Raw genomic sequence first — 288358 nt, 5'->3', positions numbered from 1 at the left:
CTAGTATCTAGTAGGCATGTATGCAAATATAACCCCCAGATGCACCGTGCATCATATGCAAAAGTGCATGTATGCTCCATGGTCACCCCCGCCACCTCTCCGAACAGCACGACCCCTGTATGGCCGAGAGGCTTGGGTCTGTGACGACTGTACTACCCTCCAGCCCACTATATAGGGGTCGAGGCGGACAGTCCGCTAGTAGCTATCTAGCTAAATAGCATCAGGGTCCCTGACTGCTCACAACGTCGGATCTCACTAAACCTCGTGACCGGGTGGCACGACAGGACGAGCGACAACTACTCCAGCTACCACTACCCATGAGTGGCCGAGTGTGCGGCGCTAAACCAAACCAACTGACGACTCTCTCACCACAAGGGAGACAATGGTCATCAGATGCAATGAATGATGAACATGATATATATAAATATAAAATCATCATCCATGCAATAACTCCAAACCTCATAAATACCTCCAACATGAGTATAATCATCATGATACCTCCACGTATCCCACCAAACATATGTACACACTACACATGTATAATCAACCAAAAATCTCCAATAATCCCACCAGACACATGTACACAAAAGATAAGTACAATCAACATGTATCCTCCAATAACAATACAACAGACATGTGTATATACTCTAAACATACAATCAACACAACTCCTCCAAAAGTGCATGACAAATACGTATGTACACACCACGTGTAAATGCACGGTCAACTAGATGACTCCTATAACACATACCCATCTATGTACAGTCCACATCATATACCCAATCAGCATGGGAATACCAACAACCCGACAATCCCTACAAGTCATACTCTACACGTGTAATCACAACAGAGTAGATATCAAGAGTGGAGACTGTATATGAATTAAAATAGATCATCACAAGGGTCAAGCATAAGTATCATGCAGGAAAAACAGCAACCGATCATGATATAAGATAAAGCAGCCTAAACCATCACATAATAGCCATGCACCAAGATCAAGAAAAAACTACGTAGAGACCAAGGAAGAAATACCCGCTTTAAATCTGTCGACCATGTCAGATAAACCAATCTCACGTCGAGACGCTCGTCCCGAATCCAAGTCCTGTATCAATCAATATATATATATATATATTATTTAGCTAAATTCATATGAATTTAAATTGCTAAATAAAAGCCCTAACCCAATTAGGATTACTCCAATCAAACCAGATCTCTGATAAATCCTCCAAATAATCCTCAATCCAACTCCTTCTAAATCTAAACATAATCCAAAATCTATTAATCAATCAATTGTATCATCTCTACTAAACATCCAACATCAATCTTACATAATCCATCTACTTCAATTAATCCAACCCAAAATTAATCACCACTGGCCATCACACTAATCAAATCCAATCATCCATAATCATCTCATTATCTCTTATCAATATGAATTAAATCAATACATCTACTCACCACACATAAATCTAAACAATAATAACAAAACCCTACAAGCCATAGAAATACCTAATTTAGCGATATACTAATGAGAAAACAAAAGTACATCATCAAAATACACTCACCTAGAGATAAGGCAGCTAATCCAATAGTTAGCAGCCTTTCTTTCACTGTCCGGAAGCTACAAAGAACACTACCACCAAATTCCTTCCAAGATCAAATCCAGAATCCAACTATAGAGAAATTGGTTTACTGAAACCCTAATAAACAGAACCATACTCACCTCCATCAAGCCTCTACTTCTTCACCGCAACCTTAGCAGCCGCAAGAATTGGAGAAGGACAGTGATCGGCACCGGGGAAGATCCACAATACCGATCCAACTCCTCCTCCTAGTCAAGATCAGCTAGCAAGCATCACAAAGGGAAACTGATCTTTGAAATCACACAATTCCGGATGAAGCTTACCTTGAATCGATCACTTCCAAGTGATGTCGCCCACTTCGATCAAGCAATCGAGGAGCAACAGACCACTCACCATCAACAGATCGAGAAGGAGAAATGAATGGAATAAACCTGTTGGAACCAATGCCAGTCCATTCCGCGCGTGCCCTAGCCCCCCTGCCAAGTCGCTGTCGTGCGCACAAGCCTAACCAAAGAGAGGATCGCTTCGGCGGAGATGGTCAGAACCATCAAGATCCGGCGATGCCTTCCCTCCGACGACGGGTGATGACAAGATCACGGTGGAAGAAGCCTCTCCATCGCTGTCGTCGTCGTCGTCGTCGTCGGGTCGTCTTCCCACGAGAGAGCACAATCGGGAGAGAGGAAGCCGAGAGACGAGAAGGAAGATCCGACCACTTGTTTTCCCTTCAAAGCTCCGGTGGTTGCTTGCGCCGGTGACACCGAGAGGCGAAGGGGAGAAATCGCCGGAGAGGGAAAGCTCGGGCAGAGGAGTTATCGGGGAAGGAAGGTAATTGGATTAGGGATCGACGTTTGGGAAAAGAAAAAGAAAAGAAATATAAATAAATCCAACATTTCCTCACTTAAATGGGGTATCTCAAACAGGCTTTATCCGAACCCATAAATTCGTCCCCGCAAAACCCATCGTACGAGCTCCGAAAAATTCCCAGAAAATTTCTAAAAATTCCGGAAAAATTCTATAAGGCTATTTCCCAAATAACCCTATAAATTTTAATTTTTCCGATATCTTACATTCTCCCCCACTAAAAAAAATTTGGTCCCCAAATTTACTGGTCAACTCAGGGGCCCTCCTCCAAGGTAACTACCAATCAACATACTCATATGCCACTCATCCAAGTATCATAAACAAATCTCCAACCCTAGTATCATAAACATATCTCTAAACATGATAATCCTCCTCCAAGTGACTAGCGACAACTCTGTGAGCTATGAACTCACCCTACTCCCGCTACTCTCACTCTACAATCTAGCCAACTGTGGATAAATCAAACACCTCAAAAATCCAAAATCCACTATCAATAAATCCTCCAACACATGTATAGAGCGCTCAAACTATCCATCAGTCTGAGACGAAAATCTATACTAAAGTGAAACTCCTAATCCAAAATCTGCTGTAACCATAATCAAAACCATGAGGTGGAATCGCTGATCTCCATCCAATATCATACTCTGAGATATACTATGAGGTCTAGTAATCTTTTTAGAATATAATCTCGCTACTCAATTCAAAAGAATCCGTCCTACAAATCGATGGCTAGGGAGCAAAATCGTCGTCCAATAATGACTACCCAAACCATCATATCCTCTCTATATCCTGGGTAATCTCACAACAAAATCTATCATAACATACTCCCACTCCACTCCAGTATCCAAATCAACGGAGACAATCCTACTAATCTATGATGTTCAGCCTCCACTTACTAACATATTAGACATCAAGCTACAAATCCGCGATGTCTTTCTTCATATCATCCCATCAATAATAAGAATACTCCAAATCTCTATACATCAGATGTCACCCGAATGTATCGCAAATCCAGATCAAGGTGTTTCCTGCAGTAACTCCTCCCGGATAAGAAGTGACTCAGAAACACACATAATCTCCCACGAAGAAAGAGAATCTAATTCTCATTATCTGAGAATTCTACTTACCAGCACAAGACTACTCTGCTCATGCTACATCGGAACTGCACTAAATCCTAGGTACAATACATTTGTGTAGAGTACAAATCCGTCTACACTAGAAAGCATAACTAGGATAGTGCGGTTAACAACTTTTCGTTTCAACTCCTGAAACTGATCTCGTACGCATCTATCCAGGAAAATTCCATACTCTTCCTAGACACTCCGGTCAACTGCGTAAATGCTGGAGAAAACCCTCAATCAGATCTCCAGTAATATCTAGCTAGACCAAGGAAGCTGCGAGTCTCCAATATAGACTACAACTACTCCCAACTGGTAACAACCTCTAACTCCCATGGATCCACCGATATCCTCAACTAAACACAACATGTCCCAGAAATCTCGCAGAAGACAATCACAATACGTACTACTAACTGCACATATAGATGTTCCCGTCGAAACATCTCTAGAACTATGCGAAGCTAGTGTACGTGATCCACCTTGGATCGGGAATAGATCACAACCTCGCCAATAAAGACAATGAAAACTGATCCAAACCCCAAAAAAATACCAAGTACACTGAGTCCATGTAAACATCTAGGCACGGTATGCCTAAATGGTACACCAAGGACTCATAATGTACGTACCGCAAGCTTACTCCACCATAAGATCATCAACAACAAGTCTATAATCTAATCACCAACTACAAATCACTAAATCCATAAATATCACACAAGTGCTACTCCTCATGTCACTATCAACCTCAAACACCAAATAGTAGACCATCAAACCAAATATCCACCAATAGATCATCCACAAATAACCTGTCACCACACCTGATCTCCTAATATCTATCAATCCCAAATCATCCTCAACATCAAGCAATCATACCAGATAATCCCCTAAACAAAGATAGAGTAAAAGGAACTCATTCAACCTTCCACACTCACTATCAACAAACTAAATGTATCCACTAAATCTCATCATCTCATCCTTTCTAATAATCAAGTATCTACAGTAAAGGAATGTCAATCCCAAGTCAAAGGGTCACGCAACCTGCTGACTAAGAGCCTACCCATCAAGAAGATATCTCCACCACCCTCATAATCATCCTATATATGTCCCTCGACAAGTATCGATAAAAGGTCGAACCCTCCAATATGAGATATAGACTACAAGATCTGGTAAAATAATCACGTGGTCAAAGTCTTAAGCCACCTGATAGAGACAATGTTAGATGAGTCGTCTATCCATTGTCTTGTACCACATCACAATATGATTGCTCCACCCTGAGGTTCAGCAACCTCCAGTATCGAGCAATGAACACAAAGATAGAGGAATGCTACAACTAAATAGCTGATCAAAATGTCCGTCAATCAACGCTCTACTCCTCGAAGATCATCGTCTGAAATTATACCTAGTCATTGTCGGACCTCCTAGGTATTACTCAACTAACACCACTGCCTCCGCACCATTGCGGGGTATATATCCCTACGTACATCATGGATATCTAATTATATCCAATAGTTCCCATGAATCAGGATCTCCCATGGAACAACGTTAGGCGAGTCTACTAGTCATCGCCTTAAAATCCATCATGCTAACGAAAGAAGTAGAGAACTACTCTCTCTCCAAACACCTCAAGGAAATCACTAAGTGATATCCTAATCTCCAAAAAGCATTCTCTACTTCTTCCTTCACGTGGTACCGGGTCACGTAAAGGTTAAGCAGCTAATTTCAACTCTCTCATGTCGGTACAAATCATATATCCAAATGTACTCTCCAACTCATACACCCCGGTAATAGATGTATCTCATAAGTGTTAAGCAGGCAGCTTTACACTTTTCCACATCAATGGAGGTATCATATCCAAATATACCTTCTAAGTCATCCTATCATGTACAGACAATCCATGGTCAAAGTCCCCATGGAATAGGATATGATAATCCTCTACAAGCTAACCAAGCCGACAATGGTATACGGCAAGTCAGTCCATCCCATAACTGTACAAGTCATGTACTCAACTATGCCTCCTAAAATACCTAATCCAGCACGAGTATCCCAAAGATATGAGTCTCTAAAAATAGAGTAAGTCAATCCCCTACTGGTCGGACCAATAAAAATAAATTGGTCAACTACTATATGATCCAACAAGAGTATATCAATCCTCCACTAATCAAACTAAGGTAAATGATACACAACTACCCAAGTCAACAAGGCTAATAAGTCAACCATGTAAATCAATCCTCAACAGGAGTAAACTGGTACTCTACTAACCGAGCCAATATGAGGATACAGATACCATCCACTATCTAACTAATAGTAGCCCAGACAAGTATGGGACTCTAAATCTCAACCAACTAATAGTAGCAATAACTAACACAACTGGTAGTATGATATGAAGAATCCCTTGAGACTGTAATCCTTGATCTCCATTAGGTCAACCGTGATCAGTGATTGACCCAACACATGCAATGGATGCTACAAACAAATAGGCATGTACTAACCAAAGAGTACTAACACATGTCATAACTAACGATCATGGGCAACAATACATACACCAACAAAAATGTATGCTAACAATATGCAAACATACCTCCTATAGCTCGGGAGATGTCCTGCTGCTGCCTGGTCCCAAAACCCGAAAAGTCACATCAAGAAAATCGAATTACAAAATCCAAAAACACGAATAACAGGCATCGTACCTGCTCTGATACCACTAAATTGGTATCAGATAAATCTCGAAAATCCAAAACACATAGCAAGTATCGTATACCTGCTCTGATACCACTAAATTGTCACGCCCCCAAAGGAGTCCCTGCCAGACAAAAATCCGACAGCATCTCCCCTGTACCGGTGACAATATGAAGCATCACTACAACCAAAATATACATCAGCCACATGCGGCTGGAATATTTATATACACAACCACGCAGTTATAATAACAGCCCACACGGCTGGAATGAAACAATCACAACCACGCAGTTATATATAAAACAACCCACACGGCTGTACTAAAAACCAACACAGCGGAAAAATGAAAACGGAAAGCCCAATACAACACAATCAACACACTGTTAGCCGGCTAGGCTTTATACAACAACAACAACAACAAATACAACAACACACCAAATACAACACATATCGAATACAAATAAAGATATACCAAAACCCGAAACGATTGTCGGATGTGACGTAGGACCCGGCAGATAGGATACTCCGAGCGACACTCCAACCATCTACCTGAAAACATAAAGATATACATGCGGTGGTGAGTATAGGTAACTCAGTGGATAATAGAAAAGATAGTGCATGGTCCATAAACAACATGGAGATCACAAGTATACAGTCTCGGTAGGGAAATAAGAACCTGATCATACTATCATAATCAATGCACCTAACATATCCGACATAATAACCTGACATATCAACTGTACAAACCACATAATGACAGATACATACCCAATCTGGAATCAACACCTGGTACAATGGTCAGTAAACTCACTATATCTGCAACAGACCTACTCGTGACACCTGTGCAATATAAATACGACTGCAAATACATGTAAAATAAATGACATGTATGCAGCATGACAACCATATGCAACAATCATATCGCAAACAAATGCAACATACCACAAACACATGCAACTAGTATCTAGTAGGCATGTATGCAAATATAACCCCCAGATGCACCGTGCATCATATGCAAAAGTGCATGCATGCTCCATGGTCACCCCCGCCACCTCTCCGAACACCACGACCCCTGTATGGCCGAGAGGCTTGGGTCTGTGACGACTGTACTACCCTCCAGCCCACTATATAGTGGTCGAGGCGGACAGTCCGCTAATAGCTATCTAGCTAAATAGCACCAGGGTCCCTGACTGCTCACAATGCCGGATCTCACTAAACCTCGTGACCGGGTGGCACAATAGGACGAGCGGCAACTGCTCCAGCTACCACTACCCATGAGTGGCCGAGTGTGCGGCGCTAAACCAAACCAACTAACGACTCTCTCACCACAAGGGAGACAATGGTCATCAGATGCAATGAATGATGAACATGATATATATATATAAAATCATCATCCATGCAATGACTCCAAACCTCATAAATACCTCCAACATGAGTATAATCGTCATGCTACCTCCACGTATCCCACCAAACATAGGTACACACTACACATGTATAATCAACCAAAAATCTCCAATAATCCCACCAGACACATGTACACAAAAGATAAGTACAATCAACATGTATCCTCCAATAACAATACAACAGACATGTGTATATACTCTAAACATACAATCAACACAACTCCTCCAAAAGTGCATGACAAATACGTATGTACACACCACGTGTAAATGCACGGTCAACTAGATGACTCCTATAACACATACCCATCTATGTACAGTCCACATCATATACCCAATCAGCATGGGAATACCAACAACCCGACAATCCCTACAAGTCATACTCTACACGTGTAATCACAACAGAGTAGATATCAAGAGTGGAGACTGTATATGAATTAAAATAGATCATCACAAGGGTCAAGCATAAGTATCATGCAGGAAAAACAGCAACCGATCATGATATAAGATAAAGCAGCCTAAACCATCACATAATAGCCATGCACCAAGATCAAGAAAAAACTACGTAGAGACCAAGGAAGAAATACCCGCCTTAAATCTATCGACCATGTCAGATAAACCAATCTCACGTCGAGACGCTCGTCCCGAATCCAAGTCCTGTATCAATCAATATATATATATATATTATTTAGCTAAATTCATATGAATTTAAATAGCTAAATAAAAGCCCTAACCCAATTAGGATTACTCCATTCAAACCAGATCTCTGATAAATCCTCCAAATAATCCTCAATCCAACTCCATCTAAATCTAAACATAATCCAAAATCTATTAATCAATCAATTGTATCATCTCTACTAAACATCCAACATCAATCTTACATAATCCATCTACTTCAATTAATCCAACCCAAAATTAATCACCACTGGCCATCACACTAATCAAATCCAATCATCCATAATCATCTCATTATCTCTTATCAATATGAATTAAATCAATACATCTACTCACCACACATAAATCTAAACAAGAATAACAAAACCCTACAAGCCATAGAAATACCTAATTTAGCGATATACTAATGAGAAAACAAAAGTACATCATCAAAATACACTCACCTAGAGATAAGGCAGCTAATCCAATAGTTAGCAGCCTTTCTTTCACTGTCCGGAAGCTACAAAGAACACTACCACCAAATTCCTTCCAAGATCAAATCCAGAATCCAACTATAGAGAAATTGGTTTACTGAAACCCTAATAAACAGAACCATACTCACCTCCATCAAGCCTCTACTTCTTCACCGCAACCTTTGCTGCCGCAAGAATTGGAGAAGGACAGTGATCGGCACCGGGGAAGATCCACAATACCGATCCAACTCCTCCTCCAAGTCAAGATCAGCTAGCAAGCATCACAAAGGGAAACTGATCTTTGAAATCACACAATTCCGGATGAAGCTTACCTTGAATCGATCACTTCCAAGTGATGTCGCCCACTTCGATCAAGCAATCGAGGAGCAACAGACCACTCACCATCAACAGATCGAGAAGGAGAAATGAATGGAATAAACCTGTTGGAACCAACGCCAGTCCATTCCGCGCGTGCCCTAGCCCCCCTGCCAAGTCGCTGTCGTGCGCACAAGCCTAACCAAAGAGAGGATCGCTTCGACGGAGATGGTCAGAACCATCAAGATCCGGCGATGCCTTCCCTCCGACGACGGGTGATGACAAGATCACGGTGGAAGAAGCCTCTCCGTCGCCGTCGTCGTCGTCGTCGGGTCGTCTGCCCACGAGAGAGCACAATCGGGAGAGAGGAAGCCGAGAGGCGAGAAGGAAGATCCGACCACTTGTTTTCCCTTCAAAGCTCCGGTGGTTGCTTGCGCCGGTGACACCGAGAGGCGAAGGGGAGAAATCGCCGGAGAGGGAAAGCTTGGGCAGAGGAGTTATCGGGGAAGGAAGGTAATTGGATTAGGGATCGGCGTTTGGGAAAAGAAAAAGAAAAGAAATATAAATAAATCCAACATTTCCTCACTTAAATGGGGTATCTCAAACAGGCTTTATCCGAACCCATAAATTCGTCCCCGCAAAACCCATCGTACGAGCTCCGAAAAATTCCCAGAAAATTTCTAAAAATTCCGGAAAAATTCTATAAGGCTATTTCCCAAATAACCCTATCTATTTTAATTTTTCCGATATCTTACATTCTCCCCCACTAAAAAAAATTTGGTCCCCAAATTTACTGGTCAACTCAGGGGCCCTCCTCCAAGGTAACTACCAATCAACATACTCATATGCCACTCATCCAAGTATCATAAACAAATCTCCAACCCTAGTATCATAAACATATCTCTAAACATGATAATCCTCCTCCAAGTGACTAGCGACAACTCTGTGAGCTATGAACTCACCCTACTCCCGCTACTCTCACTCTACAATCTAGCCAACTGTGGATAAATCAAACACCTCAAAAATCCAAAATCCACTATCAATAAATCCTCCAACACATGTATAGAGCGCTCAAACTATCCATCAGTCTGAGACGAAAATCTATACTAAAGTGAAACTCCTAATCCAAAATCTGCTGTAACCATAATCAAAACCATGAGGTGGAATCGCTGATCTCCATCCAATATCATACTCTGAGATATACTATGAGGTCTAGTAATCTTTTTAGAATATAATCTCGCTACTCAATTCAAAAGAATCCGTCCTACAAATCGATGGCTAGGGAGCAAAATCGTCGTCCAATAATGACTACCCAAACCATCATATCCTCTCTATATCCTGGGTAATCTCACAACAAAATCTATCATAACATACTCCCACTCCACTCCAGTATCCAAATCAACGGAGACAATCCTACTAATCTATGATGTTCAGCCTCCACTTACTAACATATTAGACATCAAGCTACAAATCCGCGATGTCTTTCTTCATATCATCCCATCAATAATAAGAATACTCCAAATCTCTATACATCAGATGTCACCCGAATGTATCGCAAATCCAGATCAAGGTGTTTCCTGCAGTAACTCCTCCCGGATAAGAAGTGACTCAGAAACACACATAATCTCCCACGAAGAAAGAGAATCTAATTCTCATTATCTGCGAATTCTACTTACCAGCACAAGACTACTCTGCTCATGCTACATCGGAACTGCACTAAATCCTAGGTACAATACATTTGTGTAGAGTACAAATCCGTCTACACTAGAAAGCATAACTAGGATAGTGCGGTTAACAACTTTTCGTTTCAACTCCTGAAACTGATCTCGTACGCATCTATCCAGGAAAATTTCATACTCTTCCTAGACACTCCGGTCAACTGCGTAAATGCTGGAGAAAACCCTCAATCAGATCTCCAGTAATATCTAGCTAGACCAAGGAAGCTGCGAGTCTCCAATATAGACTACAACTACTCCCAACTGGTAACAACCTCTAACTCCCATGGATCCACCGATATCCTCAACTAAACACAACATGTCCCAGAAATCTCGCAGAAGACAATCACAATACGTACTACTAACTGCACATATAGATGTTCCCGTCGAAACATCTCTAGAACTATGCGAAGCTAGTGTACGTGATCCACCTTGGATCGGGAATAGATCACAACCTCGCCAATAAAGACAATGAAAACTGATCCAAACCCCAAAAAAATACCAAGTACACTGAGTCCATGTAAACATCTAGGCACGGTATGCCTAAATGGTACACCAAGGACTCATAATGTACGTACCGCAAGCTTACTCCACCATAAGATCATCAACAACAAGTCTATAATCTAATCACCAACTACAAATCACTAAATCCATAAATATCACACAAGTGCTACTCCTCATGTCACTATCAACCTCAAACACCAAATAGTAGACCATCAAACCAAATATCCACCAATAGATCATCCACAAATAACCTGTCACCACACCTGATCTCCTAATATCTATCAATCCCAAATCATCCTCAACATCAAGCAATCATACCAGATAATCCCCTAAACAAAGATAGAGTAAAAGGAACTCATTCAACCTTCCACACTCACTATCAACAAACTAAATGTATCCACTAAATCTCATCATCTCATCCTTTCTAATAATCAAGTATCTACAGTAAAGGAATGTCAATCCCAAGTCAAAGGGTCACGCAACCTGCTGACTAAGAGCCTACCCATCAAGAAGATATCTCCACCACCCTCATAATCATCCTATATATGTCCCTCGACAAGTATCGATAAAAGGTCGAACCCTCCAATATGAGATATAGACTACAAGATCTGGTAAAATAATCACGTGGTCAAAGTCTTAAGCCACCTGATAGAGACAATGTTAGATGAGTCGTCTATCCATTGTCTTGTACCACATCACAATATGATTGCTCCACCCTGAGGTTCAGCAACCTCCAGTATCGAGCAATGAACACAAAGATAGAGGAATGCTACAACTAAATAGCTGATCAAAATGTCCGTCAATCAACGCTCTACTCCTCGAAGATCATCGTCTGAAATTATACCTAGTCATTGTCGGACCTCCTAGGTATTACTCAACTAACACCACTGCCTCCGCACCATTGCGGGGTATATATCCCTACGTACATCATGGATATCTAATTATATCCAATAGTTCCCATGAATCAGGATCTCCCATGGAACAACGTTAGGCGAGTCTACTAGTCATCGCCTTAAAATCCATCATGCTAACGAAAGAAGTAGAGAACTACTCTCTCTCCAAACACCTCAAGGAAATCACTAAGTGATATCCTAATCTCTAAAAAGCATTCTCTACTTCTTCCTTCACGTGGTACCGGGTCACGTAAAGGTTAAGCAGCTAATTTCAACTCTCTCATGTCGGTACAAATCATATATCCAAATGTACTCTCCAACTCATACACCCCGGTAATAGATGTATCTCATAAGTGTTAAGCAGGCAGCTTTACACTTTTCCACATCAATGGAGGTATCATATCCAAATGTACCTTCTAAGTCATCCTATCATGTACAGACAATCCATGGTCAAAGTCCCCATGGAATAGGATATGATAATCCTCTACAAGCTAACCAAGCCGACAATGGTATACGGCAAGTCAGTCCATCCCATAACTGTACAAGTCATGTACTCAACTATGCCTCCTAAAATACCTAATCCAGCACGAGTATCCCAAAGATATGAGTCTCTAAAAATAGAGTAAGTCAATCCCCTACTGGTCGGACCAATAAAAATAAATTGGTCAACTACTATATGATCCAACAAGAGTATATCAATCCTCCACTAATCAAACTAAGGTAAATGATACACAACTACCCAAGTCAACAAGGCTAATAAGTCAACCATGTAAATCAATCCTCAACAGGAGTAAACTGGTACTCTACTAACCGAGCCAATATGAGGATACAGATACCATCCACTATCTAACTAATAGTAGCCCAGACAAGTATGGGACTCTAAATCTCAACCAACTAATAGTAGCAATAACTAACACAACTGGTAGTATGATATGAAGAATCCCTTGAGACTGTAATCCTTGATCTCCATTAGGTCAACCGTGATCAGTGATTGACCCAACACATGCAATGGATGCTACAAACAAATAGGCATGTACTAACCAAAGAGTACTAACACATGTCATAACTAACTATCACGGGCAACAATACATACACCAACAAAAATGTATGCTAACAATATGCAAACATACCTCCTATAGCTCGGGAGATGTCCTGCTGCTGCCTGGTCCCAAAACCCGAAAAGTCACATCAAGAAAATCGAATTACAAAATCCAAAAACACGAATAACAGGCATCGTACCTGCTCGGATACCACTAAATTGGTATCAGATAAATCTCGAAAATCCAAAACACATAGCAAGTATCGTATACCTGCTCTGATACCACTAAATTGTCACGCCCCCAAAGGAGTCCCTGCCAGACAAAAATCCGACAGCATCTCCCCTGTACCGGTGACAATATGAAGCATCACTACAACCAAAATATACATCAGCCACATGCGGCTGGAATATTTATATACACAACCACGCAGTTATAATAACAGCCCACACGGCTGGAATGAAACAATCACAACCACGCAGTTATATATAAAACAACCCACACGGCTGTACTAAAAACTAACACAGCGGAAAAATGAAAACGGAAAGCCCAATACAACACAATCAACACACTGCTAGCCGGCTAGGCTTTATACAACAACAACAACAACAAATACAACAACACACCAAATACAACACATATCGAATACAAATAAAGATATACCAAAACCCGAAACGATTGTCGGATGTGACGTAGGACCCGGCAGATAGGATACTCCGAGCGACACTCCAACCATCTACCTGAAAACATAAAGATATACATGCGGTGGTGAGTATAGGTAACTCAGTGGATAATAGAAAAGATAGTGCATGGTCCATAAACAACATGGAGATCACAAGTATACAGTCTCGGTAGGGAAATAAGAACCTGATCATACTATCATAATCAATGCACCTAACATATCCGACATAATAACCTGACATATCAACTGTACAAACCATAACTAACATAATGACAGATACATACCCAATCTGGAATCAACACCTGGTACAATGGTCAGTAAACTCACTATATCTGCAACAGACCTACTCGTGACACCTGTGCAATATAAATACGACTGCAAATACATGTAAAATAAATGACATGTATGCAGCATGACAACCATATGCAACAATCATATCGCAAACAAATGCAACATACCACAAACACATGCAACTAGTATCTAGTAGGCATGTATGCAAATATAACCCCCAGATGCACCGTGCATCATATGCAAAAGTGCATGCATGCTCCATGGTCACCCCCGCCACCTCTCCGAACACCACGACCCCTGTATGGCCGAGAGGCTTGGGTCTGTGACGACTGTACTACCCTCCAACCCACTATATAGTGGTCGAGGCGGACAGTCCGCTAATAGCTATCTAGCTAAATAGCACCAGGGTCCCTGACTGCTCACAACGCCGGATCTCACTAAACCTCGTGACCGGGTGGCACAACAGGACGAGCGGCAACTGCTCCAGCTACCACTACCCATGAGTGGCCGAGTGTGCGGCGCTAAACCAAACCAACTGACGACTCTCTCACCACAAGGGAGACAATGGTCATCAGATGCAATGAATGATGAACATGATATATATATATATAAAATCATCATCCATGCAATGACTCTAAACCTCATAAATACCTCCAACATGAGTATAATCGTCATGCTACCTCCACGTATCCCACCAAACATAGGTACACACTACACATGTATAATCAACCAAAAATCTCCAATAATCCCACCAGACACATGTACACAAAAGATAAGTACAATCAACATGTATCCTCCAATAACAATACAACAGACATGTGTATATACTCTAAACATACAATCAACACAACTCCTCCAAAAGTGCATGACAAATACGTATGTACACACCACGTGTAAATGCACGGTCAACTAGATGACTCCTATAACACATACCCATCTATGTACAGTCCACATCATATACCCAATCAGCATGGGAATACCAACAACCCGACAATCCCTACAAGTCATACTCTACACGTGTAATCACAACAGAGTAGATATCAAGAGTGGAGACTGTATATGAATTAAAATAGATCATCACAAGGGTCAAGCATAAGTATCATGCAGGAAAAACAGCAACCGATCATGATATAAGATAAAGCAGCCTAAACCATCACATAATAGCCATGCACCAAGATCAAGAAAAAACTACGTAGAGACCAAGGAAGAAATACCCGCCTTAAATCTATCGACCATGTCAGATAAACCAATCTCACGTCGAGACGCTCGTCCCGAATCCAAGTCCTGTATCAATCAATATATATATATATATTATTTAGCTAAATTCATATGAATTTAAATAGCTAAATAAAAGCCCTAACCCAATTAGGATTACTCCATTCAAACCAGATCTCTGATAAATCCTCCAAATAATCCTCAATCCAACTCCATCTAAATCTAAACATAATCCAAAATCTATTAATCAATCAATTGTATCATCTCTACTAAACATCCAACATCAATCTTACATAATCCATCTACTTCAATTAATCCAACCCAAAATTAATCACCACTGGCCATCACACTAATCAAATCCAATCATCCATAATCATCTCATTATCTCTTATCAATATGAATTAAATCAATACATCTACTCACCACACATAAATCTAAACAAGAATAACAAAACCCTACAAGCCATAGAAATACCTAATTTAGCGATATACTAATGAGAAAACAAAAGTACATCATCAAAATACACTCACCTAGAGATAAGGCAGCTAATCCAATAGTTAGCAGCCTTTCTTTCACTGTCCGGAAGCTACAAAGAACACTACCACCAAATTCCTTCCAAGATCAAATCCAGAGTCCAACTATAGAGAAATTGGTTTACTGAAACCCTAATAAACAGAACCATACTCACCTCCATCAAGCCTCTACTTCTTCACCGCAACCTTAGCAGCCGCAAGAATTGGAGAAGGACAGTGATCGGCACCGGGGAAGATCCACAATACCGATCCAACTCCTCCTCCTAGTCAAGATCAGCTAGCAAGCATCACAAAGGGAAACTGATCTTTGAAATCACACAATTCCGGATGAAGCTTACCTTGAATCGATCACTTACAAGTGATGTCGCCCACTTCGATCAAGCAATCGAGGAGCAACAGACCACTCACCATCAACAGATCGAGAAGGAGAAATGAATGGAATAAACCTGTTGGAACCAACGCCAGTCCATTCCGCGCGTGCCCTAGCCCCCCTGCCAAGTCGCTGTCGTGCGCACAAGCCTAACCAAAGAGAGGATCGCTTCGACGGAGATGGTCAGAACCATCAAGATCCGGCGATGCCTTCCCTCCGACGACGGGTGATGACAAGATCACGGTGGAAGAAGCCTCTCCGTCGCCGTCGTCGTCGGGTCGTCTGCCCACGAGAGAGCACAATCGGGAGAGAGGAAGCCGAGAGGCGAGAAGGAAGATCCGACCACTTGTTTTCCCTTCAAAGCTCCGGTGGTTGCTTGCGCCGGTGACACCGAGAGGCGAAGGGGAGAAATCGCCGGAGAGGGAAAGCTCGGGCAGAGGAGTTATCGGGGAAGGAAGGTAATTGGATTAGGGATCGGCGTTTGGGAAAAGAAAAAGAAAAGAAATATAAATAAATCCAACATTTCCTCACTTAAATGGGGTATCTCAAACAGGCTTTATCCGAACCCATAAATTCGTCCCCGCAAAACCCATCGTACGAGCTCCGAAAAATTCCCAGAAAATTTCTAAAAATTCCGGAAAAATTCTATAAGGCTATTTCCCAAATAACCCTATCTATTTTAATTTTTCCGATATCTTACATTCTCCCCCACTAAAAAAAATTTGGTCCCCAAATTTACTGGTCAACTCAGGGGCCCTCCTCCAAGGTAACTACCAATCAACATACTCATATGCCACTCATCCAAGTATCATAAACAAATCTCCAACCCTAGTATCATAAACATATCTCTAAACATGATAATCCTCCTCCAAGTGACTAGCGACAACTCTGTGAGCTATGAACTCACCCTACTCCCGCTACTCTCACTCTACAATCTAGCCAACTGTGGATAAATCAAACACCTCAAAAATCCAAAATCCACTATCAATAAATCCTCCAACACATGTATAGAGCGCTCAAACTATCCATCAGTCTGAGACGAAAATCTATACTAAAGTGAAACTCCTAATCCAAAATCTGCTGTAACCATAATCAAAACCATGAGGTGGAATCGCTGATCTCCATCCAATATCATACTCTGAGATATACTATGAGGTCTAGTAATCTTTTTAGAATATAATCTCGCTACTCAATTCAAAAGAATCCGTCCTACAAATCGATGGCTAGGGAGCAAAATCGTCGTCCAATAATGACTACCCAAACCATCATATCCTCTCTATATCCTGGGTAATCTCACAACAAAATCTATCATAACATACTCCCACTCCACTCCAGTATCCAAATCAACGGAGACAATCCTACTAATCTATGATGTTCAGCCTCCACTTACTAACATATTAGACATCAAGCTACAAATCCGCGATGTCTTTCTTCATATCATCCCATCAATAATAAGAATACTCCAAATCTCTATACATCAGATGTCACCCGAATGTATCGCAAATCCAGATCAAGGTGTTTCCTGCAGTAACTCCTCCCGGATAAGAAGTGACTCAGAAACACACATAATCTCCCACGAAGAAAGAGAATCTAATTCTCATTATCTGCGAATTCTACTTACCAGCACAAGACTACTCTGCTCATGCTACATCGGAACTGCACTAAATCCTAGGTACAATACATTTGTGTAGAGTACAAATCCGTCTACACTAGAAAGCATAACTAGGATAGTGCGGTTAACAACTTTTCGTTTCAACTCCTGAAACTGATCTCGTACGCATCTATCCAGGAAAATTCCATACTCTTCCTAGACACTCCGGTCAACTGCGTAAATGCTGGAGAAAACCCTCAATCAGATCTCCAGTAATATCTAGCTAGACCAAGGAAGCTGCGAGTCTCCAATATAGACTACAACTACTCCCAACTGGTAACAACCTCTAACTCCCATGGATCCACCGATATCCTCAACTAAACACAACATGTCCCAGAAATCTCACAGAAGACAATCACAATACGTACTACTAACTGCACATATAGATGTTCCCGTCGAAACATCTCTAGAACTATGCGAAGCTAGTGTACGTGATCCACCTTGGATCGGGAATAGATCACAACCTCGCCAATAAAGACAATGAAAACTGATCCAAACCCCCAAAAAATACCAAGTACACTGAGTCCATGTAAACATCTAGGCACAGTATGCCTAAATGGTACACCAAGGACTCATAATGTACGTACCGCAAGCTTACTCCACCATAAGATCATCAACAACAAGTCTATAATCTAATCACCAACTACAAATCACTAAATCCATAAATATCACACAAGTGCTACTCCTCATGTCACTATCAACCTCAAACACCAAATAGTAGACCATCAAACCAAATATCCACCAATAGATCATCCACAAATAACCTGTCACCACACCTGATCTCCTAATATCTATCAATCCCAAATCATCCTCAACATCAAGCAATCATACCAGATAATCCCCTAAACAAAGATAGAGTAAAAGGAACTCATTCAACCTTCCACACTCACTATCAACAAACTAAATGTATCCACTAAATCTCATCATCTCATCCTTTCTAATAATCAAGTATCTACAGTAAAGGAATGTCAATCCCAAGTCAAAGGGTCACGCAACCTGCTGACTAAGAGCCTACCCATCAAGAAGATATCTCCACCACCCTCATAATCATCCTATATATGTCCCTCGACAAGTATCGATAAAAGGTCGAACCCTCCAATATGAGATATAGACTACAAGATCTGGTAAAATAATCACGTGGTCAAAGTCTTAAGCCACCTGATAGAGACAATGTTAGATGAGTCGTCTATCCATTGTCTTGTACCACATCACAATATGATTGCTCCACCCTGAGGTTCAGCAACCTCCAGTATCGAGCAATGAACACAAAGATAGAGGAATGCTACAACTAAATAGCTGATCAAAATGTCCGTCAATCAACGCTCTACTCCTCGAAGATCATCGTCTGAAATTATACCTAGTCATTGTCGGACCTCCTAGGTATTACTCAACTAACACCACTGCCTCCGCACCATTGCGGGGTATATATCCCTACGTACATCATGGATATCTAATTATATCCAATAGTTCCCATGAATCAGGATCTCCCATGGAACAACGTTAGGCGAGTCTACTAGTCATCGCCTTAAAATCCATCATGCTAACGAAAGAAGTAGAGAACTACTCTCTCTCCAAACACCTCAAGGAAATCACTAAGTGATATCCTAATCTCCAAAAAGCATTCTCTACTTCTTCCTTCACGTGGTACCGGGTCACGTAAAGGTTAAGCAGCTAATTTCAACTCTCTCATGTCGGTACAAATCATATATCCAAATGTACTCTCCAACTCATACACCCCGGTAATAGATGTATCTCATAAGTGTTAAGCAGGCAGCTTTACACTTTTCCACATCAATGGAGGTATCATATCCAAATATACCTTCTAAGTCATCCTATCATGTACAGACAATCCATGGTCAAAGTCCCCATGGAATAGGATATGATAATCCTCTACAAGCTAACCAAGCCGACAATGGTATACGGCAAGTCAGTCCATCCCATAACTGTACAAGTCATGTACTCAACTATGCCTCCTAAAATACCTAATCCAGCACGAGTATCCCAAAGATATGAGTCTCTAAAAATAGAGTAAGTCAATCCCCTACTGGTCGGACCAATAAAAATAAATTGGTCAACTACTATATGATCCAACAAGAGTATATCAATCCTCCACTAATCAAACTAAGGTAAATGATACACAACTACCCAAGTCAACAAGGCTAATAAGTCAACCATGTAAATCAATCCTCAACAGGAGTAAACTGGTACTCTACTAACCGAGCCAATATGAGGATACAGATACCATCCACTATCTAACTAATAGTAGCCCAGACAAGTATGGGACTCTAAATCTCAACCAACTAATAGTAGCAATAACTAACACAACTGGTAGTATGATATGAAGAATCCCTTGAGACTGTAATCCTTGATCTCCATTAGGTCAACCGTGATCAGTGATTGACCCAACACATGCAATGGATGCTACAAACAAATAGGCATGTACTAACCAAAGAGTACTAACACATGTCATAACTAACTATCACGGGCAACAATACATACACCAACAAAAATGTATGCTAACAATATGCAAACATACCTCCTATAGCTCGGGAGATGTCCTGCTGCTGCCTGGTCCCAAAACCCGAAAAGTCACATCAAGAAAATCGAATTACAAAATCCAAAAACACGAATAACAGGCATCGTACCTGCTCTGATACCACTAAATTGGTATCAGATAAATCTCGAAAATCCAAAACACATAGCAAGTATCGTATGCCTGCTCTGATACCACTAAATTGTCACGCCCCCAAAGGAGTCCCTGCCAGACAAAAATCCGACAGCATCTCCCCTGTACCGATGACAATAAGAAGCATCACTACAACCAAAATATACATCAGCCACATGCGGCTGGAATATTTATATACACAACCACGCAGTTATAATAACAGCCCACACGGCTGGAATGAAACAATCACAACCACGCAGTTATATATAAAACAACCCACACGGCTGTACTAAAAACCAACACAGCGGAAAAATGAAAACGGAAAGCCCAATACAACACAATCAACACACTGCTAGCCGGCTAGGCTTTATACAACAACAACAACAACAAATACAACAACACACCAAATACAACACATATCGAATACAAATAAAGATATACCAAAACCCGAAACGATTGTCGGATGTGACGTAGGACCCGGCAGATAGGATACTCCGAGCGACACTCCAACCATCTACCTGAAAACATAAAGATATACATGCGGTGGTGAGTATAGGTAACTCAGCGGGTAATAGAAAAGATAGTGCATGGTCCATAAACAACATGGAGATCACACGTATACAGTCTCAGTAGGGAAATAAGAACCTGATCATACTATCATAATCAATGCACCTAACATATCCGACATAATAACCTGACATATCAACTGTACAAACCACAACTAACATAATGACAGATACATACCCAATTTGGAATCAACACCTGGTACAATGGTCAGTAAACTCACTATATCTGCAACAGACCTACTCGTGACACCTGTGCAATATAAATACGACTGCAAATACATGTAAAATAAATGACATGTATGCAGCATGACAACCATATGTAACAATCATATCGCAAACAAATGCAACATACCACAAACACATGCAACTAGTATCTAGTAGGCATGTATGCAAATATAACCCCCAGATGCACCGTGCATCATATGCAAAAGTGCATGCATGCTCCATGGTCACCCCCGCCACCTCTCCGAACACCACGACCCCTGTATGGCCGAGAGGCTTGGGTCTGTGACGACTGTACTACCCTCCAGCCCACTATATAGTGGTCGAGGCGGACAGTCCGCTAATAGCTATCTAGCTAAATAGCACCAGGGTCCCTGACTGCTCACAATGCCGGATCTCACTAAACCTCATGACCGGGTGGCACAACAGGACGAGCGGCAACTGCTCCAGCTACCACTACCCATGAGTGGCCGAGTGTGCGGCGCTAAACCAAACCAACTGACGACTCTCTCACCACAAGGGAGACAATGGTCATCAGATGCAATGAATGATGAACATGATATATATATATAAAATCATCATCCATGCAATGACTCTAAACCTCATAAATACCTCCAACATGAGTATAATCGTCATGCTACCTCCACGTATCCCACCAAACATAGGTACACACTACACATGTATAATCAACCAAAAATCTCCAATAATCCCACCAGACACATGTACACAAAAGATAAGTACAATCAACATGTATCCTCCAATAACAATACAATAGACATGTGTATATACTCTAAACATACAATCAACACAACTCCTCCAAAAGTGCATGACAAATACGTATGTACACACCACGTGTAAATGCACGGTCAACTAGATGACTCCTATAACACATACCCATCTATGTACAGTCCACATCATATACCCAATCAGCATGGGAATACCAACAACCCGACAATCCCTACAAGTCATACTCTACACGTGTAATCACAACAGAGTAGATATCAAGAGTGGAGACTGTATATGAATTAAAATAGATCATCACAAGGGTTAAGCATAAGTATCATGCAGGAAAAACAGCAACCGATCATGATATAAGATAAAGCAGCCTAAACCATCACATAATAGCCATGCACCAAGATCAAGAAAAAACTACGTAGAGACCAAGGAAGAATTACCCGCCTTAAATCTATCGACCATGTCAGATAAACCAATCTCACGTCGAGACGCTCGTCCCGAATCCAAGTCCTGTATCAATCAATATATATATATTTTATTTAGCTAAATTCATATGAATTTAAATAGCTAAATAAAAGCCCTAACCCAATTAGGATTACTCCAATCAAACCAGATCTCTGATAAATCCTCCAAATAATCCTCAATCCAACTCCTTCTAAATCTAAACATAATCCAAAATCTATTAATCAATCAATTGTATCATCTCTACTAAACATCCAACATCAATCTTACATAATCCATCTACTTCAATTAATCCAACCCAAAATTAATCACCACTGGCCATCACACTAATCAAATCCAATCATCCATAATCATCTCATTATCTCTTATCAATATGAATTAAATCAATACATCTACTCACCACACATAAATCTAAACAAGAATAACAAAACCCTACAAGCCATAGAAATACCTAATTTAGCGATATACTAATGAGAAAACAAAAGTACATCATCAAAATACACTCACCTAGAGATAAGGCAGCTAATCCAATAGTTAGCAGCCTTTCTTTCACTGTCCGGAAGCTACAAAGAACACTACCACCAAATTCCTTCCAAGATCAAATCCAGAATCCAACTATAGAGAAATTGGTTTACTGAAACCCTAATAAACAGAACCATACTCACCTCCATCAAGCCTCTACTTCTTCACCGCAACCTTAGCAGCCGCAAGAATTGGAGAAGGACAGTGATCGGCACCGGGGAAGATCCACAATACCGATCCAACTCCTCCTCCAAGTCAAGATCAGCTAGCAAGCATCACAAAGGGAAACTGATCTTTGAAATCACACAATTCCGGATGAAGCTTACCTTGAATCGATCACTTCCAAGTGATGTCGCCCACTTCGATCAAGCAATCGAGGAGCAACAGACCACTCACCATCAACAGATCGAGAAGGAGAAATGAATGGAATAAACCTGTTGGAACCAACGCCAGTCCATTCCACGCGTGCCCTAGCCCCCCTGCCAAGTCGCTGTCGTGCGCACAAGCCTAACCGAAGAGAGGATTGCTTCGGAGGAGATGGTCAGAACCATCAAGATCCGGCGATGCCTTCCCTCCGACGACGGGTGATGACAAGATCACGGTGGAAGAAGCCTCTCCGTCGCCGTCGTCGTCGGGTCGTCTGCCCACGAGAGAGCACAATCGGGAGAGAGGAAGCCGAGAGGCGAGAAGGAAGATCCGACCACTTGTTTTCCCTTCAAAGCTCCGGTGGTTGCTTGCGCCGGTGACACCGAGAGGCGAAGGGGAGAAATCGCCGGAGAGGGAAAGCTCGGGCAGAGGAGTTATCGGGGAAGGAAGGTAATTGGATTAGGGATCGGCGTTTGGGAAAAGAAAAAGAAAAGAAATATAAATAAATCCAACATTTCCTCACTTAAATGGGGTATCTCAAACAGGCTTTATCCGAACCCATAAATTCGTCCCCGCAAAACCCATCGTACGAGCTCCGAAAAATTCCCAGAAAATTTCTAAAAATTCCGGAAAAATTCTATAAGGCTATTTCCCAAATAACCCTATCTATTTTAATTTTTCCGATATCTTACAAAAACGATCTTAAAAGTTTAAAAATTCGAAATTAAAATATAAATTCAAAATTTAAAATTCAAATTCAAATTAAAAATTCGAAATTAAAATATAAATTCAAAATTTAAAATTCAAAATCAAATTAAAAATTCAAAATTTAATTCAAAATTTAAAATTCAAAATGAAATAAAAAATTCGAAATTAAATTCAAAATTCAAAATTCGAAATCAATTTAAAAATTCGAAATTAAAATATAAATTCAAATTTTAAAATTCAAAATCAAATTAAAAATTCGAAATTAAAATATAAATTCAAAATTTAAAATTCAAAATCAAATTAAAAATTTGAAATTAAAATATAAATTCAAACTTCGAAATTCAAAATCAAATTAAAAACTTGAAATTAAAATATGAATTCAAAATTCAAAAATAGATGGAGAATCCAAACTAGCTGGCACCTCAAACTGAACTACCCGACAGGGTAACTGAACCTAATTTACCCGAAATGGGTAAAACAAGAGTAGATTACCCGGCAGGGCAATTAAGTTTAGTTTAAAATGGGGTAAGTTTAACTTGAACCACAGTACTGGTGAAGTTTTTGGATGATAGTACGTTAGGGAAGCTTGGGCATCGCATGTCTAGGAAGATATGACTTCGACCTGGTGCATTTGGCCAAGTGGAACTGACCGAAGCTACCCTTAAATGGATCCTAACTAGTTAGACCAAGGATTAGTATTAAGTTCAATGGGTAGGACTATTTGGAAAACCTCGAAGGCATGGTTACTTTAATGAGCTCCTTGTGACTCACCATAGCCCAGAAGTTTATCCAAAGAATGCTTACTTGTTGAACCCAAAGCTAAACCTGAACCTAACACAAAGTTAAACTAGACCCTTAAATTAAACAATAATTCATCTCACAACAATTATAGGATTCCCTGATTGACAATTTAAATCGGGTGAGATGACTAAATAATAAAACTATGACTTAAACTTAAATCAAGTTAATCAAAATTATTTTTTTTTTAAAAAAAAAAACTTAAATTTCAAAATTGTTTTAAAAAACTTTAATTTCAAAATTGTTTAAAAAAAACTTTAAAATTTCAAAATTGTTTTAAAAAAACTTTAATTTCAAAATTGTTTTAAAAAAAACTTTAATTTCAAAATTGTTTTAAAAAACTTAAATTTCAAAATTATTTTAAAAACTTAAATTTCAAAATTATTTTAAAAACTTCAATTTCAAAATTGTTTTAAAAAACTTTAATTTCAAAATTGTTTAAAAAAAAAAAAATTTGGACACGTAGCACAAGAAGGCGCCTCCATCAAAGAGGAGGCGCCTCAAGCAGCGGCGGGAAATTTCCCGCCGCCCACTTAAGGCGCCTTAAGGAGCCCTGAAGGCGCCTCCAAAGGCGCCTTAAAGAAACCTTCAAGGTGCCTTAAACCTTTCTTTTTGTCACGAACAGAAGCATATTTCCGTTTCTGTTCGTGTTCTGCCGCAAGCCGATTTCTTCGGATTCCTCTCAACCAAGGCGCCTTCTACCTATCTCCTTCCCTTTCATTCCTATCCATGCCTCCTAGGTATAATCTAAACCCTCTTTCAATCGTTTATTTCCTACATTCTTTGCTAGTTTTGTAATTTTTCTTGTATAATGTCAACAATAGGAAGCGTCGTATTGTGGATACCACACCAGCTAGGGCCCCTTCCACGGACCCGAGATTCCCCTCGGAACAGCATATGATAGATTTCTCTAGGTTTACCTTTGAGTCAATTAAACCTAGATATATTGGTCGAGAATTTTTGTCCCAATACTATCAACCCACTATCGAGATGATAAACCACTATCATCTAGATAAACTGGTTGACTGTACCACTACAGTCAACCAAGATCTGTGTGCCCAGTTCTATCACAACCTTGAAAAGGTTGATGATAGAACCTATTCCACCAGAGTTGGTGGTACTGATCTTCAGCTTACACCCTCCCTACTTCGCACCAGCCTAGAGCTTAGGGAGTCTGAGTGTACATTTTTATGTTACCCGAGTAGGACCCTACCCTTTGGTGATCCCTATTCGCACATTACATTAGAAGACATCTACATGCATTTCTTTGGGGAGGAGAGACCTTTGGGCCTGACCGAGTTCATATCCACTCTTCTTCGAGTTCAGGATTATGCTATATACAGAGTCCTGACAGCTTGTATACTACCCTTATCATCTCGAGACGTCTCGAAGATGCGACCGTCCCACTCGTTATTTTTGTACGCCCTCAGCCAGCGCCTTGACATAGACATAGCCCTCCATATATTTCATAACATTATCCTTGCATCTAGCACAGTTACATCTGGAGTGGTTCATATGCCTTATTGTCATATCCTGACCCAGATATTCTCCATCTCTAGGATTGACATCACTAGAGGGGTACTCATCCCACTTACCATTTATGATGAGGTCGGTCAGCGTTGCCTTAGATTAGCAGGGGCAGAGGTCACTACCGAGGGGATTCTTGCCTGGAAAGGCCGACCACCACCAGTTGCTGCCCCTGGTGCTCCAGAAGCCGAGGACACACCAGATGCAGATGAGGAGTGGCCCGATTTCTTGGCAGAGGACTTTTTCACAGATCCTTCCACCTCTGCTGGACCCTCCACTTCAGCCGGGCCTTCATCATCAGCACCACTCTCTGTCGAGGACAGACTCACTCGCCTCGAGGTCCAGACCACTCAGACGCGACGGGCTGTGCTAGATAGCCATCGCTTTCTTCGATCTATGCGATCCGAGATGGTTGCTGGCTTCGCATCTCTCCGAGGCGAGCTTCGGCGTCAGGGACAGCCTCAGCCACCACCCGAGCAGCCTCTAGCCGATCCTCCAGCTGACGATCCACCGGCTTGATTCTGTTTCTTAGATATTCGGGCTATGTCATTCACTTCTTGGATCCACCTATCTTACTCATCTTTTTGACTTGTATTCTGGATCTTTTGGACATGTTATTGAGTATTTATGTGTCTTGTTTGAGAGTAGGTGTCTTATCTTGTCTTTATTATTGTCTTTCAATTCTAGGAAAAACAGTTTTCAAAATTCCAATTTTTTTTAGATTGTTCAAAAAATTGAATTAGCCTAGGCTTTCCCCCTAGAAATCATGTTCCCCTAGAATTAAGCCAGAGCATCTCACAAACACCAAGGTATACCTTGATTGTGATTGAAAAATATAGAACGGCGTGAGATGCATAGGGTATATCTTGATTCTAGTTAAGAATGTTTTGATCTTTAGGGCTCTGATACCTAGTAAATTAATCTATTGAACATGACTCATGCTTGGACTTAAGGACCAATTGAATTTGAATGAATAACCTTGTCCTAAAATTTAAATATTATTTAAACTTAAGCTAAGTTTACTGTTAACCTAACCTAAGTTTTCAAATTCAATACTTGTAAAGAGCTAAGCTAAGTTCCAATCTTAATTTTCAAACCCTGTTGAACTTAGCTAACTTTTAACTTTGTAAATTCCTGTACAATTTTTCAAAACTTGAAGATTAAAAAACAATTTTTTCTCCTAAGTAAGAATGATATTATTACTAACTTTTAAAATCTATCAAAGAGATACACTTCCTAACAATTTTATAATACTAACTAAGTTTCTAAAGAGCTAACATCATCTTTAACTTAGCTAAAAACAAGAAATGACTGTTAAGTGGTCTCAAAATCTAGTTATTCAAATGTCTATTATTGCTTATTTTTGATATATGGCAAAGGGGGAGAGTAGCAAAAATGTAAATGTAAAATTCAAATTTAAATTAATATAAAAGGGGGAGCATCAGTTAAGGGGGAGCAACAGTTAAGGGGGAGCATATAGTTTACTTTAGGAAAATTGCTTTGGTTAATGTGTTCATCTATTCTTAGCAAATTTGCTTGTGTTAAAAATGTTTATCTATTCGTTTGTTTACTTAACTTTGAATTTGAGTTGCCATAATCAAAAAGGGGGAGATTGTTGGTGCGGGAAGCATCCGACGATCGAACTCGTGTTTTGATAATGGCAAAGGACTCAAAGTTAAGGTGTTTTGTCTTCTAACAAGTCTACTTGAGGATTTCAGGAAAGTCCTAGCTGCGGTTAGGCAAAGGGAAAACCCTAGGGGGTGGTAACCCTAGGTCATAGGGGGTGGTAACCCTATGCGGAAAGTCTTGGCAGGTCGATGACTTCAGGCAAAAGTCCTAGGGGGTGGTAACCCTAGGTGGAAAGTCCTGGTGTCGCGAACCAGGTGAAAGACTAGACTAGCCGGGAAGCGGATGTCCAGCAGAAAGTCTGGAAGTGTCGAGTGCTGAGCAAAAGTCCAGTCGATCTGGAGGATCGACTGGTTGTTAGGTAAAATCTCCTGAGTGGAGTAGGTGAGGACACGTTCCCCGTAGAGGGAACAGTAGGCGTCGGGTCGACCTAGGGTTTCCGGTTGGAAATCCGAAGTCAGACCCGGACAGTCCGGAGACTGTCATAAACATTCTTTATTATTCATACTGTTATTTTGTACAAACTTGGTGTTGCAGGATGTTGTTTGGGACTAACATGTCTTGCAGGTACAAAATAACAAAGATTTGCCTCGGATGAACAGTATCCGAGGCACCTCCATGGAGCTTGGAGGCGCCTCGGATGCAAAAGCTGACCTGGCTGTGAAGCTTCAATGGAGGCGCCTTCATGAGGGTATAAGGCGCCTTGGAAAGCGCCTTGAGCAGGGGATAAAGCGCCTTAAAGGGATGAAGTTCGACCAGATCAAGTTTGATCCACGCAGAAGACTCGGCAGCATGGAGGCGCCTTGAACACCCTTTATAAGGGGGTTTCGACCAGCACTTCAATCAATCAAGTTGCAGGCTTTCCTTCTTCAACGTGCTGCTAACAAAGTCATTCCGAAGTGCTGCTGTGATATTCCGACGACCCGGAGCTCCAATTTCCTTCTTTCTTAAGTTGTCGGTACAAAGTTAGTTCAATACTTTCATTGTAATTTGTAATTATTATCGAGCTTATAGTTGTTGCCCACCGGAAGAGATCAAGGATCGCGGGCCTTCGAGTAGGAGTCGCCTTAGGCTCCGAACGAAGTAAATCCTCCGTGTTCTTCTGTGTGTGTGTGTTTCTTTTATTTCCACTGCATTAATTTCCGAACGAGGTTTTAATTACTCTGATAGTTTTACGATTCTGATAATCGAACGATTTAGCCACGAGCACTATTCACCCCCCCTCTAGCACGGTCTCGATCCAACACATCCTAGAACAAGGAGATCTAATCCATAGAATAAAAAAAGAAATCCAAAGATAAGAAGATCATAAGCATCTTGATCCCAAAACCCAAGAAGAGAAAGGGAAGAAAAGCTTATCTATGATGAAGAAAGGTCTTCAGATCCAATCCTCGATCTCGTAGTCAATTCATTGAAGATATGCCCTTAGATCTCCGGAAAAACCCTCCAAGAAGGTGAGGAATCACCCAAATCTTGTTCTCTCCCAAAAGGGAGAACTCCCCCTTCAAATGATGAAAGAAGCCCTTATATAGAGTAGAGATTTTTGGCACCACACCTCCCCGAGACCCGGCCGTGTGTGAGACACGGCCTAGGTCATTCTCTTCACTGCTCATCTCACACGACCGTGACATGTTCTGCCACTTCCATCCTTGTACGACCGTGTAGATCTACACGGCCTGTGCTACCTTCAGTTCTGGAACTCATGCACGGCCGTGTCTAGGACACGACCAGGGTTTGTTTGGCTTCTGGAAGGCTTGCATGGTCATGTAAATCTACACGGTCGTGGCTCTCTTGGCTTCAAAATTGGCACGAGCGTGTGATGCACACACGGCCGTGACCTTCTCCTTTTCTGCAGAAGCTACATGGGTGATCATCACCACACGGCCTGGACATTGCCCTGCTCTGCCAATGCTTCATGGGTGAGCATCACCACACGGCCTAGGTCACTCTCCCAGACATGGTCGTGTGCCACTCCAAGGTGGTGTCTTCCTCCTTATCTTGCAGATTTGGCCTCAATCATAAATTCTTCTCCAAATACGACTCCTGCATACAGAAAATGCACAAAAGCAAATCTCTGAACAAAAAGAGTAAATATGCTAACAGCAAAGCTGGAAGTACAAAAATACATAGATAAAGCATGCGCAAAATATGTGAATGTGCGTCAAAACATGCTAAACAAGTGTATACAATCTATGCACATCAAGTGTACTAGTGTAATTTTATAGTCTTGATAAACTAATACCAAATTATACTACAACCATTCCGATGGTTTGTCCCATTCCATCTTGGTTGTGAGCAGCTATTTATAATTTATAAGGAACTGATAATATGATCTTCTGTGTGACACTACACACCATGTTATCTTTGATATAAATTAAATGAACAACTACACTTAGCATATAAATGTAGACATTTGACCAATGTGATTCTTACTTCAAAATAAATGTTTATACAAAAAACTAGACTTTTAGTATACACTCTAACACCAGTATCATGTGAGAACTGGGGCTCAAGTCTGATGAAGAAGGTTGAGGCCAATGCCAAAGCGACATGTACTCTTCAATGTGATTTTACAAAATAGGAGCTAAACCGAGTAGGCCCATTCTCAAGTGCCAAAGACTTGTGGAAGAAGTTGATTGAGCCGCATGAAGGGATCTCTGATACTAAGGTAAGTAAAAGAGATTTAATTCTAAATAAGTTGTATAATTTAAAAATACAGAATGATGAATCTGTGAGTCAACTACACGGACTCATCCATGACCTTCTCAATGGTCTCCACGCAATCGAACAGAAGGTGGAAAATCGTGACGTCATCAGGTATGCATTAAATGCATTTCCTAGGAACACCTTGTGGGCATCAATGGTAGATGCTTACAAGGTCTCTAAGGATCTTTCCTCAATTAGATTAGATGAATTATTCTCATATTTTGAATTACATGAACAGATTAATACACCTATGGCTGAGAAAAGTTTTTCTTTGATTTCAAGTACGAGCAGAAATCGAGAGCAAGTCGGAAACAAGTCGACGAATTAGAAATCAAGAGCGAGTCGGAAACAAAATCCGAGAGTAGCCATGGATCCGTATCCATTTTCAAAGGGCTAACCCACTGTTAGAACCTCTCAATCAAATAAATTCCATAATCTAGTTAATTATCTCATGTGTAAATTAGCCAAATCCAACCTCTAAGTCAAGTCACTCCAAAAGGAGGTAACAATCTTTAAGGATGAGACTAAACTAAGTCCTTTGACTGAGCCAGTTCAAAATGGAAGTTCAACTCAAGTCCAACAACTTGAGGAAAAAAATTTCAATTTGAAAACTCAAGTTAAAGAACTTAAGGACATGTTGGAACGGTTCACCTTGGGTTCCAAGAATCTTGACCTGATTCTTGGAAAACAAAGAGCTGTCTACAATCGATCCGGACTTGGATTTAAGGCTAAACAAAAATATAAATCTTACTTATCACTTATAAATAGAACAAATAGAAAATTAGTCCAATCATGGGTCCCCATGTTAAACTTGATTAATCAAGTTGGACTTGGTCAATATTGGGTCCCCAAGGATTAAATCTGTAACACCCAACCCTCCTCACTACTAGTCTGTGAGGGCGGAGCGCTACTGGACTACTAACTTATCTTAACTAATGTTGCTCACATGAAAATATCTATACTTAAAACTCTCTCAACACTCAAAACATGCAATTAACTGGCAGCGGAAGACTAAATGGCTCATCTATACATACTACTCAGACTTATGTTCACAACTAAATCTACATATCAATCTAATCATGCTGAAATAAATGTATTAATCTGAACATGCATGCAACCATTATACAATTCAGATAATAGGTCTAATATGCATAACAATTTAAATGGAAGAATTCTAAATACATGACAATCTTATTAAATTCTTATGCTAAATCCCAAGGCTTCTATAGTCCAGGGATCACACATTCATCCCACCTCCTTGTCGCCTTTCTTTGCTATAGCTTTTCCTTTCCTTTATCTGCAGTAAGAGGAAATGCAACTATAAGCAAAATTGCTTAGTAAGCGCTATCTAACTCACAAAAAACTCGAATATGCATGTGACTGGAAGAAATCTAGAAACTGAATGCTCAAAAGAAGATACTACTCATGCTCATCTAACAGCAAAAGAAACATAACATACTGAAATACTAAACATGTAAGCAAATCTAAACATGTCAGCATAAAAGAAAACTAAACTTGCTGAATTTTAAACTTATGTGAAGCTTATTTTACTTGTTTAAAAACTTATACTTTAATACTTCAAAATAATAATCAATCTCTTCTTGGGCCCAGGCTTAGTACCAAAGCGTGCTCCCTAATAGAAACTGAGGTAGCGAGCCACCAGTCCTATGAGGGTAAAGACCTCGGTCTTACCAGGGCCAAGACCTTGGAATTGGTCACCTGAATTTGTTTAACGACAACCTCGGAAGTCGGGTACTAGCCTTTCAAAGTAAAATATCTTAATTACTTCTTCTTTAAATGCCTTGGCATTTTAACAAGCACCTTGTGTGCCAAAATCCCTAAAGTCTTGACTTTGGGATCTACTTAAGGCCTTGGCCTTTTTCTTTCTTTCCTTTATCTTTCTTATACTTTTCTTAAACTCAAAATACTGATAGGGAACTCAAAATCTGGAACTGAAATGCTTAATGAAAAATCTGCACTGCAATGCATATTAAAAATCTGCAATGCATATTAAAAATCTACACCAATGCTTAACAGAAATCTGCACTAATGCTTAATAGAAATCTGCACTAAAGCTTAATAGAAATCTGCACTAATGCTTAACAAAAACTGCAATGCTAATCATAATAGAGTTCAAGCTTGGTACAGTAATAAAAGAAATCAAACCGCATGCTAGAATAAAGAGACTTAAATCTGTAATGCTGAACACTAAAAAAAAATCTGCAAATCTAAGGTAATACTGTGGTCTTCTATTATGTTCATGTTCAATAATTTGACACAAAAACCAAATCCGTTTAAGGTCACAAAGAAACTTTCAAATCTGAGATGCTAGTTATAAGGACTACCGAATGAAGTGCTAATCACAAGGGCTGTAGAAAAAACTACATGTCTGATCTAATGGCAGCATGCTTCAATCAAATTAAGCTTCACCGAAATTTCCAAGACCACTGAACTATACAGCAAGCTCTATCCCAAACTAAACTTCACATAACTGAATTATTCATTCCTATAAGTCCTTTAAATAAAAGTCTAATAGGCACAAACAACCTTACTGCATTACTCATTTAAAAGCCCATTCTTACACATGGCAGCAAGATGAAACACCAATACTACGATGTTACATGCATATAGATCAATACTGTTAACAGCAGTAATCCACGAAAACAGCACACATGCTCAAAATTCAACTCACCTCATGCTCATTGTTAGCAACAACTTTAAAACTGAAAGGCCCAAACATAAACCAAATCCGAAGAATGACCAAATCAAACTCGAAACTACCCTTACTGCAGGTGAGTAGCAACTTACCGATCTCCCTTCAACTCACAACCGGAAAAAGAAAACTTCTAGGTTTTGGGAGAAACCGCAAGCCTCGGCATCTTCTTCGTATCTACCTGTCCTCCCCAACGAGTTGCTCACGAATCTGCAGGAGTTCCTCGGAAACAAGCCTTGGCCGGTCGCCGGAGAAGAAAAACAACTAGCTTCTTCTTCGCTGTCGCTCGAGAGGAGAAGGCGCACGGGAGGAGGAGAGGATGGTTTAGGTCACGGGAAAACAGAACATCAACTTATCCCTCTTTATAACTTAGTATTTCTGTTATGGCTTAAGACCAATTCATTATTAACTTGTTCACGAAACACTTGGTGAACGCTTGGCTACCGTGGTTCGCTTAAATCTTGGACTGGGTCAGAGGTCGCAGGTTCGAATCTTGGCCGAACCTCTTTTATACCTAATTATTTTCTGTAACTAACTACTACTTAAATTAATTTCGCTCCTTCTTTGATCAGCACGACCCTGCTAGATTCCTGGTCAGCCGAGACAACTTAAGGCTTTGCTTAATCGGAGGTCTCCGGTTCGAACCTCGGCTCAACCTCTTTATTTTTTACAACTTGTTTCTTTTGGTAAAAATATCAAACGAACTTCAAAAATTACATAAAAATACTCTAAAAATTTCTAAAAATATCTAGAATATTTCTAAAGCATTTCTAAATATTTTAAAGCACTATTAGGACTCGTAATGAGGAAATTTGGGTCATTACAAAATCCATTACCTTGATAGATCTTATCGAGGCTATGATCTAGGGGAGCCAATAGAAAAATCATTTTTATCAATAAATAGATTTGTTTGATATTTGCCTTACTACTTTCATTATGGATGCTTAGACTAGGATAGATAAGGACCTAGGCATGATTTACACTTGACTAGTTAGACCTAGGGGTTCAGAAAGGAAATTAAATATTTAATTTCTTTGAAAGACTTTGTCCAGAAGTGGTGGATGATCCCATATCCAAGAAGGCCTAGTGCCTTGCCACGGCTTGGAAGCCAATTATTGAAATGAATATTTAATTGACTGGTACTAAAACATGAGTTTAGCTCAAATGTAAATCAATCCTTAGATGATAATCTAAATCAAAAATAAAATTAACCATCTCACAAAAACCTATAAGGTTCTTTGATTGTTAATTTAGATAAAGGTGAGTTGGACTTAGGTAAAATTTAGAATTAATAACAATTAATAAATATTAATTAATTAATCTAAATTAATAGATCTTAATTAATTAATCTAAATTAATAGATCTTAATTAATAAATATTAATAAATCTTAATTAATTAATCTAAATTAATAAATCTTAATTAATCAATTAATAAATCTTAATTAATAAATCATATTCATTTATTAAAACTAATCAATCTAACCAATTCATAACTTAACTTAATTTAATAAATCTAATTAACTTAATAAATTCAGTTAAACACAAAACCATCTCACAGTTACCCATAGGAATAACATGTTTGACAATCTAGACTTGGTGAGATGGAATATTAAGGAGCTGATTTCAATCAAACTATCTTTTGATTGAACCAAATCAAATACTTTATGTGTAGGAACATAAAGATTTGGATCAATGGATGTTAGATAGTGGATGCTCCAGACACAAGATTGGAGATAGATTTGTAACGCCCGCCCTCCACTCCTGCCTAGTGAGGACAGGGTTACTTACTTTCTACTTTACATAGCATACATACAAATAGTTTTCTTATTGATTTTTCTTTTCAAAACAGCGGAAGTATTTAAATCATAACATAACTAATCATACCAATATGCTCAGCATGGTTATAAGCTTAAAGAATCATAATCATCCATTCCTAACATAAGTGTAAATAAAAATAGTCATTCAAGTCAGCAACATAAAATAAGCATAAGCAGGTCATTTATTTCTTTTAGCCAAGCCACCACCACACACATCTTTTTGCCCCTCCTGCTATAATGACCCAATTTTCCCTATTTCGAGTTCCAAATGTCCATAAAAATATTTGGAAATACTTTTAAAATATTCTAGAGATTTTTAGAAATTTTTAGAGTATTTTTATGCAATTTTTGGAGGTCGTTTAGTATGCTTACAAAAAGAAATTTTGACAAAAACCGTTGAAGGTAAGGCTCGAACCCGTGACCTCCGGCCGAACCAAACCCAACCGGACACAGCAAACCAACCGAGCTGCGAGCACTTTGTTAACTAAGTATGGAGAGAAAAAGATTTAAAGTATAGTTATATAGGAAAACCCTAGATTTAAAAGAAGCTTAAGTTTTCTTTTCCCCGAACCGAAACCTCTTCTTCTCCTCTGCTTCTGCGTGTGCGACGGCGGGCTCGGGCGGAAGGCAATGGGAGCTAGGTTTTCCTTTCCCTGGCGGCCGGCGAAGGCTTCTTCCGGCGAACCCTTGCAGATCCGAGTTCCTCCCGTCGAAGAGAGCCCGCGGACATAGAAGAAGTGCCAAGTTTCAAGCTCCACCCGGAACCCTAGCCGCCTCTCCTCTTCGGTTGTAAGTCCAAGAACGCTAGGTAAGTACTACTCACCTGTGGTAGGAGTTGCTCCGAGCTTTCGGTTTTCATTTCCTTACTTTCAGATTTTTCTGCGCCGAGTAGAACTATATGCTAGGGCTTCTCTCCAGGTTCTGTTTATCTAGCCGAATTGCAAGGTTAGGTTTGCTATGCCGAATTTAAAGTGCTAGGGATATAGTTTCTCTTGTTTGGATCATGTGTGCAGAATTTAGGGACTTAGGGAAACATCCGAGACTTGTTTGCCTCTTTTTGTATCTGCCGTGGCATGTTTCAAAGAACTTGGTTTGATTTAAAGTTCGAACCCAAGGATTATACAGAATAGGCACAACATAATTCAAGTAGTTGTTTTTTTTTACCAGCGTGGATGTTCCCTTGATAGTTCTGAGCATGAAAAGGGGCCTTAGTTCATGGGTATAGTTTAGATTCCCTATGGAATTTTGTTTAGTTTCACAGCATGTTTATGTACTTGACTTTCACTGTGTTCGGTAAGGAAATTGGAGGTGCCTTATTTCCATGAGCCTCTTAAAGCATGCCATCTTAAGTCCTTTGCTTTATGTACTTGACTTTCACTGTGTTTCATCTTTGACATTACAGTTTTGAGTTCTTGCTGTTTCCCATGAGCATGAGTAGCTTTTAGCTTGCTTCGTGATTCCATACACATGCAATTTTGAGAGTTTCTGATACTTGTTGATTATGGTAGTATAAACATGGATGAATACGTGCTGTAGGTTTTAAAGGTGTTTCCTTGAAGCATGGAAACTTAATAGCATGAGTAGGCAGTTTAGATATTTCTGTTGTAGTTTCATAATGTAATTTTGTAATCTTCCTATTACTACTGTAAGCATGAATAGCATACATACCGTGAACAGCAATTTAGTTTTTCTTGCTAACTTCATGTTAGCATATCAGTTTAGTTTTGGTGCTATTTCATGAAATGAACATCCCTCTAACTCTAACACATAGTTTCTATTTTATAGCATGATTAGTAAGTTCAAAGTAGCTTTCTTTTGCTTTATTTTACAGCATGTTTAGAAAGTTTGAATTAGCTTTCTTTTGCTCTATTTTACAGCATGTTTAGAAAGTTTGAATTAGCTCTCTTTTGCTCTATTTTATAGCATGATTAGTAAGTTTAAAGTCGCTTTCCTTTGCTTTGTTTAATAACATGCTTAGAGAGTTCAGATCTGCTTCCCTTGTGTATTTTCATATAGCATGCTTGGTTAGTTGTAATCCTACACTTGTTAGATATATCTACAAGATTCTAATAAACTCTAATAAAGGATTATAAGAAGCATGAGTAAAGAAAAAGACTAAAGTCTAGTTAAAAAGAGATAACAAGTAAATTAAAGTAAGAGGCTAGTACCCGACTTCCGAGGTTGTCGTTAAACAAATCCAGGTGACCAATTCCAAGGTATTGGCCCTGGTAAGACCGAGGTCTTTATCCTCATAGGGCTGGAGGCTCGCTACCCCAGTCACTATTAGAGAGCGCACAAAACAAAGATGGTACTATGCCTGGGCCCAAAGAAGAAAAGAAAAGAAAAGAAAAGAAGAACAAGAAGAAGAAAGTGAAAGAGAAATTAAAAGATTAATTTCTAGTATAAGAAAAGTAAGAAGAACAAGAAGAAGAAAGTGAAAGAGAAATTAAAAGATTAATTTCTGGTATAAAGATATAAGAAAATGAAACAAATTTATGCTTAGAATCAATAAATGTTTAGTTCTTTAATTCTAAGCTTACAGTAGTTGTTTCATTACTTTCCTGTCAGTTAGTAAGCATGTTTAGTATTCAGTTTTATTTCTGTATACCATGAGTACATGTAGCTTTGCTTTTAGCATTTCAGTTTTAGTATTGTTGCATTCTTTTTATGCACTTCGAGTTTTTGTGAGATAGATTAGTACTTACTAAGCGTTTTCGCTTATAGATCTTTTGTTTTCTTTCCTCCTACCGCAGATAAAGGAAAAGCTAAGATATGAAAAGGAGGCGACAGGATGGCGGTGGTGATGAAGATGTGTGATGTTTGGACTGTGGAGAGATCCAGAGAGTGCTAGCAAACTTGCAGGACCTAATGATTAGAGTTTATGCTTTATTTCTTTTCTTTAAATACTGTTATGAAGTTTATGTGATTGTGATTGAGTTTGATTCATATTGTAGCTTATTTATGTCTTATTCTGGGAGTTGTGTTTAGTTCTTGTTGCTAGTCTAGTCTTTTGGTTATAGTATGAATTTATTACTGCGTGGTTGTGAATAAAATGTGTTCCAGCCGCATGTGGCTGCGTATATATCTTGTGTATTATAGATTTGGTCACCGGTACAGGGGAGACTCTGCCGAAATTTTTCGGTAGGGTTTCCATGTGATATTTAATCATACCGGTTAAGTAGAGTTAGTAGTTAAGTAACGGTCATCCTTAGAGAGTAGTAGTAGTAAGAAGGGTGGGTTGTTACACCTGCTGCTCCTTTAGTTTATCCATCCTTTACCTTTATCTGTGGTACAAGGAAAGTAAGCTATGAGCACTCAAGGCTCAGTAAGATCCTTTCCTACTCACAAAAACCGTACATATCATATAAAAGTAATCATATCAATATCATAGCATGAATGAAACTCATATCATGGCATAAATGGAAATCATAGCATGGCATAAATAACAATCATATCATGGCATAAGGTGAGCATCATATCTTGGCATAAACTTATCATATCAAGCATAAAGTAAACATCATATCATGTCCTAAACTTATCATGGCATAAATGGCATTCATATCATAATGTAAAGTAAGCATCATAACATATCATGTCATATCGTAAAAGAATAAGCATCATGACATATCATATCATCATATGAAGAACATCCTATCATAGCATGTGAGTAAGCAACATATCATATCATTCCATATCATAAACATATATGCAAGATGTCCTTTAAATCATGGATGATGTCATGTGCAAGATGCTTTTCAAAACATGCTTCATGTCATGTGCCAATGTCTTAAAAACAATATCATATAGTACTTAAAAATAATCTCAACATGAGGGGGCCCGGCTTAGTACCACATACATACATAAATGCGCGCATCCTAAGTAGACCCAAGGTAGCTAGTCTTGAACCTACTAGGAAAACTAGGCTCGTAGCTCTACCTAGGGGCACGTAAGGAGCCCACCCTTTACTAGGCCCATTTCTTAGTCCATCGACCTAGGGGTGCATAAGGAGCCCACCCTTTTGGTACAAGCCATACAAAGTAAAATATTATGTCATATACATATCATATCATAGCATATCATGTTCATGTCATTCATAGCATATCATATTCATGTCATTCATAACATATCATATTCATGTCATTCATACATATCATGTACATGTCATTCATAGTATATCATATTCATGTCATTCATACATATCATATACATGTCATTCATAACATATCATATTCATGTCATTCATACATATCATGTACATGTCATTCATAGCATATCATATTCATGTCATTCATACATATCATGTACATGTCATTCATAACTTTTCATAACATGGAGAGTGCTCTTAGTCCCATTTGATAGGGAAGCAACTCTTAGGCCTTTCACTTAGCTTGTCATAAAGAGTGCTCTTAGTCCCAACAATAGGGAAGCATCTCTTAGGCCTTTTCTTTTCATTTCCTAAAGCATACATACTTGAACATTTTACATATCATAGAAAACATTTTTATGCATGATTCACAAGCATACATAATAACCATTTAACATAACATGGAACACATAAGAATGCATGGAACATAAGTTAGCATTTCTTAATTCGTATCATGGCAAGGTGAAGCACCTAGAGAGTCATAATTGGGTCTCAATATCAACCTACTAAAGGTGGCTGAAACATGTAAAGGTCCACCTAGGTTGCAAGCAATCATAATAGCATTATAACCCTAAATAAATTTCATAACATTTATTCCAAGCAACAACATGAGCATATTGAATTTAGGTTTCAAGCTTCCTAGGTCTAAACTTCATAATGGGGCCGAAACATGCAAGGCCAAGATCTAGGTTACAATAGCATATAAACATGTGAACCCTAAACAATTTTCATGACATTTATTCCAAGCAACAACATGAGCATATTGAATTTAGGTTTCAAGCTTCCTAGGTTTACAAACCATAGGTGGCCGAATGTCCTAAATGTGAAGCTAGGTTCTCAACCAAATACAAGCATAAGAATATCATGTTAATTCCATATTATATCATGGGAAAAAAACATGAGCATGTTAGAGTTGAGTTTAAGCTTGCCTAAGCCCTAAAATCTATCTTGGCCGAAAGTTCTCAAGGTGGAAACCTAGTTCTAAACAACATGAAATCTTAAGTACATCAAGTTATCTTCATACCATATCATGAGGAAGATCATAAGCAAGTTAGATTTGTGTTTGAGCCTCATTAGGGTTGTTAATCCTTTCATGGCCGAAACCCTAAGGTAAGGTTCACCTAGTTCCAAACAACATATAAGCACGCAACTTCAAGGAAACATTCATAAGATATCATGAGAATGATCATAAGCATGTTAGTTTGAGTTTTAATCTTCTCTAGGGTTCTTATTCCTTCCATGGCCGAAACTCTTAAGGTAAGGTTCTCCTAGTTCCAAACCTCTTACAACCATGAAACCTCAAAGAAACATTCATAACATATCATGAGAAAGATCATAAGCATGTTAGTTTTGAGGTTGAGCTTTCCTAGGGTTTTTAATCTCTTCATGGCCGAACCCTAAGGTGAGGATTCACTTAGTTCTAAGCAACAAACAATCATGAAATATCAAGGAATTATTCATACCATATCATGAGAGAAACCCTAAGCATGTTGGTTTTGGTTTTAAGCTTTCATAAGTCTTACAACTCATCATGGCCGAAAGTTTCAAGGGAAACCCTAGGTTTTTAAGCCATCTATACTTGAAGAAAACCACATAACAACTTGTACCACAGGTGAGGGGATACTTACATCCTCTTGCTTGGTCTTTTCTTAAGATAAAGATACCCTTGAGAAGAAGAAGAAGAAGCTCCTCCTTCTAGTATTTCCTTCGCTTCTCTTGCTTGTAAGAAGTAGGTCTTGAGGCTTTCTTCTTGAGGTTTAGTTTTCCTTAGGAAGAAAACTAAGATTGGGTTTCAGAAATTTGGGAGAGGGGAGGCTCTAGGTTCGGCAATGGTGAGGAAAGGAAGAAGAAAATAAAATCCCTTTCCCTTTTTCTCTCTTATGCTAAGTGGGAGGAAGAAACAAAGATAAGTTTTTGCCTTCCCTTTCTCATTAACTCCTTCCTAATTATCCTTAATGAGGCAAGGTGTCCCCATTCATCCCCTTAATTCCTGTCATCTCATTCCCTCATGCATCTCCACGAAAATGGAAGAGAAGGAGGAAGGAAAAGACAACTTGTCTTTTGCTAGTTTTCTTCTTAATCATGAGGAGGAAGAAAGCTACTTGATGTTTTCTTGCTTCCTTCTCTTAATCATATTTTTACCTTTATCTACAATTTCCATTCCTTATTCAACAATAATTTATGATGGCCTAGTGGTCAATCCATAATCCTTAGCTTAAAGAGGTTCTAGGTTCAATCCTTGACCAATTCCTTTTCTTTTATATATATTTTTGGCTCTATCTTTTCTTTTTATTCTAAGAGAAAATCTTCACCTACTTAGCTTAAGAAATTTGTGGGTGTTACAGTACCCCATACCTCATAAAAAGTTCATCCTCGAACTTTAGAATAGCTCCGAGTACTTTTGTTTCATATCGTCCTCACATTCCCAGGTTGCCTCTTCGAATCATTGGTTTTGCCATAGAACTTTTACTAAAGGTACTTCCTTGTTCCTTAATCTCTTGACTCCTCTATCCAGTATTTGGATGGGTTTACTTTCATAACTTAGGTCCTCTCGAACTTGTACTATCTGTGGCTCAATCACCTGATTTGTACTGGAGATACACTTCTTGAGCATTGAGACGTGGAATACGTTGTGAATAGCCGCCATCTCCTGAGGCAGTTCTAACTCGTACGCCACTTGGCCCACTCTTTTTAGTATCCGATATGGTCCCACATATCGCGGACTTAGCTTGCCCTTCTTTCCGAATCTCATTATTCCTTTCATCGGAGCTACCTTGAGAAATACCGAGTCTCCGATACTGAATTCTAACGGCCTACGTCGTTTGTTGGCATAGCTCTTTTGTCGGCTCTGAGCAGTTTCTATTCTCTGACGAATATTCTGTATAACTCGGGTGGTGTCATCGATGAAATCCGTTCGGAGCCCCATTTCTTTCTTTTCACCACCTTCGTATCAGCATATAGGTGACCTACATTTCCTTCCATACAGAGCTTCGTAAGGTGCTATTCCACCAAACATAAATATCGGCATCAACTTCCTTTGAAATCTAAAGCGCAAGCTTGTAACATGTCTTCTAGCACTTGGTTCACCCTTTCTATTTGTCGAACAAGTCGTCAATCCATGGAAGAGGGTACCGGTTCTTGATTGTTACCTTATTCAGCTCTCGGTAGTCTATACACATTGGCATAGATCCATCCTTCTTCTTTACGAACAGTACAGGAGCTCTCCATGGGGAGTGACTAGGGCGGATAAGTCCCTTGTCAAGTAACTCTGATAGCTGTTCCTGAAGTTCCTTCAACTCAGCCGTCGCCATTCGGTAGGGTGCTTTAGAAATCGGTTTAGTGCCAGGAATCAATTCAATCTCGAATTCTATTTCTCGATCAGGGGCTAATTCTGGGAATTCATCGGGAAATATCCCTGGATATTTGCATACTACCGGGACATCTTCTAGTTTCTGGTCATTGGTTCGACTTGCGTCGACCATTTGTGCTAGAAAGCCAGTACATCCTTTATCTAGCATCTTCTGCGCCTTTATGGCTGATAAGAATCCCTCAATTCCTTTACTTGGTTCTCCAATAAATTTGAACTTCAGTTCCGCTTCCGGTTGGAAGACTACTTTTCTTTTACAAAACTCGATCGATGCACCGTACTTGCTCAGGAAATCCATGCCTAGTATAATATCAAAATCCTGCATGTCGAATATTATCAGATCGCAGTAGAGTTCTCTGTCTGCGATTCGGATAGGCACGGCTCGCAGCATCTGATCGGATGCCATCACTTCTCCTGAAGGCAAGGTTGTTAAGAATTTGCCATTTACGACTTGTGGTGGCACTTCTAACTTTTTTGTGAAGGGTGTGGAGATAAACGAGTGGGTTGCTCCAGTATCAAATAACACAGTAGCATACTGACTGAAAATAGATAGTTGACCTGTGACAACTATAGAAGCACTCGCCACGTCCTCCTTGGTGAGAGAGAAAACCCTGGCATTCGTCGTCACTGGTGGGGCTTCTAATCTCTCTTGGCTAATCGGAGTCCCTTCCAGAGCTGCTTGCATCTGATGTAACTGTGCGGGGGTACTCCTATTCTAGTCATACTGCTGAGATGGTACCTGGAACCGGGTAGGGCAGTCTCTGACCATATGTCCTTCCTGTCCGTAATTGTAGCACTTTCTCGTACCCTGGTGGCATGCTCCGAAATGCTGCTTTCCACAAGTGGCACACAGAGGGTACCTCGGCTGCTTATTTGCTGGACCACCTTTAATGTTGTTCCATTGTTTTCTCTTTCCAATGGAGTTTCCTTTCCAGTTCGTCTTGGTACTCTGCGATTTCTGTCCTTCCATCTGTGCCGGATTCTTTCCCTCGTTCATCGCCTTCTAATAATGTTCGGTGATCAAGGCACTACTGACTAGCTCTTCCGTGGTTTGCGGTCTATTAACTCCGCCGGCCATATTCAAAGCTATCTCAGGTCGAAGCATCTTCAACATTAGTCTGACCCGTTCTCTTTCCATACTGACCAACTCTAGACATAGGTGTGCGAGGCGGTTGAAGCGCTTTACTGCTTCGTTGATAGATAAGTCACCTTGCCGGAACTCGGTGAACTCGTCGTAATGTCGATTTGTCACTCGCAAATGGAAATACTCCTCCAAGAATTATGCTTCAAAATCTGCCAAATTCATTAGGTTGACTTGTCTTTTGGTCTTAACTCTTTCCCACCACATTCATGCATCTCCGGAAAAATAGAATGATACACACTTGATCTTTTCTGATATCGGCCAATCCAGCAGCTCTACGATACTTTCCACTGTCTTTAACTAGGCCTGGGCATCCCATGGTTCGTAAGTCCCCGAAAAATTTTCCGGCTTCAGCCTTAGCCACTGTATCAAGTAGTTTTCTTGTCGAACCACTGGGGCAGGGGCTATCGGTAGTACCGGTGCAGCTGCAGGTATGACAGGTGGTGTATTCGGGTTTGTTGGTGGGGTGACCGGATTTCCTTGTTGATTTATCAAAGCAGTGATCACTTGTTGTTGTTCCATAATCTGACGTTGGAGGTCTGTAACCACTTGGGTCAGATCTGGTGGAGTCACTGTCTCCTCGGTCCTGTTACCGCATCTTCTAGTAGTCATGTTTATCTTCATAAATGACAACAAGGCTAGCATAAGTCACCATAGTTTCTAACCAGGCTAACCTAAGGTGATTATTATTCTTAACAAGTCCTAGCCTATGTTATAGTCAATTCTATCCTACCATCATGTATCCCTAGACTAAAACGGTGAATCATAAAAAAATAAACATGCAATATTAGATTAAAACAATACTTATCATGCATAAAAGGAATAAGCATAGAAATTCTTACTTGGAGCGGCATGGTAGAGGCTTGATGTGTGTGTAGTGAGATGGCTAACTTGGCTCTGATACCAACCTGTAACGCCAGCCCTCCACTCCTGCCTAGTGAGGATGGGGTTACTTACTTTCTACTTTACATAGCATACATACAAATAGTTTTCTTATTGATTTTTCTTTTCAAAACAGCGGAAGTATTTAAATCATAACATAACTAATCATACCAATATGCTCAGCATGGTTATAAGCTTAAGGAATCATAATCATCCATTCCTAACATAAGCGTAAATAAAAATAGTCATTCAAGTCAGCAACATAAAATAAGCATAAGCAGGTCATTTATTTATTTTAGCCAAGCCACCACCACACACATCTTTTTGCCCCTCCTGCTGCTCCTTTAGTTTATCCATCCTTTACCTTTATCTGTGGTACAAGGAAAGTAAGCTATGAGCACACAAGGCTCAGTAAGATCCTTTCCTACTCACAAAAACTGTACATATCATATAAAAGTAATCATATCAATATCATAGCATGAATGAAACTCATATCATGGCATAAATGGAAATCATAGCATGGCATAAATAACAATCATATCATGGCATAAGGTGAGCATCATATCTTGGCATAAACTTATCATATCAAGCATAAAGTAAACATCATATCATGACCAAAACTTATCATGGCATAAATGACATTCATATCATAATGTAAAGTAAGCATCATAACATATCATGTCATATCGTAAAAGAATAAGCATCATGACATATCATATCATCATATGAAGAACATCCTATCATAGCATGTGAGTAAGCAACATATCATATCATTCCATATCATAAACATATATGCAAGATGTCCATTAAATCATGGATGATGTCATGTGCAAGATGCTTTTCAAAACATGCTTCATGTCATGTGCCAATGTCTTAAAAACAATATCATATAGTACTTAAAAATAATCTCAACATGAGGGGGCCCGGCTTAGTACCACATACATGCATAAATGCGTGCATCCTAAGTAGACCCAAGGTAGCTAGTCTTGAACCTACTAGGAAAATTAGGCCCGTAGCTCGACCTAGGGGCACGTAAGGAGCCCACCCATTACTAGCACTACAAGAATATATGCTTTTAACGACATTTAAAAGTGTCATCATATACTACTTATACTGACACTTTTAATATAGTGACATTAAGTCAAAATATCCTCTATAGTGATGTCGTCCAAAGTCTCATGACATTTCCTAATGTCACTATAGCATTAAAATAATCACACCATTAATGTCATAAATAACTATTATAGTGACAAAAAAAATGTCACTATAAAATTTGTAATGACATTTATGCATGCCTTGTTATTATAGTAATGATGACAAATTTATATGTCCTTTAAAATCATTTAACAGGACAACTATAAGTGTTTTGTATTTTATTTATAGTGACAATAAAAAATGTCCTTAATGATAGTTTATAAGGTTAATTTAAAATGCTTCATTATATAATTTGTAATGACACTTACAAATGTCCTCTATATTAGTCTATAAAGACATTAAAAATTATCATTAATAGTTATTTATGATGATTTTTTGAAAAGTCTCAAGCAAGGTTGATATTCTATTATGATATAAAAATGACATATATTATGAAATATGTCATCCATTTTCATGACATAATATTCACGCATATAACATATTAACATAAATACACATAAAAGTTTTAAAATAGAAATTAAAATGCTAATCAATAATTGTCATTAGTTTTCCAATCCACAAGGCTTTGTCATATCAAAAAATATTTATATATCAATTACAAATGTACCCAATGTATTTAGTTTAAGAACTAGAAAAAAAATCAAGTCTCGTAAAGCAAAACATAATCAAACTTGTGATGTATCTTCATTCTTCAACCATCACTTCTTAAACAAAATCCAATATTCTTGTCACCTACAATAAAAATTCATATATTTGTGTAAATAATTAAAATAAAGTAAAAAAAACATAAACTAAAGAGACAAAAATTTAATTTGAACTAGTGAATATTTATCAAACGATAAGCCGGGAAAGCTCCACAACATCAAATATAATTAGTTTTAAAAGACACTAACATTAACATTTACCTTACTATTGTGCCACAAAACTCCAAATGCACCTAGTAGAAGTCTTCTTCATTAACCGTCAACTGCAATTATAATTAAAAAATGTCATAACATGATGGACATATATAATAAATAGTAGTTCATTAAAAAGTTGCACATTATACCAAGTGACAAGGCCAAGCTATCATTCCTCCAAGTGCATCCTCAAACCTTTGTAAAAGATCATATGGCCTAATCAAACTCTCTTCCTGTTCTAGGACAACTAGAACTTGTATTTCACACCAATTTGGTCCCAACACTTGTCTTCCTACTTCAGTATTTGGATCCATGCTACGAACAACTCCTTTTGCCACAATTTTCGTCGAATCAAATAGACTTTTTATTGAGACAGAACATCCAATCTAACAATGAAAAAAGAGAAGATTATGATGAAAATAAATATGATATACCATCATTTTTACTTTTAAAAGCAAACTCTAACTCATTATGGCACGTCAAATAACACATAATATAAAAATAAACAACAAAAAAGCATTTATGCATCTAACTTATATTCTTAACCCCAAGACCATGCCGAATCAACAAAGTACTAACTCAATATAATAATAAAGTAATAAAACTAGATAAAGACTTTACCCTTAGAGATAAACTAACTGGATCAGGAAGTAATGGACTACTAGTTGATGTTGTGTGTTGTATACTGTTGTAATTTGAACCAAGGTTTTGGTTTGATTGATTGGCAATCTTTGATTCTAACATTGCAATGTGTTGGCCTTGCTTTCTAACTTGTTCATCCATTTTTTCTAACTTTCTCTTTTGCTCCATCACTATTCTGTTGCATGTACTATGGCTTGGAACTTCTCCCCATAAATCAGATGGGTTAACACCATCACCAAACATACGTACTCGGCTTGGTCTATCTGGTCCAATGATTTGAGCAAATATATCATTTTGACCAACTTGATCATCCTCATCTTCAGGAAGTTGATTTTCTAGTTCTTTCATTGCAGCCTTTTCCAAAAAATCAAAAGCCATAATTTATACATAGTCATGATGAAAACAAATATCTTTGAAAGTAATAAAAATGAAGTTTATAATGTAACTTACCAATTTTTCTGCCACAATGTTGCTTGAGGGGCTTCCATTAGCATGAGTGAAGCAAGCATGGAATAATTCGACTCGTGATGGAGGTCGCCCCTTTTCTTTTCCCTAAAATTACAATTGTTAAAAATTTGTATATTCTAATGCATGTCAATTATAAGATTAATAAGATAAATTACCAATTTTTGTTGCACTTGAGCAAAAGATCTTCTTCCAGTTGTCTGATTCATTATCTTTTGCTTCCAAGCAATCTTATTTTTTTCACTTCGTTCCTAATATATTAATTCAAAAATTGATACAAAATACAAAAGGAAAAGTGAAAATTTTCTAAATAAATAAAATGTTATATACCTTTGATTTTTCTGAATTCCACTGAAGAACTAATTTGACATATTGCTCTACAAAAGCTCTATTATCTCTTTCTTCTAGAAGAACTTGCATTGGCAACTCAGGATCATAATACTTCTTTTTTAGTTCTGCCTTCCAATTTCTCCATTTTTTTGCTATTGAACGCAGTGTCCAACTTTCTGTTCCAGGAGGAAGGTCATACTTTTCCTACATAGGCATTTAGACAATTTACCAAATAATAAAAAATTATTTAATAATAAAATTAAACAATAATATTTTGATTACCTTTATAACATCTAACAATTTTTTCTTATTTTCTGGGGGCATTTTATGCCAATCTTCCACGTCAATTGGACAAAATTTACCATTTCTTGCCAAAGAACCTAAAAAATCAGCAAATTTATTTCTTCTTTATCCTATAGGGCGTCCCATACCATCACATTGGATCTTAATACGTGGTAGCGTACTAGGTCGACCCCAAATTTCTTTCATAAATGTAGGGCCTCTAGTATTCTTCTTAGCATTAGGAGATTCACTTTCACTATCTACATATAGAAAAAAAAAAGATAAATAAATGGTTGAATAAATACAATGAAATAATTTATTACATTCTTCGCACAAGTTACCTTGATCAAATTCTTCATCCATAAAATCATTTTCAACAATATAATTTGAAGCTTGTAACTCAATGTCTTTCTGATTTGAAGCTTCATCTATTTGATTATTTGATGCACCTTGAATGCTTTGACAATCTGCACAAGTATTTGTTTGAACAAATTATAAATGACTTGAGTTTTAAATTATAATCAAGCAAATTCTGAAGCTAATCCTCATATTGAAAATTGCAAGTTATGTTAAAATAAGTAAGCCTCAAAATAGCTAATGAATAGTACATTATGATTCTTCGCATTGTCACAAATCTGCAACCAAGCAGTTGCACAATCATTCACAAATCCACTTTAATTGAATTCACTAAACATAAAGCTAGATTATATACTTGAAGGAGATAAAAACTGAAGCAAATGCTGGATTTTCCATGTAATCATGATTAAACATATTAAATGTGTGGGAATTTACAAGAATCTACTCCTACATGAAGCAAATGAATAAAAACTACAAGAAAAGTTTACCTACTGTAAGGCCTGCTCCTACATGTAACTATGAGAAGTGGAGATATGGGATTGCCATCTCTCCTCAAGGAAGGCTTGCTGCTGTGGTTTTGGGAGGGCAGTTGTAACTCCTCTCCTCACACAACCCATCTTATCAAACCTTACTTTCCAGCAACCGAACTGAACCCCAACCTCTCAAACCCCAACTAAACTCCACCGAACAAAAGTCCAAAATAGGGCTAAACTCCACAGAACAAAAGTCCAAAATAGGCCTTTAATTTGTTGTGCTTCTTGCAGATCCTTTCTATTGTGCTACTTTTCCCCAACCATGATTTGTTTTGCCATTATAGATTCAATTTGCAATCTATTTTTGTAGTATCTTTATCAGCATATATGGCAAAGCGAAGATTCATATAGAAGAATTGATTTAGTTTGTTATTTACAATTTAGTTCATCTTCTATGGATTATATAGAAATAGTGTTTTCCTGATGGATAATTAAGTGATGTTTGTTTGTATTTGTATCTTGTATTTTGTTTGATGCTATTCAGCTTTTTCATGCAGGAGTTTCCTGTCTTGAAAAGGAAGAAGTGCGGGATCGATTGAGACAGGTTTGATTCTAATGTAATATGGTTCAAATGGGTAAATAAACATTACAAAGAAAATACAATTGTATGTACTTCTCTATCGTTTGGAGTTGGCCATGCGATTCACAACCCTGCAAAAATCATTTGGGTTGTGCACATATTTAGGTTATGAGTTGTGACAAAAAAAAAAAACAAATACCAAGTTCTCAATTTCCCTTGCATGATAGACTTGAATAAAGTATATAGCATACAAAAGCAAAAGTCAAATAAGAGTTATACAAAAAGAAATAATAGATTGTTGATGTATAAAATAAGATGCTACCTCTTTTTTTTGAGTTTCGAGTTGTGTAATTGCCAATCAAAACCTGTGGTTGAGTATTTGCCTCATCTTGACAAAGACAAGTTATATAAGATAAAGAAAACATGAAAAGCCATTATACCAAACTATATCGAAACGTAATATTTTGAAATAAAAAATTCTTAAGTTTCATATATTTTTATATCTAATACCTTGTACATCATTGTGTTGCTGCTTTGAAGCTTCATCTATTTGGTTATTTGATGCACCTCGAATGTTTTGACAATCTGCACAAGTATTGTTTGAACAAAATATAAACAACTTGAGTTTTAAATCATAAACAAGAGCATTCTGACCTTTTCCGCTAGTTACCAAGTTCTCAATTTCCCTTGCATGATAGACTTGAATAAAGTATATAGCATACAAAAGCAAAAGTCAAATAAGAGTTATACAAAAGAAAATAATAGATTGTTGATGAATAAAATAAGATGCTACCTCTTTTTTTTGAGTTTCGAGTTGTGTAATTGCCAATCAAAACCTGTGGTTGAGTATTTGCCTCATCTTGAAGTTGAAAATGAGGTTTTCCATGATTTTTACTTTTAAGAGTCATTCCTATCAAAGACAAGTTATATAAGATAAATAAAGCATGAAAAACCATTATACCAAACTATATCAAAACGTAATATTTTGAAATAAAAAATTCTTAAGTTTCATATATTTTAATATCTAATACCTTGTACATCATTGTGTTGTTGTTTTGAAGCTTCATCTATTTGGTTATTTGATGCACCTTGAATGTTTGGACAATTTGCACAAGTATTGTTTGAACAAAATATAAACAACTTGAGTTTTAAATCATAAACAAGAGCGTTCTGACCTTTTTCACTAGTTACCAAATTCTCAATTTCCCTTGCATGATAGACTTGAATAAAGGATATAGCATACAAACGCAAAAGTCAAATAAGAGTTATACAAAAGAAAATAATAGATTGTTGATGAATAAAATAAGATGCTACCTCTTTTTTTTGAGTTTCGAGTTGTGTAATTACCAATCAAAACCTGTGGTTGAGTATTTGCCTCATCTTGAGGTTGAAAATGAGGTTTTCCATCATTTTTACTTTTAAGAGTCATTCTTATCAAAGACAAGTTATATAAGATAAAGAAAACATGAAAAGCCATTATACCAAACTATATCGAAACGTAATATTTTGAAATAAAAATTTATTAAGTTTCATATATTTTTATATCTAATACCTTGTACATCATTGTGTTCTTGCTTTGAAGCTTCATCTATTTGGTTATTTGATGCACCTTGAATGTTTCGACAATCTGCACAAGTATTGTTTGAACAAAATATAAACAACTTGAGTTTTAAATCATAAATAAGAGCGTTCTGACCTTTTCCGCTAGTTACCAAGTTCTCAATTTCCCTTGCATGATAGACTTGAATAAAGTATATAGCATACAAAAGCAAAAGTCAAATAAGAGTTATACAAAAAATAATAATAGATTGTTGATTTATAAAATAAGATGCTACCTCTTTTTTTTTAGTTTCGAGTTGTGTAATTGCCAATCAAAACCTGTGGTTAAGTATTTGCCTCATCTTGAAGTTGAAAATGAGGTTTTCCATCATTATTACTTTTAAGAGTCATTCCTATCAAAGACAAGTTATATAAGATAAATAAAGCAGCACAAGGCAAAAGAAAACAATAGACATAGATAGCATCAATAGTTAACTTTTGATTTTCGAATCAATAGACATAGATAGCATCAAATCCAACCATACAAAAGAAAACAATAAATTGTGTATATATAAAATACGATGTTACCTCTTTCTTTTGAGTTTTGAGTTGTGTGATTGCCAATCAAAATCCGTGGTTGAGTATTTGCCCTATCTTGAAGTTGGAAATGAGGTTTTCTGACATTTTTACTTTTAAGAGTCAATCCTATCAAAGGCAAGTTATATAGGATAAATAAAGCATGAAATAATCATAATTATAAGTAAGAAAGTTCTAACCTATGTTTGATTTTCGAGCTGCGTGATTGGCAATCATAATTCTAGATTGTGTATTTGCCTTGTCTTGATGTTGAAAATGAGGTTTTCCAACAGTTTTACCATCACAAGTCATTCCTATCAAGAGAAAATGTTACAATTTATAGATAAAAAGAAAGTTAATTATATATCCTTTGATATGATAAATAAAAGGTCCATAGTGAACACTGAAAATAACATATGTATAGCAAATCCACTCTCCTACTATCACTTTATATTATATTAATTAAACATAAAAATTACACATGCTAAACAAAATCTCATCATAAACAGAATTTCATCATGTATCAACATCAATTTCAACTCCTGTAGCATCATCCTGAACCCAAACGATTTCTTCATGATCATTGTGGTCTTCAGGATTACCAATACAACTTTGAAGGTATGTATCAACATCTGCCATAGGTTGCATTTTATAATGTCCTCGTGCATCAGTGGTGATAATTACATGCCAATTACAATCAACTGGATCTTCCACATAAAAAACTTGCATGGCTTGGGATGCTAAAATATAAGGCTCATTATGGCGCTTCACATTTGTAAAATTGGCCAACATAAAACCATCCTCGTCTAGTTTTAGTCGTTTGCCTTTGGAGACCCAATCACATTCAAATAAAATAACTTTTCGACCTCCCTCGTAATCTAACTCAATCACATTTTGCAAAATTCCATAATAATCAAGTTCACTTGATATTGGATTTTGATCTCTAATACTCGAATAACTTGAAGTAGTAGCCCGAACAATTACACCACAATTCTGAGTTTTTCTCTTGCATTCCACTTCTTTTGTATGAAACCTAAATCCGTTGGAAATGAATTTTTCATATCGTATCCCTATGAAATTCGGGCCTTTGGCAAGTGATTTCAGATCATTTGATATTGGTTCATCTTGTGAAAGATTTGTATCTTCAATCTAGTACACAAGAAAAAATTGATAACATATGTATAAAAATCATAATATATAACTTTAATGACAATTACAACGTAAACTTACATGTTTTGCAAACCAAGATGCAAAAGACTCACTATGCATACGTTCAATTTGGTGAGGTGGAAGACCAGAATGACTAAGATTCAAAATCTGACGGTGTTCACTGCAAATTAAGAATGATGATTTGATAAACATTGATGATTATATATTTAACACGATGAAATATATAATAACATACTCTATATAAGATTGTACGTGATGTCAGTTGAATAACACATATTGATGTGCCTTCTTTAATGTCTCATCATCAAACTTAGTTGCAATGGCCTTTCCAAGTGCATAACCAGATGTTGTAAACACGTCCAATGCATATGTTGAGTCGATAGTTGTATCATCATTTCTCGGTGATTGATTGAATCTTGTCTCTACATAATCAGCTAAATATAAGGAACAGAATGTCAAACATTCCTCAGCCAAATACCCCTCAGTAATGGACCCTTCTGGCCGACTTCTGTTTCGGACATATGACTTCAATGTTCCCAAGTACCTTATATCAAAAATATAATTTTTTTATTATGTAGTGAAAATAATAATTTAAATAAAATAATATCATTAAGACAATTGTCTATTACCTTTCAATTGGATACATCCAACGATAGTAAACTGGTCCAGCAAGTTGTACTTCAATAGCCAAATGTACAGTCAAATGAATCATTATGTCAAAAAATGAGGGAGGAAAAATTTTCTCCAGTTGACAGAGAATCACCGTAATATCTTTCCTCAGACGAACGACATCAGTAGGAGAAATTACTTTACAACATAGCTCTCTGAAATACCTACACAATCTAATCAAAGGATTCCGAACTGATTTAGACAAAGTTTTACGTAGTGCTACCGGCAACAACTGTTGCATCAAAATATGGTTATCATGACTTTTTAGACCAATTAATTTTGCTGGTTTCATTTGAACACATCGTGAAATATTAGATGCATAGCCATCTGGAACTTTAACTTTTTTCAAAACCTTGCAAAATGTACTATTCTCTTTTTTCCCCATTGAATAGCATGCTGGAGGCAAGTAAACTCTGCCCGGTCCCTTCTCAATAGGATGAAGTGCTGATATTATCCCAATTTCTTGCAAATCAAGATTTGATTTAATATTATCTTTCATTTTCCCTTCCATATTTAGCAATGTCCCACAAATTGATTCACACACATTCTTTTCAATATGCATAAGATCAAGATTGTGACGTATCACATTATTTTTCCAATATGGTAAATTGAAGAAAATACTCATCTTTTTCCAATTGAATGGTAGTTCTGGATTATCATCAACTGTTTTTCCAAATTTAAATTTAAAAATTTTCAACTCATTTATTACTATGTCTCCTGTAAGTATTGGTGGTGGTCTTCCATACTCTTCTGTTCCATCGAAATGTTGAGCATCTTTGCGAAACTCATGATCACTGTTCAAAAATTTGCGGTGACCCATATAGCAATATTTTTTACCATTTTTTAACCACCGTGAATGCGTAAATTTGTGGCACACTGGGCATGCAAATTTACCTTTGGTGCTCCATCCAGATAGGGTTGCATATCCAGGAAAATCACTTATCGTCCATAGTAATGCGACATGCAATTGAAAATTCTGCTTGGTTGATGCATCATATGTCTGTACTCCTACTTCCCACAAATCCTTCAAATTTGCAACAAGAGGCTGCAAGTAAATGTCGATGTTATTTCCAGGAGCAGATGGACCAGGTATTAGCAATGATAACATAAAGTATGGTTGTTTCATACACATCCATGGTGGAAGATTATAAGGCACTAAAATGACTGGCCACATACTATGCACCGTACTCATATTTTTAAATGGATTAAACCCATCTGAAGCTAATCCTAGCCTTATGTTTCGGGGATCCTTCGCAAATTCTGGGTGGTTATGGTCAAACGTTTGCCAAGCTGGGGAATCAGCTGGGTGTCGCATGTAACTGTCTTTTGTGCGAGATTCAGAATGCCATCTCATATGGACTGCCGTTTTGCAGGACATGAACAAACGTTGTAACCTAGGCTTTATTGGAAAATACCATAAAACCTTACATGCAACTTTCCTCTTGTCACCAATAGGATCATCTTCGGATGTTTCCCATCTGGGCTCATTGCATGTTTTGCATCGAACTTTATCTTTATCCAATCTCCAGTATAAAGTGCAATCATTAGGGCAAGCATCGATCTTTTCATAACCAAGTCCTAATTTCTTCATCAATTTCTCTGCTTCATAGTATGACTTTGGTAAATCTTTCATGGCATTAGGAAATGCTTCTCTCAACAAATCCAAAAGCATATTGAAGATCTTATTGGTCATTTTTCCAAGACATTTTAAGTGAAGCAAGCGAATGATGAATGCAAGTTTTGAGAATTTCTTACATCCAGGATATAACTCTTTCTGTGCATCATCAATTAATTTATAGAATGTCTCGGCCTCTCCAATTGGAATATCTGTATCCTTTTCAAATCCTGCTGTATTAATTGTACTACCATCGTGTTGTTGGACCCCAAAAGCCTCGTGAACTAGTCCCTCCATGTCATCTACATCATCATGAGACGGAACTGAACTAGATATTGAAGATGCACTACATGATATCTCTCCATGAGCCACCCAGTGAGTATAACCTTTGATAAATCCGTCAACCAACAAATACTCATAAGCATCCTCTCTTGAAACACATATGCCAATCTTACATCTTGCACAAGGACATGCAATCGTTCCATTAATGTTGGCATTAGAAAATGCAAAATCTAGAAAATTCTCAAGTCCTTTTCTGTATTCCTCAGTTTGTCTTGGTAAAAACATCCAACCTTTATCCATGACAATTCCAGTAAAAAGTTGTACTAAAACTAGTTCAACAAAAAAAATAGATTCAGTCAAAAACTCGAAAAACTCAATAACCAACATAGAAACTAAAAAATCTATCTATGAACAACTTAAAAACACTGAATATGTCATATATATGCTGCAAACATATGATTAAATAGATTCAGTCATTGTGATAAACATGATAAGTCAATAAGATAACATGATTTCAATATCTCAACATATGTACATTTAGTTATAGTTCTAGAAAATATAGAAAAACCCACTATCCCTTCCTACAAGCTAAATTTAATTTTTTTAATTCATGATAGTACCAAATATTTTTATACTTATTATTAATTAAGCAGATGTGAATAAAAGATAGAAACAAAATGTACCAAAAAGACAAGGTTTTCTATATAGTTAGAATGATGGGTCTAGGGGAATTATAGTTTATGTGTTCATCTTAATATGGTTGGTGCAGGTACTGGTACATTCAGGAAAGTTGTGCTACACATAGATGAGATAGGATAAGCACTAAAAAATCATGCAGTACATTTTTTACTCGTACGTGCCAGCATACACATATCACAATTAAAAATTACAAATAACATCAAATAATAAATAACAATTACATACAGTGATTACCATATGCTTCAAAAAGTAGACACAACATAAGAAAAAACTTTAGAAGCTCACTTGGGAAACTGCTATTGTATTGCTGCTAGTGACCTTTTGTGCCAATAAACATTTAAGTAAAATCCACTCCTTCAATTGATTATCAGCTTCACTCTCCTGGAAAAGCAATTTCAGATGTTGAAATGATTCATCCCATGAATTTTGTAGCCTGATATTTTACTAACTAATGTATTCTTATAAATATCACTAATCCTTCTGCTCAACAATACAACAGAAATAACAAAGAAATCAAGTTAACGAAAGAAGAGAAGAGAGGTAGATAGGTTGAAATCAACCTAAAAACTTCCTTCAAACTGAATGTATCAAAGCAAGATGTGGTTTTACAGAAATTAATAGAAATCACCTTAAATCAACAACAAAACAACTATTTACCACCAAAAATCACAATAAGAAACAAGAAAATCTTCAAAAGAAACAAGAATAACTTCATAAAAAATAAAAACAGAAACAAGAAAATCTTGAAATCACCTCTCTTCATAAAATCTTGAAACAACTCTTTACTTTTAAACAACCTCTTTAAAAGTAATTGATAGAAATCACTTGAAATCAACAACAAAATAGCCTCTTTACCACCAAAAAACATAGTAAGAAACAAGAAAATCTTTAAAAGAAACAGCAAATTCTTCAAAAGAAACAGAGCTTGCAACCTAGGGCTTCGGATCATGAAAAGAGGAAAAAATCGGACCTTGGCGTCACAAACGACGGGGAAGATGGCAGGGCAGACGACGCACAGTCACTTGCAACCTAGGGCTTCTGATCACGAGACGCTAGAAGAGGAAAGAAGAAGGCCTCGGTGTGGCAAACGACGGAGCGGATGGCGGGGAAGACGGCAAGGTAGATGGCGCACAAGGATGTCGAGGGTTGGGGGAGGATCTGGTAGAGACGGCGAGGGTTGGGGGTGGATCGCGTAGAGACGCCTAGCGCTGGGGGAGGATCGCGTAGAGAAGAGCGACGGGAATTGGAGAAAAGTGACAGGAATTAGGGATATAATTAATACGATTTGGGCGGGTGTAAATTTTATCGGAGGGAGTGAGGAAAAAAATTGGCGCGCGGGAAGAAAACTAACATGACATTCATTAAAAGTGTCACAATAATATACCTAATTAGATTTTAATTTTATTAATTTTTTTATTTTTAGTCAATGTCATGATATATATAAATCAACTACACTTTTAAATAAATGTCACGAAGAAAGTGTCAGGAAAGCCAATAATTCTTGTAGTGTAGGCCCGTTTCTTACTCCATCGACCTAGGGGCGCATAAGGAGCCCACCCTTTTGGTACAAGCCATACAAAGTAAAATATTATGTCATATACATATCATATCATAGCATATCATGTTTATGTTATTCATAGCATATCATGTTTATGTTATTCATAGCATATCATATTCATGTCATTCATAGCATATCATATTCATGTCATTCATACATATCATGTACATGTCATTCATAGCATATCATATTCATGTCATTCATACATATCATATACATGTCATTCATAACATATCATATTCATGTCATTCATACATATCATGTACATGTCATTCATAGCATATCATATTCATGTCATTCATACATATCATGTACATGTCATTCATAACTTTTCATAACATGGAGAGTGCTCTTAGTCCCACTTGATAGCGAAGCAACTCTTAGACCTTTCACTTAACTTGTCATAAAGAGTGCTCTTAGTCCCAACAATAGGGAAGCATCTCTTAGGCCTTTTCTTTCCATTTCATAAAGCATACATACTTGAACATTTTACATATCATAGAAAACATTTTTATGCATGATTCACAAGCATACATAATAACCATTTAACATAACATGGAACACATAAGAATGCATGGAACATAAGTTATCATTTCTTAATTCGTATCATGGCAAGGTGAAGCACCTAGAGAGTCATAATTGGGTCTCAATATCAACCTACTAAAGGTGGCTGAAACATGTAAAGGTCCACCTAGGTTGCAAGCAATCATAATAGCATATAAACCTTAAATAAATTTCATAACATTTATTCCAAGCAACAACATGAGCATATTGAATTTAGGTTTCAAGCTTCCTAGGTCTAAACTTCATAATGGGGCCGAAACATGCAAGGCCTAGATCTAGGTTACAATAGCATATAAACATGTGAACCCTAAACAATTTTCATGACATTTATTCCAAGCAACAACATGAGCATATTGAATTTAAGTTTCAAGCTTCCTAGGTTTACAAACCATAGGTGGCCGAATGTCCTAAATGTGAAGCTAGGTTCTCAACCAAATACAAGCATAAGAATATCATGTTAATTCCATATTATATCATGGGAAAAAAACATGAGCATGTTAGAGTTGAGTTTAAGCTTGCCTAAACCCTAAAATCTATCTTGGCCGAAAGTTCTCAAGGTGGAAACCTAGTTCTAAACAACATGAAATCTTAAGTACATCAAGTTATCTTCATACCATATCATGAGGAAGATCATAAGCAAGTTAGATTTGTGTTTGAGCCTCATTAGGGTTGTTAATCCTTTCATGGCCGAAACCCTAAGGTAAGGTTCACCTAGTTCCAAACAACATACAAGCATGCAACTTCAAGGAAACATTCATAACATATCATGAGAAAGATCATAAGCATGTTAGTTTGAGTTTTAATCTTCTCTAGGGTTCTTATTCCTTCCATGGCCGAAACTCTTAAGGTAAGGTTCTCCTAGTTCCAAACATCATACAACCATGAAACCTCAAAGAAACATTCATAACATATCATGAGAAAGATCATAAGCATGTTAGTTTTGAGGTTGAGCTTTCCTAGGGTTTTTAATTTCTTCATGGCCGAACCCTAAGGTGAGGATTCACTTAGTTCTAAGCAACAAACAATCATGAAATATCTAGGAATTATTCATACCATATCATGAGAGAAACCCTAAGCATGTTGGTTTTGGTTTTAAGCTTTCATAAGTCTTACAACTCATCATGGCCGAAAGTTTCAAGGGAAACCCTAGGTTTTTAAGCCATCTATACTTCAAGAAAACCACATAATAACTTGTACCACAGGTGAGGGAATACTTACATCCTCTTGCTTGGTCTTTTCTTAAGATAAAGATACCCTTGAGAAGAAGAAGAAGAAGCTCCTCCTTCTAGTATTTCCTTTGCTTCTCTTGCTTGTAAGAAGTAGGTCTTGAGGCTTTCTTCTTGAGGTTTAGTTTTCCTTAGGAAGAAAACTAAGATTGGTTTTCGGAAATTTGGGAGAGGGGAGTCTCTAGGTTCGGCAATGGTGAGGAAAGGAAGAAGAAAATAAAATCCCTTTCTCTTTTTCTCTCTTATGCTAAGTGGGAGGAAGAAACAAAGATAAGTTTTTGCCTTCCCTTTCTCATTAACTCCTTCCTAATTATCCTTAATGGGGCAAGGTGTCCCCATTCATCCCCTTAATTCCTCTCTGTTGGATCGTGAAACGTCGATAGAGGGGGGGGGGGTGAATATCGATTCGAAAAATAACGAGTATAAACGCAGCGGAATAAAAAAAATTGAACACAATGAATTTTACTTCGTTCGGAGCCTGTGACGACTCCTACTCGAAAGCCCGTACTCCGTGAGTACTTTCGTTGGGCAATTACTAGCAGTTCGAAAATGATTACAATTTAAGGTACAGTAATGCTAGCAAAATAAATAAAAAAATGACAAGAATTAAAGAACAGGAAAGGAGTATATCGTCGGATCTCTTGTTAGCGTCGCTGGAGCGCAGAGCAGCAGAGCAAGCAGCAGAAGACTTTCTTTTCGTTGTTGTTTTGAAGCTCCCCTCTGACCCTCCTTTTATATGAGGCTCGGGGCACCCTGGATCTCTTCCGGGCACCCTGGTAGGACGTGGCAGGTCCAACCAGCAAGCTCCATGTGGCGACGCGCGAGTTTGGATAAAACTTACCTCCAGGCGCCCAGATTCCTTCCGGGCACCTAGACCTCCGGGCGCCTGGATCCCTTCCGGGCGCCCGGACCTCCTATTTCCAGGAACTCCTTCTCCTGCAAAATAGAGTTAGTCGGAGGCAAGTATATATCCTGTAAAACAGATTGTTAGCACAATTAAAGTTCAACAAAGTAATAGCAAAGAGTATGACTTAGATTCCGTCTTTCCGAGACCAGAATCTAGTCACGATCTCGACTTAGATATCCGAAATGGATCTAAGCCGGATCGACGCCAAATGTTCCCTTCCCGGGAACGCGTCCTCGCAGTCACTCCCCTCCAGCGACTTACCTCACTTACCTGCCAAACGTCCGGTCAGCCCTTCGACCCGTCTGGACTTCTTGCCAGCTATCCGGTCGGCCCGTCAACCTAGCTGGACTTCTCGCCAAGCGTCCGGTCAACCCGTCGACCTGCTTGGACTTCTCGCCAGCAATCCGGTCAGCCCGTCGACCTAGCTGGGCTTTGTGCCAGACATCTGGTCAGCCCGTCGACCTGTCTGGACTTTTCCTGCACACTCGATCAGAGTGTTTAGATAACAATAAACTAACTTAACCTGATTTGTCATTCATCAAAACCTGGGTTAAATAGTTAGTGCTAACCGCACCAACAATCTCCCCTTTTTTGATGGAATGACAACCTGGTTAAGTTAGTGAAAACGTATGCAAGAAACAACATGCATTTATGTGGTTTTAAAGTTAGTTTGTATTTTCAAATTGGTTTAGTTAACTTAACCACCTAACCCTCCCCCTTTGGCATTCATCAAAAAATAAGCATGGATTAAGTAAGCATACACATAGATTTCAGACAAAATAAGAAATAATGTCAAGTTAATCTGGGGGAGTTTAAAACATAGATTATTTTGCTTTTATTTTTTTAAAAAAACTAAGTCTTGAAACATAACTGATTTATAACTTTGTAATTTTGAAAGATAGCTAATTTTTCAAGTATAGTTTTTAAGGTCAAAGTTAAGTTTTCAAACATAATTTTTCAAAATCAAAATTAAAAAAAACTAAGTTTGAGAGATAGCTAATTTTTCAGGTATAGTTTTTTAAGGTCAAAGTTAAAAATTCAAGTTTTCAAACATAAGTTGTCAAAATCCAATAACAAAGCAATTAAAACTAATTTTTGTAAAATTTTAACTTTTAAATTAAAATGTCAGAATTAAGTAAAATCAAATTTTAAGAACTAGAGTTTTAAATTCAATTTTCAAAAACTAAGTCTAATCAATTTTCAATAAAAGGTAAAACAACTTAGTTTTTCAAAACTAGGTTTAAGAAATTTTTAAGAAAACATTTTTCAAACACAAATTTAAAATTTTGAAAGTATTTGCTAAAGATATTCAAAGTAGAATAATTTTTAAAACAAAGGAGTTTTTTAAAAAAAATCTTTTTCCAGAATCAAATTTTCAAAGTTCACGAGTACTAGTTTTAAAAACATGGTTTAACATACTTAAAAAGTTTGGTTTTCAAAATTAAGTTTGAAAAACCGAAGTAGTTTTATTTCTCCCCCTGAACCTGACATTAAATCAAATGTCTAACCAGTTTGTTACTGACTGACTTATCAGAAGATAGCAGCTTTCACTTGGTTAATCAAGTTAAGTTTAACTAAAACTTGATTAATGTATATTTTGTATTTAACACCCAGACTTATATCGATGCACTGAAATAAGCATCTTAAGTCTTAGGCAAGTGTCCTATGCATCTCACCCCTTTCTATGTTTGTCAAACACAAGCAAGGTAAGCCTAGGGTTTTGGTGAGATGCTCAAAACTAGTCCTATGGGTACATGTTTTCTAAGGATTTTAAACTAGTCTAAGGCTAAAAATTCATTTAAAAATCTAAAAATAGGAAAGTTTTGAAAACAAAATATGTTTTAACCTATAATTTGAGAATAGCCATTTTTGAAAATATTTTTGAAATTTGAAACTCCTAGTCTATTAAGCACATTCCTAGTTTTCTACGCAAATTGCTAAATTCACTTTCAGGGAGTGGTTTAGTGAATATGTCAGCTAAGTTTGACTTGGACTCAACGTATTTGAGTTCAATGTCACCCTTAGTAACATGATCCCTGATAAAGTGGTGCCTGATTTCAATGTGTTTGGTTCTTGAATGATGCACTGGATTTTTTGTTAAATTTATTGAGCTAATATTGTCAATTAAAACTTTGACATTTGTGATTTTTAAGTTGAAATCTTTTAAAGTGTGCATCATCCATAATAGTTAGGCTACACATTCTCCTATGACTATGTATTCTGACTCAGTTGTAGATAGTGCAATACAATGTTGCTTTCTGCTAAACCAGCTGACAAGTGAGGGGCCTAGTACTTGACATCCACCACTTGTGCTTTTACGGTCTAATTTGCATCCAGCATAATCTGAATCAGAATATCCTATTAATTCAAAGTCATTGGTCCTAAGATACCAAATTCCTACGTTTGTTGTACCCTTAAGATATCTAAAAATCCTTTTGACTTGAGTTAAATGGGACTCTTTAGCACAGGTTTAGTATCTAGCACACATACTAACTGCAAATAAGATATCAGGTCGGCTTGCAGTTAAGTAAAGTAGACTACCTATTGCACTTCTATAATACTTTAGATCCACTGGTTTTCCATTTGGGTCATTGTCTATGATTGTGTTTACTGCCATGGGTGTTTTTATTTCTTTTGTATTTTCCATTCCAAATTTTTTAAGTAGTTCTTTAGTGTATTTATGTTGACAAATATAATTTCCTTCATTTGTTTGTTTAATTTGTAATCCTAGAAAATATGTCAACTTTCCTACTAAACTCATTTCAAATTCTTGTTCCATTAGGTTGATAAATTCTTCTAAAAAGTCTGAGTTAGTTGACCCAAATATTATATCATCTACATATATTTGTGCTATAAATATGTCATTATTTAGTAATTTAACAAACAAGGTTGGGTCAATTTGACCTTGGTTGAATCCTTTGGATGTTAAGTAAGATGTTAGCCTTTTATACCATGCCCTGGGTGCTTGTTTAAGTCCATATAATGCTTTCTTTAATTTAAAGACATAATCAGGATGTTCTAGATTTTCAAATCCAGGAGGCTGACCTACATAAACTTCTTCTTTTATCAGTCCATTGAGAAAGGCTGACTTAACATCCAATTGATATAGTTTGAATCCCTTATGGGTTGCATAACTTAGTAACATTCTAATGGATTCTAATATGACTACTGGGGCATAGGTTTCATCGTAATCAAGTCCTTCAACTTGACTGAACCCCTTGGCAACTAGCCTAGCCTTATTTCTAGTAATTTCGCCAAATTCACTTAATTTGTTTCTAAATACCCATTTTGTTTCTATTATTTTCTTATCTTTAGGTGGTGGTACTAGATCCCAAACATCATTACGCTCAAATTGAGCTAGTTCCTCTTGCATAGCAATGATCCAATCTGGATCAAGTAGGGATTCGACTACTGTTTTGGGCTCAATTTTTGAAATTAGGGAAATTTGACTTAGGTTCCTAAAGGATGATCTGGTCTGAACCCTTAGGTCTGGGTCACCAATTATTTGATCAGTTGGATGGTTAGGATTGATTCTTATAGTTCTTGGAGGTTGATTTGCTTGAGTGTGTTCATCTTCTTCATGATCTAGGGATTGATTGGTTTCTTCAGGATTATTATTTTCAATAGGTTGAAGTTGATTTTGTCCTTAGGTTTCTTCAAATTTTACGTTTGTGGTTACCTCGATTTTTAATGTTATTTTATTATATATTCTGTAACCCCTACTGTTTAGAGAATATCCTACAAAAATTCCATTTTCTATTTTGGAGGTAAATTTTCCTAAGTGTTCTCTAGTATTTAAGATGTAGGCTGGACACCCAAATACTTTAAAGTATTTTATGTTGGGTTGTTTGTTGTAAAATATTTCAAAGAAAGTTTTATTATGTCTTTTGTTTAATGTTGTTCTGTTTTACACATAGCAGGTTGTACTAACAGCTTCTGCCCAAAAATATTTAGGTAAGTTAGATTCATTTAACATAGTTCTAGAGGCTTCTAATAAAGTTCTATTTTTTCTTTCTACAATTCCATTTTGTTGGGGGGTTTTAGGACACGAAAATTCGTGATGGTATCCATTCTCAAGACAGAACTTGTTGAAATTATGATTTTTAAATTCTCCCCCGTTGTCACTCCTGAGTCTTTTAATTTTAATATCTTTCTCGTTTTCAATTTGTTTGCAAAAGTTTGCAAAGATTTCAAAAGTTTTGTCTTTATGTTTTAAGAATTTAACCCAAGTAAATCTAGAATAGTCATCTATTATTACTAAACAGTATAAGTTTCCATTTATGGATTTGACTCCATGGGAGTCAAAAAGGTCTAAATGTAGAAGTTCTAATATCGAGTTGGTTTGTGGCTAATTGGTTGGTTTGTGAGTGGATTTTGTTTGTTTACCTTGTTGACAAGCATTACATATGGTTGAATCTAGGTTAGGCAATTTTGGTAAGCCTCTCACTAGTCCATTTAATTTACTTATGTTTCTAAAGTTGGTGTGAGACATTCTCCTATATCATAACCAAGTTTCTTCTTTTTGTGTTAAATAACACTTAATTGAAGAGGTGGTTAAGTTGATAGCATAGATGTTGTCTTTTCTAAAACCTTTTAGACTTATAGTAGGGTTATCTAGATGTTTGATTAAACACTCTGTGGATAGAAATTTAACTTTATACCTAGTATCACACAATTGACTTATACTCAGGAGATTGTATTTAAAATTCTCGACAAGTAGAACATTTGTAATTATGAAATCTATTTTAATTCAATATTACCTATTCCGATTACCTTGAGTTTGCCGTTGTTTCCAAAGGCAACTGTTCCTAAGCTTTTGAAAGTGAGTTGAGTGAACTTGGTATGATCTCCAGTCATGTGTTTGGAGCAACCACTATCCAAAATCCACTTGGTTTCTTACAATGAGTAGGAATTAAAGTTAATTTACAATAATTTTTAAAATAGTTTTTAAAGTTATTTTAATAATTTTTAAAGTTAATTTAATAATTTTTTAAAATAGTTTTTTTTAAAAGTTAATTTCATAATTTTTAACATAGTTTTTGAGGTTAATTTGGTTTTAAAATTAAAATTAAATTAATCATAATTCATTTTAGTTATTTAATTCAAAATTTGGTTAGTTTAAAATTTAACTTAACTAATTCAGTTCGAAATTTCATTTGATTAATTTAATTTGAAATTTAATTTATTTAATTCGAAATTTAATTTAATTAATTTGAAATTTAATTTATCTAATTCGATATTTTATTTAATTAATTCGAAATTTAATTTAATTAATTTAATTTATTTAATTCGAAATTTAATTTAATTAATTCGAAATTTAATTTAATTAATTTAATTTGAAATTTAATTTATTTAATTAGAAATTTAATTTAATTAATTCGAAATTTAATTTAATTAATTTAATTTGAAATTTAATTTATTTAATTCGAAATTTAATTTAATTAATTCGAAATTTAATTTAATTAATTTAATTTGAATTTTAATTTATTTAATTCGAAATTTAATTTAATTAATTCGAAATTTAATTTAATTTGAAATTTAATTTAATTAATTCTAAATTTAATTTAATTAATTTAATTTGAAATTTAATTTATTTAATTCGAAATTTAATTTGATTAATTTAATTTGGAATTTAATTTATCTAATTCGAAATTTAATTTAATTAATTTAATTTGAAATTTAATTTATTTAATTCGAAATTTAATTTAATTAATTTGAAATTTAATTTAATTAATTCGAAATTTAATTTAATTAATTTAATTTGAAATTTAATTTATTTAATTCGAAATTTAATTTAATTTGATTTTGATCCTTAGTCATCTCACCCGATCTAAATTGTCAATCAGGGAATCCTATAATTTTGTGAGATGGATTGGATTTTTAATTATGGAGTTTTGGTTTAACTTGTATTAGATTTAGTTTTAGCTTTGGTCTATGCAAACAGACATTCTTCGGATAAACTTCTAAGCTTGGTGAGTCACATGGACGTCATTAGAAGTAACCAACCTTTCGAGGTTTTCCGAATAGTCTTATCCACGGAGCTTAGTACTAAACCTTGGTCTAACTGGTTGGGATTCATTTAAGGGTAGCTTCGGTCAGTTCCACTTGGCCAAATGCACCAGATCGAAACCATATCTTTCTAGACATGCGATGCCCAAGCTTCCCTAACGTACTATCATCCAAAAACTTCACCAGTACCATGATTCAAGTTAAACTTGGTCTCTTTTTAACTAATCCTGATTACCCTGCCGGGTTAGTTTGTTTAGGTTGCCCTGTCGGGTAAGTTAGTTTTGGAGGTGTCAGCTATTCTGGAGCCTCCTCTTGAATTATTGGTGTTTAATTTAAATTTTCGTTTTAGGTTTGTGTCGATTCCTTTTATAGTTATAATTAACTTGGTGATAATTTATATTTTGTTGAGTTTTAATATTTTTAAATTTTGATTTCTTTGATTTTTGTTTTGGTTTTTGATTTAGTTTATTCGAGTTTATATAATGTATTTTTTCTTTAGGTATGTAATATTGATTCATTCCTACTTGCGTGGTCAAATACGCTTTCGGAACCCAAGCTTGATTGGTTGATTTGTATTGGGTTATTAATGACTTAAGGGTTTTATTTGAGTTCGACTTGTATCCAAGTCCGGTTTTATTATAACATGCTTTTTGATTGTTCAGGATTAAGTCAAGATTTTTTTCTTGTAGTGAATTTTTCTAGTATTTCTTTTAAGTTATTAATTTCTGATTTTAGTGATGAATTCTCTTCAAGTATTAGATCTTGAGTTGGATTTAAATTTTTTATTTGTTCCTTGAGGTCTTGATTTTCCTCAAGGAGTGATTTGTTTTCATTTTCTATTTTAATTAACTTACTATTTAAGCAGGAAATAATTTTAAAAAACTTTTTGTTTAAATTAAAATGTACCTCATCCGGGCCTTCGGAAACGAGTACGGACTCGTGGCTTGATTCGGGTTCAGACCCGTCTTCATCTTTCGACTCGTCTTCCGTTTCAGCTTCGCGGGCCATCAGCGCGAGGTGGCTCTGGTGTTTCTGCTCTTCTGCCTCCAATTCGTCCGAGGAGTCGTCCCACGTTGCTTTGAGGGCCTTCTTTTTGGTTGGCTTCGGTTTGTCGAACTTCAGTCTTGGGCATTCGTTCTTGTAGTGCCCCTTTTTGTTGCATCTGAAGCACGTCACGTTCTTTTGTTCCGAGGGAGAACTGATCTTTTGAAGGTCCTTCTTGCTGAAGCTTCTTTTTCTCCTGGTGAACATTTTTCTTACCAGGTTCACCAGGTGTTCTTTGTCTTCAGAATCTTGATCAGAATCTTCTTCAGATTCAGGCTTGCTCTTCTTTTTTTTGGATGAGCCTACAAATAAAGCAATACCTTTCTCGGCTCCAGCATTAGTTTGTTCATGTAATTCTAACTCACAGAAAAGCTCGTCTAATTTTAACTTAGATAGATTTTTCAAAATTTTGTAGGCATCTACGATTGATGCCCACAAGCTATTACGAGGAAAGACATTTAGTGCGTACCTTATTAAATCTCTGTTTTCCATCTGGTTGCCTATCGCGTGGAGTCCGTTGAGGACGTCCTTGATTCTTGCATGCAGTTGACTTGCCGTCTCCCCTTCCTGCATTTTTATATTAAATATTTTATTTAAAAGTAGGTGTCTTTTTGTTACCTTCGCGTCGCTCGTTCCTTCGTGCAACTCGATTAGTTTGTCCCATAATTCTTTGGCATTCTGATGCGGTCCGACGCGATTCAGCTCTTCTCGTGTTAGGCAGCAATGTAGCATGTTGATTGCCTTGTTTTCTGTTGATGCCTTTTTCCTCATGTCCGGAGTCCACTGTTCCGGGTCTAGTGGATTTCCGAAGTTGTCGACTGGAGTTCGGTATGCCTTTATAACGCTGAACCATTGATCGTAGTCTGTCTTTAGGTAGACCTCCATTCTTTTCTTCAAATACGAGAAATCATCCCCGTTGAATAGGGTAGGACGTACTATGCTAAAGCCTTCTAGTTGAGACATTCTGCACACAATTAAACAACAAAAAATAATATCCCAAGACTTGGTCTTGGATTAGTAGTGCGGGAGAAAAAATAATAGCTGTATCTAAATTGGTGTTGCACCAATTTAGATTTAACTGTAACGAGAAGAAAAGTTTCTAAATTAATAATAACATCAACTTAGAATTAAGCGTAAAGCAAAAGAAGAAAAAAAATATTTTCACCCCCTGTCTGATTGGTGGATGCATCAAATCAGAGCGGTACCCGCTCTGATACCACTTGTTGGATCGTGAAATGTCGATAGAGGGGGGGGTGAATATCGATTCGAAAAATAACGAGTATAAATGTAGCGGAATAAAAAAAATTGAACACAATGAATTTTACTTCGTTCGGAGCCTGTGACGACTCCTACTCGAAGGCCCGTACTCCGTGAGTACATTCGTTGGGCAATTACTAGCAGTTCGAAAATGATTACAATTTAAGGTACAGTAATGCTAGCAAAATAAAGAAAATACCGACAAGAATTAAAGAACAGGAAAGGAGTATATCGTCGGATCTCTTGTTAGCGTCGCTGGAGCGCAGAGCAGCAGAGCGAGCAGCAGAAGACTTTCTTTTTGTTGTTGTTTTGAAGGTCCCCTCTAACCCTCCTTTTATATGAGGCTCGGGGCGCCCTGGATCTCTTCCGGGCGCCCTGGTGGGACGTGGCAGGTCCAACCAGCAAGCTCCACGTGGCGACGCGCGAGTTTGGATAAAACTTACCTCCGGGTGCCCGGATTCCTTCCGGGCGCCTGGACCTCCGGGCGCCCGGACCTCCTATTTCCAGGAACTCCTTCTCCTGCAAAATAGAGTTAGTCTGAGGAAAATATATATCCTGTAAAATAGATTGTTAGCACAATTAAAGTTCAACAAAGTAATAGCAAAGAGTATGACTTAGATTCCGTCTTTCCGAGACCGGAATCTAGTCACGATCTCGACTTAGATATCCGAAATGGATCTAAGCCGGATTGACGCCTAATGTTCCCTTCCTGGGAATGCGTCCTGGTAGTCACTCCCCTCCAGTGACTTACCTCACTTACCTACCAGACGTCCGGTCAGCCCTTCGACCGGTCTGGACTTCTTGCCAGCTATCCGGTCGGCTCATCGACCTAGCTGGACTTCTCGCCAAGCGTCCGGTCAACTCGTCGACCTGCTTGGACTTCTCGCCAGCTATCCGGTCAGCCCGTCGACCTAGCTGGGCTTCGTGCCAGACATCTGGTCAGCCCGTCGACTTGTCTGGACTTTTCCTTCACACTCGATCAAAGTGTTTAGATAACAATAAACTAACTTAACCTGATTTGTCATTCATCAAAACCTGGGTTAAATCGTTAGTGCTAACCGCACCAACACTCTCATCTCATTCCCTCATGCATCTCCACAAAAATGGAAGAGAAGGAGGAAGGAAAAGACAACTTGTCTTTTGCTAGTTTTCTTCTTAATCATGAGAAGGAGGAAGAAAGCTACTTGATGTTTTCTTGCTTCCTTCTCTTAATCATATTTTTACCTTTATCTACATTTTTCATTCCCTATTCAACAATAATTTATGATGGCCTAGTGGTCAATCCATAATCCTTAGCTTAAAGAGGTTCAAGGTTCAATCCTTGACCAATTCCTTTTCTTTTATATATATTGTTGGCTCTATCTTTTCTTTTTATTCTAAGAGAAAATCTTCACCTACTTAGCTTCAGAAATTCGTGGGTGTTACAAGATTGAAATTCACTAAGCTGCAATTCAAGAACTTAGGGTCAGTTGCATTAAGCAACGATGGAAAACTTAAGGTAATCGGAACAGGTAATATCGAACTCAGTTCCGATTTTATTATTCAAAAAGTACTATTGGTGGATAAATTGAATTTTAACTTACTTAGCATTAGTAAGTTATGTGAATCTGGGTACTTAGTCACATTTTCAAAATCTAAGTGTTTAATTAAAAGCGTTAAAAATCTTGAAATTACACTTAAGGGAATTAGGAAACAAAACATCTACACAATTGACCTATCAACCTCCTCACTAAAGTGTCTCCTGAAGATTGGGTCACACTCATACCAAACTCAAGTTAGAGATTTACCCAAATTAAAAATTATAGAAAATACAATCTGTTATACTTGCCAACAAGGTAAACAAACCATATCAACCCATAAGTTAACCAACTTAAATAGAACTAACTCAATACTTGAGCTCCTACACTTAGACCTATTTGATTCACATGGAGGCAAGTCACTATGCAAAAACCAATATTGCTTAGTTATAATTGATGATTATTCAAGATTTACTTAGGTAAAATTTCTAAAAACTAAAGAGGAAACTTACGAAATCTTTAAAACCTTTTGCAAGTTGATAGAAAATGAAAAAGATACTAAAATTAAAAGAATTAGAAGTTATCATGGAGGGGAATTTGAAAACCATAAATTTACTGAATTTTATGAAATCAATGGATATAAACATGAGTACTCATTCCCTAGAACCCCTTAACAAAATGGTCTAGTAGAATGAAAAAATAGAACTCTACAAGAAGATGCTAGAACCATGTTAAATGAATATAACCTAACAATCAATTCTGGGCTAAGGTAATAAATACGGCTTGTTACAGTCAAAATAGAATTTTAATCAATAAATTTCAGAATAAAACTTCATATGAAATATATTATAATAAAATCCCTAACTTAAATTATTTAAAAGTGATTGGATGTAAAGTCCACATTCTAAACACTAAGGACTACTTAGAAAAATTTATATCAAAATCAACCCCAGGAATCGTTTTAGGGTACTCCACAATCAGTAGGGCTTATAGAGTCTATAACAAAAATACCCTAAAAGTTGAAGAAACAACCAATGTGATTTTTGATGAAGAAAATAACCTACCTAATTCAATAAATGAAAATATCAATCAAAATACAAAAAATATTAATACAAGAAATATAGAAGATGATGAAGATATTCAAATTAAACCTAAAGAATCATAAGAATCAGTTTGTGATCCTGACATAAGATCTTGAAGAATATGTTCCAACGACCCATCTGACCAAATTTTGGGTGACCCAACCCTAGGAGTATGAACTAGATCATTCTACAGAAACCTAAGTCAAATATCCCTTATTTCTAAAATTGAACCCAAAACTATAGAAGAAGCCCTACCTAACCCAAACTGGATCTTAGCAATGCAAGAGGAGTTAGCCCAATTTGAAAGAAATCAAGTCTAGGAACTTGTACCTAAACCCATAAGTAAAACCATAGTTGACGCTAAATAGGTATTTAGAAATAAATTGGATGATGAGGGTGAAATGGTAAGAAATAAAGCTAGACTAGTAGCAAAAGGCTTCAGCCAAGTAGAAGGGTTAGACTATGATGAAACCTATGCACCCGTAGGCAGACTTGAATCCATAAGGATGCTAATAACCTATGCAGCACATAAAGGATTCAAGTTATACCAAATGGATATAAAATCTACATTCCTAAATGGGTTCATTAAGGAAGAGGTATATGTAAGTCAACCCCAGGATTTGAGGATTTGGACTATCCAAATCATGTCTTTAGGTTAGAGAATGCCCTATATGGACTAAAACAAGCACCTAGGGCTTGGTATGAACACCTATCAACTTATCTAATATCTAAAGGGTTTAAACAAGGTCAAATAGTTCAAATTTTATTTGTAAAAACCTTAGAAAAGGACATCTTTAGAGCCTAAATTTACATAGATGATATAATTTTTGGTTCAACCAATACTAAATTTCTAAAAGAATTTACCAAATTAATGGAAAGTGAATTTGAAATGAGTTTAGTTGGGGAATTTAACTTTTTTTAGGCGTACAAATTAAACAAACCAAAGAAGGAATATACGTTTTTCAAACAAAATATGCTAAGGAACAAATTAGAAAGTTTGGCATGGAAAATTCTACAAATATAAATGCCCCAATGGCAACTAATGTTAAAATTGACTCTGTCTTAGAAGGAAAACTAGTAGATTTAAAATATTACCGAAGTGCTATAGGAAGTTTACTATGCCTAACTGCAAGTTGACCTGATATTCTATTTGCAGTAGGTATGTGTGCTAGGTACCAATCTTGTGTGAAAGAATCACACCTAACAAATGTTAAAAGAATACTTAGATATATTAATGGAACCTTAAATGTAGGACTTTGGTAACCTATGACTAGCACCTTTGACCTAATTGACTATTCTAACTTAGACTATGTCAGGTGCAAACTAGATAGAAAAAACACAATTGGAAGCTGTCAATTTCTAGGTCAGTGCCTAGTTAGTTGGTCAAGCAGAAATCAACACTGTGTTGCTTTTGTTGGTTGCTACACCTGGATTCAGTTCTGCTTCCCCTGTACAAAAATTTGTACAAACACAGAACTTTCCTAACAACCTATGTGTTCCTCATGAGTCAAACTTGAATTGGAAACGAAACTTAACATTCTCACTTCAAGTTCAACTTATGTGTTCTTTAGGAGTTAAAACTTGGATTGCAAACGATACTTAACATTATTAGTCCAAGTGCATCCTATGTTGCAGAAGTTGATTAAATATCTATTTCAAGGATTCACTTCCAAGTTAAACATGGCGAGGCACTAGACCTTCTTGGGTATGAGATCATCCACCACTTCCTAGACAAAGCCTTTCAAAGAAATTGGATATTTAAACTTCTTATAGTAACTCTAGGTTTAACTACAAAGACCTCAATAGAAGCACAAGATCAAAACACTAAATCGAAACACAAAAAATGAAACATGAAATCGCTAGCCTCTTGTGTTGGTATTTCAGGATCTATACAAAGAACACAAACTAATTAATTTGAAGCGAAAATAATTAATTAGTTATAACTTTCTTTGTAAACAAAGACCTCTTGATCTTCTGTTGTATTCCTCTCCTCCTCTTGGACGTCGTGTGGGCGACGATCTACTAAGATAACTCCACCCGAACCACTTCTTCACCTCCAAGAAAACTGAGCCACCAAGGGATGCCAAAATAGGAAATTTTCTTCTCTTCTTCTTCTCTTCCAAGTAACTGGCCACCTTCTTCTTCCTTTCCTCTATACCTCTGGCCACAATGGGATCTAAGATGAGCTCCAAGCAAGGTTGCCGACCCTAGGTTATGGAAGCAAACCCGCCGGGCCTAGCTTGGATGGAATCCTTTTGTGCCGCTGGTTGTAGAAGGAAGATGAGTATTGTAGCTGGTCCTTAAGGTAGGAGATGAGGGAAGGGCCAACCACCAAGGGATTAGGAAGAGAGGGAACTTAGGATGTTTTTTTTTTCATGAGGCACCCTCTCCTTCTCTTTTATAATCCTTGGTCATGGCAAAAAAGGAAAGTTTTAAACATAATTAAAACTTCCTTATTTGTGGCCTCCCATTAAAAAGGAAAATTTAACAACAATTAAAATCTCTCTTTTCTAAATTTTCTATTGTACATGGCAATAAAGGAAAGTTTTAAAATTAATCTCTCTCTTTTAAAACTTCTCTTTTTAAATCATGGTTACAAAAAAAGAAAGTTTTATCAAAATTTAAAATCTTTATTTTAAACATTATAGATAACTACAAATAAGGAAAGATTTTAACAAAATTAAAATCTTTCTTTAATCTTTTGTAGATAGCTATAAAAGGAAAGATTTTAAAATTTTAAAACTCTCTTTTAAAACCATGAGGATGGCTATAAAAGGATATTTTAAAATTAAAATTTCTCTTTTAAATCTCTTCATGAATGGCTACAAAAGGATAGATTTTAACAGAAAAATAAACTCTCCCTTTAGTTCTAATGGTGTGCGCGACCCCATGCTTGGACACCAAGCATGGCTTGACCGGCCACCTCTTGGGCTCCAAGCTAATGCTTGGTCGGCCCCCTTTGCTCCAAGCAAGGATGTGGCCGGCCCATTACTTGGGTAAGAAGTGGACTTGGTGGATACAAGGTTTTATAGAGGCTACAACAGGCACTGAGAGGAGAAATTGGTTTTGGTCTCCCGATGAGCTTGAGCTTCCTATGTTCGCCCCGATCACCCAACTCAAGTTCATCAATAATAACTCATACCACTAAAGGGTTATTATTTAACTACCGCACCAATCCCAAATTACATTATGGGATCCTTCTTATTATGTGTGCGTTAATCTCTCTGTGTTTAAGATATCGAATGTCCACTAATTAAATGAGTTACTGACAACTCACTTAATTAATATCTAGCTTCAAGTGTGTTGGGTTTTTCGGGCCGCGAAAATCGCTTTTTCGCGTCGCGGAAACCGCGAAATCCCGCCACCGGATCCGTGCGAAGAATAAAACTTTCAAAAAACTACGAGTACGAGTTACCCAACCTATAGATCTACACTAGAACTATATGTTAAAGAGTTTTACCCTTGTAGCGTGCCCTTTCGTGAGTCTCGTTTATCCAAGGAGATGCCAGATCTCAAGTTGTCAAGGTAGACAACTCTCTATGCGTATCCACACGAACAAATCGATGGAGGGAGAACCTTAGAGTGTGCTAGAACTCCAAGAAGGTCTCGGCAAGATGAGGAAAGGGAGAGCAAGAAGAGAGAGCAAGGAAGAAGATTGAATAAAAAATGCCTTGAATGAAAATGAATCCCATTCATTCCCCTTAGTGGCTGGCCACAACAATGTGTAACTCCTCTCATTAATGTGGCCGGCCACATTAAAGCAAAGGGAATTTGTAACCTCCATTAGGTGGCACACACATGTGTTAACTATGATGATGTGGCACATCATCATTGGCCACTTAATGCCAAGTCACAAATGATGTGGCATAAAGTCAAGTCAAACTTGACTCTTCCTCTTCCTCTCAAGTCAAGTCAAACTTGACATAATCTCTCTCATGGTTGATCTAATCCAACCATTTAATTCAAGCCAATTTAATATAATGAATCTAATTCATTTAATTAAATTAATTCAATGAGTCATAATCTAAATTAGACTCATTGAACACATGAATCAACTTGAGTCCAACTTAATTAGCCCAATTAGGATTACTCTTAATCCAATTTGATTCATCACATGAATCTAATCCTCTTGGTTCATTATATGAACCTAATCTCCATCTATTTGTCCTTAGTGTGTGACCCTATAGGTTCTTGTAACGTTGGCAATGCCCCTAAACCCATTTAGGAGCATAAGTAATGAGCGGTATCTAGCAACACATCATTACTACCAAAGTTACAAGAATGTTGAGATCCAACATCACCTTGTGACTACTAATTGTGACTCCTCACAATATATGACAAGTGTCCTTCTATCCTAGACATCTAGATTGATCAATGTGAGGCATAGACCGTTTCATCCTCTGACCAATCTAAATCTTGATCTCCAAGTAGACTCACTAAATCAAATGAGCTCAATATCTCATATTGACTCATTTGGACATGGTCATGCACTTCGTGGTCTCACTCTATCAAGAATATCGATGTCGCTCCCATCATATAGGAGGGATAGATCCCATCTATATCACTTACATCCCTCTGTATAATTCGTTACATACCCAGTAATCGCCTTTATAGTCCACCCAGTTACGGGTGACGTTTGACGAAACCAAAGTACATAACTCCTTATGTAGGGATCCATGGTGACTTCAGGTCCAAGGACTAATAGTCATACTAATAGCCACATGAGAAAGTATATGGCACTCATATAACGATCCATGATACTTTCTCATGGCGGGTCATTCAGTATACATTCTCCAATGCATACTCATGTGTCAACTTGATATCTCTATATCCATGACTTGTGAGATCAAGTCATCGAGTTGACCTACATGCTAGTCTTATTGCATTAACATTGTTCCTGAATGTTAATACTCGACTAGGAATGATTAAGAGTAGTGTTCCCTATATCATCTAACTATCGGTTCAACTAACCGGTTGATATAGGTGAGAACCTTCTACTCAAGGACATTATTATACTTAGTTTATTTGGCACCAATACAAGTAATTAATAATAACAAAAAAAAATGCCTTTATTTATATAAGAATATGATACAACAAGTCCAAAATGCAATCATCAAATGATTGACTCTAGGGCTCTACCTAACAATCTCCCACTAGCACTAGTGCCAATCAGTGTAAGCTCTAAGCCCTAATGACCTAGTGTGACCATCATGCTTCCTCTGTGCCAAAGCCTTGGTCAAGGGATCTGCGATGTTAGCCTCTGTAGGTACTCTGCAAATCTTCACATCTCCTCTCTCGATAATCTCTTGAATGAGATGGAACCGCCGTAGTATGTGTTTGGTCTGCTGGTGTGAGCGAGGTTCCTTCGCCTGTGCTATAGCTCCATTGTTGTCACAATAGAGCTCAATAGGGTCAACGATACTGGGAACCACCCCAAGTTCAGTGATGAACTTGCGGATCCAAACTGCCTGCTTTGCTGCCTCTGATGCATCAATGTACTCGGCCTCTGTCGTAGAATCAGCTACTGTGTCCTGCTTCGAACTCTTGGAGCTCACAGCACCACCATTTATGCAAAATAAGAACCCTGACTGCGATCGATAATCATCCTGATTGGTCTGGAAGCTGGCATCACTGTAACCCTTTACAGCTAGCTCATCATTGCCTCCATATATCAAGAAATATTCTTTAGTCCTTCTTAAGTACTTAAGAATATTCTTGACCGCTATCCTATGACTTTCACTTGGATCTGACTGGTATCTGCTCGTCATGCTCAAAGCATACGAGACATCAGGTCGAGTACATAGCATGGCGTACATGATAGATCCTATGGCAAGGCATAAGGGATCTGATTCATGCGGTCTCTCTCCTATCTAGAAGAGGGACCTTGAGTCTTCGAAAGACTCACGCCATGTGACATCGGCAGAAATCCCTTCTTGGAGTTCTGCATGACAAACCGAAGGAGTACCTTGTCAATATATGTACTCTGACTTAGGCCAAGCAATCTCTTAGATCTATCTCTATAGATTTGTATCCCTAGAATGCGGGATGCCTCACCTAAGTCCTTCATTGAGAAGCAACTCCCTAGCCAGGTCTTGACAGACTGAAGCAAAGGGATATCCTTCCCAATGAGTAGTATGCCATCCACATACAATATGAGGAAGACAACTATATCCCCTACAACCTTCTTGTAGACACAAGGCTCATCTTCGTTCTTGATGAAACCAAACTGTTTGATTACATCATCGAACCGAAGATTCCAGCTCTGAGAAGCTTGCTTTAGTCCATAAATGGACCTATGCAGCTTGCATACTCTGCTAATATGCTGTGGATCTACAAAACCCTTAGGTTGTGTTATGTACACATCCTCGAGCAGGTTTCCATTCAGAAACGTGATTTTTACATCCATCTGCCATATCTCATAGTCATGGTATGCTGCAATAGCAAGCATGATCCGAATGGACTTAAACATCGCTACTGGAGAAAAGGTTTCATCATAGTCAATACCATGAATCTGCTTGAAACCTTTAGCTACTAAGCGACCCTTATAGATAAGTCCATCCATGTCAGTCTTTATTTTAAAGACCCACTTACACCCAATGGGTTTTACCCCTTCAGGTGGATCAACCAAAGACCATACTTGGTTGGTGTACATGGATTCCATCTCGGATCTCATGGCCTCTAGCCATTTCTCGGAATCTGGTCTCATCACAGCTTCCTGATAGGTGCTAGGCTCATCCTCTATGAGCACAATGTCATCATGGTCAGACAAGAGAAATGAGTATCTCTCAGGCTGACGACGTATCCTATCAGACCTGCGAAGAGGTATGTCTACTTGAACTGGTTGTTGTTCCTCAACTCCTTGTGGAACAACATCATCCACAACACTTTGTGGTTCCAGTTCAACTTCCATCGAGGCTTCAGTGCTATTATTCACATCTCGAACTTCTTCAAGATCGAATGTGCTCCCACTAGTCTTTCTAGAAACAAAGTCCCTTTCTAGAAAGACCCCAGTCTTTGCCACAACTACCTTGTGCTGACTGGGAATGTAGAAGTAATATCCCTTGGTTTCCTTGGGATATCCAATAAAGTAGCACTTGTCAGATTTGGGTCCTAATTTGTCTGAGACTTGATGTCTAACGTAAGCCTCACAACTCCAAATCTTCATAAAAGACACCTGGGCATCTCTCCCAGTCCATATCCTATATGGTGTCTTTATCACGGCCTTGGATGGAACTCGGTTGAGTATAAAAGCTGTCGTATCTAGAGCATAGCCCCAAAGGAATGGTGGAAGATCTGTGTGACTCATCATAGATCGTACCATATCTAATAGGGTACGATTCCTCCTTTCGGATACACCATTTGTAACGCCCCGGCTCGGGCGGGCCCCACCCGAACCGAACCGGGAACGCTACCTGAATTGCCCATCGGGTTGATGACTAGCTCCACAGACCACCGGAGGTCCTTTCAGCGTGCTTTGTCCTCACTCGCACGCACCCTGGAAAATTTCCCAGGAGGTCACCCATCCTCAGATTTCTCCAAGCCAAGCACGCTTAACTTTGGAGTTCTTTGAGTTTGGGCTTCCGAAAAGGAAGGTGCACCTTGGTGATATGGATAGTACCATCTAACCCTTTAAGCCATACTTAATGAGAATCTCAGAACCGGGGTATTACAATCACCCCCACTTAAAGACACAACGTCCTCGTTGTGTAACCACAAATCACACCACAAACAAATCCCAGAATCTCCCTCGCTAGGTGGTGCCCTGGGTGCTCCAACCACAGGCGCACTCACGGTCGCAAGGTCGCTCTGATACCATCTGTAACGCCCCGGCTCGGGCGGGCCCCACCCGAACCGAACCGGGAACGCTACCTGAATTGCCCATCGGGTTGATGACTAGCTCCACAGACCACCGGAGGTCCTTTCAGCGTGCTTTGTCCTCACTCGCACGCACCCTGGAAAACTTCCCAGGAGGTCACCCATCCTCAGATTTCTCCAAGCCAAGCACGCTTAACTTTGGAGTTCTTTGAGTTTGGGCTTCCGAAAAGGAAGGTGCACCTTGGTGATATGGATAGTACCATCTAACCCTTTAAGCCATACTTAATGAGAATCTCAGAACCGGGGTATTACAATCACCCCCACTTAAAGACACAACGTCCTCGTTGTGTAACCACAAATCACACCACAAACAAATCCCAGAATCTCCCTCGCTAGGTGGTGCCCTGGGTGCTCCAACCACAGGCGCACTCACGGTCGCAAGGTCGCTCTGATACCATCTAGCGGCGGGCCCCACCCAGACCGAACCGGAACGCTACCTGAATTGCCCATCGGGTTGATGACTAGCTCCACAGACCACCGGAGGTCCTTTCAGCGTGCTTTGTCCTCACTCGCACGCACCCTGGAAAACTTCCCAGGAGGTCACCCATCCTCAGATTTCTCCAAGCCAAGCACGCTTAACTTTGGAGTTCTTTGAGTTTGGGCTTCCGAAAAGGAAGGTGCACCTTGGTGATATGGATAGTACCATCTAACCCTTTAAGCCATACTTAATGAGAATCTCAGAACCGGGGTATTACACCATTCCACTGTGGTGTTCTAAGAGGAGTGAGTTGGGATAGAATCCCACACTTAGCTAGATAGTCACAAAACTCATGGCTAAGGTATTCTCCACCTCGATCTGATCGAAGTATCTTAATACTCTTGCCAAGCTGGTTCTGTACTTCATTGTTGAATTCTTTGAACTTTTCAAAGGATTCAGACTTATGTGTCATCAAGTACACATAACCATATCTACTGAAGTCATCAGTAAATGTGATGAAGTACCTATAACCGCCTCTAGCAACGACATTGAAAGGGCCACATACATCACTATGTATAAGTCCTAAGAAATCAGTCGCTCTTTCACTGTTCTCACTAAAGGGAGTCTTAGTCATCTTGCCTAGTAGGCATGACTCACATGTCTCATAAGATTCAAAATCAAATGAGTCTAGCAAACCATCCTTATGGAGATGGAATAAGCGCTTGTCATTTATATGACCTAAGCGACAGTGCCAGAGATATGTTTGATTCAAGTCATTTGACTTGAACCTCTTGGTATTTATGTTATAGATAGGGCTTTCAAGGTCTATAATATATAGTCTGTTTATCAGAGGTGCACTACAATAGAACATATCTTTTAAATAAACTAAACAACATTTGTCCTTTATTATAAAAGAGAAACCTTTCTTGTCCAAACAAAAACTGAAATTATGTTCTTAGTTAATGCAGGCATATAACACCAATCATCCAACTCTAATACAAGCCCAGAGGGTAGAGATAGAAAATAAGTCCCTACAGCAACAACAGCAACCCGTGCTCCATTGCCTACGCGTAGGTCCACCTCGCCCTTCGCCAATGCCCTGCTATTTCTCAGCACCTGCACATTAGTACAAATTTGAGATGCACATCCGGTATCTAATACCCATGATGAAGAAATAGATAGATTGACTTCTATAACATATATACCTGAAGTGGAAGTCTCACTTCGCTTTTTCTTAAGATCTTCCAAGTACACCTTGCAGTTCCTCTTCTAGTGCTCGGTCTGACCGCAGTGGAAGCAGGTAGCATCCTTGGCGACCCCTCCTTTAGGCTTCAGTGCCTTGCCTTTGCCCTTGGCTTGGGACTTTCCTTTGCCTTTGGGCTTGCCCTTGCCCTTGTGTTTCTGAACCATCATAATAGAGTGGGGCTTAGCCTTCTTAAGGTTCAGCTCAGCAGTTCTTAACATGCTAAGCAGCTCGGGCAGTGGCTTGTCAATTTCGTTCATATTATAGTTTAGAACGAATTGACTATAGCTATCCGACAAGGATTGCAAGATCAGGTCAGTGGCCAGTTCTTGGCCAAGCGGGAATCCCAACCTCTGTAGGTTTTCTATGTACCCAATCATTTTGAGTACATATGGGCCTACGGGAGCCCCATCTTACATCTTGCACTGAAATAATGCCCTTGAGATCTCAAATCTCTCATGTCGCGCTTGTCCTTAATATAGTTGACGAAGATGTTTAACCATATCGTAAGCGCCCATCAACTCGTGTTGCTTTTGAAGCTCAGAGTTTATGGTCGCGAGCATTAGACAGGACACATCTAATGCATCATCTTGATGCTTCTTATAAGCATCTTTGTCAGCTCGCGGGGCATTGGTAGGAGGAGCATCCGGAATGGGCTGCTCCAGAACGTACAGTTTACGTTCCTAGGTGAGAACTATTCTCAAGTTCCTGTACTAGTCCAGGAAATTTGCTCCGTTGAGCTTGTCCATCTCAAGGACAGAACGCAGGGAGAAAGAGTTCGTATTCGACGTCATGGTTATCTACAACAGAAAAATACAGAAAATAAATATCATATTCTTTTAAATCATTTAATTAGGCCTTTAACTAAATGATGCTTCCACTGAATTCTATAATTCATGTGGGACAAGATCCACATCATACTACACCTTGAGTTAGCTTTGGCTAAATCGCCCAAGACTTAGTATGATCAGTAGGTAACGATTTACCAATTACATCTCTATGCATCTCTTGTTTACAGGATCATTATCCGCAGTTATATTAAAACTTGAGTTAGCTTTGGCTAATACGCCCAAGGATTAATATAAATGTGATTTATGTCCTATCTTTCCAACCGTTGGAAGAATGCCTATAGTTGTACTCGATCCAACCGAGTTAACTAGGAATACTCAATCTAATTGAGTTTGCACTCGCCCATGCGTTGATAAGCGGGACCAAGATTGTCCCTCTGTACCCTACCAAGATAATATGTGTTGATCTGCTTTGGCAGATTCAACAACACATGTGATCGAGGTAGTGATAGGTATGATGGCACGGTAGGCATTAGAGTTGATGCGATTGAGATCTAATCTAATCGAGATGGTGTATCTTGTACACGATTTAGATCTAATCTAATCGTTAGGCACTAATTAATTACTAATCATGCATCACATACACACAAGCAATTAATTAAATTAATTTTTGATTAGTCATGGCCCTACTACGATCTTCGCAAGCCAATGAGAAGATCGGATGGTCAACCTAGGGTCAACAGCTTCTCAAGCTCCTCCCTTTGACTACCTTGTGTTGCTCGCGCCCTCCTCGTAACTCCGTCTCGAGTGTACCTTTCACGGCTCCAATTTTGTACATTACAATTTTGAAACTCGAGTTACATTCAAGTCTAAACTAATTTACAGAAAGAATAAATGGAGAAAAGGCATGACGCGCAGGTCGCGTATCAAATATACAGCACACACAACACAAATGACGGCGCGCAGGCCGTAATATGAATTACAATACAAATCCAATCAGATTGGGTCTTTTTGGGTCATGACTATCACAAATTATACATAATTCTAAATTATGTAATTTCCATATTTTTTTGTAATTTTAATACCAATTTTTACAATTTTTAGAAGTAAAAATTTCCGGAGGTCCCCTTTAGCGGTTTTCGGGCTCAATCGCGGAATGAATCCCCTTGCGAGGCCAGGGGTAGCGCCCCTACCCACGATCTAACCATCATGAGTGTCCCTAAGCGATCCTACAGTACCTTAGCCCGCAGTCCCAAAAAGTTTTGGGGTGAAACCTTGTCGTTTCGGAAAAATTTTCTCGGTAGTCGAAGCCTACAAGTGTCGAAACACTTGTACTTCGCTTCTACGAGAAAAATACCCATAAAAACTCTAAAAATCATAAAATTATAGAATGTTACAGAATCTATATTTTTCATAAAAATACAAACTAAACTCGTACAAGTCTTCGCACGTGGCTCTGATACCACTGTTGGGTTTTCCGGGCCGCGAAAATCGCTTTTTTGCATCACGGAAACCCCAAAACCCTGCCACCGGATCCGTGCGAAGAATAAAACTTTCGAAAAACTACGAGTACGAGTTTAACAACCTATAGATCTACACTAGAACTATATGTTAAAGAGTTTTACCCTCGTAGCGTGCCCTTTCGCGAGTCCCATTTGTCCAAGGAGATGCCAGATCTCAAGTTGTCAAGGTAGACAACTCTCTATGCGTATCCACATGAACAAATCGATGGAGGGAGAACCTTAGAGTGTGCTAGCACTCCAAGAAGGTCTCGGCAAGATGAGGAAAGGGAGAGCAAGAAGAGAGAGCAAGGAAGAAGATTGAATAAAAAATGCCTTGAATGAAAATGAATCCCATTCATTCCCCTTAGTGGCCGACCACAACAAAGTGTAACTCCTCTCATTAATGTGGCCGGCCACATTAAAGCAAAGGGAATTTGTAACCTCTATTAGGTGGCACACATGTGTTAACTATGATGATGTGTCACATCATCATTGGCCACTTAATACCAAGTCACAAATGATGTGGCATAAAGTCAAGTCAAACTTGACTCTCCCTCTTCCTTTCAAGTCAAGTCAAACTTGACTTAATCTCTCTCATGGTTGATCTAATCCAACCATTTAATTCAAGCCAATTTAATATAATGAATCTAATTCATTTAATTAAATTGATTCAATGAGTCATAATCTAAATTAGACTCATTGAACACATGAATCAACTTGAGTTCAACTCAATTAGCCCAATTAGGATTACTCTTAATCCAATTTGATTCATCACATGAATCTAATCCTCTTGGTTCATCATATGAACCTAATCTCCATCTAATTGTCCTTAGTGTGTGATTCTATAGGTTCTTGTAACATTGGCAATGCCCCTAAACCCATTTAGGAGCATAAGTAATGAGCGGTATCTAGCAACACATCATTATTACCCAAGTTACATGAATGTTGAGATTCAACATCACCTTGTGACTACTAATTGTGACTCCTCACAATATATGACAAGTGTCCTTCTATCCTAGACATCTAGATTGATCAATGTGAGGCATAGATCGTGTCATCCTCTGACAAATCTAAATCTTGATCTCCAAGTAGACTCACTAAATCAAATGAGCTCAATATCTCATATTGACTCATTTGGGCATGGCCATGCACTTCGTGGTTTCACTCTGTCAAGAATATCGATGTCGCTCCCATCATATAGGAGGGATAGATCCAATCTACATCACTCACATCCCTCTGCATAATTCGTTACATACCCAGTAATCGCCTTTATAGTCCACCCAGTTACGGGTGACGTTTGACGAAACCAAAGTACATAACTTCTTATATAGGGATCCATGGTGACTTCAGGTCCAAGGACTAGTAGTCATACTAATAACCACATGAGAAAGTATATGACACTCATATAACGATCCATGATACTTTCTCATGGTGGGTCATTCAGTATACATTCTCCAATGCATACTCATGTGTCAACTTGATATCTCTATATCCATGACTTGTGAGATCAAGTCATCGTGTTGACCTGCATGCTATTCTTATTGCATTAACATTATCCCTGAATGTTAATACTCGACTAGGAATGATTAAGAGTAGTGTTCCCTATATCATCTCACTATCGGTTCAACTAACCGATTAATATAGGTGAGAACGTTCTACTCAAGGACGTTATTATACTTAGTTTATTTGACACCAATACAAGTAAGTATAATAACCAAAAACAAATGCCTTTATTTATATATGAATATGATACAACAAGTCCATAATACAATCATCAAATGATTGGCTCTAGGGCTCTAGCTAACAAAGAGTAGTACCACTCAACTTCATTGTCATGTGGGACTAGGTCCACCTAGGGTTTACATGACAATCCTTATGATCTCCTCAAGGGGACATCATCAACCTAGATTACTATGACACAGTTTCTTTCTATAATCAACAACACACCATATAAATAATATTATTTCCCAACTTATCAGGCCTATTGATCCAATTGAATAAATCTCACCCATTGATAAATTAAAGAAATAAATACTAAGTATATGTGTTTATTATTTTATCGGGATTAAGAGCACACACTTCCATAATAATAGAGGTCCTGTTCTTTTATGCAGTCAGTATAAAAGGAACAACCTCAAATCGTCCTGCTTAGTACACTCATAGTGTACTAGTGTAGTTTTATAGTCAAGATAAACTAATACCAAATTACACTACAATCATTCCAATGGTTTGTCCCAATCCATCTTGGTTGTGAGCTACTATTTATAATTTATAAGAAACCAATAACATGATCTTCTGTATGACATCGCACACCATGTTATCTATAATATAAATTAAATGGACAACTATATTTTACTAAATGTAGATATTTGACCAATGTGATTCTTACTTCAAAATAAATGTTCATACAAAAAGCTAGGCTTTTAGTAAATATCCAAATAGCTTTATCCACTACTAAAGCAGAGTACATAGCCATGGGGGAATGTGCATGTCAACTATTATGGATAATGCATACCTTAAAGGACTGTCTATTAGAGTATAAAAATATAAAAATATAAAAATTTAACTTAACCAAAAATCCTATCCAACACTCAAGGACTAAACAAATAAAAGTAAAATATTACTTTGTAAGGGATCATATAGCTAAGGGTGACATTGTACTTAACTATATTGAGTCCAAGTCAAACCCGACTGACATTTTCACAAAACCCTTACCTGAACTTAAATTCAATGCACTTAGAAGAAAATAGAAATGTGCTTAGTAGAATAGAGCTTACTTTTGAAAATATTCCTCTTTATTATTTAAAAAAATAGCCTGGCTTTAAAATTCTAGGAAAAATATTTTCAAAATTTTAATTTTATAAGTTTTTCAAAATTTGGACTTAGCCTAGATATTTACCCCTAGAAAGCATGTTCCCCTAGGTCTCAGTTAGAGCATCTCATAAGAATACTAGGATTACCTTTCTTGTGTATGAAAAACTTTTAGAATGGTGTGAGATGCATAGGGTACTGCCCGACTTCAGAATGCTTATGTCTGTGTATCAACATAAGTCTAAGTAATAAATATCAAATTTAAATTAATCAAATTAAGTTATTCATGCTTAGTCAAAATAACAGGAACACTTACTTTAATTTGACTAACCAAGTGAAAGCTACTACCTCATGGTATGTAACGCCCGCCCTCCCACTGCTTAGGAGGGACGGGGTTACTTACAGTCATATGTTCATGCATACATATAAAATCATGGCAGCGGAAACAATTATTTATTTGTTTTTTTTCTACACTAATCATCATGCTTATCATATTGAACATGTAGACATACTAGTATTCATGCATACAACTTAATTAATATCAACTACTTGAAACATGATTCATGATATCATAAGCATACTAGCATGAAACATGGAGATCATAAGTGCATAACTATCCATACTAGTTCAAGTACTATCAAAGAATAAAGACAACACATGGTTCATATGCAAACTTAGAACATAAAAGCATAAAGCAGTTTTCTTCCACCGTGCCACTGCCACACACACTCTTGCCCTTCCTGCTGCTCCTCTTAGTTTAGCCATTCCTTTCCTTTTTCTGTAGTACAAGGAAACATAAAAACTATAAGCCCATAGGCTTAGATAAGTCCCTTTCCTACTCACAAAAACCATGAATCATGCATGAACATAAAGTGGTAACATGTTCATTTGGTAAATCATAACATAACATGTGAGAGAATAAGCATAAAGTCATATCATGACATGTGAGAGCATAAACATAAAGTCATATCATATCATGTGAGAGTATAAACATAAAGTCATATCATATCATGTGAGAGCATAAGATCATATCATAGCATGTGAGAGCATAAACTTAAAGTAGTAACATGATCATATAAGTATCATAGACATATTTTCAAGAGCATCTTAAGTAAGCATAAAGGAAACCATATAACATGAACTTGTAGATGCAAGATGTTCTTTTGAAAACATGTATCATGAAATTAGTATATGCAAGATGTCCTTTTGAAAACATATATCATATACATACTTAAACATAATCTCAACATGAGGGCCCGGCTTGTACCACATACATACATAAATGCGCGCATCCTAAATAGATCCAAGGTAGCTAATCTTGAACCTACTAGGAACTAGGCCCGTTTCATAGACCATCAAGCTAGGGGAAACTTAGGAGCCCATCCCTTTTACTAGGCCCGTTTCATAGACCATCGACCTAGGGGCGCTTATGGAGCCCACCCTTGGTACAAGCCATACAAAAGTAAAATAGCATATCATGTTTCTTATCATATCATATCATATCATGTTTCTTGTCATATCATGACGTATCATATTTTTGTCATATCATAAAGAGAGCTCTTAATCCCAACTTAAGGGAAGCATCTCTTTGTCATATCATGAAGAGTGCTCTTGATCCCAACTTAAGGGAAGCATCTCTTAGGTTTTTCATCTTACATAAGCCTTTCATAAACATATCATGATAGCATGAGGTGCACATAACATAAGAATATCATAAGGAATCATAACATGATGGCATAAGTGCACATAACATTAAGCATATTATAAGGAATCATAACATGATGGCATAAGTGCACACAACATTTAGCATATAACATACAACATGGTGACCTAAAGCCCAGCACATCATAAGGAGTCATTATCATGCATGGTTGGGGTTTTGATCTTCCAACAAACCCTAACTCATTCTTGGCCGAAACCTAAAGGTGAGGTTCCAACTTTTCAATACAACATGTAGCATGGAAACTTAAACTAACAACATGTGAAAGATCATACATCATGTGGAAGCATAAACAAGCATGGTTAGATTTCAAAACTTTGCTCTAAGTCTCAAATTCAACCTTGGCCGAAACCTAAAGGTGAGGTTTTAAACTTTTAAATACAACATGAAGCATGAAACTTAAACCAACCATATATTAGAGATCATGCATCATGAGGAAGCATATACAACCATAGTTAGGTTACAAAATTTTTCCCTAAGCCTTTCATCCATTCTTGGCCCAAACCTAAAGGTAAGGTTTTAAACTTTTAAATACAACATGAAGCATGAAACTTAAACCAACCATATATTAAAGATCATACATCATAAGGAAGCATATACAAGCATAGTTAGGTTTCAAAACTTTTCCCTAAACCTTTCATCCATTCTTGGCTGAAACCTAAAGGTAAGGTTTTAAACTTTTAAATACATCATGAAGCATGAAACTTAAACCAACCATATATTAAAGATCATACATCATAAGGAAGCATATACAAGCATAGTTAGGTTTCAAAACTTTTCCCTAAGCCTTTCATCCATTCTTGGCCGAAACCTAAAGGTAAGGTTTTAAACTTTTAAATACAACATGAAGCAAGAAACTTAAACCAACCATATATTAAGGATCATACATCATAATGAATCATATACAAGCATGATTAGATTTCAAAACCTTGCCCTAGACCTTGTATCTCAACTTGGCCAAAACTTCAAGGTAGGGTTTCTAAACTTTTAATACCACATGAAGCATAAAACTCTTAACTAACAACATATAAGAGATCATGTATCATGAAGGAGCATAAACAAGCATGTTTTCATTTCAAAACTTTGCCCTAGACCTTGTATCTCAACATGGCCAAAACTTCAAGGTAGGGTTTCTAAACTTTTAATACCACATGAAGCATAAAACTCTTAACTAACAACATATAAGAGATCATGTATCATGAAGGAGCATAAACAAGCATGTTTTCATTTCAAAACTTATCATGGCTGAACCCTAAGTTTCTTTTCAAAACATTTTAAGCATAGAAAACGTAGGAGGCTACTTGTACTGCAGGTGAGGGGGGATACTTACTTCCTCTCGCTTAATTCTCTAAGAGAAGTAACCTTGCTTGTGAAGCTTTCCTAGAGAAGAATTCTTTTAGCTTGGTCTTGGCAATGGTGAGAAGAGGGAGCTTGGTTTCGGTGGAGAGGAGGAGGAGAGAAGAAAATGAAATTTTCTCTTTCCTTTTCTCCTTTTATTCCAAATGAAAGGAAGAAGGAAAAATGAACTTTTCCTTCCCTTTTTTTTACTCATCCTAAATGAAGGGTGAAAGCAAAACTCTCTTTTCATTGTAAGAAGAAGAAGGAAACTTGGACTTCTCCTTCTTAGTGAAGAGAGCCTTCACTTTCCTTACCTTTAACCATAATTTCCCTCTTTTCATAACAGCACACCCCTGCTGGGGCTACTGGTTATAACATGGAACCACTTACTAAGAGGTCCAAGGTTCAATCTTTGGTTATGCCTCTTTTTGGTTCTTTTTTTTTTTTAAGAAGAGTCCACATGAAACCTATTTAACCATGCATAAATTCATGTAAAATTTCTAGGGATCCTATGGGTGTTACATGATAAACAGCTAGTAGCTAAAAGTTAGATATTTGTTTAAAAGTAGATGTTTAAGCTTGAAAATATGTTGTTACTCATGCTTGGACTCTAGGACTTTAAAACTTAAAGAGAATTTTTGGCATTAATTAAGGGGGAATGAAAGGAAGGCTATGCCATTAATTTTTATTTTGTTAAAATATTGTTTTTTTTGTCTCAAATTTTTTAAAGAAGTTCAGTTTTTAACTATTTTGAAATAAACCTTATTTGAAAAAGCAAATTCATATATTTTAGAAAAATTTTAAGTTTGTAACTATGCTTTTTATCTAAAAATATTTTGTTAAGCTAAGTATTTTTCAAGCTAAGTATTTAAACTATACTTTCTATCAAAACATTTTCAAATAACTATGTTTTTCATCAAACGCTTTTTTAAATCTTAGCCCCTATCAAAATCTTTTAAAAGCTAAGTTTATCTCAAAATCAAACTTTTTAAAGCCAAGTTTTTTAAAAAAATTTTTATCCAGAAAGCTAAGTACTTAAGCTAAGCTTCTATCAAAATCTTTTAAAAAAAATCTAAGTACTTCACTAAATTTTGATAAAGTTAAGTATTTGATAAAGTATTTTTATATAATTTTCAAAGAAATCATTTTCTTAGCTAAGTGTTTTTTTAATAATCCTTTTAAAGCTAAGTTTTTCTCTAACTCTTTTTCACAAGCAATTATTTTTCAAAGCTAAGTTTTGTTGAAAAAGATAAGTATTTTCAAAGTATTTCTAATTTAGCTAGGTGTTTTTCTTTAAAGAAATTATTTTCAAAAACTAAATCTAGTTATGTTTTTGGAAAACTCTAAGTCACTTTCAAAGCTTAAAAATTTGTTTAGTTTTTCTTTCTTCTTAATTAAAGTCTACTTTCAAAACTACGAACTTAGCCAATTTTTTGTTTCAAGTAAGAGCTACCTTTCAGGGGGAGCTAAAAATTAAAAAGGATAAATTTCCTATCTTTACATCATTCTCTCTGTTTAGTATTATTTTTTATTTATGGCAAAGGGGGAGATAAGATTAAAGTTAAGAAAAAGAGAAAGTTAGTTACGAAAAAGAGAAAGTTAAGTGGTTAAGGGGGAGCTATAACAAGTTGTACTAAATGCAATTTACATTTTTGCTACATTTCTTGATTGCCTTTCTCTTATTGCCTTTCTCTTCCTGATTATCGCTTTATTTCTTTATATTTTTACTTAACTTTGAATTGTGTTGTCATAATAAAAAAGGGGAAGATTGTAGGTGTGGGAAGCATCACACGATCGAATCTGTATTTTGATAATGACAAAGGGTTCAAAGTTAAGGTTACTTGTTATCTAACAGATTTGAATGAACTTGCAGGAAAAGTCCTAAGTGTACTTAGGCAAAAGACCTAGCTGCGGTTAGGCAAGTAGAAAATTCTAGGGGATGATTACCCTAGGTCCTAGGGGGGGGGGGGTAATCCTAGGCGGAAAGTCTTGGCAGGTCGAGAGCTTCAGGTAAAATCCTAGAGTCAGGGACTACAGGTTGAAATCCTAGTGCCGCAAGCTGGGTGGAATTCTGGGCTGGTCGTGGAGCGGATGTCCAGTAGAAAGTCCTGGAGCTTCGGGCGTTGAGAAAAAGTCCAGTCGGTCTGGAGTACCGGACTGGTGATGTGCGTAGATTGTATACACTTGGTTAGCACGTTTTAACACACATTACTATATTTTACGCATGCTTTATCTATGCATTTCCATACTCCTTGCTTGCTTTTAACATATTTACTCTTCTTTGTTCGGAGATCTTCTCTTGTGTGTTTTTCTATCTACAGGAATCAAATTTGAAGAAGAAATGAACAAACGGAGGAACATGACACCAGCCATGAGTGCCACAAGGCCATGCTAAAGGAAAATGGCCTTGGCCGTGTGGAGCTGACAAGGCTGTGTAGCTTCAGTAGAGGAGGAGAACAACATGGTCATGTGAGAGCCACACGGCCGTGTCAGTTTTGAAGCCAACCAGAACACGACCGTGGAGATTTACACGACCCTGCAACCTTTCCAGAGGCCAAGCATGACATGGCTGTGTGTGCCACACGGCCGTGTGACACTTCCAGAGACAGAGATTAGCTAGGCCGTGTGGATCTACACAACCGTGCAAGCTAGCCAAGACAAGGCATGTCACGACCGTGTGAGAGTCACACGGCCGTGTGACCCTAGCTGAGAAGGAAGTAGGCAAGGCCGTGTGAGATTCAGAAGATCGTGCCACGGGTCGTGTGGCACCCAAACACCCTCTTCTATATAAAGAACTTTCTCCTCTTTGAAAGGGGGAGGCTCTCCCTTTGGGGAGATCCAATTCTTTAGGCTTTCTTCCACATCTTGCCGGCAATCAAGAGATGTTTCCATCCAAGATTTGACTCCGGTAGCAAGGATTGGTTCCGAAGATCACTCGTCATCTTTAGATAAGCATTTCTTTTCTATCATCTTGATTTGGATCGAAATGTTTACGATCTTCTTGTCTTCGGTTCTTTTCTTTTATATCATGGAGTAAATATCCTTGTTCTAGGATGGAAGGAGTATTTGTGATGTAAACTGATGTAAGATTTCAAGGATTTTCTATTGTGACGACCCGCCTTCTACTGGCTAGGCTGTAAGGCCGGACCGTCACAATATGTTGTGCTAAGCTATATCCATGACCACTACTAAGTCTAGGTGCGGAAAACTGTACCAATTTAAAACTTTGCTAAACTATTATCATTTCTTCATTCTATATGTGCTAAGGGGTGTAATCTAAACTATTCATGACATATTTTACATCCCCCATGGTCAAGGAACTGAGCTAAGGGTTTTCCAGCCGTTATTAGGTCTCCCAATCGATCCATGGATCGATTGGAATGGTCGAATCGATCCAGTGATCGATTCAGCTCGTTACTATACTCGGGTAAAATTCTGGATTGATCGGCTGATCGATCCAAGCTAATCAATCGATCCAAGAATCGATTCGGGAGCTCTCTGTTCGCGAGGCTAATTTCCCCGATCGATCCCGCGATCGATCCCAGGACCTTCTGTTCGCGACAAACTACATCTGGATCGATCGGCTGATCAATCCAGAAGCTTTCTGTTCGCGGTACGAACTTCTCAATCGATCGGCTGATCGATTGAGAAGCCTCCAATCAATCGACCGATCGATTGGGGTTTCTGATTTCGCGCCAGAAGTCTGATTCAACACTGGTTCGTGCCAAAATCACTTATATCAATTCTAAACTAAATGAAATGCCTCCTAACATCAATTATCTAGCGTTCTAAACATAACATGATGCATAATTCACTATTTCATAACATTCAAGCAAACTGAACTGCAAAAACTAAAATAACAAAGTTCTAATAGTTAAATTTGCTAGAATCCCTAGGATCTTTATTCCAAACTCCATCTCACACACATCTTCATCATTGCATTGACCTCCAGCCTCCGCTAGTCCATTTTTCCTTTACCTTTATCTGCAGTATAAGGAAAAAGTATCTGTAAGCTTGAGAGCTTAGTAAGAAACCATCTACCTCACAAAACAGGCATACGATGCAAATTATGTTTTTAAAACATGCTATTTGAAGTACATACTGAATATGCTAAGCATGGCATGGCGTACAACACATAGAAGCAAAGCTGATCATAACAAGAGAGCTAATCATAAACTATCATGTTGTATCAATAGAAAACTAAACTGATACAAAAGCTGAGTTAAGCTAATACTATTCTGATGCTAAAGCTGTACTGAATTCACATAACTATTTTGTGATGTTTGAAAACTATATTCATAATAGATTAAAATAATAATCATCTGCTGTTTGGGCCCGGCAATTGTACTTGCTGTGCGCACATCCCTAACTAGACCCGGGTTTGCAAGTCCCGAATTTAGTAGGGTTACTAGGTTATCTGAACCTAGGGATGACTATGGGAGCCCAACCTAATGGATATCTAATCCTGTACAGTGCCACTGAAAAGTAAAATACTGAACATAGCTAATATTTCTTGTCTTGCTTTTACTAGGTTATCTAAACCTAGAACTAGGTTGTCTGAACCTATAGGCGACTGTGGGAGCCCACCCATTAGACGTCTAGTCCATAAAAACTATAGCAAGACTATATATGCTGTAAAAATGCTTCTATTGCATTTGTCTAAGCTAATAAAATGTCTAAGTTGCATTTTAACTGTGCTAACAATTTATTCGAACACTTGGTATGCGCTAGTTCGCATTCTTTGTGCCGGAAGTCTACATACTACCAAACTGAAGCTTAAAATTCATACGGAAGCTACTTATACTGCAGGTGAGGGGTTTCTTACCTCCTGTTCGGATTTTCTTACAAATCTAATCGCTAGGCTTTCCGGAGGAGAGGTCTCTTCGACGATCTACTCGCGTCTATGCGTTCCTCTCGCGGAGGGGAGCGTTCTCGTGTCAGAGTCATCGCCGGAAAGTACTCCTATGGCCCTCGGGACGGAACCCTAGGTGTGCTTGTGGTTGGCGCCGAGATAAGGAAGAGGAGGGAGGGGGCGGCGTGAGGTTAGGGTGAGGAGGAGAAGAGTCACGATCAAAATAGCTCTTCACTAAATTATTTCCCTATTTATATTAAGTGGTTAATTCGGTCAACTCAATTATAAATATAATTGTTTCCCTCTTCTTTCAGCACGGCCCTGCTGGGTTCACCCGGTTACTAGAGTCCACCATAAGTCGTAGGATCCATAGGTCTCGGGTTCGATTCCCGCGTAGGCTATTTTACGGTTCTATTTGTTTTTGCTACTTCCGCTACTCTAAAAATTCTATAAAAATATTCTAAAATTCCAGAAAAATCATAGAATATTTCTAAAATAATTTTGAGAATTTTCGGGTGTTACATCTATCTTCTTGTTTCAATGACATTGTTATGTTTTGTATCAATTCAATCTTGAGAGGATTGTTGTGTTTTGAATCTAATTACCATTCTTGATTGATTGTTTGTATTTCTTGTGGAATCTTGTAGAGTAATTCTCTAGATTGTATGACCGAGGGGCGTCGTGACAGGGCTGCCCCGTTAATAGACATTTAGGGGATCATCTTGAAGGGTGAAGCAAGAACCTACAAAGAAGTGGGATAGATAGATGAACTGAATTCTATATCTTGATGTAAATTGATTAGTGATGCATTTCTATGTTGTATGACCAAGAGGCGTTGTGACAGGGCTGCCCCATTAACGGACTTCATAGGAGTCATAACTATTTGATTGTTTAAGGTGTAGATAAGAGTCCCTTGACTGGTGATTTCTATAGGAAATAACCGGTGACTTCTTACAAATATATTGTAATTGAGGATCAGGATTGGTAGATCGTATTACATTGATGAGTATCACAAAGAAACCAAAACTCCTAGAACCTTCTTTAAACCTAGTTTTTTGCATTTACCTTTTATTTATGTTTTCTAATTGGTACTTAGATCATATAATTCTTTGATCAATTGTTTAACTAATTCACTTTGAGACATCTTTAATGGTTATAACCAGTCTCTATGGATTCGATATTCTTTTATTACTGACAACGTAATCGTACACTTGCGGTGCATAACAAGTTTTTGGCGCCATTGCCATGGACTACATCTATAACATTAGAGATTATCATTTGAGTTAGACTAAACTTTTCTTTTATGTTCTTTTCTTACATCTAAATTGTAATTAGCTTTCTAATTCTGTTCTAAAATTTTTCTTTGCATTCTTTATTCTTTTTTTTGTGAATCAAATTCTTTACATTCTGTTCTTGTATGCGAAGATCTAACTTTGCAGGAGATTTATTTCCTCTTGATCCTGAAATTGATAGAACCTTTCATAGAAGGAAAATCTTGTAAAGATAATAAGAATAACAATAGCACTCAAATATAGCATTCAGATCGTTAAAAGATTATGGAGCTGCAAAGTCTGTCCTAGAATTAGGACCAATTGTTCATCTAGAAATTCAAGCAAGAAATTTTATGCTTAGACAATCCTTTATCTCAAAAATTTAGCAGGATCAATTTGGAGGGTTAAAGATGGAGAACCCTTATTCACATCTCATAGAGTTCCAAAGATATTGTAATACAGTGAAATATGAGGATGTTCCATCTGATGCTATACGATTATTGGTTTTTTCCTTTCAGTCTTAAGGATGCTGCGAAGAGATGGTTTAATACTTTGCAACCTCAGAGTATCAGAACTTGGGATGAGTTAGAGCAGAAATTTTTGAACAAATATTTTTCACCACAAAAGACCATATATTTGAGAAATCAAATTTTAAACTTCAAGCAACTTGATGGGGAGGAATTACATCAAGCCTGGGAGAGATATTTATCTCTTTTGCATTCATGTCTACATCATGGTATCGAGAAATGGTTAATTGTACATTTATTCTATGTTGGACTTTCTTTCAAAAATAAGAGTCAGTTAGATTTAGCATTAAAGGATCTTTCATGAAAAGAAGCTTGGATGAAGCATATGAGATAATTTGCAGGATAACATAAAACATTAATGATTGGTCAGGGCAAAATCTAACGACTCTCTCACTTAGTCTATGTGGAGAAAGAGAAAAAGAAGAATGTGTAAATGAGTTTGAAGGAGGCATCACTTTAGATTAAAAAGATTTTCAAAATTTATTTCCTTGGTGTTGTGAATCTCTATCAAAAATGATTGGAAAAGGGATGTCTTCAAATGAACATATTGAAGAGGCAGAATGTCTGAATGTTTACAAAGATATTTGTAAGAAAAATAAAGAGATGGTATTGGAAACCAAGGAGATTCTAGAATAAGAATATCCAAAAGAGGAAATAAAGTTGTTAGACCAAGACTTAACTTTACGAGAAATGATGCCACCACAGCTTGAGTTAAAGCCATTGCCACCCAGCCTTAAATATGCATTCCTTGGACCAAATTCCTGTTGAACCCCGTGGGTGTTTTGATATGATCAACCAAGTTGGTTAGGTCCTGCTTTGTATGTGATCCCTGTGTCTGAGTGTGTAGGAGCTTAGAAGGGCAGGAAGTCGAGCGAAAGACGCAGCTAGCGAGAAGGATGGCACAGGAAGGGAGCCGACGGGTTCGGTGCGTCCGAAGGACGAGAGAGCTACGGAAGAGTACACTGGTGGGCGAGAAGAATGTGCACGATGTTCGAGGGATGTTAAGCTGGGATGGAAGCCTGCTCGAGGAGAAGGCCAGGAATTGGGTTCGGGTGAGCCCTATTCCGGTTGGCCGGAATCACCCAAAAGAACGGAGCTTCAAAAGCAAACGAAAAAGAGCAGCTGGAGTCACTGCACTGATGGAGGCACCTTCATTAGTTATTGAAAGCGCCTTCACCTTGAAGGCGCCTCGGACCTGGCCAAACTGGCTGTTTAGCTTTCGGATAAAGTTTTATCCACACACTCGTTGGAGGCCCCTTGGACGTCTATTGGAGGCGCCTTAGACCTTCGAGATAGATTTTCTAGAGGCTATATAAAGGCTCCTGTGTTGGTGAGGGAAGCATCCGACGATCGAACCTAAGTTTTGATAATGACAAAGGGATTTAAAGTTAAGATTCTTTGTTATCTAACATGTTGAATGAGTGTTTCAGGAAAGTCCTAACTGCGGTTATGTTAGTTAGAGCCCTAGAGCCAATCATTTGATGATTGTATTATGGACTTGTTGTATCATATTCTTATATAAATAAAGGCATTTGTTTTGGCTATTATACTTACTTGTATTGATGCCAAATAAACTAAGTATAATAACATCCTTAAGTAGAAGGTTCTTACCTATATCAATCGATTGGTTGAATCGATAGTGAGATGATATAGAGAACACTACTCTTAATCAATCCTAGTCGAGTATTAACATTCAAGGACAATGTTAATGCGACGAGACTAGCATGTAGGTCAACTCGATGACTTGATCTCACAAGTCATGGATATAGAGATATCAAGTTGACACATGGGTATGCATTACAGAATGTATACTGAATGACCCGCCATGAGAAAGTATCATGGATCGTTATATGAGTGTCATATACTTTCTCATGTGGCTATTAGTATGACTATTAGTCCTTAGACCTGAAGTCCCCATGGTTCCCTACATAAGGAGTTATGTACTTTGGTTTCGTCAAATGTCACCCGTAACTGGGTGGACTATAAAGGCAATTACTGGGTATGTAACAAATTATGCGGAGGGATGTGAGTGATGTAGATGGGATCTATCCCTCTTATATGACAGGAGTGACATCGATATTCTTGATAGAGTGAGACTACGAAGTGCATGGTCATGCCCAAATGAGTCAATATGAGATATTGAGCTCATTTGATCGAGTGAGTCTACTTGGAGTTCAAGATTTAGATTGATTAGAGGATGACATGGTCTATGCCTCATATTGATCAATCTAGATGTCTATGATAGAAGGACAATGTCATATATTGTGAGGAGTCACAATTTGTAGTCACTAGGTGATATTGGATCTCAACATTCTTATAACTTGGGTAGTAATAATGTGTTGCTAGATATCGCTCATTACTTATGCTTCTAAATGGGTTTAGGAGCATTGCCAACGTTATAAGAACCTATAGGGTCACCCACAAAGGACAATTAAATGGAGATTAGGTTCATATGATGAACCAAGAGGATTAGGTTCATGTGATGAACCAAATTAGATTAAGAGTAATCTTAATTGTACTAATTGAGTTAAACTCAAGTTGATTCATGTGTTCAATGAGTCTAATTTAGATTATGACTCATTGAATCAATTTAATTAATGAATTAGATTCATTATATTAAATTAGCTTGAATCAAATGGTTGGATTAGAACAACCATGGGAGTTATAATGTCAAGTTTGACTTGATTTGAGAGGAAGAGGAAAAGTTAAGTTTGACTTGACTTTATGCCACATCATTTGTGAGTTGGCATTAAGTGGCCAATAATGGTGTTACACATCATCATGTTTAGAACATGTGTGTGCCACCTCATGGAGGTTACAAATCTCCTCCTCATTTTAATGGCCACATTAAATGAGACGAGGTTACAATAGTGGCCGGCCACTTATTGTGATGAATGAAATTCATTTTTTATTCAAGGCATTTTATTCCATCATCTTCTTCCTCAAGCTCTCAACCTTTCTCCCTCTCCTCTCTTGGCCAAACATTACCAAGGTACTAGCACTCCTTTGTGTTAGGTTTTCTCCACCTATTTGTTCATGTGGATACTTCTAGAGGGTTGTACATTTGACAGAAGAGCGGGATACGCGAAGGGCTTAGCATCAAGGGTAAAGATCTTCTCTTAATGTAGATCTAGATGTAAGAAACTCGTACTCGTAAATTTTGTTTTATTTTACATCGCACGGATCCGGTGGCATGGGGTTTTCGGGGTTTCCGCGACGCGAAAAAGTGGTTTTCGTGGCCCAAAAAACCCAACAGGTTAGGCAGGTGAAAACCCTAGGGGGTGGTAACCCTAGGTCCTAGGGGGTGGTAACCCTAGGTGGAGAAAAGTCCTAGCTGCGGTTAGGCAAGGTGAAAACCCTAGGGGGTGGTAACCCTAGGTCATAGGGGGTGGTAACCCTATGCGAAAAGTCTTGGTGGGTCGAGTGCTTGGGGCAAAAGTCCTAGGGGGGAAACCCTAGGTGGAAAGTCCTGGTGTCGCGAACCAGGTGAAAGACTAGACCAGCCGGGAAGCGGAAGTCCAGCAGAAAGTCCGGAAGCATCGAGCACCGAGCAAAAGTCCAGTAGATCTGGAGGATCACACTGGCAATAGGTAAATCTCCTGAGTGGAGTAGGTGAGGATGCGTTCCCCGTGGAGGGAACAGTAGGCGTCGGGTCGACCTAGGGTTTCCGGTTGGAAATCCGAAGTGAGACCCGGACAGTCCGATGATTGTCAAACTTCATATTCATGATATTATATGTGCTAACTTTTGTTTTGCAGGATATGTTTGTGTTTTGGATCTAACATGTCTTGCAGGTACGAAAGAACAAGGTTAAGCCTCGGATAAACAGTGTCCGAGGCGCCTCCATGGAGCTTGGAGGCGCCTCGGGTACAAAAGATGAGCTGGCTGCGAAGCAGGCTTGGAGGCGCCTTGAAGGAAGCTCAAGGCGCCTTGGACTGGTGGATGAAGGCACCTTGGAGAGCAAAGAAGGTGCCTTGAACCTGATAAGGTTCGACCAGTTCAGCCCTTATCTCAGCGTGTGACTCAGCCAGCATAGAGGCGCCTTGGATGGCTTTCAAGGTGCCTTAAACACCCTTTATAAGAGGGTCTCGACCAGCAGCTCTCAACAACTCATTCTAAGCAATCCTTCTGCGACTAGCTGCTAACGACACGATCCCGAAGTGCTGCAATGACCCCCCGACGACCCGGAGCTCCGAATCTTCAGTTATTCATATTGTCGTCGATATAATTTAATCATTTATTATTGATTATTGTACTTCACTTGTAATTCTATTTGAGCTATTAGTTGTTGCCCACAGTAAGTGATCAAGGATCGCGGGCCTTCGAGTAGGTGTTGAGCTCGGCTTCGAACGAAGTAAATACCCTTGTGTTTGTGTTGTTTTTCTCTTTTATTCCGCTGTGTTACTCAAGTGTTTAATCGAACGATTTATGATTCCGAACCGAGTGAAAGCCACGAGCGCTATCCCCCCCCCCCCCCCCCCCCCCCGCCCCTCTAGCGCGTCTCGATCCAACACCCTGGAGCTAGGAATTAAATATCAATTCAGTATTTAACTCTGTAATCAATTCCTAGCAGCTTGTGAGCTTTCTCAGTGTGTAAAAAGGCTTCTCCGCCAACAGTAAAGGGGACTTTCTTAGTGCGTGCTTTTCATCGCCCTGGATTAACAACCTTCTTGGTTGTAACCAGGTTAACTCCAGAGTCTCTAGTTTATTTCTAGTTCCTTTTTGTTTTATTCTTATTATAGTTGTTTTATTTTGAGTTGAAAATTCTGAGGAGGGTATACTTTATTTTTTCAGGCAATTCACTCCCCTCTTACCGGCCTCCACTACACCTACAATTGGTATCAGAGCCAGACCGCCTCAGAAGGACTAATCGCCGACTGAAGCACAATGATCAAGACGATGGCTGGAGCAAATATTCATCCCCCGAAGTTCGACGGAGACTTCGCGACATGGAAATGCCGGATGGAAGTATTTTTTTAAAATCGACTAGCTTCGATATTTTACTAACTATGAAATATGGTTTTGAAGTTCCGAAAGACAAAGAAAAGCCTCAGTGGAGAAAGGAGCAAGCCGAGTTTGTCGCCAACGGAAAGGCAGAGTTCCACCTACTTAGCGTTTGCCATCACAAGGGGTAAGTCGAATCGGAAGCTACGACTCCGCGAAAGACCTCTGGGAAAAATTCCTGGAGCTTCATGAAGGTACATCCGAAGCAAAGCTTGCAAGACACGATATCCTCCAGACTCAACTTACGAACATCCGGATGAACCAAGGCGAGAAGGTAGCGCAACTCTAAGCAAGGATTAAGGAGCTAATCACTCAATTAAGCAACCTTGGAGAAGAAGTAATGAACCGGGACTCGATCCAGTACGCGCTCAACGCCTTCCCTAGAACTCCAGAGTGGGCCTCCTTAGTAGATGCATACTACATCTCTAAGGACTTCGAGGTAAGTACTTTAGAAAATTTTTTTTCTACTTTTGAACTTCACGAATCTCGCATTGTAGAGCCCAATGAAGTGGAGAAAGCAATTCAGAACATTGCCTTAAAGGCAAGAACAAACGATTCTGATTTCGAAGCCTCGATCGACCAATCGGAAGCGACACTACTGGTAAAGCGTTTCAATAAGTTTTTTAATTCTAATAAATTTAGATCGCAGACAAAGAGGCGTGAGCGAAAGAGAAGAATGGTTCGTTGCTACAACTACAACGAAGAAGGGCACATCAAAGATGACTGCCCAAAATTGTAGAAAAAGGAAATAATAAAGGAAAAGCGACAATCTTCCTCTAAACAAAAGAACTTGAAGGCCACTTGGTCAGATTCATCTTCTTCCGAATCAGACGTCGAAGCCTTCTCGGGGTTAGCGCTAATGGATAACCATCAGCTGGAAGAAGAGTCAAGCTCAGAGATGAGCCTAGATGAAGGGGGAGGAACATCAGAGGAAGAAAGCTACGATGAAGGGGGAGCATCACCAAGTCAGGTAAGTCAGGTGCGCAATCTAACCCCTACTCAATCGTTTCAGTTTATCAAGTCTCTTTCTAAAGATTTATTTAAATTAGAAAAAGAGAATGCTGACTTAAATAGAATCATAGATAAATTGAAATTAGAATATGATAATTTAAAATTAGAAATTGAAAAATTGAAATCTGATGCATGTTTAAAAACAAATATTTTTCAAAAATCAAAACTTAAAATTTATGAAAAATTAAATTGGTATGTTAAACATCATCTGATTAATCTAGTAGGAAGGAACCTCTATTGGGTTCTAAAATATGTGCTAAATTATTTTTTTAAAAAAAATTAAGGCTTTCAGAAGTAAAATTAAACGTTAAAATTTCTTTATGGAGTTTTGTCTAAGGAAGTGGTTGTTGCACCAATAACTAAGAAGGCCTAGTGCCTCGCCACGACCTGGAAGCTGAAATATTGAAATAAAATGTTTAGTTAACTTTATGAAAAAACATTAAAACTAGAATTAAATAATGTTGCGAATGTTTTTCAAACATTTTTTGGAAAATTCTAAAAATTCATTTTTACTTAGAAATTATTTTGGAAAAATTCTATAAATTCAGTTTACTTTAAAAAAAAATTTCTGGAAAACTCTAAAAATTCATTTTTACTTAGAAGTTTTTGGAAAAGTTCATCTTCCTCAGAAAATTTTCTAACTTAAAATTTTACTAAATATTTTTTAAATAAATATTCTATTATTATTAGCACATTTTTTTGTGATCAAAGGGGGAGAGAAAGGTACAAGTTTAGGGGGAGAGAATTTTTTATTTTTTTCAAAACTCTGAGTTTTTAAAATATTTTTGAAAAATTCTGTTTAACTCTTAATTAAATAATTGTAATTTTATTTAATTACAAATTTATGCTTAAAAATGTTAGTTTAGTAATTTTCTTTAAATTACTGTTTGTCTATTTTGACCCTAACTTGAACTTGGGTTGATGCACATCAAAAAGGGGGAGATTGTTGGACCATGTGGGTGTTTTGATGTGATCAACCAAGTTGGTTAGGTCCAGCTTTGTGTTTGATCCCTGTGTCTGAGTGTGCAGGAGCTTAGGAGCGCAGGAAGTCGAGCGGAAGACGCAGATAGCGAGACGTGCGGCACGGGAAGTGTGCTGACAGGTTCGGTGCGTCTGAAGGACAAGAGAGCTGCGGAAGAGTACACCGGTGGGTGAGAAAAATGTGCGCGACGTTCGAGGGACACTAAACTGGGACGGAAGCTTACTCGAGGAGAAGGCCGGGAATTGGGTTCGAGTGAGCCCTATTCCGGTTGGCCAGAATCACCCAAAAGAACGGAGCTTCGGAAGCAAACGAAAAAGAGTAGCTGGAGTCACTGCACTGATGGAGGCGCCTTCATTAGGCATTAAAGGAGCCTTCACCTTGAAGGCGCCTTCAATGCCAGTTGAAGGCGCCTCAGACCTGGCCAAACTGGCCATTTAGCTTTCGGATAAAGTTTTATCCACACATTCGTTGGAGGCGCCTTGGACATCTATTGGAGGCGCTTTAGACCTTCGAGATAGATTTTCCAGAGGCTATATAAAGGCCCTTGGAGCTAGGAATTAAATATCAATTCAGTATTCAACTCTGTAATCAATTCCTAGCAGCTTGTGAGCTTTCTCAGTGTTTAAAAAGGCTTCTCCGCCAATAGTAAAGTAGACTTTCTTAGTGCGCGCTTTTCATCGCCCTGGATTAACAACCTTCTTAGTTGTAACCAGGTTAAGTCACAAGTCTCTGGTTTATTTCTGGTTCCTTTTTGTTTTATTCTTATTATAGTTGCTTTTATTTTAAGTTGAAAATTTCGAGGAGGGTATACTTTACTTTTTCAGGAAATTCACCTTCCTCTTGCCAGCCTCCGCTGCACCTACAATTCCACTTTTCCAGTTATAATCAATGCAAATTTAACCGAGCAAGAAACACAAAGATTGCTTAAGGAGTTAAGATTGCATAGAAAAGCCATTGGGTACACTATTGATGATATTAAAGGAATTAGTCCTCCTCTTTGCATGCATAGAATCTTACTTGAAGAAGGATATAAAAATTCAAGTGAACATCAAAGGAGGTTGAACCCAAATTTGAAAGTGGTAGTAAAGAGAGAAGTGCTTAAGCTTCTTGATGCTGGGATTATTTATCCTATTTCAGATAGTGAATAGATGAGTCCAGTGCATGTAGTTCCAAAGAAAGGAGGAATGACTATAATCAGAAATGAAAATAATAAATTAGTTCCAACACGAACAGTCACAGGATGACAAATGTGTACAGTCACAGAAAAGAAACTAGGAAGGATCATTTTACCTTACCATTTATTGATGAGATGTTTGAAAGATTAGTAAAGGATTCATATTTTTATTATTTGGATGGTTATTCAGGATTTTTCCAAATTCCAATTCACCCTCAAGATCAAGAGAAGTCTACTTTTACATGTCCTTATTGAACTTTTGCTTATCGCCGAATGTCATTTAGACTTTGTAATGCTCCAGCCACATTTCAAAGGTGCATGATGGCAATCTTTTCAGATTTAATAGAGAAAATCATGGAAGTATTTATGGATAATTTCTCAGTTTATGGAAATGATTTCGATACTTGTTTACTAAATCTTTCTATAGTTCTTCAAAGGTGTGATGATGTTAACTTGGTGTTAAATTGGGAAAAATGTCACTTTATGGTTAAAGAAGGAATTATTTTGGGATACAAGATATCAGAGCATGGGATTGAAGTAGATCAAGCCAAAGTGGAAGTAATAGAAAAGTTACCCCTACCAATTAATGTGAAAGGAGTAAGGAGTCTTTTAGGGCATGCTGGATTTTATAGGCGCTTCATTAAGGATTTCTCAAAAATTTATAAGCCACTTACAAATTTGTTGAATAAAGATGTTGAGTTCTTTTTTGATGATGATTGTATGGAGGCTTTCTAAAAGATTAAAAGTGTCCTTATCTCAGCTCCAGTAATCCATGCACCAGATTGGGGGCTTCCATTTGAGATTATGTGTGATGCCAGTGATTTTGCAGTAGGAGTAGTTTTAGGGCAAAGGAAGAACAAGATTTCACATACAATTCACTATGCAAGCAAGACACTAGATGCAACCCAAATAAACTATTCTACTACAGAAAAAGAATTCCTAGCAGTAGTTTTTGCATTTGATAAGTTCAGATCTTATCTAGTAGGCTCAAAAGTGATAGTTTATACTGATCATGTAGTCATTCGATATTTACTGGATAAGAAGGATGCTAAACCACGACTTATTAGATGGATCTTACTTCTTCAAGAATTTAATGTGGAAATCAGAGATAAGAAAGGGGCAGAGAATGTAGTGGCAGATCATTTATCTCGAGTATGGCAAAATGGAGAAAAGAATGTAGAGTATGATGTACCTATTGATGATATTTTTCCAGATGAACACTTAATGGTATTGACATGTGTAAAGACACTTTGGTATGCAGATTTTGTAAATTATCTAACAAGTGGAGTTCTTCCCCCAAACTTCTCTAGAAAACAAAAGAAAAAATTTCTTTCGGATGTTAAAAATTATATTTGGGATGAATCAATTCTTTACAAAAAATGTAGAGATGTGATCTATAGAAGATGTGAACCAGAGAATGAGGTTAAGGATATTTTGTTTTATTGTCATTCTTCATCATATGGAGGACATTTGGGATGTTCAAAGACATCTGTAAAAATTTTACAGGCAGGGTTTTACTGGTCTACTCTATTCAAAGATACAAGAGAATTTATGCAATCTTGTGATCAATGCCACTAAACTACATTCTTGAAGTTGAACTATTTGATGTATGGGGAATAGATTTCATGGGACCATTTCCTTTTTCATATGAAAATAAGTTTATTTTCGTGGCGGTGGATTATGTGTCAAAATGGATGGAGGCTATAGCTTCTCCTACAAGTGATGCAAAAGCAGTCATCAAATTGTTTAAAAAGACAATCTTTCCATGGTTTGGCGTACCCAAGGTAGTCATTAATGATGGGGGTCACATTTTATAGAGAAATAGTTGGAAAACTTACTCAAGAAATATGGAGTAAGTCACAAAGTAGCAACACCTTACCATCCACAGACTAATGGGCAAGTTGAGATCTCAAACCGTGAAATTAAAGCTATACTAGAGAAAATAGTCTCTAGTTCATGAAAAGATTGTGTAACGACCACCCTTCTTACTATACTATACTACTCTCTAAGGTGACCGTTACTTAACTACTAACTCTACTTAGCCGGTATGATCGAAACCACGAAGAGTCTCTACCGAAAAATTTCAGCAGAGTCTCCCCTGTACCGGTGACCATAAACCGAGATACAAACATATTATACATCAGCCACAGGCGGCTGGAACATTTATCAAACAACCACGCAGTTAAATAAGTATCAAACACACAAATATCTACTTACTAAACTGAACTCATCCTACATGCAACCTAGAACAAGAATAAACTCGAATGACACGGAGTGTAAAGTACAGTCTCAAATGTTTACAATAACTAAAATGCGGAAACTAAAAAAAATAAGGAAAGAAGACTAAAGGAACTCCTTTATAGTCCCAAGACTTCCATAGTCCTGGCATCACACATCATCTGTGCCACCTTGTCGCCTTCCTTTATCTGTAGTAAGAGGAAATGTAATCTATAAGAAAAATGCTTAGTAAGCGCTATCTAACTCACAAAAACTCAATATGCATGTGAATATACTGAAAACTAAAACTGAACGCTCAAAAGGAAAACTACTCATGCTCATCTACTAGTAAAAGAAACAAACATACTAAAATGCTAAACATGTAAAGCTACTCATGCTCTTCTAATAGCAAAGAACAGTAAGCTAATCTAAATAACATGCTAGCATAAAAGAAAACTCAACTTGTTGATTTTAAAACAAAGTGAAACTCAATTCATTTATTCTAAACTTATTCTTTTATCTCACTTGTTTAAAACTTATCCTTTAATACTTTTTATACTTATGTAAAAACTTATTTTACTTGTTCAAAAACTTATAAATATAATACTTCAAAATAATAATCAACTTTCTTCTTGGGGCCAGGCGTAGTACCATCTTATGCGCGTTCCCTAATAGGTTGGGGTAGCGAGCCACCAATTCTAAAAGAGCAGACCTCGGTCTACCAGGGCCAAGACCTCGGAATTAGAAACCTGGATTTGTTTAATGACAACCTCGGAAGTCGGGTACTAGCCTCTTCAAAGTAAAATATCTTATTATCTTAATTACTTCTTCTTTAAATGCCTTGGCATTTTAAGAAGCACCTTGTGTACCAAAAATCCCTAAAGTCTCGACTTTGGGATCTACTTAAGGCCTTGGCCATTTATTTATTTTCTTTATCTTCCTTATACTTGTTAATACTTCTAAAAGAATACTTCTTTAAAAAGAACTGAAATGTTTAAGCAAATTCTAACTTTGAAATGCTTAAACCAAAAATTTGCCTACTATGCTAATAAAATTCTGCATATTAAGCTTAATAAAATCTCTTCTAAGATTGGAGTTCTGCATACAATACTTATCAAAATCTGCAAGCAATACTTATGAAAGTCTGCATATCTAAACCTCAAATATGTACACTTGAATGAAAGTAGCATATCTAAACCTCAAATCTGTATAATTGAATGAAAGTAACATACCTAAACTTCAAATATGTATACTTGAATGAAAGTAGCATGTCTAAACCTCAAATCTATATTTTTAAAATAAGGACTACAGCTTTAGTTGTTCCATAATTCCAAACCTCCTAAGCAGTTAGGTGAAGCAACTACATTAAACCTCAATAGTGCAGTAACATTCAAATATCGTAAAATCGATGGATCACAACTACCCAAAATCAACTAACATGAGGTAAACTTCAACTCTACTCATTCAACAATCTTGCTCATTTAGTCATGATAAAGAGTTATCTGAACTAACCATTACCCTATCTAGAAGAAAGGTTTTGTCATTAAACAAGTGTTGTACCAACATTTAGGGTGATCTAGAAAGAGTAGAAATCATGCTCAGAATTGATCTAACATTTACCAAAATCTGTCTATAACAAAAGAATTCGATGCCAATATAAGGAGCAACAATCTCCTTACTTTTACGTCATAGAGTAATAGATCTATCCACAATTCTAGAAACGTTGAACTACAAACCCATATCAACTTTAGAAATCCACTAACCTGTCCATAGAGAAAGGAAATTCTGAACCCATCAAAATGTGCAGGAGCCTCAGATGAATTCACACTTCATCCTATAGATCTACTACCAAAACTATAACCAACTCCAAGAACCCAAATCACCAATGAATCAATTCCGAAATCTACAAGGCCCTACATGAACCGATCATGCCTACTAAGGTAACAAACAGAAAGGGTTTGGGTCAAAATCTGAGAATACTAATTACAAGGCTTGAAGGAAATCTAACCCACATGCTTGAACTGAACTAATCATTCTCTTTCTTTCTTTAGGGTTCATGGCAGCAAGCAAAAAAAAATAGAAGCTCCTTAAAACATTCTTCGAAATCAACACAAAAATAACACGAATCCATAACTACTCTTCTGCAGGTGAGGAAGCACTTACCTCTTGTTCTTTGACTCACAACCGGAAATAACTGTTAGGATCGATGATCGCGGCTAGAGAGGGGGGGGTGTGAATAGCCGACCCCAAATGCTCGCGTTTCTTTCTACAAACTAGGGTTAGCGCAGCGGAAATAAGAACAAGAAACGAAGGCAAGAAATCAAACCTCAATACGCGTCAATGTAACGAGGTTCGGAGATAAACTCCTACTCCTCGGCGTGTCCGTAAGGTGGACGAAGCCTATCAATCCGTCGGTGGATGAGTCCCCGGAAAATCGGCTAATAAGAACTCCTTCTGGGTGGAGAAACCTCACCACAATATCTCTTGCAATAGCAAGAATGAAGTACAGAAATACAGTAAGAAATACAGACAATATGAATGTAAAACACCTTGCTTGCCTTCGACTGGTTTCCGTTGATGAAGCAGCAACTTCACGGAAGAACAGCAGCAACTGACCAGCCGGGGAAGCTCACATGAAGCTTCAGAAACAAAGAGCTCAGCAAAGCTCAAGAGCACAGCAGCACTCAGTAGGAAGAAGAGAAAGAAGAAGAGAAACAGTAGCTCCTCAACCCCTTTTATAACCTGCGAAGAAGACACAGAAGAAACTAGCCGTTGCTACGCAACGGCTAGGACGTGGACCGATCAGGCTTCGGCCTGATCGGTCTGGGCCTTTCTTGATCGGTCGTGGGGACCGATCAGGCCCTGTGCTGATCAGTCCCCAGACCGATCAGAAGGCTTCACAGAGAGTTGCCCAACTCTCTGTGTGGAATCTGATCGGTCCCTGGACCGATCCGGTAGCATCCCTGATCGGTCCCGGGGACCGATCAGGCTCCATGTTGATCGGTCCCCAGACCGATCAGTTGGTCACCAGACCGATCAGATACACAAACGTATCACTGGATCGGTCTGCAGACCAATCCAGAGCTTGGTTTTTGCCCAAACCAAGTCCCAAGTCTCCCAAACCAACATCCGGTCAACCTTGACCTGTTGGTACATCATGCTTAGCATCCGGTCACTCCCTTGACCTGCTAAGACTCTCCACCAAGTGTCTGGTCAATCTCTTTGACCCACTTGGACTTTTCTCTTCGTGTCAAGTATCCGGTCACTCCCTTGACCTACTTGACCTTCTCAACACCAGATGTCCGATCATCCTTGATCCATCTGGATTTTCCCTTGCCCGGCTTCACTCACCCGGACTTTCACCTGGCTTCACTCACCAGGATTTCCACACTGCCTAACATCCCAGTTAGGACTTTCTCACTGCCTGGCTTCACTCACCAGGACTTTCCAACTGCCTAACATCCCAGTTAGGACTTTCCCACTGCCTGGCTTCACTCACCAGGACTTTCCACACTGCCTAACATCCCAGTTAGGACTTTCCCACTGCCTAGCTTCACTCACCAGGACTTTCACCTTCACCTAGCTTCACTCACTAGGATTTTCACCTGGCTTCACTCACCAGGATTCCCGACTGCCTGGCTTCACTCACCAGGACTTTTCCCCCATGCCAAACTCCCTGTTTGGACTTTCCCCGTGCCAAGTCTCCATACTTGGACTTTCCGCGTGCCAAGCTACCTGCTTGGACTTTTCCCCGTGCCAAGTCTCCGTCCTTGGACTTTTCCAGTGCCAAGTCTCCATACTTGGACTTTTCGCGTGCCAAGCTCCCTGCTTGGACTTTTCCCGAATCAGGTCAACCTTGACCTAAGGTTGCACCTACAATCTCCCAAACACCTATTCTTGTCAAACATCAAGAATACAACTCTCTTCTCGTCAAACATCGTCAAACATCAAAACACAACTCGAGTCAGGTCAACTCGAGTCAGGTCAACCAGGTCAACCTTGACCTAAGGTTGCACCAACAATCTCCCCCTTTTTGATGTTTGACAAAATCCAAAATCAAGTTAGGTTAATCCGATAACCTAACTTAGGTTTTCCAATGTTCTTCCTTGAACATTCTTCCAAAACCTACACTCTCCCCCTTTTTGACACACATCAAAAAGAGGGAATCAAGGTCAAGAGTGTCTTCCTAATGAAAGTCCCATACCTTTCATTGAAACCCTTAATTTCCCCCTTGATACTAAACTCAACACTCAACTTAGTGACAATCTCATATCACTAATTTTCAAAAGTCTTAAGGAGTAAAAACTTCCCCTAAAAGTCAACTCCCCCTTGACAATTAGTTAAGACTCCCCCTAAAGGTCAACTCCCCCTTGACCATTGCACCAACAATGTCTTGGAGAGTTTCAAACCTTTAGAAACCCGAAACTCAACTCCCACAGCTGAAATTTCAGACACGCTGAAATTCAGCAAATCCAGCACGCCTGATCGGTCACCAGACCGATCAGGACCCCTCTGGATCGGTCCCCAAACCGATCCAGCCTTCCCTGGATCGGTCCGGTGACCGATCCAGCCTCTGAAATCAGAGATTTCTAATTTTTCTCCCTGGGAGAAATTCAGAAACTCCTAGAAAATTCCAGAAAATTTTAAAAATTGTGAAATTTTGAGGATACATTCCTCATAACATATACTATCAAGGAAAAATAGTTTTCTATGAAAATAGATTCCATTTTTCAATCTTGATACAAAGTTCAAAAGACTTTGAAATAGTTCAAAGTTAAGTAAACTTTGTATCACAATGTTCAATGATGAATGCTATCATTAGAAAAGCTTCATCAAGGTTTTTCAAATCAATTTTAAAATGATTTTAAACCCTTTAATTTAGGACCATAATCTTAGGGCTAAATGTACATGACTTGTACACAAGCTTTCCCTATGATCCTCCATTTCTTGAATTAGGCTCATCTAAGTACAAGAACTATGCACCTTGATCCTAATTCATGATCCTAATATCTCACACACATCTAAAGTGTATCAAACACATCCATGGCACTTTTGATGTGAGATATGGGTTTAGGTATCTTAGACTAAGGTCTCATGCATTTTCTAAACACAAATTTGATCTCAATATCAAAATATGTTTTTCATCCTTAAATCAATTCAATTGATTATTAATGCAAGAGATGATGACATGGCATAAAATGGTATCATAAATGAAAACATGTGCCAATGTCATGATGTCATGGCATAAAGTTTGAAACTTAAATAAACATGACATAAAAACTAGCCTAAGCATTATCATGACATTTCAAATGATAACAACACTAAACATGATGTCATGACATGTGAGGGCAAACAATCATGGCAAGATTTAGCATAAATAAATATACCTAGATTACCTATCTAAGTATCATTAACCACTTGGCTAACTTCAAATTTAATCCTAGATTGCCCCAAAATGCCAAAATCCTAATTTTGACACTTCTTGAACTCTAGATTAATTCATGCCACTTAAAGATCAAATTTATCCTCAAAACTTGGCATGTTTCATTTTTCCTCGAGAGTTCTCTAGATTTTCTCAAATTGTGCCAATTGAGATTAAAAATGAAATTTTCAATCTTTAGGCACATTTAACTCTTCAAAGGAGTAAATGATAATTCCATTTCATTTTCAAAAGTTCTCAAAACCTTGAAAATGCTCCTTGAGTGTCAATTTCCTCAAAGTTGGGTTAACTACCCTTCTAATCGGAGTTGACACTCTCTAACCCATTTATGGGGTAGAGAAGATGCTCCTAGGAACCCAATACCTATTAGAGCTCATTGGGTTCACTAAATATTCACTAGGGATAACTTCCCTAGCAACCCTCCTAATGACCCTCTTAGGCTTTAAAGCCTTGGTCATTTGGGACTCATCAAGATCAACTCTAGGGGTGACTCCCCTTGTGACCTTGGTGATGGTCTTCCTAGCCCTAGATTTTGTTCCATAATCGAATGGAACATTATGATAAGTGGGCTTGACCACTTGGGACTTAGGTTTGTGACCCAAACCTTTCTTGTCCTTGGACATTGGTTTTTGACCCTTAAACCCTAGAGATGACTTCTCCAAGTTCTTAAGAGCCTTTTCCAAAGTATCAAGTCTTGACCTCAAGACTTGATTCTCCTTCTCTAATACCTCAAGTTTTAATTTGTCATTTTTCTTTGAGGTGTTCCTAGGCATATGTCTAGTTGTCTTGGGGTTTCTACCTAGGTTCTCCTTAGCCTTAGATGAGTTAATCCTAGGGTTGGCATTTCTAGAATTGTTCTTATCTAGGCTAACATGCTTGGCTCCTAAGCACATGTATCGATTTCTAGTGTTAACATGCTTATCATTATTGACAATGGCAATAAGACTACTAGCATGTATCTTATTAGAAGTGCAAGAATGAACCTTAGAGGATACCTTAGGGTTTGCCTTCGCTCCCCCTTTACACGTGCTTGGTCTTTTGTCCTTGTGAGATTGCTTCCCCCTTGGACATTGACTCCTATAGTGTCCCCGTTGCTTGCATTGGAAGCACACCACGTGCTTCTTGCTCTTGCATGTCGGGACTCCGGCTTCCTTGACCTTTGGTGCCGGTGGAGTCTTTCTAACCCTCTTAGGACATTTGCTCTTATAGTGCCCAAATTCCCTACACTCAAAGCACATTATATGCAATTTATTTGAACTTAAATTGCTTGAGTTACCTAGGGTTGAGGATGGATGAATGCTCTCTTCTTCATCCCTTCCGGAGGTAGAAGCTTCTTCCTCTTGCTCCATTCTTGAAGACGAACTCTCCTCCTCTTCTTCCTTAGATGTTGAGTAGCCCTCAACTTCTAATTCCTTACCTCCACGATGTGAGCTACTTGGCTCACTAGGCTCCTCTTCATGTAATTTTGCCAAATTGTTCCACAATTCCTTGGCATTGTTGTACCTATCTATCTTGCAAAAAACATTATTAGGTAAAGCAAATTCAATAATTTTTGTTACCTCGTCATTGATTTCGGATTGTCGGATTTGCTCTTTCGTCCACTCCTTCTTCTTGATAGGTTTTCCTTCCTCATCCATCGGAGGGGAAAACCCTTCTTGTACACAAAACCAATTTAACATATTAGTCCTAAGAAAATACATCATCCTTACCTTCCAATATGTGAAGTTGTCGTGAGACTCGTAGAAAGGTTGAATCGTGACATCTTCTCCATAGAGATCCATCTCTAGCCCGTGCTCCCCCGGGTGTTGATCCGTCGAAGAGCAACCTCGCTCTGATACCACTTGTTAGGATCGATGATCGCGGCTAGAGAGGGGGGGTGTGAATAGCCGACCCCAAATGCTCGCGTTTCTTTCTACAAACTAGGGTTAGCGCAGCGGAAATAAGAACAAGAAACGAAGGCAAGAAATCAAACCTCAATACGCGTCAATGTAATGAGGTTCGGAGATAAACTCCTACTCCTCGGCGTTTCCGTAAGGTGGACGAAGCCTATCAATCCGTCGGTGGATGAGTCCCCGGAAAACCGGCTAATAAGAACTCCTTCTAGGTGGAGAAACCTCACCACAATATCTCTTGCAACAGCAAGAATGAAGTACAGAAATACAGCAAGAAATACAGACAATATGAATGTAAAACACCTTGCTTGCCTTCGACTGGTTTCCGTTGACGAAGCAGCAACTTCACGGAAGAACAGCAGCAGCTGACCAGCCGGGGAAGCTCACATGAAGCTTCAGAAACAAAGAGCTCAGCAAAGCTCAAGAGCACAGCAGCACTCAGCAGGAAGAAGAGAAAGAGGAGAAGAAACAGTAGCTCCTCAACCCCTTTTATAACCTGCGAAGAAGACACAGAAGAAACTAGCCGTTGCTACGCAACGGCTAGGACGTGGACCGATCAGGCTTCGGCCTGATCGGTCTGGGCCTTTCCTGATCGGTCGTGGGGACCGATCAGGCCCTGTGCTGATCGGTCCCCAGACCGATCAGAAGGCTTCACAGAGAGTTGCCCAACTCTCTGTGTGGAATCTGATCGGTCCCTGGACCGATCCGGTAGCGTCCCTGATCGGTCCCGGGGACCGATCAGGCTCCATGCTGATCGGTCCCCAGACCGATCAGTAAGCCCACAGAACCTCCAGTTTGTTATCTGATTCACCAGACCGATCAGATACACAAACGTATCACTGGATCGGTCTGCAGACCGATCCAGAGCTTGGTTTTTGCCCAAACCAAGTCCCAAGTCTCCCAAACCAACATCCGGTCAACCTTGACCTGTTGGTACATCATGCTTAGCATCCGGTCACTCCCTTGACCTGCTAAGACTCTCCACCAAGTGTCCGGTCAATCTCTTTGACCCACTTGGACTTTTCTCTTCGTGTCAAGTATCCGGTCACTCCCTTGACCTACTTGACCTTCTCAACACCAGATGTCCGATCATCCTTGATCCATCTGGATTTTCCCTTGCCCGGCTTCACTCACCCGGACTTTCACCTGGCTTCACTCACCAGGATTTCCACACTACCTAATATCCCAGTTAGGACTTTCTCACTGCCTGGCTTCACTCACCAGGACTTTCCAACTGCCTAACATCCCAGTTAGGACTTTCCCACTGCCTGGCTTCACTCACCAGGACTTTCCACACTGCCTAACATCCCAGTTAGGACTTTCCCACTGCCTGGCTTCACTCACCAGGACTTTCACCTTCACCTAGCTTCACTCACTAGGATTTTCACCTGGCTTCACTCACCAGGATTCCCGACTGCCTGGCTTCACTCACCAGGACTTTTCCCCTGTGCCAAACTCCCTGTTTGGACTTTCCCCGTGCCAAGTCTCCATACTTGGACTTTCCGCGTGCCAAGCTACCTGCTTGGACTTTTCCCCGTGCCAAGATTCCGTACTTGGACTTTTCCAGTGCCAAGTCTCCATACTTGGACTTTTCGCGTGCCAAGCTCCCTGCTTGGACTTTTCCCGAATCAGGTCAACCTTGACCTAAGGTTGCACCTACAATCTCCCAAACACCTATTCTTGTCAAACATCAAGAATACAACTCTCTTCTCGTCAAACATCGTCAAACATCAAAACACAACTTGAGTCAGGTCAACTCGAGTCAGGTCAACCAGGTCAACCTTGACCTAAGGTTGCACCAACAATAACTTCCATGGTTTCGGCGAGCTCGAGATCCCAGCTCTTCCTTGCACCCACGAGCTCTCCTTGATGAGAGGGACTCGGGTCCGAGAAGAGCTGGCGGAAATCCTCTTTGGCCGGCCGCCGGAGAAACCCCAGCTCCCTGCTGCGTCTTCGCTCGAGAAGAGGAATGCCGACGCGCCGCGCGTGAGAGAAAGGGGAGGAAAGAATTTATGTCACGGGTAATCAATCAAGCCCTAAGTTCTCCTCTTTTATAACTTCAATATTCGGTTAACTTCTTTAAATAATTTTTCTATCAATTCTAAACAGAACCGACGGCCTGAACACTTGGTCAGTAGCGGTTTGGCGCGAATTGGAGGCCGCGCGTTCGAACTCTGCTCGGCTCCTTTTATTTTGGTATTTCTGTTCCTATTATGGCTTAAGTATAATTTGGTTCCTATATGTTCACAAAATATCCGCAGCACACTTGGTTAGTTGGATTTGATAAAGGTTTGGTTTGGTCGAAGGTTTCGGGTTAGAAACTCGGCTTGGACATTTTTTTGTCAAAACTTCTTTCGTGTAGTAAAAATATCAAACGACTTCCAAAAATTACATAAAAATACTCTAAAAATCTCTAGAATATTTCTTAAGTATTTCTAAATATTTTTAAGAACTTTTAGAACTCCTAATGAGGAAAATTGGGTCGTTACAATCCCCCATACCTTATAAAAAGTTCGTCCTCGAACTTAGAATAATTCTGGATAGTGGGTACTTGTTAAATTTGGCAAAAGAAGTTGACACAAAAGAGTGGGTAGCCCCAGTATCAAATAAGACGGTAGCTAAATGCTAAATGATAGTTATTTGACCTGTGACTATTGTGGGGCACCGACAGCTTCTTCCCTAGTGAGAGAAAATACTCTGGCATTGGTTGGAACAGGTTGGGCTTCCAACCATCCCTGACTGAGATAGGGTCCCTCTAGTGATGTTGTCATGTGGTGTAACTGTGCAGGCACGTCTCCATATTGCACTGACTGTTGCTGAGGTGCCTTAAACTTGTTAGGACATGCTCTAGCTAGATGTCCTTCTTGGCCACATGAATAACATCCAGTTGTACCCAAAAGACAGGTTCCTGGATGTACTCTTCCACACTTAGGACAGGGAGGAAACTTGGTCTTCTTGTTTGCTGGACCTTCCTCTTGGCTACCTCCAAAATTCCATTATTTCCTTTTGTTACCCTTGCCCTTCCAATTCTGATCACTTGACTAGGGTCTCTGATTCCCCACTGTCTTGTCTTTTATCTTGTCTGGCTTGTGTTGCTCTCGTTGTGCCTTGATGCTGTTCAGATAATGCTCAGCAACTAATGCTCTGCTGACCAGCTCTTCGCCAGTCTGAGGCTGGTGTGTTCCACTACTCACATTAAGTGCTATCACTGGTCTCAGCATCCTAAGCATCAGTCTGACTCGTTTCTTCTCCGTACTTACTAGCTCTGGGCAGAGGCGAGCTAGCCTGTTGAACCTCTTGACTGCTTCTTCAACTGACAGATCACTGTTGGATCGAGACGCGCTAGAGGGGGGTGAATAGCGCTCGTGGCTAAATCGTTCGTATCGGAAAACTATCGGAGTTAAATACGCAGTGGAATAAAAGAAATAATCACACAGAGACAGGTCGATTTTACTTCGTTCGGAGCCTTGATCGACTCCTACTCGAAGGCCCGCGATCCTTGATCGCTTCCGGTGGCCAACAACTATAAGCTCGATAATGATTACAATTTGAAGTACAATAAATGACAACAATTAATTATACCGACGACAATATCGTAATCTAAAAATTCGGAGCTCCGGGTTGTCGGTGTCTCGTAGCAGCACTTCGGAATCGTCTCGTGGGCAGCTTGTAGCAGAAAGATCGCTTGTAAGTTATTGATTCAAGAAGCTGCTCGAAGTCCCCTTATAAAGGGCATCCAAGGCGCCTTGAAAGCCATCCAAGGCGCCTCCACCGCTCCGATTCCATCGTGCAGATAAGCGCTGACCATTCTGCACTTATCACAGTTGAAGGCGCCTCCATCACCACTCAAGGCGCCTTCAACAGGTCCAAGGCGCCTCCATCACCACTCAAGGTGCCTTGAACACTGTTTCGCAGCCAGCTCTTCCTTTGTACCCGAGGCGCCTCCAAGCTCCATGGAGGCGCCTCGGACACTGTTCATCCGAGGCTAATGTTGCTCTTTTGTCCCTGCATAATGTGTTAGTCCACAAAAATACACACATATCCTGCAAGACAAAGTTAGCACATATAATATCATAAATATGAATGAAAGTTCGACAGTCTCCGAACTGTCCGAGTCTGACTTCGGGTTTCCATCCGGAAACCCTAGGTCCTCCACTCAGGAGATTTACCTGTTGCCAGTCAATCCTCCAGATCGACTGGACTTTTACTCAGCACTCGATGCTTCCGGACTTTCTGCTGGACATCCGCTTCCCCGGCTAGTCCAGTCTTTCACCTAGTTCGCGACACCGGGACTTTTCACCTAGGGTTACCACCCCCTAGGACTTTTGCCTGAAGCCATCGACCTGCCAAGACTTCCCGCATAGGGTTACCACCCCCTATGACCTAGGGTTACCACCCCCTAGGGTTTTACCTTGCCTAACCGTAGTTAGGACTTTCCTGAAACACTCAGCAAAAGCTGTCAGATAACAAAGCACCTTAACTTTGAATCCTTTGCCATTATCAAAACTTAGGTTCGATCGTTGGATGCTTCCCGCACCAACAATCTCCCCCTTTTTGATTATGGCAATATGTAATTCAAAGTTAAGAAAAAACAACATATGCATAAAGTTAACCAAGCTTAAGTAAATAAACTTCAAATGCAATAACAGTTAAGCTGGAAACTTTTAACTTGGTAATATTAGACTCCCCCTTAATAAAAGCCCTCCTTTTATTAAATACTTTGAATTTTCCTTTAACTTTAATTTACCTACTCTCCCCCTTTGTCATATATCAAAAATAAACCAGTTTGAAAGTAGATTTGTATTTTTCTGAAGGAAAATTTTCAAAGAGGTATAACAATAAATTTTCTTCTTAGATTGCCAAATTTGAAAATACTTAGCTATATATTTAGCTTCGAAATGATTAGTATTGAGAAAATATTTTGCCAAATAGTTAAGTTTAGAGTACAATCTAACTAAGTCTAGTTAAAATAGTCTCAAAATTAACTAAGTTTGAAAATATGAGTATTTGAATTTTCAATAAAGGGATTTGCTTAGAAGTTATAAAATATGAGGTCACTTGAAAACTTTAAAACGTTATAAAAAGTTGACTAGATTTGAAAATATTTGAATACTCAATTACATGGACAAGTTTTGAAAAACTGTAATTAAGTTTTGAATATGCATTTTGAAGAAACTGTGATATTAAAAAATATTTAGTTTTAGGACACAGGGAGTAGCAGTAGTTTGTTTTCTAGTCCAAGCATGAGTCAAATTAAATTACTGAGTTTAATTTGATTAAGTATCAGAGCCTTAAAATAATCAGGTAAAGTAATTTGATTAGCACCTTAAAGTACAATCATGCTTAAAAAAAATTGAAACACACTTTTCCCAATTGTCTAACCTTTGGTTACTTGCTGATTGCCTAGAGGGCAGTAGCTTTCACATGGTTAGTCAAATTAAGTCCATTTGGTCCAGCTAGAGTTGGCTAGAGCTGGAAGACTTGACTTGATTATTATTTATGATGTGTTTAACGCCCAGACTCATATTGATGCACAAATATAAGCATTCCTGAGTCCAGGCTGTACCCTATGCACCTCACGCCATTCTAAGTTTGTCAAACACAAGCAAGGTATACCTAGGTGATTGTGAGATGCTCTGGCTTTAATCTAGGGGTACATGATATCTAGGGGAAAACCTAAGCTAAATCCAGAATTTTTGAAAATTCTAAGAAATTGGAATTTTGAAATAAGTATTTTCCTAGAAATTTTAAAAGCAAATCATAACCAATTTTTTAAAAAAAACATTGTCTATTCTACCCAACACATTCCTATTTGTCTTCTAAGTGAGCTGAACTCAAGTTCAGGTAAGGGTTTTGTGAAGATGTCAGCTAGATTTGATTTTGACTCAACATAGTTGAGTATAATATCACCCTTAGCTACATGATCCCTTACAAAATGGTGTTTCACTTCTATATGTTTAGTTCTTGAGTGATGAATTGGGTTTTTTGTTAAATTTATGGAACTTATATTATCAATTGAGATTTTTGTGTTATGATAGTTCAGTTGATAGTCTTTAAGAGTGTGCATCATCCAAAGCAATTGAGATGTACATTCACCTAAGGCTATATATTCAGCTTCAGTGGTAGACAAAGCCACACAATGTTGCTTTCTACTTGACCAACTTACTAGGCATTGTCCTAGAAATTGACAACTACCACTTGTGCTTTTTCTATCTAACTTGCATCCGGCGTAATCCGAGTCAGAATAGCCAAGAAGGTCAAAGGTGCAAGTTCTAGGGTACCAGAGTCCTATATTTAGAGTACCTTTAATGTACCTAAGTATTCTTTTAACATAGGTTAAATGTGACTCTTTTGCACAAGATTGGTATCTTGCGCACATACCAACCGCAAATAATATGTCGGGTCGGCTTGCAGTTAGGTAAAGCAAGCTTCCTATGGCACTCCTATAGTACTTTGGATCTACTGGTTTTCCTTCAGGGTCAGAGTCTATGTTAATGTTGGTTGCCATTGGAGTATTTATTATTTTTGAATTTTCCATACAAAATTTTTTAATTAATTCCTTTGCATATTTAGTTTGATAAATATATATTCCATCTTTAGTTTGTTTTATTTGTAAGCCTAAGAAAAAATTAAGTTCACCAACCATACTCATTTCAAATTCATTTTCCATTAATTTAATAAATTCTTTTAAAAATTTAGAGTTATTTGATCCAAAAATTATATCATCAACATAGATTTGAGCTATGAAGATGTCTTTTTCTACAGTTTTTACAAATAGAGTTGGATCTATTTGACCTTGGTTGAAACCTTTGGATATTAAGTGATTTGATAATCATTCATACCATGCCCTAGGGGCTTGTTTGAGTCCGTACAAGGCCTTTTTTAACTTAAATACATGATTAGGATATCCTAAGTCCTCAAATCCTGGGGGTTGGCTTACATATACTTCCTCCTTAATGAATCCATTTAAGAATGCTGACTTGACATCCATTTGGTATAGTATAAATCCTTTGTTTGTTGCATAGGCTAACAACATTCTAATGGATTCGAGTGTAGCTACTGGGGCATAGGTTTCATCATAGTCCAAACCTTTAACTTGGCTAAATCCTTTAGCTACAAGCCTAGCCTTATTTCTAATTATTTCGCCTTGATCATCTAGCTTGTTTCTAAATACCCATTTTGTATCGATTATTGATTTATTTGAGGGTTTAGATACAAGTTCCCAGACTTGATTTCTCTCAAATTGGGCTAACTCTTCCTACATAGCTATGATCCAGTCCGGGTCAGGTAGTGCTTCTTCTATTGTTTTTGGTTCGATTTTAGAAATTAGGGCAATCTGACTGTGGATTCTATAGGAGGATCTAGTTCTGACTCCTAGATTTGGATCACCCAAAATTCGATCAGATGGGTGAGAGGTACTGGCCCTAGTTGGTCTGATAAATGGGTCAGGGGCTGGTTCCTCTGGTTTATTAAGATTTGGTTGAATTTCATCATCTTCTATATTTCTTGGATCAATTTCAACATTCTCATTTATATTTGGTAGATTATTTTCTTCATCAAATATTATATTAGTTGTTTCTTCAACTTTTAGGGTGTTTTGATTGTAGACTCTATAGGCTCGACTGTTTGAGGAGTATCCTAAAAATATTCCTTTGTTAGATTTGGGTGTGAATTTTCTTAAATAATCTTTAGTATTTAAAATGTGAACTTTACATCCAAATACTTTTAAATAATTTAAGTTAGGAATTTTATGATAATATAGTTCATAAGGGGTTTTCTTGTGAAATTTGTTGATCAAGATTCGATTTTGAATATGATTTGCAGTATTTATTGCTTCTGCCCAAAATTGGTGATTTAAATTATATTCATTTAACATGGTTCTAGCGGCTTCTTGTAGAGTTCTATTTTTACATTCCACCAGACCATTTTGTTGGGGGGTTCTAGGACATGAAAATTCATGTTGATATCCATTTATTTTACAAAATTGGGTAAATTTATGATTTTCAAATTCCCCTCCGTGATCACTTCTTATTCTTTTAATTTTAGTATCTTTTTCATTTTCTATTAATTTACAAAAGTTACTAAATATTTCATAGGTTTCATCTTTAGTTTTTAGGAATTTTACCCATGAAAATCTAGAGTAGTCATCAATTATTACTAAGCAATATTGGTTCTTGCTTAGTGACTTAGCTCCATGTGAATCAAATAAGTCAAGGTGAAGGAGCTCAAGTAAGGAGCTGGTTCTTTCAAGATTTGTTGATTTGTGTGTTGACTTAGTTTGTTTTCCCTGTTGACAAGCATTACAGATAGAATTTTCAATGAATTTTAGTTTTGGTAAACCTTTAACTAAACCATTATGACTCATTTTTGAAATGAGTCTAGTGTGAGTGTGACACAATCTTCTGTGCCACAAATCAGTTTCCTCTTCTTGTGTTAGAAAACACTTTGTTGAGGATGTCGGTAGATTAATTGAATACATATTATTTATCCTAAGTCCCTTAAGTAAGATTTCAGGATTTTCAATGTTTTTAACTAAACACCTGGTTTTGTCAAAAGTTACTAAGTATCCACTATCACACAATTGACTTATACTTAGTAAATTAAACTTGAAATTTTCAACTAAAAGGACTTTTCGAATAATAAAATCGGAGTTGAGTTTGATATTACCTCTTCCGATTACCTTAAGTTGACCTTCGTTACCGAATGCAACTGATCCTAAGTTCTTGTACGTTAGTTTAGTAAACTTCAATTTATCTCCAGTCATGTGTCTGGAGCAGCCACTATCCAACATCCATTGATCCAATTCCTACAAAGGAAGTGGTTGAATTGTTTTAATGGATTTCACGATAGTTAAATTGAAGTAAACTTGTTAGTGATAAATTTTGAAAGAGTTTTGAAATTTAGTTTTGAAATAATTTTGAAATTTAGTTTAATTTCGAAATTTAGTTTTAAAATAATTTTGAAATTTGATTTTAAAATAATTTTGAATTTTAATTTTAAATTTCTTAATCATCTCACCCGACCTAAATTTTCAATCAGGGAATCCTATAATTGTTGTGAGATGAATTATAATTCAATTTTAAGGTTTGGGTTAACTTTGTGTTAGATTCAGGTTTAGCTTTGGGTTCAACAAGTAAGCATTCTTTGGATAAACTTCTGGGCTATGGTGAGTCACAAGGAACTCATTAAAGTAACCATGCCTTCGAGGTTTTCCAAATAGTCCTGCCCATTGAGCTTAGTACTAAACCTTGGTCTAACTAGTTAGGATCCATTTAAGGGTAGCTTCGGTCAGTTCCACTTGGCCAAATGCACCAGGTCGAAGACATATCTTCCTAGACATGCGATGCCCAAGCTTCCCTAACGTACTATCATCCAAAAACTTCACCAGTACTGTGGTTCAAGTTAACCTTAGTCCTTTTTAATCTAACCTTAATTACCCTGCCGGGTGATCTACTCTTGTTTTACCCATTTCGGGTAGATTAGGTTCAGTTACCCTGCCGGGTAATTTAGTTGGGTAGATTAGGTTCATTTTGAGTTTTAATTGAATCTTGAATTTATAACTTAATTTTAAATTTTGAAGTTGCTTTTAATTTTGAATTTTGAGTTTATAATTTAATTTTGAATTTTAAATTTAATTTTTTTAATTTCAATTTCGAATTTTGAATTTAATTTTTAATTTCAATTTCGAATTTCGAATTTTGAATTTTGAATTTAATTTTGAATTTTGAATTTAATTTTTTTTTAATTTCAATTTCAAATTTTGAATTTTGAATTTAATTTTTAATTTCAATTTTGAATTTTGAATTTTGAATTTAATTTTGAATTTTGAATTTTAAATTTTTAGGATTGTTTTTCTTTTTGCTCCCCCTGGATCATGGCCTCGATATGGTCTATTGAGGTAGTATATTTGATCCTTCGGAACCCAGTATTGGCCAAGTCCAACTTGATTGACCAAGTTAGACTTGGAGACCCATGCTTGGACTGATTTAATACTTTGTTTGTTTATTAATGATAAATAAGATCTATATTTACTTTTGTATCCCAGCCCAGTTCTGTTGTAGACGGCTCTTTGTGTCCCAAGAATCAAGTTCAAATTCTTGGAGCCCAAAGTAAACCGTTCTAAGGTATTTTCTAAATCTTTAACCTGATTTGTTAGACTTGAATTTTCTTCCTCAAGTTTTTGAACTTGAGTTGGAAATTCAGTCTGACTCTGGTCAGGTAAGGGTTTGGTGTTAGCCACTTCTTTAAGGACACTTACTTCCTTTAGAAGTGACTTAACTTTCAGGTTTGACTTAGCTAATTTGCGCAATAAATAGCTAACTAAAATGTTCAACCGGGAGATACTTACAGCGGGGTCTGGTCCTTCGGAAATGGATACGGATCCGTGGCTTTGCTCGGACTCTGCCTCAGACTCGCTCTCGCATCCGTATTCGACGACTTGGTCCCGGGCCATTAATGCGAGTAGACTCGTTTGTTCGAGCTCGTCGTCGTCGTCCTCCGATGAAGATTCGTCCCATGTTGCCTTAAGGACCTTTTTCCTTCTTTGCTTTTTGACCTCCTTCAGGTTAGGGCAGTTGGTTTTGATGTGCCCTTTTTGGTTACACCCGTAGCATGTAACTTCAAACTTCATCTTTGTATTTTGTGGGCCTTCCTTTGATTTTACTGCCTTCTTTAGATCTCTTTTGTCGAATCCTTTCGTCTTGTAGAGCTTCTTCACGAGGTTTACCAGCTCGGTTGTAATGTCACCTTCTTCATCGTCAGAGTCTGGTTCAGCTTCCGATGCTGGTTCGGTTCTCTGTCGTGGTCTCGGTTCCCGGGTTCGGCTTGTACCTGCAACCAACGCAATACCTTTCTCGGTAGGCTGTGCATTAGTCTGCTCATGAAGTTCAAATTCACTAAAAAGTTCATCTAGTTTTAAAGAAGATAAATCCTTGGAAACTTTGTAGGCATCTACCATTGATGCCCACAATGTATTCCTTGGAAACGAGTTTAGGGCATACCTTATTACGTCCCGATTTTCTATCTTCTGGCCAATTCCGTGAAGAGAGTTAAGGATGTCTTGTATTCTCGCGTGAAGAGAACTCGCCGTTTCGCCTTCCTGCATTTTTAGATTATATAATTTATTAAGTAAAAGATCTCTTTTACTTACCTTGGTGTCGTCAGTTCCTTCGTGGAGTTCGATTAGCTTTTCCCAGAGCTCCTTTGTAGAGGAGAACGGGCCAACTCTGTTGAGTTCTTCCTTGGTAAGACCACACTGGAGGGTGCAGGTAGCTTTGGCGTCGGCTTCCACCTTTTTTATTAAAGAAGCGTCCCACTTCTCGCAGGGTGTAGTTTTGCCGTCGTCATCGATTGGCAGTTTTAGTCCCATCTTTATGATCATCCACGTTTCGAATTGTATCTTTAGATACGTTTCCATTCTTCCCTTCCAGTAGCCAAAATCCTCTCCGGAGAATAGCGGGGGACGTACAGTGCTGAAACCCTCTTGTTGGGCCATTATGTAACAAAAGAAAACAACAGAATATGTTCCAAGACTAAGTCTTGGATTAGTAGTGCTGGAATAAAGAATAATAAAAAAAAACAAACTCGAGTGGTGTTGCACCTACTTCGAGCAAAAGTCGATTCGAGGGAAACAAAGAATTAGAATATAGCTATAAGGCTAAATTCTAATTCGACTCCGAAAACGGAAAAAACAGCGAAAAATTTGTTTTGAAAGGTGGTTGCACCAATTCAAAACGACCCCGCTCTGATACCAATTGTTGGATCGAGACGCGCTAGAGGGGGGGTGAATAGCGCGCGTGGCTAAATCGTTCGTATCGGAAAACTATCGGAGTTAAATACGCAGCGGAATAAAAGAAATAATCACACAGAGACAAGTCGATTTTACTTCGTTCGGAGACTTGATCGACTCCTACTCGAAGGCCCGCGATCCTTGATCGCTTCCGGTGGGCAACAACTATAAGCTCGATAATGATTACAATTTGAAGTACAATAAATGACAACAATTAATTATACCGACGACAATATCGTAATCTGAAAATTCGGAGCTCCGGGTCGTCGGTGTCTCGTAGCAGCACTTCGGAATCATCTCGTGGGCAGCTTGTAGCAGAAAGATCGCTTGTAAGTTATTGATTCAAGAAGCTGCTCGAAGTCCCCTTATAAAGGGCATCCAAGGCGCCTTGAAAGCCATCCAAGGCGCCTCCACCGCTCCGATTCCATCGTGCAGATAAGCGCTGACCATTCTGCGCTTATCACAGTTGAAGGCGCCTCCATCACCACTCAAGGCGCCTTCAACAGGTCCAAGGCGCCTCCATCACCACTCAAGGCGCCTTGAACACTGTTTCGCAGCCAGCTCTTCCTTTGTACCCGAGAGCTCCATGGAGGCGCCTCGGACACTGTTCATCCGAGGCTAATGTTGCTCTTTTGTCCCTGCACAATGTGTTAGTCCACAAAATACACACATATCCTGCAAGACAAAGTTAGCACATATAATATCATAAATATGAATGAAAGTTCGACAGTCTCCGAACTGTCCGAGTCTGACTTCGGGTTTCCATCCGGAAACCCTAGGTCGACCCGACGCCTACTGTTCCCTCTTCCGGGGAACGCGTCCTCACCTACTCCACTCAGGAGATTTACCTGTTGCCAGTACGATCCTCCAGATCGACTGGACTTTTGCTCGGCACTCGATGCTTCCGGACTTTCTGCTGAACATCCGCTTCACCGGCCAGTTCAGACTTTCACCTGGTTCGCGACACCAGGACTTTTCACCTAGGGTTACCACCCCCTAGGACTTTTGCCTGAAGCCATCGACCTGCCAAGACTTCCCGCATAGGGTTACCACCCCCTATGACCTAGGGTTACCACCCCCTAGGGTTTTACCTTGCCTAACCGCAGTTAGGACTTTTCTGAAACACTCAGCAAAAGCTGTCAGATAACAAAGCACCTTAACTTTGAATCCTTTGCCATTATCAAAACTTAGGTTCGATCGTCGGATGCTTCCTGCACCAACAATCACCTTGTCTGAATTTTATAAACTCCTCATAATGCTTGTTGGTGATTCGTTGACGAAAGAATTCTTCATAAAACTCCGTCTCGAAGTCAGCCCAGTTCATCTGATTGACTATTCTCTTTCTCTTCACTCTCTCCCACCACATACAGGCATCTCCAGATAAGCAGAAAGAAGCACACTTGAACTTCTCGACTTCTGGCCAGTCAAGAAGCTCCATGGTGCTCTCCAGTGTCTTGAACCAAGCCTGAGCATCCCAGGGATCAGTCGTGCCTGAAAAAATTTCTGGCTTCAGCTTCAGCCACTATATCAGGTAGGCTTCTTGTCTTCTAGGTGCTGTGGGGACTTCCAGGGCGACTGGTGGAACCTCAGTCACCACTGGAGTTTCCACATTAATAGTTGGAGGAGTGGGAGGGACTGACTGCCGATTCGCCATCAGATTGACGATCACCTGTTGCTGCTCTGCTACCTGTCTCTGGAGTTGAGCAACAACTTCAGAGAGATTTGGTTCAGCTATTCTGGGCTCTTCGTTCTCCTGTGCTCGGTCCTCAGTACGCACGGTACGAGGACGTCCTCTTCTTGACATCTAATTATGTAAGAGAGAAACAAAACTAAAATCGTCTCTATTCTTCCTAAGCATATGTATCCAAACATAGAAAAATAAAACAAGAGCTTTCTTCTTACTTAAGCGCATATAAGCAGATACTCTATACCGCAATTAATAAGCATAAAAGAAAAATTAAATATTTTCTTACTTGAAGAAGACAAAGATGGTGCTGTTGTGTGATGCTGGAGAATGGAAACTGCTCTGATACCAACTGTAACGACCACCCTTCTTACTATACTATAGTACTCTCTAAGGTGACCGTTACTTAACTACTAACTCTACTTAACCGGTATGATCGAAACCACGAAGAGTCTCTACCAAAAAATTTTGACAGAGTCTCCCCTATACCGGTGACCATAAACCGAGATACAAACATAGTATCCATCAGCCACAGGCAGCTGGAACATTTATCAAACACCCACGCAGTTAAATAAGTATCAAACACACAAATATCTACTTACTAAACTGAACTCATCCTACATACAACCTAGAACAAGAATAAACTCGAATGACACGGAGTGTAAAGTACAGTCTCAAATGTTTACAATAACTAAAATGTGGAAACTAAAAAAAAATAAGGAAAGAAGACTAAAGGAACTCCTTTCTAGTCCCAAGACTTCCATAGTCCTGGCATCACACATCATCTGCGCCACCTTGTCGCCTTCCTTTATCTGTAGTAAGAGGAAATGCAATCTATAAGCAAAATACTTAGTAAGTGCTATCTAACTCACAAAAACTCGATATGCATGTGAATATACTAAAAACTAAAATTGAACGCTCAAAAGGAAAACTACTCATGCTCATCTACTAGTAAAAGAAACAAACATACTGAAATGCTAAACATGTAAAGCTACTCATGCTCTTCTAATAGCAAAGAACAGTAAGTTAATCTAAATAACATGCTAGCATAAAAGAAAACTCAACTTGCTGTTTTAAAACAAAGTGAAACTCAATTCATTTGTTCTAAACTTATTCTTTTATCTCACTTGTTTAAAACTTATCCTTTAATACTTTTTATACTTATGTAAAAACTTATTTTACTTATTCAAAAACTTCTACTTATAATACTTCAAAATAATAATCAACTTTCTTCTTGGACCCAGGCGTAGTACCATCTTATGCGTGTTCCCTAATAGGTTGGGGTAGCGAGCCACAAATCCTAAAAGAGCAGACCTCGGTCTACCAGGGCCAAGATCTCGGAATTAGACACCTGGATTTGTTTAACGACAACCTCGGAAGTCGGGTACTAGCCTCTTCAAAGTAGAATATCTTATTATCTTAATTACATCTTTTTTAAATGCCTTGGCATTTTAATAAGCACCTTGTGTGCCAAAAATCCCTAAAGTCTCGACTTTGGGATCTACTTAAGGCCTTGGCCTTTTCTTTCTTTTCTTTATCTTTCTTATACTTGTTAATACTTCTAAAAGAATACTTCTTTAAAAAGAACTGAAATGTTTAAGCAAATTCTAACTTTGAAATGCTTAAACCAAAAATCTGCCTACTATGCTAATAAAATTCTGCATATTAAGCTTAATAAAATCTCTTCTAAGATTGGAGTTCTGCATACAGTACTTATCAAAATCTGCAAGCAATACTTATGAAAGTCTGCATATCTAAACCTCAAATATGTACACTTGAATGAAAGTAGCATATCTAAACCTCAAATCTGTATAATTGAATGAAAGTAACATACCTAAACTTCAAATATGTATACATGAATGAAAGTAGCATGTCTAAACCTCAAATCTATATTTTTAAAATAAGGACTACAGCTTTAGTTGTTCCATAATTCCAAACCTCCTAAGCAGTTAGGTGAAGCAACTACATTAAACCTCAATAGTGCAGTAACATACAAATATCGTAAAATCGATGGATCACAACTGCCCAAAATCAACTAACATGAGGTAAACTTCAACTCTACTCATTCAACAATCTTGCTTATTTAGTCATGATAAAGAGTTATCTGAACTAACCATTACCCTATCTAGAAGAAAGGTTTTGTCATTAAACAAGTGTTGTACCATCATTTAGGGTGATCTAGAAAGAGTAGAAATCATGCTCAGAATTGATCTAACATTTACCAAAATCTGTCTATAACAAAAGAATTCGATGCCAATATAAGGAGCAACAATCTCCTTACTTTTACGTCATAGAGTACTAGATCTATCCACAATTCTAGAAACGTTGAACTACAAACCCATATCAACTTTAGAAATCCACTAACCTGTCCATAGAGAAAGGAAATTCTGAACCCATCAAAATGTGCAGGAGCCTCAGATGAATTCACACTTCATCCTATAGATCTACTACCAAAACTATAACCAACTCCAAGAACCCAAATCACCAATGAATCAATTCCAAAATCTACAAGGCCCTACATGAACCGATCATGCCTACTAAGGTAACAAACAGAAAGGGTTTGGGTCGAAATCTGAGAATACTAATTACAAGGCTTGAAGGAAATCTAACCCACATGCTTGAACTGAACTAATCCTTCTCTTTCTTTCTTTAGGGTTCACGGCAGCAAGCAAAAAAAAATAGAAGCTCCTTAAAACATTCTTCGAAATCAACACAAAAACTAACACGAATCCATAACTACTCTTCTGCAGGTGAGGAAGCACTTACCTCTTGTTCTTTGACTCACAACCGGAAATAACTTCCAGGGTTTCGGCAAGCTCGAGATCCCAGCTCTACCTTGCACCCACGAGCTCTCCTTGACGAGAGGGACTCGGGTCCAAGAAGAGCTCGCGGAAATCCTCTTTGGCCGGCCGCCGAAGAAACCCCAGCTCCCTGCTGCGTCTTCGCCCGAGAAGAGGAATGCCGACGCGCCGCGCGTGAGAGAAAGGGGAGGAAAGAATTCAGGTCACGGGTAATCAATCAAGTCCTAAGTTCTCCTCTTTTATAACTTCAATATTCAGTTAACATCTTTAAATAATTTTGCTATCAATTCTTGTAACAACCACCCCTCTTACTACTACTCTCTAAGGGCGACCGTTACCTAACTATTACTCTACTTACTAGTGTCACTTATGCTATTATTAGTGACACTTAGATTTATCACGGCCCAGAGGAATTCCTACCGAAAAAAAATTCCGGTAGAATCTCCCCTGTACCGGTGACCCAATCCATAATACAAACAATATATACGCAGCCACAGGCGGCTGGAACACATTTTTCACAACCACGGAGTAATAAAATCACACTATAAACAAAGAAACTACTCTAGCAACGACTACAGCACTCCACAAATAATAAAAGAGACTACTTAGATATGCGGAAATAAACTCAACTACAATCCCAAATTTAATATAACATTAAAAGAGAACTAAAAGAAAGTCTTGACAATTTTGCCAGCTACTTCTGGATCTCTCCACAGTCCAGTCATCACACACCTTCATCACCACCACCACCCTGTCGCCTCCCTTTCATATCTTAGCTTTTCCTTTATTTGCGGTAGGAGGAAAAAAAAAAGATCTATAAGCGAAACGCTTAGTAAGTACTAATCTATCTCACAAAAACTCGAAGTGCATAAAAAGAATGCAACAATACTAAAATTGGAATGCTAAAAGCAAAGCTGCATGTACTCATGGTATACAGAAATAAAACTGAATACTAAACATGCTCACTAACTGACAGGAAAGTAATGAAACTACTACTTTAGGCTTAGAATTAAAGAACTAAACTTTTATTGATTCTAAGCATAAACTTGTTTCATTTTCTTATATCCTTACACTAGAAATTAATCTTTTAATTTCTCTTTCACTTTCTTCTTCTTGTTCTTCTTACTTTTCTTATACTAGAAATTAATCTTTTTATTTCTCTTTTACTTTCTTCTTCTTTTCTTCTTTCTTTTCTTCTTCTTTGGGCCCAGGCTAGTACCATCTTTGTTTTACGCGCTCTCTAATAGTGATTGGGGTAGCGAGCCTCCAACCCTATGAGGATAAAGACCTCGGTCTTACCAGGGCCAAGACCTCGGAATTGGTCACCTGGATTTGTTTAACGACAACCTCGGAAGTCGGGTACTAGCCTCTTACTTTAATTTACTTGTTATCTCTTTTTAACTAGACTTTAGTCTTTTTCTTTATTCATGCTTCTTATAATCCTTTATTAGAGCCTATTAGAATCCTGTAGATATTTCTAACAAGTATAGGATTACAACTAACCAAGCATGCTATATGAAAATACACAAGGGAAGCAGATCTGAACTCTCTAAGCATGTTATTAAACAAGGCAAAGGAAAGCGACTTTGAACTTACTAATCATGCTATAAAATAGAGCATAAGAAAGCTAACTTGGACTTTCTAAACATGCTGCAAAATACAGCAAAAGAAAGCTAACTTGGACTTTCTAAACATGCTGTGATAAGAGCAAAAGAAGCAAATCTAATCTTACTAATCATGCTACAAAATAGAGCAAAAGAAAACTAATTTGAACTATCTAAACATGCTGTGATAAGAGCAAAAGAAAGCTAACTAATCTTACTAATCATACATCACGTAAGTAAATATAACATGCATTTCTAATTTTAAAGCATGTTGTATTACCAAAGCACCCTAAGGCAACTGAATGATATTGCTAACACTTACAACTAACATTTTTAATCTGTACTAAAGGAACGAATCAACATAATAGTACTAACATTCTCATAAACCCCTAAACAGATTAAATGGGGCACTTTACCATTCCATCTACCTACAAATTCTAAGGTTTCATAGCACAACCATGCTCCCTAGGCTATGCTGCAAGGAATAAAACCACTTAAACATGCTGTGAAAGCAAAACTAAGCATACTGTGAAGTTCAAGCTATGAAAGTAAAACAAATTCAACTACTGCTCATGCTTAAATCCGAGAATGGCATCTCAACAAAGCAAGGAAGAAAACCCTAGCATATTCTTCTACTCGGCACAACAAGATGCGGAAGCAAGGAAACGAAACCCGAAAATTCGGAGCAACTCCTACCACAGGTGAGTAGTACTTACACTTGCTTTTAGGACTTACAACCGGAAGGAGGCAACTAGGGCTTTGGGAGAAGCTTGAAATCTCGGCTCTTCTTCACGTTTCCGAACTCCCCTCGTCGAGATGATCACGCACGGTGAAGACCGGCCGGAAAGGGCCTTTCGCTGGCGCCGGAGACAAAGCCCTAATACGTCTTCGTTTCGCCCGAGCAGAGATGAATCGCGCGGCGTGAGGAGAAGAGAAGGAGTTAGGGTTCGGGTAAAAGAAATTAACCCTTTATAACCTAGGTTTTATTTCTGATCCTTACTATAACTTAAATACATCTCGCTTCATAATTGATTAATAAAACACGCGTAGCCCAGTTGGTTGGTTGTGTACGGTTAAGTCCGGTTCGGCCGGAGGTCTTGGGTTCGAACCTTTGCTTGCACAATTTTTTGAGCTAAACTTCTTTCGTTTAATAAAAATATCAAACGACTTCCAAAAATTACGTAAAAATACTCTAAAAGTTTCTAAAAATCTCTAGAATATTTTAAAAGCATTTCCAAATATCTTTATGGACATTTGGAACTCGAAATAGGGAAAATTGGATTGTTACAATTCTAAACAGAACCGACGGCCTGAACACTTGGTCAGCAGCGGTTTGGCGCGAGTTGGAGGTCACGCGTTCGAACTCTGCTCGGCTCCTTTTATTTTGGTATTTCTCTTAGTATTATGGCTTAAGTATAATTTGGTTCCTATATGTTCACAAAATATCCGCAACACACTTGGTTAGCTGGATTCGATCAAGGTTTGGTTTGGTCGAAGGTCTCGGGTTCGAAACTCAGCTTGGACAATTTTTTGTCAAAACTTCTTTCGTCTAGTAAAAATACCAAACGACCTCCAAAAATTACATAAAAATACTCTAAAAATTTTTAAAAATCTCTAGAATATTTATAAAGTATTTCTAAATATTTTTAAGAACTTTTAGAACTCCTAATGAGGAAAATTGGGTCGTTACAGATTGTTCATTAAAGTTAGATGATGCTTTATGGGCATATCGTACTGCTTACAAAACTCCTATTGGTATGTCTCCATTTCGGTTGGTCTATGAAAAGACATGTAATCTTCCAGTTGAATTGGAACATAAAGCTTATTGGGCAATTACAAAACTTAATATGGATCTCAGGATAGCAGGAGAGAAAAGAAAACTTCAGTTAAATGAGCTTTATGAATTAAGGATGGATGCTTATGAACATGCTCGATCTTATAAGGAAAGAACAAATAAATGGCATGATCAACATATTTTACGCAAATATTTTAAAGAGGGAGATTTAGTTTTATTATTCAATTCAAGAGCAAAACATTTTCTAGGAAAACTTAAGTCACGATGGATGGGTCCATTCAAAGTTAGAAGGGTTTATCCTTACGTCTTAAAAGATATGTATATGGCATGAATTTGGAAGAGAAACAAAAATTATACTTTTCTGAACCTCGTCCTCCAGATTAATGAGATCGATCGGGCTAATGACCTTAAACAAGCGCTTCTTAGGAGGCAACCCAAGGGTTTCTTTAGTAGTTTCAGTTCAAGTTTTACTTTTTATTAGTTAGGGCTTTTTAATTTTGTTGATTACTTTTGTTTCCAGGTTGTAATCTTGTTTCCATGAGCTGGCCATGATTATTTCATGGGCATGGAAGCATTGGAGAAGTTGGAAAGGAGTAAAATCATCCATGTTGAGCTAAATAGAGCTCAGCCGTGTACCAGACACGACCGTGTAAAGTTTACAGAGGAGAAGGAGTACTCGACCATGTGACTCACACGGGCCGTGTGAAATTACCCAAGAAAGAGAGGTGCTCGGCCATGTACCATGCACAGCTGTGTGATGATTCTAGATGAGGAGAAGTGTTTGGTCGTGTATCACACACGACCATGTGAGAAATCCAGAGAAGAAAGTTGCATTGCCCGTGCCAATCAACATGGTCATGTAGGAATCCCTGAGAAGGAGAATGACTTGGTCGTGTCTCATACACGGCCGTTTAAGGCTTTCTAAAGAAGAAAAGGAATTAGATTGTGTACTATACATGGCTGTGCAAAAGAATCCGAGAAGGAACCTGTACTGCCCGTATTCACTGACACGGTCGGGTAAAAATTTCCAAGGAGAATACACTACCTGTGTACCACACACGACCATGTGTTTTAAGATGAAAAGGAAAATTCAAGGCCTGTGTAAACTAACACGACCATGCTGAAAATCTTGACACTACCGTGTGAGGGAAGAAGGATGCCCCAACCTAGTTTTTTAAGATCTAGGGCACGGGGGTGTGTTTGTCACACGGTCGTGCTCGTCTCACACTTTCTTCTTCTTCTTTATTCTTTCTCACTTCTTCCTCCCTAGGGTTCTAAACTACTTGTTGGATCGAGACCACGCTAGGGGGGGGGGGGGGGTGAATAGCGTTCGTAGCTATTTCTTTCGATTCGTAAAACAAACGAGTAAAAGCGCAGCGGAATAAAGAAATAACAAACACAGAGAGACAAGGAGATTTACTTCGTTCGGAGCCTAAGGCGACTCCTACTCGAAGGCCCGCGATCCTTGATCGCTTTTCATGGGCAACAACTATAAGCACGATAAAGCTATTACAGATTAACTACAATTCAAAGCAGTAAACAGATTATACCGACAACAAAAGACTAAATCGAAGCTCCGGGTCATCGGGGTGTCGTTGCAGCACTTTCTGGATCGAGTAGTTAGCAGCTTGTTGTAAGGAGATTGCTTAGAAGATTGTTGTTCTTGAAGCTGCACCTCGACCCTTCTTTTATATGAAGTTCCGGGCGCCTGGATCCCTTCCGGGCGCCTGGAGTGTGACGTGGCCAACCAACCAGGATGCTCCACGTGGCGAAGTCGTGGCACGCATAAAGTTTGGTCCCGGGCGCCCGGACCCATTCCGGGCGCTCGGATCTCCGGGCACCCGGATCCATCCCGGGTGCCCAGACAGCCTTTTTCCAGCAGGTTCCTCACCTGCAAACAAAGGTTAGTCCGAGCAAAATCCCCTGCAAGACAGTGTTAGAATAAGATAAAACATCGTAAAGAAGAATTGACAGTCTTCGGACTGTCCGAGTCTGACTTCGGATTTCCAACCGGAAATCCTAGGTCGACCCGACGCCTACTGTTCCCTCTACGGGGAACGCATCCTCACCTACTCCACTCAGGAGATTTACCTGTTGCCAGTCAATCCTCCAGATTGACTGGACTTTTGCTCAGCACTCGACGCTTCCGGACTTCTTGCTGGACATCCGCTTCCCGGCTAGTCCAGTCTTTCACCTGGTTCGCGACACCAGGACTTTCCACCTAGGGTTACCACCTCCTAGGACTTTTGCTTGAAGCCATCGACCTACCAAGACTTTCCGCATAGGGTTACCACCCCCTATGACCTAGGGTTACCGCCCCCTAGGGTTTTCTCTTGCCTAACCGCAGCTAGGACTTTCCTGAAACACTCAGCAAAAGCTGTCAGATCACAAAGCACCTTAACTTTGAATCCTTTGTCATTATCAAAACTCGGGTTCGATCGTCGGATGCTTCCCGCACCAACAATCTCCCCCTTTTTGATTATGGCAACACGTAATTCAAAGTTAAGTGAAAATTATGCAGTTATATATAAGCACAAGAAACAAGATAAGCGTGATAAGCATAAACATAGCTCCCCCTTAATACAAGCTCCCTTTAAAATATTTTCTTTGAATTTCTATTTTATTTCTTTCTTTGAACTATTTTATTTCTTTCTTTGAATTTCTCTACTCTCCCCCTTTGCCATATATAAAAAATGAGCTAGTTTTAAAAAACCTAATTTTTCAAGACATAATTTTAGCATAAAACCTTTTAATTTAGGCAAGGAGCGAGGTAACATAGCAATACTTTTCAAAATTTTCAACTTCAGAAATTTTCAAAAAATTTTAACTTCAAAAATTAAAATTTGCTAACAAGATTTTCAACTTCAGAAAAAAATTTTTAACTTCCGAAATTTTCTAACAAAAATTTTCAAATTTAAAGATTTTCAAGCAGAATTTTCAACTTCAAAAAATTTTAAGCAGAAATTTTTAACTTCAGAAATTTTCTAAAAAAAATTTTTAACTTCAGAAATTTTCAAAAAAATCTTTAACTTCAAAAATTTTCTAACAAAAATTTTCAACTTTAAAGATTTTCAAGCAGAATTTTCAACTTAAAAAAAAATTTTAAGCAGAAATTTTTAACTTCAGAAATTTTCTAACAAAAATTTTTAACTTTAAAGATTTTCAAACAAAATTTTCAACTTTAAAGATTTTCAAGCAGAATTTTCAACTTCAAAAATTTCTTGAAAGAAAATATTCAGGTTTTTAAAGAAAATTTCCAAGGGGAAATTTTTTTTTTCAAAGCTTTAGATAATTTCCAAAAAACTTAACGAATTTTCGAAGAGGTTTCAGCTTAAATAACTTTTAATAAAAATTCAGAATAGAGGATACTTGAAAATTTGGAGAAAGGTTTTGAAAGGATTGCTTTGACATGTGTTTCAAAATACTTAAGGCAAAGGAGAAGTGATAACCTTTCTTATTAATAGAATGTCATTTTGTTTTAGTAAGGTATCAGAGCCCTACAGTCCCAGCATGAGTAAAGATTTGTATTGATCAGGTATCAGATCCCTTAAGTACAGACATGCTTAAACTTATTATTTCCTTCACCAACTGTCTAACCGTTTAGCTACTTGCTGATTGCCTAGAGGGCAACAGTGTTCACTTGGTTAGTCAAGTCAAGTCAATTGATCCAGTTAGATTGTACTAAGGCTGGAAGACTTGATTTGATTACTGTTAATCATGTATTTAACGCCCAGACTCATATTGATGCACAGAAATAAGCATTCTTGAGTCCAGGCTATACCCTATGCATCTCACACCGTTCTATGTTTTACAAACACAATCAAGGTAAACCTAGGTTTTTGTGAGATGCTCTAGCTGAGTCCTGGGGGAACATGATTTCTAGGGTGAAATCCTAGACTAAATCCAACTTTCGAAAGTCTAGCAAAGTGGGGATTTTGAAAAGTCAGTTTTGCCTAGAAGTTAAAAAAAAAACCAGTAAGAATATAAAGTTATAGTATCTATTCTACCCAACACATACCTATTTGTCTTCTAAGAGAGTTGAACTCAAGTTCAGGTAAGGGTTTTGTGAAAATGTCAGCTAGGTTTGATTTTGACTCAACATAGTTGAGTATAATATCACCCTTAGCTACATGATCCCTTACAAAGTGATGCTTCACCTCTATATGTTTAGTCCTTGAGTGATGAATTGGGTTTTTTGTTAGATTTATTGAACTTATATTATCGATTGAAATTTTTGTTTTATTATATTCTAGTTGATAGTCTTTAAGAGTATGCATCATCCATAGCAATTGAGATGCGCATTCACCTAAGGCTATATATTCAGCTTCAGTGGTAGATAAAGCAACACAATGTTGCTTTCTACTTGACCAACTTACAAGGCATTGCCCTAGAAATTGACAACTGCCACTTGTGCTTTTTCTATCTAACTTGCATCCAGCGTAATCTGAGTCAGAATAGCCATGAAGGTCAAGGGTGCAAGTTCTAGGGTACCAGAGTCCTATATTTAGAGTACCTTTAATGTACCTAAGTATTCTTTTAACATAGGTTAAGTGTGACTCTTTTGCACAGGATTGGTATCTTGCGCACATACCTACAGCAAACAATATATCAGGTCGGCTTGCAGTTAGGTACAGTAAACTACCTATTACACTTCTATAATATTTTGGGTCTACTGGTTTTCCTACTAGGTCAGAGTCAATATTGATGTTGGTTGCCATTGGAGTATTTATTATTTTTGAATTTTCCATGCAGAATTTTTTAATTAACTCCTTAGCATATTTAGTTTGATAAATGTAAATTCTATCTTTAGTTTGTTTTATTTGTAAGCCTAAGAAAAAATTAAGTTCACTAACCATACTCATTTCAAATTCATTTTCCATTAATCTAACAAATTCTTTTAGAAATTTAGAGTTAGTAGATCCAAAAATTATATCATCAACATAGATTTGGGCTATGAAGATGTCTTTTTCTACAGTTTTTACAAATAGAGTTGGATCTATTTGACCTTGGTTGAAGCCTTTGGATATTAAGTGATTGGATAACCGTTCATACCATGCCCTAGGGGCTTGTTTAAGTCCATACAAGGCCTTTTTTTTTAACTTAAATACATTATTAGGATTGTTTAAGTCTTCAAATCCTGGGGGTTGGCTTACATAGACCTCTTCTTTGATGAAACCATTTAAAAAGGCTGACTTAACATCCATTTGGTATAATTTAAACCCTTTATTTGCTGCATAAGCTAATAGCATTCGAATGGATTCGAGTCTAGCTACCGGTGCATAGGTTTCATCATAGTCTAATCCTTCAACTTGACTAAACCCTTTGGCTACTAGTCTGGCTTTGTTTCTTATGATATCACCCTGATCATCCAACTTATTTCTAAAAACCCATTTGGTGTCTATTATTGATTTATCTATGGGTTTAGGTACAAGGTCCCAGACTTGGTTTCTCTCAAATTGGGCTAATTCCTCCTGCATAGCTATGATCCAGTCTGGTCAGTGCTTCTTCTATTGTTTTAGGTTCGATTTTAGAAATTAGGGCAATCTGACTATGGATTCTATAGGAAGATCTAGTTCTGACTCCTAGGTTTGGATCACCCAAAATTTGGTCAGGTGGGTGAGAAGTACTGGCCCTAGTTGGTCTTATAATTGGGTCAGGGGCTGGTTCCTCTGGTTTATTAAGATTTGGTTGAATTTCATCATCTTCTATATTTCTTGGATCAACATTCTCATTTATATTTGGTAAATTATTTTCTTCATCAAATATTATATTAGTTGTTTCTTCAACTTTTAGGGTGTTTTGATTGTAGACTCTATAGGCTCTACTATTTGAGGAGTATCCTAAAAATATTCCTGGGTTAGATTTGGGTGTGAATTTTCCTAAATAATCTTTAGTGTTTAAAATGTGAACTTTACACCCAAATATTTTTAAATAATTTAAGTTAGGAATTTTATGATAATATAGTTCATAAGGGGTTTTCTTGTGAAATTTGTTGATTAAAATTCTGTTTTGAATATGATTTACAGTATTTATTGCTTCAGCCCAAAATTGGTGATTTAAATTATATTCATTTAACATAGTTCTAGCGGCTTCTTGTAGTGTTCTATTTTTACGTTCCACTAGACCATTTTGCTGAGGGGTTCTTGGACATGAAAATTCATGTAGGTATCCATTTATTTTACAAAATTGAGTAAATCTATGATTTTCAAATTCTCCCCCGTGATCACTTCTTATTCTTTTAATTTTAGTATCTTTTCATTTTCTATTAATTTTCAAAATTACTAATCATAGGTTTCATCTTTTGTTTTTAGGAATCTTACCCATGTAAACCTAGAGTAGTCATCAATTATTACTAAGCAATACTGATTCTTGCTTAGTGACTTGGCTCCATGTGAATCAAATAGGTCAAGGTGAAGGAGCTCAAGTAACGAGTTGGTTCTTTCTAGATTTGTTGATTTGTGTGTTGACTTAGTTTGTTTTCCTTGTTGACAAGCATTACAGATTGAGTTTTCAATGAATTTTAGTTTGGGCAAACCTCTAACTAGACCATTATGACTCATTTTTGAAATGAGTATAGTGTGAGTGTGACCCAGTCTTCTGTGCCACAAGTCAGTTTCCTCTTCCTGTGTTATAAAACACTTTATTGAGGATGTGGGTAGATTAATTGAGTACATATTGTTTTTCCTAAGTCCCTTAAGTGTGATTTCAGGATTTTTAATATTTTTGACTAAACACCTAGTTTTGTCAAAAGTGACTAAGTATCCGCTATCACACAATTGGCTTATACTTAGTAAGTTGAAATTGAAATTTTCAACTAACAAAACTTTTCTAATAATAAAATCGGAGCTGAGTTCGATATTACCTCTTCCGATTACCTTAAGTTGACCATTGTTGCCGAATGCAACTGATCCTTAAGTTTTTAGTTTGAGTTTTGAAAACTTCAATCTATCTCCAGTCATATGTCTGGAGCATCCACTATCCAACATCCATTGATCCAACTCCTACACATAAAGTGAATGAATTGGTTTCTTGCTAATGGATAAAAAGATAGTTTGACTGAAGTAGACTCCTTAGAATTTTATCTTACCCAGGCTAAGTTAACAATAATTAGTTATATTGTTGTAATTGTTTTGAAAAGTGTTTTAAAGTTTAATTAATAATTTAAAAGATTTTTGAAAGATGAGTTTTAAAATAATTTTCAAATTGAGTTTAAAATAATTTTGGAATTGAGTTTAAAATAATTTTGAAATTGAGTTTTAAAATAATTTTGAAGTTGAGTTTCAAATAATTTTGAAATTGAGTTTAAAATAATTTTGAAATTGAGTTTTAATTTAATTTTGAAGTTGAGTTTAAAATAATTTTGAAATTGAGTTTAAAATAATTTTGAAATTAAGTTTTAATTTAATTTTGAAATTGAGTTTTAAAATAATTTTGAAATTGAGTTTAAAATAATTTTGAAATTGAGTTTAAAGTACTTAGTCATCTCACCCAATCTAAATTTTTGATCAGGTAATCCTATAATTGTTGTGAGATGAATTAAGGTTCAGTTTAAGGAGTTGGTTTAACTTTGTGTTAGATTCAGGTTTAGCTTTCGGTTTAACAAGTAAGCATTCTTTGGATAAACTTCTGGGCTATGGTGAGTCACAAGGAACTCATTAAAGTAGCCATGCCTTCGACGTTTTCCAAATAGTCTTACCCATTGAGCTTAATACTAAACCTTGGTCTAACTAGTTAGGATCCATTTAAGGGTAGCTTCGGTTAGTTCCACTTGGCCAAATGCACCAGGTCGAAGCCATATCTTCCTAGACATGCGATGCCCAAGCTTCCCTAACGTACTATCATCCAAAAACTTCACCAGTACCGTGGGTCAAATTAAACCTAGCGCATTTTATCTAACCTTAATTACCCTGCCGGGTAGTCTGCTCTTGCTTACCCTTATCGGGTGGATTAAGTTCGGAGGTGCCAGATAATCTGGAGCCTTCCTTCGGATTTTAATTTGATTTAATTAAATTCGAATTTAACTTGATTTTAATTTAATTTAATTTGCATTTTAATTAATTTAATTTCGATATTTTGAATTTCTGAATTTAATTTCAAATTTTGAATTTAATTTTTGAATTAATTATTTAATTTCGAATTTTGAATTTCATTTTTTGAATTTATTATGTAATTTTGAATTTCTGAATTTATTATTTAATTTCGAATTTTGAATTTTTGATTTTATTATTTAACTTCGAATTTTGAGTTTATAGGTTAATTTTGAATTTTTTTTTTAATTTAAGCTTTTAATATCGTTTTTCTTTTTGCTCCCCCTGGATCATGGCCTAGATATGGTCTATCGAGGTAGTGTATTTGATCTTTCGGGACCCAGTATTGACCAAGTCCAACTTGATTGATCAATTTGGACTTGGGGACCCATGCTTGGACTGTGTTACTACTTTGTTTGTATATTAAGGATAAGTAAGATTTATATTTACTTTTATATCCCAGACTAGTTCTATTGTAAATGGCCCTTTGTGTCCCAAGAATTAAGTCCAAGTGTCACGCCCCAAAGGAGTCTCTGCCAGACAAAAATCCGACAACACCTCCTCTGTACGGCTGACAATCTGAAGCATCACTACAAGCAAAATACATCAGCCACATGCGGCTGGAATATTTATATACACAACCACGCAGTTATAATAACAGCCCACACGACTGAAATGAAACAATCACAACCACACAGTTATATATAAAACAGCCCACACGGCTGTACCAAAAACCAACACAGCGGAAAAACGAAAACGGAAAGCCCACACAAGGCAAATAGATACAATGCATGCCGGCACGGCTTAAACACAAATACAACACCAAAACTATAAGATAGCCACATGGCTATACACAAATACAATGCCAAAAATAAGAAAAGAATATACAAAGAAAGCAAGCGCGATCTTCGGACGTGACATAGGACCCGGCAGACAAGATACTCCGAGCGACACTCCAACCATCTACCTGAAAACATAAGGATATACATGCGGTGGTGAGTATAGGTAACTCAGCGGGTAATAGACAAGATAGTGCATGGTCCATAAACAACATGGAGATCACAAGTATACAGTCTCAGTAGGGAAATAAGAACATGATCATACTATCATACTCAATGCACCTAAACATATCTGACATAATAACCTAACATACATACTGTATAAATCACAACCGACATAATGATAGATACATACCCAATCTAGAATCAACACCTGGTACAATGGTCAGTAAACTCACTGGATCTGCAACAGACATACCCGTGACACCTGTGCGATATAAATACGACTGCATATACATGTAAAATAAATGACATGTATGCAGCATGACAACCATATGCAACAATCATATCGCAAACAAATGCAACATACCACAAACACATGCAACTAGTATCTAGTAGGCATGTATGCAAATATAACCCCCAGATGCACCGTGCATCATATGCAAAAGTGCATGCATGCTCCATGGTCACCCCCGCCACCTCTCCGAACACCACGACCCCTGTATGGCCGAGAGGCTTGGGTCTGTGACGACTGTACTACCCTCCAGCCCACTATATAGTGGTCGAGGCGGACAGTCCGCTAATAGCTATCTAGCTAAATAGCATCAGGGTCCCTGACTGCTCACAACGCCGGATCTCACTAAACCTCGTGACTGGGTGGCACGACAGGACGAGCGGCAACTACTCCAGCTACCACTACCCATGAGTGGCCAAGTGTGCGGCGCTAAACCATACCAACTGACGACTCTCTCACCACAAGGGAGACAATGGTCATCAGATGCAATGAATGATGAACATGATATATATATATATATATAAAATCATCATCCATGCAATAACTCCAAACCTCATAAATACCTCCAACATGAGTATAATCGTCATGATACCTCCACGTATCCCACCAAACATATGTACACACTATACATGTATAATCAACAAAAATCTCCAATAATCCCACCAGACATGTACATAAAAGATAAGTACAATCAACATGTATCCTCCAGTAAAAACACAACAGACATGTGTATATATCTCAAACATACAATCAACACAACTCCTCTAAAAGTACATGACAAATACGTATGTACACACCACATGTAAATGCACGGTCAACAAGATGACTCCTATACCACATACCCATCTATGTACAGTCCACATTATAGACTCAATCAGCATGGTAATACTAACAACCCGACAATCCCTACAAGACATACTCTACGCGTGTACTCACAACAGAGTAGATATCAAGAGTAGAGACTGTATATGAATTAAATAGATCATCTCTAAGCTCAAGCAAAAGTAGCAAGCAGGAAAAACAGCAACTGAACACAATATAGGGTAAAGTAACCTAATCCGTCAAATAACAACCATGCACTAAGCTCAAAGAAAATCTACATAGAGGCAGAGGAAGAAATACCCGCCTTTATCTGTCGACCGCGTCAGACAAATCAATTCCACTTCGAGACGCTCGTCCCGAACCCAAGTCCTGCGAATCACATGGTATATATATAATGTGTAGCTAATCACATAATCAACAACAAACTAAACTCAAAACCTAATCCTACGTCGATTAGGTAACCCTGTTTAGTTTCCACCCAACGATCCAAACCAAAGTAGATGATAGGTCCATCTTTAAATTCCACTCTTTCTAAATCCAACTATAATCCGCAATTCATCAATCTACCCAAGGCACCTTAAATCAATTTCTACAATCATCTCCACTAATCCCAACAAATGTAGAAATGAAACTAATCTTCAAAACTCACCTAAATCAACATATCACAATACTTCCAAATACGAGAATCATCCAATCATTTAATCCATTAAATCAACCACTAAACATCATGAATCCAACATGTATAATTCGTCCACATAATCAATCCAATGATCCTAAGAATAATCACATAACCGACTATATCAACCAATCACCATCAACAACTAATTAACCAAAACGCAACAACTTACCGCTACAAGTAAAACCTTAATCCTTCTTTCAACCTTCCATGTTCACCCAAGACAAGGCAAACCTAATAAGAAAACTAGTGGTAAACACTTACCCTGAGATATAGCAGCCAATCCAGTACCTCACAGCTCTACACCCATTGTCCAGCAGCTACAATTACACCTACACACCAATTCTTCCAAGAATTAATCTAGAATACCAATTATACAGCAAAGGGTTTGCTGAAACCCTAATCCACAGTCCAAAACTTACCTCAACAGAGCCTCCATCCTCACCCGTGACCTCCACAGCTGCAAGAATTGGAGAGGGCAGTGACCGGCAACAAGGAGAGTCCACAGTACACCGACCCGATGCTTCCTCTCAACCGATCAAGAAGAACACTATAATCAGGAACCAATTCCTCAATAATTCTTGAATCCACAGCATTTCCAAACAAAGCCTTACCTTAATTGATCACCTACAGCTGATGTCGTGCGATCCACCTTGGCTGGTGACGATCGGCAATGCCCACCAGTAACCAGGTCAAGGAGGAGAACCAAAAGGGCCACGATCCGTGGGGAACAAGGCGAATCCCGTCTCCTCGCCATGCCCTAACTCCACCGAGTCACTGCGCACGCGCACAAGCACAGCCTAAGAGAGGATCGCATCGTCGGAGATGGTCGGAGCCGTCAAGATTCGGCAACTCCTCCTCAGGCGACTCGGCGAGTACAGAACCACGACAGAGGGAGCTCTCCGTCGGTGCCAGGCGCCCGCGCATGAGAGGGAAGAAGAAAGGATCGCAAGAGGAGCCAACGAAGTCTTTGCCCTAACCTCGCCTGAAGGAAGATGGCCGGCGATCGTGAGCTCGGCGTCGGTAAGGCGAGAAATCGCCGGAGAAGGGTTTCGGGCAGAGAGAATCGGGAGAGGGAGGTGGGTTCGGCAGAATCGGGAAGGAGGAGAAGAAATCGGGGATTTAGGGATTATTAAACTTAGGTTAGTTTAATTAACCTTTAAGTTTATTCCTTAATCAATTTCTATTTAAGGGGTATTTTAAACAGGCTTTCACTATACCCCTAATTTATCCCCTCAAAACGAGTCATACGGACTCTGTTTAAATCTCGAAAAATTTCTAAAAATTTCAGAAAAATCCAATAAGATTTTTCGTCCAGTAATATTTATTATTTAATTTTCCTGATATCTTACACCAAGTTCTTGGAGCCCAAAGAAAACCGTTCTAAGGTAGTTTTTAAATCTTTAACCTGATTTTTTAGACTTGAATTTTCTTCCTCAAGTTTTTGAACTTGAGTTGGAAATTCAGTCTGACTCTGGTCAGGTAAGGGTTTAGTGTCAGCCACTTCTTTAAGGACAGTTATTTCCTTTAGAAGTGACTTAACTTTCAGGTTTGACTTAGCTAATTTGCGCAATAAATAACTAACTAAAATGTTTAACCGGGAGATACTTACAGCGGGGTCTGGTCCTTCGGAAACGGATACAGATCCGTGGCTTTGCTCGGACTCCGCCTCAGACTCGCTCTCGCTTCCGGATTCGATGATTTGGTCCCGGGCCATTAATGCGAGTAGACTCGTCTGTTCGAGCTCGTCGTCGTCGTCCTTCGATGAAGATTCGTCCCATGTTGCCTTAAGGACCTTTTTCTTTCTTTGCTTTTTGACCTCCTTCAGGTTAGGGCAGTTGGATTTGATGTGCCCTTTTTGGTTGCACCCGTAGCATGTAACTTCAAACTTCATCTTTGAGTTCTGTGAACCTTCCTTCGTTTTCACTGCCTTCTATAGATCTCTTTTGTTGAAGCCCTTCGTCTTGTAGAGCTTCTTTACGAGGTTTATCAGCTCAGTTGTAATTTCAATGTCTTCATCGTCTGAGTCTGGTTCATCTTCCGACTCCGGTTCCGTTCTTCGTCGTGATCTCGGTTCCCGTGTTCGACTTGTACCTGCAACCAACGCAATACCTTTCTCGGTTGGCTGTGCATTAGTCTGCTCATGAAGTTCAAATTCACAAAATAATTCGTCTAATTTTAATGAAGACAAGTCCTTGGAAACTTTGTAGGCATCTACCATTGATGCCCACAATGTGTTCCTTGGAAATGAGTTTAAAGCATACCTTATGACGTCCCGATTCTCTATCTTCTGCCCGATTCTGTGAAGAGAATTGAGGATGTCTTGGATTCTCGCATGTAGGGAATTCGCCGTCTCGCCTTCCTGCATCTTTAGATTATATAATTTATTAAGTAAAAGATCTCTTTTACTTACCTTGGCGTCGTTAGTGCCTTCGTGGAGTTCGACTAGCTTTTCCCAGAGCTCCTTTGCGGAAGAGAACGGGCCGACCCTGTTGAGTTCTTCTTTGGAAAGGCCGCACTAGAGGGTGTAGGTAGCTTTGGCGTCGGCTTCCACCTTTTTTATTAGAGGGGCGTCCCACTTCTCGCAGGGAGTTGGTTTGTCGTCGTCATCGGAAGGTAGCTGAAGTCCCGTCTTAATGATCATCCATGTTTCAAACTGGATCTTCAGATACGTCTCCATTATTCCCTTCCAGTAACTGAAATCATCTCCGGAGAATAGTGGGGGACGAACAGTACTGAACCCCTCTTGTTGAGCCATTTGTAATATGCAACAAGAACAATAAAAATATATGTTCCAAGACTAAGTCTTGGATTAGTAGTGCGGGAATAAAGAATAGTAATAATAACGAGCTCGAGTGGTGTTGCACCAACTTCGAGCAAAAGCTGATTCGATAAAAGAATTAGAATAAAGCTATAAGGCTAGATTCTAATTGACTCCGAAAAATATAAAATACCACGAAAAATTTGTTTTGAAAGGTGGTTGCACCAATTCAAAACGACCCTGCTCTGATACCAATTGTTGGATCGAGACCACGCTAGAGGGGGGGTGAATAGCGTTCGTGGCTATTTCTTTCGATTCGTAAAACAAACGAGTAAAAGCGTAGTGGAATAAAGAAATAACAAACACACAGAGACAAGGAGATTTACTTCGTTCGGAGCCTAAGGCGACTCCTACTCGAAGGCCCGCGATCCTTGATCGCTTTCCGTGGGCAACAACTATAAGCACGATAAAGCTATTACAGATTAACAACAATTCAAAGCAGTAAACAGATTATACCGACAATAAAAGACTAAATCGAAGCTCCGGGTTGTCGGGGTGTCGTTGCAGCACTTTCTGGATCGAGTAGTTAGCAGCTTGTCGCAAGGAGATTGCTTAGAATATTGTTGTTCTTGAAGCTGCACCTCGACCCTTCTTTTATATGAAGTTCCGGGCGCCAGGAGTGTGGCGTGGCCAACCAACCAGGATGCTCCACGTGGTGAAGTCGCGGCAGGGATAAAGTTTGGTCCCGGGCGCCCGGACAGCCTTTTTCCAGCAGGTTCCTCACCTGCAAACAAAGGTTAGTCCGAGCAAAATCCCCTACAAGACAGTGTTAGAATAAGATAAAACATCGTAAAGAAGAATTGACAGTCTTCGGACTGTCCGAGTCTGACTTCGGATTTCCGACCGGAAATCCTAGGTCGACCCGACGCCTACTGTTCCCTCTATTTACCTGTTGCCAGTCAATCCTCCAGATTGACTGGACTTTTGCTCAGCACTCGACGCTTCCGGACTTCCTGTTGGACATCCGCTTCCTGGCTAGTCCAGTCTTTCACCTGGTTCGCGACACCAGGACTTTCCACCTAGGGTTACCACTCCCTAGGACTTTTGCCTGAAGCCAACGACCTACCAAGACTTTCCGCATAGGGTTACCACCCCCTATGACCTAGGGTTACCGCCCCCTAGGGTTTTCCCTTGCCTAACCGCAGCTAGGACTTTCCTGAAACACTCAGCAAAAGCTGTCAGATCACAAAGCACCTTAACTTTGAATCCTTTGTCATTATCAAAACTCGGGTTCGATCGTCGGATGCTTCCCGCACCAACACTACTTCCTCTAATTTCTTTCTTTCATTCTCCCTTAAAAGGTCAATCTCTCTCTAGCTTCCACCATGTCAAATGTAATCAAGGATACTTCATCAACAAGTAAAGGGAAAGGAAAGATGCTTGCTACAAAAGAAAGAAACTCTTGTTTCAAAGGTATTTCTAACAACTTTGGCATCATCTTTTCTAACAAAGAACAACAACTTCGATATTTTTCTTTATGTAAACGTTCTCTCTTGAGTACTAAATTTTTGGATGATGCAACTTTGGATACATTAGGGTTTAGAGATGATATTAATTAGTTATTTGAAAGAATAGGTTGGAGTGGATTGATGAATATGAAATACCCAACTTATCCTAGAATCATCTTTGAAATTTTAAGTTCTATAACAGTTGACAATATACAAGGTGGTGGGAAGTTAAAATTTCATTTATTAAATGAAGATTACGAATGGACATTGAGTGATTTTAATAGTTATTATGATTTGCCTAAAAATGATGTGTGTACAATTTTGCCTGAATTTGAAAATTCACACTTTTGGCAACAAATCTCTGAACAATCTCATTTTAACCCTCATACTTCTAGAGCTCCTTATATCATTAATCCCATTTTTAGATATATTCATTTAGTCATGAAAAATACTATATTTGGATGAGAAGATAAGGAAGGAATAGTAAGACTTATGGATTTCTATTACTTATGGGTAATGGTTGAAAATGTTTCAATTAATTCTGATTATTTCTTTCTTAATCATTTAGTAAAATTAGGAAAATTAGATTCTACCACACCCATTGTTTTAGGAGGGTTGTTAACTCAAATAGCATTAGTGTTAGGATGTGATTTGGATGAATTAGAGGTGATTGATGAATCTTGTAGATTAGATTTAAATTCATGTTTAGCAATGAAGATAATAAGGCGTGAAGAACATGGATTCAGTCTTCTTATTAAAAATAACTTCCCTTTAAAATTGCCTAATCATGGTCTTACTACTATTCGTGTTAAGGATAATTGGCATTTAATTTTAGCAAGTCAACTGTCACGCCCCAAAGGAGCCTCTGCCAGACAAAAATCCGGCAGCATCTCCCATGTACCGGTGACAATCTGAAGCATCACGACAAGCAAAATACATCAGTCATATGCGGCTAGAATATTTATATACACAACCACGCAGTTATAATAACAGCCCACACGGCTGGAATGAAATAATCACAACCACACAGTTATATATAAAACAGCCCACACGGCTGTACTAAAACACAGCGGAAAAATGAAGGAAAGCCCACACAACACAAATAAATACAATGCATGTCGGCACGGCTTAAACACAAATACAACACCAAAATCATAAGATAGTCACATGGCTATACACAAATACAATGCTAAAAATAAGAAAAGAATATACAAAAGAAAACAAGCACAGTCTTCGGATGTGACGTAGGACCCGGCAGACAGGATACTCCGAGCGACACCAACCATCTACAGGCTACCTGAAAACATAAATGTATACATGCGGTGGTGAGTATAGGTAACTCAGCGGGTAATAGAAAAGATAGTGCATGGCCTATAAACAACATGGAGATCACAAGTATACAGTCTCAGTAGGGAATAAGAACATGATCATACTATCATAATCAATGCACCTAAATATATCTGACACAATAACCTGACATATAAACTATACAAACCACAACTAATATAATGACAGATACATACCCAATCTAGAATCGACACATGGTACAATGATCAGTAAACTCACCGGATCTGCAACAGATATACCCGTGACACCTATGCAATATAAATACGACTGCATATACATGTAAAATAAATGACATGTATGTAGCATGACAACCATATGCAACAATCATATCGCAAACAAATGCAACAACGACAATCACATGCAACTAGTACCTACTAGGCATGTATGCAAATATATATCCACAGATGCACCGCGCATCATATGCAAATGTGCATGCATGCTCCATGGTCACCCCCGCCACCTCTACAGACACCACGACCCATGTATGGCCGAGAGGCTTGGGTCCGTGACAAACCGTACAAACCTCACACACGTAACCGCTATAAAGCGACTGAGGCGACAGTATACTATGTAGTTATCTAACTACATAGCTAAGGGTCCCTGACCACTCACAACTAAAGCTCTCCGACTACTGTACCCTCAAGACCCACTACTCCAGAGTGGTCGAGGCTGACAGAGTAATAATACTGAGCAGCTGAGTAAGCACGACAGGACATAGCTCCACTCCCAGCTACCACTCTCCATCAGTGGTAGAGTAGATAGCTATAAAAACTGACAACCCTCTCAACTACAAAGGACACGATAGTCGTCAGTATGCAATGAATGATGAACATGATATATATATAATCATGATACAGACACCGTCATCATCCATGCAAACTCTAACTCCACATAAGCACTCCACAACATGAATATAATCGTCATGGTAAATCCACACATCCCACCAAACACATGTACACAACTACACACGTATAATCAACCAAAAATCTCCAATAATCCCACTGGACACATATGCACAGAACGCAAGTACAATCAACATGTATCCTCCAATAATAAACACATCAGACACGTGTATAAACCACAAACATACAATCAACACAACTCCTCTAATCATCCCACAGGACAAATGTGTACACGACATACAAATGGACAATCATAATATGAACACTGCCAACGAACCATACACTACCATACACACTCTACATGTGCATAAATACCACAGAGTATAGATAATCCAAAGTGTAGACTGTATAAGAATTAAATAGATCATTACAAGGGTCAAGCATAAGTATTAAGCAGGAAAATAACCAACGAACATGATGTAAGGTAAAGCAGCCTAAACCATCACATAATAACCTTGAACTAAGCTCAATAAAAATCTACATAGAGCCAAGGAAGAAATACCCGCCTTTATCTGTAGATCGTGTCCAAAATAAATCTCACGTCATGATAATCGTCCCATATCAAGGTCCTGCATCAATCAATATATTTAGCCAATTACATAGATAGCAGATAGCTAAATAAACTCCCCAATCTAATTAGGGAAAAACGCTAATCGAAATTATTAACCTAATTCCTTAATCCAATTAGGTTTAACTAAATCCACAATCCTTTACTTCAATCCTATTCATGAGCTAATCAATTTAATCATGGTCATCATCTAAAATCAATACACACTGATCAAATCCAAACGTCCATAACATCTCATTAATCAAATCCCCACATATATTCTAATTCATCCCTACTCATCACAATACCTCCCAATTTGATAATCCTCAAATCAACCTATCAACCAAATCATCAAACCACAATCAATCACAAACTCCAACATCCCTGATTTAATCTATGTATCATCTACTAACCTCAGGAATGAAATCTACATAGTTCATCCACCTCGATTAATCTAACCACAATAATTCCTCCAATCTACATCACATCACTCATAAATCTAAGGAAGCACAAAACCCTACACCCATGAATCAATCCATTCCATTATCAATCATAATAAACTTAAATTAACCTCCCAATCAAATACAAACAAGTAGCATTACATCAAGCATAAACCATTATCCAAACTTACCCGAATCCAAAGACTTCATCGTCAATTTAGTCGGAGAACTTGCTGCTGAAACCAAGCGTAGCCACTACAAGATCATGCAACCACTACATCAATCAAGCACCCAATAACCATAATGAATCCACTCCAAGACTTACCCGAGCTCAAGGTGATCACTAGTAGATCACAACCAGAGTAATCCACTGTTAGAAGAGTATGACCGGAGCTGTGGGTCTTCGGCTAACAGTGCTTGAATGCCCAGATCAGGTGCGTTTGGATGTTGGTAGTAACTGATCGACGAAGCAGCATAATCGGGAGTTACGGCAATGAATCTCCATGATCCAAGATTTGGTGATGAGAAGGGGTGATCGAGAAAGAGGCGACGACGAGGCTGTGCTGCTTCAACCTCGATCGATCGGAAGAAATGGCGACCAATCAAAAATCAATAATCGAGAATCAGTGAAATCGCAAGAAAGGGCAAAAGGCTCAAGAAACCTACTGTCATCGGCTCATGTGCTTGGTTTCCGACGGGTCCCTGATGTCCGCGACTAGGGTTGGAAAGGCGATAACCGGATCGGAGCTCGAGTCGTCCACGCTGAGGATCTGAGGATGGTCGGCTTCGATCGGCCGAAAGAGGGGGAAGGAGTCGGAGCAAGAGGGAAGAGGCTCCACACCTTGAGAGGGAGAGGAAAGAGGGAGGCTCGGCTGAGGTTACACTGGCAGACGGTGGCGTGCTCGGCGTCGCTGGGAAGAAATCGCCGGAGAGGGAGGGGTTTCGGGCAGAGGGAATCGGGGAGGAAGAATAAGAATCGGGGGAATGATTAAGGAAAACAGGAATTTAAATCTAGGTCAGATTAATTAAAGCCTAAGTACATTCCCAAATCAACTCCCACGGTGTTCTAAAACAAGGTTTCACTGTACCCCGAATCCATCCCCTCAAAACGGGTCCTACGGACTCCGTTTAAATCCCGAAAAATTTCTAAAAATTTTTGAAAAATCCAATAAGATTTTTCGTCCAATAACATTTATTATTTATTTTGCGATATCTTACATCAACAATATAAACTATTATTAGCTTCTTTTTCAAAAGATATTCCTTTGGTTAGTCGTGATATTAGTAAATTTAATTTTCAAGAACTTCATTTTGTTTTGGATAATATTCATAGTGATTCAGATTCGACTAGTAAACTTCTTACAAATAGAGTTTGCATGAAAGAGGAACAGTTTAGGGAATCGCAAGAGTGTTTTAAGAGTGAGAGAAAATTATGTGATAAGATTTCTAGGTTCATGAATTCTTACAGAGCTCCAATGGAATTTAATGAAGTTTTCTGAGGTTTTATGAGAGTTTTACAAGATGATTTAGATAAACTTTTTGAATATCATAAATTTTTAAGGGATGAAGTAAAATGGTTTATTAATGTTTTTCCGTTTCCCCTTCCTGAATTCCCTGAGCTACCTCAATTTCCACCATATTGATATCATCGAGATGATGAAAAAGTTTAAGTTTAGGGGAGGGTGGTGGTTTGTAACTTGAAAATTTTTGCATTTTTTAGTTTTTTCTACACTTTTGTTTGTTTTTGTCTTGCATTTGTTTTGTTTCATTTGATTGTCTTTTGAAACATTGTGGCATACATATTGAGAACATCAATCTTCGCTTTTATGCTTTCTTATCTTTAAGTTAAATGTTTAGCACGTTTTTATCTTGATTCATGATGTTGTAAATGATGCTAGTATGTTTAGTGTACCTCTTTTCTCTATCTTAAGTAGCATGATGTGAGCTAAGTATCATTTGGATATAAATTTGAGTTTTGACTTAACCTTAAGGATCTTACCTTCACTTTACTTGAGCTTGAATAGTTGATATCATTGAATTAGTCATGATTCATCCTATTTGTTTAGTACTTGGTTTCCATGGTGATTTTCAAACTTCATTTTGGTTACTGGATGAGGCTCGAATCTTGTAAGCTCATTTGGAAAAATCAAAATATCCCAACATTTATGCTATTATCAAATGTGTTTAAGTGTTGCACCTTGCAATCACTTAGAAAAAAAGAATGATATGAAACAAAAGTGAAATGAAAAAAAAATATTGAATAAGGGATATAAAAAAATATTTTTCATGAGTGGAAACTAGCAAGTTACCCCTTTGAGACCGAGTTAGGTTACTGGGGGAATAACTGTTATGATTCTCTTGATATCGAGCACGCCTTTGAGACCTTGTGTTGATTGAGAAATATGAACCAAGTGTGTGGCAGATAAGCGTTTATCACTGGAAATATTAGGAACTCAATTGGATGATGACTTGACTAGGATGAAGATTGAGACTTGAAGGGTTTGGGCCACTTATTTGCACTGTGCACTAGAGACTTATGCTTAATCCATACTTAATGTATTTCTATGATCATGCTTACCAATGAAAATTTTGGATAGAGTTAGGAAAGTGCATCAGGGATTATGAGGCATTATAGAGCTCATAAATCTAGATTGTGGCATTTTGCTTGAGGACAAGCAAAGGTTTAAGTCTAGGGGTGTGATGTGCGTAGATTGTATACACTTGTTTAGCATGTTTTGACGTATATTACTATATTTTATGCATGCTTTATCTATGCATTTCCATACTCCTTGTTTTATTTTAGCATATTTACTCTTAATTGTTTAGAGATCTGCTCTTGTGTGTTTTTCTATCTACAGGAGTTGAATTTGGAGAAGAAATAAACAAACATAGGAAAACAACACCAGCCATGAGTACCACACGACCATGCCAAAGGAAAATGGCCTTGGCCGTGTGGAGCTGACAGGGCCGTGTTGTTGGGATGTATACTATAATCCTAGCTTTTTTGTATGAACATCTATTTTGAAATGTGAATAACTTTCATCAAATGTTGCATTTTATATTTATTTATATGTTAATGCAGTTGTCTATTTAATTTATATTATAGATAACATGGTGTGTGGTGCCACATAGAAGATCATGTTATCAGTTCCTTATAAATTATAAATAGTAGCTCACAACCGAGATGGATAGAGACAAACCATTAGAACGGTTGTAGTATAATTTGGTATTAATCTGTCTTGACTATAAAATTACACTAGTACACTATGTGTGTAAATGAAGGTTTCTGAGTGCTGGACGCGTGGCCGTTGACAGAGCCTGATTCTGAGTTTTGAGTCAAAAGTTATGATCTTTTGAAGTTCAAGGGGTCATATGATTCTGCAACACAAAGTTAGTTTGATATAACAATAGTATTCCTGCAAAACAAAGTTAGCACAGTTATAATACATGAGTAGTAATATGCATGAGTATAACGGTTAGGACTGTCTTGATCTCAACTTGGAAACCTTCCTAATTTCGTCAGTTGAATTAGCGACATTAGGTTGTTCCCTTCAGGAACCCGACCTCACTGTCGATCCTCTAGTTATTTACCTTAACCTACCTGTCAAACGTTGGGTCCTCCATACCTGTTTGGACTTTACTGTCTAGCCGTGACTAGGGCTTTCCTGATTGAGTAAATAGCCTGCACACTTAGCCAAATCATCAGATCATAACAAGACTTAATTTGTGTTAGTTAGAGCCCTAGAGCCAATCATTTGATGATTGTATGGACTCATGTATATCATATTCTTGTATATATATTAAGGCATTTGGTTTTTGGTTATTATGCTTATTTGTATTAGTGCCAGATAAAATAAGTATAGTAACGTCCTTGAGTAGAAGGTTCTTACCTATATCAATCGATTGGTTGAATCGATAGTGAGATGATATAGGGAACACTATTCTAAATCATTCCTAGTCGAGTATTAACATTCAGGGACAATGTTAATATAATAAGACTAGCATGTAGGTTAGCTCGATGACTTGATCTCACAAGTCATGGATATAGAGATATCAAGCTGACACATGGGTATGCATTAGAGAATGTATACTGAATGACCCGCCATGAGAAAATATCATGCATCGTTATATGAGTGTCATATACTTTCTCATGTGGCTATTAGTAGGACTAATAGTCCTTTGACCTGAAGTCACCATGGATCCCTACATAAGGAGTTATGTACTTTGGTTTCGTCAAACGTCACCCGTAACAGGGTGGACTATAAAGGTGATTACTAGGTATGTAACAAATTATGCAGAGGGATGTGAGTGATATAGATGGGATCTATCCCTCCCATATGACGGGAGCGACATCAATATTCTTGATAGAGTTAGACCACGAAGTGCATGGCCATGCCCAAATGAGTCAACATTAGATGTTGAGCTCATTTGATCGAGTGAGTCTACTTGGAGTTCAAGATTTAGATTGATTAGAGGATGACATGGTCTATGCCTCATATTGATCAATCTAGATGTCTAGGATAGAAGGACATTGTCATATATTGTGAGGAGTCACAATTAGTAGTCACAAGGTGATGTTGGATCTCGACATTTCTTATAACTTGGGTAGCAATGATGTATTGCTAGATGCCGCTCATTGCTTATGTTTCTAAAGGAGTTTAGAAACATTGCCAACATTACAAGAACCTATTGGGTCACACACAAAGAACAAGTGGATGGAGATTAGGTTCATATGATGAACCAATTGGATTAGGTTCATATGATGCACCAACGATTGGATTCAAATTAGACTTATTGAGTTAGACTCGATTAGATTCAATTGTTGAATGAGTCTAATTTAAATTTGATTCATTGAGTCAATTTATATTAATGAATTGAGATTCATTAAATTGAAATTGACTTGAATCAAAGGTTGGATTTAACTCAACAAGGAAGACAATTGGTCAAGTTTGACTTGACCAAGTAGAAGTTGAAACATCAAGTTTGACTTGATGTATTGCCACATCATAAGGATGACTCATCCTTGCCACATCACCTCCACCTCATGAGACATGCCACCTCATGGAGGTTACAACACCTCCCATTCCATTTAATGTGGCCGGCCACATTAAATGAGGGAGTTATGTGTGTGGCCGACCACACTAAAGGGGGAAATGGTTTCATTTAGTGTGTATTGATGTGTGGTAATTGTATCTTCTTCTTCCTTGCTTCTTCCCTCTCTTGGCTGGTTGTTGCCATGACTTTTCATGGTGGAAGAAGGTGGGTGAGTGAGTTAATCCAAGAAGTCCAAGAAGAAAGGTAATATTTTAGAGGAGTGTATTGTATTCTCTTCTTTGCTTTCCTTTCTTCTTCCATTCCCATTCGAGAGCCCTAGAGAGAGTGCTAGCACACTTGGGGTCTTTCTTCTCCATTCTTGAGTGCTAGAGAGCACTCCTTGTTCGTGTAGATATCACTAGAGAAGTATCTACCTTGATACTTTGGAGATCTGACACGTACCTTGGACGAGCGGGATTTTGCGAGGGCACGCTTCAAAGGTAAAACTCTCAACACATAGATCTAGGAGTAGATCTAAAGTTTTGAAACTCGTACTCGTATTTTCATTCGATTTTTCCTTGCACGGATCTACGGCTTTGGGTGATTCGGGGTTTCCGCGACGCAAAAAGCGGTTTTCGCGGCCCGAAAAACCCATCAATTGGTATCAGAGCCCGGACTGCCAGAAGGTTTAACCGCCGACTGTGCACAAGAGCTATGGTCTGATTGAGCCATGTGGGTATAATATTGACCTCGAACAAAGAAAGTGGGGGCTCCTATGTTCGGATCTAGAGGACCAGACACCAGGCAGGAAGTCCTAGTTGCGACTAGGCAAGGAAGTCCTAGTAGGTCGGGTGGACCGAGGGGCAGGAAGACCTGGTGGGTCGATCGAACGTGGGAAGCCTATGGTCCTTTGTTTGAGGGGGGAATTGTTGGGGTTGCAAGGTTGCAAACATAGTCCCATATTGGAAACACATGGGAAAGATCATGGCTTTATAAGAGAAAAGATATCTCCATTGACATGAGGCCTTTTGGGGAGAGCCCAAGAGCAAAGTCATGAGGGCTTAGGCCTAAAGTGGACAATATCATGTCATTGTGGAGAGATATCTAAATTCTTTTCGATCCATCAATTGGTATCAGAGCCACGTGCAAGGCTTGTACGAGTTTGTTTTTGGTTTTATGAAAACTAAATTTTTTGTAAAATTATGATTTTTGAGTTTTTACGGGTAATTTTTCTGTAGAAGCGAAGCACAAGTGTCTCGGCACTTGTAGGCTTCGGCTACCGGAAAGATTTTTTCAAAACGGCTTCGTTTCGCCCCAAAATTTTTGGGGACAGCGGGCTTGGGTGCCATTAGATCGCTTAGGAGCAACTCGCGATGGTTAGACCGCGGGTAGGGGTACTGCCCCTAACCCCGCAAGGGGATTTGCTCCGCGGTTGCACCCGAAATCGCTAAAAACGAACCCACCGGGAAGATTTTTTCGAAACGGCAATGTCTCGGCCCAAATCGTTTTGGGACAGCAGGTTTAGGCGCTGTTGGATCGCAAAGGAACCCTCGCGATGGTTAGATCGCGGGTAGGGGCGCTGCCCCTGGCCCCGCAAGGGGATCCGTTCCGCGATTGCGCCCAAAACCGCTAAACGGGTCCGCCGGGAAATTTTACTCGTAAAAATTATAAAAATTAATTTTAAAATTACAGAAAATTATGAAAAATATATAATTTTGAATTATATATTAATTTTGTGATAGTCATGGCCCAAAAACCCAATATGATTGGATTGTGTTGTAATTCATAATACGGCCTGCGTGCCGTTATGTGTTTGCGAGTGTTGTATTATATTCGCGACCTGCGCGTCGTGCCTTCTCTTATATTCTTGTTGTAAATTAGATTTAGACTCGAATGAAACTCGAGTTTCAAATTGTAATGTACAAATTGGAGCGGTGGAGGGTCCACACGAGACGGAGTTCTGAGGCAGGCACGAGCAACACAAGGTGGTCAAAGGGAGGAGCTTGGAGAAGCTGTTGACCCTAGGTTGAACATTCGATCTTCTCATTGGCTTGAGAAGATCGTAGTAGGGCCATGACTAAATCACAAATAGATTAATTAGTTAATTGCTTATGTATATGATGCATGTTTAATAAGTAATTAATTAATTAGTGTCTTACGATTAGATTAGATCTAAGTCGTGCACATGATGCACCCTTGCGATTAGATTAGATCTAAGTCGTGCACAAGATGCATCCTTTTCGATTATATTAGATCTCGATCGAACCAACTCTAAATGCCTAACCGTGCTGTGATACCTATCACTACCTCGATCACATGTATTATTGAATCTGCCAAAGCAGAGCAATACATATTATCTTGGTAGGGTACGGAGGGACAATCTTGGTCCCGCCTATCAACGCATGGGTAAATACAAACTCAATTAGATTGAGTATTCCTAGTTGCTCGGTTAGATCGAGTCAACTATAGGCATTCTTCCAACGGTTGAAAAATATAGGTCAAAATCACATCTATATTAACTCTCGGGCGTATTAGCCAAAGCTAACTCGAGTTTTAATATAAATGCGGATATTGATTCTATAAACAAGAGTTGCATAGAGATGTAATTGGTAATCGTTACCTACCGATCATACTAAGCCTTGGGCGTATTAGCCAAAGCTAACTCAAGGGTTAGTATGATGTGGATCTTGTCCCACAAGAATTATAGTATTAGTGGGAGCATCATTTAATTAAAGGCCTAATTAAATGATTTTAAAAGAATATGATATTTATTTCTGCAAATTTTCTGTTGTAGATAACCATGACGTTGAATACGAACACCTTCTCTCTGCGATCTGTCCTTAAGAAGGACAAGCTCAACGGAGCAAATTTCCTGGACTGGTACAGGAATCTGAGAATAGTTCTCACTCAGGAACGTAAACTGTACGTTCTGGAGCAGCCCATTCCGGAGGCTCCTCCTGCCACTGCCACTGCCACGCGAGCAGACCGAGATGCTTACAAGAAGCATCAAGATGACGCATTAGATGTGTCCTGTCTTATGCTCGTGACCATGAACTCTGAGCTTCAGAAGCAACATGAGTTGATGGGTGCTTACGATATGGTTGAACATCTTTGTCACCTATATCAAGGACAAGCAAGGCACTGGAAGAGGAACTCTAAAGAATACCTGGAAGATCTTAAGAAGAAGAGAAATAAGATTTCTACTTCAGGTATACATGTTATAGAAGTCAACCTTTCTATTTCTTCATCGTGGGTATTAGTTACCGGATGTGCTTCGCACATTTGTACTAATGTACAAGCGTTGAGGAATAGCAGAGCATTGACGAAGGGTGAGATAGACCTACGAGTAGGCAATGGAGCACGAGTTGCTGCTATTACTGTAGGAACTTATCATCTATCCCTTCCCTCTGGGCTTGTACTAGAATTAGATGATTGTTGTTATGTGCCTGCCTTGACTAAGAACATAATTTCCGTTTCTTGTTTGGACAAGAAAGGATTTTCGTTTATAATAAAGAACAAATGTTGTTCCGTCTATTTAAACGATATGTTCTATTGTAGTGCACCTCTGATAAACGGACTCTATATTCTAGAACTTGAGAGCCCTATCTATAACGTAAATACCAAGAGGTTCAAGTCAAATGACATGAACCAAACCTACCTCTGGCACTATCGCTTAGGTCATATAAATGACAAGCGCTTATCCCAGCTCCATAAGGATGGTTTGCTGGACTCATTTGATTTAGAATCATATAAGATATGCGAGTCATTCCTACGAGGCACGATGACCAAGACTCCCTTTAGTGGGCACAGCGAAAGAGCGACTGATTTGTTAAGACTCATACATAGTGATGTATGTGGCCCTTTCAATGTCGCTGCTAGAGGCGGTTATAGGTACTTCATCATGTTTACTGATGACTTCAGTAGATATGGTTATGTGTACTTGATGACACATAAGTCTGAATCCTTTGAAAAGTTTAAAGAATTCAAGAATGAAGTACAGAACCAGCTTGGCAAGAGTATTAAGATACTTCGATCAGATTGAGGTGGAGAATACCTTAGCCATGAGTTCCGTGACTATCTAGTTGAGTGTGGGATTCTATCCCAACTTACTCCTCCTTGAACACCACAGTGGAATGGTGTATCCGAAAGGAGAATCGTACCCTGTTAGATATGGTACGATCAATGATGAGTCACATAGATCTTCCGACATATCTATGGGGATATGCTCTAGACACGGCAGCTTTTATACTCAACCGAGTTCCATCCAAGGCCGTGATAAAGACACCATATAGGATATGGACTGGGAGAGATGTCCAGGTGTCTTTCATGAAGATTTGGGGTTGTGAGGCTTACATTCGACGTCAAGTCTCAGACAAATTAGGACCCAAATCTGACAAGTGCTACTTTATTGGATATCCCAAGGAAACTAAGGAATATTACTTCTACATTCCCAGTCAGCACAAGGTAGTTGTGGCAAAGACTGGGGTCTTTCTAGAAAGGGACTTTGTTTCTAAAAAGACTAGTGGGAGCGCGTTCGATCTTGAAGAAGTTCAAGATGCGAACAATAGCACTGATGCCTCGATGGAAATTGAACTGGAACCACAAAGCGTTGTGGATGATGTTCCACAAGGAGTTGAGGAACAACAACAAGTTCAAGTAGACATTCCTCTTCGCACGTTTGATAGGGTACGTCGTCAGCCTGAGAGATACTCATTTCTCTTGTCTGACCATGATGACATTGTGCTCATAGAGGATGAGCCTACCACCTATCAGGAAGCTGTGATGAGACCAGATTCCGAGAAATGGCTAGAGGCCATGAGATCCGAGATGGAATCCATGTACACCAACCAAGTATGGACTTTGGTTGATCCACCTGAAGGGGTAAAACCCATAGGGTGCAAGTGGGTCTTTAAGAGAAAGACTGACATGGATGGACTTATCTATAAGGGTCACTTGGTAGCTAAAGGTTTCAAGCAAATTCATGGTATTGACTATGATGAAACCTTTTCTCCAGTAGCGATGTTTAAATCCATTCAGATCATGCTTGCTATTGCAGCCTACCATGACTATGAGATATGGCAGATGGATGTCAAAACTGCGTTTCTGAATGGAAACCTGCTCGAGGATGTGTACATGACACAACCTGAGGGTTTTGTAGATCCACAGCATACTAGTAGAGTATGCAAGCTGCATAGGTCTATTTATGGACTAAAGCAAGCTTCTCGGAGCTGGAATCTTCGATTCGATGATGCAATCAAATAGTTTGGTTTCATCAAGAACGAAGATGAACCTTGTGTCTACAAGAAGGTTGTAGGGGATATAGTTGTGTTCCTCATATTGTATGTGGATGACATACTACTCATTGGGAAGGACATCCCTATGCTTCAGTCTGTCAAGACCTGGCTAGGGAGTTGCTTCTCAATGAAGGACTTAGGTGAGGCATCCCGCATTCTAAGGATACAGATCTATAGAGATAGATCTAAGAGATTGCTTGGCCTAAGTCAGAGTACATACATTGACAAGGTACTCCTACGGTTTGCCATGCAGAACTCCAAGAAGGGATTCTGCCGATGTCACATGGCGTGAGTCTTTCGAAGACTCAAGGTCCCTCTTCTAGAGAGGAGAGAGACCGCATGGATCAGATCCCTTATGCCTCAGCCATAGGATCGATCATGTACGCCATGCTATATACTCGACCTGATGTCTCGTATTCTTTGAGCATGACGAGCATATACCAGTCAGATCCAGGTGAAAGTCACTGGATAGCGGTCAAGAATATTCTTAAGTACTTGAGAAGGACTAAAGAATATTTCTTAATATATGGAGGCAATGATGAGTTAGCTGTAAAGGGTTACAGTGATGCTAGCTTCCAGACTGACCAGGATGACTATAGATCGCAGTCGGGGTTCGTGTTTTGCTTAAATGGTGGTCTTGTGGTGGAAGAGTTGAGCGGGACACGATAGCTAATTCTACAGAGGCGAGTATATTCTTGCATCGAGGCAGCAAAGGAGGCGTTGGATGCAAGTTCATCACTTGAACATGGGGTGGTTCCTAGCATCGTGACCAGTTGAGCTCTATTGTGACAACAATGGAGCTATAGCACAGGCGAAGGAACCTCGCTCACACCAGCGGACCAAGCACATACTACGGCGCTTCCATCTCATCCGAGAGATTATCGATAGAGGAGATGTGAAGATTTGCAGAGTACCTACAGAGGCTAACATCGCAGATCCTTTGACCAAGGCTTTGGCACAGAGGAAGCATGATAGTCACACTAGGTCATTAGGCCTTAGAGCCTATACTGATTGGCACTAGTGCTAGTGGGAGATTGTTAGTTAGAGCCCTAGAGCCAATCATTTGATGATTGTATGGACTCATGTATATCATATTCTTGTATATATATTAAGGCATTTGGTTTTTGGTTATTATGCTTATTTGTATTAGTGCCAGATAAAATAAGTATAGTAACGTCCTTGAGTAGAAGGTTCTTACCTATATCAATCGATTGGTTGAATCGATAGTGAGATGATATAGGGAACACTACTCTAAATCATTCCTAGTCGAGTATTAACATTCAGGGACAATGTTAATACAATAAGACTAGCATGTAGGTTAGCTCGATGACTTGATCTCACAAGTCATGGATATAGAGATATCAAGCTGACACATGGGTATACATTAGAGAATGTATACTGAATGACCCGCCATGAGAAAGTATCATGGATCGTTATATGAGTGTCATATACTTTCTCATGTGGCTATTAGTATGACTATTAGTCCTTTGACCTGAAGTCACCATGGATCCCTACATAAGGAGTTATGTACTTTGGTTTCGTCAAACGTCACCCGTAACAGGGTGGACTATAAAAGGCGATTACTGGGTATGTAACAAATTATGCAGAGGGATGTGAGTGATGTAGATGGGATCTATCCCTCCCATATGACGGGAGCAACATCAATATTCTTGATAGAGTTAGACCACGAAGTGCATGGCCATGCCCAAATGAGTCAACATTAGATGTTGAGCTCATTTGATCGAGTGAGTCTACTTGGAGTTCAAGATTTAGATTGATTAGAGGATGACACGGTCTATGCCTCACATTGATCAATCTAGATGTCTAGGATAGAAGGACATTGTCATATATTGTGAGGAGTCACAATTAGTAGTCACAAAGTGATGTTGGATCTCGACATTTCTTATAACTTGGGTAGCAATGATGTATTGCTAGATGCCGCTCATTGCTTATGTTTCTAAAGGAGTTTAGAAACATTGCCAACATTACAAGAACCTATTGGGTCACACACAAAGAACAAGTGGATGGAGATTAGGTTCATATGATGAACCAATTGGATTAGGTTCATATGATGCACCAACGATTGGATTCAAATTAGACTTATTGAGTTAGACTCGATTAGATTCAATTGTTGAATGAGTCTAATTTAAATTTGATTCATTGAGTCAATTTATATTAATGAATTGAGATTCATTAAATTGAAATTGACTTGAATCAAAAGTTGGATTTAACTCAACAAGGAAGACAATTGGTCAAGTTTGACTTGACCAAGTAGAAGTTGAAACATCAAGTTTGACTTGATGTATTGCCACATCATAAGGATGACTCATCCTTGCCACATCACCTCCACCTCATGAGACATGCCACCTCATGGAGGTTACAACACCTCCCATTCCATTTAATGTGGCCGGCCACATTAAATGAGGGAGTTATGTGTGTGGCCGGCCACACTAAAGGGGGAAATGGTTTCATTTAGCGTGTATTGATTTGTGGTAATTGTATCTTCTTCTTCCTTGCTTCTTCCCTCTCTTGGCTGGTTGTTGCCGTGACTTTTCATGGTGGAAGAAGGTGGGTGAGTGAGTTAATCCAAGAAGTCCAAGAAGAAAGGTAATATTTTAGAGGAGTGTATTGTATTCTCTTCTTTGCTTTCCTTTCTTCTTCCATTCCCATTCGAGAGCCCTAGAGAGAGTGCTAGCACACTTGGGGTCTTTCTTCTCCATTCTTGATTGCTAGAGAGCACTCCTTGTTCGTGTAGATATCACTAGAGAAGTATCTACCTTGATACTTTGGAGATCCGACACGTACCTTGGACGAGCGGGATTTTGCGAGGGCACGCTTCAAAGGTAAAACTCTCAACACATAGATCTAGGAGTAGATCTAAAGTTTTGAAACTCGTACTCGTATTATCATTCGGTTTTTCCTTGCATGGATCTACGGCTTTGGGTGATTCGGGGTTTCCGCGACGCGAAAAGCGGTTTTTGCGGCCCGAAAAACCCAACAATTTGAACCTTTGACAACATCAAAACTCAAGTTTGATTCTGGTGCACCTTGCACCAATAATCTCCTTCTTTTTGATGTATGACAACTAAGATTCATAGTTAAGTTTCAAACATGCAAAGTTAAGTAAAAAACATTTAACTCTCTCCCTGAGTTCAATAACTCCCCCTAAATTTACAATCTCTCCCCCTTTGACACACATCAAAAATAGGGGTAATACCAACCAATATATTTGAAGTAGTTCAAGAGAAAAATTAAGAGTTTGAGTTAGAAAAATCATTTGATATTTTTTTTTTGAAATCAAGGTTCTCTAAGTATAAGTTGGAAGTTATGTGATTGAAAATAATAGTAAAAAAAGTTTTTTTTTTGTTTTTTAAAATAAATCCATAAAATATCTAAGCATTGAATTATTTTAATATAATTAAGTTATTTTTTTAAAAACAAATATATATATATATATATATATATATATATAGAACAACTTAAAAATTTCCATAAATAAGTGTAAGTTAAAAGCATAAATTTTACGATTTATTAGAAATATTTTCTATGGAAAACTTTTGAAGTTAGAAATTTTTCTAAGGGAAAATAGTGAACTAAGTTTTGAATTTTTTTTTAAAAAAATCCTAAGTCAAAATTTTTCAGAAGAAAGTTTGATGCAAAAGTTAAGTTTTGAAAAGCTGGAGCAAAATTTTATAATTAAAAGCATTTTTTTTAGGAAAATAAGTGTATAATTTTTGAAATATTTTGGAAATAGAATTTTGAAATATATTTTAAAATCCATAAGTCTAAAAGAAATATTTAACAAATAAGTTTTGAAAAATTCTAGGACAGATTGGTCTTGAAATGATGGTGATGCTCCTCCTTAATTAAATAAGAATATAAGATCCAAGTGAGATATGAAAAGTATATGTTAGACGAAAGTTTTGGAATTAATTAATCTCATCATTTCTAAGTTATCAAAATAAATAAACCTATAGTTGTGTGAGATGATTCAAATTGTTTTGTTAATTAGGTTAGATTAATACTTAATTAAAGTTTAATTTATGGTTAAAGTTTAAAGTTAATTTAATTAATGATTAAGTTTGATTTAATTAATCAAATATTATTTGCTAAATTTGATTAACGAATTATTTAAGTTAAATTTAATTAAGGTTAGTTTTGAATTGAGTAAGATTAATTATTATTTAAATTTATCAATTAATTTAGGATTAATAATTTATTAAAAATAATTAATTAAATTTAAATTAATAAAATAAGGTGATTAGTTTAAGTTGTTGATCAATTTTAGATTAATTAAAGCAAGTTAATAATCAATTGATTAATTTTAAATTAATTAATGTTAATTTTGAATTAAAATAAATTAAGATCTTTTAAACTTGAATTAATTTATGTATTAAATTAAATAATTAATTTACTAAGTTGAGAATTCAATTTTGATTAGTTTGAATTTTGTTAATTAGATTTGTAAAGTTAAATTAATTAACTTCAAATTAATTAATGATTTAATAATTGTTTGAATTAAATTAAATAAATTAGGTTTGAGATTAAAACTTTATTGATTTATTTAGTTTCTAATTTATTGTATAATTTAAAAGTATTTAATTTAGAATTAATTAATTAAAGATTAATTTAAATTTGATTTTTAAGTTAATTATTTAAACCAATTTAATTAGTATTGATTAACTTAAACATAAATAATTTAGGATTAGTAATTAATTACAAATTTATTAATTAAGAATAATTGATTCATTTATTTATTAAATTAGATTAATTAATCAAGTTGATTATCTTATTTTAATTTTAATTATTAATTTCAGTTTTAAATAATTTGATTGATTGAGAGGTAATTAATTGAATTAAATTAGTTTTGAGTTAGACTAATTTGGTTTACATTATTATAATTGTTAGATTAGTTATTACTTATTTCAATAAAAAAATGATTATCATTTTAAGTTAGAGTTTAATTTTGAAATAATTAAGTGTTAATTTAATTTGAATTAAGTTTTAGACTTTAGTTTTGAATTTAAGTCTAGATTAATTAAATTTTATGTTGTGTAAGTTGTTTTTATTATTATTATTTTTTTTAACTTTAAATTTTAAGTTTATATTTTTTAAATTTTAGTTTAACTTTTAATTAATTAATTTAATAACCTTGAATTTAGTTAAGTTTTAATTAATTTTAAGTTTATTATTATTATAGATTTATTTTGTTTATTTATTAATTTATGTTTTAGTTTAGAAATTTCAAGATTAATTGTTAAAGAAAATTATTAATTAATTAGTGATTTCAAGTTCAATTAATTGATTAATCATTTAGTTTTGAATTTAGAGTTGATTTAATTTTCCTTTAAGTTTACGATTATAATTTTAAAAATTAAGTTTGAGTTTAATTGAGTGTTAAGTTAATATTTAGTTTTAATTAGAATTAAGTTTTAGGGTTAAAATTAAGTTTTAGTATTTCATTTAGATTTATTAAAATTTATATTTTATTTATAATGTTTAATTACTTTAAGTTTTAGTTTAAAGTTATTTTTAAGTTTTAAGTTAAGTTAAGTTTTAATTAAATATTTTAAAAAAGATTGTTGAACCCATATTAGATTCAAATTTATCTTTGGGTTAATCAAGCAAGCTTCCTAAGGTTAAGTTTTCAGTTCAGTGGCGAGGTATACGACCTTCTTGTGTATCAACGATGAACCACTTGCTGAATACTTTCCAAAATAGTCCTGCCCAATAAACTTAATACTAAATTTTTGGTCTAACTAGCCCATATTTGATTGGGGTAGCTTCAGTCAAATCCACTAAGTCTAGTGTACCAGGTAGAATACATAAGATTCAGCCTTGACATGCCTTCGACAAAGTTTTCTTGACGTATTATCATTCCAATCCATTCCGATGCTATGTTATAGGGTTTGGTAAACATTTTTAACTAACTGTTCTAAGCAGAAAGTAAACCTAACCCTAAGCATGTAAAGTTGGTTAATCAAGTTGGTTGAACCATTTTCCTATTTGCTCCCCCTGAGTCATAACTTGATATGGTCTATCTAAGTAGTGAATTTGACTTTTAGGGATCAAATAAAGATTTGATTTAATTGGTTGGTTAAATATTTTATTGGAACCCATGCTTGTACTTGACTTCTAACATTTTGACTGATTAAAGACAAGTATGGTCTATTTGTTTTATTTGATTTATAGCCAAGTCCCGATTTGTTGTACACGGCTCATTGTGACCCAAGTACCATATTTAAACACTTGGATGCCAGTTCGAACTTTTCCAACATTTTCTTGAGTCGCTCAACTTGTCCTTTCAAGTTGAAATTTTCTTCCTCAAGTTTTGTAACTTAAGTCGAAGTTCCAACTTGAACATGATTAGTTGAGTCACTCAAGTTAACTTGCTCCTTAAGGTGGTCTATTTCCTTAAGTAGCAAGTTATTTTGTTTTTCGAATTTTGTTAATTTTTTAACAAGCATTTAATTACTTTCAACATTTCAGACTTCGAATTGAAAGTTACCTTATCGGTGTTGGGACCTTTTTGCCCGCTAAAGGGGGGTGAATAACATTCCGTCGCGCACTTGTGCTTATTTCATCTTGATATGCAGCGGAAAATAAAATACAAACACACTACAATGCTAACACACGGATTTGTTGAGACCTTGACGTCCGCTAGAGGGGGGGTGAATAGCGTCTCACCCAAATCGTTGCTTCCTACGCTTGTTAGTGCACAACAGAAACAAAAATACTAACAAACAAAAGGAAAGCTAACACTAGAAAATAATAAACAAGAAGCAAACCCAATGACACGTTGTGTAACATGGTTTAGAGATGAAGCTCCTATTCCACGGCTGTCCGTAAGGTGGACGATCCCGATCCGTCGGTGGATGACTCCTCGGAAAACCTCCGGCTAGCTCTTGTAGCTCCTTGTGGGTGGAGAAACCTCACCACAACCTTGTACAAACACGCTAGATCACTTGGGCACTAGGAGACTCTAATTAGGTTTAACCACCATTAATTTCATCAACTATAACCAAGCTCCCAAGGCTTGGTTATATAGGCTACGGGTTGGAAACCCCGCCTAACAGTCGACTGCCCTCTGTGGAAATTCGACCGTTACATCCCAATGGCTCGATACCAGTCGACTGCCAAAACTAGCAGTCGACTGATCCACACAACCCGAGCGAACAGAAACATTATGTTCGCTGTCAATCGACTACACAGTCGACTACACCAATCGACTGCTGAAAACAGCAGTCGACTACTACAGTAACTGCTACAGTACTGCTGTAGTAATTGATACAATGACTGCTACAGTGGAACCCTAAACTTAGGAATTTACCCCAAGTACAATCTCTCAGCCCTCATTCTCGCCCGACCAACCTAGACCTATCCTTCTATCCTCCTCCATCAGCCTTGCGTCCCTCGGATGTCTCCCCATCCTTCACATCTTACCTTCTGGAGCTTCCATCAGCCTTGTCATTGTTGTCGAGTCTTCTTTTGCCAAGAGGTCGCGCCTCCGGGACTTCATCCATTGCCAAGTCACACTTGGAGTTACATTGTCAAGACTACATGCTTGGATTTACACCGCCAAGACTCATCCTTGGACTTTCCTCCTTTGCCAAGATCATATTGGACTTTTCATGTTATACCTGTATCCTGCACACTCACAATGCATATCAAATATAACAATAAACCTAACTTAAACCTTTACCCAAACATCAAAACTTAGGGTACCCAGATTGCTCCAACAATCTCCCCCTTTTTGATGTTTGGCAACCTGTTTAAGTTAGGGAAATAACATAGCAATAATAATGCAAATAAATATGCAATCTACACATGCATAAATCATGGAACCTAATCCTAGGCTCCCCCTTCACCTAAGCTCTCTCTTGAGTTAGGATTTCTTGCAAAGGTAAACTTCTCCCACTTTGCTAATAAATGAGCAATCATTCCCCCTTCACCTAAGCTCCCCCTTGAGCTAGGATTTCTTGCAAAGGTATGTAGGTTTTCCACTTAAACCTAAATTTCTCCCCCTTTGCCATACATCAAAAAGAGCTCCAATTACAATATCCTAATTATTCGACTCTTTGACCTCTAATGACCATAAACATCAAGTATTAATCCCTCATAAGATTACATACATGTTCACCACTCTTTTGGTTATTTTCTAATGCAAAAAAATATTTTTAGACCGTATCAGTTGACTGCTATAAGTCTCAGTCGACGACCATCGTCAAAATGAGCTTACAGAGACATTCTGTGCTCATGAACAATGTTACCAGTCGACTGCTATAAACCGCAGTCGACTATCATCGTCAAAATGAGCTTACAGAGGTCTTCTGTGCTCAAAATTACTGTTACCAGTCGACTGGTACTATATGTTAGCAAAAATCAGCCTTTTTGACCCACATTCAGAAATGCACCAAAAATTTCACATACCTCCAAAAAATCCCAAATTTTGTGGAGAGGTCTATTTTATCCATGTCTACTTGGGAAAAATATATATATATAAATATATTTATCGCAGATCCCAAGAATGACATAAAATTCAAAACTATCTAAATAGTTCAATCGAACTTAATTTGACCTAAAGTGCTAGTTTTGGCTTCCTCTTGATGTATCTGCCCATACTAAACCACAATACTTCCCTAGCATTGGTTTATATGGAATCTATATATCAAAAACTAATTTTCATGCAATATGACCCCAATGTCATATTTTCATGCATGATACCATCATAATTGTGCCAACCCACTAGGTTAGCGACTCAAGTATGCCTCCTAACCACTTGACACATTTGATAATCCATCTACCATCGGTCCCAAAGGCTCTTCCTAACCTTAGGACTCTTAGCCTTAGTCACCTCCCTTGGTGATTCATCTATTATGGCTAGGCCACTTCGGTGCACCTCAGGTGACACTTGGCCTACTAAACTCACCTTCTTAACCTTAGACACCTTGTATTTGGTTAATTTCTTCTTGCCCTTAATCTTGGACACCTCATCCTTGCTATAATTATATGCCACCCTAGCATATTCCTTTTTATTGGCCTTGGATGACTTTCCCTTGTCCTTGGTCACTCCTCCCTTACCAATGTCATGTGCCACCTTAGCACTTGACCTCCTTTTGGTCTTGGAGGGACCCAATTTGGCATTTTTGGTCTTTGACCACTCAAATACATGTCAAGTCCTTTAGGTCTAATAATGAACCTCTCTAGGACTTTCTCCATTTCTTCAAGCCTTACCTTCAAAGCTTGATTTTCTAATTCTAGGGTTCTAATCCTAGAGTCAACATGTCCACTTTGGACATCCATAGACCTACCCACCTTCCTAGGCATATGTCTCCCTTTCTTGGGATTAATTCTTATGTTTTCACCCACTTTCCTTCCCTTAGGCAAAGTGGTTTGGTTCTTATTAGGTCTACCCTTAATGTATGATTTCTTAGGGTTATCTACCGTGTTAACCCTATTCCTATCATTATACCTAAATCCATAATTATGCATGGGTACATAATTTTCAATATTCCTAACAAGAATAAAGGAATTTGAACTTGGATTAAACTTCAAAATAGGGATTACCTTCCCTTTTACCTTTGAAACTCCCCTTTGACTTGTGCTCCTCTTCTTTTCCCATTTCTTCAAGTGCGCCAATTTCTTGAGCTCTCCTCTCCTTGGGCACTTTGTGTGGTAGTGACCCCACTCACCACATGTAAAGCACCTAATGTGCTTCTTCTCCTTCTTCTTCCTACAACTCACATTAGTTTCTAAATTAACATTAGTAAGTTTAGGGTTTACCTCCTTTACCTTCTTGAGCGAAGGACACCTACTCTTGTAGTGCCCCATCTTACCACACTCAAAGCATTTGATGTGGCTCTTCTCACTCTTCTTGGTAGTTGAGGTTGATAGTTGAGCTTCCAAGACCTCCTCATCCTTGTATTGCTCTTCTTCTTCTTCACTTGAAGATGTGGATGGTTCCACTTCGTCCTCCCTTGAAGATGTGGATGATACCTCCTCATCTTCCTTCTCCTCCTCGGATGTTGAACCCGTGCCAACATCCGATTGGTCCTTCCCTTATTGTACCAATGAGTCTTTCTCCTTGGGCTCCTCCTTTTCTTGGATTTGTGTAGGACTCTCATGAAGCGCAATTACCTTTTTCCAAAGGTCACTTGCGTTCTCGTATTCACCTACATTCAATATCGCATTAGGAGGTAATAAATTAATTAAAATTCTAGTTACCTCCTTGCCCGTCTCCGATTGCTCCCTTTGCTCCTCGGTCTAATATCGACGTCGGAGACGCTTTCCCTTCTTGTCCGTTAGAGCTTTAAACGGTTCCTCCAATGCAATCCATTAGTTCCAATTCATTTGGAACCACATCTCCATGCGATTCCTCCAATAGTCGAAGTCCTCACGCTCGTATGGAGGTGGGATTCGGATGTCCCATCCGAGAGGTCCCTCCGACTCCATCTTCTTCCTCTAGCCGCTTTCTTGGCGATTAGTCCAACAAGAGCTCACCTAGCTCTGATACCACTTGTTGAGACCTTGATGTCCGCTAGAGGGGGGGTGAATAGCGTCTCACCCAAATCGTCGCTTCCTATGCTTGTTAGTGCATAGTGGAAACAAAAATACTAACAAACAAAAGGAAAGCTAACCCTAGAAAACAATAAACAAGAAGCAAACCCAATGACATGTTGTGTAACGTGGTTCAGAGATTAAGCTCCTACTCCATGGTTGTCCATAAGGTGGACGATCTCGATCCATCGGTGGATGACTCCCCGGAAAACCTCCGGCTAGCTCGTGTAGCTCCTTGTGGTTGGAGAAACCTCACCATAACCTTGTACTAACATGCTAGATCACTTGGACACTAGGAGACTCTAATTAGGGTTAACTGTAGGATCGAAAAGAATTTAGATATCTCCACAATGGCATGATATTGTCCACTTTGGGCCTAGGCCCTCATGGCTTTGCTCTTGGGCTCTCCCCAAAAGGCCTCATGCCAATGGAGATATCTTTCTCTTTATAAACCCATGATCTTTCCCATGTGTTTTCAATGTGGGACTAAGTTTGCAACCTTGAAACACCAACAATCCCCCCCTCAAACAAAGGACCACAGGCTTCCCATGTCCGATCCGCGACCCACCAGGTCTTCCTGCCCCTCGGTCCACCCGACCTACTAGGACTTCCTTGCCTAGCCGCAACTAGGACTTCCTGCCTTGTGGGTGGAGAAACCTTGCCACAACCTTGTACTAACATGCTAGATCACTTGGGCACTAGGAGACTTTAATTAGGGTTAACTGTAGGATCAAAAAGAATTTAGATATCTCCACAATGACATGATATTGTCCACTTTGGGCCTAGGCCCTCATGGCTTTGCTCTTGGGCTCTCCCCAAAAGGCCTCATGCCAATGGAGATATCTTTCTCTTTATAAACCCATGATCTTTCTCATGTGTTTTCAATGTGGGACTAAGTTTGCAACCTTGCAACACCAACAATCCCCCCCTCAAACAAAGGACCACAGGCTTCCCATGTCCGATCCGCGACCCACCAGGTCTTCCTACCCCTCGGTCCACCCGACCTACTAGGACTTCCTTGCCTAGCCACAACTAGGACTTCCTGCCTGGTGTCTGGTCCTCTTGATCCAAACATAGGAGCCCCCACTTTCTTTGTTCGAGGTCAATATTGTACTCACATGGCTCAATCAGTCCATAGCTCTAGTGCACAGTCGGTGGTTAAACCTTCTGGCAATCTGGGCTCTGATACCAATTGTAGGATCGAAAAAAAATTAGATATCTCCACAATGGCATGATATTGTCCACTTTGGGCCTAGGCCCTCATGGCTTTGCTCTTGGGCTCTCCCCAAAAGGCCTCATGTCAATGGAGATATCTTTCTCTTTATAAACCCATTATCTTTCCCATGTGTGTTTCAATATGGGACTATGTTTGCAACCTTGCAACACTAACATTAACCACCACTAATTTCGTCAACTATAACCAAGCTCCCAAGGCTTGGTTATATAGGCCAAGGGTTGGAAACCCCGCCTACCAATCGACTGCTAAAACTAGCAGTCGACTGCCCTCTATGGAAATTCGACCATTACATACCAACGGCTCGATACTAGTCAACTGCCAAAACTAGCAGTCGACTGATCCACACAAACCGAGCGAACAGAAATATTCTGTTTGCTGCTAGTCGACTGCACAGTCGACTACACCAGTCGACTGCTGAAAACAACAGTCGACTACTACAGTAACTGCTACAGTACTGTTATAGTAATTTCTATAGTGACTGCTACAGTGAAACCATAAACTTAGGATTTTACCCTGAGTATAATATCTCAGCACTCTTTCTCGCCCGACCAACATAGACCTAGCCTTCTAGCCTCGTCCATCAGCCTTGCGTCCCTCAGATGTCTCCCCATCCTTCACGTCTTGCCTTCTGGAGCTTCCATCGGCCTTGTCATTATTGTCGGGTCTTCCTTTGCTAAGAGGTCGCGCCTCCGGGACTTCATCCATTGTCAAGTCACACTTGAACTTACGTTGCCAAGACTACATGCTTGGACTTACACCGCTAAGACTCATCCTTGGACTTTCCTCCTTTGCCAAGATCATACTTGGACTTTCCATGTTGTACCTGTATCCTGCACACTCACAATGAATATCAAATACAATAATAAACCTAACTTAAACCTTTGCCCAAACATCAAAACTTAGGGTACCCAGATTGCTCCAACAGGATTTACTTGGTATCCACCTCAAGATGAGATGACTAATCCAAGGATCCACATACGACGCTATCTCCACTAATGAAACACTTCTTCTCGGTAGCAGCCGAAGGCGGAGAAGCCACGTACAAACTCACACAACAACACAAACAAAAATACAAGAAGAGAGTATAAGATACAAATGAAAACACTACTTCTTCTTGCTTACTTGTTGCTTGTTGTTGCCTCTTGAACCTTGAGAGAACACTCCCAAGAGCCTTCAAGAACTGGCAGTGAAGATCGGAGAAAGTCGCTGAAGATCGCTGTAAGCTCGCAGGAAAGAAATTGCAAAGATCTATGGAGAAAACGCTCCTCAACGGCTATATCCTGTTCTCCCAATCGATTGAAATAAACCCCAATCAATTGCCATGTCAGCTCCGCACAATCCCAGCCGTCCATCACTTGCATCCTGAACAACAGTCACTTCCCAATCGATCGACCGATCGATTGACACTTCTAGAATCAATCGCTCGATCGATTCAGCGCCTTTCTACGCTCTCGCGTCCGCGTGAGAGCTTCTGCTGCCCAATCGATCGACTGATCGATTGGTAGCTCCCAATCGATCTTCCGATCGGTTGGGAAAATCTCTGTGCTCATGATTTCACATCCCAATCGATCGACCGATCGATTGGGTCTTCCCACAATCGCAGCACAGTCCAATCGATCAACTGATCGATTGGACCCTGGTTCAATCGATTACCCAATCGATTGACCAGCCTGGACTTGACTCAATCTCAAGTCCAAAGTCTCCAACCCAACTCCCAATCAACCGTGACATGTAGGGTCTCTATGCCTAGCATTTGGCCACACCCGACCAACCTCAAACTAGCCTTCTAGCGTCCTCCATCAGCCTTGCATCCCTCGGATATCTCCCCATCCATTACGCCTTGCCTTCAGGAGCTTCCTTTGGCCTCATCATAGTTGGCGGTATCTACTAAGGACGCCCATTTTGGAGTTCTGGGGAAGACGTTGAGCATGTACCGGATCGAGTCTCGGTTCGTTACTTCTTTTCCAAGGTTGCTTAGTTGAGTTATTAGCTCCTTAATCCTTGCTTGGAGTTGCGTTACCTTCTTGCCATTGTTCATCCAGAGGTTTGTTAGTTGTGTTCGGAGGATGTCACGCTTTGCAAGCTTCGCTTCAGAGGTACCTTCATGAAGTTCCAGGAATTTTTCCCAAAGGTCTTTCGCGGAGTCGTAGCTTCTGATCTGACTTACCTCCTGAGGTGGCAGAACGTTGAGCAGGTGGAACTCAGCCTTTTCGTTGGCCACGAAATCGGTCGACTCCTTCTTTATCCAGTTGTACTCTTCTTTATCTTTTGGCGCTTCATATCCATATTTCATTATTAAGAGTATATCAAATTCAATTTTAAAAAATACCTCCATTTTTCACTTCCATGTAGCGAAATCTCCGTCGAACTTTTGGGGATGAATGTTCGCACTGGCCATTATCCTAATCTTTATGCTTCAGATGGCGGTTAGTCCTTCTGAGGTTGTTGGGCTATGATACCACTTGTTGGTACAGCAGGACCGGCAAGAGGGGGGTGAATTGCCTGTAACACAAAAAGTATACCCTCCTCAAACTTTCAACTCTAAGATAAAGCTACGGGAATAATAAAATAAATAATAGAAAAGAAAAGAGATGACGGTTTTGTCTTGGTTACAACCAAGAAGGTTGTTAATCCAAGGTGGTTAAATAGGCTCACTAGTAGAGTCTCCTTCTTTGAAGGCGAAGAAGCCTTTTACACAATTGGAAAGCACAGAAGTTGCTAAGAAATGAAAGTACAGAGATGTATTTCATTGCTGTTCGAGGCCCCTTTATATAGGGGTTCCAGAGCTTATCAGATCAACTGATCTTCGGGATCAGGTTTTGACTCGAGAGGGATCGGTCGACCGATCCCCAGGTTCAGTTGACCGAACCTGCATACTTGGCCAGCCTTCCGTCCAGATGCAGTCTGTGTGGCTCAAGCCCACGTTCGGTCGACCGATCCCATTGTTCGGTCAACTGATCAACCAATGGTCTTTCCCTGAGCTGGCCCGATCAAAATGCTTGACTGAGTCTTGGGTTTATCTCCGGTTTGATCGACTGATCAAAGGTCCGGTCGATCGATCAACCAACAGCTGGTTGCTGACGTGTCTGCTGATGTGTCACCAACGGTTGCCTTCTGTTGATAGGGGTTCGGTCGACCGAACACTTGTCAAGTCAACTCCTGGTTGACTTGCTCTGGTTCGGTTTGCTTGGGTGATTTTGGCCAACCAGAATAGGGCTCACCCGAACCCAACTCCCGGCCTTCTCCTTGAGCAGTCTTCTGTCCCAGCTTTACATCATTCGAACGCCGTGCACGTTCTTCACACCCATCTGTGTACTCTTTTGCAGCTCTCTCGTCCTTCGGACGCACCGAGCCCGTTGGCTCCTTTCCCGTGCCATCCTTCTCGCTAGTTGTGTCTTCCGCTCATCTTCCTGCACTCCTAAGCTCCTGCACACTTAGACACAGGGATCAGACAAACAGGACCTAACCTAAATTTGGTTGATCACATCAAAATAACTACAGTGTCCTGTCCTCGATAAGGACAAGCTTAATGGAGCTAACTTCCTGGACTGGTACAGGAATCTGAGAATAGTTCTCACATAGGAACGAAAACTGTACGTCCTGGAGCAGCCCATTCCTGAGGCACCTCCTGCCACTGCCACGCGAGTTGATCGTGATGCTTACAAGAAGCATCAAGATGACGCATTAGATGTGTCATGTCTTATGCTCGCGACCATGAACTCTGAGCTTTAGAAGCAACACGAGTTGATGAGCGCTTATGATATGGTTTCAACATCTTCTTCAACTATATCAAGGACAAGCGAGGCACGAGAGATTCGAGATCTCTAAGGCACTGTTTCAGTGTAAGATGCAAGATGGGACTCCCGTAGGCCCCTTTGTACTCAAAATGATTGGGTACATAGAAAACCTACAGAGGTTGGGATTCCCGCTTGGCCAAGAGCTGGCCACTGACCTAATCTTGCAATCCTTGCCAGATAGCTATAGTCAATTCATTCTAAATTATAACATGAACAAAATTGACAAGCCACTGCCCGAGCTACTTAGCATGTTAAGAACTGCTGAGCTCAACCTTAAGAAGGTTAAGTCCAACTCTATTCTGATGGTTTAGAAACACAAGGGCAAGGGCAAGCCCAAAGCTAAGGGAAAGTCCCAAGCCAAGGGCAAAGGCAAGGCACTGAAACCCAAAGGAGGGGTTGCCAAGGATGCTACCTGCTTCCACTGCGGTCAGACCAGGCACTGGAAGAGGAACTGCAAAGTGTACCTGGAAGATCTTAAGAAGAAGAGAAGTGAGACTTCCACTTCAGGTATATATGTTATAGAAGTCAATCTATCTATTTCTTCATCATGGGTATTAGATATCGGATGTGGTTCTCACATTTGTACTAATGTGCAGGCGCTGAGAAATAGCAGGGCATTGACGAAGGGCGAGGTGGACCTATGAGTAGGAAATGGATCACGGGTTGCTGCTGTTGCTGTAGGAACTTATTCTCTATCTCTGCCTTCTGGGCTTGTACTAGAATTGGATGATTGTTGTTATGTGCCTGCTTTGACTAAAGACTTCGAGGTAAGTACTTTAGAAAATTTGTTTTCTACTTTTGAACTTCATGAATCTCGAGTTGCAAATCCCAATGGAGTAGAGAAGACTAGTTAGAACATTATCTTAAAAGCAAGAATAAACAGTTCTGACTCTGAAGCCTCGATCGATGAATCCGAAGGAGCTCTATTGGTAAGATGTTTCAATAAATTTTTTAATACTAATAAATTTAAATCACAGTCGAGGAAGCATCAATGTAACAAAAGGATGATCCGATGCTACAATTGTAATAAGGAAGGACACATCAAGGATGACTGCCCCAAACTGAAGAAAAAGAATAAGGAGAAGCCTCAAAAATCGACCTCCTCTACACGCAAGAGCTTGAAGGCTAAATGGGATGATTCTTCATCCTTCGAATCAGACATCGAAGAATTCTCGGGGTTAGCGCTAATGGCTAAATATCAGCTGGAAGAAGAGTCAAGCTCGGAAATGAGCATAGATGAAGGGGGAGGAACATTAGAAGAAGAAAGCTGCGATGAAGGGGGAGCTACGGATATACAGGTAAGTGAGATACGTAATCTAACTCCCAAGCAGTCCTTTAAGTTTATTAAATCTCTTTCTAAAGATTTACTTAAATTAGAAAATGAGAACGCAGATTTAAGTAAATTGCTAGATAATTTAAAATCAGAAAATGATCATTTGAAAATGTAAATTGAAAAGTTGAAATCTGCGGCATGTTCAAATATTTTTCAAAAATCTAAATTAAGAATTTTTGGTAAATTAAACTGGTATATTAGAAAGCATCAAGGTCAACTTAGGAAAATTCTTAAAACTTATGTACCCCCCAGATTTTTGATTAATCCTGTAGGAAGGAACCTCTAATGGGTTCCACAATCTGTGCTAAATTAAAATTGATATAAATTAAAGCTATCATAAAAGAGATTAAATGTTTAGAATTTCTTTATGAAGTTTTGTCTAAGGAAGTGGTTGTTGCTCCAATAACCAAGAAAGCCTACTATCTCACCACGACCTGGAAGCTGAAATATCGAAATAAACTGTTTAATTAACTTTCTGATAAAAGCATTAAAATTAGAATGATGTAATGCTTTGAAAAGTTTTTAAACATTTCCTTGAAAATTCATCAAAAATATTTTTCATAAAATTCTATTTTAGAATTTTGTTAGAAATGTCGGAACAGGAAATCTTTTAAAAATTTTTACTTGGAAAATCATTTTTTTACTTAGAAAATTTTTCCCCCATTTTTGTTGTGATCAAAGGGGGAGACTTAAGTAACAAGTTTATGGGGAGTTAGGAAAATTAAAATTTTTTATTTTTAAAAATTTTGTGCTTAAAATATTAGTTTCGTAATTTTCTTAAAATTACTATTTGTTTGTTTTTACACTAACTTAAACTTGGGTTGATGCACATCAAAAAAGGGGAGATTGTTGGACCCTGTGGTTGTTTTTATGCGATCAACCAAGTTTAAGTTAGGTTCTGTTTGTCTGATCCCTGTGTCAAGTGTGCAGGAGCTTAGGAGGCAGGAAGTCGAGCGGAAGACATAGCTAGCGAGAAGGACGGCACGGGAAGGGAGCCGACGGGCTCGGTGCGTCCGAAGGACGAGAGAGCTACGGAAGAGTACACCGGTGGGCGTGAAGAACATGCACGGCGTTCGAGGGATGTAAAGTCGGGATGGAAGGCTGCTTAAGGAGAAGGCCGGGAATTGGATTCAGGTGAGACCTATTCTGGTTGGCCGAAATCACCCAAGAAAACCGAACTAGAGCAAGTCAACCGGGAGTTGGCTTGACAAGTGTTTGATCGACCGAATCGGTCATCCGAACCCCTATCAACAGAAGGCAACCGTTGGTGACACATCAGCAGACACATCAGCAACCAGCTGTTGGTTGATCGGTCGACCGGACCCTCTGATTGGTCGACCGAATCGGAGATAAACCCAAGACTTAGTCAAGCATTCTGATCGGACTAGCTCAGGGAAAGACCGTTGGCTGATCGGTTGACCGAACAATGGGATCGGTCGACCGAACGCAGGCTCGATCCACACAGACTATATCTGGACGGAAGGCTGGCCAAGTACTCAAGTTTGGTCGACCGAACCTGGGGATCGGTCGATCGATCCCTCTCGAGTCAAAACCTAATCCTGAAGATCAGGTGATCTGATAAGCTCAAGAACCCCTATATAAAGGGGCCTCGAATAGCAACGAAATACATCTCTGTACTTTCATTTCTTAACAACTTCTATGCTTCCCAATTGTGTAAAAGGCTTCTCCGCCTTCAAAGAAGGAGACTCTACTAGTGCGCCTATTCAACCGCCATGGATTAACAACCTTCTTGATTGTATCCAAGTCAAAACCATCGTCTCTTTTCTTTTCTGTTATTTATTTTATTATTCTTGTTGCTTTATCTTAGAGTTGAAAGTGTTGGGTTTTTCGGGCCGCGAAAACCGTTTTTCCGCGTCGCGGAAACCCCACATGCCCCGGCACCGAATCCGTGCGAAGAATAAAACTTTCGAAAACAAAATTACGAGTACGAGTTTATAAACCTATAGATCTACACTAGAACTATATGTTAAGAGTTTACCCTTGATGCGTGCCTTTCGCGAATCCCGCTCGTCCAAGGTGCCGGATCTCAAGTTGTCAAGGTAGACAACTCTCTAGAAGTATCCACACGAACACAAGAAGGAGATCACCAAACTAAAGTGTGCGAGCACCTTAGTAGGGTTTGGCAAGATGAGGAGAGGAAGAGCAAGAAGAGAGAGCTCTAGGAGGAAGAAGATGAGAATGAATCAATTAGCCTTGAATGAAAAAATCAATTCCTCATTCACCACAAAAGTGGCCGGCCAAAAACATTCAAGTGTAACACACATTTTGCATTAAGGGGCCATTAAAGAGGGAATATGTAACCTCCATGAGGTGGCACAAACATGTGCTAAACATGATGATGTGGCACATCATCATTGGTCACTTAATGCCAAGTCACAAATGATGTGGCATAAAGTCAAGTCAAACTTGACTCTTCCTCTTCCTCTCAAGTAAAGTCAAACTTGACTTAATCTCTCTCATAGTTAATCTAATCCAACCATTTAATTCAAGCCAATTTAATATAATGAATCTAATTCATTTAATTAAATTGATTCAATGAGTCATAATCTAAATTAGACTCATTGAACACATGAATCAACTTGAGTCCAACTCAATTAGCCCAATTAGGATTACTCTCAATCCAATTTGATTCATCATATGAATCTAATCCTCTTGGTTCATCATATGAACCTAATCTCCATCTAATTGTCCTTAGTGTGTGACCCTATAGGTTCTTGTAACGTTGGCAATGCCCCTAAACCCATTTAGGAGCATAAGTAATGAGCGGTATCTAGCAACACATCATTACTACCCAAGTTACAAGAATGTTGAGATCCAAAATCACCTTGTGACTACTAATTGTGACTCCTCACAATATATGATAAGTGTCCTTCTATCCTAGACATCTAGATTGATCAATGTGAGGCATAGACCGTGTCATCCTCTGACCAATCTAAATCTTGAACTCCAAGTAGACTCACTCGATCAAATGAGCTCAATATCTCATATTGACTCATTTCGGCATGGCCATGCACTTAGTGGTCTCACTCTATCAAGAATATCGATGTCTCTCCCGTCATATAGGAGGGATAGATCACATCTACATCACTCACATCCCTCTGCATAATTCGTTACATACCCAGTAATCGCCTTTATAGTCCACCCAGTTACGGGTGACGTTTGACGAAACCAAAGTACATAACTCCTTATGTAGGGATCCATGGTGACTTCAGGTCCAAGGACTAGTAGTCATATTAATAGCCACATGAGAAAGTATACGACACTCATATAACAATCCATGATACTTTCTCATGGTGGGTCATTCAGTATACATTCTCCAATGCATACACATGTGTCAACTTGATATCTCCATATCCATGACTTATGAGATCAAGTCATCGAGTTGACCTACATGCTAGTCTTATTGCATTAACATTGTCCCTGAATGTTAATACTCGACTAGGAATGATTAAGAGTAGTATTCCCTATATCATCTCACTCGGTTCAACTAACCGATTGATATAGGTGAGAACCTTCTACTCAAGGACGTTATTATATTTAGTTTATTTGGCACCAATACAAGTAAGTATAATAACCAAAAACAAATGCCTTTATTTATATAAGAATATGATACAACTAGTCCATAATACAATCATCAAATGATTGGCTCTAGGGCTTTAACTAACAATCTCCCACTAGCACTAGAGCCAATCAGTGTAGGCTCTAAGCCCCAATGACCTAGTGTGACCATCATGCTTCCTCTGTGCCAAAGCCTTGGTCAAGGGATCTGCGATGTTAGCCTCTGTAGGTACTCTGCAAATCTTCACATCTCCTCTCTCGATAATCTATCGAATGAGATGAAAGCGCCGTAGTAAGTGTTTGGTCCGCTGGTGTGAGCGAGGTTCCTTCGCCTGTGTTATAGCTCCATTGTTATAACAATAGAGCTCAATAGGGTCAGCGATACTGGGAACCACCCCAAGTTCAGTGATGAACTTGCGGATCCAAACTACCTCCTTTGCTGCCTCTGATGCAGCAATGTACTCGGACTCTGTCGTAGAATCAGCTACTGTGTCTTGCTTCGAACCTTCCAGCTCACAGCACCACCATTTATGCAAAATACAAACTCTGACTGTGATCGATAATCATCCTGATCGGTCTGGAAGCTGGCATCACTGTAACCCTTTACAGCTAGCTCATCATTGCCTCCATATATCAAGAAATATTCTTTAGTCATTCTTAAGTACTTAAGAATATTCTTGACCGCTATCCAGTGACTTTTTCCTGGATCTGACTGGTATCTACTCGTCATGCTCAAAGCATACGAGACATCAGGACGAGTACATAGCATGGCGTACATGATAGATCCTATGGCTGAGGCATAAGGGATCTGATCCATGCGGTCTCTCTCCTCCCTAGAAGAGGGACCTTGAGTCTTCGAAAGACTCACGCCATGTGACATCGGCAGAAATCCCTTCTTGGAGTTCTGCATGGCAAACCGAAGGAGTACCTTGTCAATCTATGTACTCTGACTTAGGCCAAGCAATCTCTTATATCTATCTCTATAGATCTGTATCCCTAGAATGCGGGATGCCTCACCTAAGTCCTTCATGGAGAAGCAACTCCCTAGCCAGGTCTTGACAGACTGAAGCAAAGGGATGTCCTTCCCAATGAGTAGTATGTTATCCACATACAATATGAGGAAGACAACTATATCCCCTACAACCTTCTTATAGACACAAGGCTCATCTTCGTTCTTGATGAAATCAAACTGTTTGATTGCATCATCGAATCGAAGATTCCAGCTCCGAGAAGTTTGCTTTAGTCCATAAATGGACCTATGTAGCTTGCATACTCTGCTAGTATGTTGTGGATCTACAAAACCCTTAGGTTGTGTCATGTACACATCCTCGAGTAGGTTTTCATTCAGGAATGCAGTTTTGACATCCATCTACCATATCTAATAGTCATGGTATGCTGCAATAGCAAGCATAATCCGAATGGACTTAAACATCGCTACTGGAGAAAAGGTTTCATCATAGTCAATACCATGAATCTACTTGAAACCTTTAGCTACCAAGCGACTCTTATAGATAACTCCATCCATGTCAGTCTTTCTCTTAAAGACTCACTTACATCCAATGGGTTTTACCCCTTCAGGTGGATCAACCAAAGTCCATACTTGGTTGGTGTACATGGATTCCATCTCGGATCTCATGGCCTCTAGCCATTTCTCGGAATCTGGTCTCATCACAGCTTCCTGATAGGTGGTAGGCTCATCCTCTATGAACACAATGTCATCATGGTCAAACAAGAGAAATGAGTATCTCTCAGGCTGACGACGTACCCTATCAGACTTGCGAAGAGGTATGTCTACTTGAACTGGATGTTGTTCCTCAACTCCTTGTGGAACAACATCATCCACAACACTTTGTGGTTCCAGTTCAACTTCGACCGAGGCTTCAGTGCTATGGTCCGCATCTTGAGCTTCTTCAAGATCGAATGTACTCCCACTAGTCTTTCTAGAAACAAAGTTCCATTCTAGAAAGACTCCAGTCTTTGCCACAACTACCTTGTGCTGACTGGGAATGTAGAAGTAATATCCCTTAGTTTCCTTGGGATATCCAATGAAATAACACTTGTCAGATTTGGGTCCTAACTTGTCTGAGACTTGATGTCGAACGTAAGCCTCACAACCCCAAATCCTCATGAAAGACACCTGGGTATCTCTCCTAGTCCATATTCTATATGGTGTCTTTATCACGGCCTTGGATGGAACTCGGTTGAGTATAAAAGCTATCGTGTCTAGAGCATAGCCCCAAAGGTATGTCGGAAGATCTGTGTGACTCATCATAGATCGTACCATATCTAATAGGGTACGATTCCTCCTTTCGGATACACCATTCCACTATGGTATTCCAGGAGGAGTGAGTTGGGATAGGATCCCACACTCAGCTAGATAGTCACGAAACTCATGGCTAAGGTATTCTCCACCTCGATCTGATCGAAGTATCTTAATACTCTTGCCAAGCTGGTTCTGTACTTCATTCTTGAATTCTTTGAACTTTTCAAAGGATTCTGACTTATGTGTCATCAAGTACACATAACCATATCTACTGAAGTCATCAGTAAATGTGATGAAGTACCTATAACCGCCTCTAGCAGCGACATTGAAAGGGCCACATACATCACTATGTATAAGACCTAACAAGTCAATCGCTCTCTCACTGTACCCATTAAAGGGAGTCTTGGTCATCTTGCCTAATACGCCCAAGAATTAATATAAATGTGATTTATGTCCTATCTTTCCAACCATTGGAAGAATGACTATAGTTGTACTCGATCCAACCGAGTTAACTAGGAATACTCAATCTAATTGAGTTTGTATTCGCCCATGCGTTGATAAGCGGGACCAAGATTGTCCCTCCGTACCCTACCAAGATAATATGTGTTGCTCTGCTTTGGCAGATTCAACAACACATGTGATCGAGGTAGTGATAGGTATCATGGCACGGTAGGCATTAGAGTTGACATGATTTAGATCTAATCTAAACGATGATGCATATCATATACTCGATAGATATAATCTAATCGAAAGGGTGCATCATGTGCACGACTTAGATCTAATCTAATCGTTAGGCACTAATTAATTACTTAATCATGCATCATATATACACAAGCAATTAATTAAATTAATTTGTGATTAGTCATGACCCTACTACGATCTTCTCAAGCCAATGAGAAGATTGGATGGTCAACCTAGGGTGGGTCAACAGCTTCTCAAGCTCCTCTCTTTGACCACCTTGTGTTGCTCACGCCCTCCTCGTAACTACGTCTCGAGTGGACCTTCCATAGCTCCAATTTTGTACATTACAACTTTGAAACTCGAGTTACATTCGAGTCTAAACTAATTTACAACAAGAATAAATAGAGAAAGGCACGACGCGTAGGTCGCGTATCAAAAATATAGCACACACAATCACATGACGGCACCCAGGCCGTATTATGAATTACAACACAAAATATACCAATCCAATTGGGTCTTTTTGGGCCATGACTATCACAAATTATACATAATTCAAAATTATGTATTTTCTATAATTTTATGCAATTTTAATACCAATTTTTACAATTTTTATGAGTAAAAATTCTCGGCGGTCCCGTTTAGCGATTTTCGGGCGCAATCGCGGAACGAATCCCCTTGCGGAGCCAGGGGCAGTGCCCCTACCCATGATCTAACCATCGTGAGGGTTCCTTAGCGATCCTACAGCGCCTTAGCCCACTGTCCCAAAAAGTTTTGGGGCTAAACCTTGCCGTTTCGGAAAAATCTTCTCGGTAGTCGAAGCCTACAAGTGTCGAAACACTTGTGCTTCGCTTCTACGAGAAAATTACTCATAAAAATCCTTAAAAACTTAAATTTACAGAAAATCACAGAAGCTATATTTTTCATAAAATCAAAAATAAACTCGTACAAGTCTTCGCACGTGACTCTGATACCACTGTTGGGTTTTTCGGGCCGCGAAAACCGCTTTTCCGCGTCGTGGAAACCCCGAATGCCCCGCCACCGGATCCGTGCGAAGAATAAAACTTTCAAAAACAAAATTACGAGTACGAGTTTATAAACCTATAGATCTACACTAGAACTATATGTTAAGAGTTTACCCTTGATGCGTGCCTTTCGCGAATCCTGCTCGTCCAAGTTGCCAGATCTCAAGTTATCAAGGTAGACAACTCTCTAGAAGTATCCACACGAACACAAGAAGGAGATCACCAAACTAAAGTGTGCTAGCACCTTAGTAGGGTTCGGCAAGATGAGGAGAGGAAGAGCAAGAAGAGAGAGCTCTAGGAGGAAGAAGATGAGAATGAATCAATTAGCCTTGAATGAAAAAATCAATTCCTCATTCACCGCAAAAGTGGCCGGCCAAAAACATTCAAGTGTAACACCATTTTGCATTAAATGGCCATTAAAGAGGGAATATGTAACCTCCTTGAGGTGGCACAAACATGTGCTAAACATGATGATGTGACACATCATCATTGGTCACTTAATGCCAAGTCACAAATGATGTGGCAAAAAGTCAAGTCAAACTTGACTCTTCCTCTTCCTCTCAAGTCAAGTCAAACTTGACTTAATCTCTCTCATGGTTGATCTAATCCAACCATTTAATTCAAGCCAATTTAATATAATGAATCTAATTCATTAAATTAAATTGATTCAATGAGTCATAATCTAAATTAGACTCATTGAACACATGAATCACCTTGAGTCCAACTCAATTAGCCCAATTAGGATTACTCTTAATCCAATTTGATTCATCATATGAATCTAATCCTCTTGGTTAATCATATGAACCTAATCTCCATCTAATTGTCCTTAGTGTGTGACCCTATAGGTTCTTGTAACGTTGGCAATGCCCCTAAACCCATTTAGGAGCATAAGTAATGAGCGGTATCTAGCAACACATCATTACTACCCAAGTTACAAGAATGTTGAGATCCAACATCACCTTGTGACCACTAATTGTGACTCCTCACAATATATGACAAGTGTCCTTCTATCCTAGATATCTAGATTGATCAATGTGAGGCATAGACCGTGTCATCCTCTGACCAATCTAAATCTTGAACTCCAAGTAGACTCACTCGATCAAATGAGCTCAATATCTCATATTGACTCATTTCGACATGGTCATGCACTTAGTGGTCTCACTCTATCAAGAATATTGATGTCTCTCCCATCATATAGGAGGGATAGATCACATCTACATCACTCACATCCCTCTGCATAATTCGTTACATACCCAGTAATCGCCTTTATAGTCCACCCAGTTACGGGTGACGTTTGACGAAACCAAAGTACATAACTCCTTATGTAGGGATCCATGATGACTTCAGGTCCAAGGACTAGTAGTCATATTAATAGCCACATGAGAAAGTATACGACACTCATATAACAATCCATGATACTTTCTCATGGCGGGTCATTCAGTATACATTCTCCAATGCATACCCATGTGTCAACTTGATATCTCCATATCCATGACTTATGAGATCAAGTCATCGAGTTGACCTACAAGCTAGTCTTATTGCATTAACATTGTCCCTGAATGTTAATACTCGACTAGGAATGATTAAGAGTAGTGTTCCCTATATCATCTCACTATCGGTTCAACTAACCGATTGATATAGGTGAGAACCTTCTACTCAAGGACGTTATTATACTTAGTTTATTTGACACCAATACAAGTAAGTATAATAACCAAAAACAAATGCCTTTATTTATATAAGAATATGATACAACTAGTCCATAATACAATCATCAAATGATTGGCTCTAGGGCTATAACTAACAGAAAGTTTGAGGAGGGTATACTTTTTGTGTTACAGGCAATTCACCCTCCTCTTTCAGGTCCCGCTGCACCAACAGGTGGGTCTTCCTTGCCAAGTTACACTAGGACTTATCTTGCCAAGACCACATGCTTGGACTTACGCCCTTTGCCAAGATCACACTTGGACTTTCCAATTGTTTGGCTCCTCACCAGGACTTTCTCCTTTGCCAAGATCACACTTGAACTTTCCAACTGCCTGGCTTCTCACCAAGACTTTCTCCTGCCTAGCTCCACACTAGGACTTTCTCATTGCCTGGCTCCTCACTAGGACTTTCTCCTGCCTAGCTCCTCACTAGGACTTTTCCGTTGCCTTGCTCCTCACCAGGACATTCCAAATGCCTAACATCTAGTTAGGACTTTCCCAGTCAAGTCTCCTGCCAACCTTGACCTACTTGACTTGTATTCTCATCATCCTGGTCAATCTTTTGACCATCTCCACAACCGGACGATTGCTCCAGCAATCTCCTTATATTTTCAAGCATCAAAACTCAAATCCTAACTCAAACTTGACTCAACTCAAGCTTAGTCAAACTAGTCAAACTTGGCCTAGGAAAATTACCCCAACAATCTCCCCCTTTTTAATGTTTGACAATACCTCTAAGTTAGGCTAAATCCCATAGCCTTAACCTCTTCTTTATACCAAGGCTAAATCTCATAGTCTTAACCTCTTCTTTATCACAAGGCTAAGTCCCATAGCCTTAACCTCTTCTTTATCACAAGGCTAAATCCCATAGCCTTAATCGCTTCTTTACACCAAGGCTAAATCCCATAGCCTTAACCTCTTCTTTATCACAAGGATAAATCCCATAACCTTAACCTCTTCTTTATGACAAGGCTAAATCCCATAGCCTTAACCTCTTCTTTATCACAAGGATAAATCTCATAACCTTAACCTCTTCTTTATGACAAGGCTAAATCTCATAGCCTTAACCCTTTCATGACAAGGCATGAATGAAGGTTTTCTTCATTCTCTCCCTTTCCTAGAGGGTAAACTCCCCCTACTTGGGATGAAGGCCTAACTTAACCTTTCATTCTCCCCCTTTGTCATACATCAAAAACTGAAAACAAACTCTTCTCCATAAGAGTTAACTCTACGTTATTTACAACCTCATATGTTTGTAACAACCCCACAATGAAGATCTCATATTCTTCATTGCCGCCAAAGCTCCCCCTTGAGCTCTACTTCACTTCACAATGCTAGCTCATCCTAGAGCATGCATCAACTTCCCAATGAAACTCTCATTCATTGTATTCAATGCTCCTCCTTGAGCAGTAATCTTCTTCTCAATGCTCATCCAAGAGCATTTGTCACTTTACCAATGAAGGTCTGATCCCCTTCATTAATCCAATGCTCCCCCTTGAGTATTAACCTACTCCATAATGCTCATCCGAAAGCATTTATCATCCTAGCAATGAAGATAACCAATCTTCCATTGTTCCCCAATACTCGACCCTGAGTATTATACATCACGAAGGTTGAACCCGCTTCCATGGTCCTTGAAGATAAATTTTCATGCATTCAAGGAGTAGCTCCCCCTAAAAACATGGTCAAACTTCTATCATTGCACCAACAATGAATTGGAATTCCTAAACAATTAAGAAAACCAAAACTTGAAGTTTTGAGGTTCAAAATTCAATAATGAAACTAAACCCCAACCTAAACTTCACTTAAGTCTACCTTAACTAATCCATACTTGCTTTCATCATGAAAACTCCCCCAAAATGTATACAAGTGTATTCCAAAGGATTAGGAATGGTTATTGGAACTTGAAGTGGCTTAAAGTGCTGAAATCAGGCATTTCAGGCCAAAATCAAACTTCCCAATCGATTGAAGTTGTGACTCAATCGATTGAAATCACTTCAATCGACCCATTAGTCGATTCCGCAAGCTACTGCTCGCAGAAATTCCCTCTGAATTGATCGACTGATCGATCCAGCCTGGGTCAATTGATCGGCTGATCGATTCACTGACTCTTTGTTCACGGGAATTGGCTTCCCAATCTATCGACTGATCGATTAAAACCATCCCAATCGATCAGCTGATCGATTGGGTTTCTGATTTTTCTGAAATTTAGATTCAGCGAAATTCAGAAACTCCCCAAAAATTATACAAAATTACAAAAATCATGAAAATTCATGTAGATACTCTTTAGGGTATACTTTATCAAGGAAAAATAGTTTTCTATGAAAATACTTCCTATTTTCAAAGAGTGACACAAATTTGAAAACTCTTGAAAACTTCAATGTTTTCTCCTAGTTTGTGTCTAACTTTTCAATGATGAATACTATCAAAAGATAGTTTTCACCAAGGTTTTCAAAAGCATTTTACAAACATTTTCAGAACCAATATCCAACCATGTTCTTTAGGCTCAATGCACATGACTTGTATATTAGCTTTTCTAATGATTGGAAAACATATAACTATGTGTTTTGATGAACCTAAAACTTAACAAGATGCACTAAATCAACATCTTGAGTTTTGTTCACCATCCTAACATCTCACTTGTATCTAATGTATACTAAAACACATACAAGTTACCTTATGGTTCTTTGTGAAATGTATATTTGGTTTTGCCCTAAACTAAGGGATCATGCATATCTATCTAGGTATTTTGATGGTTATGAACATCCGCCAAGGATGTTACTTGTTAGTGAATGTCATTGGTCCTTAATTGCAAGGAATTAAACATGATGCATGATATGTTATGACATACATCAAAAAGAAATAATTTTTAAAAGAAAATTTCCTATAATTACATGATGTATGTATGACATGACATGGTACTTTTTTATTTTCCATAATAATCATGAATGCAATAGAAGATGTCATGACATATGATGGGCAAACAAAGTATGACAAATTAGCATAAATAAAATACCTAGATTACCTATCTAAGTGTCCTTAAATCTTAGCTAATCATAAAATTAAATCATAGATTGTCCAATTTCATCAAGAAAGTGTCAAACCTCACCTTGGTATTTCTTTAATCTCTTGATTTATTAATGTCAATTAAAATTAAGCACATTCCTCAAATTTTGGCATATTTATCCTTCCAAAGGAGTAATCACCTTATATTTTTAGCCCGGATTTGCCCTTGACTCCCTAAGAACATACTACAATCCCAACATGGTAGTTCATATGATTCTCCAAATTGTGCCAATTTAATTCAAACATAATTCCTTAAGATTTGGCACATGTTACTCTTTTCAAGAGTGATAATTTGGTTAAGGTTTACATTTCCCTTAATTCCATAAGAAAATGCCGAATTCCAAATTTGGCATTACTTTTGCTTCTCTCAAGTGTGTCAATTTAAATTAGATTCAACTCCTTAAATTTTGACACATTTTACTCTTTCAAAGAGTAACACTAATAATCCTTTTTTCATTTTCAAAGGTTAGTGAAACCTTGAAAATGCTCTCAAGTGTCAACTTTACCAAGGTTGGGTTAACTACCTTTCCAATTGAAGTTGACACTCTCTAAACCCATCTTGGGTGTAGAGAATATGCTCCTATGAACCCAAAACCTATTGGTACTCCTTGGATGCTCTAGGTACTCACTAGGGATGACTTCCCTAGATACATTCCTAAGGACCTTTCTAGGCTTCTTAGAAACCTTGGTCACTTCTACTAGGTCACTCCTAGGGATAACTTCCCTTGTAACCTTCTTTGTGACTTTATTAGGCCTTTTTGGAGCCTTAGTCACCTTTACTAGATCAACTTTAGGGATGACCTCCCTTTGACCTTCTTTGTGACTTTGTTAGATTTCTTAGAAGTCTTAGTTACATTCGCATTGACAAATGTACTCTTAGGGATGCCTTCCCTAGTATTTTTGGCTTGACCTCTAAACTTAGGGTTGGTCCCATAGCTATATGGAACCCTATGGTATTGAGTCTCACTCTTCTTGGCTTTGGGTTTGTATCCCAAACCTTTATGACCATTGAATGACTCTTACCTAGTTCTCCCTAGAGTTTGCTCATTTTAACCCTTAAGAATATTTTCCATTCTTGCTAGGGTCCTTTCTAAGTTATCAAGTCTTGACCTCAAGACTTGGTTCTCCGTCATTAAATCTATATATTTGGATTTTTCTTGACCCCTATGAGCATTTCTATATTTTGGCATATATCTATAGTCCTTGGTGTTATTGCCTAAGTTGTTATTTACCTTCCTAACCTTAGGTGTGGTAGATCTAGCATGAGGAGGAATATATTTATCCTTAAGGCTATTATGCCTCCTATTCTCATGATAAATAGCATTAAGATGATAAGAATTATTTCTAGCATGCTTTTTATCATGTGTCAAAGGAATAGATTCATTAAATGATACCTTGGTTTTTACCTTGGAAGCTCCCCCTAGACTTGTGCTTCCTCCTTTGACTTTGGTTGTTTTCTTCTCCTTTGGACATTGGCTTCAATAATGTCCATTTTGGTTGCAAAAGAAACACACAATGTGTTCCTTGCTCTTCTTTGTTGTGGGGATTGTCTCCTTGGGCTTCTCCTTGCCCTTGGGTAATACTTGGCCCTTCTTCTTGACCAATTTTGGACACTTGCTCTTATAGTGTCCATGTTCCCTACACTCAAAGAAAATGATATGATTTTTATTATATACAATCGAAATTTCTATACCTTTGCTTGTAGGGGTGGCACTTGATCCTCCATTTGATTTATCTTGCATTGTGGAGGTTGCATCATCTTCTTCTTCTTCTCCTCTTGAGGGTGTGGGTGCTTCTACCTCTTCAACTCTTGAGGATGTGGATACTTCCACCTCTTCCTCTCTTGAAGATGTAGAAAATCTCTCATTTTCTTCCTTCTCCTCCTCTTCCTTCTTCTCCACGAATGTTGACCTTATGTCAACATCGGATTGGTCCTTCTCTTCTTGGACCAATGAGTCCGTCTCCTTAGGCTCATCCACTCCTTCAAATTGTGATGGGTCTTCATGATAGACAATGATCTTTTTCTAAAGATCACATGCACTTGTGCATTCACCTACACTCACAATGATATTAGAAGGTAATAAATTTAACAAGATTTTTGTTACCTCCTTATCCGCCTCTGCTTGCTCCCGTTGCTCCTCGCTCCAATGTTGAGGTCGGAGGCGCTTACCCTTCTTGTCCGTTGGAGCTTCAAATGGGTCCTCCAAAACAACCCATGGTTCCAATCCATTTGGAACCATGTCTCCAACTGAGTTCTCCAAAAATTGAAGTCCTCTTTGTCATACGGGGGTGGAATCCGGATGTCCCATCCGAGCGGTCCTTCGGACTCCATCTTCTTCTTCTTCTAGCTTCTTGCTATCTTGGTAGTTAGTCCGTAGAAGAGTGACCTCGCTCTGATACCAATTTTTGGTACCTTTATGCCCGCTAGAGGTGGGATGAATAGCGTTTCGTCGCGCACTTGTGCTTGCTTCATCTTGATATGCAGTGGAAAATAAAATACAAACACATTACAACGCTAACACACGGATTTACTTGGTATCCACCTCAAGATGAGGTGACTAATCCAAGGATCCACACACGATGCTATCTCCACTAATGAAACACTCCTTCTCGGTCGCAGCCGGAGGCGGAGAAGCCTCGTACAAACTGAGACAACAACACAAACAAATATACAAGAAGAGAGTACAAGATACAAATGAAAATACTACTTCTTCTTGCTTACTTGTTGCTTGTTGTTGCCTCTTGAACCTTGAGAGAACACTCCCAAGAGCCTTAAAAAACTGGCAGTGAAGATCGGAGAAAGTTGCTGAAGATCGTTGTAAGCTCGTAGGAAAGAAATTGCAAAGATCTACGGAGAAAATGCTCCGCAACATCTATATCTTGTTCTCCCAATCGATTGAAATCAACCCCAATCAATTTCCACGTTAGCTCCACACAATCCCAACCGTCCATCACCTGCATCCTGTGCAACAGTCACTTCTCAATCGATCGACCGATTGATTGGGACTTCCTGAATCGATCGCTCGATCGATTCAGTACCAATCAAATGATCGATTGGACCCTGGTTCAATCGATTGCCCAATTGATTGACCAGCCTGGACTTGACTTAATCTCAAGTCCAAAGTCTCCAACCCAACTCCCAGTCAACCGTGACATGTAGGGTCTCCATGCCTAGCATTTGGCCACACCCAACCAACCTCGAACTAGCCTTCTAGCCTCCTCCATCAACCTTGCGTCCCTCGGATACCTTCCCATCCTTCACGCCTTGCCTTCAGGAGCTTCCTTCAGCCTCATCCTAGTTATCGGGTCTTCCTTGCCAAGTTACACTTGGACTTATCTTGCTAAGACCATATGCTTGGACTTACGCCCTTTGCCAAGATCACACTTGAACTTTCCAATTGCCTGACTCCTCATTAGGACTTTCTACTTTTCCAAGATCACACTTGGACTTTCCAACTACCTGGCTCCTCATTAGGACTTTCCACTTGCCTGGCTCCTCACCAAGAATTTCCAATTGCCTGGCTCCTCACCAGGACTTTCCAATTGCCTGGCTCCTCACCAGGACTTTCTCCTACCTAGCTCCTCACTAGGACTTTCCCATTGCCTGGCTCCTCACCAGGACTTTCTCCTGCCTAGCTCCTCACTAGGGCTTTTCTATTACCTGGCTCCTCACCAGGACTTTCCAAATGTCTAACATCCAGTTAGGACTTTCCAAGTCAAGTCTCCTGTCAACCTTGACCTACTTGACTTGTATTTTCATCAATCTGGTCAATCCTTTGACCATCTCCACAACCGGACGATTGCTCCAGCAATCTCCTTATATTGTCAAACATCAAAACTCAAATCCTGACTCAAACTTGACTCAACTCAAGCTTAGTCAAACTGGTCAAACTTGACCTAGGGAAATTGCCCCAACAATCGGGTCCTTCGGAAACGAATGCAAATCCGTGGCTTGTCTCAGACTCTTCGTCAGACTCTAACTCGTACTCATCTTCAGACTTGGATTCGGACTCTTCTGTCCTAGCCATAAATGCTATATGACTCAAGTGCTTTGGTTCTAGTTTTGTTCGGGGCTGAACTTCCTTGTTTGGTCCTACATATAAAGCTAACCCTTTCCTGGTTTGACTCAAGTTAGTCTGCTCATGTAATGTTAATTCACAAAATAATTTATCTAATTTAATAGTAGAAGGATCCTTCTCAATTTTATAGGCATCTATAATAGATACCCATAAGGAGTTTCGAGGGAATGAGTTAAGTGTATACCTGATGATATCACGGTTCTCAGGTTGATGGCCGATGATATGTAGTCCATTGAGGATGTCCTTAATTCTCATGTGTAGTTGGCTTGCCGACTCACCATCTAGCATTTTAATATTTAGTAATGAATTTAATAAAAGATCATGTTTTATTACCTTTGTCTCGTTTGTCCCTTCATGTAGTTTGACTAACTTATCCCACAACTCTTTTGCATTTTCGAAGGGCTCGACTCGTTTTAATTCTTCTTTTGATAATCCACATTGTAAAGTGTTGAGTGCCTTTGAATCAATTTGTACTTTCTTCTATATTTCTTCTGGCCATTCCTCTATGTTGTTGACTGGTGATGTGTGTTGGTCCCTTTGGAGGCCGATAAGAGGGGAGGGGTGAATTGCCCTACAAAAATTAAACCAAAAACCTTTCTCGGATATTCAACTAATTTAAAAGTACTTTTAATTAAAAAAGCAGAGACTAAATAAATAGAAATCAGACACAGAGGATTTATTTGGTTTGCAATCAGGGGATTGCTAATCCAAGGAAAGTAAGCGCACTATCTAACGATCTCCTTTGGACGGAGTAGCCTCTTTACAGCGTTGAGAGCACAGACAGAAAAGTAGAAATGAAAGAATTGATTACAAGTTGTTGTTCTGAATGAATTAGTTAGCTTCTGGACCAAGGCTATAGTTATAGTCTTGGTCGGGGCGCCTGGAAGGGTTCCGAGCGCCCTAGGGGGGATAAATTTTATCCCCCAACGTTCAAATCGAGTCAAACCTCGATCCTGGTCAAAATCCACTTTTGGGAGCTCGGAAGAGTTTTGGGTGCCCCCGGGCTGCTCCAGGCGCCCTGGACTGCTCTGGGCGCCCTGGAGAAAAAAAGTCAACAGTTGTTGACTTTTTGTCTTGGACCTCTTCTCTGGTTCAGTCCCGCCTCGGTCCGGGTCTTTTGCTCCAACTCTGCTAGCTTAGGTGATCTCGGCCATCCGGAATAGTGCTCACCCAAACCCAAGTTCCGGCCTTCTCCTTGAGCAGCCTTCCTTCCCGGATTCTCATCCCTCGAATGCCGTGCACGTTCTTCTCGTCCACCGGTGTACTCTTCCACGGTCACCCTGTCCCTCGGACGCACCGAGCCCGTCGACTCTCTCCCATGCCGTCCTTCTCGCTAGCCGCATCTTCCGCTCGATTTCCTGTGTTCCTAAGCTCCTGCACACTTAGACACAAGGGTTAGACAATGCAGGACCTAACTTAGCTTGTTTGATCACATCAAAACACCTTGGGGTTCCAACAATCTCCCCCTTCTTGATGTGAGCACCCAAGTTAAGTTAGGGAAAACATATGCAATAAAAACAATTTATTTACAATTAAGTCCAAAGATATTTCAATTTAAAAATTATATTCCTCCCCCTAGACTTAACATCTGTCTCCCCCTTTGATCACATAAAAAATAGGGGTCCTTAAACAAGTCTAAGGTAAAAAAAAATTTCTATGTTAAGTTTTTAAAAACAAATTTTCTAATTTAAACAATTTCTAAGTCAGTTTTTAAAAAAAAATTCGAAGACAGTTATATAAAAAAAATTTTAAGGCAATTTTTTATAAAAAGAAACTTAAGGTAATAAAAAATTCTAAGTCAAATTTAAAAACAATTTCAAAGGTAATTTTCAAAAAAAAAAATTCTAAGGTAAAAATTTCTAAATCAATTTTAAATATTTTCTAACACAAATTGAATAACTCTTTTAAAGCATTAAGTAAATTAAATTAATACTTTTTCAGTTAGTCAATTAAACTTTTCATTTCGATACTTGGCTTCCAGGTCGTGGCAAGGCATTATGCCTTCTTGGTTATTGGAGCAACAACCACTTCCTTAGAAAAAGCCTCATAAAGATATTAGTTGTTTAATTTCCTTACTGAAAATGCAAAGTCTAATTTTAATTTTTAATTAAACATTTTTTTGGAACCCAGTAGAGATTCCTACCTACAGGATTAACCAAGTATTTCCTAGGTACATAGACTTTTGATATATTTCTAATTTGACTTTGATAAAATCTATAATACCAATTTAAACCTCTATAATTTCTTAAAGTAGAAATATTTGAACCATTAGATATTTTTTCAATCTTTTTATTTTCTTCTTTTAGTTTTTCATTTTCAATTTTCAATTTTTCAAAATCCTCTATAAGACATGATTTTGCCAAAATTCTTTTTGTTTCTAGAATTTCATTTTCTAATTTGGTATTTTTATTTTCTAATTTATACATGGATTTTGCCATTGCCTTAATACCAAAGTAAAGTTCATCAGGGGGTAAGAGGCATACCTCACTTACCATATCAGACTTGAAGCCTGAATCTCCCCCTGCTTCGCTACTTCCATCTGAGGTCGCTCCCCCTTCATCGATGCTGGGTTCTGATGTACTTTGTACTTCATAGCTTGCCATCAGAGCTATCCCGGCATATTCTTGAACTCAGACTCAGATGATGAAGTGTCGTCCCAAGTGGCTTTTAGCTTCTTGTGTTTCTTGGATGTCTTCATTTTGTCCTTCTTTAGTTCTGGGCAATCCTCTCTTAAGTGTCCTTCCTTTTGACACTGGTAGCAACGCACTTTTCTTTTATTTCTTGGATTCTTTTTATTCTGCATTTCTTTAAATTTATTAGATCTATAAAACTTTTTAATGTTTCTTACCATATATGCTTCTTGGTCTTCTTTGGAATCTGACTCGGGTTCATCCTTCTTGGTTGCGTTCAGCACCATTATCTGACTTGAGTCTTTTGTTGTAGCTGCACACCTGGTTTCATGTAACTCAAGAGTAGAAAACAACTCTTCTAAAGTACTTACCTCCATGTCTTTTGAAATATAGTAGGCGTCGATGATTGATGTCCACTCCGGAGTGATGGATCGAAAGCGCTAGAAGGGGGGGGGGGGGGGGGAAATAGCGCTCGTGGCTATTTTTAGCGATTTAAAACACAAAGTAGGAACGCAGCGGAAAGTAAATGCAAACACAAAAGACACAAGTGTTTTACTTCGTTCGGAGCCTATCTCGACTCCTACTAGAAGGCCCGCGGTCCTTGACCGCTTTCGGGGGGTAACAACTATAAATCCGGAATTATTACAAGCTAGAAGCAATTATAGTTAAGTGCAAATAAGAAAGTTTTACCAAGGAACAAGAAAGTAGAGAAGCGTTGGAGTTTCAGTTCGTTGTTGCAGCAGAGCGTTGTTGAAGCGTACGGAGCACACAAGAGCACAAAACTTCTGTTCGGAATTCGATGATGGAGCTGCACCTCGAGGCCTCCTTTTATAGCTCTGCAAGGTCTAATCCAGATCCCCAAGTCTCGGGATCAACTTTGACCCGAAGCGGATCGATCGACCGATCCTCATGTTCGGTCGACCGATCAAATGATCTCCACCGCATCTGATCCGTCGATCCGTCGCTCCGCTTCGATCTGGTCAAACTCTATCCCTGGGTTCGGTTGACCGATCCCAGGGTCCGGTCGACCGATCAGTCTCCTCTAACCCGCACACCTCAGCTTGATCCAGTCGACACCTATCCCAGGTTCGGTCGATCGATCCTGAGGTCCGGTCGACCGATCCCTGGTCGAACCCGGTCCAACTTCTGGAGATCTGATATGGTAGCTTGGAGGTTCGGTCGACCGATCCCAAGGTTTGGTCGACCGATCCCGGTCAGTTCTAACCATGCACAAAAAGATTAGTTTTCTGCAAAACATAGTTAGAACACAAAAGATAATATGTATAAATAAACTTGACAGTCACCAGACTATCTAGGTCTGACTTCGGGTTATCCGACCGGAAACCCTAGGTCGACCCGACGCCTACTGTTCCCTCTATGGGGAACGCGTCCTCACCTACTCCACTCAGGAGATATTACCTTTTGCCAGTGCGATCCTCCAGATCGACTGGACTTTTTCTTGGTGTTCGATGCCTCCGGACTTTCTGCTGGACGCCCGCTTCCCGACCCGTCCAGTCTTCCACCTGGTTCGCGACACCAGGATTTTCCACCTTGGGTTACCACCCCCTAGGACTTTCGCCTGAAGCACTCAACCCACCAAGACTTTCCGCATAGGGTTACCACTCCCTATGACCTAGGGTTACCACCCCCTAGGGTTTTTACCTTGCCTAACCACAGTTAGGACTTACCTGAAACACTCAATCAAGCACGTTAGTTCACAACACACCTTAACTTTGAATCCTTTGCCATTATCAAAACTCAGATTCGATCGTCGGATGCTTCCCGCACCAACAATCTCCCCCTTTTTGATTATGACAACCCAAATTCAAAGTTAAGTAAAACAACTATATTAACAAATTTTAAGTGAGCAAGCTTAAGTATTTAATTCAAATAAAAGCACAACTTAAGCTAACACTTGAACTTTGTGAAGCTCCCCCTTAATACAGGGCTTCCTTTTACTTTTGAATTTCCTACTCTCCCCCTTAATAAGAGCAACGTTTTTTATTTTTTTACTTTTCAACTTTTGAATGAATTTCCTACTCTCCCCCTTTTCCATATATCAAAAAATAAGCTAGTTGAAAGGAAGTTTTAAGTTTTTTTTTTTTTTGAAAGTCATAAGTTAAATTTTGCAAGTAAAGAAATATGTGTTTAATATCTTTAGCTAAGTATAGAATGAATCTAATAGGTAACGAGGCAAAAATTCATAAAGATGGCTAAGTTTAGCTAAGCCTTTTGCAAATATTAAATTTTGAAAATGTAGTTTCAGTTTGAAAAAAAAATAATTTTGAAGAAAAATTTAATTTAGGTTATTTATTTAGTTGGTCCTTAAGTCCAAGCATGGGTCAAGTTAAATAGTTGTTAACTTATTTAAATTGTTTTGATCAGGTATCAGAGCCCTAAAGTACAAGTATGCTTAAGTTTAACATTTCCTTCACCAACTGTCTAACCGTTAGCTACTTGCTGATTGCCTATAGAACAACAGCTTTCACTTGGTTAGTCAAATGAAGTCATTTAGTCCAGTTAGATTTGGCTAAGGCTGGAAGACTTGACTTGATTACTGTTAATAAAGTATTTAACGCCAAGACTCATATTGATGCACAGAAATAAGCATTCTTGAGTCCAGGCTGTACCCTATGCATCTCACACCATTCTATGTTTTACAAATACAAGCAAGGTATACCTAGGTGTTTGTGAGATGCTCTGGCTTAAATCTAGGGGAACAAGATTTCTAGGGTAGAGTCTAGGCTAAGTCATATTTTTGAAAATTCTAAGAAAATGGGATTTTTAAAATCATTATTTTTCCTAGATTTTGAAAAGAATAAAAGAATGAGTTTTGAAATAAGACAGTGAATTTTGAAAATTAATATCTATTCTACCCAACACATTCCTATTTGCCTTCTAAGTGCGCTGAACTCAAGTTCAGGTAAGGGCTTTGTGAAGATGTCAACTAGGTTTGATTTTGACTCAACATAGTTGAGTTCAATATCACCCTTAGCTACGTGATCCCTTACAAAATGGCGCTTCACTTCTATATGTTTAGTCTTTGAGTGATGAATTGGGTTTTTTGTTAGATTTATTGAGCTTATATTATCAATTGAGATTTTAGTTTTATGATACTCCAGTTGATAGTCTTTAAGGGTATGCATCATTCACAGCAACTGAGATGTGCATTCACCTAAGGCTATATATTCAGCTTCAGTGGTAGATAAAGCAACACAGTGTTGCTTTTTACTTGACCAACTTACTAGGCATTGTCCTAGAAATTGACAGCTACCACTTGTACTTTTTCTATCTAGCTTGCATCCGGCATAGTCTGAGTCAGAGTAGCCGGTTAGGTCAAGAGTGCCAGATCTAGGGTACCATAGTCCTACATTTAGGGTTCCCTTAACATACCTAAGGATTCTTTTGACAAGGGTTAAGTGAGACTCTTTTGCACAAGATTGGTATCGTGCACACATACCTACTGCAAAAATAATGTCTGGTTGACTCGTAGTTAGGTACAGCAGACTTCCTATCGCACTTCGATAGTATTTCAAGTCTACTGATTTACCTTCTAAGTCTGAGTCAATTTTAGCATTTGTAGCCATTGGTGTATTGATTATTTTTGAGTTTTCCATGCCGAATTTTCTAACTAATTCCTTAGCATATTTAGTTTGATAAATGTAAATTCCATCTTTAGTTTGCTTAATCTGTAAACCTAAGAAGAAATTAAGTTCACCTACCAGACTCATTTCGAATTCATTTTCCATTAGTTTGGTAAATTCTTTTAGAAATTTAGAGTTTGTGGAGCCGAAAATAATATAGTCAACGTAAATTTGGGCTATAAAAATGTCATTTTCTAAGGTTTTTACGAAAAGGGTTGGGTCTATTTGACCTTGGTTAAATCCTTTTGATATTAAGTAATTGGATAGACGTTCATACCAAGCCCTAGGTGCTTGTTTTAGTCCGTATAGGGCCTTTTTTAATTTAAAGAAATAATTTGGTTGTTTTAAGTCCTCAAAGCCTGGGGGTTGTCCTACATATACTTCTTCTTTACTAAATCCGTTTAAAAATATGGATTTTACGTCCATTTGAAATAGCTTGAATCCTTTGTGTGCTACATAGGCCAGCAACATCCTAATGGATTCAAGTCTTGCTACTGGAGCATAGGTCTCGTCATAGTCTAACCCTTCTACTTGACTGAATCCTTTAGCTACTAACCTAGCTTTGTTTCTAACTATTTCACCTTGATCATTTAATTTGTTTCTAAAAACCCATTTAGTGTCAATTATGGATTTGTTAACGGGTTTAGGCACTAATTTCCAGACCTGATTTCTTTCAAATTGGGCCAATTCTTCTTACATTGCTAGAGTCCAATCTGGGTCTGGTAGGGCTTCTTCTATGGTTTTGGGTTCGATTTTTGAAATCAAGGCTATTTGGCTCTGGTTTCTATAAGATGATCTAGTTCTGATTCCTACAGTTGGGTCACCCAAAATTTGGTCAGATGGGTGATTTGTGCTTGTTCTAGTTGGTCGTATACCATTTGAGTTAGTGATTTGTTCTTCAGATTCAATAGGTTCAGGTTGTATTTCGTCATCTTCTCTATTTATTGGGTTAATATTTTCTTTATTTTCATTTCATTTATTGTGTTGGGTAATTTATTTTATTCATCAAATATTATATTTATTGTTTCTTCTACTTTTAGGGTATTTTTGTTATATACTCTATATGCTCTACTGGTTGTTGAATATCCTAAAAATATTCTCGGGGGTGTTTTTGATGTAAATTTCCCTAAGTAGTCTTTAGTGTTCAAAATGAAGACTTTACACCCAAATACTTTTAAATAGTTTAAGTTGGGAATTTTATTATAATAAATTTCATAAGGTGTTTTATTTTGAAATTTGTTAATTAAAATCCTATTTTGAATGTAACATGCTGTACTAACTGCTTCAGCCCAGAATTGATTAGATAGTTTATATTCGTTTAACATGGTTCTAGCAGCTTCTTGTAGGGTTCTGTTTTTACATTCTACTATACCATTTTGTTGAGGGGTCCTAGGGTAGGAGTGTTCATGTTTGTACCCATTCGTTTCACAAAATTCAGTAAAGTTGTGATTCTCAAATTCTCCTCCATGGTCACTTCTTATTCTTTTAATTTTAGTATCTTTTTCATTTTCTGTTAATTTGCAAAAGTTACTAAATATTTCAAAGGTTTCATCTTTTGTTTTTAGAAATTTTACCCAGGTGAACCTGGAGAAATCATCTATTATAACTAAGCAATATTGGTTCTTGCTTAGTGACTTGGCTCCGTGTGAATCAAATAGGTCTGGGTGAAGGAGCTCAAGTAAACAAGTAGTTCTACCTAGGTTGGTTGACTTGTGGGTTGACTTGGTTTGTTTTCCTTGTTGACACGCATTACAGATTGAATTTTCAATAACTTTTAATTTGGGCAATCCTCTAACTAGTCCATTTTGACTCATTTTTTAAATGAGTCTTGTGTGAGTGTGAGCCAATCTCCTGTGCCACAACTCAGTTTCCTCTTGTTGTGTTAGAAAACAATTTATTGAGGGTGTTGGTAGATAAATGGTGTAGACATTATCTTTCCTAGTGCCCTTAAGTATGATTTTTGGATTATCAATATGTTTGACTATACATTCGGACTTGGTAAAATTAACTGAGTAACCAGTATCGCATAATTGGCTTATACTTAATAAATTAAAATTAAAATTTTTAACTAATAACACTTTTCGAATAATGAAATCGGAGTTAAGTTCGATATTACCTTTTCCGATTACTTTCAGTTTTCCATCGTTGCCGAATGCAACTGATCCTAGGTTCTTTAGTTTTAGCTTAGTGAACTTCAACCTATCTCCAGTCATATGTCTAGAGCATCCACTATCCAACATCCATTGATCCAATTCCTACACATAAAGTAGTTGATTGATCAAGAGACAGTTTGATTGAAGTAAGTCCTCAATTTTGCATCTTACCCAATCTCAGTTAATAATTAGTTAATTCCATTGAAGAATTTTTTGAAAAATGTTTAAGTTTGAAAAATATTTTAAGTTAATTTTTTTTTAATTTTTAAAAATATTTAAGTTAATTTTTAATTTTGAAGAATTTTTAAGTTAATTTTAAAAATATTAAAGTTAATTTTTAATTTTGAAAAAAAATTTAAGTTAATTTTAAAAATATTTAAGTTAATTTTTAATTTTGAAAAATTTATAAGTTAATTTTAAAAATAGTTAAGTTAATTTTTAATTTTGAAAAAATTTTAAGTTAATTTTAAAAATATTTAAGTTAATTTTTAATTTTGAAAATTTTTAAGTTGATTTTAAAATATTTAAGTTAATTTTTAATTTCGAAAAAAAAAATTTAAGTTAATTTTAAAAATATTTAAGTTAATTTTTAATTTTGAAAAAAAAATTTAAGTTAATTTTAAAAATATTTAAGTTAATTTTTTATTTTGAAAAATTTTTAAGTTAATTTTAAAAATATTTAAGTTAATTTTTTAATTTTGAAAAAAAATTTAAGTTAATTTTAAAAATATTTAAGTTAATTTTTAAAAATTAAGTTTTATATAATATTAATTACGAATTTGAATTTGTATTTTAATTTTGAATTTCAATTATTTATAATTATGAATTTTGAATTTCTATTCCTTAGTCATCTCACCCGATCTAAATTTTCAATCAGGGACTCCTATAATTTTTGTGAGATGAATTGAGGTTCAATTTTAGGATTATGTTTAACTTTGTGTTATATTCAGGTTTAGCATTGGGTTTAACAAGTAAGCATTCTTTGGATAAACTTCTAAGCTATGGTCAGTCACAAGGAACTCATTAAAGTAATCATGCCTTCAAGGTTTTCCAAATAGTCCTACCCATTAAACTTAATACTAAATCTTCGTCTAACTAGTTAGGATCCATTTAAGGGTAGCTTCGGTCAGTTCCACTTGGCCAAATACACCAGGTCGAAGCCATATCTTCCTAGACATGCGATGTCCAAGCTTCCCTAACGTACTATCACCCAAAAAACTTCACCAGTACCGTGGGTCAAGTTAAACCTCGTCCATTTATCTAACCTTAATTACCCTGCCGGGTAGACTACTCTTGTTTATCCATTTCGGGTAGATTAAGTTTGGTTATCCAGTCGGGTAGTTTAGTTGCGGGTGCCAGCTATTCTAGATCCTCCTTCTATTTTGTTTTTTTTTTAATTTCGAATTTTTATTTGAATTTCGAATTTTAATTTAATTTTGAATTTTTATTTGAATTTCAAATTTTTAATTTAATTTTGAATTTTAATTTAATTTTGAATTTTGAATTTTAATTTATTTTCAAATTTTAATTTAATTTCGAATTTAGTTTCGAATTTTTAATTAAATTTTTAATTTTTAATTTAATTTTGAATTTTAATTTAATTTTAAATTTTTAATTAAATTTTAATTTAATTTCGAATTTTAATCGTTTTAGCTCCCCCTGGATCATAGCCTCGATATGGTCTATCGAGGTAATGTATTTGATCCTTGGGAATCCAATATTGTCCGAGTCCAACTTGATTGATCAGGTTGGTCTTGGTAACCCATGCTTGGACCATTTTTCTATTTGTTCTTTGTATGAGAGATAAATATGACTTATATTTCTTTTTCGATTTGTATCCTAGTCCAGTTCTATTATAGATTGCCCTTTGTGTTCCAAGAATCAAGTCAAGATTCTTGGATCCCAGGGAAAATCGTTCTAAGGTTGTCTTCAAATCCTTGACTTGACTTTTCAGGTTGGAATTCTCTTCCTCAAGTTTTTGAACTTGAGTTGAGTTTCCAGTCTGAACTGGATCAGTCAAGGATTCGTTATTAGTTGTTTCTTTAAGGAGTGTTACCTCCATTAGAAGCGACTTGATTCGAATTTTGGACTTAGCTACTTTATGCATTAAATAATTAATTAAGCTATATAAACGATTTTTACTTACAGAGGGGTTTGGCCCTTCGGAAACGGATGCAGATCCATGGCTTCTCTCGGACTCGGCTTCCAATTCGTCCTCGCTTCCAAATTCGTTGTTGTAGTCCCAGGCTGTCAACGCAAGAAAATTCGTCTGCTCGAGTTCTTCGTCGTCGGATTCCTCGGAGGAAGACTTGTTCCATGTTGCCTTCAATGCCTTCTTTCTCTTTGGTTTCTTTGGATCCTTCTGGTTCGGGAAGTTTGCCTTGATGTGCCCTTTTTGATTGCACCCGTAGCAGGTCACTTCGAATTTGACATTCGAGCTTGGTTGGGCTTCTTTGGACTGGATGGCTTTTCTGACATCCTTTTTGTTGAAGCCCTTCTTTTTGCAGAGTTTCTTTACCAGGTTGACTATTTCGGTTGTAAGCTCGTCGTCGTCTTCCGAATCTAGTTCTTCTTCTGACTCAGGTTCGGTTTTGCGCTTTATCTTTGATTCGCGCATTCTCCCTGTTCCTGCAACCAAAGCTAACCCTTTCTCGGTCGGGCGTGCATTAGTCTGTTCATGAAGTTCGAATTCTACAAAAAGTTCATCTAACTTAATAGTAGATAAATCCTTAGAAACCTTGTTGGCATCTACCATGGATGCCCACAAGGTGTTCCTCGGAAAGGCATTTAAAGAATACCTTATGATGTCCCGGTTATCTACCTTCTATCCAATTGCATGAAGACCGTTGAGCAGATCTTGAATCCGGGCATGGAGTTGGGTAGCTGTCTCACCTTCCTGCAGTTTGATATTAAATAATTTATTGAAAATTAAGTCTCTTTTACTTTGGTGTCGGACGTCCCTTCGTGAAGTTCAATGAGCTTCTCCCACAGCTCCTTGGCACTGTTGAAGGGGCCGATGCGGTTGAGTTCTTCTTTTGATAGACCACACTGGAGGGTGCAGGTCGCCTTGGCATTAGCTTCCAACTTCTTAATCAGAGATGCGCCCCAGTCTTCGTATGGTAGTGGTTTGCCGGCGCTATCAGTAGGTAGTTGGAATCCGGTTTTGACAATCATCCAGACTTCAAAATGAGTCTGGAGATATGCCTCCATCCGACCCTTCTAGTACCCGAAGTCGTCTCCGGTGAATAGCGGGGGACGGGCTGTACTGTAGCCTTCTTGAAGGGCCATTTTAGATCGACTATAAAAGAAAATAAACAACAAAAAAGTTCCAGGACTTGGACCTGGCTTAGTAGTGCGGAAGGAGAAAAAATAGAACACAAACTCAGGTGGTGTTGCACCAACCTCGAGCAGAAACCGATTCGAGAAAAGAATTAGAATATAGCTATAAAGCTAAATTCTAATTGACTCCGAAAAATCTGAAAATACCACAAAAAATTATTTTGAATGGTGGTTGCACCGATTCAAAATGACCCCGCTCTGATACCAATTGATGGATCGAAAGCGCTAGAGGGGGGGGGGTGAATAGCGCTCGTGGCTATTTTTAGCGATTTAAAACACAAAGTAGGAACGCAACGGAAAGTAAATGCAAACACAAAAGACACAAGTGTTTTACTTCGTTCGGAGCCTATCTCGACTCCTACTCGAAGGCCCGCGGTCCTTGACCGCTTTCGATGGGTAACAACTATAAATCCAGAATTATTACAAGCTAGAAGCAATTATAGTTAAGTGCAAATAAGAAAGTTTTACCAACGAACAAGAAAGTAGAGAAGCGTTGGAGTTTCAGTTCGTTGTTGCAGCAGAGCGTTGTTGAAGCGTACGGAGCAAACAAGAGCACAAAACTTCTGTTCGGAATTCGATGATGGAGCTGCACCTCGAGGCCTCCTTTTATAGCTCTGCAAGGTCTGATCCAGATCCCCAAGTCTCGGGATCAACTTTGACCCGAAGCAGATCGGTCGACCGATCCTCATGTTCGGTCGACCGATCCTCATGTTCGGTCGACCGATCAGATGATCTCCACCGCATCTAATCCGTCGATCCGTCGCTCCGCTTCGATCTGGTCAAACTCTATCCCTGGGTTCGGTCGACCGATCCCAGGGTTCGGTCGACCGATCAGTCTCCTTTGACCCGCACACCTCGGCTTGATCCAGTCGACACTTATCCCAGGTTCGGTCGACTGATCCTGAGGTCCGGTCGATCGATCCCTGGTCAAAGCCGGTCCAACTTCTGGAGATCTGATCTGGTAGCTTGGAGGTTCGGTCAACCGATCCCAAGGTTCAGTCGACCGATCCCGGTCAGTTCTAACCCTGCACAAAAAGATTAGTTTCCTGCAAAATAAAGTTAGAACACAAAAGATAATATGTATAAATAAACTTGACAGTCACCAGACAGTCCAGGTCTGACTTCGGGTTTCCGACCGGAAACCCTAGGTTGACCCGACGCCTACTGTTCCCTCTACGAAGAACGCGTCCTCACCTACTCCACTCAGGAGATATTACCTTTTGCCAGTGCGATCCTCCAGATCGACTGGACTTTTGCTCGGTGTTCGATGCCTCCGGACTTTCTGCTGGACGCCCGCGTCCCGACCCGTCCAGTCTTCCACCTGGTTCGCGACACCAGGATTTTCCACCTAGGGTTACCACCCCCTAGGACTTTCGCCTGAAGCACTCAACCCACCAAGACTTTCCGCATAGGGTTACCACTCCCTATGACCTATGGTTACCACCCCCTAGGATTTTTACCTTGCCTAACCACAGTTAGGACTTACCTGAAACACTCAATCAAGCACGTTAGTTCACAACACACCTTAACTTTGAATCCTTTGCCATTATCAAAACTCAGGTTCGATCGTTGGATGCTTCCCGCACCAACACGGAGTTTGAGGAAATACGTTGAGTGCGTAGCGTATGGTGTCCCGGTTTGTTACCGTTTCACCGAGGTTCTCAAGACCAGTAATTAATTCTTTTACCTTCGCATGTAGACCGGCTACCTTCTCACCTTTTTCTAGATGGATGTTCAACAGTTTTTTCCGGAGGATGTCTCTTCTAGCGGGCTTCGCTTCGGACGTGCCTTCATGGAGTTCCAGGAACTTCTCCCAAAGTTCTTTGGCCGACGAGTAGCTTCCGATGCGGTTTACTTCTTGAGGCGACAGTACGGTCTGTAGGTGATATTCCGCACGGCTTTTCGCTACAGACTCATTCTGCTCCTTCTTTGTCCAATGGCTCTCCTCTTTTTCTTCTCCATCTTGATTCATCGGAGCTACAAAACCATACTTCATAATAAACCGAATTTCAAAATTAGTTCTTAGGAATACCTCTATATGATGCTTCTAGTCTGCGAAGTCCCCCTAGAATTTTGGTGGAACGATGCTTGGTCTGGCCATCTTGTTGCTTCGATCGACAGTTAGCCCTCTTGAAGCGTCCTTGTTCTGATACTACTTGTTGGTCCCTTTGAAGGCCGCCAAGAGGGGAGGGGTGAATTGCCCTACAAAAATTAAACCAAAAACCTTTCTCGGATATTCAACTAATTTAAAAGAACTTGTAATTAAAAAAGCAAAGACTAAATAAACAGAAATCAGACACAGAGGATTTACTTGGTTTGTTAATCCAAGGAAAGTAAGTGCACTATCTGACGATCTCCTTTGGACGGAGTAGCCTCTTTACAGTGTTGAGAGCACAGACAGAAAAGTAGAAATGAAAGAATTGATTACAAGTTATTATTCTAAATGAATTAGTTAGCTTCTGGACCAAGGCTATATTTATAGCCTTGGTTGGGGCGCCAGGAAGGGTTCTGGGCGCCTTGGGGGGGATAAATTTTATCCCCCAATGTTCAAATCAAGTCAAACCTCGATCCTGGTCAAAATCCACTTTCGGGCGCCCGGAAGGGTTCCGGGCGCCCGGAAGGGTTCCGGGCGCCCGGAAGGGTTCCGGGCGCCCTAGATTGCTCCGGGACCTCTTCTCTGGCTCAGTCCTGCCTCAGTCCGGGTCTTTCGCTCCAGCTCTGCTAGCTTGTGTGATATCGGCCATCCGGAATAGGGCTCACCCGAACCCAAGTTCTTACCTTCTCCTCGAGTAGCCTTCCTTCCCGGTTTCTCATCCCTCGAACGCCGCACACGTTCTTCTCGTCCACCGGTGTACTCTTCCACGGTCACCTCGTCCCTCGGACGCACCGAGCCCGTCGGCTCTCTCCCGTGTCATCCTTCTCGCTAGCCGCGTCTTCCACTCGACTTCCTGTGTTCCTAAGCTCCTGCACACTTAGACACAAGGGTCAGACAACGCAGGACCTAACTTAGCTTGTTTGATCACATCAAAACACCTTGGGGTTCCAACAATGTGTAGCCGCATCAGATAATGAACCATTGATCAATGTCTGTTTTGAGAAAAACTTCCATCCTCTTTTTCCAGTATGGGAAATCGCTTCCAACAAATAGTGGAGGACGCACAGTCGAATATCCCTAAGATTGTGTCATTTGTTCTTGCACCAAAAATTGAGAAACAAAAAGAATATCCAAGACTCTCGTCTTGGGATTAGTAGTGCTGGAAAAATAAGGAAAATTCTAAAAGAAAAAGAAAAAGAATAAGTGAAAAGAAAAAGTTTTAAAAGTGCTTTGAAAAATGGTTAAGTAATTTCAGAGATACGAGGCTCTGATACCAATTATTAGATCGGATGAGTGCGATAGAGGGGGGGGTGAATATCATGCTTTTTAAAAACGTTTCTTTTGATAGTTTAAGACAAAGTCATGCAGAAGAAAATAAAGACTCAGGTTCGGTTACTTGGTTCGGAGCCTAGGTCGACTCCTACTTTATTTGTAAACATTTATACTAAAAGCCTAGTTTTTGCAAACATTTATTTTTGAAATAAAAGAATCACATTGGTCAAATGTTTACATTTATTTGTTAACTGTAGTTGTTTAATTAATTTATATTGTAGATAACATGGTGTGTGGTGTCACACACAGAAGATCATGTTATCAGTTCTTTATAAATTATAAACAGTTGCTCACGACTAAGATGGAAAGGAACAAATCATTGGAATAGTCGTAGTGTAATTAGATATTAGTTTATCTTGACTAATGAATTACACTAGTACACTCTGAGTGTATTAAGTAGGACCATTTTAGGTAAGTTCATTTTATACTGACTTAATAAAAGAACTAGACCTTAGTTATTATGGAAGTGTGTGCTCTTAATCCTAATATAATAACAAGAACATATATTTAGTATTTATTTCTTTAACTTATCAAAGGGTGAGATTTAGCTTGATAAATCAATGGGCCCGATAAGTTGGGAAATGATATTACTTATAGTGTGTGTTGTTGATTATAGAAGGATACCGTGTCCTAGTAATCTAGATTGAGAATGTCCCCAAGAGGAGCTCATAAGGATTGTCATGTTAAACCCTGCAGGTGGACTTAGTCCAACATGACAATGAGGTTGAGTGGTACTACTCTTGGAGCAAGATATTAATTAAGTGAGTTGTCAGTGATTTACTTAATTAGTGGACATTTGTTATCTTAATAACAGGGAGACTAACACACTCATGATAAGAAGGAGCCCATAATGTAATTTGGGATTGGTGCGGTAGTGCAATAATAACTCTCTAGTGGAATGAGTTATTTTTGATGAACTTGAGTTGTGTTTTCGGGGTGAACACGGGATACTCAAGCTCATCAGAAGGCCAAAACCAATTTCTCCTCTAGGTCCCTATCGTAGCCTCATTTAATCCTCAAGTCCATCCAAATAAAAGCCCTTCTTGGTGTCCAAGAGAGGGTCGACCCAAGGCTTGGTGACCAAGCCAAGGGTCGGCCACCATCTTCTCTTAAGGGGTCGACCCCTTGCTTGGTGTCCAAGCAAGAAGGGGCCGACCATATTAATTCAAAAGTGAAGGGGTGTTTTGAATTTTTAAAATCATCTCTTTGTAGAAAACTATAAGTTTTAAAAGAGAAATTTTAAAATGAAAAACTTTCCTTATTTGAATTAGGCCACATATTTTAATAAAGAGTTTTAAAAGTTTTAAAACTTTCCTTTTTTAACCATCCTCATGGTTTTAGAAAAAAAGGAAGAGAAGTTTAAAAATTACAATTTTCTAAACATGTTAAAAAAGGAAATTTTTATAAGAGAAATTTTAAGTTTTAAAACATGGTTTTAATTTTTAAAACTTTCCTTTTTTAACATCGACTTTAAGAAATAGAGCTTGTAAAAATTTATAAGAGGATTTCTTCTTTAAAATTTTATAAAAAATATTTTTTTCCTTCTTAATGATGTGGCCGGCCACCCTTGCTTGGTGCCCAAGCAAGGGCCGACCAATCAAGCCAATCATTCCATGATTGATGATTGATTCAATCAAGTGGAAAGAAAAGGAAAAATAAAAAGGGAAAAGGAAAAACAAGAGGAAGATTTTAATTTTTGTAAAAAGTCTTTCCTTATTTGCCTTGGGCAAGTAATATAAAAGAAGGGGAGAGGAGACCTCATGAGATAACAATTCTTATTCTCAAGTTGGTGATCCTCTAGTGGTCGGCCCTCTCCCTCTTCTTATTCCCTTACTTTCTTTTGTTCCCTTGAGGTTGTTGGTTGCTACTCGGAAAGCCTAACGGTTCCACTGTACAAAAATTTTGTACAAAGGTCTGAACCTTTTCCTAGCTACCATGTGTTCTTTTAAATTAAACTTGGATCGCCTGCGGAACTTTACACATTTGATCCTAAGTTTAACTTATTTGTTCTTTTAGGTTTAGACTTGGATCTCCTGCGGAACTTAATACGTTCGATCCAAATCACCTAGGTTATTAATTTCATTAAATATTAATTTCCAAATTCGGCTTCCAGGACTGCATGGCGAGGCACATGGCCTTCTTGGATATGGGAACAACCACCACCGCCTAGACAAAGCCTTTTAAGGAAAGCTAATATTTAATTTCCTTAAATAACTTTAGGTCAACCGAAAAGAACAATCAAATCACAAGGAAAAGAAAAACAAAAGAACACAACATCGAAAACAAATTCGAAATACTAGAATCGCATGCCACTTGTATTTGGTATTTTTACATGAAGATAAAACTAGTATGATGCGGAAATAAAATACTAGTATACCTTTTCTTTTGCAAACAAAAACCTCTAGGTCTTCTATCGTATTCCTCTTCTAATCCTGGACGTTGTGTGGGCAATGATCTTCCGGGACGAGAACCACCAAGCACCTTCTTCTTCCTTGCAAGTTTCGGCCATCAAAATTTCTCCTAGGATGAAGAGGTTCGGCCACCACCACCATGCTCCAAGGGATGCTAGAAACAAAGCTTTCTTTCTCTCCTTCTTCTTCTTCTGTAAACTTGATCCGGCCACCATATGAATCTCCACAAGAAGGATGAGGTTCGGCCATCAAAGAGAAGAGAGGAGGAGAGGATGGCCGGCCACACCAAGGAAGAAAAAGAGGGAGAAAATAGAATAGAGATGTTATCTTGAAGGCACCTCTACCCCCTCTTTTATAATCCTTGGTCTTGGCAAATAAGGAAATTTTAATAAAAACTTCCTTAATTCCTTTGCCATGAAAAATAAATTTAATTGATATAAAATCAATTTCTCTTTTATTAATCAACATGGCCGGCCACAATAATCTAAGCAAAGGAAATTTAATTCAATCAAGAATTAAAACCTTCCTAATTTGTTTCCGGAAAAAATAAAATTTCTCTAATAATTTTTATCTCTTCATGATTGGTTTATAAAAAGAAAATTTAATAAATTAAAATCTTTCTTTTAAACATGTGGATAAAAAGAAAGTTATCTCTAAAAATTAAAATCTCTTTTAATCTACAAATAAGGAAAGATATCAAATCTTTTCTCAATCTCTTGTAGAAACTTATAAAAGAGAATATTTAATTTTTAAACTCTCTTTTAAATCATGAACATGGTTAAAAAGGAAAGTTTTCTTAAAATTTAAAATCCACCTTTTAATCAACAAATAAGGAAAGATTTCAAATTTTAAACTCTCTTTTAAACATGTAGATGATTTACAAATAAGAAAAGTTTTTACCAAAAATTAAAACCATCCTTTTAATCTACAAATAAGGAAACAGATTAATCTCTTCTCTTAATCTTTTGTAGAAATCTATAAAAGGAAATTTTTAATTTTTTAAACTCTCTTTTAAAACCATGATATCCACATAAGAAATAATTTTAATAAAAAATCCTTTTTAATATTCTAGTGGCCGGCCACCTAAGCTTGGGACCCAAGCTTTGGCCGGCCACCAACTTGGCTCATCCATTTGGTCTTGGCCGGCCCCATTGGATGGGTAAGAAGGTGGGTATGTGGTGGGTATAAACTCTATATACAAGAGGCTACGATAGGGACCGAGAGGAGGAATTAGTTTTGGTCTCTCGATGAAATTAAGCTTCCCGTGTTCGCCCCAAACACACAACTTAATTTCATCAATAATAATTCATTCCACTAAAGAACTATTATTGAACTACCGCACCAATCCCAAATTACATTTTGGGCTCCTTCTTATTATGAGTGTGTTAGTCTCCCTGTGTTTAAGATGTCGAATGTCCACTAATTAAGTGAGTTACTGACAACTCATTTAATTAATATCTTAGTCCAATAGTAGTACCACTCAACCTTATCGTCATATCGGACTAAGTCCACCTGCAGGGTTTAACATGACAATCCTTATGAGCTCCTCTTGAGGACATTCTCAACCTAGATTACTAGGACACAGTTTCCTTCTATAATCAACAACACACACTATAAGTGATATCATTTCCCAACTTATCGGGCTTATTGATTTATCGAACTAAATCTCACCCATTGATAAATTAAAGAAATAAATATCAAATATATGTGCTTGTTATTATATTAGGATTAAGAGCACACACTTCCATAATAACTGAGGTCTTTGTTCCTTTATAAAGTAGTATAAAAGAAACAACCTCTAATGGTCCTACTCAATACACTCTAAGTGTACTAGTGTAATTATATAGTTAAGATAAACTAATACCTAATTACACTATGACCTTCCAATGGTTTGTTCCTTTCCATTTTGATCGTGAGCTACTGTTTATAATTTATAAGGTACTGATAACATGATCCTCTGTGTGTGACACCACACACCATGTTATCTACAATATAAATTAATTGAACAACTACATTTATCATAAATGTAGACATTTGACCAATGTAATTCTTATTTCTTGATAAATGTTTATACCAAAAGCTAGGCTTTTAGTATACATCCTAACATAGGTGGTGGTGGCCGAAACATAGAGAAGGAGAAGAAGGCTTTTGGGTGGTGTTCATCTTGGAGGATCATCGCCCACATGACGTCCAAGGCGAGCGAGGAATACGGCAGAAGATATCGAGGTCATTAGCATACAAAGAGAAGGTATAATTAGTAATTTTCTTCCGCATCATGTTAGTTATTTTTCTTTGTATGAATTCCAAACACAAGAGGCATTAGATTCTATTTTTTGAATTTGTTATTCGAGTTTGTGTTTTTTTTTGTTTTTTGAATTTGTGATTCGATTGTTCTGTTTGGTTATACCTAGAGTTATATAAGGAAATTAAATATTAGCTTTCCTTAAAAGGATTTGTCTAGGAAGTGGTGGTTGCTCCCATATCCAAGAAGGCCTAGTGCCTCGCCATGTTTAACCTGGAAGCCAATTTTTGAAATTAATATTTAATTGAATTTATAACTGATCCTGTCTGAGAAGCTAAAATTGATGGAGATCCAAGAGGAAGAAACCCACCACGTTGATGAAGAATAATGTTCGCAGAATACCGATCCGAGAAACCCAAAGCGGATCGGGGAAAATAGAGTCACCGACGGTTTTCCTTGCACGAAGACCCAATGATGAGGGAGAAATCCAAATCTGGAGAGAAAGAGCCTAGATCCGAAGCCTCCGAGACTTCCTGCGCACAAGAGACCAACCAACACTATCGTCAGTGACCTAAGACCGGGGTGGGAATCCCTGGCTAGGCCCTCCGACGCTCAAGTCAGTGATCTCTCTCAGTGTGGAAGCAAGAGGAAGACGATGAACAGTAGCTAGAAATTAGGGTTATTGATGTGTGCAATGATGTGAACCTGTCAACTTACCTTGCCAATGGAGAGGATTCCCCCTTTTATACCACTTCATATAACCTTCGTAGTCATGAAGTGGACCCCGGTTTGTTAGAGTTCGTTATGAGATGACGTCAGCTGCGTACTTGTGGTAGATGATTTTTAAGGAATCTTTTTCGTACCCCAGATGTACCTTTTTTGTCGTTTAGTACCTGCCACATAATATGAAAATGTATTTCCCGCCAAAACAATATATATTTTCTGTCAAATAGTTACACATTGTGGATATCTTACCCCTCTTGCTATAATTAATTCAGTACACCAACATTCCTTATATCGATCGGAGTCATTATATTTTATCCAATGTATTTCTCCATCATAGGTCAATCGACCAATCTTGTCTCCTCTTGGGAGGCATGTCCCAGCAGATATTAGCTTGACTCTTCCTGAACGATATACACCGGTCGATATTATACCTAACTTTGTCCGGGAGATATGTCCCGGTCAATATTAGACTAGCTTTGTCTGGGTGGTATGTCCCGGCCGATATTAACCTATCTCTGCCCGGGAGGTATGTCCCAGTCGATATTATACCTAACTTTGCTCGGGAGATATGTCCCGGTCAATATTGGACTAGCTTTGCCCGGGTGGTATGTCCCGGCCGATATTAACCTAACTCTACCCGGGAGGTATGTCCCGGTCGATATTATACCTAACTTTGCATGGGAGGTATGTATCGGTCGATATTAGACCTAACTTGCCTAGGAAGCATGTCTCGGTCGATATTAACCTAGCTTTGCTTAGGAGGTATGCTTCGGCCGATATTAGACTATCTCCTTCCTGAAGGTATGTCCCGGCCGATATTACCCTACCTTCATCATGGAGGCACGTCCCGACCGATATTAACCCATCTTTTTTCTTTTCTTTCTTCCTTTTCTTTCCTCATCGGGAGACCCACAAAACCTAACCCATATCACTAGCCTTCCCTTCAAGTCTAGTCGAAGGAGGTGTAGACGACTGACTAGACATAAGTATGGTCCTGTCTTTTCCTACCCGTGACTCTGCTCCAGATTTTGAGCTGACCTCACAGATTTTGTGTACCACTATCTTAATAAATTAAGTATAGCAATCCTGTGAGCCTTTTTCTCCTTTAAATAGGGCTACAACCTTCTTTTCACCCACAACCCCTCTCAGTTCTTTCCCTTCCTTGCCATCTTCTTATTGCTAAAGCCATGGTCGTGGATCCTCCTCCTTGGGGGCAACTTTTGTTGGACAAGGTGAGATCTATATATGAGTTTACCGAGATTTTTGCTTTGATTACTTCAGGGGTTCAGGGGATCGTCTTAAGAGAGGAAGCTTCACAGTTCAGATCTTCTATCCAAAGATGCAGGTGCTCTGAAGGACCCAAGAAACTTCAGAGAAATTTTTACTACTTATAGAGGGGCAGCCAAATGACCCATGGGTGTTGTGTGAAGGGCACAGCACATGTTACCCTTGGGCTAAAATTGGTTGCTTCACTTGCTGAGCTCATACGACTTGAGAGGGGAAGTGGTTTTTACATTTATTTTTCCATTATGGAATGAATCAATGTCTCCCCGTCTCATCGCCCTTGAGCTTTTGTCTTTTGTTGCTTTCTTCATCCCGGGCAAAATATTGCCTCCTGTGAGCCTTGACAAGCTCGGACGAAGTGGGCTATTTCCTTCTCTGCTCCATGGTAAGTTTGAAGCCAGTGGGATTAAAATTTTCTAAATGTTGTGAGAACTTGTGTTTGTGCACTTGGTTATTTACCTAAGGCTTACTGTTCTAAGGGAAAATGTATCGTTATGTATTTGATCAGATTCTAAGTGTAACAATGGACTCTTGTATTGAATTAAATGATTCTATGGAACCTTTCTGTGATTTACAAGAGTAAATGTAATGCTGCAATCATGATTGAGGTTGTCTTAATCACGGGCATATCACGATTAATTTTTAAAATCATATCGGTTAATACAACATTATTTTGATCAAATACTAATTTGTATTTTGTAAGGGCATTGATTTTGAAATCTATCCTTCACCTAAATTTTAATCCTTAAATACTTTTGTCTTTAGCCTGGGCTTTAGTCAAAAGTTCGATTTTATTATACCCAGTTATGTACGTCTTCTTTCGAAGCTTCTTGGCTAGTGATTGGTTCTCCTTCAGGTGAGAGAGTGTTAGAAACGTACCCCGAGACGTTACCAACCCCAGCGTGATCCGACCCATCACATCCGATGTGAATGTTTTTATGATGGTGTGGCACATACTTTTTCTGCCCACCACGTCACATAGGTCTTTTGCCTTTCTATTGCGATCCTCAGCGTCTGCTGAAATACTAATGTTCTGATCTGACGACAGTTGTGCGTTTTTCAAACCCTAAACCCTTCATCTCCTTTTTAAACCTTGTCCTTCCTTTTTTCTTCTCTAGAGTTCTTTTCCTATTGCTGCCTTCAACCAGACCTTGTGCTCACCGTTTCTCGACGATCCTCTTTCTTGGCTCCAGTAAGTAATCCATTGTTTCTCTAGCCCATACCTTTGTCCATGGATGAAGAAGCAATTGCTACTTGGTATGTCCATATGTCTTCTATCTTTGATAAGAATGCTAGATTATCCATCCGTCGTCAATATGAAATTCCTAAAGAATATAAAATCATACTCCCAACACCGAATGATCGACCTCATCACCCCACTGATAACTACGTGACTTTTTTCAGGGATCAGTTGATAGGAGGCTTAAGGTTCCCCATTCCTCCTTTCTTAATTGAAATAAGTCGATATTTTGATATTCCTTTGCAACAATTTGCCCCTAATGCATTTCGTTATCTATGCGGTACTTATATGTTGTTTCGTCTACGAGATATTCCTCCTACTTCTCAAAATTTCTTCATGTTTTCCTACCCTAAGTTCTCGGAACCCGGTGTCTTCTTATTCCAGTCGAGAACTAAAATGGTCCTTTTTGGAGATATGCCATCGTCTCTCAAAGCCTGGAAATCTCGTTTTTTCTTTTTAAAGTTTCCGGGACCTATTCCTTGGTCTCATGCTTGGAAATCTTTCTTGCCTCCCTTACCCGATGTTAGAGAGTTTCATCTTCTTCCCACTTTTCCTATTTATTGTGAGAAGTTATTAGGTCACCGACTCTCAATCCCGAAATGGTTGAAGGTCGAGCTTCTATACCTATTTGGTTTAAGCCCCGTCAAACCCGATGCCCACATTTCCTTAGGTAACATCTTGTTCCTTTCTTCTTTCTTTTAATCGCCTTAACTGTTTTTCTTTTTTACACAGTGGAAAGCTTTTATGATGCCTTGATTGACGAAGAAATACGCGTGGAAGAAGACCTGCTTCGTGCCAAGGAAGCCGAGTTTTTGGCTGCTATCGCCCCTCCACCCTCAATTGAAGAGCCGGCTTCCTTAGCCGAAGTACCTAGCTTTTCAGGGGCTCGTGAGGTTCCTGAAGGTCCTCCTGAAGATCTTGCTGTAGAGATCATTCCCAATCCTATACCCACTGTTACCTCTTCAGTGGTTGCTGCTGTCTCCTCATCTACCTCTCTTCCTTTAATTGAGCTCACGTCTCCTGGTAGCTCGGGTAAATTGATAGCTGAAGTTTCCGCAGGCAAGCGTCCAGGACGCAAACTAACTAGAGCTCCTCCCTAAAAAAGGAGGCTCATTCTTCCTACTGACAAGTTGGTTTCAGAAGGCTTTGCTTCGGGTAGCCTTCCTTCTGATGAGCCGACGCTGGCGGAGCTCTATCCTTTTCTCAACTTTCCTACCTCACCTTTCTCCAGTGCCGGCGCCTCTGGAGATGTTTCTTTTACTTTTCCCTTATCCATACCAACTTCTAGGTCTTTGCCTTCCTCGCCTTCCTCTTACTTAGTCTTTGCTCCCCCCTCTATTCCTACTTCTTCCTTCTCGGCCGGTTCTTCTGCCATTCCTGTTCTCCCTATATTATTAGGGGGTTCTTTTGCCAGCACTTGGGATGAAGTTCGTCCCCTTTTTGAAGAGCTTTCTATGGTTGAGGCAATTGATCGCTTCTCTCACAAGGAGAATCAGGTATGCTTATTGATGCCTATTTTTTATTTCTCAACTATTATCTCATGACTTTTTATTACATTTCCAGCGATGGCTAGAAAATATGGGTATCTCTCGACTACTGCACAACCTATATACTGAGAACCAGAGGTTGCGATCGAAGAATGACAAGCTAAAGCAAGAGGTTGTTGCATTGTCTTCTACTGCGTTTTCTGCTGCCGACAAGGAACAGTTCGAAGTACAAATTGAAAATCTTCAAGCAAAATTTAAATCGGTTACGGATCTCAATCGAGAATTGACTTCCAAGCTTGGAGAGCTAAAAGATAATTATGAAGCGGAATTGACTGAGAAGCTCAAAGCCTTACAACTGAAAGAGGATGAAGTAGCCTCTTTGACCACCTCTCTTGATTCGACTAAAGCTGAGGCTTCTGCCAAAGAAGATGAATTGAAAACTTCTCAGATGGCGTTGGTAGTCTACAAAGGGGGCGAGGATGTTCATTATAAGGAGCGAGCCACGGCCATGATTGAATCCCCCGAGTTCAACAGACCGATCGTGAGGTCCATTCTCTTTGCTTTTACTGCAGGAGCTCAAGGGGCGATCCAACAATTAAAAGAAGAGCATTATTTATCTCGCGATCCTCCTCCTAATTTTTTAAACAAACACAAACTAATTGAAAACAAACCTCCTGATCTGTACCCTAAGTTGACTCTAACTTAGGTCCGAGTTATTGCAATTATGTAATGATAAGTTTGTGTGACTTTGATTAATCCTTTTGGGTTGTAAATCTTACTCTTTCTCGGGATAAATATCTATTTTTTGTAAATGTATTTAATGTTATTTGGTTTATCCTAATGCGAGATTTCCCTATAGATCTTTTCTTAATGATCGACCGATATATATTAAGATTAATAAATACCGCCCGATATTGTATAGCTTAGTTACATCTCGCCCGATTTAACACGACTTCGTCACGCTATCCTTGATATTGGTCGATTTGTATTGCTCGACCGGTTTACCATTGTATCCTCATGTCTTCTTCCGTGTAGTAATTGAGTCTCGCTGGGTTTTATTATAACGTATATTATCTGCCTTACTATAATAAGCCTTTGGTCAATATATTTTGAATGGTCTTTGTTTCGACCGATTTGTCAAAACTGTTCAATTTTCATCTACGGATTCCGTCTATTAACTACTATCCGACGCTTAACTTCCATTTCATCATATCCACCCCTCAAACTTATAGTTTATTGTACTAATTTCTATTTGTCTTTGTCAGGGTTTTCTGAGGAAACTCACACCTTTCTCCGAGGTAGCTTTTTTAACTTTACTTTTTTCTCCTGATTTTATTCTTCAATATTATCACCTATTTATGACGATCGATACTCCAAGCACCTTTTTCCTCCTTTTGCTGTTTCATCTTAAGGGTTTTAGCACAGGGCAAAAAGAAAGATAAGGGCTTACGAAGTTTTCTCTTGTTTTTCTTCATCTTTCGTCTTCTTCCTTAATCCCTTTTTCTGTGATTGCTTCTCCTTATGGCGGTTTCTTCTCCTACGTGGTTTCTCTCATGTTCTTCTGATCTCACAGATACAGAAGAAGTAGATTTACAGACAACCTATGGTTTTCCTTCCTATATCATTCGTCCTGCTCCCCATGAGGGTCCACATCTTCCCCCCCTAGGATGTATTTCCATCTTCAGGGACCAAGTCCTACAAGGTTTTAGATTTCTCCTTCACCCTTTTTTCTGCAATGTCAGCCATTACTTTGATATCCCACTAAATCAACTCGTCCCTCAATCTTTTTCTATTCTAATGGGTTTCATTGGAGTATCGAAACTGTTGGATTTCCCCTTGTCTCCCCGTCTTTTTCATCACTTCTTCATTCCTCGCCGAGTAGATGTTGTCGTTTTCAAGTTTCAGTCTCGTCCTAAGGCCATTCTATTTAACTGCATTCCTCCTCAAGGTGAATGGTATCATAAATTTTTCTATATGCGTCTCCCTTCTCCCCCTTCGTTTCCTGTCCAATGGATATATGACCTACCTTCACTTCCTGACACCCATGATCTTCTTAACGATCCCTCTGTTGCTTCTGCTTTACCTAAACTACGAGGAGTGAAATTCAGTTTGCCACATCTGATTGAAGAGGGCTTGATGTTTCCCTTCGGAATAGGCAACATTGACACTCCTTTGGATAGTTCCTTTGGTGAGTATAATTATTTTACTTCGCCTTTGCTGATTAGCATATCTCTTTGACAATAATGTTTATCCTCTGTATTTCAGCCGATGCTATTCTTCCGGCTTTTATGTTCAGGAATTCCGTTATGACCAAATCCTTAATCAATAATCTTGGGGAGAAATGGTTGTTGGCTCGCCGATCCGATCCTAATCCCTCTACTTTGGGCTTGCTTTCCGAAGAAGAACGGCAAGCAGTGGGTGTCGCACTCATGGAAGAGGAGGAAGAAGAGCCTTTTGTTACTTTAGTTAAAAAGCCAAATCTCACCAAGGACTCTCCCTTTGGCGATTTTTTTGATACTTTTGTGCAATGTCCTCTTGTTCCGGCGCCTATTTCTTTCGAGAGAGGTAAGGTACCGATAACTCCCACCAATATTATCTCTAATCCTGCTCTTCGAATGATGAGATCTGGTCTACTTATCCCTTCTTCTTCTATTATTTCAGCTCCTACTACTTCTGCCTCTGAGATGGTAGCTATCCCTCCTATGTCTTCTACATCTTTGGCATTGGCCTTGCCTCCCTTGGCTTATAGGTCTCGAGAAAAACGAACACCTTGCCGGAGATCTTCTCCTAGTGTCAGCCCTTCAGCTGTTAGTGCTTCCATAATGGAAACCACCCCTCCTACACTACTACCTTCTATTCCATCTAGTTCCTACCCTGCTCCTCCTGCTTCTACTATCTCTTTTCCTTCTATTGCCTCCTCTTCTTCTCCGTCTCCGGCTTCCTCTAATCCCCCTCCTTTATTTAAAGTGGCTGTGGGCTTACCTTCTCAATTGGGATAGCCTTCTAGTCCTCATGGCTATGACACTTTACAACTGCAAGGTTTATTGGCCGAATCTTGGATGTAGGGTTATGAACAACTATGAGGCCTTAGTCTCCCACATCGAGCGAATCGCCATAGTCGTCAGGCAGTGGTTGTAAGTATTCCTAGTTATGTGTTATTAACTTTATAACTTCATCTTTAACTTACATTATCCTCTTATTTAGTTTCTCGCCACAAGTCTACATATCGATCAACTACTTACAGCTAAAGATCGTGAGAATAATAAGTTGAAAGCTCAACTGGAGACATTGAAGGCTGCCTCGCCTTCTTCTATTAGTGATATGGCTCAGTTGCAAGAGAAGGTGGCCTTGCAAAATCAACAATTGGGAACCTTGAAACAAGAATTGGAGGAGTGTCAGCAACTGCTGAAAGACAAAGAGCTTGCTAGGAGGACGTTAGAATTACAGGTGGAGAGGTTACACTCTGGTCTTCGACTAGAGATTGCTTTGAAAGAGAAAGCTCTTTCAGATACTTCTCAAAAAAGCCTTTTTTTAGAGAAAGTAGAGAAGCTCTATAATACCTGTCTTTATGACCAAGCCCAGGACTTAGCCTCTCATGATTTCATTCTCCTACAGGAACAAGAGCAAAGGAAAGCTCAAGAGGTTGAATTGTCACTGCTTCAAAAAGAATTGGAGCAGCTTAAATCAGAGAAGAATGCTTTGAAAGATCAAAACGCCAAGCTACAAGCTGATTTTCAAAGTTACAAGGAGCAAGAGAAGAACCGGTGGGAGGAATGGTGTTAGGCTTATTTGAAGTCTTCAGCCTTTGCTCGGGAATTTGTTCGTAGGATCATAGGTGCTCTAAACCATTCTGTATCGGGAGTTCTTCAACAATTAAAAGAGGGTGGTTATTTACCCCAAGAACCTCCCCTATCTTTCATAAATCGCCGCAGGCTTAATGAAGAGCTACCCGCGGATTTAAAAGGCCCCTTTCCGAATGTTTAAAGAAATTGTTTATAAAAGACTTGTACTATAGGAGCTATTAATGGAAAAACAAGAATAATTGGAGCTTGTGTAAGTAAGTACTTGCAGTGTATAGGAAAATTTTGATACTTACTTGCTTCTTCATCATACTAATTTGAGAATATCCCTTCTGAAATATTTTGGATCATGGAGTATAAACTTTATTCGAGAATTCCTGTCTTATCTCATGAAGTTAAGCCTCGTCCCGATGAATTCTTCTGTAGACAACATCTAGTATATTTCATAATTCCAAAAGAATGCATAATTTCAACTGATCTCTGGATAGAAAGCTGTGTAAGATTCTTGAGTTCCGAGCTGAATGTATTATTCCAGGCGAATTTTAAATAAAGACTTATAAATGGATAGGCCTCCAAATGAATAATGTATCATATGTATAGCATCCCTTTTGAATTTCAACCTCATATCCACGTAATCTCGGTTGATTAGGTCTATCAACTATAAGATTGCTTACTTGTGATTTGATTAGAAGACCTGTTCGAGTTGCAGACAATTTTGCTCAGAGATAGTTTAGAGTTTTCGGTTCCTCCTATGAAGACCCGACCGAGTTACTTCATAGAATTTCCCGATCGACTTTTGTTCTGGAATAGTTTAGAGTCTCCGGTTCCTACTATGAAGACCTACCGAATTACTTCATAGAATTTCCCGATCGACTTTTGCTCTGCAATAGTTTAGAGTCTCCGGTTCCTCCTATGAAGACCCGACCGAGTTACTTCATAGAATTTCCCGATCGACTTTTTCTCTGGAACAGTTTAGAGTCTCTGGTTCCTCCTATGAAGACCCGACCGAGTTACTTCATAGAATTTCCCGATCGACTTTTGCTCTGGAATTTAGAGTCTCCGGTTCCTCCTATGAAGACCCGACCGAGTTACTTCATAGAATTTCCCAATTGACTTTTGCTCTGGAATAGTTTAGAGTCTCCGGTTCCTCCTATGAAGACCCGACCAAGTTACTTCATAGAATTTCCCGATCAACTTTTTCTCTGGAACAGTTTAGAGTCTCCGGTTCCTCCTATGAAGACCCGACCAAGTTACTTCATAGAATTTCCCGATCGACTTTTTCTCTGGAACAGTTTAGAGTCTCTGGTTCCTCCTATGAAGACCCGACCGAGTTACTTCATAGAATTTCCCGATCGACTTTTGCTCGGGAATAGTTTAGAGTCTCCAGTTCCTCCTATGAAGACCCGACCGAGTTAATTCATAAAATTTCCCGATCGACTTTTTCTCTGGAACAGTTTAGAGTCTCCGGTTCCTCCTATGAAGACCCGACCGAGTTACTTCATAGAATTTCCCGACCGACTTTTTCTGGAAGTTTAGAGTCTCGGTTCCTCCTATGAAGACCCGTCAGAGTTACTTCATAGAATTTCCGATCGAATTTTGCTCGAATAGTTTAGAGTCTCGGTTCCTCCTATGAAGACCCGAAGTTACTTCATAGAATTTCCGATCGACTTTTCTCTGGAGCAGTTTAGAGTCTCCGGTTCATCCTAGAAGACCCGTCGAGTTACTTCATAGAATTTCCGATCGACTTTTGCTCGGATAGTTTAGAGTCTCGGTTCCTCCTATGAAGACCCGTCGAGTTACTTCATAGAATTTCCGATCGACTTTTCTCTGGAACAGTTTAGAGTCTCCGGTTCCTCCTATGAAGACCCGAGAGTTACTTCATAGAATTTCGATCGACTTTTCTCGAAAGTTTAGAGTCTCCGGTTCCTCCTATGAAGACCCGACCGAGTTACTTCATAGAATTTCCTGATCGACTTTTTCTCTGGAACAGTTTAGAGTCTCCGGTTCCTCCTATGAAGACCCGACCGAGTTACTTCATAGAATTTCCCGATCGACTTTTGCTCTGGAATAGTTTAGAGTCTCCGGTTCCTCCTATGAAGACCCGACCGAGTTACTTCATATAATTTCCCGATCGTCTTTTTCTCTGGAACAGTTTAGAGTCTCCGGTTCCTCCTATGAAGACCTGACCGAGTTACTTCATAGAATTTCCCGATCGACTTTTTTTCTGGAACAGTTTAGAGTATCCGGTTCCTCCTATGAAGACCCGACCGAGTTACTTCATAGAATTTACCGATCGACTTTTTCTCTAGAACAGTTTAGAGTCTCCGGTTCCTCCTATGAAGACCCGACCGAGTTACTTCATAGAATTTCCCGATCGACTTTTGCTCTGGAATAGTTTAGAGTCTCCGGTTCCTCCTATGAAGACCCGACCGAGTTATTTCATAGAATTTCTTCTGAAGTTTAGAGTCTCGGTTCCTCCTATGAAGACCGACCGAGTTACTTCATAGAATTTCCCGATCGACTTTTGCTTCTGAGAAAGTTTAGAGTCTCCGGTTCCTCCTATGAAGACCCGACCAAGTTACTTCATAGAATTTCCCGATCGACTTTTGCTCTGAATAGTTTAGAGTCTCCGGTTCCTCCTATGAAGACCCGACCGAGTTACTTCATAGAATTTCCCGATCGACTAGTTTAGAGTCTCCGGTTCCTCCTATGAAGACCCGACCGAGTTACTTCATAGAATTTCCCGATCGACTTTTTCTCTAGAACAGTTTAGAGTCTCCGGTTCCTCCTATGAAGACCCGACCGAGTTACTTCATAGAATTTCCCGATCGACTTTTGCTCTGGAACAGTTTAGAGTCTCCGGTTCCTCCTATGAAGACCCGACCGAGTTACTTCATAGAATTTCCCGATCGTCTTTTTCTCTGGAACAGTTTAGAGTCTCGTTCCTCCTATGAAGACCCGAGTTACTTCATAGAATTTCCGATCGACTTTTTGAACAGTTTAGAGTATCCGGTTCCTCCTATGAAGACCGACCGAGTTACTTCATAGAATTTACCGATCGACTTTTCTCTGAAAGTTTAGAGTCTCGGTTCCTCCTATGAAGACCCGACCGAGTTACTTCATAGAATTTCCGATCGACTTTTGCTCGGATAGTTTAGAGTCTCGGTTCCTCCTATGAAGACCCGACCGAGTTATTTCATAGAATTTCCCGATCGACTTTTCTCTCGAGCAGTTAGAGTCTTGGTTCCTCCTATGAAGACCCGACGAGTTACTTCATAGAATTTCCCGATCGACTTTTCTCTGGAAAGTTTAGAGTCTCCGGTTCCTCCTATGAAGACCCGACGAGTTACTTCATAGAATTTCCGATCGACTTTTGCTCGGAATAGTTTAGAGTCTCCGGTTCCTCCTATGAAGACCCGACCGAGTTACTTCATAGAATTTCCGATCGACTTTTCTGGAGAGTTTAGAGTCTCGGTTCCTCCTATGAAGACCAAATTACTTCATAGAATTTCCCGATCGACTTTTTCTCTGGAACAGTTTAGAGTCTCCGGTTCCTCCTATGAAGACCCGACCGAGTTACTTCATAGAATTTCCCGATCGACTTTTTCTCTGGAACAGTTTAGAGTCTCCGGTTCCTCCTATGAAGACCCGACCGAGTTACTTCATAGAATTTCCCGATCGACTTTTGCTCTGGAATAGTTTAGAGTCTCTGGTTCCTCCTATGAAGACCCGACCGAGTTACTACATAGAATTTCCCGATCGACTTTTACTCTATGCAAAAAATATGACTTTGGTACTAACCTCTTCATAGTTTTCCTTGACCTTGCAGGGAGCTACATAGGCTAGTTAGGGTTTCCCCTTATTGATTGCCAGAAATAGAAAAATGAAGATTCTCTTGATCTCTGTCAGTCTTGTATGAACCATACTTATTTCCAATGCTGATATTTGTCTTGCCTGATTTTTATTGAAAGAAATTGGGTACATAAACTGTAGGTATATTTATCCTCAGTTCACCAAGGACTTCAAATAATTGTGAACATTTTCCTAAATAGTGTGATCTGGTCAGGCTCTATAAGGCTGTAAATGATTAGCGCTCCAAGGGCGTTCCAAAATTCTCCCTTCAACATCTTGAAGATAATATGAACCTGATGCGAGCTTTTCTATCACTTTGTAATGTCCTCCCCATTGTGGTGCCAGTTTACTCACATCCCCAATAGGTTTAATTCGTTTCCAAACCAAATCCCCTACTTGGAAAAATCTGGGTATCACTCTCTTGTTATAGTTTTGCCTCATCCGCTGTCGATATGATACAAGACGGGTAGCAGCTTTATCTCTTATTTCCTCTATCAAATCTAACTCCATAAGTCGTCGACCTTCGTTGTCCTCATCATATAATCGCCGTCTATCAGACTCTACCCCCACTTCGATGGGAATTATTGCTTCTCCTCCATAAACTAATTGAAAAGGCGTGATTCCTGTAGCTTCCCGAGGTGTAGTACGGTAAGCCCAAAGAACACTGGATAATTCATCTACCCAGCTGCCTCCCACATGATCCAATTTGGTTTTTAGACCTCTAATAATCTCCCTATTAGTTACTTCTGCTTGGCCATTACTTTGTGGGTAAGCTACAGAGGTGAAGGCTTGAATAATGGCATAACTGTTGCACCAGTCTAAAATCCTATCCCCTTGGAACTGTCTTCCATTATCAGAGATCAATTTATGAGGAATGCCAAACCTGCCAATTATATTTTTCCATAAAAACTTAATAACTGCATCTTTAGTAATTCGAGCAAGTGGTTCTGCCTCTACCAATTTAGAAAAATAATCCACTGCTACCAATAAGAATTTTCTTTGTGCAGCTGCCATAGGAAACGGTCCTACTATGTCCATGCCCCACTGATCAAAGGGACATGCAACTATAGAGGTTCTCAATAACTGTGTAGGATGATGTGAGATATTTTGATGCTTTTGACAAGAAACACAAGTTCTTACCAGCTTGTTAGCATCTTCATGTAAAGTGGGCCAAAAATATCCTGCTAACAGAATTTTATGAGCCAAAGATCTTCCCCCTATATGACTACCACATGAACCTTGATGAACTTCTCATAAAATAAACTGTATATCTTCTGTGCCAATACATTTGAGCAAAGGTCTGGAAAAAGCCCTTTTATATAACTGTTCCCCCACCATAGTATATTGAGCGGCTCTCTTCTTAAATACTCTCGTCTGTTCTATATCACTAGGAAGAATACCATGCTGCAAATATAATATGATCTGAGCTCTCCAATCGCTTTGAATCTCTGCTTCAGCATGTCTTTCAATACAGGATAGTAACAGAGTTTGTTCCACGGGTCTATCTAGACTCCACGGTACTATAGCAGAAGCCAATTTAGCCAATTCGTCTGCTACTTGATTTTCAGATCTGGGAACCTTTTGTATATTTACTTCTTGAAATTGAGACTTCAACTTATCAAACGCTTCAGCATATAACTTAAGCCTATCATTATTGATTTCAAAATTACCTGATAGTTGTTGAGCTGCTAATTGAGAATCGTAGTAAATAAGGACTCGAGCTGCCCCTATATGCCGAGCAGCTTGCAAACCGGCTATTAAGGCTTCATATTCTGCTTCGTTGTTGGTAGCTCTATAGTTCAACCTGATAGAGAGCTACAATCTGTCTTCCCTTGGTGATATAAGAAGAACACCAATTCCACTACCTTGTCTAGTTGAAGAACCATCTACATAAACATTCCAGGTGTTTTCTTCCTCGGTGCCTTGCACTTCTATGATGACGTCTGCCAGAGCTTGCGCCTTGATGGCCGAGCGAGGTTGATACTGAATGTCATATTCCCCAAGCTTAGTTGTCCACTTAATCAGCCGTCCCGATGCCTCTGGGTTGAGTAATACTCGCCCAAGAGTGTTGTTAGTTAATACAATAATCTCATGTGCTAAAAAATATGGGTGCAACCTCCGAGCAGTCAATGCTAGGGCATAAGCCAGTTTTTCTAATGTAGTATATCTACACTCAGCTCCTTTTAATAAATGACTAGAAAAATATACAGGTTGTTGCTCTTTTCCCTCTTGTCTGACTAGTACAGCGCCTACAGCGGTTTCATTGGCCGACAAGTATACCCACAGAGTTTCTCCTACGATAGGTTTAGCCAACACAGGGAGAGTAGCCAAATAATCTTTCAATTCTTGGAAAGCCTTATCACACTCCTCATTCCATTGAAACTTACTAGCCTTTCTGAGTATTTTAAAGTAGTGAAAACTACGATCAGCCGATCTAGAAATAAATCTAGACAAAGCTGTGATTCGGCCTGTCAATCTTTGAGCTTCCCTCATGTTGCGCGGTGGCTCCATGTTCTGCAATGCCTTGACCTTGCTTGGGTTGGCCTCTATCCCCCGTTCGGACACCATATACCCTAGGAATTTTCCTCCCTTCTCGCCAAAAAAACATTTGCTGGGATTCAACTTGAGCCCATATTGTCTTAAAGTCTTGCAAGTTTCCTCTATATCCCTGCATAGATCAGCAGCTTGAAGAGATTTAATTAAGATGTCATCAACATATACTTCCATATTTCTACCAATCTGCTTTTGGAAAACCTTATTCATAAGCCTTTGATAAGTTGCTCCTGCATTTTTTAGTCCAAAGGGCATAACATTATAGCAATAAGTACCTTCAGATGTTATAAAACTGACTTTTTCTTGATCTTCTTTGGCCAAAGGAACTTGATGATAACCTTAATAAGCATCCAACATAGAGATATATTCACATCCGGCGGTGGAGTCAACAAGCTGATCAATCCTGGGTAATGGATAATAATCCTTCGGGCAAGCTTTGTTGAGATCCCGGAAGTCAATGCAGACTCGCCATTTATTTCCTGGTTTAGAGACTAACACCACATTGGCTAACCAACTTGGGAACTGTACTTCTCTAATGTACCCTGCCTCCATAAGTTTGGTAATCTCTTCTTTGATGATTTGATTTTGTTCCGCACTAAAGCTTCTTTTTCTTTGCATGACCGGGCGGGCATCTGGGAAGACATGCAAGGAATGTTCCATGACGGTAGGAGAAACACCCGAGACTTCTTTGGGAGTCCATGCAAAGACATCACTATTCTCTTTCAAACATTGTACTAATGCAGCCTTTAAAGTAGGCTCAAGATCGGCCGCAACATATGTAGTAGCTTCAGGTCGCCCGGCCTGGATCCGAATTTCTTCCTTCTCTTCATAAACCAAGGCGGGCTGCTTTTCTCTAATGGCATTAACTTCCATTCTTTGTATCTTTCGAGCGGTATTAGCTTCAGCTCGAATTATCTCTACATAACATTTTCGGGCTGTCTTCTGATCACCCCGTACTTCTCCAACTTGATCATCCACAGGAAATTTGATCTTTTGACAAAAAGTAGAAATGACCACCCTAAACTCGTTTAGGGCAGGTCGACCCAATATCACATTGTAAGAGGATGGAGTTTCCACCACCATAAAATAAGATCTTCTGGTTCTCATCAGAGGTTCTTCTCCCAGTGAAATGGCCAACTTTATTTGACCTAAAGGTTGTACCTCATTGCCTGTGAATCCATACAGAGGAGTAACAATTTGTTGAAGCTCACTTGGATCAATTTGTAGCTGATCAAAAGCCTTCTTGAATATAATATTGACGGAGCTACCCGTGTCTATGAAGGTACGGGCAATGGCGTAGTTGGCTATCACAGCTTTGATGATCAGAGCATCATCATGAGGTATTTCTACCCCCTCAAGATCTCTGGGCCCGAAACTTATCTCAGGGCCAGCCGCTCGTTCCATGCTGCATCCTACTGCATGAATCTCCAATCTTCGGGCATGCGCTTTTCTAGCTCTATTAGAATCCCCATCAGTGGGTCCGCCCGCAATCATATTGATATTGCCTCGAGCAGCATTATTTCTATTTTCTTCCTGTCGGGTCATCACAATTTCAGAAGGTGCTTTTTCTGATACTTGACTGGTACCAGCCGGGACTGGTATTGCCTCCTGTCGAGTCTCGACCGGTCGATATTCCAATTTAGGTGGACTTTACTGTCTGGGGTATTATTGTCGATAGTAGTTCTGCCTCTAATATCGATATCTATTGACCCGTCTATTTCTTAAAACAAAACAATCTTCGGCATGATGACTACTAGTTTTATGATAAGTGCACCACCTCCTGGGTGCCTCTGGCTGTATCTCCACATGTTGTACAGCTTGTGGGCGATACTCGGGTTGTCGGTGGGGTGGATGAGTTATTCTAGGACCTCTTGGCGGAGGCACAGGAGCTGGAGCTTTCTCTTTAACTTGGGTAGGAGAAGAGGTGACACTCTCCTTTCTACGAGCAGCTTGAGCTTCTTCTACATTAATAAACTCAGTAGCCCGCTCAATCAAGGAATCAAAATTAACAGGGGGATTTCTTACCAAATCTTTAAAGAAATCATTATCATTCAGACCTTGAGAGAAAGCACTTACTAATATCTCAGTAGTAGCATTAGGCACATCAATAGCTACCTGATTGAACCTTTTGATGTATGCTCGGATAGATTCTTTAGACGACTGTTTGATTGAAAACAAGCTCCAAGGAGTCTTATGATACCTTTTGTTGCTAGAGAAATGGTGCAGAAAGACTTTCTTGAAGTCCTTGAATTTCCGAATAGATTTTTCTGGTAATCTCTTGAACCAACGCTGTGCTGCTCCTCCGAGGGTAGTAAGAAACATCCGACACTTCACTCCATCGGAGAATTGTTGTAATAATGCTACGTTTTCAAATTTCAGCAGATGATCTTCTGGATCTGTTGTTCTAGTATATTCCCCGATTTGTAGATTTTGATACCGCTTGGGAAGCAGATCATCCAATACACTTTGAGAAAATGGGGAGATGACTTTCTCAGGTGAGCTATCACTAGTTATCATTTTGATCTTACGCTATTCTTTATCAGGTGCTTCACCAGAGGATTCTTGGAACACAGGTCTTCTGCCCCCCTGCTCCATAGGAGTACGAAGGAAAGCTCGGGGATGCCTCGTCGGAGAAATAGCAATTGGAGGAAAATATGCATGTTCCTCTTCTTCTAGTTCCTTTCCTTTCCGCTGCTCAGTAGTTGATATTGCCAGATTATGAGCTGTCGGCAGAGTAGCTCCAGTATGAGCTTGAAGTTGTTGTTGTTGTTGCTGCAAGGCTTTCTGGACATGGGAGTTGATGAGAAAATCCAAATCCTCCCGACTGATAGTAAGTAGGTTTGATTTCCCGGTCTCTTCCATCATGTAGTCTCAGATCCATGTGAGATTCCCACAGACGGCGCCAAATTTGATCCTGTCTGAGAAGCTGAACACGATGGAGATCCGAGAGGAAGAAATCCACCACGTTGATGAAGAATAATGTTCACAGAATATCGATCCGAGAAACCCAAAGCGGATCGGGAAAAATAGAGTCACCGACGGTTTTCCTTGCATGAAGACCCGATGACGAGGGAGAAATCCAAATCTGGAGAGAAAGAGCCTAGATCCGAAGCCTCCGAGACTTCCTGCACACAAGAGACCAACCAACACTATTGTCAGTGACCTAAGACCGGGATGGGAATCCCTGGCTAGGCCCTCCGACGCTCAAGTCAGTGATCTCTCTCAGTGTGGAAGCAAGAGGAAGACGATGAACAGTAGCTAGAAATTAGGGTTATTGATGTGTGCAAGGATGTGAACCTGTCAACTTACCTTGCCAACGGAGAGGATTCCCCCTTTTATACCACTTCATATAACCTCTGTAGTCATGAAGTGGACCCCGGTTTGTTAGAGTTCGTTATGAGATGACGTCAGCTGCGTACTTGTGGTAGATGATTTTTAAGGAATCTTTTTCGTACCCCAGATGTACCTTCTTTGTCGTTTAGTACCTGCCACATAATATGAAAACGTATTTCCCGCCAAAACAATATATATTTTCTGTCAGATAGTTACACATTGTGGATATCTTACCCCTCTTGCTATAATTAATTCAGTACACCAACATTCCTTATATCGATCGGAGTCATTATATTTTATCTAATGTATTTCTCCATCATAGGTCAATTGACCGATCTTGTCTCCTCTTGGGAGGCATGTCCCAGCAGATATTAGCTTGACTCTTCCTGAACGATATACACCGGTCGATATTATACCTAACTTTGTCCGGGAGATATGTCCCGGTCAATATTAGACTAGCTTTGTCTAGGTGGTATGTCCCGGCCGATATTAACCTATCTCTGCCCGGGAGGTATGTCCCGGTCGATATTATACCTAACTTTGCCCGGGAGATATGTCCCGGTCAATATTAGACTAGCTTTGCCAGGGTGGTATGTCCCGGCCGATATTAACCTAACTCTACCCGGGAGGTATGTCCCGGTCGATATTATACCTAACTTTGCATGGGAGGTATGTATCGGTCGATATTAGACCTAACTTACCTAGGAAGCATGTCTCGGTCGATATTAACCTAGCTTTGCTTAGGAGGTATGCTTCGGCCGATATTAGACTATCTCCTTCCTGAAGGTATGTCCCGGCCGATATTACCCTACCTTCATCATGGAGGCACGTCTCGACCGATATTAACCCATCTTTTTGCTTTTCTTTCTTCCTTTTCTTTCCTCATCGGGAGACCCACAAAACCTAACCCATATAAATAACATAGGTGGATTTGGATCAATAGTGTTAAGTTCCGCTTGTGATCCAAGTCTAAACCATTAAGAACAGATAAGTTAAATTTGGGATCAATAATGTTAAGTTCTGTTTGCAATTCCTAATTTAACTTCTAAAGAACACAATAGGTTATTAAGGAAAGGTTTGACACTTGTATAAAATTTTTGTAAAGTGGAACCGGTTCGATCTTCCTAAGACTAACTAACAATTGGAATCAGAGCTAGGGTTTGCCTCTGTGTGTTTTGGTTTTCAAATTAATTATGCACATGACATACATAATTTAGGCAGGATAATAGAAGGATGTGCTAACTTTGTGGTTGTAGGCTCCAACTATTATGACATATAGATATTGTATGTGATTAGACCCTTGGACATGTCAAGGGCATTATTTTGTGTGTGCATGATTGTATTTAATTAATATAGCAGGAGCTATATTAGCCGTAGGTTTTTAGAATTTTATTTTTTTGATCTAGACTACATGTACATTCCTTTGTGGAATATAGGATTGATATATGTAAAATTCTATATTTGTCACAGATCGTAATCTTGCAAGGCGTGGTGCTATTGGAGGACCAAGGGCACAGCGGAATAAGAAGCAAGATGGATGAGATGACTGGACCCGATGGCGGTGGCTAAAGATGGCAGCAGCTAGGTTTAGAGCATACTGAAGACAGTGATGGAAAAGACCATAATAGTTGAAAAATTAATTTCCAAATTTATTACTTTTATTTACTGTGATGTATGTGTGCATGATATGCTAGCATAGGTTAAAATCATCAATTTTAAATAACTAAGTAGGAGAGGAATTTTAATAAATTCCACGGTCTCCATTACTGGTTTGTATGTGATGTAAACAAACTTGCGCGTTAGCTCTGAGTGCCTTCCTCCATATCGGATGAGTTTGTTTGTGGATCACTAGATCAAGCTTCCATTTTGGATGACTATAGGAAATTAATTAAGAGAGTGTGATCTTCCCCATCGAAAGGGGCACAATCTTATTAATGGACTAAGTGTCAAGTAATGGTATACACTTAGGCACGTCTAATAGTATCCTCCTCATCAGAGTCACTGCTATTATTTGTGTGACCGAAGGAAAACCAACTATTAATTTTATTTGTCATAAAGTTAGGTTGACAAGAATAAAATTAATGGGTAAAATCTCTTCTTACAAATGTTTGATTTTGTATACGTCCACACTATCGTGGCATGCAAAATTCACGGTGATTTGAGGTGTTGGTTAATTTAAAATAGTATTATTTGAGAAATCAATATTATTCTAAATTTAGAGTCTTGACCAAAGTTTATTTTTATGATTTATTAGGATGACTTTCAACCCACTGGCCATTATTCTGAAAGAGAATAGACTTATTGGTCCCAACTATATAGATTGGAAAATAAACCTGAATATTGTCTTAACTGCTGAAAGGTATAAGTTTGTACTGTTAGAGGTATGCCCAGATACACCTAATGGTGATTCTACCCTAGAGGAGATTGAGTATCATAAGAAATGGGTAAAAGCAGATGAGATGGTGCGGTGTTACATTTTGGCTTCAATGTCAAATGTATTGCAACATCAGCATCAAGATTTACCAACTGCTTAAGATATAATGAACAATCTCAAAGAACTCTTTGGGCACGAGAGTCGGACTGCTAGGCAAGAGGAAATGAGAAAGTTAATGACAGCCATCATGTCGGAGGGGACACCCGTAAGGGATCATATCCTCAAAATGATGGCTTATCTGAACAAAATACAAGTCCTTGGAGGTAAAATCGATGGGGAACCCCAGGTCGATATAATTCTCCAAACGCTACCCAGAAGTTTTGAGCATTTCCGCCTGAACTATAACATGAATAAAAGGGAGTATACGTTGGCGAAACTTCTGACAGAACTATAGGCAGCAGAAGGAATATTTCGTCACAGTTCTCAGATTCACTATACTGAAAATGGTTCTACTTCTAAGTCGAAAGGTAAGAAGAAGAAGAAACAGTTCTTTTTAGCAAAGAAGGTGAATAAACCTCGGGGTACAGGACAAAAGGATGGAATGAAGAAGCCGAAGGGCAAGTGCTTCATCTGTAAGCAGTCAGGACATTGGAAGGCGGGCTGTCCTCGTAGGAATTAGAACAATAAAGGTATATCTCATTCTCTAGTAGTTTAAACATATTTAGCGGTGTTATCTACCAGCACCTGGTGTGTAGATACGGGAGCCACTGATCATGTCTGTAACTCTTTGTAGAGGTTTTAGGAAACCCGATGACTATTTGAAGGAGAGATAACCGTCTACATGGGCAATGTTACTAAGGTGGCGGCTGTTGCAGTGGGAGACATCTACTTATCTTTTGATAGGAATAGAAGTTTAGTTTTAAGAAATTATCTTTATATACCCAATTTTAGAAAGAATTTAATTTCAGTTTCTAAACTGTATTTGGATGGATATTCTATTTCTTTCAGTAACAATGTAGTTATAAAGAGAAATAGAGTTATTATCTATTCTGGTGCATTGGTTGGCAATTTATATACATTAAATCCAATTTCTCCCATAAAGCAACAAATGGAAATTAATAACACATCTTCTAACTCTAATAAGATAAAAGAACCTTCAGAAATGAACCAAACATATCTTTGGCATCTAAGGCTTGGTCATATTAACTTAAGTAGGATTCAAAGGCTTATAGCCGATGGACTCTTGGGTGCATTAGAGTTGAAAAACTTTCCAACCTATGAATCTTGCTTGGAAGGTAAAATGACCAAGAGACCTTTTAAGGCCAAGAGGTATAGAGCCAAAGATGTTTTAGAACTGGTTCATTCTGATTTGTGTGGTCCTATGTCTATCCAGGTAAGAGGTGGTTTTGAATACTTTGTCTCTTTTATAGATGATTATTCGAGATACGGATACATTTACTTGATGTGCCACAAGTCTGATTGCTTTGATAAGTTCAAAGAGTACAAGGCTGATGTGGAGAAATGTCTTGGTAAAAGTATCAAAACACTACAGTCTGATCGTGGTGGCGAATACCTCTTGGGAGAGTTTAGGAATTACTTATCAGAGGCAGGGATTCAATCCCAATTGTCTGCACCTGGTATACCCCAATAGAATGGTGTGGCAGAACGAAGGAATAGGACTCTTATAGAGATGGTTAGATCGATGATGAGTTATTCAGAATTACCAAATTCATTTTGGGGATACGCTCTGGAAACAGCAGCACACATTCTAAACTTAGTACCTTCTAAATCAGTACCTTCTACTCCTACAGAATTGTGGAATGGGTGAAAGCCTAGTCTAAGACATATTCTGATTTGGGGTAGTCCAGCACATGTGCTGAAAGCAGATGCTGATAAGTTAGAATCTCGTACAGAAGTTCGCGTGTTTGTGGGTTATCCTAGAGGAACAAAAGGTGGTTTATTTTATAGTCCTAAAGACCAGAAGGTCATTGTTAGCACCAATTCCCAGTTTTTAGAAGAAGACTATATAATAGACCACAAGCCCAAAAGTAAAATTGTTCTAGAAGAAATGAGAGAGGACACGTCTACTTCAGTACCAATAGTACAAGATGAAGTACCAAGAGAGACTACAACATGTGTCACACATGATACACAACCACAGACATTGTCTCGTCATAGTGGGAGGGTGTTGAGGCAACCTGAGAGATTCATGTTTTTGGGAGAGTCTTTGGACTTGATCCCGGGTAAGCATGAACTTGATCCCCGGACATATGACGAAGCACTCCAAGATATAGATGCAATATCTTGGCAAAAGACAATGAATTCTGAAATAGAGTCTATGTATTCTAATAAGGTCTGGGAGCTTGTAGAACCACCAGATTGTGTAAAAGTCGTTGGATGCAAGTGGATCTACAAAAGGAAAAGAGGGACAGACGGGAAGGTAAAAACCTTCAAGGCAAGGCTTGTTGCGAAAGGGTATACTCAGAAAGAGGGAATCGATTATGAGGAGACTTTTTCGCCGGTAGCTATGCTAAAGTCTATCCGGATACTCTTATCCATTACTGCTCATATGGATTATGAGATTTGGCAAATGGATGTCAAGACAGCTTTCCTTAATGGAAGTCTTGAAGAAAATATCCATATGAAGCAACCAGAGGGGTCATTGAAAAGGGCAAAGAGCATCTAGTGTGCAAGCTGAATCGGTCTATTTATGGACTGAAGCAAGCTTCAAGATCTTGAAACATCCGGTTTAACGAAGTCATCCAGTCATATGGATTTATTCAGTGTCCAGATGAGTCTTGTGTATACAAGAAGTGTAACAGAAACGTGGTGGTATTTCTTGTACTATATATAGATGACATTTTGTTAATTGGCAACAATATCAAAGTGTTATCAGACGTAAAGGTATGGTTGTCCAAACAATTTGATATGAAGGACTTAAGAGAATGTGCACACATTCTTGAGATCAAAGTCATAAGGGATCGCAAGAAAAGGATGTTGTGACTATCTCAAGCTTCATATATTGATACAATCCTTGCTCGTTTTAACATGCAGAACTTCAAAAAGGATTTCTTACCTTTTAGGCATGGAGTACCCTTATCTAAAGAGATGTCTCCGAATAAATCAAAGGAGATAGAGGACAAGAAGGTAGTTCCTTATGCTTCGACTCTGGGAAGTCTAATGTATGTAATGCTGTGTACGAGACCTGATATCTGTTTTGCCGTGGGCATGGTTAGTAGATATCAGAGTAACCCTGGACAAGGACATTGGACTGCTGTAAAGCATATATTGAAGTACCTGAGAAGGACTAGAGATTATATGCTAGTTTACCAAGCAGACGATTTGTTCCCTGTGGGTTACACGGATTCGGATTTCCAATCAGATAGGGACAACAGTAAGTCTACATCAGGCTATGTGTTTACTTTAGGAGGTGGAGCTATTGCATGGAGGAGTGTTAAGTAGAAATGCGTTTCAGACTCAACCATGGAAGCTGAGTATGTGGCAGCCTCTGAGGCAGCCAAAGAAGTTGTATGACTTAGAAACTTCCTAATGGACTTAGATGTGATTCCTGGTTTGCCCAAAATCATCACAATTTATTGTGATAATAGCGGTGCAGTTGCAAACTCGAAGGAACCACGAGCCCATAAGGCAAGTAAACATATAGAGTGCAAGTACCACCTAATACGAGACATCGTGAAGCGAGGAGAAGTTATCATCGCCAAGATTGCATCAGTAGATAACCTAGCAGATCCTTTCACTAAGGCTCTTCTGGTGAAAGCTTTTGATCAGCATGTGGAGGGGATGAGAATCAGATGTATGGCAGTAGATATGGCAGCTTAGTATTTCAGTATAAGTGGGAGATTGTTAGAGTGTATACTAAAAGCATAGTTTTTGTAAACATTTATTTTTGAAATAAAAGAATCAAATTGGTCAAATGTCTACATTTATTTGTTAAGTGTAGTTGTTCAATTAATTTATATTGTAAATAATATGGTGTGTGGTGTCACACACAGAAGATCATGTTATCAGTTCTTTATAAATTATAAACAGTTGCTCACGACTAAGATGAAAAGGAAACAAACCATTGGAATAATTGTAGTGTAATTAGGTATTAGTTTATCTTGACTAATGAATTACACTAGTACACTCTGAGTGTATTGAGTAGGACCATTTTAGGTAAGTTCTTTTTATACTGACTTAATAAAAGAACTAGACCTTAGTTATTATGGAAGTGTGTGCTCTTAATCCTAATATAATAACAAGCACATATATTTAGTATTTATTTCTTTAAATTATCAATGGGTGAGATTTTACTTGATAAATCAATAGGCCCGATAAGTTGGGAAATGATATTACTTATAGTGTGTGTTGTTGATTATAGAAGGAAACTATGTCCTAGTAATTTAGGTTGAGAATGTCCCCAAGAGGAGTTCATAAGAATTGCCATGTTAAACCCTGCAGGTGGACTTAGTCCGACATGACAATGAGGTTGAGTGGTACTACTCTTGGAGCAAGATATTAATTAACTAATTTGTCAGTGACATACTTAATTAGTAGACATTTGTTATCTTAATAACAAGGAGATTAGCACACTCATGATAATAAGGAACCCATAATGTAATTTGGGATTGGTGCGATAGTGCAATAATAACTCTCTAGTGGAATGAGTTATTATTGATGAACTTGAGTTATGTGTTCGGGGCGAACACGGGATACTCAAGCTCATCGGAAGGCCAAAACCAATTTCTCCTCTAGGTCCCTGTCGTAGCCTCATTTAAGCCTCAAGTCCATCCAAATAAAAGCCCTTCTTGGTGTCCAAGAGAGGGTCGGCCCAAGGCTTGGTGACCAAGCCAAGTGTCGGCCACCATCTTCTCTTAAGGGGTCGGCCCGTTGCTTGGTGTCCAAGCAAGAAGGGACCGGCCATATTAATTTAAAAGTGAAGGGGTGTTTTGAATTTTTAAAATCTTCTCTTTGTAGAAAACTATAAGTTTTAAAAAAGAAATTTTAAAATGAAAAATTTTCCTTATTTGAATTAGGCCACATGTTTTAATAGAGAGTTTTAAAAGTTTTAAAACTTTCCTTTTTTAACCATCCTCTTAGTTTTAGAAAAAAAAGGAAGAGAAGTTTTAAAATTAAAATTTTCTAAACATGTTAAAAAAGGAAATTTTTAGAAGAGAAGTTTTAAATTTTAAAACATGATTTTAATTTTTAAAACTTTCCTTTTTTAACATCCACTTTAAGAAAGAGAGCTTGTAAAAATTTATAAGAGGATTTCTTCTTTAAAATTTTATAAAAATTATTTTTTCCTTCTTAATGATGTGGCCGGCCACCCTTGCTTGGTGCCCAAGCATGGGCCGGCCAATCAAGCCAATCATTCCATGATTGATGATTGATTCAATCAAGAGGAAAGAAAAGGAAAAATAAAAAGGAAAAAGGAAAAACAAGAGGAAGATTTTAATTTTTGTAAAAAGTCTTTCCTTATTTTCCTTGGGCAAGTAATATAAAAGAAGGGGAGAGGAGACCTCATGAGATAACAATTCTTATTCTCAAGTTGGTGATCCTCTAGTAGCCGACCCTCTCCCTCTTCTTATTCCCTTGCTCTCTTTTGTTCCCTTGAGGTGGTGGTGGCCGAAACATAGAGAAGGAGAAGAAGGCTATTGGGTGGTGTTCATCTTGGAGGATCATCGCCCACACGACGTCTAAGGCGAGGCGAGGAATACGGCAGAAGATCTCAAGGTCATTAACATATAAAGAGAAGGTATAACTAGTAATTTTCTTCCGCATCATGCTAGTTATTTTTCTTTGTATGAATTCCAAACACAAGAGGCATTAGATTCTAGTTTTTCAAATTTATTATTCGAGTTTGTGTTTTTTATGTTTTTCCAATTTGTGATTCGATTGTTCTTTTCAGTTAAACCTAGAGTTATATAAGGAAATTAAATATTAGCTTTCCTTAAAAGGCTTTATCTAGGAAGTGGTGGTTGCTCCCATATCCAAGAAGGCCTTACGCCTCGCCATGTTTAACCTGGAAGCCAATTTTAGAAATTAATATTTAATTGAATTTATAACATAGTTGGATTTGGATCAATATTGTTAAGTTCCGCTTGCGATCCAAGTCTAAACCATTAAGAACAGATAACTTAAATTTGGAATCAATGATGTTAAGTTCCGTTTGCGATTCCTAATTTAACTTCTAAATAACACAATAGGTTATTAAGGAAAGGTTCGACACTTGTACAAAATTTTTGTACAGTGGAACCGGTACGATCTTCCTAAGACTAACTAACAAGTCGAATATCCCTAAGATTGTGCCATTTGTTCTTGCACCAAAAATTTAGAAACAAAGAGAATTTCCAAGACTCTCGTCTTGGGATTAGTAGTGCTGGAAAAAGAAGGAAAATCTAAAAGGAAAAGAAAATGAATAAGTGAAAAGAAAAAGTTTTAAAAGTGCTTTGAAAAACGGTTAAGTAATTTCAGAGCTACGAGGCTCTTATACCAATTATTGGATCGGATGAGTGCAATAGAGGGGGGGGGGGGGGGGGGGGAATATCACGCTTTTTAAAAACTTTTCTTTTGATAGTTTAAGACAAAGTCATGCAGTGGAAAATAAAGACTCAGGTTCAGTTACTTGGTTCAGAGCCTAGGTCGACTCTTACTCCAAAGCCCGCAATACTTGACAGCACCGATGGGCAATCCACTAAGATTCTTCTTCCTGAAAACCTCGGAAAGAAGTAATGCGTACAGTATGCTTATAAGATAGTAATAATCCTACTATCTTATATCAGAATTTAAGTGCAGTACAAAGATTAAAATATACCGACAGTATGTGAAAGTTTGAAGCTCGGTCAACACTTGCTTGAGTGTTGAAGAATTGTAGAGCAGTAGCAGGAACAACAACAGATAGCACAACGATTGATTTCAAACCCGAACAGTGTCACTCAACCTCAAACCTCGAGCTTCTTTTTATAAGATCGTTGATGTTCGGTCTACCGGTCCCTGGGTTCGGTCGACCGAACCCGCTCCATTCCTTCTGTGCTAAGATTCGCTGAGATCTGATCTTTGAGCATTAACTGATCTTTAATGGTTCGGTCGACCGATAACCTTGTTTGGTCGACCGAACAGTAGCCTTCCCTGTTCGTCGAGATCTTGAATTAATGTTCCATTAATGTCTTCATTGTTTGGTCGACCGAACCTCATTATCGGTTGACCAATCATGCTGTGATACCATGTTTGCAAGCCTGATCTGTTTTGCCATGTTTGCCTGTTCGGTCGACCGAACATTTTTTCGGACGACTAATAAAATTCCTTGATCGGGCAACTGAATCTCTTGTTCAGTCGACTGAACCCTTGGTAAAATAAAAGTTTCTGAGTGCTAGACGTGTGACCGCTGACAGAGTCTGATTCTGAGTTCTGAGTCAAAAGTTATGACCCTTTAAAGTTCAAGGGGTCATATGATTCTACAACACAAAGTTAGTTTGATATAACAATAGTATTCCTGCAAAACAAAGTTAGCACAGTTATAATACATGAGTAGTAATATGCATGAGTATAATAGTTAGGACTGTCTTGATCTCAACTTGGAAACCTTTCCGGTTTCTTCAGTTGGATTAGCGACCTTAGGTTGTTCCCTTCAGGAACCCGAATTCACTGTCGTTCCTCCAGTTATTTACCTTAACCTACCTATCAAACATTGGGTCCTCCAGACTTGTTTGGACTTTACTATCTAGCCGTGACTAGGGCTTTCCCGATTGAGTAAATAGCCTACACACTTAGCCAAATTATCAGATCATAACAAGACTTAACTTGAACCTTTAACAACATCAAAACTCAAGTTTGATTCTGGTGCACCTTGCACCAACACTACCCATGAGTGGCCGAGTGTGTGGTGCTAAAAATGACTAACGACTCTCTCATAACATAAGGGAGACAATGGTCGTCAGCATGCGATACCATGATGAACATGATGTAAATAATCATGATACAGACATGATTATCATCAATGCAACATCCCCAATCATCATAAATACCTCCAAGATAATGATTCATCTAATACCTATGTCTACAGGTGTGGATAAATTCAACTGGTGTCTACTAAGAAACAAATACAATAAGAAGCAACACTCGATATGTACACACCATACACATATGTACCCCTACAATAAAGGTATAATCAACACGATACCACCCATATCACACCAAAGACATAAGATTATTAACATAGGTATTATCGACATAATTCCTCCAATAGTACACATTAGACATATGTACTCACAACATAGATACAATCAACATGGTTCCTCCAATGGCAAAACACTGGACATGTGTAGACACACAACATGCAAATGGACTATCAACTAAGTGACTCCTACAATACATACAAATCATGTGTACATTCAACGCCAAATGCATAATTAGTATGTTAACTCAATCAACAAGATATCCCTTACTATACATACTCTAAATGTATATACATAACAAAGTATAGATATCCAAAAGCTAAGACTGCATATAAAATAAATAGATCATCTCTAAGGTCAAGCAGATAAATCTCAAGTTGGATATAATTACCGAAAGATTTAAGGCAAAGCAACCTAATCCATCAATCAAAAACAACCATGCACTAAGTTCAAATAACTAAAAAGGCCAAGGAAGAAATACCCACCTTTATCTATTGATCGAGATAAACCAAACCCACATCGAGACGTTCGTCCCGAATCAAAGTCTTACAATTACATGATGTAGAAATTTAGCTAATTACATATGAAGTAAATAACTAAATCAAATCCTCAAACTAATTTAGGGTAACTACAATCGAAATATGATCATCAATTAACCCCCTTTTTCCTTCATATCCATCATTAATCCTTTTCTAATACATTCTCCTCATTAGATTAGATTTATTCATAAATCATCTCTAATCCAAAAATGAAACCCCCACAACTGAAAACCAATCCTATGCTTCAAATAACAATCATGAAATCAAATAACCATCATGAATCATTTACCAAAACTAATCATCCATATTCCACAATCTATAATTTCATTAAGCAATTCATATTCCACTAAACTTAACCTCTACATCAATTAACTAATAAAATCCAATGTAGAAATTGTTAGTGAGAGCCCTAGAGCTAATTATATGATGATTGTTGTATGGACTCGATGTATCATAGTCCTATATATTTATAAAGACATTTCTTTATGGTTATTATATTTACTTGTATTGGTGTCAAATAACTATGTATAATAGCGTCCTTAAGTAGAAGGTTCTTATTTATATCAATCGATTGATTGAATTGATAATGAGATGATATAGAGAACACTACTCTTAATCATTCCTAGTCAAGTATTAACATTCAGGGACTATGTTAATGCGATGAGACTAGCATGTAGGTCAACTCGATGACTTGATCTCATAAGTCATGGATATTAGATATCAAGTTGACACATGGGTATGCATTGGAGAATGTATACTGAATGACCCGCCATGAGAAAGTATCATGGATCATTATATGAGTGTCATATACTTTCTCATGTGACTATTAGTATGACTATTAGTCCTTGGACGTGAAGTCACCATGGTTCCCTACATAAGGAGTTGCATACTTTGGTTTCGTAAACGTCACCCATAAATGAGTGGACTATAAAGGCGACTACTGGGTATGTAACAAATTATGCGGAAGGATGTGAGTGATGTAGATGAGATCTATCCCTCCTATATGACGGGAGTGACATCATGATTCTTGATAGAGTGAGACCACTAAGTGCATGGCCATGCCCAAATGAGTCAATATGAGATATTGAGCTCATTTGATTAGAGTGAGTCTACTTAGGGTTCAAGACATAAATTGATTAGAGGTTGACACGGTCTATGCCTCAATTGATCAATTTAGATGTCAAGGATAGAAGGACATTGTCACATATTGTGAAAGTCACAATTAGTAGTCACAATGGTGATGTTGGATCTCAACATTCTTGTAACTTGGGTAGTAATGATGTGTTGCTAGATACCGCTCATTACTTGTGTTTCTAAATAGGTTTAGGAGAATTGCCAATGTTATAAGAACCTATAGGGTCACACACAAAGGGCAGTTAAATGAAGATTAGGTTCATATGATGGACCAAGAGGATTAGGTTCATGTGATGAACCAAATTAGATTAAGAGTAATTCAAATTAGACTAATTGAGTTGGACTCAATTTGATTCATGTGTCGAATGAGTCTAATTTAAATTATGATCCATTAAATCAATTTAAAACAATGAATAGAGATTCATTAAATTAAATTAATTTGAATCAAATGGTAGATTTGATCAACCATGGGAGATAAGAGGTCAAGTTTTACTTGACTTGAGAGGGAAGATGAAGGGTCAAGTTTGACTTGACCAAATGCCACCTCATTTTGACTTGGCATGGGCCGACCAATGATGGTGTTCCACATCATCAAGGCCACATCATTGTGTGCCACCTCATGAGAAAGACCAAGATCCATGACTCTTGGTATTACATGAAGGTATAAAGCACACAATAAAGTGGCTGACCACATAAGTGAAGGGAGTAAGTGTACTCATTCACGGCATCTTCTTCTTCCTCTCTACCTTTCTCTCCTTCTCCTCCATTGCCGAGGCCTCTCAAGGGTACTAGCACACTCTAAGTGGTTCTCTCCACCTTTTGTCCGTGTGGATACGTGTAGAAGAGTGTACACTTGACACTCTATGAGATCCGGTAACCGTTTGGACGAACGGGATAAGCGAAGGGCATCGCTACAAGGGTATACTTCCTTTTCATGTAGATCTAAGGTAAATCTAGTGTAGACAAACATGTACATGAATTTTATTTATTTATCTTCTCATGGATCCGTGGCAAGTTTCGAGGTTTTTGCAATGCAAAAGCTGATTTTTGCGGCTCGAAATTGCTAACAGTGGTATCAGAGCGACGTGCAAAGCTTGTACATGTTTGTATTTGTTTATTGTGAAAAGGTTTCAGATATATAAGTTTCTATAATTTTTCTATTTTTATGGATTTTGTGAGTATTTTTCTTGTAGAGGCGAAGCAACAAGTGCTTGGACACTTGTAGGCTTCATCTACCAAGAAAAATCTTTCGAAACGGCAAGGTCTCGCCCAAACAAAATTATTTTTGTTTGGAACAGCGACTTAAGGCACTGTTAGATCAAGATGGGACTCTCGTGATATTCATTTCATGAGAAGGGGCGCTGCCCCTAACCCCGCAAGGGGCATTGTCTCGCGATCGCGCCCGAAAATCGCTAAACAGGACCGCCGGGGAGTTATGACTCATAAAATTGATAAAAACAGTAGTAAAATTATAAAAAATTATATAAAATACATAATTTAGAATTATGTATGATATTGTGATGGTCATGGCCCAAAAACCCCAATATGATTGGTTAAAAATTGTGTTGTAATTCATAATATGGTCTGCACGTCATTTTTTGTATTGTGCGTGTTGTATATGATATGTGACCTGCGTGTCGTTCCTTCTTTATTATGTTCCTGTTGAAAATAGATTTTAGACTTGAATGTAACTCTAGTTTCATATTTGTAATGCACAAAATAAAGCGGTGGAAGGTCCACTCAAGAAGGAGTTATGAAGAGGGTGCTGTCAACACATGGCGGTCAAAAGGAGGCGCTTGAAGAAGCCGTTGACCCTAGGTTGACCGTCCGATCTTTTCATTGTCTTGAGAAGATCGTAGTAGGACTATGACCTCATCACAATTAATTAATCAGTATATATGATTGCTTGTGTGTATGTGATGCATGCTAATGTAGGGTAATTAGTGCCTTAATGCGCATATGATACACATTCATGATTAGATTATATCTTAATCAAGTCAACTCGAAATGCCTACCAAGTTTTGATACCCATCACTACCTCAATCATTTGTTGTTGTTGAATCCGCCAAAGCAGAGCAACGCATATTATCTTGGTAGGGTGCGGAGGGACAATCTTGGTCCCGCCTATCAAATCTTGGGTGAGTACAAACTCAATTAGATTGAGTATAACTAGTTAACTCAATTGGATCGGGTAAAACTATAGGCATTTTCCAATGGTTGGATAAACAAGAGTTGCATAGAGATGTAATTGATAATTAGTTATCTACCGATCATACTAAGTCTTGGGCGATTTAGCCAAATCTAACTCAAGGCGTAATATGATGTGGATCTTGTCCCACGAGAATTATAGTTAATTGGTATGAATCTAGTAGTGTGGTTTGACCACATCCATGACTTGATTCTACAAAAGCCCTATAATTCAGTGGGAGCATCATTTTGTTAAAGGCCTAATTAAATGATAAATGGAATATGATATTTATTTTCTGCTTTATTTATGTTGTAGATTGTCATGTCGACAAACATGAACACTTTCTCCCTGCGTTCTGTCCTTGACAAGGACAAGCTCAATGGAGTTAATTTCCTGGACTGGTACAGGAATCTAAGAATCGTTCTCACACAAGAAAGAAAAATATACGTCCTGGAGTAGCTCATTCCGGAGGCACCTCCTGCCACTGCCACGCGAGCCGACCGAGATACTTATAAGAAGCATCAAGATGATGCATTAGATGTGTCATGCCTCATGCTCGCGACCATGAACTCTGAGCTTCAGAAGTAACATGAGTTGATGACTGCTTATGATATGGTTGAACATCTTCGTCAACTATATCAAGGACAAGCAAGGCACGAGAGATTCGAGATCTCTAAGGCACTATTTCAGTGCAAGATGCAAGATGAGACTCCCGTAGGTCCATATGTACTCAAGATGATTGGGTACATAGAGAACCTACAAAGGTTGGGATTCCCACTTGGCCAAGAACTGGCCACTGACATGATCTGGCAATCCTTGCCAGAAAGTTACGGTCAATTTGTCATGAATTACAACATGAACGAAATTTATAAGCCACTGCCTGAGCTGCTAAGCATGTTGCGAACTGCTGAGCTAAATCTTAAGAAGGTAAAGCCCAACTCCATTTTGATGGTGCAAAGGCATAAAGGCAAGGGCAAGCCTAAAGGTAAGGGAAAGTCTCAAGCCAAGGGCAAAGGCAAGGTAATGAAACCTAAAGGGGGGGTTGCCAAGGATGCTACCTGCTTCCACTGTGGTCAGACCGAACACTGGAAGAGGAACTGCAAAGGATACCTAGAAGATCTTAAGAAGAAGAGAAATGAGATTTCTTCTTCTGGTATATATATTATAGAAGTCAATCTTTCTATTTCTTCATCGTGGGTATTAGATAATAGATGTGCTTCTCATATTTGTACTAATGTGCATGCGCTGAGAAATAGTAGGGCATTGACAAAGGGCAAGGTGGACCTACGAGTAGGCAATGGAGCATGGGTTGCTGCTGTTGTTGTAGGAACTTACTATCTATCTCTGCCCTCTGGGCTTGTACTAGAATTAGATGAATGTTGTTATGTGCTTGCTCTCACAAAGAACATCATTTCAGTTTCTTGTTTAGACAAGAAAGGCTTTTCATTTATAATAAAGAACAAATGTTGTTTCATTTATTTAAATGATATGTTCTATTGTAGTGCACCTCTGATGAACGGACTCTACATTCTAGACTTAGAGAACCCCATCTATAACATAAGTACCAAAAGGTTCAAGTCAAATGAAATGAACCGAACCTATCTCTAGCATTGTCGCTTAGGTCATATAAATGAGAATCGTTTATCCCAGCTCCATAAAGATGGTTTGCTAGACTCGTTTGATTTTGAATCATATGAGACATGTGAGTCATGTCTACTGGACAAGATGACCAAGACTCCCTTTAGTGGACACAGCGAAAGAGCAACTGACTTGTTAGAACTTATACATAGTGATGTATGTGTCCCTTTCAATACACTGCCAGAGGTGGTTATAGGTACTTCATTACATTTATTGATGACTTCAATAGATATGGTTATGTGTATCTGATGACACATAAGTCACAATCCTTTGAAAAGTTTAAAGAATTCAAGAATGAAGTACAAAACTAGCTAGGCAAGAGTATTAAGATACTTCGATCAAATCGAGGTGGTGAATACCTTAGCCATGAGTTTCGTGACTATCTAGCTTAGTGTGAGATTCTATCCCAACTCACTCCTCCTGGAACATCACAGTGGAATGGTGTATCCTAAAGGAGGAATCATACCCTATTAGATATGATATGATCTATGATAAGTCACACAGATCTTCCTATATCTTTTTGGGGATATGTTCTAAACACAGCAGCCTTCACACTTAACCGTGTTTCATCCAAAGCTGTGATAAAGACACTATATAGGATATGGACCGGGAGAAATGCCCAGATATCTTTTATGAGGATTTGGGATTGTGAGGCTTACGTTCGACATCAAGCCTCGGACAAACTGGGACCCAAATCTAATAAGTGCTATTTTATAGAATATCCCAAGGAAACGAAGGGATATTACTTCTACATTCCCAGTCAATACAAAGTGTTTGTGGCTAAGACTGGGGTATTTCTAGAAAAGGACTTTGTTTCTAGAAAAACTAGTGGGAGTATATTCGATCTTGAAGAAATTCAAGATATGGACCATAGCACTGAAGCTTTGATTGAAGTTGAACTGGAACCGCAAAATGTTGTGGATAATGAGATTGTTGTACAAGGAGTTGAGGAACAACACCCAGTTCAAGTAAACCTACCTCTTCGCAGGTTTGACAAGGTACGTCGTCAGCTTGAGAGATACTCATTTCTCTTGTTTGACCATGATGACGTTATGCTCATTGAGAATAAGCCTACCTCTTATCAGGAAGCTGTGATGAGACCAGATTCTGAGAAATGGCTAGAGGCCATGAGATCCGAAATGGAATTCATGTGCACCAACCAAGTATGGACTTTGGTAGATCCACCTGAAGGCGTCAAACCCATTGGTTGTAAGCGGATCTTTAAGAGAAAAACTGACATGGATGGACTTATTACCTATAAGGGTCGTTTGGTAGCTAAAGGTTTCAAGCAAATTCATGGTATTGACTATGATGAAACTTTTTCTCCAATAGCGATGTTTAAGTCCATTCGGATCATGCTTGCTATTGCAGCATACCACGATTATGAGATCTGGCAGATGGATGTCAAAACCACGTTTCTGAATGGAAACTTGCTCGAGGATGTGTACATGACACAACCTGAGGGTTTTGTAGATCCACAGCATACTGGTAGAGTATGCAAGTTACATAAGTCCATTTATGGACTAAAGCAAGCTTTTCGGAGCTGGAATCTTCGATTCGATGATGCGATCAAACAGTTTGGTTTCATCAAGAATGAAGATAAACCCTGTGTCTACAAGAAGGTTGTTGGGAACATAGTTGTCTTCCTTGTATTGTATGTGGATGACATACTACTCATTGGAGATGACATCCCTTTGTTACAGTCTGTAAAGACTTGGCTGGGGAATTGTTTCTCAATGAAGGACTTACGTGAAGCAGCCTGTATTCTAGGCATAAAGATCTATAGAGATAGATCTAAGAGATTGCTTGGCCTAAGTCAATGTACATATATTGACACGGTATTACTATGGTTTGCCATGCAGAATTCCAAGAAAGGATTTTTGCCGATGTCACATGGAGTAAGTCTTTCGAAAACTCAAAGTCCCTCTTCTAGAGAGGAGCGAGAGCGCATGGATAAGATCCCTTATACTTCAGCCATAGGATCTATCATGTACGTCATGCTATGTACTCGTCCTGATGTTTCATATGCTTTGAGCATGATGAGCAGATACCAGTTAGATCCAGGTGAGCATCACTGGATAGTGGTCAAGAATATTCTTAAGTACTTGAGAAGGACTAAAGAATATTTCTTGATATTTGGAAGCGATAGAGAGCTAGCTGTAAAGGGTTACAGGGATGCCAGCTTCCAAACTGACTAGGATGATTATAGATCGTAGTCTGGGTTCGTGTTTTGCTTGAATGGTGGTGCTGTGAGCTGGAAGAGTTCGAAGCAGGACACAGGTGCTGATTTTACAACAGAGGCCGAGTATATTGTTGCATCAGAAGCAGCAAAGGAGGCAGTTTGGATCCGCAAGTTCATTATTGAGCTTGGGGTGGTTCCTAGCATAGCCGATCCCATATAGCTCTATTGTGATAACAATGGAGCAATTACGTAGGTTAAGGAACCTCGCTCACACCAGCGGACCAAACATATACTACGGCGCTTCCATCTCATTCGAGAGATCATCGATAGAGGGGATGTGAAAATTTGCAGAGTACCCACAGAGGCGAACATTGCTGATCCCTTGACCAAGGCTTTGGCACAGAGAAAGCATGATGGTCACACTAGGTCATTGGGCCTTAGAGCCTACACTGATTGGCACTAGTGCTAGTGGGAGATTGTTAGTGAGAGCCCTAGAGCCAATCATATGAGGATTGTTGTATGGACTCGATATATTATAGTCCTATATATTTATAAAGGCATTTCTTTATGGTTATTATACTTACTTTATTGGTGCCAAATAACTAAGTATAATAGTGTCCTTGAGTAGAAGATTCTTATCTATATCAATCGATTGGTTGAATTGATAATGAGATGATATAGAGAACACTACTCTTAATCATTCCTAGTTAAGTATTAACATTCAGGGACAATGTTAATGCGATGAGACTAGCATGTAGGTCAACTCGATGACTTGATCTCATAAGTCATGGATATTAGATATCAAGTTGACACATGGGTATGCATTGGAGATTGTACACTGAATGACCCGCCAAGAGAAAGTATCATGGATCGTTATATGAGTGTCATATACTTTCTCATGTGACTATTAGTATGACTATCAGTACTTGGACCTGAAGTCACCATGGTTCCCTACATAAGGAGTTGCATACTTTGGCTTCATCAAACGTCACTCGTAAATGGGTGGACTATAAAGGCGACTACTGGGTATGTAACAAATTATGCGGAGAGATATGAGTGATGTAGATGGGATCTCTCCCTCCTATATGACGGGAGTGACATCATGATTCTTGATAGTGTGAGACCACTAAGTGCATGAACATTCCCAAATGAGTCAATATGATATATTGAGCTCATTTGATTAGAGTGAGTCTACTTGGAGTTCGAGACTTAAATTGATTAGAGGGTGACACGGTGTATGCCTCAATTGATCAATTTAGATGTCACGGATAGAAGGACATTGTCACATATTGTGAAAGTCATAATTAGTAGTCACAATGGTGATGTTGAATCTCAACATTCTTGTAACTTGGCTAGTAATGATGTGTTGCTAGATACCGCTCATTACTTGTGTTTCTAAATGGGTTTAGGAGCATTGCCAACGTTACAAGAACCTATAGTGTCACACACAAAGGGCAGTTAGATGGAGATTAGGTTCATATGATGGACCAAGAGGATTAGGTTCATGTGATAAGCCTAATTGGATTAAGAGTAATCCAAATTAGACTAATTGAGTTGGACTCAATTTGATTCATGTGTCGAATGAGTCTAATTTAAATTATGATTCATTGAATCAATTTAAACCAATAAATAGAGATTCATTAAATTAAATTGATTTGAATCAAATGGTAGATTTGATCAACCATGAGAGATAAGAGGTCAAGTTTGAATTGACTTGAGAGGGAAGATGAAGGGTCAAGTTTAACTTGACCAAATACCACCTCATTGTGACTTGGCATGAGTCGGCTAATGATGGTGTTCCACATCATCAAGGACACATCATTGTGTGCCATCTCATGAGGAAGACCAAGAGTTATGACTCTTGGTATTACATGAAGGTATAAAGCACACAATAAAGTGGTCGGCCACATAAGTGAAGGGAGTAAGTGTACTCATTCAAGTCATCTTCTTCTTCCTCTCTACCTTTCTCTCCTTCTCCTCCATTGCCGAGACCTCTCAAGGATGCTAGCACACTCTAGTGGTTCTCTCCACCTTTTTTCTGTGTGGATACATGTAGAGGAGTGTACACTTGACACTCTACGAGATCCGGTAACCGTTTGGATGAGCGGGATAAGCGAAGGGCATTGCTACAAGGGTATACATCCTTTTCATGTAGATCTAAGGTAGATCTAGTGTAGACAAACATGTACATGAATTTTATTTATTTATCTTCGCACGGATCTGTGGCTAGTTTCAAGGTTTTCCGCAACACAAAAAATGATTTTTGTGGCTCGAAATTGCTAACAGAAATAAAATCAAATCTCAACATACGTTACCCCAAGTTGGTAACTAGGTGGCACTGGAAGTGACTCACAGTTTAAATCAATTTCTTCAATCCATCACTACTAATCCAAACTAATGTAGAAATGGAATCACCTCTAAAACTCACCCAAATTTGGATGCACCCCTGTTGATCTAAAGCCAAAGATGTTGGTGGCCAAGAATTACCGTCATGGTTGGGTGAACCTACTGCCCTCTATGTCAAATACCCCAAATCAATGCTTGCTAGCCTGAATTCAACAAGATTGTAATGCTATTGATCAGATATGCAACCCCATATGGCCAGAATTCAAATGGGAAGAAATTAGTGATAGAGATGCTTATCGTGCGCTTTTGTGGACGGAGAGAAGAGTCTGATGGCTGCAGACAAGCACTTGTGGCCAAATCCTCGCCGAAGCCTCATCTCTCTACAAGGGGAGGATCGAGAGTAGGGCACGGACCATGGAAATGGTCAAAGATAGGGTGCACAGAGGTGCAACGATAGGAGATCGAGGTTAGGGCTCAAATCTCCCCTCTTCTTGGCTAACAGACAACCCGCGTAATGTGGCGACTCAAGAAGAAGGGCAACCCCCAAATAAACTCGATTGATGGAGGAGGGAGGCTTAGCCAGCGGTGGGTGGAAAGGCGCCGATGCAATCAGTTCCCTTATGGCGTCAACGTCGGGGAAAGAAAGCGTCAGACAGAGAAAGCCGAGGTAGAGGAAGTCATGGAAAGAAACCACTCTCATTACTGTCACCAGTGACAGAGGCTACTGGAAGGCTGCATAGTTGATGGCTAGCCCGTCGTGGTCCTCAACGCCGACGACCAGTGGCCAACGGTCGACAATGATGGGAAGAGGCTAGCGACATCGAGATAGAGAAGATAAGAAGGGGATCAGGAGCAGAAGAGAATGGGAAAAGGAACTTAGATTTAGATTTGTAAACCTAGTTTAATTAATTTAATCAACTTTAACTTAAATGGATAATCCAAACAAACTTTCTTCTCCCTCAATAGATCCATCCCCTTAAAATGTGGCATACCACCTCCGATTAAATCTCGAAAAATTTCTAAAAATTTCTAAAAAAATCTAATAACGTTATTTCTTCAATAACACTTATTATTTAAAATTACCATATCTTGCAAAAATAATATTTAATTGTTAGTAATATATTAAAATCCTTTTTAAAAATACCTCCGTCTTATTCTTTTATGTAGTGAAGTCTTCTTCGAACTATAGCGAGTAGATGCTAGATCCAGCCATCTCTTTACTGTTTCAGTTAGTGGTTAGTCCTTCTGAGGTGACTTGGCTCTGATACCAATTGTTGGTTCCAATGTGGTTGACAAGAGTGTGGTGATCGCGCTGAAATTATAAATATAGCCTTCTTGTTCTTTTGACTTAAGTTAGGCAAACACTTAATTAAAAAGAAAGTACGAGACAATCAGATTTACTTGATATGTAATGAGAAGATTATTACTCCAATGCAATGAAAACTCACTAAGATCTCCTTCTACAAGTGAATCCTCAGAGACGGAGAAGTCTCGTACACTCGTTGAAAAATAAAAAAGAAAGTGAAGAATAAGGAAATGAAAGTGAGAAAGTGTTATCTTCAAATAAAGAGGACTAAGACTCTATTTATAGTCTACTAGTTGAACTAGCTGTTTTGCTGATGTGGCATCTCCGGGCACCTAGACCTGATCCGGGTGCCCCTAAAGGTGCACCTTATCTGTTCGCAATGACTACACAATAGTCCAATGATACCAAGTTATCCTCGCTCGGGCACCTGGAGTGCTGCTAACATACACTCGAACGTCATCCATAGCAATGTCCCTTTAACGAGGTGCCCTTGTTGTGCAAGGGTGGTCTGGGATCTCAAACCCTGTCCGGGCGCCTGGTGTCCGGGCGCCTGATGTCCGGGCGCCTAGACCATGTCTAAGCGCTTGGACAAGTCAACATGATATTAACTTGTCTAATTTCTGCTCCGGTTGATTGGGTGATTCTCCAGCCATTCAAAGTTGAGTTCACCCGAACCCAACTCCGACATTCTCGTTAAGTAGACTTTTGCTCCTACTTCTCGTTCCTCAGAAGCTCCGCTCGTATCCTTTTCATCCGCCGGTGTACTTTTCCACAGCACCTCATCCCTCGGATGCATCAAGTCTGTCGACTAGCTTCCTGTGTCAACCTTCTCGATAGCTACGTTTTTCACTCGACTTCCTGTGTTCTTAAGTTTCTACATATTTAGACAAATAGATTAAATATAACATAACCTAATTTAATTTGGTTAATCACATCAAAACTTACCGGGTACTTACATTGACCACATTTTATTTGCATCAGACTTGGTGATTGTGAACATGTTATATCTAATAAGAAACCCTAAAAGTAATGATTTTATCTAAACTTTAATAAAGAGTATAGATACCACTAAAGGCGCGAACGTACTAATCGTGCTAAGATTGACCAGAATCTCTAGATATACAAAAGGGTTTTACACATCAAGGGATAACATTATTTCCGAACCAATGATGTAATCTATACACTCGTATGGATCTCTTATGGATTTCTTTTCCGTTGTGTTTAATTTTAATGTTTTATTTTACTACATAACCCAATGAAATCTCCTTTGTAAGGAGGCTATAGACTCACCTTGCAAGGTGACAAGGCCTAAACCTATTTGAATTAACCTGTCATTGTCTTAGCCACCATAAATCAAGGAGGATAATAGTGCCAGATTGTGATTTGATTGCCCACTTAATAATGCATTTCATGTCATCTTTAGATTAAAATACAGCATCTTCCAGCATCGATCATGCAGTTTTGCTGTATCCAATCGCATCACGTAAATGCAAATTAGGTTGTCAACCTAACCCTAAGACCATCCCTTGATTGTTACCCACCACACTGTCGACAACCACACCTAAACTCATTCAAACCACAAGAACACAACAAGGCCATGGCTTAAGTAACATATTTGAACTTGTAATAATTGAAAACTTTTATGCTTTCTTCTCCATGTTCTTACATAAGCATGAAAGAAAAGGACCCCTATATATATATTATAAATATTTATGTTGCCAAAAGCTGCATTAATACAAGCATATATAAACCTTAAAAAGTATAACCAAATTCAAGCAAAAAATAGACACTCGATCAAAAGTGGGAAGCACTTTCTCCATGTTGATCATCATCCACTTTCCCAATTCTTATTCATGGTAGGACCAAAAGCTTGCCATTGCCATTTCCCTCACATGATCGAGCAGCCGTTGAGGTTCTCATCGCTGAACATGCTGTATGAATTTTGTTGTGGCCCATACATGGGGGGCGGTCCGTAGCCATAGCCCGTCGGTCGGTCTTGTCCACTCATCGTCATCATCCTTTGCTGTTGCATCAACCACTGTAGGTACTGCTGTTGGTATGGGTTTGAGCCGGTCATCATCTCCGGCGGAAAGTAGGTTCCGGCCGGGAGGCCCTGGGCATTATTGGTTGCCATTAAGCCCATGGGTGATTGCATGTTACCAAATTGACCCATCATGTGAGGTTGGCCTATGGGAAGGCCCCCTCCCATGCTATTATTGCTCCCACCACCCTTGTTGGATGGGGATTTGCCACTATGAGTATGATTTCCACCATTGTTATTGCTATTGCCACCCTTGATGTTATTGTTGTTTCGTCCACCGTTCTTCTTGTCATGTGCTCCTTCACCACCATTTCCCTTCTTACTCCCCTCTCCTCCCTTATCTCCACTACCTCCTTTCTTATCTTTGGCAACTACTCCACTTCCCTTTGGTTGCAAGTTGCTGGGCTTCATCATCATCTTGGGCTTCTCGTACGGCTCTTCATCAGAGTACTCATCCATGTCATCAAGGTCCTCTTCGTCATCGTCGAATTCATCGTAATCGTCTTCATCGTCATCAAAATCACTCCCATCATCAAACTCTTCCTTGGAAGGAAGATCTAATTTGGCTGCCGCTTTGTGGTTGTCCTTCTTGAATGGAATCTTCAGGTCCTTGAAACTTAGGAACTTGAGATCTTTGATCCCTTTCCCTTCCTGCAGCTGTGTCTGTGGCACTGGCGGCCCTTTCTGCTCCTTCCCACCACCACCACCACCACCATCCTTTTGGGCCTTTCCATGCTCAAGTTGGAGCTTCTGGAGCTGGCTAGTGAGGCTCTGCCCTTTTCCACCACCATCACCACCACCACCACCAGCTTTAGCAGACAGCAGCTCTGCATGTTTCCCAGCCTTGTTGAGCTTCTTGATCAGGATGTCAGGACTTACATTTCCTACCACAGTCAACTTCCTCCCCTCCACATTTATACTCACAGTGTACACCCCTGCACTCCCAATTAAAATCAACATTTTAAAATCAAACAACACTGGATCTGCAAAAAGGAATTTTCCAGAAACATGTAACAGAAGGAGATTGAATTGAAGAATTACGCATGACACACACCATCAATCTTATGAAGCACCTTCTTCACCTTCTTCTGGCATCCATTACAGCATATGTTCACTCTCATCACACAAGCCTGAAATTAATTAAATTAGGGACGAAGGGGATAAAGGACAAGTTTCAGACATGGAGTTGAGAGGAAGCAAAGCCACCATGCATATGTTGGTTGAAAGAGATTGTGTACCTGTGTTTTCAAGAATTTGAGGCTGTCTTCTTCCTTACTCACCATGCTTCCAATTAAATTCACCAAACACAAGATCACTTCCAATTTAAGATCTAGATAAAAGAAAAGAAAGAAAAATATAAGGAGGAGCACAAGGCAGCGCAAAGATCGTTGTTGTGTTTGCCGAAGAATGTGAAACCCCTGGAGATGCTCGGCTTGGCTGGGGGGAATTTATATTATTTGTTCAACATGGGTAGGTGTCCATAATCAACGTGCTGAGAAAGTGAAACTGTTCTAAGCCGGTTTGGGGTAACACTGTTTGTATATCAAAATAATTATAAAAAAATTACAAATACTAAAAAATAATGAATTCCCGAAACTTGTCGTAATATTATATGGTGGAAATATTGATTTTCCAACAGCAATCAAGTAAAAGCCTTTTTAATTTATGCTTAATAAAATGATCATATGATAATATTAGGATTATATTTAAAATCATTAACATTGAATGGAATCAATTCAGTTCTATAAAAATAATTTTTATCGATTATCAAAATAAATTTAGAAATATAAATATTTCATTGCCAACAACCAACATCTTAAGTTTATAATTGACCCCGTCCGGAATTTGACTCAGACGGAAACCAGGTGAGCTGTCAATGATGTTGACGAGAGGTGGCTGAGCTCTTCAGGAGTACTATCGAGGACGACTGACGAGGGGTGATGACAAAGGAGGTGGTACACGGGTCCAACGCACACTCAGACAAGCACCTTGTACATTAAGGACCACGAACCAGGAAAAAAGTCCCCAGAGCAAGCCCTCCGACACTCAAGTTAAGTACTTTTTCCCCAGAAACACAGTAAAACACAGAAAGTAGAAGACATATGTGAAAAAGTTAGTGAGCGTACTTGCGTAAGGAAGAGAACACCCATTTTTATATAACAATGCGTACCTCTGGCTTCTGGCAAGTGTCAGGGAATATCATGTGTCAGATCTTGTCTGGCGTTGAGTGAAACTTGGCATCTCCTTATAGGTCGGAGGAAGGTTATGTTAGCAGCGAATCATGGACCCTTAGAATATATCCTAACACACAGTAGTTATTCTCTGACAGGTGGTTACGATTCTCTGACTCTGTTGTTGTTTTTGTTGATCAGGCATGGACAAGAGAACTCCTGACAACCAGCAGTCGACGATCCTGACCTATATCTGAGTAGTTCGCCATATCCTGATTGGGCGTATCAAGTTCTTATATATATAAGTCCGCTGTGAGAAAACCCGACCGGTAGAGATAGTTTCTACTCTTCCTTCACTGTTCCATATGTTACCAGTCTGACTTCCCGATCTGGACATCCCGACCGAGCAACCTATCTGAATTCTTGACCTGGGCATTCTAACCGAGCAACCAGTCTGAATTCCTGACCTGGACCTCCCGAACGAGCAACCAATCTGAATTCCGAACCAAGCAACCAGTCTGAATTCCCAACCTAGGCCTCCCGACCGAGCAACCAGTCTGAATTCCCAACCTAGGCCTCCCGACCGAGCAACCAGTCTGAATTCCCAACCTAGGCCTCCCGACCGAGCAACCAATCTGAATTCCCGCTCTGGGCCTCCCGACCGAGTGTTAACTGGGTAGTATCTTTTAACAGTTATAACCCTTATGTTGAGTGATACGCCTCTTCAACCTTTGACTGTCACATCCTCTTGACTTCTGACTGCCACGCCCCCTTGACTTCTGATTGTCATGCTCCCTTGACTTCTGACTGCCACATTCCCTTGACTTCTGACTACCACGTTCCCTTGACTTCTGACTGTCATATCCCCTTGACTAGACCCTAACATTGTGCATCGTATCACAATCATCCCCCTCAAGTCTAATCGAAAGAGGCCCAGGATCGACTGACTAGACAAGAATCTGGTTTCACTTGACCCTCTTACCAAGACATTAACTACTTCTCCCTTTTCCCTGGTCCTTGGGAATCTATCATGCTATCAGGTGTTGTACGATTTCCCGGATGTTTGGGCTGCTACATCAATCCCTAGATCTAGGAATACGTATCGTGTCCTTGAATGCGACATCATTTCCCGGAGGCAATTGCACGCCCAAGGAAAACTCTTTATTTTTATCTCTTTAAGAAGAACTAACCCCTCTCCTACCCTTATACTTTTCTTGTGCTCCTTCCCACCATGGAACCTTTAATGGGGTCTGATGCAATATCATCTTTACTTCACCAACTTACTCATCTGACTCAATTACTCGCACAGAAAGATGAGGCTTTATTGAAGATGACTCAGAGTAGGGACCTTCAGTCTTCCCTTCTTCAAGAGATGGAGGAACTCTGGTTGGCCTCTAAGTCCCGGACCAGGGCTGAAGCGGCATTAAAGCATAAGGCTTATACAGATTTGGAGGGTCAAACCCACTTTATCACATATATGAAGATAAAACATGAGGATTCTTTGACCTTTCTTCAAGAAGAAAATCAAATAAAAAATGAAACTATCGACCAACAACGCCGCTCCATTCAGTATATCAAGACGGAACTGATTCAGGTACGAGTTCAGTTAGAGCAGGCAGGTCAAGCACATCACACCAACTATCAGTGCCCACTTGACCCGACCAACTGAAAGGGAATTTGGCATGACCTGAACTACTAGTATGATAGTGTGTATTTTGATGAATATCTTCTGAGCTTTATCAAATAAACACAAGTCAGACTATGTTGTGGGCCTTTGTTCATGCTTTTTCTCTTGTGTTTTCCTCCCTTCCTTGGTATTTCTTCTTTGTTGCGCCCTTTCGAATCATTAATACTTGTGCCAAAGCGAGGGTCTGGAATCCAGACCGAGAGTTCGATGGTCGTGAGAGCGGGCTCACTTATAACTCGATCTGGGGCGAGAGTTTGGCATCCCGACCAAAAGGTCGTTGGTTGTGAGAGCAACCTCACTTATAACTCGCACTAGGGTGAGAGTCTGGAATCCCGACCGAGAGGTCGTTGGTCATGAGAGAAATCTCACTTATAACTCACACTGGGGCAAGATTCTGGAGGCGTGAGAGCATACTCACTTATAACTCGCCATGAGGCGAGAGTCTGGAATCCCGACCGAGAGGTCGTTCGGCGTGAGAGCAAGCTCACTTATAACTCGTACTGGGGTGAGAGTCTGGAGGCATGAGAGCATGCTCACTTATAACTCGCCATGAGGCGAGAGTCTGGAATTCCGACCAAGAGGTCCTTGGTCATGAGAGCAAGCTCACTTATAACTCACACTAGGGCGAGAGTCTGGAGGCGTGAGAGCATACCACTTAAAACTCGCCTTGAGCCGAGAGTCTAGAATTCCAACCGAGAGGTCATTGGGCGTGAGAGCGAGCTCACTTATAACTCGCACTAGGGCGAGAGTCTGGAGGCGTGAGAGCTTGCTCACTTAGAACTCGCCATGAGGTGAAAGTCTGGAATTCCGACCAAGAGGTCGTTGGGCATGAGAGCAAGCTCACTTATAACTCACACTGGGGCGAGAGTCTGGAGTCTCGACCGAGAGGTCGTTGGGAATGAGAGCAAGCTAACTTATAACTCATACTGGGGCGAGAGTCTGGAGTCTCGACTGAGAGGTCGTTGGGTGTGAGAGCAAGCTCACTTATAACTCGCACTCGGCGAGAGTCTGAGGCGTGAGTGTTAGAGTGTATACTAAAAGCCTAGATTTTTGTAAACATTTATTTTTAAATAAAGAATCATATTGGTCAAATTTCTATATTTATATGCTAAGTGTAGTTGTTCAATTAATTTATATTGTAGATAACATGGTGTGTGGTGTCTCACACAGAACATCATGTTATCAGTTCCTTATAAATTATAAATAGTAGCTCACGACTAAGATGGATAGGAACAAACCATTGGAATAATCATAATGTAATTTGGTATTAGTTTATCTTGACTATAAAATTACACTAGTACACTCTGAGTGTATTGAGCAGGACCATTTAAGGTAGTTTCTTTTTATACTGACTGCATAAAAGAACAAGACCTTTGTTATTATGGAAGTGTGTGCTCTTAATCCTGATATAATAAAAAGTGCATATATTTAGTATTTATTTCTTTAATTTATCAGTGGATGAGATTTAGTTCGATAAATCAAGAGGCCCGATAAGTTGGGAAATAATATTATTTATAGTGTGTTGTTGATTATAGAAGGAAACTGTGTCCTAGCAATCTAGGTTGATGATGCCCCCAAGAGGAGCTTATAAGAATTGTCATGTAAACCATGCAGGTGGACTTTGTCCTACATGACAATAATGTTGAGTGGTACTACTCTTGGAGTTAGATATTAATTAAGTGAGTTGTCAGTAACTCATTTAATTAGTGGGCATTCGATATCTTAAACACAAGGAGACTAACACACTCATGATAAGAAGGAGCCCAAAATGTAATTTGGGATTGGTGCGGTAGTTCAATAATAATTATTTAGTGGTATGAATTATTATTTATGAAATTAAGTTGGGTGCTCGGGGCGAACACGGGAAGCTCAACTTCATCGGAAGACCAAAATCAATTCCTCCTCTTGGTCCCTATTGTAGCCTCTTAATTATAAAGTCTTATATCCACCTAAAGCCCACCTTCTTACCCATCCTTAGGTGCCCGGCCAAGCCAAGCTTGGAGCCCAAGCAAGGGCCGGCCAAACCAAGCCTTGGATGGGATTAAGATGTGGCTAGGCTAGCTTGGAGCCCAAGCTTAGGTGGCCGGCCACATAAAAAATAAAAGGGAGTTTATTTTTAAAATTTTTCCTTATGTGGAAGCCATGATTTTAAAAGAGAATTTTAAAAATTAAATCTTTCCTTTTATAGTTTCTACAAAAGATTAAGAGAAAGGTTTGATATCTTTCCTTATTTGTAGTTAAAAGGAAGATTTTAATTTTTGATGAAAACTTTCCTTAATTGTAATCATCCACATGTTTTAAAAGGGAGATTTTAATTTATAAAAGTTTCCATTTATAACCAACCATGAAGGGAATTTACAAAGAGAAATTTTTATTTTAAAAATAATTTCCAGAAATAAATTAGGAAGTTTTAATTTGATTTTTAAAACTTGCCTTGTTTAGTGCACATGATGTGGCCGACCATTGAAAGATTAAAAGGAAGTTTTAATTAAATTTTCCCTTTTAGTCATTGGCAAGGAAAATAAGGAAGTTTTAATTATGTTTAAAACTTTCCTTATTTGCCATGACCAAGGATTATAAAAGAGAGGGAGGGGTTGCCCCATGAGACGACACATCTATTATTCCTCTCCTTTCTTCCTTGGTGGTGGTTGACCCTCTTCTTTCCCTATTCTTCTTCCTTGGTGGCCGGCGGCATCTCATCTCTAGGAGTTGTTGGTGACCGGATCTTGTTAGAGGAAGAATGAGAGATAGGAGATATTGTTTCTTAGCATCCCTTGGAGCTTGGTTGGTGGCCGAAGTTCTTCATCTCTAGGAGATTGTTGGTGGCCGAAACTTGCAAGGAGAAGAAGGAGGCTTGGGTGGATTCTCATCTTGGTAGATCATCTCCCACACGACGTTCGAGATAAGAAGAGGAATACGACAGAAGATCGTGAGGTCTATAAGCTATGAAAGGTATAACTAGTTTTGTTTCCGCATCATAACTAGTTTATCTTTTGTATGGATTTTAAAATACCCAACAAAAAGGCTAACGATTCTAGGTTTCAGATTTATGGTTTGATTTTATGTTTCTTTTATTTTTCAATCTTGTGATTCGATTGTTCTTAATGGTTAAACCTAGGGTTACTGTAAGGAGATTAAATATTGAATTTTGTTGAAAGGTTTTATCTAGGAAGTGGTGGATGATCCCATACCCAAGAAGGTCTAGTGTGTTGCCATGTTTACTCTGGAAGTCAATGTCTGAAATAAATATTTAATCAAATTTGTAATATGGGTGGATTTAGATTAATAATGTTAAGCATCGTTTGTGATCCAAGTCTAAACCTCTAAGAACAGATAAGTTGAATTTGGAATCAATAATGTTAAGTTCTGTTTGTGATTCCAAATTTAATTTCTAAAGAACACAATAGGTTGTTAGCAAAGGTTCGGGACTTGTACAAAATTTTTGTACAGGGGAACCAGTACGATATTCCGAGTAGCAACCAACAGTGAGAGCATGCTCACTTATAACTCGCCATGAGGCGAGAGTCTGGAATCCCGACCGAGAGGTCGTTTGGCGTGAGAGCAAGCTCACTTATAACTTGCATTGGGGTGAGAGTCTGGAGTCCCGACCGAGAGGTCGTTGGGCGTTAGAGCAAGCTCACTTAGAACTCGCACTGAGGCAGAGTCTGGAGGCCTGAGAGCATGCTCACTTATAACTTGCCATGTGGTGAGAGTCTAGAATCCCGACAGAGAGGTCGTTGGGCGTGAGAGCAAGCTCACTTATAACTCGCACTGGAGTGAGAGTCTGGTTGCATGAGAGCATGCTCACTTATAACTCACCATGAGGCGAGAGTCTGGAATCCCGACCAAGAGGTTGTTGGGCGTGAGAACAAGCTCACTTATAACTCACACTAGGGCGAGAGTCTGGAGGCGTGAGAGCATGCTCACTTATAACTCGCCATGAGGTGAGTGTTTGGAGTCCCAACCGAGAGGTCGTTGGACGTGAGAGCAATCTCACTTATAACTCGCACTGGGGCGAGAGTCTGGAGGCATGAGAGCATGCTCACTTATAATTCTCCTTGAGGCGAGAGTCTAGAATCCCGATTGAGAGGTCATTGGGTGTGAGAGCAAGCTCACTTATAACTCGCACTGGAGCAAGAGTCTAGAGGCGTGAGAGCATGCTATCTTATAACTCACCTTGAGGCGAGAGTCTGGAATCCCGATCGAGAGGTCGTTGGGTGTGAGAGCAAGCTCACTATTAACTTGCACTAGTGTGAGAGTCTGGAGGCGTGAGAGCATGCTCACTTATAACTCGTCATGAAGCGAGAGTCTGGAGTCCCGACTGAGAGGTCGTTGGGCATGAGAGCAAGCTCACTTATAACTCACACTAGGGCGAGATTCTTTAGGCGTGAGAGCATGCTCACTTATAACTCACCATGAGGCGAGAGTCTGAAATTCCAACAAAGAGGTCGTTTAGAAACCCCCCTCGGAACTAGTCTGGAGATCTTATTAGTGGCTGATATAGAGGTTGGCCCAGGAATTAGTCCAGAAGCTCCTGCTTTGGTGTTGCATCGGAGATTGAGCCAACTGTGCTTAATCGCTATGTCCCCTGCAATCTCAAAATGGTTTACGTAAGCTTTATTTAAATAAGTCATATTTAAATCTTACTCTGCTTTCGAGGTAGAAAAACAAAATGAGGGAGTCAAATTCAAATCAGCGCTTCCTTTCGTCTTCCTTTCCATTTCCCAAGGTAACCGCATGACCGTCTTGATACTCGACGTATGGTCTTCCTTTCCTTTTCCCAAGGTAACCGCATGGCCATCCCGATACCCGACGTATGGTCTTCCTGCGGTGAAGTCCTGCCATACATAAATCTCCCTTCATGATTTCCTTGTCACGTCCATCATTAATACCTTTCATCAGGGAGTGACATGTGTCCCACGAACCTTTCCTATTACCGTGCTTGAAAAGCACTTTTTGCACACGACCCCAGATAACTTTCGCTTTTTAATGTGACAGCGATCATGCATTTTAACACTCGAGTTATCATACCCCACTTTCGATGCTTCCTAAGGGCTTTGCTTTATAAACTCTAAAGGTTGTCTGCCATCGCCTTCTTATTGCCTTGCCTACCTCCGACCTTTTGTTACCTTTTTGTTCTTGCCGGTGTTCCTTCCCTCTTGTGTCTGCCTTCCATAAGTGCTTCTCAATCCTCCCTCTTCCTTTTCATTTTGTTTATGGATGAAGAGATGGAGAGGCCCTGGTATTCGTTCTTCATCTTCGACTTGGATAGAAGTGACCTTAAGGCCATCTAGCATAGCTTGCACCTGCCCTCTGATTACAAGCTTCTACCTCCAAAACCCGATGAACATCCGTCTTCTCCCCCAGCCGGATTCGTGACTTTCTTTAAGGATCAGCTCCTTGACGGTCTCTGATTCCCTATTCACCCTTTATTTTCCTCCTTAGGCTAGTATCTTGGTATTTCACTTTCACAGTTTGCTCCCAACATTTTCCAAGCTATATGCGGAGTGGTAATCCTTTGTCGTGCATACCAAATTTCTTTGACCCCGCAACTCTTTCTTCACTTTTACTCCTTTAAACGAGCCGAGCCTGGTGTGTTTATGGTACAATCATGGGTCGACTATAAGTTTTTTGATGATATGTCCTCTTCCAATAAGGGTTGGAAGTCCCGTTTCTTTTTCGTTCAGTTACTCGAACCCGTATCTTGTCCCACGCAGTGGCGTGATTCCCTACCCCTTACCCCTGAGCTACGAGAACACCATCATCAACCAGATTGTCTTTCAGCTTCAGAAAAATTGGATGGAGTGCGTCTCCAACTTTCTGTGATAATGCGAGAAGGATTTCTGCATACTTTTGGACTTAGTCCTATCCCAACGTCCATAGGCGCCCCATTTGGTAAGATTTCCCACCTTCTTTTCCTTGTCTTCACTAACTGAGGTATCTTCTTCTTGTTTTATAGAAGCCACCATGTTTCAAGAATATTCTGTTGGCTCCTCCAAGCTGCCCAGCCGTGTTTTGAAGAATGTGGGCGAAGAAATTGCAAAATGTTTGGCGACCTCTTCAAAGGCTCCTATTTCTGGACCAGTCGAGACTTCTTCGGTGATTGCTATCCCTGAACTAGCAGGGACTTAAGCTCCTTCTTCTACACAACTGATGGCCTCTGAAGCTGGTTCTTTGTCTGTGGAGCTCCCAATCGAAGATGAACCTGTTAAGATGTATACTAAAAGCCTAACTTTTTATATGAACATTTATTTTAAAATAATTTTCACATTGGTCAAATATCTGCATTTAGTAAAATGTAGTTGTCTATTTAATTTATATTGTAGATAACATGGTGTGTGGTGTAACACAGAAGATCATGTTATCAGTTCCTTATAAATTATAAATAGTAGCTCACAAATAAGATGGATTGGGATAAACCATTGCAATGGTTGTAGTGTAATTTGGTATTAGTTTATCTTGACTATAAAATTACACTAGTACACTATGTGTGTATTGAGCAGGACCATTTAAGGTTGTTTCTTTTTATACTGACTGCATAAAAGAACATAACCTCTGTTATTATGGATGTGCGTACTCTTAATCCTGATATAATAACAAGCACATATACTTAATATTTATTTCTTTAATTCATCAATGGGTGAGATTTATTTATTAAATCAATAGGCCTGAGAAGTTGGGAAATAATATTATTTATATGGTGTGTTGTTGATTATAGAAGGAAACTATATCTTAGTTATCTAGGTTGATGATGTCTTGAGGAGCTCATAAGGATTTCATGTAAACCCTGCAGGTGGACTTAGTCCGACATGACAATGAAGTTGAGTGGTACTACTCTTAGAGCTAGATATTAATTAAGTGAGTTGTCAGTAACTCATTTAATTAATGGGCATTTGATATCTTAAACAAAGGGAGATTAATGCACTCATGATAAGAAGGAGCCCATAATGTAATATGCGACTAGTGTGGTAGTTCAATAATAACTCTTTAGTGGTATGAGTTATTATTGATGAACTTGAGTTGGGTGTTCGGGTCTAACACAAGAAGCTCAAGCTCATATGGAGGCCAAAACCAAATCCTCCTCTTGGTCCCTGTTATAGCCTCTATATATAAAGCCTTGTATCCATCCAAGCCCATCTTCTAGTCCATGTTAGGGTCGGCCAAGCACATCTTGTTGTCCAAGATGTGGCCGGCCAAGCACATCTTGGTGTCCAAGATGTGGCCGGCTAAGCCTTGCTTGGTGCCCAAGCAAGGGGCCGGCCATAAGGGAATTAAAAGGGGGTTTTAGTTTTTAAAATTTTTTCTTTTATAGCCATCTTTAAAGGGATTTAAAAGAGATATTTTAATTGTAAAAATCTTTCCTTTTATAGTCATCCTTAAAGGGATTTAAAAGAGAGATTTTAATTATAAATCTTTCCTTTTATAGTCATCCACATGGTTTTAAAAGAGAGTTTTAAATTTTAAAATATTTCCTTTTATAGCTATCTACAAAGGTTTAAAAGAGAGATTTTAATCTTTCCTTTTTTTGGAGTTATCTATAATGTTTAAAAAGAGAGATTTTAATTTTGACAAAATTTTCCTTTTTTATAACCATGATTTAAAAGAGAAGTTTTAATTTTAATCTTTCTTTTTTTGTAGCCTTCTACATTGTTTAAAAGAGAGAGATTAATTTTAAAACTTTCCTTTTGTAGCCATCACAATAGGAAATTTAAAAGAGAGAGATTTTAATTATTATTAAAATTTCCTTTTTTGTCATGATTGGAATTAAAAGGAAGTTTTAATTATGTTTAAAATTTTCCTTTTTATCCATTACCAAGGATTATAAAAGAGAATAGATGGTGCCTTAGAGGAATAATAATGATCTACATGACTCCTCTCTTGTTCTATCCTTGGTGGCCGACTCCTCTCTTTTCTTCTAAAGCTTAGGGCCGGCGGCACACTTTTGATTCCATTGGTGGCCGATTGCTTGAAGGAGAAAAAGAAGAGAAGGAGGGACTCTACCTTATATATCCTTGGTGGCCGGTGGTTCTTTGATTCCTTGGTGGCCAACCCTTCTCTCTTTCCCTTATCCCTTTGTTTTCTTCTCTTAAGGCCAGCGGCACATCAAGCTCCATCTTCTTGTGGCCGGTTTGCTTGGAGGGGAAGAAGAAGAGAAGAAAGTTTCCTATTTTGTCATTCCTTGGTGGCCGAAATTTCTTGGAGGAGAAGAAGTGGTTTGCGTGGATTTCATCTTGGTAGATCTTTACCCACACGATGTCCAAGAGGAGGAGAGGAATACAGCAGAAGATCAAGAGGTCTTTGTTTACAAAGAATGGTATAACTAGTTCTTAATTCCGCAGCGGAACTAGTTTTTCTTTGTATGGATCCTGAAATACCAATACAAGAGGCTAGCGATTTCATGTTTCATTTTTTGTGTTCTGATTTAGTGTTTTGATCTTGTGCTTCTATTGAGGTCTCTGTAATTAAACCTAGGATTACTGCAAGAAATTTAAATATCTAATTTCTTTGAAAGGCTTTGTCTAGGAAGTAGTGGATGATCCCATAACCAAGAAGGGTGAGTGCATCGCCATGTTTAACCTGGAAGTCAATCCTTGAAATAGATATTTAATCAGCTTCTGTAACATGGGATGAACTTGGATTAATAATGTTAAGTATCATTTGCAATTCAAGTTTTAACTACTGAAGAACACATGAGTTGAACTTAAAGTAAAAATGTTAAGTTTCATTTCCAATTCAAGTTTAACTCATGAGGAACACATAAGTTGTTAGGAAAGTTCTGTGCTTGTACAAATTTTTGTATAGGGGAAGCAGAACGGAATTCTGAGTAGTAAACAACAATTGATATCAGAGCTAGTTTTCTGTCTCTGTGTGTTTGGTCTTCAGTTAAATTATGCACTCTTCAAACATAAATTTAGGCAGGATAATAGTAGGATGTGCAAATAGATTAACTCTGTCGTTGCAGACATCCTAGTTCCAACTATTATTGCCCTATTGTGTTTGTGTGTGATTGGACCTTCGGGCATGTCGAGGGCATTTTATGTGTGTGCATGATTGTAATTATTAAATACAGCAGGAGCTGTATTAGTTTTAGGATTTTACATTCTGTTCGGTCTAAGATTACATGTACATTCCTTCGTGGAATATAGGATTGATAAATGTAAAATTTTATTTTGTTGCGGATCGTATCCTTGCGAGGCGTGGTGCTATTTGAGGACCGGGGTGCAGCGGAAAAGGAAACAAGAAAGACACAACGACATAAACCCTAGGGTCGACGGCCAGAGTTAGTAGTGGCTAGGGTTAGCGGCATACGGAGGACAGCTATGGATGAGGCCATAATAGTTGGAAAATTAGTTTTCATATTTATTGTTGTGTTTGTGTGCTTATGTGCATGTTAAAATTCCTCATTTCTAAATAACTAAGTGGGAGAGGAATTATTTAGATTCCATGGTCTCCATTACTGGTTTGTAAGTGATGCATTCAAACTTACGCGTTGGCTCTGAGTGCCTTCCTCCACAACGGATGAGTTTGTTTACGGATTACTAGATCAAACTTCCTTTATGGATGATTATAGGAAGTTATTTAGGTTCGTGTCATCTTCTCCAACTAAAGGGGCACAATCCTATTTAATGGACTAAGTATCAAATAATGGTATACACACTTAGGCGCATTTAATAGTATCCTCCCCATCGGAGTCACTGCTATTATTTGTGTGACCGAAGAAAAACCAACTATTAATTTTATTTATCATAAAGTTAGGTTGACAAGATAATAAAATTAATGGGTATAACCCCCCTTACAAATGTTTGAATTTGTATACGCTCACACTAACGTGGCATACAAAATTCACGTTGTTTTGAAGTGTTGGTGAATTTAAATGATACTGTTTGAGGAATCAATATTATTTTAAATTCTAAAGTATTGACAAAATATTTTATGATTCTGAGGATTTCAAATGGCCTTCAAACCTCCTACAGTTATATTAGAGAATAAACTTACAAGTCCCAATTATATTGATTGGAAACAAAAAGTGGTTTGTCCTCACAAAATTGCGAATAATAAATGTGTATCTTATTCATTAGTTGTTGAAACATGTTTAGTGGTGTTATCTACTGGTACTTGGTGTGTAGATACGGGAGCCACTGATCATGTCTGTAATTCATTGCAGGGGTTCCAGGAAACCCGACAACTACATGAAGGGGAAATCACCATCTACATGGGCAATGCTACGAAAGTGGCGGATGTTGCAGTGGGAGATGCTTATTTATCTTTTGATAGGAATATAACATTGATTTTGAGAAATTGTCTTTACGTACAAAGTTTTAGAAAGAACTTGATTTTAGTTTCTAAACTATTTAAGGGTGGATATTCTGTTTCTTTTGATGACAAAGTTGTTATCAAGAAAAATAGGCTAGTTATCTGTTCTAGTACGTTGGTTGGCAATTTATATACTCTAAATCCAATAACTCCCATGATGTAAAAAATAGAAATTAATAATACATCTTCTAATTCTAATAAGAGAAAGCAACTTTTAGAAATGAACCAAACATATCTTTGGCATCTAAGGCTTGGTCATATTAACTTGAGTAGGATTCAATGGTTAATAGCTGATGAATGTTTGGGTTCATTGGTGGTGGAAAACTTTCTAACCTGCAAGTCTTGCTTGGAAGGAAAAATGACCAAGAGACCTTTTAAGGCCAAGGGGTATAGAGCCAAAGATGTGTTGGAATTGGTTCATTCTGATTTGTGTGGACATATGACTATCCAGGCAAGAGGTGGTTTCGAATATTTTTTCTCTTTTATAGATGACTATTCGAGATACGGGTATATTTACTTGATGCGCCGCAAGTCTGAGTGCTTTGATAAGTTCAAAGAGTGCAAGGTTGATGTGGAGAAACTTCATGGTAAAAGTATCAAGACACTACGGTCTGATCGTGGTGGTGAGTACCTCTTAGGAGAATTTAGGAGTTACTTATCAGAGGCCAGGATTCAATCCCAACTGTTTGCACCTGGTACACCCCAACAGAATGGTGTGGCAGAATGAAGAAATATGACTCTTATGGAAATGGTTAGATCAATGATGAGTTATTCAGAATTACCAAATTCATTTTGGGGATATGCTCTGGAAATGGCAGTGTACATTCTGAACATGGTACCATCTAAGTCAGTACCCTCTACTCCCATAGAATTGTGGAATAGGCGTAAGCCTAATCTGAAGCATATTCGGATTTGGGGTAGTCCAACACATGCGCAGAAGGGAGACATTGATAAGTTGGAATCACATACAGAAGTTCGCTTATTTGTGGGTTATCCTAAAGGAACGAAAGGTGGTTTATTTTATAGTCCTAAAGATCAGAAGGTCATTATTAGCACCAATGCCTGATTTTTAGAAGAGGACTATGTAATGAACCACAAGTCCATGAGTAAAATTATTCTTGAAGAAATAAGAGAAGACACATCTATTTTAGTACCAACAGTACAAGATGAGATACCATAAGAAACTGCAACACGTGTCACAAATGATGCATAATTACAAGCAGTGTCATGTCGTAGTGGGAGGGTTGTTCGGCAACCTGATAGATTCATGTTTTTGGGAGAGTCTTCAGACTTGATCCCTGGTGAACATGAACATGATCCCTGCACATATGATGAAGCACTCCAAGATAAAGATGCAGCATCTTGGTAAAGTGCAATGAACTCTGAAATAGAATCTATGTATTCTAATCAGGTCTAGGAGCTTGTAGAACCACTAAATGGTGTAAAAGTCATTGGGTGTAAATGGGTCTACAAAATAAAAAGAGGGACAGATGGGAATGTGGAAACCTTCAAAGCAAGGCTTGTTGCAAAAGGATATACTCAAAAAGAGGGAATTGATTATGAGGAAACCTTTTCGTTGGTAGTCATGCTTAAGTCTATCAAGATTATTTTATCTATTGCCGCTCATATGGATTATGAGATTTGGCAAATGGATGTCAAGACAGCTTTCCTTAATGGAAGACTTGAAGAAAACATCTATATGAAGCAACCAGAGAGATTCATTGCGAAGGGTAAAGAACATCTTGTATGTAAGCTCAATCGGTCTATTTATGGACTGAAGTAAGCTTCGAGATCTTGGAACATCCGGTTTAATGAAGTGATCCAGTCTTATGGATTCATTCAGTGTCCGGATGAGTCTTGTGTATACAAGAAGAGTGACAGAAACGTGGTAGCATTTCTTGTACTATACGTAGATGATATTTTGATCATTGACAACAATATCAAAGTGTTGTCAAACGTAAGGGTATAGTTGTCCAAGCAGTTTGATATGAAGGACTTGGGAGAATGTGGGAATATTCTTGAGATCAAAGTAATAAGGGATCGTAAGAGAAGAATGTTGTGCTTATCCCAAGCTTCATACATCGATACTATCCTAGCTTGTTTTAGCAGGCAAAACTCCAAGAAAGGTCTTCTACCTTTTCAGCATGGAGTACCTTTATCTAAAGAGATATGTCCTAAGACATCAAAGGAGATAGTGGTGCAATAGTAAACTCGAAGGAACCACGAGCCCATAAGGCTAGTAAACACATTGAGCGCAAGTACCACCTGATACGAGACATCATAAAGCGATGAGAAGTTGTTGTCACTAAGATTGCATCAGAAGATAACCTGACAGATCCTTTCACTAATGCCCTTCTGGTGAGAGCTTTTGATAGGCATGTTGAGAGGATGAAAATTAGATGTATGATAGCATATATGACAGCATAGTCTTTTAGTATAAGTGGGAGATTGTTAGGATATATACTAAAAGCCTAACTTTTTGTATGAACATTTATTTTGAAATAAGAATCACATTGGTCAAATGTCCGCATTTAGTAAAATGCAGTTGTCCATTTAATTTATATTGTAGATAACATGGTGTGTAGTGTCACACAGAAGATCATGTTATCAGTTCCTTATAAATTATAAATAGTAGCTCACAATCAAGATGGATTGGGGTAAACCATTAGAATGGTTGTAGTGTTATTTGGTATTAGTTATCTTGACTATAAAATTATACTAGTACACTATGTGTGTATTGAGCAGGACCATTTGAGGTTGTTTCTTTTTATACTGACTGCATAAAAGAACATAACCTCTGTTATTATGGATGTGTGTACTCTTAATCCCGATATAATAACAAGCACATATACTTAGTATTTATTTTTCTTTAATTTATCAATGGATGAGATTTATTTGTTAAATCAATAGACCTGATCAGTTGGGAAATAATATTATTTATATGGTATGTTGTTGATTATAGAAGGAAACTGTGTCCTAGTTATCTAGGTTGATGATGTCCCCTTGAGGAGCTCATAAGGATTGTCATGTAAACCTTGCAGGTGGACTTAGTCCAACATAACAATGAAGTTGAGTGGTACTACTATTGGAGCTAGATATTAATTAAGTGAGTTGTCAGTAACTCATTTAATTAATGGACATTCAATATCTTAAACACAAGGAGATTAATGCACTAATGATAAGAAGGAGCTCATAATGTAATATGGGATTGGTGTGATAGTTCAATAATAAATCTTTAGTGGTATGAGTTATTATTGATGAACTTGAGTTGGGTGTTCGGGTCAAACACAGGAAGCTCAAGCTCATTGGGAGGCCAAAACCATTTCCTCCTCTTGGTCCTTGTTGTAGCCTCTATATATAAAGTCTTGTATCCACCCAAGCCCATCTTCTAGTCCATGTTAGGGCCGGCCAAGCACATCTTGGTGTCCAAGATGTGGCCAGCCAAGCCTTTCTTGGGCACCACAAGGGAATTAAAAGGGAGTTTTAGTTTTTAAAATCTTTCCTTTTATAGCCATCCTTAAAGGGATTTAAAAGAGATATTTTAATTGTAAAAATATTTCCTTTTATAGTCATCCTTAAAGGGATTTAAAAGAGAGATTTTAATTATAAATCTTTCCTTTTATAGCCATCCACATGGTTTTAAAAGAGAGTTTTAAATTTTAAAATATTTCCTTTTATAGCTATATACAAAGGTTTAAAAGAGAGATTTTAATCTTTCCTTTTTTTTATAGTTATCTATAATGTTTTAAAAGAGAGATTTTAATTTTGACAAAATTTCATTTTTTTTTAACCATGATTTAAAAGAGAAGTTTTAATTTTAATCTTTCCTTTTTTGTAGCCTTCTACATTGTTTAAAAGAGAGATTAATTTTAAAACATTCCTTTTGTAGCCATCACAATAGGAAATTTAAAAGAGAAAGATTTTAATTATTATTAAAATTTCCTTTTTTGCCTTGATTGGAATTAAAAGGAAGTTTTAATTATGTTTAAAACTTTCCTTTTTAGCCATTACCAAGAATTATAAAAGAGGATAGATGGTGCCTTAGAGGAATAATAATGATCTATATGATTCCTCTCTTGTTCTAACCTTGGTGGCCTGCTCCTGTCTTTTCTTCTAAAGCTTAGGGTCGGCGGCACACTTTTGATTCCATTGGTGGTCGATTGCTCAAAGGAGAAGAAGAAGAGGAGGAACTCTACCTTATATATCCTTGGTGACCGATGGTTCTTTGATTCCTTGGTGGTCGGCCCTTCTCTTTTTTCCTTCTCCCTTTGTTTTCTTCTCTTAAGGCCGGCGGCACATCAAGCTCCATCTTCTTGTGGCCGATTTGCTTGGAGGGGAAGAAGAAGAGAAGAAAGTTTCCTATTTTGGCATTCCTTTGTGGCCAGAATTTCTTGGAGGAGAAGAAGTGGTTCGGGTGGATTTCATCTTCGTAGATCGTCGCCCACATGACGTCCAAGAGGAGGAGAGGAATACAGTAGAAGATCAAGAGGTCTTTGTTTACAAAGAAAGGTATAACTAGTTCTTAATTCTGCAGTAAAACTAGTTTTTCTTTGTATGGATCCTGAAATACCAACACAAGAGGCTAGCGATTTCGTATTTCATTTTTTGTGTTTCGATTAAGTGTTTTGATCTTGTGCTTCCATTGAGGTCTTTGTAGTTAAATCTAGGGTTACTGTAAGAAGTTTAAACATTCAATTTCTTTGAAAAGCTTTGTCTAGGAAGTGGTGGATGATCTCATATCCAAGAAGGTTATAACACCCCTAAATTTTCCTCTATTTAAATAGAGCAAAAAGAAGTAGAAGAAGAGAAAAGAAATAAAAAATAATAATATTATCATAAATGACCCCGGCTAGGATTGAACCCTAGACCTCTTACTTGAGTTTGGTTTAAGTAGCCATTAGGTTGGTGGTAAAGCATCATATGAGTAGTATGAAACAATTCATTATATATAGATTCAGAGTGAAGAGATGCTTCAACTTCCTCTTAGTATAAAAGGGAAAAGAAGGGATGAAAACCTAATTTTCATCTTCCCTTCTCCTATACCTAGCCAAAATCCTTTCTTCTCCTTGCAAGTTTTCGGCCAAGAACCTTAGGGTTCCATCCTTTGAAGCTTTTCAAGAGGAGAATCTTAGAGGAGAATTTTTCTTCCGAGGATTGGAACGCGGGTGAAGAGAAATCCGGAGGCCAAGGCGTACAAGGGAGACTTATTCTCCCCAAAGCCCTAGTGAAATAATTATAAGAACTAGCGAAAGAAAGTAAGTATCTCTCACGTGCAGTATAAGTTGCTTCAATGTTACATATATTGATACGTTTTAAGCATGTAAAGGAAGATGCATTTTATGAGATGTATATTGCATGTTAAGAAAAGATAGATGCTATGATATATAATATACCCTCCAAGTTTGGGATTAAGAGCAATGTTAGAGTATCTTGATTTGCTTCCCATAAAGTTTTGGGACTAAGAAGCATAATCAAGTGCCCTAAAGTGCTTCCCTATAAGGGTGAGGGATTAAGCGCCCACAAGGTGCTTGTTTAAATGACAAGTAAGTGCAAGTATAAGAAAGAAATATTTTTTAAAAAAAAAGTATTTTACTTTTAATTGGCATGTACTGGACACAAGATCCATGGGTGGGCTCCTAGATCGCCCCTAGGCCCCTAGATCGCCTAGTAGTACCCTAATAGGTTCGGGATTAGCTACATCGGATCTTATTAGGGATGCGCTCAAAGTGGTACAATGTCGGGGCTCAAAGTAAGTTGATTATTATTTTCACTAGTATGTAATGTAAAGTTTTCAAAGTTCATTGGTTGCTTAAGTGAAAGCATCCCTAATTCGAAGACTTTAGTTATAAGGTGCAACCTTGATAAACTCTATAGTATGGTAAGACTTCTATTTCATTATATGTTTTTTTTCCATTACCTGTTTACATTACTAGCATGGTTTTAAGTGGTGTTTTACATGATCAACTATTTAAAAATGCATGCCAGTTCGGATTATGCGTTTTAGCATGAGGATTGTCAAATGCATGTTTGGTGTTTTCTTTCAAGCAGTTTTGAAAAGCATGTTTCCCCTTTTAATGTATTATTTTGTGAGTAGATATTACTTACTAAGCATTCGCTTACGGATTTGCATTCCTTATACTGCAGATAAAGGTAAAGGAAAGCTCGAGTAAGAGGGGGCAGCAGGGGCAGTGCTTGGTGGGTGTGTGTGTGACGGAACCGTGGAAGAAGATCCTGGAATGTGTTAAGACTTGGTGTTAATGTGTTTCCTACTGTTTGGTTATGCATGAAACTTATGTAAAATTTATAGGTTAGTAATTAGTGTGACAAAGACTCTTCCTCAAGTAAAGGGGTAGAATGGTAGTCCAAAGATGAGTACAAAGGGGAGAATAACCTCTTTTGTAAGGATGGGTGTGACCCCCACATGGCCCGTGACACGGCCGTGTGGATTCACACGGCCACGGTCCTCCCCCTATCGGCCATGGTGACATGGTCGTGTGGATTTACACAGCCACGCACCTCTTGATCTCGGCTAAGGTGACACGGTCATGTGGTTTCACACGGTCGTGCACCTCTTCCTGTCGGCCAGAGTGACACAGCCGTGTGAATTCACACGGCCGTGCACCCTTTTTGTCTCGGCCTAGGCGACACGGTCGTGTGAAGACACACGGCCGTGCACCTCTCCTTCTCGGGCAATAATACATGCCCGTGTGGATTCACACGACCATGCCCTGCTCCAGTAGGGAGGGCCTTACACGGCCGTGTGGCACACACGGTCGTGCCCTGCTGCAGCAGGGAGGGCCTTACACGGCCGTGTGGCACACACGGTCATGCCCTACTCCAGCAGGGAGGGCCTTACACGGTCGTGTGGCACACACAGTCATGCCTTGCTACAGTAGGGAGGGCCTTACACGGTCGTGTGGCACACACCACTACAAGAAAAAAGCCAAACAACAACGATTTTTCACCGTTGTCGTAGCCTTTTTCGTACTGTTGTTAAAGGCCGTGTTGTTAAAAGGGGTACCCAAAGACAACAGTTTTTAACCGTTGTCTTTGAAGGCAAAGACAACAGTTTTACAACGGTGAAAAACTGTTGTCTTTTCCTTCAAAGACAACAGTTTTTCGCCGTTGTCTTTGAGTGTCTACCTTTAATAATAGGGTCTTCAACAACAGTTTTAAACTATCTACGACAACGGTAAAAAATCGTTGTCTTTTTTAGATAAAAAATAAAAAAAAATTAATACATAATTTTTTAATATTATAAATCATTCAAAATACTAAATTTCAAAATAAAATTTAATATACAATTTTCTAACATTCAAAAATAATATCTATAACATTCTGAAGAAATTTCATAAGCAACCAACAAAATTTCATAAGCAACCAACAAAATGATAACACTATTAAAACAAAGGTAGAACAATATAACACGAGATTTTCTAATCTGTTTTGACTGTTGAACTTTTGCTCCTAATCTGTTTCAAGGACCGCAGCGCTGCTACGGTGCTCTTCATGTATAAGCTCTGCATATATTTAATCTCCTCCAACTCCGGAACCCTCCCACCTGATTGTGCTGGCTTTGGCACTCCATTTTGTCCGTCGCATTCTGCTGAAATTGACAGGTTGTTGCTGGGGAAGAGGTGGTCGAGCATAGCCACACACTCCTTCACGAGTTTGTATAGGAGATCAGTTGTAAAGAATGGTTGCTGCAGCACCTTTTCGATGAAGGGCTGCCTGATAAGTGCTCCTGTTCTCTTGTCATACTTCTTCAGTATTTTCACTAGACCTGAATTCATCACAACAAGAATAATAAACCATCTAAATGAATGCACAAATTAAAAAAAAAAAAAAGAACCAGAAGAAAGGACAGCAAACTAGAAACTGAATTATAATTCGATACTGCTCATGCTATTCGAATACTGCAAGTGTATCTAACAAGTAGAGAATTGCAACTAACTGAGCGTGCTATAAAAATAAAGCAAGGAAATTAAACTACAAGATAAGCTTAATAGCTGTTCATGTTCAAGAAATTCAAGAAACTAACACTACATACTTTAAATGAAGCTTGTTCTTGCCTTTCTAAGTAGCAGGGAAAATGCTATTCTAACTAAATAAAGGGATGTTCTTGCTCTTTGAATTGCAAGGAAAATACTAAACTCATTCTAACTAAATAAAAGGGATGTTCTTGGATAAGAAATTACTCAAGCTTACTTATGAAACTTTCATGCTTAAAAACAAAGCCATGAAATTCTGAATTTCAGATTGAAATGCTAAGGAACTAAGCAACTGAAATGCCAAGCAACCAAATACTAGAATGCTAGAAAAATAGCACAACAAGCTAACTCCAAATCATAAAAACAAGGCTGTTCATGTTAAACTAAAACTAAACAAGGTTGTTCATGTTAAACTAAAACTAAAGTTGACATGAAACAAATTCTAAAGGAATAGAGTACTGCCCGATATATGAAATCTGCACTTAATAGGTCTACACTCCTAAGTTATTTCCAACAAAGCAAAAACATAAAGAAAGGATGATTTCTGCTGTAATCAAAAGTTAACACATGATATACTAAAGCATATGCTGTTCATGTCCAGTTAATAGCATAGATCAACCAATTCCTAATGGTCACTGTAAAGAGCTTCTACTGTAAACCCAAGCCACAATTGCTCTTCATGCAATGTGCCACAACAACAGAAGGAAACAGGAAGAACAATGCTAGCTACCATACAACTCGAACATGCCAACTAAAATACTAAGTGCAAGCCTGAGGAACAATTCCTCATGCTCTACACGAAGCTTTACATGGACTGTAAAACTTAAACTGTAAAAATTCGAAACCATAACACTCTACACGAAACAGAGCATGATCATCAAGGTCACAACCTAAAAACAAATACTTCTTAAACATGCTGTGCTTAGCAAAGAAAACCCAACCGTAATGCTTAAACGAGTCAATGAGAATCTGTTCACGCTCGGCAAGGAAAAGAAGGAAGCAAAATTTCGGAACTACTCCTACCACAGGTGAGTAGTACTTACCGGGATTTGCTTGGACTTACAACCGAGAAGAGAAGAGGCTTCTAGGGTTCCGACGAGACTCAAAATCGCAGCGCCTTCTTCGCGTCTATGTGCTCTCCATGTCGAGAAGATCATGAGAATGTGAAGGATTCTTGGAGACAACCCTCCGCCGAGCGCCGGAGAAGAAACTAGGGTTTCTTCGATTTCGCCCGAGAAGAAACGGCGCACGCGAGGAGGAGAAGAAATGAGATTTTCCGGATTCGGGAAAAATTTGATCTTCTTAAACTTGGGTTTCCATTATACTATACCTTAAATATATTTCTCCTCATACTTGGTTAACAAAGCGTGCGCAACCCAGTTGGTTGGCTGTGTCCGGTTAGGTCGGGTTTGGCCGGAGGTCTTGGGTTCAAGTCTCATTTTTAATGATTTTTTGGTCAAAACTTCTTTCTTTTTATAAACATACTAAACGACCTCCAAAAATTACGTAAAAATACTCTAAAAATTTCTAAAAATCTCTAGCATATTTTAAAAGTATTTCTAAATGCTTTTAAAGACATTTAGTACTCGAAATAGGGAAAATTGGGTCGTTACAGACAGCATAAAGACTGTTGAAGAGTCACAGAGAAGTGGAGGGGATCGTCTTCGCCGTCGGCGGAGGAGGCGTCAGGGTGCTTCTCTGTGAGGGCGCGGTGGGGGAGTCGTGGCTGGCGGTTGAGAAGGCGGCATATGTTTTTTGGCCGGACAGATCTGTAATAAATGATCACACAACTAAACTCAACATCCCAAACAATGTATACAATCAAGTCCACACAAATCTAGCACTAAAAACAACTTACCCTCGAGCCATATCTGATATCTCTCTCGGAGGGCTCGGGAGGTTATTGTGGCCGTGAGCTGGGACAGAGGAATAGGGCAATGCCAACACTAGAGTAAAGATCGGTTAGAGCAAACCTGGTTCGATCGTCAAAGCTGCGATGTGTAGAGAGGTGCCGCAGGAGGTTAGATCTAGGGTTCAAACCCCTCTTAACCGAAGATCCACCAATGCAGGGTCGGCGACTCTAGGAGAAGAGAAATCTCTGGATGGACTCCAGTGATCAATGGAGAAGAGCCTTAGCCGGCGGTGGACGCTTGGTGCTAGCGCGATCGATTTCCTCGTGGCTCCGGCGTCGGGGAAGAGTTAGGGCTCGGCGACGGCAGCTATGGCGTTGATCGGAGCAAGGCACGACTCAATGAGGCTTCAGCCGGCGTTAAGTAACTCTTGGCTGGTGGTTATGTATGCGGGGAGAAGAAGTATCGGCATCGATAGGCGGCGAGGATCAGCGTCGGGTTGGGAAGGAGGGGAAAGGGGAATCGGCAGTGGTGACCTAGCCTCACGCGAACAAAAAAAACTCTTTGTTCGTGAGTTTTTTTTCGTGAAGTTAAAAGAAACTATTATTTTTTTGGGATTCGACAACATTCAATAGACAACAGTTTAATAAAATTGTTGTATATTATCATGTAAGCAACGGTAAAAGACAACAGTTTTTTTAAAACCGTTGTTTTTGACATACATTAGACAACAGTTTTTTAAAAATCGTTGTGTTTAACATACATTAGACAACAGTTTTTTAAAAACCATTGTCATTTAAAAAAAATTATGGTGAACAACAACGGTTTTCAATAAAACTGTTGTTAAATGGCAAAAAGACAACAGTTTCTCGAAAAACTGTTGTCTATTAGGTGTGGTTAAATCTAAAATTTCTTGTAGTGCACGACCGTGCCCAGATTCTGGTCTGGTAAGGTTACACAGTCGATCCTTACCACACGGCCACGACTAGCTCCTTCTCGGGCAAGGCTACACGATTGGTCAGGGCGACACGGCCCAGGTCCTCTAGTAGTACTAGACTTCATCTCAAGCTCTGCACCGCTCCAAAACACGACTCAACAGTCGAAACAAGTTCATAGTTGATCTCTGGACCGAGTTGTGTGCAGATAACAATGTTTTAGTAGGTATGAAAAGGAGTAAGGTCCGTGGCTTTGGTCAGGGTTAAGAAGTGCGGGTGTTACAGTTTGGTATAGAGCCAAGTTCCATCTTTTCGTCACACACACATCGAGCATTGATCCTACAGCTTCCAAGTAAGAAAGTACCCTCTCACAATTTTATGCATTTATCTCTGTTATGATTAATAAGAATTGTTTGTAAGATTAAGCATGTTTATACATGAATTATAGTAAGAAGGAATGAGGATGGGTTAAAGTATGTCTCACTGGTTTGGTTTATGATATGTAGAATGGCTAAAGGACAACCGGCTAGATAGCCAAGAGTTAATGAACCTCAACCAGTGGAAAATGAGTCTGTACCACAGTCCAACATTATGGAAGTAGTAGCTCAGCTGCAGAGACAATTGGTGGAGCAACAGTAGGTTATTGTGACCCTGACTGCTAACCAGCAGGCTCCTTTTGTAGTTCCACCAGAGGCCAATATGGTGGCACCTATTATGGTTGAAGTTCCATCAGTTACACCTGTAGCCCTAGCAAAGGGAGTGAGGCAAGAAGCATACCTCATCTAGTGGCAGAAACTGAAACAAGAGAATCTCTCTGGCACTAATGAACCATGGGATGCTCAGGCATGGTTCAAAACCTTGGAGAGTATAATGGAGCTACTGGACTGGCTGGAGGTAGAAAAGATTAAGTGTGCCTCCTTTTGCCTCACAGGTGATGCAAGAATGTGGTGGGAACGGGTAAAGGTAAAACAGAAAACGGATCAAATGACCTAGTCTGACTTCGAGACGGAGTTCTTCAAAGAGTTCTTCCATATGCGAGTCACTAACAAACATTACGATGAGTTCACGGAATTCCGACAAGGAAGTTTATCAGTAGATGAAGTCGTGAAGAAATTCAATAGGTTGGCTCGCCTATGTTGAGAGTTGGTCAACACAGAAAGAGAAAGGGTAAGATTAATGCTCAAGATGCTGAGGCCATAGATAGCTCTGAATATAGCTGGCGGAATTAATAGACCTCAGACTACCGAAGAGCTGATTAGTAGTGCTCTAATCACGAAGCACTATCTGAACAGTATCAAGCAGTAGAAGCCAGTACTGATGGAGAATAAAAGTCAAGGAAGTTCTGGTACTCAGAAGCCCCAGAGTCATGGGTCAACCTAGAAGGGGAGCTCCAAGAGGAAGTAGTGGAGTAATAAGAAGGGAGGATCTGTAAGCAAGCAGCCTAAGTATACTACATGTTCCACGTGCGGAAAGATGCATCCTAGAATCTGTCGCAAGGGCACTAGTGGCTGTTATACATATAGTCAAGAGGGGCATATGGCCAAGAATTGCCCGACCAAGATCAACCTACCTCTCGCATAACATGTGCAATATGGAGGCAAGCATGCACAGCTACACCAGACACAGGCTGCGTTGGAGGGTCCTCATATTAGCCAAGGCAGACTGGAGGCTCCACCAAGTTCTACAAATGCTCAAGTCTTCTCCCTTACCAGAGAGGAGGTAGCAAACGCCTCCACCGTTGTCACAGGTCAGATAGACATTTTTAAACAATATGCAACTATGTTATTTGATACTGGGGCAACCCATTCATTTGTCTCCATAGCATTTGCTAAAACAATAGGTATACCTCCGGAGGTCCTAAACAGACAGTTCTTGACAACACTACCCTCAGGAGAGATAATGACATCTACACACTAGCTACGAGTTGTGCCAGTCAAAATTTCAGACAGAGAACAGTACAGCGATCTAATAATGCTGAACATGTCTGATTATGATGTTATTTTTGGGATGGACTTTTTGAGCAAGTATGGTGCTTCCATCAAGTGTCGTAAGCGAAGAGTCCTATTTCAACCCAAGGCAGAGTCTAAGTTTGAGTTCATCTGAGAATCAAAGAAGAGAACCCAGAAATTTTTACCGGCCCTGAAAGTTCAGAAACTGTTAGCCGATGGATGTACTGGGTTTCTCGCGCATGTGGTTAATATCCAACAATAAAGAGCTCAAAAACTAGAGGAAGTTAGAGTCGTATATGATTACTTGGAAGTGTTTCCGGATGAATTGCCAGGCTTAGCTCCGGATAGGGAACTTGAATTTGAGATTGAACTCATCCCTGGTACGCATCCAATCTCCAAGGCACCCTACCGTATGGCTCCGGCAGAATTGAAAGAACTTCAGGGACAGTTACAGGAGCTATTTGACAAGGGCTTCATTCGCCCTAGTCACTCACCATGGGGAGCTCCAGTGTTATTCGTAAAGAAGAAGGATGGGTCCATGCGAATGTGTGTGGATTACCTAGCGCTAAATAAAGTAACAATCAAGAATCGGTATCCCTTGCCGAGAATTGATGATCTATTTGATTAGATAAAGGGAGCCACAGTCTTTTCCAAGATAGACTTGCGGTCCAGATATCATCAAGTGAAAGTGAAGGCTGATGATGTACTGAAGATTGCATTCCGGACGAGGTATGGACATTACGAGTTCATCGTCATACCTTTTGGAGTGACGAACGCTCCTGCTACGTTTATGGACCTGATGAACAGAGTGTTTAAGGAGTATTTGGATAAGTTTGTGATCATCTTCATAGATGATATTCTTATATACTCCAGAACTTAGGAAGAACATGCTGAATATCTGAAGACAGTATTATAGATTCTTCAGCAGAGGAAGTTGTCGCGAAGTTCTCCAAGTGCGAGTTTTGGCTCAATCAAGTGTCCTTTCTGAGTCACATTATTTCCAAAGATGGGGTTATGGTAGACCCGATAAAAATAAAAGCTGTGAGTAACTGGAATAGACCCAAGAATGTCAGTGAAATCAGAAGTTACCTTGGGCTAGCAGACTACTACATGAAATTTATAGAGAACTTCTCAAGGATCGCCTCTCCGTTGATAGTACTTACCAGAAAGAATAGAAATTTTGAGTTGAATAAGGATTGTGAGAAGAGTTTCATTGAACTAAAAAGGAGACTGCCTAGTGCTCCAATCCTGACTCTTCCATAAAATGGTGAGAGCTTTGATGTTCACAACAATGATTCTAAATTGGGACTCGGAGCTGTGCTGATGTAGAATGGCAGAGTCATTGCCTACGCCTCGAGACAACTCAAAGATTATGAGAGGAACTATCTAACTCATGACCTCGAGTTAGCAGCAGTAGTCTTCTCTCTCAAAGTCTGGAGGCATTATTTATATGGAGCTCAGTGCAAGATTTACACAGATCACCAGAGTCTGAAGTATTTCTTCACTCAGAAAGATCTAAACATGAGACAGCAGAGATGGCTTGAGCTAGTCAAAGACTACGACTGTGAAATCCTCTACCACCCAGGGAAGGTGAACAAGGTGGCAGATGCGCTAAGTAGAAAATCTTGTGCAACCTTATTGCCCTTATCTGCTATGTCCCAACCCCTACAGAAGGAAGTAGTAAACTTTGGGCTAGAAATTATTATCGGGCAGCTCTCCATCTTGACATTAGTGTCAACCCTGATTAAAGATATACAAAAAGGGCAGGATGAAGATTCTAATATTCAGAAGATCAAACAGGGAATACAGAAAGGAGAAAATGGAGAGTTCCGAGTATCAGACCATGAGATACTATATTATGGTAATCGTCTCTGTGTCCCTAATCAAGAAGAACTGCAAAGAAAAATTCTAGAAGAAGCCCATGGAACACCCTACGCGATGCATCCTGGTTTCACCAAGATGTACCAAGATATAAAGGGACACTTCTGATAGTCTAGAATGAAAAGAGATGTTGCGAGATATGTCAGTACCTGTCTGACGTGTCAACGGGTTAAAGCAGAATATCAGAGACCAAGCGGAGTTCTGCAGCCTATCCAGATTTCAGAGTGGAAGTGAGAAGATATATCTATGGACTTTATAGTAGGACTACCCAGAACCACGAATGGTTATGATGCTATCTGGGTAATAGTGGATAGATTAACCAAGTCTGCCCATTTCCTAGCTATCAGAATATCCTACTTTATTGAACAGTTAGCACATTTGTATATGAAAGAGGTTATCAGATTGCATGGAGTTCCCAAAACCATAATTTCAGATAGAGATAGTCGTTTTACTTCACACCTCTGGGAGTATATTCAGAGAGCTCTTGGCACTAAGCTGCGGTTTAGCACTGTATTTCATCCTTAAACTTACGGGCAAACAGAACGAGTGAACCAAGTTTTGGAGGATATGTTACGGGCTTGTGCCTTAGATTTCAAAGGAAGCTGGTGTCGATACCTATGCTTAGTAGAGTTCGCATACAATAATATCTATCAAGCTACTATCGGAATGACACCTTATGAGGCTTTATATGGGAGGAGATGTAGATATCCTATCTGTTGGTATGAAGGTGGTGAGAAGAAAGAAATGGGACTCCAGACGGACCTTATCGAGGACACCACCAAAGCCATTTAGAACATTCGCTAGAGAATAGAAACTGCTCAGAGCTGGCAGAAGAGCTATGCGAATGTGCGCTGAAAACTGTTGGAATTTGAGGTTGGGGACTCAGTGTTCCTCAAGGTAGCTCCTATGAAAAAAGTGATGCGGTTTGGAAAGAAAGGAAAGTTGAGTCCACGTTATGTGGGGCCATACCGGATCACTAGAAGGGTTGGCAAGGTAGCCTATGAGTTGGAACTACCGTAGGAAATGTCAGCCATTCATAATATCTTTCATGTCTCAATGCTAAAGAAGCATGTTCCCGATGCAAACTAAGTGGTTGAACCACAGACAGTACAAGTTCGAGAGGATCTCAGTTATGAAAGTCGACCTATTCAGATAATAAATCAAGAAGTTAAGAAGCTGAGGAACAAAGAGATACCGTTAGTCAAAGTGTTGTGGCAAAGTCAACAGTATGAAGAGGCAACATGGGAACATGAGGACAATATGAGACAGAAGTATCCACAATTGTTCTAAATTCGAGGACGAAATTTTATAAGGTATGGGGAATTGTAACACCCCAAAATTTTCCTCTATTTAAATAGAGCAAAAAAAAGTAGAAGAAAAGAAAAGAAATAAAAAATAATAATATTATCATAAATGGCCCGGGCTATGATTGAACCCTAGACCTCTTACTTGTGTTTGGTTTAAGTAGCCATTAGGGTGGTGGTAAAGCATCACATGAGTAGTATGAAACAATTCATTATATGTAGATTCGGAGTGAAGAGATGCTTCAACTTCCTCTTAGTATAAAAGGGGAAAGAATGGATGAAAACCTAATTTTCATCTTCCCTTCTCCTATACCTAGCTGAAATCCTTTCTTCTCCTTGCAAGTTTTGGGCCAAGAACCTTAGGGTTCCATCCTTTGAAGCTTTTCAAGAGGAGGATTTTTCTTCCGAGGATTGGTACGTGGGTGAAGAGAAATCCGGAGGCCAAGGCATACAAGGGAGACTTATTCTCCCCAAAGCCCTAGTGAAATAATTATAAGAACTAGCAAAAGAAAGTAAGTATCTCTCACGTGCAGTATAAGTTGCTTCGATGTTACATATATTGATACGTTTTAAGCATGTAAAGGAAGATGCATTTTATGAGATGTATATTGCATGTTAAGAAAAGATAGATGCTATGATATATAAGATGCCCTCCAAGTTTAGGATTAAGAGCAATGTTAGAGTATCTTGATT

At 38.9% G+C, this 288358-nt stretch overlaps 2 protein-coding genes across 2 annotated transcripts; both read right to left on the bottom strand.

Moving 5' to 3' along the window:
• Positions 1-52749: 52749 nt before the first annotated feature.
• LOC122050631 lies at positions 52750-193698 on the bottom strand. Its single transcript, XM_042611523.1, has 7 exons — positions 193564-193698; positions 56954-57049; positions 56351-56414; positions 54033-56298; positions 53675-53947; positions 53464-53563; positions 52750-53382 (listed from the first exon to the last, which is right to left on the bottom strand). Exons 1-7 carry the CDS (start codon positions 193696-193698, stop codon positions 52750-52752), a joined length of 3567 nt encoding a protein of 1188 aa, XP_042467457.1.
• Positions 193699-257156: 63458 nt separating this feature from the next.
• Positions 257157-259028, bottom strand: LOC122052388 (heavy metal-associated isoprenylated plant protein 32-like). The gene is made up of 3 exons (XM_042613885.1): positions 258822-259028; positions 258638-258713; positions 257157-258518 (listed from the first exon to the last, which is right to left on the bottom strand). The coding sequence occupies exons 1-3, from the start codon at positions 258864-258866 to the stop codon at positions 257431-257433; spliced, it is 1209 nt and encodes a 402-aa protein (XP_042469819.1). The 5' UTR covers positions 258867-259028; the 3' UTR covers positions 257157-257430.
• Between the last annotated feature and the right edge of the window lie 29330 nt (positions 259029-288358).

This window comes from Zingiber officinale, chromosome 3A (assembly GCF_018446385.1).
Source record: "Zingiber officinale cultivar Zhangliang chromosome 3A, Zo_v1.1, whole genome shotgun sequence".
In the NCBI taxonomy this organism is placed as follows: Eukaryota; Viridiplantae; Streptophyta; class Magnoliopsida; order Zingiberales; family Zingiberaceae; genus Zingiber; species Zingiber officinale.
The sequence above is the reverse complement of the archived record's forward strand: the minus strand, read 5'-3'. Positions and strand labels throughout refer to the sequence as shown.

Bases quoted from the DNA above. Each gene is read 5' to 3' on its own strand.
- LOC122052388 (XM_042613885.1), bottom strand. From the start codon at position 258,866: ATGGTGAGTAAGGAAGAAGACAGCCTCAAATTCTTGAAAACACAG. The intron at 258,714-258,821 runs GTACACAATCTC...AATTAATTTCAG, and splicing joins TCAAATTCTTGAAAACACAG to GCTTGTGTGATGAGAGTGAA. The intron at 258,519-258,637 runs GTGTGTGTCATG...TTGGGAGTGCAG, and splicing joins GGTGCTTCATAAGATTGATG to GGGTGTACACTGTGAGTATA.
- LOC122050631 (XM_042611523.1), bottom strand. From the start codon at position 193,698: ATGGTTCCAAATGGATTGGAACCATGGGTTGTTTTGGAGGACCCATTT. The intron at 56,299-56,350 runs GTTATTGAGTTT...TTGTTGAACTAG, and splicing joins ATTTTTTAGTTTCTATGTTG to TTTTAGTACAACTTTTTACT. The intron at 53,948-54,032 runs GTAATAGACAAT...TTTTGATATAAG, and splicing joins TGGATGTATCCAATTGAAAG to GTACTTGGGAACATTGAAGT.